Below are 288,358 nucleotides of genomic sequence, written 5' to 3'. Positions count from 1 at the left end.
CATGTTTAGTCCATAACGTTGGTGAAGTTTATGAAATTTGAAATAAAAATCCTACATACAGTCCTCTTCTCATTAAACCACTTAAGCCTTTGCTCCGACAACCAAAATCACTAATACTGTACTCGCCTGCTCTTTACTTACTTCTGCCATTCTATTTTCTTGAACGGTGACACACGTAGGAACTGCTAGCGTCACTTGGCTATTTTGGAACAAATGAGGAAAAAAAATCTTGTCCTTGGTATATGAACTGCAGTCGGCCAACAGCATGCTACACTTTGTTATGGTGACGTTTACGGTGGTGTAGTGTAAAGGGGCAGATGGTTTAATAGACTTATTTATGAAGTAATTTTAGATCAATATTGCAATTTTAGATAATGATCCACGGGTGTCATAGATTATAACTGTATCAGACAAAAGCATAGTAGTCTTAGTAGTAGAACATTTGAAGCTAACCCTCTTTGTTTACTGGCTCTTTGTTTTGTCCATTAAAGGGCTGATAGTAAACAAAGAGGCTAGTTTGACAAAGAGGGTTAGTTTCTAGCGAAACAGAAAAAACCTCCCACAAAAACACCCTTTATCAGGAGGTCCTGCCCGGTGGGCAGGGCCTACTTAGAGTAGGATTAATATCTTGTCTTGATTGAGAATGACTCTCGGTGTGTCGAGTGTCGAAACGTTTCATTTTTCCTAAAAAACATAGTCCAGATGATACAACTGACTCTTTCTCTACAATGGAATAATCCTGGATGAATGAGGGATTACACCGACATGTAAAAAGATTGAAAATACACACATTTCTGTCAAGTCAACACCTGAACCCAGAGGCCTACCTGCTCTTCACATATACCACACAAGTGCAAGTGTGTGCAAGCTTTATCCAATACAGTACCCACCATGCTGGCCCAGAGGTCTTGTGGCCAGGGACAGGAGTGGAATTTAAGAGGCTCAATCACTTTCTCAAAAACACACCTAATCCTGTGTTTCTCCACAACAAACACACACACGGCGCCCTGCTTCCCTCTCTCACACTCTTCTGACCTCCTTCTGTATTCACCGCAGCACCCTTGTGGCTACGCTTAGCAGCCCAAGTACACATATAGGGCCTTATACGGTGCGCGCCGATGTGTTGCTGTGTTTATTTGTCTTTGTCTGCATTGTGATTGCGCTCGGAGACATTGTTAGCCCCCATTGCTGCCGTGTGTGTTGGAGCTCAAGGTCTCAGCCTCGGTCTCCGGCTGTGGTCTCCTTCCCAGCTGCTCCTGAAAGCTCCACTCTGCCTGAATGAGCTGCTAACCTTGGCACCAAATCAATATCAGCCAAACTCTTTGAAGAATCACAGATGGAACTAGCCTCAGTGCTCTGCGCGCTCCTGCGATCACCGGTATTGTGTGTATGTGTGTGTGTGTATGTGGGTCTGTAATTGCGGCCGGTCTTTGCCTCGCCAAGCCTTTCCCTTTGCTTTACTTTGGCTCGAGTCCAGCGAGGAGTTGCTCAGTGTGATGCGTGGAGTGTCTTGGTTCATTCATGATTGAGCTTCAGATCCACAGCTAAACCCCCGAATGTTTCCTGATGAATTGCATGATATGTTTTGTAGCATCAACACCAGTGCGAATATGGGCGAGACTCCTTTTGAATTCCTGGTAGCCATTTTAGCCCTTGTCCTTGGCCCAGACACACACCAGCGCCTTCTACTGTACACAAACACGCACGCACACACACACGAATGCTTCCTGTAACCCAGCCCTGTATCATCTGATCTGGGTGTTGCTGAGGCTGATCGATGGCTGTGTTGAAATATCCCAGGGCATGATGGGATACTTGCATTCATGCGGGCATAGAAACATATCAATAGCTTGAAACGTTCAGACCCATCATCTCTGTTTCCAAATACAATTAAACAGGTTCTTTTACAAAAATGCACTCGCTCCACATAGTAAACACAGCCAAACAATCTAACACCTAAGTAGATTTTTTTTCATCTCTTTTTTGTCCAGCTGATACGATGCTGCTGCGAAACGGTCTGAGCAGTCAGCAAGAAAATAATAACATTAAATTCTCTGTTTGGAAATGGATACATTACACAGGTTTTGTATTCAATATTAACATTGTTAGAGTGTAACTGAAGTGAAATTCGACTTACATATATGTCCAAGGTAGCCATAACAGTATGTCTGGTCAATTAATTATGCCTTTACCTTAGAATATGGGTATGGGTTGTGCTTGGAATGATGTTGAGTAACGAGTAATGAGTAATTGTTAGGGCTGGGTGATCGGACAAAAAAACCGCATCACAATTATTTTCCTTTCTCCCTAATTGTATTTCATTTTGTCATATTTAAATCAAATAAAACGTATTTCCTGACCCAATGCGACGGGCTGGCGCCTGTCCAGGGTGTGCCCCGCCTAAGGTGTGCCCCGCCTAAGGCACAAAGTCACTGGGATAGGCTCCAGTCACCTGCGACCCCTAAAGGGAACAAGCGGTAGAAAATGAATGAATGTACAATATATACTTTTGACTATTGCCATTTAACACAAAAAAGTCAAGTGTCTCCTTCCAAAGTCTGAACTTCATTCCAACTTTCTTTGACAGTCATTACTTAAACAGCATTTTATTTAAATCTGAATGATAATAAAGCTTTTTAGTCCTTATCTTTGTACATTAATCTGGTGTTTACTCAATAGATCCTGATAAATAAATGCCAGTGAACGATACACTTACAGCTTTATACCCGTGGACCATTTATTCACACTAACTCCAGCCTCCTGTTCACTGAGCTGTAGCTTCAAGGTCACAATCATTCACTCACTTACCTGGAAAAGTAAGTATTTGCAGTTTCACACCAATACACAAGCTCATATAATATTGTGTACAGTTTATCAAATATATTTGGAATACACTAGGGCTGGGTATTGCCAAGACCCTCGCTATATGATCCCGATCCCGATACAGGGGTCACGATACAATACGTATCCCGATACATGTATATTCCAATACAATTCCCTCATTACGACACATATCCCGAAAAATTTATCAAATGGGTAATATTTTTACTCTGGATAAGAAAATTTATGAAATGTCATGTTTATCCACAAAACACTTATTTATAAATCCATTATGCTCTAATAACTTCATACATCCAACCAACTGATCCAAATAGAAATATAAGGAACACATTCTAGTAAAGTATTACATGTTTCATGGTCTGAACATGCTGCTGTAGCTTCTTCTGCACAGATCAGCTTCTGATCAGGTCCACAGCTCCTTCTCACCTCGGCCGAGAGGAGCGCGGCACAAACAGCAGATCAAAACTATTCCACCTCGTTTACACGTCATTAGCTTGTGTTCCGGCAGATTGAGCAGCTTCTGCTTTTCCTGCAGGACGTAACAGCTCTTTAGGAGTTTGCGTCTAAATGGCCGCCTGGACAATTCAAAATACATTTTAAAAAATTAAAAATATCCATACTGTGTGCTGGGTGGTCGAGTGGTTAAGGCACAGCACGCTTATGCCAAGCTCCATATTATATTGTGACCTGGGTTCGCGTCCCGACTCCGGCTGTTTGCTGCGTGTCCTCCCCTTTCTCTCATCCCCCACTTCACCCCGGCCACTCCTTTCTAGTAAAGCCTTCGGGCCACAAAAATATTTTTTTTTCTAATTTAATCGAAAAAAATAACAATACTTTGACGAGTATAGATGCCGAGTCCGTGACGATATATCGCCGTATATATATTTGGTATTCATACACTAGGTAAAGTAGGTTTATACTGTATTTCAAACCATTTGCACTTTATTTAAAAACTAAACATTTTGAAAGCAAATTAACTGTTTCAGTTTAGTTTTGGACTTCAGACCAAGTTTTGGACCAAGCTTGAACTTGAACTCAACCAAATATATATTTTCAAACTTTTAGCATTATATCTGAGCTCCACATCCAGGTGGAATAAACAATTGTGCCCATTTCAACTCTTTGATTTTAAACTATGCCATCACTACGACATATTCTCACCATAAAATCATCATCTAATCCCCCCAAACCCCCAAAATTGCATCAATTTCTTTGTGCAAAAATATTCTCTAAAACGTTTCCAAACTGAGCTTTGTGTCATACAAAAACCACATCAGTTTTGGTAAGTTTTTCTAAGTTTGATAAGTTTCTAGCGTCAAACTCAAAAGTATCTTCTCATCAAAGCTTGGGAAAAGTAGCCAAATTTGTCTGTGTCCTGACTCGGAGTCTATTGACGTGAAGGACAGCCACGCAATAACAAATATATTCTCTGATTGTATCCCGCCATCATTTTTCTTGGTCTGCTTCTTTCAGCCCTCTGCCTTCTCATTTCTTTTCCCCTTCCTGCTGTCCTCATTATTTATCTTTAGTCTATTCTATTACCTTCCCCCAGTTCTTATGCCTTCCTGCCTTCTTCTATTGATTTTCATTTATAGGTTTTCATCCTTTTCACTCCCATATCTCGGCGCGGATGGCACCTCGCAGCTCGCCTCTCTCTCTCTAGGCCTTCTTCTCCCTCCTCTAGTAAAAGCCTCCCACATTCTCGTGCTGTTCCTTTGTTATAATATCAGATACTTGGAGGGCCGTGCAATGCTGAGAGGCCAAGTGGCGACAAAGAGTGTGCGCGGCAGGTGTAGAAGTCTGGGTAGTTGCGCTCAAAAGTTAGAAAGGTCACCACCGCTTTCTTATACATCACACAGAAACGCTTGTATGGATTCAGGGGCAGCGCCAGCAAAGCATCAAAGATTTACTCGTGGAGAGATGCCGTTTGTTTACAGCACTGAGATTATGATTACCAAATGGCCGTTGTACGTTCGAATCAAAAGCAGTTGGCTCTCTGCACAATGGCGGTTGGCTAGCTCAGCGTTTTTGCCCTTCTCCGACTATATGGGTTTTTGCAGAGTTGTGCTAAAATGAATAATTACTTAATGATCACGCAGAGTGAGATGCGTCTCCGGAGAACGCTCCCAGGTGGGTCGGACTACCCTTAGTTTTTATTTATTTTTAATGTATTTACAATTATTAAATCAGAAAGCAAAAAAAAATAAAAAATACCAAAATTAATCCTGTTTATGTCCCAGGTTTGGAGAAAAAAAAATTCTTTCCTTTCCTCAGTTTTTAAAAACAGTATATAAATGTAATTATTATGGCAGTCCAGTCCTTGATAGTTGTTTCAGTTTGTGTCATTAACACATTCTTAAAATAAACTATATTTGAATATTTGGGAGCTAGTAAACTGACTCTAATTCCCATTTGACAGCTTTTAATTTACAACACAATTTTACAAAGAAGACGTTATTTGCGTGTCCTATTAAACACTGTGTGTCAACCCCAGTCCATGTTTGTTTTGACTCTTCAACCAACAAGGAAGCGTAGGAGTATCAGAGCAGCAAAATGTCAACTTTCGGATAAGAGATAAGGAAATGGTGCATGCATTTCAAACGTGCACGCTCTATTCTCATACTCCTTGGACAAACACACTAATATCGACATAGGTTATTAATTGACTTGACAAATAGTCATCCCATGAAGCGGGCTGTTTTACACTGATAACGACAGCATGGCCCCAGCTACTCAAAAATCATTTCAAGAGAAAAGTGTGCCAAAGGAAGCTTGGTTCATTGACTTTCTCCATTGTGAAAGCTGGTAGATCTGAAAGTGCTACCTGCATGTGAGTGTTATCTGTCGGACTAGAATTTATGGCGGTGCTGTTAAATGACTGAATCATAACCAACTCTATTGATCCACATTGTCTCTGAGTAAATATAGAGCAGAGGTGATAATGAATGCTATCAGAAAATATGCTGTCTCTGTGCCAATATGTTTGTAAATAGTTAGCCCATCATGCATGTAACCCTCTATTTAAATACCACTCTGGCATCGCATTTCCATCCCATTGCTGAATATTGTGCACTATGTAAATTTTATAGCCATTAGAGGACAATTTGATGTGTAAGTAAAACATGAAATAATTGCATCTGAAAGAGAAGGTACATCATAATTACAGCTTCTGTCTTGAAGATCTATGGTATGACGCTCTTCAGTGTAAAATGAGCATAAATAATAATGCTTTAGTTTACAAATTTATCCACAAGACATTTTGTTCAGTATTACAAATGTCAATTCATGGATTTCAGACTGAGTGATGGAAATCTCTCCCCGTTGCCATAGCAATTAACAGTTCAAAATAAAATGGTATATCTTTGAATGGGCAAACGTCCTCAAAGGTTGGATATGAATAGAAAGTTGAAACCCACAAAGACCCACAAGAAAAGGCAAGCCAATTGATGAAAAATAATAGACAGAATTAAATGTCAACACCATTAGCACCTCAAAAATGTTGTAACAAAGACTTAAGTTTTAGGAGTAAATGTAATATTTTTCAATAACCACATTTGCTGCCTCGATGTTTCACTGTGGAAAATGTATGAAACAACAAGTGCTGCAACGATTAATCGAATAACCGAGACTAGTCGACTTTAATCATCATAATCGCGATCTGGCTCTAAAACACACTCCTTGTATAATAAAGTCGTCTGTTTTATTACATTAAGATGTCAAATAGGAATTACCTATTTCAGATTTCTGTCAATAATACACTTCCTTCATATTCTCCTTCTAGTAGGCTTGATTTGGTTAAAAGATTTTTTTAAATGCCTCAATTTATAATAGAAATGATGACTAATCGAAAAAATTATCACTAACTAGTCGACTATTTACATAATCATCACTGACAGTCTTTGAAACAACATATTGGTTGTTTCAATTGAGAAACCTGAGGACCTGATGAAGCTTCTCGGATGAGCGGTGAAACGTCTTCACTCTTACAAGTGCCACAGATAATTTGCTGTAATTGCTGCCTAAAGTCTTCCATAGCTCACATCTAGACAATAGATAGTTTTCTATATGGAAGTGTAAATGTTTCTGTAGGACGCAAAGAACAGTAAAAAAAAAAAAAAAAGAGAAAAGAAAAGAAAAATCAAAATGCAGTATGTGGTGTTGTTACTCAGCTGCACTGTTGGAAAATGCATCACACCTATGATTTGTGACCCAGCTACTGTGGTGTATGATTTAGGGTTGTGAGCTCGGGTTATAGACATTGACACTTTTGAATCTGTGTAGTGAAATGAAGTGGGCTTGCAGGTGTTCCTTCCCGCTGTGATCCTGTATAAATGTGATTACTCTCTCCAAGATCGACCACAAGTCACCCCCTTTCTCCCCCGTTGCCCCCTCAGCCACACTAGCACTTTGCCATTTCTCTCTTACTGATTGAAAAAAATCTGAAAGTGTCCAGTAAAAACAGGGGTCTCAGCCCTCTGCAGCCTGGCATTACCCGCTCTCCTATTATCCTTGGTGATCGCAGGGAGGCATCACACACACACACACACACACACTGCACACACACACACACACTGCACACACTGCACACACGTGAACAATGGCACATCAGTCACACATCACTACATTCTGACTTACACACACACGCACAAATACACAACAGCCACAACAAAAACATTGATTTGAACCCCTCCCTCTGCAGGAAAAAAAAAAAAAAAACAGTGCCAATCTTCAACCAGGCTGTAATTTTATAGCACAACAAATGAAAGGGTAATTTTAGCTGGGATAGTGAGGGAGAAGCACAATCGGAGATAAAGGGACAAAGTTTGGTGTCTGAAAGGCCGGTGATGATGATAGCAGGGGCTCAGAGGAGGGAGCGGAGAAGAGAAAAGGGGCTTTGACAACGCTGACAACCTCACGCCTCGCTACACAGCCGCGTGCAAAAAGACAGGCGCTAAAACACTGCAATTTAGATAGTTTACTGGCCATTGTCAAAACACTACTGCAATCTGTGGAGGGTTTAACAGGTTTAAAGTCACTCAGTGCAAGACCCCTGGCCAGCATCTTCTATTCATTACTTTCCCTCAATGTCTGAATGTCTTTTTCATCCTACATGTACAATATTGCAGCTGATAGAAAGATAAAACTTTAAATAGCTTCACATTTGGATTAGATAGGTATGGGAAGTGCTATATTTTCAGCATAAAAATCTTTGTAAAGTACTTTGCCAAGTCATAACTGTATTATTAACATTAACATACGTTTTTATTTTATTAAAATATGTATTTGTTTTTTTCTTTCAGGGTCATCACAGGAGTGTCTAATTCCTCTAATGCAATCATTTGTAATGTGACCATCTTGATGTATCCTCTCTAAGCACAAATTGAACATGATTTCAATAGTAAAACCTGGGCCTTCTGGGTCTGACATGGGCTTAGAATTGACCACACTGTGGGTAGATAAAAAAGAACATCTTGTTATACAGACATGATATGTTGTTTTTAAAACCATAGTGTATTTGCAGTATAAAGTGCACAGCCTATCATGTGGCCTTTGAGAAGCACTGCAGCAGATTAAGTCAGAAAGACTTAGTATTAATAAACCTGTAGATTTGACTGTGATATGTCACTGCTGCTCGCTTTCCTTGGCTTTTTCATTTTCCTTGCCAGATGATTTCAGTATATTGTATTGCCCTGATGAAGAGAACCCATACCTTTTATTCTGTTTGACGTAAGCCCACGATAGATTGATATTGATAACTTGAAACAGAGGCTTTGGTCTGTGGTTTGAAGACTGGGAGATGTCCAACATGTTATACTTTTCCTGCTCTCAAAGACAAAATGGGCTGCTGTCTCCTTATTGATAAATACACTCAAGAAGTCAAGAACTCTGACAGTTAATCAGTTTTTCTTCTCCTTTGTCTTTCTTTTGACATCTTGCATTACCCTCTGTCTGTTATTCATGCTTGCCAATGTCCAAAGTCTTGTCAGCTCTCTAAACTCCAAGCCAAGCAGGACAGGGCATGGTTTGTACTTGGTTTGGAGACCGCGGGAAGACCAAGAGCCACCGAGGGGCGCTAGAGGAAATGTCACTGTGTAATTGGCAAGACACTTCACCCACATTGTGGTGCTTTGAGTGCCTTGAAGGTGGAAAAGTTCTATAGAAACATATTCTAGTAATAATATTACACAGAAAAACAAAGAGTTTATTTCGATAAAAGTATTATTAACTCTTCTACTACAGTGTTTTATGTTACATAGCAGTATTTAGATGACAAAAATTCAGTACAATTCTTCAGTAAAATCTTGAAATACTAAACCAAAAAACCCATGAGCCATTCGGACCCAATCGGATCATTTAGTGCTTGAATGTCTTAACTAGGATAAACCCTTTCTTACCCTTACTTTTGATAAATCAAATCAAATCAATTTATTTTTGTAAGGCCCAAAATCACAACAACAGTTGCCTCTGAGGGCCACAGGGAGAAATGAATCAACAATGTCTGTGGTGGCGATGGAGTCAGACAATGTCTGTGGTGGCGATGAAGTCAGACAATGTCTGTGGTGGCGAGGGACGATGTCCCAGGGTCCTCTGTCCTTAGACTCTCCTTCTCGGCCAGGAAAAACTACAAAAAAAACCTCTTTGGGAAAAAAGCGTAGAAACCTGGAGGAGTTCCAGTGAAGGAGAGATCCGACTCTCACAGACGGACACGAGGGAGACTGGAGCTGGACCCACTCTTCAGGCAGATGAGGGACCGACTGAGGCGAACTGGACCCACTCTTCAGGCAGATGAGGGACCGACTGAGGCGAACTGGACCCACTCTTCAGGCAGAAGAGGGACCGACTGAGGCGAACTGGACCCACTCTTCAGGCAGAAGAGGGACCGTCGGAGGCGAGCTGGACCCACTCCTCAGGCAGATGAGGGACCGTCCACACAGGGCAGGGACCACTTCACCAGGGGAGGGGCATCTGGGTCCACAGGTCCTCAGGAGTGAGAGAAAGAAAAGAAGGCGGTGAACAGTTTGCAAGTGGAATCAAAAAATAAATATTGTTTGATAGCATAAGTAGTCAGAAGAAGAAGAGGATAGCGCTCAAGCTGTCATACTTCCCCCAGCATAGTTACTCCTAGGGCAGCGTAGCTAAAGCTGTGGGTTTATGTTTCTGTTCCTAACTAGTCTGACCATAAGCGATTTCGAAGAGGAACGTTTTAAGCCTGGACTTAAATGAAGAGACTGTGTCAGCATATTTAACATGGTCAGCATATTTAACATGATAAGTCATGTCTCCAATAAAAGATTTAGAACCGATCTTAAATTAATATATCTGTAATGTTATTAATCGCTATCCAATAGTGTGTTTTAACTGTGACTGTGAATAATCCAAATTGCAGAGCTCTAACTGGTAGATTTGACTGAATTATAAGGTTATGATTATTTACCACCACAACCACCTGATACTCATGATTTCGGCGCTTTGTGTTTTATTTAATTAATTTAAGTCGACCTTTCTGTCTATATTCTTGACAAAACTAAAAAATTCCAAGAGGCTTTTTATCCGTATTAAACAAATCATAACCACTCAACTATGACTATTGGATCAGTTATAGATAGATAGCAGCGTATTAGGGTCTGGGATTTTGGGGGAGGGGTCACAGTTTAGGGGTCATGACCTTGAGTATTGATCAGGTTTTGTCATTTCCATGGCGACTGGAGGCCCTTCTCTCTGACCTGCTGGAGTACATTAGAGCTGAGATCCATAACGCCTGTTTGTTCCCTCTCTCTTCCCTCCGCCTGACATACCTGCACAGGGGTTCCAGCACACATCCAGCCAGCTGCTCATCCAAGCACAGGAAGAAACTGAATTAAACCTTAAAAACAATCTGGGTCTGCGGAGAGCACAATTCATCATGATCTGAGCGTGTCAGAGGTGCATGTGGGAGTGGGTTTGGGCTCCGGTGCTTGGGGTGAGGGAGGTGGCCGTGGCAGCTTGACTGTAGCCACTGACCAGTTGTCCACTACAGCACACACGCACTTCTTCACTGCACTGAGCTTTAAACACTCCGCATTTGAGCCAAGGTCAGCAAGATTGTAAATAAAGTGACAAAACCTGCTTTTGTGAGAGGAAAGATGAGCTGCAACGCAAGGACAGGGGCTTCGAAGCCAATCAAGGGGAAGCTTGGGTTAATTCATCCACTTTTTCCTCTCTCTCAGCGTGGAGGCATTTTCTTTATGTCCACTTTCTTTAACTGTCTTCCATTAAGAGATTCTCTAATTTGTCAACCTGTTCCCTTCCCTTTTGCTAACTCACACACCCCGTTGTTCTAATTCGCTGTAGTTTGTAGTGTATATGAGCGCAGGGGCCCAGGGCGCTCAAGGGCTGGCCCTTTGTGAGGAAATTATTTTCTCGGTGCTGAGGAGGACACTCCAAATCATCTCCAGCAATCTCAGTAATGGCCCTGAGACGCTGCTGCCTTTGTCCTGTAATGGTGACAGATGACTGGCCGGTCAGAAGGGGGCCGTCCAGACGCCTCGCAGAGGGCTGAACAAAACCTGACGTGCACGGCCTCATGCGCACACAAACACTTGCATAAAATGCCACTTGAGAGGTGGCTGCTGTGATTGTGGGTAATTGTCTCTTCTCGGCGTGCAGTGTTAGTGGTTATACTTAACGATCACTCTCCAAGAGCAGTCCCAACTATCTGTCCTTTCAAAAAGGGATGATGATTCCACTTTACAGAGTCAGCCACCTGAGACCCCCCTTCCACTGCTACAGCCATCATCTCCGCTCGACATAAGAGCATGGATAATGCCACTTTTAATTTTAGGACATCAAAGTGTTGTGGACTTCCTGTCAAACCCCTGAAAAGATGAGCATTGTTAATGAACACTTTGCTATAGTTGAACTATCACAGAAATGTATGGCAGGTTAGAGCCGTTTTTCACTTAAATTAGAATTGGATTGGGTTGGTTGGTTGGTGGTAGATAGTATGCTTCGGAGGGATGAGTGCAGTGATTGGTCACTAATTTAAATGGTTAGGATTTTGGAACAGGATTAACATTGCGCATGATAAAATTGACGGCTTTGCTAATAGGAATAGCTTGGTGTGATGGTGTAAGTTTGTTTGTATTTTGGTTATGTATCAAAGAACACCTGTTGGCATGAACTGAATAATTATCTTACCTTTATGGATTAAGGTAGACTTAGGGGGCAGTCAGACTTGTTATTTGGTTCCAATTTTAGTCCTGATGTGGACTTGGTTCGGTCCTGTTCTAGTTCTTGTTTAGTCAAGTTTAGTCCTGGTTTAGTCCCAGTTTGATGTGATTAATGTAGTCTAGTAAAGCTTGCAATGAAATAACCAATTGTGGCAGATTTGCATTATGCAGTTTCATTTTTATAACAGCAGCATTTGTCTTCCTAATCTCTTACCAAAAAAAACATTGTGCATATCACTGAAAGTCTGTTCTCCTCGCTCTGCGATTGCAGGATAGGTCTGTGGTGGCCTTGAGTCCTCCCATTGTCTCCCTGAGCAGGACATGAAAGGACAGTTTGATCAGAGGTCGAGAACATAAAATGAACGGTTTGACTTGCGCTAAAGTTCGACTTTTAGCCAAACAAGGCTCAAACACATGTCCGGGACAGAATCAATGGGTGTAAATGGAGAAAGCCTGTCGTCTTGTTCTTGGGCCCGGTTGAGAAGAGGTGTGAGATGTTCAGCGACTGTCCCTGTGGTCTTGGGCGTTACCTTCACTTTAACTTGTTTGGTGGCTACTGTATCCACCCTCTGGCATGTGAGCAATGATCCAAACGGGCCTAAGCGGAAATGTGCTGTTAACTGAATATGTTGAACCTTCGGATACCTCAGGATAACTAATCCCTGTACGCCCATCTATTTTTGAAGTGCCGTACTTATTAACAGAATAGATCGGAGGCCTTACTCAAATCCCTCATCTTTAAATCCACCCCTGCCTTTGTCTATTGATCTTTCATTCCACAATACAGAATCCTATTAATGGATGTCACCAATATGGGGATCAGCAAGGAAAGGATGTGGTCTATGGGCGACCTCTCATTAGTAGATACCCACCAGCAAGGCCTGAGGGCACATCTAAAGAACGGCGCTAAATATGGCTGAGTTGAAGGCAATTTTCTCTCCTCCTTCCTCTGTAGTCATGTTGTTTGGCTCTGACGAGGATGCAAGCACAGCGCAGTGTGAAGCTCCTCCTGCAGAGAGCCTGGAGAAGAGCTTTCAAAGGAACATACTTTTCCTCTGTTTGGGCTCCCCGCTGTGTTTGTGGGTAAATAGTGTAGAAAACAGTGTAAGATCGGCTTTACTATCGTTTTATAGTTTATTAAAGACGATGAACACAGCAGGTAGTGTTTTGCTTAGGTGTAGCTGAATGTTAATAGAGCATAATTTGGCCAAAGTAAGCAACATGTAATTTGAAAAGTTAACTTCCAGCTTTTGTTTAGCTTTTCAATACATTTTATAACTGGATAATGATTACTCCTCTTCTTTTAATACAATGATGTTTAAAGCCCTGTCATCATCAGATTTCTAAAATAGACTGAAATAAAGGCATTTGTTTCATTATGAGACCTTGGAATCCCATGTTCCTTTGCTGTGAGGGAGACGTGTCACTTTTAAGGTAGAGGATCGACCACCCACTTTACTTTACCTCGAAAATGTCAAAGTCAAATTTCAAAATGATCTACATGGAGAATATTGCATTGTTTTATTTTCTGTCTCCATAGAATCATGCTTTAAAGAAGACACATTGTGCAAGTATTAGGTATAAATGAATAAAATACATGGATCACAATTTCATATTTGTTTTTTTGTAAATTGTGATATTGTTCAAACATAGCGTAATAATAGAAATAGATAAATTGACTTCCTGTTCAAAACTGCACAACTGAAAAGATGTTCATAGTGGCGTTTCACCGTAGCAAGCAGCAGATTTTAACTTTCATCCACAAACATTTGAATAGTTGAGAAGTGGCTGCATGATGTTTTTCACAGTTACTCGGAAAACAGACTCAAATGTGACAAATCTAAATACAACAAGATGATGAGGGAACATGAGGGGGAAAGTGTGGCATTTTTTATTTCTGAAAATGTACTAATATTGCATTCTTTCCCAACAGCACAGTGTGATTCTACTGGCTCTCTCCGTAACAGTCAGACACACAGCCCTGCATTGACACCGCTATGTACTTTTAATAAAATACATTTCCCCTCCCTCGTTTAACTGAAAAGGTAAGGTTTTAAGCTGTATAAAATATAATACTTTAATGTATCATAAAAGATAATGCGTGGAAAACTGAGCTGTTTAAAAGGCTTCTCGGGAGAACGCTTACAATGGAACCGTGGATTAACTGCACTTACAACAGACCCAGACAATAGGGTTTGTGCCGGCGCATGTGTAAGTCAAGGAGAAGTGGTCAGGGCCAAATAGCTTTATCTTTTCTTGATGAATTAAATAAAGTCATATATGGCTTTTTGGAAATTTTACCACAGGATTGAAGAAAATTGGTTAGAGCAGTAATCTCCCTGACACTTTGAAGATCCTGTTACCACCCCATGCCATTCACTCTTTCCGAGCTGCAATGGAAACAAAGAGCTGGACTGTAGTTTAACTAAATGGAAAGTGAGGATGATTTTCTGTGTCTATAGCGTATTGTTTACTTTACTGAAAATGAAGTTAGCTTGATGTAACTAATTAACAGCTTCCTAGCGTCTAATCAGTTGATGATTTCCTTGAAGATTGACTTGAATACACCTTTCTTTGTTATTGTGTGTGTTCTTTTCTGGAGAAAGTACAAATAAATAATGAAACAGACAAAATATGTTTTCTTGTAGAAGGGAATAGAACAGAATAATGATATATTAAATATATTATATGAACTGTACCCTCTCTCATGAGCACCGTTGGTTGTATGAATACGAGTAGCTCCCTGTCTCTGCTGTTTTATCATGTCTTGTTTGCAGTGGCGGCTGGTGGTACAAATTATAGGGGGGGCTATTTGACATGACATTTTAAATACACATTTACAACTGAATTAATTAAGTAAACACACTTTACTTCCACTTTTGTTAATGATAAGTTAGAAGTTAAGCGATACTTAATGCTTAGCGTTAGCCTTATGCAAGTAATAAACAAAAAAAAACTGCGTGTTTGCTGTCATAGTAACGTAGATCACATGTCTCGGCTCGGATTGATACGAAATCAGCCGCTTTCAACACGAATAAAGCCAGCAAACAGTTGAGCAGCTCATTTTGAGTCGTTTTGGACATACCTTTTGTCACAGACGTCTGTAGATGCAGTTTTAAGACGTAAACACGGAAAACACGGCGTGTGTGACACTTCCGCGTAGGCGCGCGCACATGCCTCAGTCTCTAGTGTAAAAAGTGTAGCTCTGTGGCGTAACTACTGCGTTCAAAAGAGCGCTTTCTGGAGCGCCCCAAAGTCGCTATTTTCCTATGGAGAAAACCATGGTGACGTAGTCACTTTTGATTGTGATTTGATTGGCTAAAAATCCCCATTGATTTTCTATGAGGCTCTGGGGCGTTTCAAACCGCCCCACGGCTGCGTAGAAAAGTGACGCAGGCTGCGCCAGGCAGGCAAGTATACATCTATATCTATTTATAGGTTTTATATATGGATATATATGATTATTTTACACATTTACACTAATAAGAATATAAGATATTTTTGAAAAAATGATATTGTTTTTAGACACAAAAGAAATTGACGTAGTTGGCAGATTGACAGGGGGGCGGCGCCCCAGCGCCCTTAATGGACCAGCCGCTGCTGCTTGTTTGATTGATTTTCATGTATTTATTCACTTTCTGTCTGGATATTTTAGTGCAAAAACCTATGGACTCACTTTACGTAGATTATTGTACATTTAAAGTATGCATTCAATGTATGCAGGGCTAAGAAATGAGCCTTCACGTTCTCATAAATCAAGTTTACCAAAATAATATCTGCAGCTATGTTACATCAGGACATTATACCCACCATTTGTTTTATTCGATTATAGAAAACCATTCTGGAAAAAGACATATAGATATGATTGAACATAGAAAAAGCCTTATAAATATGATGCAATCATGGTAATAATTTAAAGGTTAGACCAACGTACAAATGGGAACACTATCTAAATCAATACTTGCCCTACATGAAAGGTGAATCATCAGTTATTATTATCTTATTGGCAGTTATTGGCCATAGATCCTAAAGGGCAGCAAGACATTAAAAGGCATGTAAATTACATAACTGTATTATTCTATTTGTTAAATAACACAAATTGATTTTCAAATTGGATAAAGAAAAAAAGAATAAAGAAAACGTACATTCCATTCTGCATGGAACATAGAATGGGTTGCCTGGAAATGGTTTTCATACTGTATAAGCGGACATTATGTATTTCTGTCTGAATTTGAGAGCCAGGCCATGAGTCTTGGTGTGTTTGTAAGGTGGGGCAATTTGATAAATGATGCCAAAGTAGAATAGACTGGTGTTCAGATGGCCTCAGCCTTGTAAAGATGTGACAAATGACGGAGCAGAAAGTATTGATTCCAATCTCTCTCTGGTGCAGTGTTTCACAGTGAAGGCCTTGCGTGCGCACACACACACACACACACAATACAACATGGAACTTACAACAAAAGCAAGGACAAGTATAGTGCTAGGTTAAGTGTGCGTGTGTCCGACGCATTCACGCACATGTGTGACTGGTGTGTGAATTTGAGAACATAGATTGCCTTTGTGCCAATAGGTGTTTGTGTGGAAAAGCATATGTTGTGTTTCTTTGTGCGTCGTGTGTCCCATTGTCACTTGGTTGTTGGGATGTCAGCAGGAACCCCTCGTCACACACATTAAAGACTCATCTCGCTGTGTTTTGGGGCAGCTGTGTTCCTCTACGCTGTCAAGGAACATTTCATCTCCTCCAGTCATATCTGTGCGGGTGTCAGCCGGTTTGTCAGCGCGAGCAGGGAGAGTGTGCACCGTGTTAGCATGAGCACACAAGGGGGCAAAGGTCAAAGAGAGCTAACCAGAAGAGGAGAACGGGGAGTGGAACGGATCTGGATGAGGGACACAGTGGAGTAGTCACAGTTTATGTATTGTTTGAGAAATGCTGCTGTAAAAAATCCATTGCAACTATAGTGACCATTCAAGGTGTTTCCATTGAGTTGTTCATGTTTCCTGAGAAGTGATGCGACAGGGAAATAATGGGCAAGGTTGTGCCCAATTAACCTATCCACAAAGTGTATAAACCTTCCACAAAGCATCCTAAAAAATGGAAGGACAGCAGTGATAAAGAGGACAAAATGGACCACATAGATGAAAGTTTCAGATATTTGTGTGTACAGTTTAATACATATTTTTTTTGAAGAACCTATGGTCCCTTTCATCAAAACCTTTTCATTACATTTTTACAGATCTTCCTGTAAAGTTTGATTAACGGAATGAAAATAGCGGGTTGCTGTCAGGGATGTAGTAAAGAACATAATAGATACAAGGCTCACTAATTGAGTTCACCGTAGAGGCCACATTATATTGCTGACCTGTAAATTGGTTTAGGGGATGGGGCCATGGCGGAAATTCACAAATTGCCATTATGTTGTACATTTAGAGATACATCTTCAAATTATGAATATAGAGAAAGAACAATAAGAAACAACGCATTTTGTTTTCAAAGGCCTGTGGCTGGGGTTAGGGGACAGTGCGCCCTTTTTGTGGTGAGTGGAGGGTTTTCATGTTACATGAAGGCACACATTAATTATTCAATCAACAGTGTCCTGTGGTTGATTTAAAACAACCTTTTAGCCTCCCGACTTGCCACAAAAATTCCCTTGAGCCCCATACTGCTTTCCAGCAACAACTTGAAACATGGAGGAGTGGATGTACAATAGAAATGGCGGTTCTGTTTCTATAGTAGCTACAGTACCTCAAGATGAAAAGGGCTTTGTAAGGTTGTTATACAGATTCTACTCACGGACAGATTACCCTGGTTTAGTCAAATAATGTTCATTGCAAGTGTTATTTTCTGGCCTTAGTGATGCATCGTATATGTGCAATGGGCCTATGTAATTTATAGGGCCTACCTTCAATTATTACAATATATGATAAAATCCTGTCCGTATCTTCCACCAGAGAAAAGCTGAAACATCATGTTACAGTCCTATTTGGTTTCAAACAAGATGCTCTGTTTTTGTGCTCCATTTCCAATTATTGAGCCCCTCTATTGTTTCATAATTATTTTCATAATTATTATTTTTTGTTCCATAGTAACAACTAATCAAGTTCCTCTGAGATGAGGAGTGTTACACTAACTTATGGAAACCTATGGCTTAGCGCTGGTGCAGTAAACCCACCTGAACATCTCATTACAGCCATGTTAACTCAGTTCCCGTCAGTCCTCTGCTCCAACATTGCCCCATGCTCCATCATTACTGTTTAAAATTGTATTCAATACCAGGTATATAGTCCACAGATTAATATAGATCTCCTCAAGCTTGGTAGCGCTAGATGGCCAGATAGACCCCCACCCTGAAATTACCATGAAAACACCATTTATCGGCGCATACAGTGACTTGTACACAAGCCCATACAAAGCCAATCATTACTGTCTATCAGTCAGTGCAGGAGGAGAATGTTCCTGGGAGGGTCAGAGCAAAGGTCAAAGGCATTCTCAGGCCCAACAAACAACCCCCACCCACCCCCCACTTTTCCTAATCAAGCCCTTCACACTCACCTCTCCTCTGGCTATTTCTGCTATACGTGTCTGCGAGCGTCACCCAGGCATGCCTCAACACTGTCCCTCTATGACCCTGATGCTACGCTGCTGATGCTTTTGAGCGCTTTGGACAAGGGCAGGGGGAGGGGAGTGAACAGTGGACAGTGGGAGGGGGCATTACTTGTGACCCTTGACCTGGTGCGAATTGACTCTTCACCAGGCCTGTGGGGTCGCTCACCCCTGACCTCCGGGGGCATCCAGTCAAAGCCAACCAATCGCCATTCGCTTTAATTCACTATCTGACCTTCCACTTGGGACAGAACGAGGGCTGAGGTTGATGGAGGTGGGGGAAGCTGACCATAAAAACATAGAGCCCTGCTGTGATGGAGCATATGTCGGAGCATCTGCCTATCATGGCCGATCAGTGGGGTTTCTGCCACAGCGATACCATTTACAGGACCTGCACCGGCCATAGATGGCTGTCCAGGCCTAAAACAAACTGTATCGTTGTTAGAGTAATCGGGGTCGTAATTATGCATGAATGCACTCAAACATATATTTTATGTCGACACTAGGTCCAGGGACATAGAGTTGAGTTATGATTGTCGGTTACAATATTCGTGGATTCTGCGTCTGTTAAAGGCTTAATAGTAAACCATAGAAACCATCCTTTGAGTCTTTATATATGCTTATTAATAACATGAATCATTAAAACAGTTAATTGTAAGGAAAATCCCAGAACACGGGATTGCAGAAACAAACATACATTTGGTATTAGTTAAATTAATTTGAACAAAGTGAGAAATCCTGCTGGGAGAATTTGTGCTATAAACAGTAAAGTCGACAAGGCAAACTCGGCATGTAAAGGATTCCACAGAAAAAACAAAGATGTGTTATCTACATCAGATAGTCTGTCCACTTCCTCTGCTTAAGTGTGAAACGGAGCAAAATACAGTACTATCTATTCAGCTACAAATATATCATTTCTAAATAATAGGTATTAGTACACAAGGCTCAAGGTGAAGTTTTTCTGTCCAGGATGTAGCCACACTACACCTTTCCTCCCGTCTCTTCCTGGAGAATGCCGTTTACTGGAAAGTGATGGAGAATCCTTACGGTCATGACCGTTGGTGTAATCTAATGAGCAGAGGAGGAGCTGATGTGTGGGGGATGGTCAGCAAGATGGGTGATGGGGTTCAGGGTGGAGGGGTGTGAGCCTCTGTCCTCAGCACTGGACCACTGGTGTTGACCTCTATTCGATCAAAGCAGATAACACAGCGCAGGCACAGGCATTGTCTTGTCATGTGCCAGTAAAAATGTAATCCGCACTGGACTGTAGACACACGTTCCATCAATTATTTATCACAGACATTTTGTAAACCACATTAACCTCGTAGTCTCTCTCAGGCTGATTTGAGCGAGTTTGTCCTACTTTTGACATTTTGGTGTGAGTTATTTGTAGGTGAGTGAAGGTGAGCTGAAGCAGTTTAGCCACCTAAAATGCTATTAAAGTCATTCCGCTTTTCCTTTCAGACCAAACAAGACTTTTACATATGGAGTGGCAAGATATGGATGGTTTTCATTATTGTGGCTTGTTCTTATGACATTTTTTATGGTTGTGCGTAACTTGCCTGTTGACCTCTACAGATTTATGGGCTCCGAGTGTGAGAGCTTTGTCACGGAAATATATCTGCAGGAGTCATTGTGTTAATGCAGTGTGTGTTTGTGTCTCGTATCCTGGCCGTGTGTGTGCGTGTGTGACAGGGACTAATTCCATTAGTGCTGGAGTGCCACGGGAGATGAGCAGGGATTGACAGAGCTGGAGTCGTAATGAATTGGCTCTGGCAGCATCACTCGGCCAATAAGTTTTCTCACGCCGTGCACCCTTCCTCCTCGTGCATCTCTCCACTGCTCTGAGCCACACTTTGGTCCTGCTGCCTCTCCATAAACACACCCTCATTAGGGCTTGACTTGCTAATCACTACTCTTCATTACCGCTGTGCTGGCTTAACTAGGCACTTATATTACAAATGCTGCGTGTGCAGTATGGCAAGCTACCTGCATTAGCTCGTTTCCTCGTTTCCTCGCTGTCGACACACATTTACAAAAGAATTGATTATCGCAGGAGCACACTATCGTTTTTCTGTTTAAGGGAGGATTTCTCTATTTAAACCACATTAAACAAGTCCATCACCACTCCAGGAGCACCATAATTAGATGCTTGCAAAATGGGACTCATCTCAGCCCATTCAGAATCAGAATCAGAAAAGGTTTATTGCCATTACCAATTCTGGAACTTTATTTGACATAAACCAATGAACAATGATAAAATGATAAAATAACCTACCGTATATAAACAATTTAAATCTGCTATAGGATAAAGAAAAAAATTGGCTTACTATGTACACAAAATTTACAGTTGAATTTACAGATGTAGTGCAGAATGTGAACAGTGCAGTGAGCAATTGATTCTATTATAGTTAAAGTGTCAGGTGTTAAGTGTTCATGAGTCCAACAGCAGAGGGAAAGAAACTGTTCTTGTGGCGGGAGGTTCTGGTCTGGATGGACCGGGGAGTTGTTCACAGTGGTGCACTTCTAATAACCACACAGTTGACAGTTTAAATCCAGCTATGAACTGTGAATACTGCTGTTGTATCCTTGAGCAAGACACAATCAACTTGCCTGTGTAAATATGTTGCATTGAAAGGCTGGAGGCTGTTTGTGGATACAGAAGGGGTTAACAACACCATGTATAGATTAAAGTTTGTCAAGTAAATCTAAACCATGACTTACAATGACAGCATTTTATTAGAGCGAAATGAGCCTAATCCAGCCTATAGTAGCACCAGTATAAAGTGGCATCAATCACAACCATTTACTTGGGCTGTTCTATTGCATCTTGTGTTGAGGCTGCAGCTGGACTTCCTACAGAGGAGCAGAATGGACACAGGGCTGAAAGGCTCTGGGCAACATTTTTGACCTTTAGGAGGTAAAAGCTGCAGATCCTGTAGTGGGGACGCCCCACTGGCTTCTGCAGAGCCATCCGACCCAGTCATAAAGGAAACTGAGGTTGCAGGGGGCTCTGAAAGGGCACACAATGTCGATACAGGAGGAGGAGTGGCCGTGTGGACCCCCGCCCGTGCACCGAAGATGAGCACTCTTTTAGAGGCTATAGGTCTTTATGTGAGCGTCTTGGATCCAAGGCCTTTGTGTTCATTGTGTTGTGACAAAATGTGATACAATGTCAAGATCATGAACACTGAATGAACTTCACACTTGATGTCAGCTAATGCAGATGGTGCATTCAGTCAGTAAGCAGCTTATTCGCGAGGATCTCAATGGCTGCACAAAACAGGAACTAAGGCCCCACAAAACCAGTGTAATTAAGAGTTCAGCTGGTTCACATCTGTGTTAATACTGTCCTTTTTCATAGGACATACAGCTATCAAGGTACCAGTTTAATTTAGTCTTTATGCACAGTTTTGACAGATTTAGCGCAGTATAACAACATTGCCCCTTTTGACTTAACTCAAGCAGCTTATTCGCGAGGACTTATTTCATTGATTAATTCAGTAATCTGCCATTATACACATCTTAAGAGTATATGAATGGTATTGTCTGCTGCATTTTTTCATGAAAAAAAAATTCCCCTGGCCATTGTGACAAACAGTCTGTGCTCTCAGCTGAAGAATCTCCTCTAACTGATGCCTGATCTTTGCTATTCTTCTGATGTTGCTGTTTGCTCTTTTATAAAAACATTGATTGTGTAGGTCGGGTGTGCTGACCAGTCCCCTCCTCTGCTCAGAGACTCTTTCATGTTCCCAGCAGCAACCTGACACCTGTCCTGGCCCCAGCAGCTTCCATAATCCATACATCACACACAAACTCATGACAAGTACAGACAGGGTCCAGGAGCAGGTGCAATCCACATTATTCCTCCAGCAAAACACCTAAACATGCAGACTTTACAACAACATTGACCCAATACAAAATGTCTGTGCTCCAGTGCACCAGGGGGAAAACCAGTGCACCAGTCCCGGTTGATGGAGGTTTGTGGAGTGTTTGAACCGCTCTTTTGACGCTTTCCACAAGTTGATGGGATTCAGCATTTACAGACACACTCAAAAACTCTTTGAAAAGGGCAAAGAGAGCAAATAGAAAATGATGGAAAATGTTAGAAATTCTATATTTCTGATGCCTTTGTGATTCACCATGTTGACTGCAGACGCCATAACCTGGAGCATCCCAAATCCTTTTGCTGTTTTGCAACTGTCATACATCTGATGGATTTTGTGTTTGATATGCTAAACAACACAATGTTAAATGTTCTTTTATTGTTTTTTATAACATTAATTCATTCATTCATTCATTTTCTACCACTTGTTCCCTTTCGGGGTCGCGGGTGACTGGAGCTAACCCAGTGACTTTGGGCCTTAGGCGGGGTACACCCTGGACAGTGGCCAACTCATCGCAGGGCCAACACAGAGACATAGACATTACAGACAGCCATTCACTTTCACATTCATTCACTAGGGCCAATTTAGAGTTGCCAACTTTGCCTAACACATTTGTAACATATAACACAAAATAAAAACATACAGAACAAGACACAGAGAGCAGGAAAGCAAAAAAAGAGAAGTCCAAAGGAAGTCAGTCTGGCATACAACCCCTCTTGTAAATGGTAAACAAATATCCCAGTGTCCAGGAAATGTGTCTATTTACAGGTTCACTGCAAAAGTTAGTCTTTCCATTTCTTTTTTGTAAAGTCCTTTCAGTCCAATCCTTGTCAGCCTTATCTGTCCTTTTGTAGCTGTTGCTGCCGCTAAAAGTGCCTTCCACAGGTATCCATCAATTGCTTCCATTGTTGAAGATTTACATCCGAGATACTTTTTGTTGTTGTAAGTCAAATAGAATGCTGATATTGAAAACAGTCTGCAGTACCTCGTCAATCTCAGTCCAATATTTATGAATAATAGAACAGTCCCAAAACTGATGACTCTAGTGATGAGCCACACTTTCTCCAATGACTAGTGTTTCCTTGTGTATAATGTGCACATTGACATGGTGTTATAATATGTTGTGAGACATTTTACACACTAACAGATTTCTTTCCATACCTAAGAGTTTGTGCTTGGACAACAAAACTTGAACTCCACTCTTTCCACTCTAAATACTAATACTAACCACGATGACCCACAGCACCTTAACTCGTAAACATCAGTGTTAAGTGAGACCCTGCAGACTCCACCTGGCCACTGTATCATTGTGGGCTAATTGTGTCTTTACACCACACTTTCCGGGGATGGTAGACACTGCCGGTCTGGTACTAGCGGCTCCGTGTATATTTATATATATATATGCGAAGTAGCTTGTTAGGCTTAAGATGGTCGATAGTGTCAGCGTTGTTTGTGTGTCCTCATTAACTGCAGGATGTCCCTCAGTAGGAGAGGGGAGGTAAGGAGGCCGCTATATCGATGATGAGCCCTGTGCGTTTGTGTGCGAACCATCACATTGATCCATCCCACTCGTAATCTCCCATGACCCCCTAGGCAGCATGAATTACACCAGTGGGCAGTGTGTTTTGTGCGTAAAGGTGCGTATGGAGGAAGAGAGAGAGCGAAAACGGGGGGCGGGGCTTCTATAATTACAGCAGATGGAGATGGTATCAGGGAGACAGGAGCTCGCAGAGGCCAAGTGGATTAAGTCAAGAGAAACAAGAGGTGTGAAGCATGAGGAAGAGTGCTGGACTTCCTCTGGTGCATTCACCACAGTGCGATGCGCTCGATAGGGGGAGACCCACTGGTGCGTCCACTGAGCATCCTTAAAGAGATACGGACTTGGGAGGGCGAGGAAAACTTGGGAGTACAGTTTCACAATCAATGCACGTGCCCAAGCAATTGTTTGTGAGTCGGGTTGTGTTGATGTGGCCTGTTTGGTGGCACATGTAAGTGTTGTGAATGTGTATGAGTGACGTGCATGAGTGAAGAAGAATGAGTTGTGTAGATGTGTATATTTATCACTGATTTATTTGAATGGAAATGTGTTTTAATGCCTTTTATATCTGTGGAGGGATTTAGAAAAGCCCAACCAGGGACAGAAGTTGAAAATTTCCTCTGGCTATAAACTTTGTGTACATCACATCGGCTGCAAGCTTTGTTTGTAACTATGTATCATTGCATTGTCCCTGTCAAATAAATAAATAAATAAAAACATGTTTTGTGATTGTCTGCTGGCATTTTGTGTTTTACATTTTACATTTGGTGATATTGTTTCAGCAAATAAGTTATATCGTAAGTAAAAAATGCATTCTATAATAGGGTTGAGCAATATGATGAAAACAATTTGATTTTGTTTGTTTTTCCACATATTGATCGATCTTGATTTTCGATTTTAATTTTTTGTCTTATTAAAAACAAAGACAAATATTATACAATTGCAAAGTATATTACAATATTAATATCCTTAAAACAAACAATATAGAATCTCAATCATTGTAATTTAATACACAGGAAAACAAAAGTCAAATTGGAACTCTGCAGCAAACCACTTGCTTTTACTGACAGAGAATTGGCGGATCAAAACAGAACAGAAAACAAACAAACACGCATCGAGAGTAAAATTTGATTTAACGCACAGTGCTATTTTATAACCTTGTGCAACATTATAGTTTTAAAGGTGGTACAAAACTGTAAATTACACAGCAACGATTCTTAAACACTGAACAAACTAAAATAAGCTCAATGTCTGACTTCTCGTCCGCATAATAGACCAAGATGATAGACTTTGAAAAAACGGGTTCTGAACGGTGCACGATATTTGTGCTTTTTGGAACCATCTCAGAAGTTGAAACCGCTTCATACTGACCCAGCCTGCACTGCCATAGTGGAAATATGCCCACAAACAACTCCCAGTAGCCAATGTCACTTTTGTCCACTAGGTTTACCAAATAATTCTTTCAGGCAAGAATTTATAAACACAATATAAATCCTTTCTAATTAATCTATGGCACCTTGCAGCAGTGTAGTCCATCTTCCAGTGCTGTAATCTAAAACTTCCTGATGGGCCGAACACCCCCATGCCACAGGGAAGTGCGTAAACAGTACACACAGGTGGCTTTTATTACAGCTTTATATTTTTATGAGACAGGAGCAATATCACAAATTCTCTTTCGGTCCTTCAGCCCTTTTCCGGTTAGTTTTCTCAGGGAGGAGAGAAGGTTGGAGTTATATGAAGGTTGTCGTATAAGGCGCCTCATACATCAAGCAGGATGACCTTAGCCTTGGTGACAGTCAGGACAGCGGCGTATGTGTATGTGTGTGTGTTTTGTGTTTGTGTGTGCGCGTCTTAGCAGTTTTACCACACATAGCCCAATACTCTGCAGACTTTTCCAGAACAAAACTTTCCTCCCAAATTATGTGAGTCAGGCTATATGTTAATGAAAGGCGCTACGGCTGCAAGTGGAATTGGGAAGCCGTGTTTGTGCTAAGGGATATCCTCAGGTATAGGATTACAGCGTTTGAAGATTATTATTGATTTGCTCATGGAGCTGTCAGTCTGCACTCAGCTACAGAGCGCCCGGTGACTGACAACCTAGTGACGGGGTTGGGTGGCCCGCAGCCAACCAGCCAGCAGGAACCACTCCTCTGGACGGGCCGGGGGAGAGGTGCGGGAAGATTGAAGATAAGGCGCAGGGATAAGGGTAATTGATGATTGTTTCAGCAGTGCATTGGGGAGGAGGGGACGAGCGAGGATGATGCAGAGAGGAGGAGAGAGAGACGTGCTGATGAATGGAGAGCTGAAGAGAAATGACTGAGGCTGCAGAATAGAGGGTGATGAGCCAGACGGACTGTGGGGAAATCTTGGCCGTCTGAAGGAAGCTACGTCCACAAAGCAAACACAAGAGGAGGCTCAAGTTAAATATGAGACAACAAGTACACTTTTGTTTATGTACTCACACCGGCCTTCACAGGTCACTAAGATGTCAGAACTTTTGTAATTTATGTTTTCCATCTTGCTTCTGTACAACTTGTGTATTTTTTATTGCATGCAGTACTTATTTTGTAGTGTGCCTTAAGGTAGTTGTATTGTAAGTCTCAAAGTCACTCAACCAGTGTTCAAGGTCATGTTGATGGCGAGCGCAGTCCAACCATCTCACCATTTTCCACACTGTTAATGTGGAAAAAGAGAACTTTTGCATTTGTGCGTATTACCTGGATAAATACCTATTGCACAAATAATGTGTTGGCTGTGAAAAAGGTCAAATTAAGTGGCGGTAGGGTAATTGTACACTTTGTTTATAACAGTACATCCAAACCAAGATGCTATTGCTTTGTACCAAAAATATAATATAAAACACCTCTTAACATACTGCTTTTATACATTTGAGACAGATCAAATTATTATTGTAGTGTGTCCTGCATTATAAAGTAAGCTGATGCAACTATATATTTTAACTGAGTTTGTCAGCCAGTGCCAGACTGAGTGGTTGCTCAGTCTGGTCAAACACACTCTAATTGAATTTTCAAGCACTAAGGTGTCTTACTCTTATAGAAAACACACACTCCTTACATTTTGTCCACCAAGGATGCTGCTACATGTCAGACATGCCGTGTGATCAGAGTCACATAACATAGACATTATAAATATATCACATGTACATTCGAAATATATGACAAAATGTGTTTCTTTATTGTTGGTGAAGCTGTTGTTTTAAATTAAATTAACTTTACGGCAAAATGTGAACTGAAAGTCATTTCTCTGTTGATGCTCAGACTCTGCAGAGCTAAACTAGCTTGTTTGATAATGACAGGGGGAGATAAAGGACACTTCCTGGACACAGATTTAAAAGCATCTTATTTAAAGGATGCATTTACTATGCATTATTTGGATTGCTATTAGACATCTTTAAACATGCTCTTGAGTACCTTTAGTTTGGCATCTCATGTTTTAGAACATTTTATTCAAACAACAAACAAACTTGCATGTTGCATTTTTAAAGCTGGTATCTCACTTCCTGGCAGCTTCTTTTAGAGGTCTGTGTATGCGCTCTGAGAACAACAAAGCCTCAAGTCACACTGAATAACACGCTGAATAAACCTGTGTGGGAATCTTAGACGGTTGCAGGTTCTGCCCTAACTGTGCATGTGCAGAGAAGAAGTGAAGCAACAGCAGTCTTTATTTGTAGCTAAAGCTTTGGTCACGTTTCTCATGATTAAACCTTAGTTAGAAATACAGTTATTTAACAACATAGAATGCTAATCATTTCAAAGAAGTTGTAGTGGGAGACCACGGTTTAAAACTCACTTTTGCATGATAGTTTTTTTCGTGCAAAAGTTATCCACTAGCTATTGATGACCACTTCGAGTCTGCTTGCCCATCCATAAAAGTCACTATGCGCTTCTGCTTCCTGGTCCCAGCATGCAGTTGTACTGATCGTGATTAGACAGGAGAAAATGTTTTGACGCTTGGAGGGGAGAGGACTTTCTAACCATGATTCAAACTAGCATGACTAAAGATAAATGCTACTTTGGCTATGATTTTGATGAGGAAACCTGTGTTAGAACAAAAGTCTATTTTGCATAATATGTATCATTCAAGCAACTGTTTACTTTTTTCTATCTGTCAGGTGCAAACTAAACATTTAGCAGAATTGTAGGTATTTGTACTTTATGTTACTAAAATGTAGCATCTCTTTCACATTGTAAATGTGTTTTGAGCTCCTGCAGGAGAAAATGTAATTACTAGTCTATACATCATGTATATACATTTTTATACGCCCAGTCTCTCACTAGCAGTTAAATTACACATTAATTTTGCACTTTCCGTTTCAATTAATTTCCTTTTGAACAATCTCTTTGTTTAATTGTCATTGTGTGCTCTCCAAGCTCTGGATCCTTCAGAGTGCAGACGTAGGCACAAACAGTCACTCTGATGATATTAGCTGCTGCACTTTGGAAAACCAAGTCCTTCATGATTTTATTTGAGAACCATAAAACAATAAAACAGGATTGTGGCGCCCGCTCCAGACGCCGAGTCCTCACGTGTGACAGCACGCATTCCTGTTCATTCACACATACACTTTGACATGTCATTTTTTATTCTGTGTATTGGTTTAATGATGTAATAAGCATGGAAAATATGTTTATGGATATAGGGAAACATTACTCTGGTGTATTATTAATTTATTTATGTATCACAGCCCGTAAAATATATGACTTGCTAGCAACAATTTAGGACTCAAGTACTACTATAAACTGCTTTCATGCATCAATATCAGATGAAACACAGTCTGCAATTGGGGCTGTATTTTTTGGGCAGCGGAAGGTAATAAGAAAAGTGCAAATAAGAAAAGTGGGAACATTTCCAGATTCGGTCTATTCCACAGCTCTGTCGGTGCAGAGTTTTGCCTAAAAAAATGTGAATTGTTTTCAAATCCGCCATTGTGCCAAGGGCTGCTGTGTGAGCGGATCTGTTCTGAGTGGTAAGTGGAGCCTGACTCAGAATTGGTCTAATGTCAGAGAATCCAAACCCCTGGCCGTATCTGTGATGGGGCCCACAGGGAGCCCACACACAACATTTCAGACGCCTTTATCTCTTTGCATTTTGTCTTTAAAGTCCTCAAAAAGTTCTCAACACCGTTAGGACTTTGAGGACCACAGAATGTTAGTGAACTACTCTGAATGAGAAGCAAAATGTTAAAGTTTATTTAAAGTGTATTGATTTATTCAAGTAATCAATATACATAAACCATACATTTATCACTTTAAGAAGTAAATATTGTTTCATCATCTTATGTTTTAATCTAATTTTGTACATTAATAGTGACATAGAGAAGGTTTGTATGGGAGTTCCATGATTTGGATCCTCAATGATAGTGAATTGAAACTGCTCTGTGACTTCTTTTAAAGGCGTAATGGACGATTTTTTTGCCCCAATCTGAGCCTTATTTCCTCGTGGCGTGGACTGCCGATTAGTCCCACCACATATCAATCCTAGAACTCACCTACCGCTCACCTGCAGCCGCATGCGGCTCGTCCCCAGCAGAGCAGCACGTTTCCCCATGTCTAAGCGCATGGATCTATCACAATATAGTTCCCTCAGTGTACAGGACAAAATTAAGACAGAGAAAGACAGTTCGAGCTGACTCTGAAGAGACGGAAATCTACGGAGACAAGAGATGCGATGCGATCCGTCGCGCTAATAAACAAACGCACGTGTGTGTTTTATCAGTCCGCACGGGGGAGTGCACATGCGCACTTCCGCCTGAGTTCACAAATCGGCAAAAAATTGTCCATTGCGCCTTTAAGTAAATGCAGCTACAGAGCCTGTCTAGTAGTATAAGGGTGGAACTAATAATTGTTAATAAAATAATGCAGAATTGTGCAGTGCCTGGAATACAAATGTGCAGGTCAAAAGAGAATATCTCTTATCAAAATAATTTAAAGCTTCAATTTAAAAAATAAAACAAAGGTGCACTAGGAGTTTGGAATATGTTGCTATTCTTACAAATTTCTTCTGTAGAATACACATTTTGTTTAGAGAAGTAGATAAGGTACTTCTCCACGCAATATTACAAAATGTTACAAAATAGGGAAAAATCTAACTGTAACATTTGAAATGTACCAGATGCCTTGTAATACTTGGGTTAGGGTTGATTTTGTCATCTTTTTGCAGACATGTCCAATATGTTCATCCATACACAAAGAAAACATGTTGATGAAACTCTGAGCTGAAGATATAACAACCATCACGACGAGTCATCTGCTTTCACATAACACTAAACATTTTATATCGGCCTTTTGTCGAATGTTTACCTCCATTGTCCACAAACGGCAAACAACGGTGGTTTTATTTTGTTTTTTCAAATAGTCCTGATCAGAGTCTCAGTGGATGTGTTCTTCCCGCTCACATTATTTACAGGCAGCTGGAGGGCTTCTGCTGCACCTTAAGGTGTTTGTGTCGGTTTGCACCACGCACACAACAACACACAGACACACACTGCACGTGCCCAGACCCCACCACGCCATGTCCCTGTCCCCTGTCACACAACCTCCGGCCCCGGCTCACTCTGTCCCATTAGCCTGGCACTTCCACGGCAGCAGCAGCAGCCTCCCACACACACCGCTCTCATGTATCAGTTTGTGTGCTTCTGTGTGAGAGACTGAAATATAAGGCCACGTCTCGACACGGCATATATCTTGACTCGTCCTTTAGAGGGAAAACCTTGGTGGCTGTTGATGGAATAAGAAACAGGACAAATAGCTCTGAGATGGGTCACAGGAAAAACTAACAACAGATCACATCAACTACATAACAGAACACAGCATGTTTAAAGGGGCTCTATGCACCTTTTTCGGTGGAGAGTCCAAATCCTTCTTTTCTTTTCTTTAAGGAGATGTTATTTTGCCTGGAATGGTGCACAAAATGCCATAAAAAATAAAGGGAATATAATATGTAAACATGTTCCCTCACCATAAGGTTGCTTAAAGTTGTATTCTGTGCATGTTTGAGGAAAAAACTGTATTGTACTGCATTCAAGGCACGTGTTTCTGTTTTCGCCTACCACCTCCTGTCTCCGCCCACTTCACTAAACTTGCAATAATTGTAAATAGATTTACATTTAAAGATATTTACGTTTATACCACACTGTGGAACATTGTTTATGAGACAAAAGTGTGACCAGAAATCTAGAAGTCTAGTACATAGGGGGCCCAATTCTTTGCATGGATGTCTTTTTATACCTAATGGAGGTCTAGAGTTAGTGTTTTAATTACTCAGACTCCCTTAGTCCATGATATGTTATTAATGCTATTAATAAAATGTTATTACTTATCAAGAAAAGTCTGGCTGTTAAGTTTGTTCCCATGCAAATGCAATTTAGACCTGATGGACCAATGTTTACTTTAAAACTGTCAAAATGAAAGGTTTTGAAACTAATTATACATCCGTTACATAATCAATAGAAGCCAGATTGCTGCATAATGCCACCTCATTGTAGTTTGCATAATTACAATAAATATTAATTGTCTTTTGACAATTGAGTTTTTGATGACTTCAGTGTTAAACATGTGCAGATCATAATTACAGCTACGTTATCCTTCTTGTTCTTGTTAACTTTGTTTTTCTTAAGGTCAGATCAGAATATTGTAATTGGTTTGCCCTCATGTGTTGTGAAGATCATTTTCTGTATGGTCTCTGAGTGTAGATAATGGGGATGGATGTGTTGTTAAAAGTGTGTCAGTCGGACCCATAGCTGCGCTTTATTCTTTGGAGTGTGTTGTGTCGGAGTGCTCAGGGTGACATTAAAAGCAGCTCATCCTCTTTTCAAAGTGTTTTTGTGTTTCGTACAGGCATGGGATTGACTTTCCCTTCAAACTGTTATGCCGGCGCTCTCATTAATAGCACCACAGATGACCAGAGCTTTGTTCAAGAGCCCTCGACAGGTCTGCAAGTGTGAACAACTAATGAGAGTATTGTGCAGTAATCTTCGATGTAGCATGGCGGCTCTTCAGTAGATCAGTTTGGTCTCAAGCGTGATTGAAGTGAGTTATGTTGCAAAATGGACACACTCTGGATAGGCCCCATTCAATATTGCCCCGGATGCTCTCTCAGTTACATCAGTAATCACAGTTTTGAATCAAATCGATAATCAACATTTTCTACAGGTGTTGAGACAAGTCAGAACGTTGAGTGAAAATACAAATATATAATTTGGCCTGTCATCTCCACGGCCTAACTGTTCGAGACAAGCTGCTATCAAAAGCTATGGTTTATAATTGTCATCTCCTGAATGTTGTTTACGTTTTACAAAGTCTTAGAACTTTTTCGGCATTGAGGTGTAAATTATTCTGTTTGGAGGGAAGAGTGACTGGTTGAATGGTGGGATGTGTTAATGAAATGCACCCGCTCATATGCTCCTGCACACTGGGGCTGTCAACATATCGAGCGGCCTGGGTCTGGGGATGCCTCCCATAGCTGCTTCAGAAACAGGATTTACCAATCAGCCCCAGGCAAGTCTATATGAATGTTTGTGCATTTGTTTGTGTCGGACAGTGGGAGTCATGCGTGAATGTTAGAGATGCAGCTTCATGCACCTGTGTTTAACATGGTGACTGTGACGGCTGCAGGGAACACATTAGAGACTGATGGAATGTTTTTCTTTCTATCGACTAGAAAGAAGGGTGCATTTGTTATGTCCAACCAAATATAGGGTTAGGTTAAGTTAGTTGACGTGTGAATGTGATGTACTGTAATTTTTAGTTTTGTAAATTGAAACTTGTTTACAATTTGCATATTACAAAATGTTTAAGTAAATAAATGTTTTACTTTTTTGACACTGCAAGTCCAGGTTTAAAGATTAGCAGCTATGTAATGAAGACAATTTCAGATCTGAAATGACCAGAAGAGTCTGTAAAATGTGTCTTGAAAAACAGAGGAGCAGTTCCTGGATAACAACAAGCATTTTGAACTCTATGCATGGGTTTCAGACGTTGCCACATATTGACGGTTGGAAATAAGGCTTGTTGTGTCCGGCTCAAGTAGGCTAACCTTAATTAGCATGGCCACTGCATAGCACAGCTGCTAACTACCTGAAACAAACAACTCACTCAGTCTGGTGATTTCTGTATGCACTGGTCCCTCCTGACCACAGTAATCCATTTCTGGTGACAAACAGGATCTTTGGGGATGTTACGGAAGATGAATCCTTTGTTTTGGTACTTTTAGTTGAAATAGCCCACAATGCAGCATGCGTTTTTCATCCTCAAGATGGCAGTAGCAACAAGTGTGTGACGTCACTTCGGACCCATGAATAGCGGGAAAAAATGTACTCAAAAAAAACAACTGATGAATGTTGCGATGAGGAAACATGGTTAGTTTTCTCCCGTAAGGTATTTTCTAACCCTAATGGTTAGAAAATCCCCTAAGCATAATATAGGGCATATAAACATGGACAGATATTAGTTTTCTTGTTTTCTTCTTCTTGTCAATGCAGGGTTTATGGGCTCCACCACTGCCATGTTGTTGTGACAGTCCCCTTGCTGTTGCGATGGAGCAGAGCTAGAGGGAGCTCCCCTCCGTTTTTTGCACCATTAGTTGACCCAACCCCCTTCCAGAGTCACTGACCCCCTCTCTCTCAGTCCCTCAGCCTGTGGGCAGTGAGCAGTGCTTCCAGGGCCAAGGCCATAGTGCTGGACACACACGCCCCATGGGACTGTAGTGGGACCTGCCAAGGCCTAAGATGTGGTCAGCCTCTGCTCGGACAAAGAGCCAGGATGCTGGAAGCTATCTGACCCAGTCACTCACCCAGAGAGTGCGAGGAAAAGGACGAGGAGGAGGACGAGGCTGCGAGAAGTGTCAGGAGGGAGGCAGACAAATGTGAAGCCCGACAGAGAGCACCTACCAGGGCTGAACGCATTTATCAATACACTTGAAATATAGAAATATTAAGGCCAGAAATTATTTTAGAGTCTGTAAAAAAGGAAGCACTTTGCAGATTTGGTGTTTTGTGTAAAAAAAAAACAAGGTCTAAGCACGTCTGCAGTGTGCGCTCTCCAAAGCCATTCTCTGAATTCTGTTCTTTAAATGGGGAGAAATATTGATCTGGCTCAGCTGGCCCTGTAGTGCTCCCCATGTATGTGCGTGTGCGTGTGTGTGTGCGTGTGTGTGTGCTTTGTCTTTTAGGAGCCACTGGGGGTGGTGGCGGGATGTTACCATGGAGACGGCCTCACCCCCACACCCTCCAAAAAGGCACATACATACAACATACACAAGTACTCAAACACTTCCAAGCAGTTGAAAACACCAATTGGCCGGCTGATAGATAAGGACAATATGAAGGGCCAATACCGTTATTCAAAAGCCTTTGTCCCTTGCAGTTTATTTTAGAGCCTTCACAATTGTTTTTTTCATTTGTGAAATATATTTTAGTTATGCCCATGTCCTTCCCATGTCTGCCTCTTTGCACTGATGAATTTGTCTTCATTTTATTGATTGTTGGATAAAAAGGATTGAAAATAGAACAAAAAACATAAACAAACCAAAATTTAATGTTCAACCGTTATGCTTGAGACCTTGGATTTTATTCTACTATTCCAACACATATTTTTATAACAAATGTCACGCTTTCAGTAAATGTGTACAACCATTTTGACATCAATACACCCGTTTACAAAGATGGACATGGTTTTTAATACGTGCATACATTGTCCATAATAAAGTTGAGATAGATCCCAAAGGAAGAAAAAAAAACACCACTTTTCTTCAAGGAAACATCACAGACAATCATTGTGAAAGAAAAAAATCCCAGAACACTAATGTGGAACCTAGACTCATCTCTCATCATTTCCTTTCAATTTAGCCTCTTTGTCTCTTCCACCTCAACACACCCCCTGCTCTTTCTCTCCTTCACTCTCTCTCGCACACAAACTGTCGTCTTGCGCTTTCCTTATACCTTTACCCACTTAGAGGCACTTATAGGCACAGCTATGTATTTTGGCTTCTCTAACAGATGCATGGACACAAACACACGCCTGTCTAGTTGAATGAGACATGAGCGGAGGAGATCAGAGTCGTTTACTGCCAGGTAACTGATACAAATACCCCTTATTTCAATGGTGACAGGGCCTTCTTTTCTTCTCCGGCAATATAGAATCATTAGTGACCCGCGCACACACACACACAACACAGCCACCTGCTGCCAGAAGATGTACATAGAAAGAAAAAGAATAGCGTGGGTTAAAATGGCAAGAACTACAAATGACGAAAAGGTCGAGCTAGTTTTCATAAGTGATGATGCACATGTACATAATGATAAAGGGGTTTTGCTGGGGTCGTTATGAGGCCGGAAGTGGCAGCGCTCGCCGACGCGCGGGGATCAATACGCCCAGGGTCAGTTACAATATTCAGGGTCACATGACTCCGGCACCAAAATAAATCAGGAAGTGAATTATAGTTGGGTGCCAAGCAGGGACTACAAGTCAAATGAATGGTGAAGACGGGGGGGAAATAATGTCTGGAGGAAGGGGGAAAATTGTGGAAGTAACAATATTGTACAGAAAATATAAATGAAAAATCACCAGTGAATCAAAGTATTATTATTTTTTCATCAAAAAGCAACTCTGATTGTATTTGGTTCAATTTAATTTGATCTATATGTTGACACAATAATTCAACTATTAATCCTCCTGTGTGTTCATTTTAAATAGGAGGTAGATTAAGAGTGCATACAGTTTTTTGTAGGTTGGTTGTATTAATATAACAGGATGATGGATCCTCTAAGTAATATTAATGGTCAGATTTTAATTATTTCTTATGATAAAACCCAAAGTTGCCACATTCTCAGACAACAAGCAGCCAAGCGGCCAAGCCCAAAAGAGGAGGTCCAGCTGTACAAAAAGAAGTTCATAAAATAAGCAACTGGTTGAAAGTGTGGCGCAGCTGTAAAAGCGCTAATGACATGTGCATAAAATTAATAGCATATTCAATATTGATTACTGCTTCAGAACATAAATTCATTGTTAACAGTATTTCAGTCATTACTGATTCTATTGCTGTGAAAAAGACCTGACAAAAGGCTAAACATTTTATAACGTGAAAGTACTGCTCAGGAACAAGCCAAAGAAAAAAAACAACTAACTGAAGTATTTTATGAATACGATGCACCCATTTTACTTTGTTATGTGTTTCCCAGATGTTGTTGAAATAAAGGCTTAACCTTCTGGTGATTAGTGATTTCCTCCTGACAAGCCCGATATTCAGTTGAGCCTGAAAAACACATGAGGCCATTTGACACAGAACAACCCAGTGTGACGGCCTGTATTTATTATTAAGGTACATGGTGCTATTTCACAAGAGCATGCAAAATGCATGATTCTAAATTCAGTTGCTTTGCCACACAACCACAGTGTATACATTATTAATTACCAAACCGTTTTCTTCACAAGACATGAAAGTGATATCGCTGCTGTAGCAGTAAAATCACTTTTTTATTTAGTGTGTTCATTGCCATTTAGTGTGGACATCTTTCTTGGACACTTCAAAATCCGCCTACATAAAGCTTTCCTTTTATCAGAAAAAGTGTTTTTATTAATTTCTCAGATGAGGAAAGAAATGCAAAGTATTGCTGACTAATGCTGCCACAGTCCAAGCAGGCACAGGCAAGACAGATGATCAACAAAAGCAATTATATTTGGATTGTTATAATAAAGCTTTTAAACTTTTAGCTGATTCAAACATTTTTCTATTTGGCCTCGGAGGAGGGCTGCGGAGAAAGTCATAGTTGAAACTAAAAAAATGTAGTTTTAAAGCCACACAGAAAGATGTTTTTTAGCTCCTAAGTCTTGGGACTGTGTTTACTGAAAATTCCTCTTTATCTTTGACTGATAGTCAATTCACTGCCCCCTTCAATTCATATCCATTTCACTTAACATGCCACCTTGCAAAAATGTATTTTCTTATAATAGACTAGCTCAAAACAAGCCGTGCGCGTGTGCTCTTTTTGTCTGCGTGCCCCTGTAAGCCCCGTTATACTGTTTGTGTATGTGTTTGCGTAATTAATTGGAGATTGCTGAAGCCTATTCAAGAAACAGGTGACCTCTGACCTTCTTAGCACGGGCCACGCCCCTTCTGGCCTCTCGAGTCTCTCAATCTCGCAACGCATTAAGGGAAATTAGTCACGCACTTAACCACGCACACCCTGGCCATTGTTAAGTGACTGCAGAAGTGTGTCACCCAGGGTTTCATGGTGGCCTTAAACAGCCCTGCAGTGGAGGCAGCAGGCACGCTCCCCATCAGCACACAGACCCCCTCTTGACCCTTCAGAACAAACACACAGTAAATAGGGAATGGTGCGCCGCATCTAGTGGATTTCGTTTAGACCAGATTGGTGCGAGTGTAACGAAATGGGTTCGCTAAACTTTTGTTTCAGTTGATGTTATGGCAAAATAGCTTACAAAACTCAAATGGTCATGAAAAAAGATCCACACTAAAATCAGACTTGGTAAGACTTGACTTTACTGATACACCACCAGGACAGGCTTGAAGAATTTATATTGTCCATTAGTATTTTACCTACAGTTAGGAGGTTTTTTAGAATAAAAATAATTATCATTTTCACCATCAGCATCGTTCACATCCTGCTTTGGGCCTACCTAATGCAAACACAGCGCAGAATAATTAAAACAAATCACACAAACCGACTTCTTTCCATTGTGCTGAAGAAATGGCTTCGGTTAAACTCGGCGGACTAATTTGTTGCCCTATTGATTTGTCTAACTGATTTCAGATGCAGTAGCTGGCACTTTACAACTGCTGCCGGGGTGCGTTTACAGGCTGTGGGCATTTCCACTTCCTAAAAGCTTCCTTCCATATCCACCGGGATGCCAGCTGTACTTCCTGACACATTTGCGGACACCCGGATCTGCTAATGAGCCTAATAACCGTGCATGGAGGTATCCCCGAGGTGGAGTGGGAGTGTTTAACGCCCTCAAATGAGCCCTTAGAAGTGAAGCTGTATTCATCGGAGCACAATCAACATGTTTCTATAAAGCCATTCACGTGCTCTATCTGTCCACACAAAAGTACAATTGTGCGAATTTGTAAGTGGACGCGGACCATGGCGGTGATTGAAAGTGTCTGCAGATTATTGATTTCTCTGGAGCGAAGTTGCTAAAAGTCTCGCTGCTAATCCTGGCGGGCCGAACGCGCCATAGATAATGACGTGTAATGAGCTAATGACTCGCTGAAATATTTAGTAGAGCCTCAATAAGGTTGCACTATTAGAGGTGGTAGGGGTCGTTAGGGGAGCGGCTGAGGGACGGCACTTCGATTAGTGACACCCCGAGCCCCCCGCACACACACCCTTGAATACATATACAGGTACAGGGAACAACGCCATGGTCAGGGAAGGCGGACAGAAAAAGCAGCGTCTGTCAGTGTTAGGAGTTGGACCATTGATCGGCCAGCTTTTAAGAGAGTGACCTTTTTGCCGAGGGCTCCACTGGCCTTGATAAATCTGATCTGAGGGCCATCTGTGTCTGGGTGGGTGCAGCCTCGGTAGGATGGGACCCAAGAGAGGCAAAAGGGAAGGAAGGAACGAGAAGGATCAGAGGATTCAGAAAGTACAAGAAAGCAGGAAAGCGAAATATTATAGGAAATAACAAAGACTCAAGCGGTAGAAAATGAATGAATGAATCAGTATTTCCCTTAATAATAGAGTATTCTCACGCAATAACGACCAATTGGACCAAACAGTGGTATAACACTTTCCATATTATAGATTATAGATGATTAAAATGTACTCAATTATTATATTATTACTACAATTATTTAAAACAGGTCATTTCTGTTTAGTTACATGATAAAATAGTTTCATAAGCGAATGGAAATAATATTATTCTAGGGACCAAAACCCGGCTTGAAAGTAGCATGGAAGCACATCTGCTGTAAAACACACCTGCCTTGTCCATCAATACAAGTCAATGCAAATAGAAAGATTATGTTTTATGGCAATCCAGAAGGGAATAGTTTTAAATTGTGGTGTGATATAAATTCAAATAAATTATAACATTGCAACTGCATTTTTGGTGATATACAAAATAGCACATCTGCTTACTGGTGTATAAATGTGTATAAATGTGTATAAATGTCTATAAATGTGTGGTTCCTTCAGGTAAAGTGCTTTGAGTGCCTTGAGGATAAAAAATGTCATGTCAAATGCCAAAACAAAATTTGAAGATTTTGCTAGTATTTATAGTATATACTGAATATTATTATGGGGAACTCATAAAAGAATATCAAGCTACAGTTTTGTCAATTTACCAAGTCATATTTACACAGTAACAGAGAGAGGTTAGAGTTCACGAAGAATGGCCAAGAAAATGTGGGACAATGAAATAGCGGTAATGAAAGGAAACAGGAGACAGATAGTTATTAGTTACAGATTGTTAATGAGTGCTTTGCCAGTGTTTATACATGTTCAATAAGTCTGGGAGCATTCACACAGCAGTTTATAAAAGGCTGGAGAGAGCCATCTAATAGGCTATCGATACAAACAACTTAATTGCACAATGACTATTGACAGTAGCTTTAAACATGGCCGGGTTTGCCAGAGAGCTAATGATCAGACGTCTGAGTTGCCACTTTCAGCTGCTTTAAATAGAGTTGGCCTGGCCCTAAATGCACAGAGTCTATCACAGGCAGAATGAATGCGCTGTCAATGTTCCATCAACATGTCCCTAGAATAGTGTTTTTATTATTAGTATAGCATGCCGCAGTGGTTCTCAACGTGTGGTGCCGAACACTAGCTCCTTCTTTCCTTTGCTTTCCTTTAATTCTGACGTTGTTTTAAGTTTGGAGTCAATTTAATTCACATTTCTGTCTTCTTTTGGGTTGGTTTAGAACTACTATAGCAAGTGGATGGTCTTGTTTTAGCCCAGATTTTGATCCAGTGGTAAACAAAGTCGAAACATTTTCTTAGGTGGTTCTTGGTGTGCCAAGTTTGAGAACCACGGGCCTACGGAATGTCATGTACGCTGAAGAAAAATAGGAACATTTGTGAAGCATTCTAAAGACCTAACAATGTGCTTTGATCAAATAATCATCGAAGTATTTCTCTTGGACATGAACATGTATAGAAGAAGGCTCATTCTGTTCACCAAGCAGGACAAAAGCCCAAAGGAAACGAAGACTAGTGTTCTGGCTGGGATTAGTACATGTTTTCATTAATTTTCTCTTGTATGAGTTGTACGAGTAGTAAAGAGGAGTTGAAAGTTTTAAAAGTGTAGTTTTGAGCCCCTGATAATCAGAGTTATTGATACATGTGAGGTGATGGTGGGTGTGAGAATCCTCGGGAGGTCCAAACCCTGCTCTGATTCTTTATGGCTGTTTTGTTCTGTACATGGTTTATTTCTCGATAAGCTTTGTGCCATGAGACATCTAAGCCCACTGCAACGTTACAATAAATGAAAGTTTGGATGAAGCAAACTTTTGGAAAACTCCAAAGGTTGAGTGTTAAGAAGATTTTGAGTTGAGTGTTAAAAAGATTTTGAATGTACTTTATGTCCTTTCTAATGCAAAACTTTCCTTTTGTTTGACTTGAGACGACACAGAATTCTTCATTAAGACTTTTTTTTTTATTTAGAGACGTTATCTCTTTTGTTGAATTTTCCCACGTCAGCACATAGCTAACTAAATCTTACCAGTATCTTTGGTGGTTTGCACTTCAAAGCTTGTGGAGATAGCGTCTGTACACAGTCCTTTATCTGAAACAGCTAGCTAGCAGGCGCTCACCTGCCAAACCAACCCCCCTGTCCTACTGCCGCTACAGCATAACTTCCTTTCTAACACACCTAAGCAGGCACACACACACACTGGGGCATAAACACACACATGCTCACACAGACCATTACTCTTTCTTTCTCTCTATCTGCTACGTTTAATTCCCTTTGGAAAAGACAGGTGCAAACGTTGATTGAGCCAGAGCCAGATTTAGCCCCAGCTCTCCGTGTGCGTCCAGCTGTACTCCCCAACCCACAGAGATCAATGTCGAGCCCAGCGCAGCCCAGCCAAGCCAGCCAGCCGTCCCAGAACCGTGCAGCAGGCCAGGCAGGATATAGCCAGGGCAGGAGTAGTCAGTGGAGCAGGCATTCACCCAGCGGGCAGAGGGTCTTGGTTCGCCCCCACTCCCCGAAAGCCCATCCACCCCTCCTCCTAAGCTCCTGATGCCGGCGCGCTTCACTGGGCTCATTGGAGGGCTGACCACAGCGGGGCATCGCGCAGCCAGTGCCAAGCCCAATCACTGTGCGGCTGATGCAGGTTTGCAGGCGGGACAAAGGGGAGGGGACCCCAAACTCCCCAGGTTTTTTACTCTGTTAAAAGCACCTTTCCGCTTTTGGCTACATCTTAACGCCTTGCACCTTTAGTGAACCCTCCTTCCTTTGTTTCCTTCACTGGCTTCCTCTCCTCGCTCCATCCATCTTGGAGCTACTTTGATTCGGGTCTCTCTCTCTTCTTTTTTTTTTTCATCCTCAGCTCGAGCCGTTCTCCAGCCAACCACAGTTTCCTATTGATTTATTGATTGCTGTCTGCCTGTGGGAGAGCGGCCGCAGTCTCCCTCTGCTCTCCCCCTGTTCTCCCCCTGCATGGATTTGTCTTCCCTTTTCCCCTCCTCTTCCTCCTCGCTCTCTCTCCCCATCAATGCGGCTCTGAAACATGAATTAGAGAAAAAGCACGGGAGTCCAATTTACCGAGAGAAATCGGATTCACCTTCTCCTATATACGCTCACTCCTTCTTGCCCTCCCTTCCTTTTCGTATACCGTCTTTCTTGTTCTCCTCCATTTTACAGTTTTGCTTTTGTTTCAGCATCTGGACCGTGTGCATGTTCCTGTCCGGCCTTAGCAAGGACATGACAGCCAAGAGTGCAAAAAGTAGTAGTGAGAGCATTCTGTAAGAACTCCTTGAATTAAATTTTATTTCAAATGTAAAATTTAGACAAACATTGATAGCTTTCATTTACACACCTAAGACTCGGAAATGTGCAATTTTAACAGCCTTTTAATATCTTTATTCTTTTTTATTCACATTTTATGGGAGGCCAAATTGTGTCTCGCAAGCACATATCTGCATATTGATTCATCATTTATCCAGGCTGGGGAATATCTGCAAGTGTGCCCGGGCTTGTGGCTTCGTTGTTCCAAAATCCCTATTGGAATATCTCACTTTCCAACTATAACCTATAATCTAATCCAGATTATTTTCTGAATTGCCCCACATTTGGTTGTATTACTTATCCCTAAAAGCCCTCCTGCATTTTTTCCATTGTCCACTTGCCCAGTTCATTTATGGTCCTGCAGCGAGCCTCTATTAATTGAGCTGCTGCTGCTGCTGCTGCTGCTGCTGCTGCTGCTGCTGCTGCTGCTGCTGCTGCTGCTGCTGCTGCTGCTGCTGCTGCTGCTGCTGCTGCTGCTGCTGCTGCTGCTGCTGCTGCTGCTGCTGCTGCTGCTGCTGCTGCTGCTGCGGTAGCGTCCGGCCCAGTGTCCCCTGAACCGCAGGTTAGTGCGGGTCACAGAGGAGAGCATCTGATTATCTGACCTGTGGGGTCAAGCTGCAGCCTCCCAGCGCATGGAACAATGGGATCAGCTGTAATGGATGGACGGACAGAATGACAGAGAGAAGAAATAGGAGGCTCAATCTATCAAATTTAGCCTGTAATTCCCCCAGAACTGGGGGGCACTTTGAGGATGATCTGGGGGGGCAATATAGAATTTTATATTTACATTTGGGACATGAAAGGGAGGTTGGGGTTGGTACAGCAATAAGAAGGTTAATAGCCTCAACTCTTCAAATCTGAGTTGTAGACTGTTCTTGGCTTAGGATGCAAATTGATCTTTTCAAAGATCTTTTATATTTACAGTAATCCCAGAGCAAATTAAGTGTGAGTATTTTGGTTATGTGGTCTATACTGGAAGGTAACTCTTTTTATTTGTACATTTTAAAGGTAATTTAAACCTTTAATTTGATATAAGTTACTGTCTTCTTTGCTTGTTGAAATTAGGCTTTTGATGATACATATACAATAAATACACACAGATTCTTCATATAATCAATTTTCATTTACATTTACATAAGGTACATTGGGCAATCTCTGAGGGGACAAAATGGCTGTAACTGTAGGTGAATACAAGCCACTGCAGCAAACACAATGCCTTTATTTGACAATAAAGGTCAATGTTTGATGCTATTTTTCTACCTCATAAGTCACATTTCTGCTGTCGTCACAAACAGTTTGCTGTCACAACAAAACATGGACATCCTGCTCAAACAAACATAAGCTTCGTATATAAATCGTGGATTCTTTACTTGTTCACATTGGTGACTTTGCTCGCAGTGTCGCTGTTCTGATGACAAAGCCTCTGTGTCTACCCAAGCGAAAGTTAACTGGATATATTTGTCTTCCCTTTCTCTGTGGGCAAACGCAAAACTTTGAAAGAACAGAATTAAGTCCAAAGTGTGATTGTCAATCCAAACCAGTCTTACTTCTGATGTTTAATCAATGCATAGTGAGCATGAAGTGCGGATCTAGTCATCAATAAAAGCTTGGAGAGTACTTTTGGATTCGGCTTTAACCCCAGGCAATAAGGCACTTTGGCGAGCAGTTTACAGACTCCAATCTGCAAAACTAGGCATGCAAGTGAATCGAGCCTATATTCAACCTCCCCCACAAGCCACTTTTAGGTCCTGACCCAACATTCAAGAACAACTGGTTTAAGCCACTAAGTATTAATTATATTGGGGGATGCAAAGGTCCAGATCACTGTTTCATTTACCCCAATGTCAAAGTGTAACTTATCGCCTCTTAGCTCCCTATAAGGACTAATGTTATACCTGACATTGCTTCCCATCACTATATTACTTTTGTACCTAATATGGACATTTCATTTAACTCATATGACCACCAATATGACAAATCGTTAATGATTCCTGCAAACTAAAACATAAATCTCTCACATTATTACAGTACATACCACGCGGTTCCATGAAGTGGCTAAGATTTAAAGCAACCACAAGGTATTAGTGTTAACCATTTGTAAATCAATAGTACAATGCTCTCAAAGGAGTTGTTCAGCCAATGAGTACTTTCACGTTCTGCACATTTTTCCTGATCATACATCGAACTCTTTTGATTGCATTTCACGTTTTTTCTAGCACTCAAGGTGTCTATACATTCCTATGTGGCTTCAGCAGACGAGAGACACTGCCAGGGCTGTTTCTTTTCCAGGAAAGAGATTCTTTATTAGGAGCCCAAATGGGGATAAAGTGTTATACAGGGGGTGGGAGGAAGGATGGTGTTCTGTGATGGGGTAAAGAGGGGAGGAGGGGAGGATTTTTCTGTCAGTGGGTTTGACAGCAGCTCTGGCGTTGGCTCAGTGCGCAGTGTCGCCGGGTGTATTGATAAAATCCATAGTGGTGAGGGGCGAGTGCGACAAGGAGCGTGAGATTAGTTTCCTGACTGGAACCTAGTTAATTCCACAGAGGAGTCGACGCGGCACACCTGAGGCCCCCCGAAGACGCAGGGGTTGGCGACAGGCAGGCTACTTACAGGGGAAACCTAGTACACACGCACCAGTACTGTTCCCTCCGATCTGACGCCACTGTCCCGCGAGGAGCAGGGGGTTAGGTGTCTGCCGGCCCGAGAGTGGCAGCACAAGGACAGACGTCTCCCTGGCTGTCTGGCTGCCGACAGGTCTGATCGATCAATACGCTGCTGCTGCTGCTGCTGCTGCTGCTGCTGCTGCCTTTCTCTCTCGTTCTCTCTCTCTTTCTCTCCCTCCTCTACCGCCTACATCTCGCACACACGCTCTTCCTCTGCTCCAAGCGCACCTCTTTCCTATGCAGCATGCTCCAGGTTTACTTTTGGTTTGACATACTCAGACTACACAAGTGCAATGGCAAGACAGTTATGCAGATTCTTGTTTGCAAATCTCATAGAGCAAGTGGAAAACGGCAATGGATTTTCTGAGCAAATTTACTGCTGTTTAAAAAATGTTTTATTGTCAGTGAAATTGATGAAACGTTTGTGCAATATCAATGAGGAGATGCTGTAGCAATTTGACCGCAATGTCAGATTGCTGTTTACATATGGGAACTATAAAAGAAAAGAGTATGTAAGATGAGAGAGAAGGGAGACGTAGTAAACTATCGGTGTCGGGATTCCAACTCACAACACAGCGGCCGGCTGCACTTGGAGCCCGGCATATGTGTGCTGTGAATTTATTTGAAGTAGCAATTAGAACCTTGATTAATAACTTAGCAACAAGATAAGGGGTTAATTAAAACACACTCTTAGTAAATTGTCTGATGTGTTTCTGTGATGGGATTTAACTCAAATCTAACAAAATAAATATTTATTTCAAACTTATGGGTTATGCAAATGTAATGCCATCTCTTTATCTATAAATATATATATATATATATATATATATATATATATGTATTTTCTGATCCTATTGCATTTTATTTTACCCACTGCCTCATTATGGATGTACTTTGTACCGTTTCAGTGGCCTGCTGTCATTTTCTTTATACACCACCTTTACTCAGCGCTTCACGACTAGAGCTGGCCGAGGTGACCTCAAATCAATATCACTATTCATTGAACTTTTTACACGCCTATTACATCAATTATCCTGCTAGTTCTCTAAGCCATTTTGTAAAGCAATACTAGGGGCAAACACTTAGTGGGGACATATACTGACAGCCAGAACCATTCACTTTCACATCCATCTACTATGGGCAATTTTTATTTAAGATTTCCAGCTATCTCTGTTATTGAGCTGTGGACGGCAGCCACAGAAGCACAGGCTCCACATGAGATGAAGCTGGAGGACCAACAGAATACAACTATGTTACATATTAAATACATAACAGATTTCTCTCAATATTTTATTTATCACAGGTGCTTTTTGATTCATTTCAAAGTAAAAACTCTGGGCATGCGAAGCTCTATTTCTCAACCGTCATAGATAAAGTGTTTGTGTATCAAAGATGATAAAATATGTGTTTCTCAAGTGGATAATGCAGAATTACTGGAGTAACTTGAGTTCACACACAATGCTAATAATGATAATAAAGGACTGTCTGCAAATGTCATTAACAGTTTCCCCAAAAAGAAAGAAAAGGTAAATCAAATATGTTGCCAAGTACTAATAGGCCTAAAATATAATACAAAGCTCCTCTGTACGAGTAGTTTTTAGAGTAGAGTGAAAAGCTGTTTTGTGTGGTTTTACTTTCACTTGTTTTATTGTCCAGCATCTAGTCAAAACACTTATAAAGATGTGTTGCTTTTTACAGGAAACACAGGTCATATTTTGTGCCCTTTTCATTCAAGTCCTGACCATTACGGGCCCAAAAGTACTATAACGCTCTCTGGACAGAATGCTATATAAAAAAGGAAGTCTGCGTCCTCTTTTTGCTCACAACTTTGATGTGAAGCTACAATAAGCGGTACTAGATATACTATACATGCATGTATGTTCACCAATTGAAATTATTATGGAGGATGTTACTTTTCACAGTATCAGTAAGCTAAAAAAGAAGTTTAAAAAACCCTTTGTGAAATGTTTATTTTTCTGTTCTTTTATTTTTTTTGAATTCTTTTTTTTACCGTCATCAAATTAAAGGGTGTATTCATTTGTATTTCTTGTTGGAAAGAAATCGCACAAGGGGCCCAAACTTTAATCTGTGTGTTTTTTGTAGCTATTACATGCTTTTGGCACATTTTAGTCCATGACCTCACCACAGCGTTCCCACTCACATTCTCTAATCTGTTTTAGTCAGAACACCTCACTTTAGCATCATGTGTTTTTGCCCCTGGGTAATAAATCTAATGCTCCAAACTTTTGCTACATCTACTCAGCACTAATCATCCACAAAACTCTGCGCTTTATGTTCTCCTGAACTTCGTTACGCAGCGCCAGAAAGCAATGATTTCACAGGAAAATGTACATATCACCTTTGATTTTTGTCTACTTTCTTGTGGAAAGGGCCGGCTCTAGTGGAATAAACATTGATTTTTAAGCTTTTGGTGCATTAGCTTTTAAATTCAAAATTGTATTTGCAGAACATGTTCTGTGATCAATGGGAGGAATCAAGATTTATAGCTCTGATGTGATATTGAAGAAATGCATTGTCTGCCTGTCTGAAAGGTCCTGGATTGGACAACTTTGTCTGTTTTTATACTCTTTTTATGTTATTCAACAATAGAACATATGAAATATTGAATGTTTGTACAATTTCATGGCAGTAACACACAAATAATGGAGCAGGGCAGGACTTTCAAAGTTTTTTTTTATTTTATTATATGTGGAGTTTTACATTTTTAAGTTTTCTGTATCTTAAATGTGGTTTATCTTATATGTTATTTTTTATGTTTGACATATCATGTTTAGCAAAAAACATTTTGATGGATCTGTGGTCAAATCTCTGGTTTATGTAATTTCCTTGCCAAACTCTGAAAGATGTCCACAGTATATGACTTTGCCTCTGATCTCCTCCTAATTACTCTGCTCTTCCTCCTTGTCTTCCTCACCTGCTTTTTTATTCCGGTGAAAGGCTCTCTAATGACGGGGTTTGATGTCCTGCCTGCCCGTATGTCTGTCTCCAACTTCAGAGAGCTTCCTTCCTTCATGAGCAGACCTTCATAAATACACTGCATCAAAAAGTAGAGTAAACAGGGCCTATACTCTGAGGCGCTCCTTTGTGCCTGTCTGTAGCCTTGAAGAAGCTTGAGGACTGTCTTAAAAGCCTGAAGGGGGTCCTAAGAGGGACAAAAACACACTGACACACACTAATGGGCTCACATTAGCCATCTCAGGAACACTCTTAAAGAGCTTTCTTCAGAGTCCATAAGGGCAAAACATTGTGTAAACACCCAAATAGTTCACTGTGTATACAATAACAATATACAAAGACTTTGATACTTCTACTTTTACACAGTGCAATTCTACTATATTTTTCAGTTGCTTATCTTGATATCAGGTCAAAAGGTCAGAAGTGAATTCATAGAAACTGTACAAATACATTTCAACATATATTTATGTACCTCTGGACAGTTCAGGTGATCTCTCAAAGTATTTCTTCAATAACAAATGTGGTACTATCCAAGGTCAATGTACATAAAACATAATATCTACAAAAGATTGTTATACCTTATTCTTTTAAAAATAGAACTTCCCATAAATAAGGTACATGAATGTACCATTCATGTACCTTATTTATGGGAATGTACCTGTAAAAGTGTTTTTTTCCCCAGAGGCTCCTGATTGGCTGATTGGACCAGACACTGTCAATAACATTTGGACAAGTGAATCATCCTCCAACTAGAGCATGTAAACAAGCAGCATTGGGCAACACACTTTGGATTTTGACCCCAGATGTCCTCAACACTCCAACATGCCAACAGTGTAATTTGAGATCAAACATTTTACTCAACTGTATTTGTGTACATAGTAACCCGATTTTATTTTTTCCTATAGCATATTTAAATTGTTTTTCTTTTTGACTTATATTGGAGTTTTATCATTTTATCATTGTTCATTGTTTTATGTTGCACCAAATCACCAAAGCAAGTCCCTATGTTTGTGAATTCTGTTCATTGACAATGGCAAAAAAACCTTTTCTGATTCTGATTCTGTTATCAACAACTAATATCAACAAATATTGTCTCCAAATGTATTATTTTGAATATTCCTTTCCAGAGATGGTATATCGGTTATTGGTTATGGGTTATTATTGATATTGGAGAGTTTATCCAGGTATTGGTCAGTTTTTTTTTAATTGAACTGATGGTACCAATATTTTTTCCTGCACTGCCAGTCTGAGTGTGCTCAGGTGTCATCCCCAGTTCATCCCCAGTTCATCCCCAGTTCAGCCTCAGTTCATCCTCAGTTCATCCTCAGTGCTGCAGATTTGGGTTTTTTAAACAGACTTGAGAGTCAAAAAAGAAGGCCAATTATTCTTTAAAAAATAATAAAGAAAATGGCTGTACTGATACACAATCATGCCAGAAATGGTTTCATATCCCAGATAAATATATTCTTATTATTATTTTTACAAAGAAATGAAAATTTAATTAGTGAACATTAACATAACTTAACATAAATATTATGTGGTCTTAATAGCTGTTTCAGCAAATATTGGTTATCAGCCATGGCAGTAAGATGTATGTCTGATATTGGTATTGGCTCAAAAACTCACATCACATCCCTAGTGATTTCAGAAATGAGGGAATCCTTTTTTTTTGTTTGCAAATCATTAAAAAATATTTATTATTATATTTTCACCTGATGCAACAAGTAAACAAGCAAAGAAATATTAAAAAGATAATAATAATAATCTCGCTGCATGTGTGCCATTCTTCCTCTCTCCATTCTCCAACAAACCAAAATGAGGGAACAATCCGGTGCTTTTGCCATGTCACCTAAGCAACAGCTACGTTTTTAGTTCCACCCATGCACGATCAGGCAGCAGGAAACAACAACCTAAACTTAAATCATCTTTACCTTCTATAGCGTCCTCTGTAGTAAACACAATATATTGTAGAGCCCACTAGCCGCTCCCCTCAGCGCAGAATCAAATAAACAGATTTCTAAACACAAGGGCAACTTTGTGTGATTTTGGCCCCCTACTGTCTGTGTATGCGTGTGTTGACGTGTGTGTACTGGCATGGCGGCGGGCCTGCGAGGCTCAGGGCACTGCTGCATTGATTTTATTCCTCCCCCCTCTGTTTTCTCTGGGATTTTGACAGAATCATAGCACCATGGAAACAAAGAAACTACTTTTGTGACAGAGGCAAACCTTTCATTTGGACTGAAGTGAATGGCGGCTTGCAGCTGATAACAGCATGGGTAATCACGCACACACATACACACACACGTACAATACAAAGAAGCACATATAAGGTTAAGGCATGATTGCTACATGCGATTGTGGAAATAAACAACTCAAAGGTCCCTTCGCAGCTCCAGCTTAGGCACACAATCACAGTTAATACTAGCCCCCGCAATAATAAATGTCAGTGTGCGGCTTATCTTGCACATTTGTAAACACAGAGAAGAAGACTTACTTAAGGACATTGCTTCAGAGTCAAACACTGAAAACTGAGAGAGGCACAAAAAAGAATGGTGTGGAAAAAGAAAAGGTAATCGTTTTTCCCCTGAAAATATAGTTCAATATCAATCTTGGTGTTTGAAGATATTAACTCCATCGGTGAACAATCCTGCAGATGTAAAGAATATTCTAATTCACAGGAAAATATATGGTCTATGACAGTGAGCTATAGGAATCACAACCTTTTTTTAAATACATAAACAGAAAAAAAACATTGCAATCCGCAAATTGAACCTCTTTGTTACAAATTACACAACATATTAAAAACTACTATGTGTGTTTTATTTAACAGGGTACCACCTGTTTTTTATTATTCCATTTTGCCAGTAATTCATTGTCATTCAGTTTCTTATTTTTTCTTAATAAAGATGGGGCTAGTATTTATGGACCTGTCTTTCTGTGTGAATAGAATGTACTTTTAGTTTTCTTTTTTGTCATTTTACTTTTTTATTTATTTATGTTTTAGTGAGTTTTGCAACGTTATTGGTTCGAGAAGTAGGCTTTTAGTACATTGTGAGTTTGTGATATGAATGCTGATTTTGTGCCATCAACATGTTTTGTTTGTGAAACCTTTGTGAAATATCCTTAAATCAATATAGACTTACAAAAGCACAAACGTCAATCCATTTGTTTTAGTTTTCTAGTTGACCCCATGTCTGGCTCTTCACTCTGCGCTTTGATATGATTTTCCGAGCAACAGTCCTGGACAACAAGCTCAATTATCAAATGCGATTGTCCACTTAACCCGGTTAGGTTAAAGTTCGATGAACCCATTCTGCAGCATTGTCTTACGCTTACCGTAATCTAACAAAACATGCGCAGGGCAAAATAACAAATAGCCAGTGATGCAGACAGTGAGAGCCGCGAGTCAGATTGCTCTTCATTAAACGATTTGACCCCAAAATATTAGATTTCCAAGATTCTATTGCATTTAGCATCTTTTCTATCATTATTGAGATGACGAGGGACGACATCGATTGTGTGTCAAATTAAGTTGAGGAACACCAGAGGCAGACCCGGGCTTTCCTTGTCTTGAGCATAGCCAGTATTTTTGTACATGTGTTCCGGCTCATTTAAATTAAATCAGTGTCTGTGTGGAGGCATGTCCTTGTTGTTTTCCTCGCGCGTGTGTGCGTGCGTGCGTTTGTGTGTGTGTGTGTGTGTGTGTGTGCCTTTTGCCGCATTGTCTCTATTGAACTGTTGGCGTAACTTGAAGAGCTCCACAGCGAAGATCCTGAACCTGACCCAGGACAGACGGACAGTGATCAGTGGTGGCTGAAAAGTAATGCCCAAAAGGGGGACAATCTGCTCCAAAACATAACTGAGCCAGTGGAGGTTTCAAAGGCTACGGTCATTAGGAGCTTATTTTACCGTCAGAGCGTCCCCAGAGAGAAGCCTGGTGATGATGGGAAGGCCCTGTGAGTAAAAATACACCACTGCACTGGAAACTGTCTTAACTGGAACTTGGTGGAACATTTGTGGAGGAAAATAGCAAGAGCGAATTTGCAAAAAGCTTTTTGCTTGTTTTTTTTATTAGTCTGGCTAATGACATTTACTTTACAGACATCATACCAACTAATTAAGAAGGTATAAAAGTATCTCTCCAGTTAGCTGATGTTATTCTTGACGTTTATCTTATTTTGGTCGTCACATCCCTTTTGTAAAATTTGTCGTCAAATCCTTTTGGTGACAGATTTATTCTATGGAGATAAGTTTGTTACCTTAAGTTTGGGAGCAAGACCACACCCCTTTCACGCCCCTTCCCGCGGCTACACTGTTTAGGCATCCAGGTCACACACATCAGTGTTCGTGACTTCGTGCCCCTCCCTCCCACCCACTTTTGATAATTCTAATTAATCTCCTAGATGGGGCCCGGGAGCCTACAGCCCTCATCGTCAGAAGCCCTGAAATGGTATCCATCTCTGTAGACTCGTGTTGTTCAAATTTCTCGTATGTCAATAAACACTTTGCATCGTAGCTGGGGTTGTGGTCCGTGCTAGTGATAGTGTAAAGAACAATCTTTGCAAGCTAGTATCTATGTTTTGCAAATTAGGCTACACACATTATTCTATTATGTTATTCTTAGATGTTTTATTTTTTTTAATACGATTGGTTTTTATGTAGTCAATGATTCCTGATTTGAGAATTTCACTTTTTTTCCCAACATGAATGACCATACCAGCGCAAATATTCCCCATCCTATTTTATTTTGTTGACTTCATTTTTTAATTTTAGTGTTTGGCAGACAACACATAAAACAAAATTGAACTTGGAGTCAGTGGAAGTGTCGTTATATGTTTAACAGTGGGCATAACTCCCAAAGAGCTCTTGTAACTGTTGCTGTGCAGATACAATAAAGGACATTTCTTTAAATGTCTTTTGCTTCTGTAGAGCCACATGTACTTCTGTTATGTTGCAATCCTATAGCACTAATGTTTACCACTAACTTCTGGGAACTGTTGAGTGGGTCTATGGTTCAACTTTAGTGTGATAGAAATGGTCCTTTGGAGACTACTTGTGTGATGTTACTGTAACTTTAGTGTATCTAAGTTAACCTGGGGGCAACAGTTTTCACATATACGAGAAGCATGGTCAACTTCAGCCTGTGGACTGTGACCCCTTACACAACAGTATCTGTCTAAATAGTTTTGTTGCTTGTTTTTGTGGATAGTTCTTCAAATGTACATCCCGGGGTTTGCATTGTTGATAGTAAATATTACAATTTGTAATTTTCCCCTTTGTTGGTTTGTGTTACTTTAAAATATGGGACTTTTATTGGTCTTTTGTAATACAATTTGTTCCAAAGAAAAGAAAAGAAAAAATATTTCAGTCTGAACTAATGTTGGCATAATCTTATGCACATATTTAACCAATTATTGACAGCAAGTTTCACCTTATTTTATTAGTAGATTCTTCCTTTAAGCATGCCATATTTGATTCTATATATTATTAATATTTTATTATTCATATTCATTGTTCTATGTTGCACCTTACCCCCGAAAAAAACTTCAATATACTATCTCTCTCTCTCTCTCTCTCTCTCTCTCTCTCTCTCTATATATATATATATATATATATATATATATATATATATATATATATAGATGAAAGTATATATATATATATATATATATATGAATATATATATATGTGTATATAAATATATATGAATATATATATATATATGTATATATATATATATATATATATATAGATGAAAGTATATATATATATATATACTTTCATCTTCACATACCTCACATATCAGTGCTCTGTTGTAAATTCCTGCAGGAAACTCGTGGTACCTATTTGTTGTTTTTATGTGCAGTGGGCGCACTTCGCCAGCCTGGCCTTTTCGGGGATGACTCGTCTCATCTGAAGCCACTCACAACTAAATGTCCCATCTGGTAACATTTCCACGTTTCTCCTCCTTAAATCAATAGCAATAATTTTCCTAAGACCCTGACGCACATACACGCACACACATGCACACACACACACACAGAAACACACACACGCACTCATACACCCACACACACTCACTCACTCACTCACACACATACACACACACACACACACACACAGAAACACACACACGCACTCATACACCCACACACACTCACTCACTCACTCACACACATACACACACACACACACACACACACAGAAACACACACACGCACTCATACACCCACACACACTCACTCACACACATACACACACACACACACACATACACACAGAAACACACACACACAGAAACACACACACGCACTCATACACCCACACACACTCACTCACTCACACACATACACACACACACACACAGAAACACACACACGCACTCATACACCCACACACACTCACTCACTCACACACATACACACACACACACACACACAGAAACACACACACGCACTCATACACCCACACACACTCACTCACTCACTCACACACATACACACACACACACACACAGAAACACACACACGCACTCATACACCCACACACACTCACTCACTCACACACATACACACACACACACACACACACACAAAGCACACTATGATACAAGGACGCATCCGTAGATCCACTTTTGTTTCTGCTGTCATTTAATTTGATTGTGTATCTCTCTCTCTGTCCTTTGACCAGGTGGTTTTAAATGCACATTGAGAACAAAGCCACGTCCTGGTCGCTCCCCACTGGGCCACATGTCCGTCTCATATTCTCATCTCAAATAAAATCATTGATTGTGTCCTTTCCGATATTGTCGTGGTTACATCTTGGCGCTGGTGATCTATCATCAATACAATACAACTGTGGCTCGCGTGTGCGCGTCTGGTCTCCATTTTGGCTCGATCGAGCTGCAGGGAACGCTGTGATGGCCGAGATGTGTTTTTCTTGCTTTTCCTTCACATACATATGCAAACAGACTGGAGAGGCGCATTGATTGATTTGGAGGCAATAGAGCCTGGCCTAACACTGAGGGATGTTTGCTTATTAATGTATCCAGATGAGATAATTACTGGGCCCTTCTGCTCCTCCGCTGGTCGGCCAGTTAGTTAAACACGCGTCAGGGATTATGATGTCAACTAGATTAAATGATCAATTACACACATTGTGTAAGCGCTCACTCTCACAGACACAATGTCAGTAGTTCTATTGTGGCAGTACCATTACTTTGCAGTACAGTTCTGATTTACTTTACTTCTTGTCAGTTTTCTTTCAGTTTGAATTTTATTAAAAATATTTACACCTGTCTGACCTTGCTTTAGTTTTGTTTGTTGTGTTCACATTGAGCAGTACAGGTCATAATTCTAGGGTGGAATTTATTGTTTTGTTGATTGTAGTTTTGTTGTCCTCGTTTATGGTTCATATCTCTGTAATTACTGGGTCCATCTACATGAAACAAAAACTGACAAAGTAAAATAATCTTTTCATGTTGTCTTTAGATAGTGATGCCATTATTTAATGTTAATATTTAATGCCATTATTTTAAAGTAATCATTTGAAATACCTACTACCATAGTCAGTTTATGTCTGGGAGTTGCCCTGGTTACATTTTCTTTAGCTGAAATTCCCCTTTTGCTGGTTTGTAGTTTGTTATATCTTGCCCCTGCAGTCTTGGTTTTTGTCTTATGTAATCACATTTTAGGAATTGTCCGAAGAATTGGCAGTTCATGCATAATTTGTGTGGTGAACATAAAATCTAAATAGATCCTGATAGGACTCAGGACCCAGGTTTGCCTTGTAAGGCTAGTGGTCAGTGTCCGGTTGGTTGAGGGGCCAGGGTTTTTGACCTTGAGTCCGTGGGGTCAAGCAGCAGACGGCTGGCCAGCTGGACATTTCCATCTCAAAGACCCCCGAGGACCCCCTCATCTCATAAGATCACCCCTCCCTTCCTCTTTACTTGTATCTCATTTTCTCTTCTGCTGTGGATGTTCGGACAGTTTATGAGCGTGCACCAGCAACGACCATTCGTTTCTTTCCTAACTGGAGGTCTAATGGAGAGGTCTTACACGGAAACCTGAGCTCTCACTGAGTAATGAAGCTGAGCCTTTACTGTCCACGTGTGTGTGTGTGCGTGTGTGTGTGCGTGCGTACGTGGGTGGGTGTGTGTGTGTGTGCGTGGGTGGGTGGGTGGGGGCGTGCGTGCGTGGGTGGGTGGGTGGGTGTGTGTGTGGGTGGGTGTGTGTGTGTGCGTGTGTGTGTGCGTGTCCGTGTGTGTGTGTTGTGATTACGGCTCTGACCCTGGAAATGATGTCTCTTCTGCTTCATCCACTCCAGCTCTTTACTGCTAATAACCTCTGATCTTGATGTCTCAAGATGGCCGAACCCCTCACACGGCCCTGCGACTACTACGCTCCAATCAAGCATGGGTCTCTCTGTCGGAGGGTTGATATGAGTTGGATCTATACCTAAGAAAAAAAAAATGAGAGAAAGGGAGGGAAAGGGGGGGGGGGGGGGGGGGGGGGCTGGACAGGTCACGCCCCCCTAGCTTACAGTAGTAGGGGGTAGGGAATAGGAGTAAGCCCCTTCTCCACAGTCTAATGTAGTTAGGACCAAGCCAATCAGTCATCCCGACCAATACTAACCATGTCGCCAGGACCGCTCCACATCTCATCCGCTGCACAGGAGCCACATGCTGCAGCGCCGTACATTTACCTGCAATTAGATTTGGCCCCAGTATCCTGCTGGGAATGATGGAGGCCTCGCACTCCCCATCATGGCAACAACTCCCCTGCCCTGTGTGTGTGTGTGTGTGTGTGTGTGTGTGTGTGCAATATAGTGCGGTACATACATGTGCGTTCTGAAGTCTGTCTTTATTTTTGCATTACGCTAAGGTCAAACTAGAATTTACTGCACGCCCAATGTTTTTTAATGGTCATGGATTTACAATATGTCCAGGCTGTCTCAAGAAAACGAGTATTTCAACTGCTTTGAAAATTGTATGTACATTTTATGTGGTGTGTCTGTGGTATTGCAAAAGTGTCTTGGACTATTATCATATTATGAATGTTAATGTTCCAGAAATGGTCAGGTATGGATATCAGTCTTCTGTTCACTTTTAGCTGAAGGAGATGAAGAGAAATTTAAATGGCCATTAATTGAGGGAAGATGAGTTGTAAAATGTAAAATGGAAATTGGGCATATATAGTCACCACTTTTGATTGGATATTGTTATACATTATCATATTATATAGTTGTGAAGTAAACAATGAAAAGACAAAAAATAAGCTTTACAAATTATCCATGACACAATTTGAAACTATCTCAGTAGGTTCCTGTTCTAACTTTTGATCCTCTTGTCTATCCTTTGTGAAGCAGATAACCTTGTTAGTAACTGAGTTTTTTCCAACTAAACCACCGCCTGTATTTGTCCTGCGTTTGTGCTTTAGTAAAGTATTAAAAACAAACACTGCTCTATGATAGTGAGTGCACAGTAGTGTTTGCCTGTCCCTCTGCAAAGGTGTGACGCTGTAATGATTTAACCAGTGATGTTAGTGATCAGGTGAATACAATAGTGGAGCTGTTACCTGCTTCATGTTTGCTTAGCTTCTGACATATCCAGTGCAATAACAGTATTTTTCTAACTTCTCTTCTGTTTGATAGAACACACATGCAGGCTTTGTTGTAAAGTGCAGAAATACAGGGTATCTTACCTGGGAAAGCCTTGTATCAATTTATGTTATAATAATTTGCATGTTTGGTTCAATAACTCGTTCAGTAACTCGTTCAACACAAACTTGTTATTGTTAGAAAATTACATGCAATTATCCCCGCAATCCTTGTGCTATTCCCAATAATACCTGTTATATATGATCAACCTTTATTCCATATCAGCTAGATAACATGCTGACTTAAGTAAAAAGTACCAAAAGTGATGATGACTATACATTTACACCATTGACGTTTTACCTTTTCACAACTTTATTAATTTAACTATAAAAAAATGAAACTTGAGGAAATTAGTTGCATCTTTTTCCTTGGTTTGGATTAAATCCATTAACTTTGTATTTCGACTGGCACATTCTAATATGAGCCTTTCAATGGCTGCTTAACACAGTGTGTACTGTATGTGTAAAGGCATGTACGAGGTGGCGTGTGAACACACTCTGTGTAAACACGCTCAGTGGGGACAGGTCTCTTCAGAACACACTCATTTAAGCCTCTAGTAGTCCCTCCATCCTTTTTTTCCCATCCCACCTAGCTTCTTATCCTCTCCACTCCTCTCCAATCCCCTCTCGCTTCACCTCTCCTCCCCTTTTCCCCTCCTCTGTGTGATTTACTGTGCACGGCCCCTCCCCACACCTCGACAGCACATTAAGAGCATTTAAACTGTGCCCGTTACTAAACAGAGGTCTTTATGGAGCCCGTCCACACATCTAAAGGCCATTATGGCTACATCAAAGCGGGATAACAATGACTAATGAACAATAGATATCATGAGAGAGTGTGGCAAATCAGCATTCAACGTTACACTGTTAGGGGTGGTTCTATTGTGTTCACGGAGCAATCATAGCCCCATTCATTTTTGAACTCATAAAGCCGTGCCTGGTTGTGTGTGTCTCATGTGCCCCCTGAGTACATTTATATTGCCTTTTTCAGGTCAATACTCGAGTCTGTCATACTTCTTATTGTGGATTTTGAGGGGTTTTATCCACCGACTTTCCACAATTACACATTCCCCCTCAGATTAGCACAGCAGGAGCCAGACCTTTTCAAATCCTTCTCCTATCTTGCAGGATTCTTCACATTGACCCAAAACAGGAGCGCGCCTACACCCCCTGTGCTTCAGCCTGAGCTCTGGTGCAGTGGTTTTTGAAGGCTTTACCTAGTGCTGCATTGAAAAAGTGGAAGTGGTGTCCGTAATCCCATAATGGCAGGTACATGATGACAGAGGGAACCCGTGTAATCCTCTTTGAGATTCAGCTATCATTGTCCTCTGAGCCCTTTCACTTTCACTGGTGTGAAATGTGTAAGAAAACAAATAGACCTGTTAACAGTTTGCCTGCTAATGAAATCACAATGGCATGTATTTGATTGTGATTTACAGCTCTGTTAATTGAAGTCTGTTGCTTTCTCCTTGAGGTAAGGCTAATGGAACATGGCTGCTTTTATAGCACAGGATCAAAATAAACTAAATTCCAATATATCAAATACACACAAATAAAGGAATTCCAAAATGCCTCTGTTATAAATAATGCAACCCCTGAATTTTGCTCTAATTTGGAGTGAAACACTAATCCCATTGTTATTTGTCATTTTTACAAGGTAGCAGTCACTGAGCTGATATGTTTAACCCAAAGATCAGCAGTTCAAACCCTGGTCTCACCATGGAATACTGTTATTGTGTCCATGGACAAGACACTTGAGCCACCTTGTCTTCAAAGTCTGTTTACATTGGTGTATGAATGTTTCAATTTGTGATCATTGAGTGTCCAAGAGAGATTAATGCGATCTTTTACCTACTTAAAAAAAAAAAAAAAATCTTTCTCTGCCAACTTTTACTACTGCTATTAGATATTTTGCTTCATTTTCACTTGGTTCAGCATTCCAACATGCCCTGGAAAATAATTTGCTGGTTGAGAAATCAGTTTAATAGATGACCTTTCATCTGGCATCACAGTTAAAAGAGCAATTTAGTTTTTGAAACATCTCTGAAATACACTGAATGGAGGAAATTACACCTGTTCTTTTAATGAGATTTCCTGGGTGAGGACCCCCAAACCCACACTGAGCTTATGATTGTTTCAGCTACATGTGACTTTGGTTTAAGTTATATACATGGCAGATTTTATACACCTTTTGTAGAAAAATGTGTCATGTATTTGTTGAGGCTATAATCACTTACTTAAAAAATACTTTCAAGTGAATTAAAGCATTTGGGTTGTGGCTTCTCCATCTATTTTCTTTTATACAGTGTGTATAGATATAATGTTTGTATTACCTAATGATATGCCTGTAGTCAGCAGTAGTCAGGGCCTTAATAACTCTGAACACAACCTAACTTGTTTGTTTGTTGCTTAAAACTAAACTGTGATTGGTTCAGATTTCTGCAGTGCTTTTCCTTTGCTGACCTATAAATTCAGTAAAGGTGTTTCAAGCATGTATTTAAAGATGTACTGGTGTTTCAGAAGATGGCTCAATAAATCCATACAAGATTCACATACAGTAACTTCACATTGACAAAGCAGAAATGGTGCATAGTGTTAGCCTCATGTTCACCTGACACACAGACAATGGACACTCTTGTTGACATAAAATATATAATCCTTCCCTTTTCTCAGATATGGATTTCTAAGGAACAAGTAAATGACAGCAATCCTTGACCCATAGAGCGCCTCGTTAAATCCGCACAGATTGAGCACAGAATCAGCACTCACTTTTAACAGGTGAAACATACTTATTAAATATGGCACTTTCCGGTGTGATGGGGGAGAAGACAGCTGATGAAAACAGGGCCACAGTCCAAACCGTTAAGTCTGCAGACATGGAAGAAGCATTCAGACCTTTAGTAAAAGCACTGTCCTTTCATGTAAAAGAGTATTAAGAAATGTGCTTGTTGATATACAGTAACAACAACTGCTTTGAGCACTTTTAGGCTCGTGACAAATGGGTTTTCATTAACAATAATAAAAGCATCTTGGATAAATAATGACACCGGTAATTGTTAATCATTTGAATTAGTGTGCCACCAAAATAAAATAAAAAGTAGCTTGGGTGTATTCATTTTCTCAATAAGGATATCCAAAACCATCCCATGTAAATAAAACAAATGCTTCATATAGGAGGTACATTGTAAGCACTGGATGAAAGTATCCAAATGAATTACCGATGAGGTTAATAAAGTTTAAGGCAAATCACAGCAGCACATATACCGGTATTTATTTGTACAAAATGATCTCCATTATTATTACAATGACTCGAAGTGTCTATTCAAATTATTCTGCTGTCAATGATCCGATCAGCTTCCTGTGCATTCAAAATTCTTTCTTCCTTCCCATTTGACTTTGCCAGTTCATATTTATGATTTTTGTGTATTACGTGTTGTTTTTGGTGTCTCATCTTTTCCACACTGCTCACCTTCTTTCTATTTCCCTTTTAATCTGCTCCAGCTCTGCACTGACCACTGCGCCCAGGGCCAGGGGGCTGTGTGACCTCTGCCCTCTGCCCTCGTTCAGCTGGCCACACTCTAACCCCTGCGCAGATGGATAACGGAGCGAACGCTTTATCACCATCCTCCCTGCCTGGACCCACACGCGCCGCTGCCTTCACCCCTGTGCCCTCCTCCTCTGCTCCTCCATGTCGCTCTTGTTTGGATCGTATCGTCTTTTCTTCCTTTTGCGCTTAACTCCTTCCTGCTTCCTCGTGGCTCGCCCTATCACCTGCCTTACCTGTGGCCTTTCTGTCTCTTTTCACAGCGACGTCTCTGTAGTTCCGTCTATGTGTGGATCAAAAGAATCATGATGTTGGAGTCACAGTTTGGTTGGTCAGTTTGGAATCTGCTATGTTTAAATCAAATATGTTTCAAAACACCACAAATTTAAGATACACTGTATACATACAAAACCTATGGTGTAAATTAAAATATAATAATAATAATAATTGTATTCTAAATTATTATACATATTGCATGTTACTAATATTTATGCAGATTATAGTGATGTTTTGTCAATAGTGTCATGTAGCTTTCAGGAGGAGCATTTTTGTTTTAAGATGAATAAATGAGAATCTAATAATTTATCAGTAAAGAGTCACATGCTTACATTCTCTAATAAATTGACACAGATACCAAAACTTTGTAACAAATTATAGTGATTGTGTTTGGACTTAAAGGTCTTGTTATTCCCACTGCATGACCAATTTCTGTAATATATATTAATTATTATTTTTATGATTATTATTATGATCATGATTATTATTATTATTATTATCATCATCATCATGTTCTGATTATTATGATTTTATTATCTTGTTGGTTTTGTTGTTGTTGTTTTGTTGTTGCTGTTTTGGGGTTTTTGCCTTATTATTTTTTCCCTTTTCTAAATCAAATTCTCTTTAAAACAGCACTTGAGTTACATATCTGCAGGATCAAGTGTTTCCTCAGATGTGCTGGCTAATACATGGGATCATTATAAACATTTATGCGGTGGTGGAGCCTCTCGTGCCAAAGGGGGCTGACGCTCCAGCGGATCGAACCTTTCGATTGATACTGAAACAATTTGCATACTGATTCTCTTTCAGCGCGCGCGGATCCATAACAACAGCGGCTTGCTATTCAAATGCGGCTGCATTTGAGAAACGGAAAGAAGCACGGAGGACAGAAGCACGACAACGCGGCTTTAAAACGATGGAAATCAGGGCAAATGGACAGAAAATAGCGCGGATGATTTGCAGAATGTTTGGCTGGACTACTGCGCCGGAGAAGACACGGAATGGAGGACACGCAGAGATGTGCAGGGAGAGAGTGGGACGTAGACGCACGAAGAAGCGCGCACATTCTGCTTTATATTTCATATGTTGGAGTTATAGGACTGATGGATATTGATGGTTGAGCTCTGTGTCCACCGCTGGTCTGTAGCTATGGGAGTGACCTGTTACAGACGCGTGACAGCTCCTGCGGTAAACCCTGTGCGTTTGTGTGTGTGATGTGTCAAGAGTTTGAACGCGGACATGTTGTGCACTGACTTAGACTAAATGATCCTACAATGTCATAGTGTTCGTCTCGTCCATCTGAGAAAGGGAATTTTACACGTATTTTTGAACGCGTTAAAGACAAATTAACTCGCGACTTTTTAAGTGAAATATCTGTACTGCGCCAGAGTCGTGCGTAATGATTACCTGTCATGGTTTGAGATACTAAAGACCTAGCGTAAATTACATTGCGTATACTGTACATTGCGCCAAAACGACTGAGCAAAAATACATACAAGATCCTGCATCGAACATGGTAGGGATCCAGAGAAAAACATGTTGGTTTATTATACAGTATACGGCTGGCGCTCTCTTGAATCCTAAAGTAGGCTATTTTGTGTAGGCCTATATGCCTCTTTAAATATTTAATTCATGGCCTGGCTTGGTTAATTTGAGGAAACTAACACAAGTCACAATTGGGCTACTGAGATCAAATAAAAACCTAAAGGTCTAAACTATATCCAAAAACGTTCCTTTTGAATTAATACTTTAAACCAAATGTGTTTCCATGACACAAATACCTACAATAATGGAATACATTATGTCACATTAACAATTGCATAAACAAAACTCAAATATCGTAAGTTCTATTTTACCTGTTGTTAGGTTATTGTGTGATAAGTTTTCGAGGCTGTGAAAACTAAGTGACTTCAGACAACGCTGGAAACTGATGACGGGACATGCAAGTGACAGGCATTACGTCATAATTCGGGTCTGTCAAAGTTAGCGGAGTAATTGTGTGGCATATGGACGTGTTCATGTAAAGTGATGCCTTATTAATTGCACTTGAGTGCGCGAATCCGACCAAGTGACGCGGAATAACGTACGGGTGCAGGCAGTTGATTTGGCCCTGAACAAGGCAGCAGGCGCATCTGCTGTGTGCGCACACGATGGCATTTTATTAATTACAACATAATGCAATGACATTCCTCACTCACATGAAAGACAAGTTATTGTCAAAGTGTAGTGTGTGTGTGTGTGTGTGTGTGTGTGCGCGCGCGCGCGCGTGCGTGCGTGCGTGCGCGTGCGCGTGCGGAGAGTAAACACTTCTTTATTCCAAAGTTCTTAAAAGTGTGAGAGGATTTAGTGGATTAAAATGAGATTATCCGTATTTAGCTATTAATTCTGGGCTTCTCCCTTTAACTACTGAGGCAAACACAAATTAAATCCAAGTGGCAATTTTGTTCATCCTGAAATAACAGAAAATATATTCTAGTTAAATTGCATAGGATAAATTTATCTTATATGTTTAAAAAGGTTAAATGGCTTGATGAGCAGTATTTGCACTCACACTGGAGAATGGTTTGTTCTTAAAATTATTTCTCAGCCTGTGCCCTGAAAGGGCCATAGTGGCTGCAAAATTGTGTATTTTTATCTTTGTTTATTCTATCAAATCAAAGGCCTTAGCCTGAGTTCCTCCCGGAATTATAATTTTATTCAGTATTGATTGGTGCACGGTGTGTGTATTCAGGGCCCATGGCTGCTGCAAGCCTGCTCCAAAGGCCAGCCGCCTACACTGCTCTGTGCTGCTCTGTGCATGCGCTCAGAGCAGACAGGCATCATTTAGCTTCTCTTATTTGTACAACAACAGGTCGTTGTGATAATCAGATTTAGAGCATAGGTTTTATTGGAGTTGAGAGTTGACAACGAATCATTGAAAGTTCCAAATAAAAAAGCAGCAACAATATGCGATGTTATATCCAAAGGCTAATTCACTTTTCTATGCAACTTTTCTTCTTTACGGCCCCCGCCTCAAAGAAAGGAGCTTTACGGGCATGTATGTTCATTTATAAAAGTTTACGTTCACCACATGCCATTTAGCTATATGCCTTCTACCCAAACACCCTTTAACTGTAATTTTGAGCATCTATAACACGTGCAACATATTGTAGGGCTGCCTGAATATTGATCCACGCTGCTCTCTGTGAGGCTGTATGATGTTTGTGCTGTGGATATGCTTTAGGACTCACACAATCAAGCGACATGATTAATTCAAAGAGTTTACTGTGTTCCTTCAGCTATCCACTGCAGACTTGAACTTCTGGTGCAAGTAGGCTTCAATATTCATATGGTCCAATATTGTTAAACCAAACCAAAAGTGAAGCTTATTTAGCTCTTGTTTTATTTGAAGCCTAATTGAAGTAAATTCTATTTGAAACGTATCCTCTTAGCGTTGTGCGTCCCCACAATGTGCGTAAAGCAAATGTCAGCGGCTACAGGGCATGCCTATTCTCGGCACAATGGCCACAGAGGCAGCACATAAACACACATCTCAGGTCGTGGTGACATGGCAGGAGCATATCGATCCGTATGAGAATGTGTAGATGAGCTCTGCTGCCATGAGAGGCCAGAGCCTGGCCTTTTAGCTCTCTGACGCTGTACGCAGCAGAATCACAAAACATGAAATAAGATTAATATTATTAATAAGAAGGATAATAATAATAATAATAATAATAACAATAATAATAATAACAATAATAATAATAATAATAATAATAATACATAAACAAGTAATAAATAAACAACAGCCTAAAGCCTTAAATTGTACCAAAAATCCTCGCATTTTGCTGTGCGTAAAACACGCAGCCTAAACTCATAAAGTATGTCTCTCTTAAATTAAATGTGCATATATTTAATGCAAACTAAATTGTTGTCGACTTTTAAGGCACTAGCCCTGCCCTTATCAGTCCATTATGTGCAATCACATAAACACGCCAGTCAGTTGGCCAGTCACATTTGGAGGAATTAATGTCCCATTGTCTCGACACACGTCACACACACGCCGTTGACATTGACTTCACATCAGAGACAGTTTAACTTCTTCTCGTTTTTTCTCCTTCTTTTATTTAACTCGTTCAAGCGAGTGCTGCCTCTATTGTGAGGCCCCTGACAGATGCAGGGCCCCATAGCAGGTCCAGGACAGGGAAAAGTCTGAAAGGTTAATCTGTCCCCCCGCAGATGTTGGCTTTGGGAGTCTTGAAGCGTCACCTTTGACATGTCCCCCATTCAGCGGGGGGTCCAGCAGGACACTGACCGCTGCAAGCTGTCACTTTGGCCGGGCGGAGGACGCCCTATGCGACTGCTTTATGATAAACGACTGACCTGTGCTATGGCCACTCTGGAAACACTTGTCAGGACAGTCGCTCATGCTGCATAGGCTACGTGTCATTGTCATATAATTTTCTCATCGTCTTCAATTGTTTGCTTTATGTACCTGCTTTATTTATTTCATTTTTTAATAAAAACTCAAACAACCATTCCAAGTCTTACTTCTTCAGTGGTGAAACTAACTAAACACATAAATAGGCTAGTGTTTTTACAATTACATCTCATTCTTCACAAGTGTGCGCCCCTCACACCACAGCCTGTTGCTGCGCGTGGTTCGTTAGGCCTAATGGCTGAACAATAGACACATCTGCTCATCATTTCTATCAAAAGAAAAGGTACTTCTCATGGTTAAACCGCCACAGTGGGGGTGCCACGCATCTGATCCAGCACTCACCAAGCAATGTAGGGCTGCTATTTGAGTGTCTGAACTATGGGAAGGTTTATGTTTATTACCTTGCCATCATATTATAAGCTTACACGATTTGAACCCATTGAGTTAAGATCAACTCCAAATGAACCCGGAAATGTGTTCCCTAATTTTCTAATAGTTTAAGGAGGAGCGAGTAGGGTTTATTATGCCTAATGGCTTAAACATTTACAGAAATCATATAGACTATTAAATATTGAGCAAACTTATTCAAATATTTTTTTTCTGACATTAGTTTTTTTCTTAAATCTGTCTACCTTTTAACAAGCAGTTTATTATGGCTGATGTGAAGCTTTTAGCAGGCGCTTTGATATGTACCGTCCTTAAAAAAGGTACGTTGCGTCACCGAGGATGGGCGTGTATATGAGAGAGAAAGAAAGCGAGCTTGGGCGAGCTTGGCAAGCTTGGTGCGCATGCGTGGCCATTGATCTGTGCCGCGGTGGAACAGGGGTTGGAGACACACTACTAGAGATGGCGCGGCACCCGACCGGAGCGCAAGGACAGCTGCCTGGCGATGGGGGGGCTTAAATCGTAGAAGGAAAAAAACTGGAAAAAACGCAAACAAAAAGAAGATTTGGAGTTTATATTTCTCAAATTACAACCGAGGAAGGAATATACCGAAAGCGCCAGATAAAGGGACCAGGGGAACAATCTGCTGCGAGAGCGAAAAGCAACAAAGACAATAAGTTCAGTGGACGTTCTGGACAGCAGCTAACTGCGGTACGTCACATAGATGATTGGTCCACAGCGCTGCCCGGATCATGAATGCTCAGTTGTCGATGGAGAATATAGAACTGCACGGATTGAGTCATGAATCTTTAGCCAACCACGGAGATCTGTTGAGCGGCCACAGCCCGCATTCCCGTCCCAGCCAAAGGGGTTTGAGCCACCGCGCGATGGGAATGGCGACCCTTCTGGACAGCGGCGACTATCATCCCGGACATCCCGGACACCTGCACTCGGCCATCAGCATGTGTGAAGCCCCCCCTGGCATGAGCGCCAGCAGCACTTACACCACCCTCACCCCGCTACAGCCCTTACCCCCTATATCCACCGTGTCTGACAAGTTTCCTCCGCATCATCACCACCACCACCACCATCACCACCATCCACACCATCCGCACGCGCATCCGCACCAAAGGATCCCCGGTAATGTCAGCGGCAGCTTCACGCTCATGCGTGAGGACCGTAGCCTGGCTCCTATGAACAGTCTGTACCCCTCCTACCATCACAAGGACCCTTGTATGGGCCAAAGCTTATCTCCGCTGTCCGGCTCCGGTCTTGCCAGCATACACACGTCCCAGGCGGGCATCCCACCGTACGCACACCCTGGCGCCGCCATGCCCGGGGAGAAGATGCTTACTCCAAGTGGCTTTGAGGCGCATCATCCTGCCATGTTGGGCCGCCACGCGGAGCAGCACATGAGCTCCTCGGGCATGGTCCAGATCAACGGTCTACACCACCATCCTCATGCGCACCTCAGCGCGGCACAGGGCCACGGCCAGGGGCTGGGGGGCAGAGGAGAACAGGCCTCTGGGCCCGGACAGCTAGGAGGGGTTGCCTCTGGAGGGGCAGTCGGGGGAGGGGGGGCTGTTTCTGGGGGACAGATGGAAGAAGTAAATACCAAAGAGGTAGCGCAAAGGATCACCACAGAGCTCAAGCGCTACAGTATCCCTCAGGCCATCTTTGCGCAAAGGGTTCTTTGCCGGTCCCAAGGGACATTGTCCGACCTGCTAAGGAACCCTAAACCCTGGTCAAAGCTCAAGTCTGGCAGAGAGACCTTCCGCCGTATGTGGAAGTGGCTGCAGGAGCCTGAGTTCCAACGCATGAGCGCACTCAGGCTCGCAGGTGAGCGAAGCCTCGGTAAAGCCCCCTTTTTTGCTTTTAACACATCAATGTTTACACGGTTACTAGCCTAGATGAACACTGGTCCTAGATGTTATAAATAATGTTAATTATTTTGTTTGCATGCAAGTGAATTATCTTAAACCACAAACATTGAGGACTGATTTATTTATTTAGGTTGTTCTGGTAACAACCAGAAAAAAGTTTGAATAGTTGTAAACAAGCTAAAAAGTTAAACCTTCTATTATTTATTCTTTGTAATCCCTCAGTCGTGCAGGGAGCGTCCATGGCAAAAATAAAAAAAATAAATAACTTATTTGCTAAGCTACTGTAAAGCAATATGGAAGAAAAATGGAGTAAAGAATAATTTCAGACATCAGACAAAATAAATCAAAATAAAAAATCCCGACTAGACTTGAACAAAGTTGTGTCCCGAACCAGTGGCTGTTTATCAATAGTCCGCGCATCCGGTTTCTGTCTTTCCACAGACTTGGGGCTTGTGTGAAACAAGTGTACTCTTGTCATTTCACCTCAAAGTATCGACCGCCGAATTGTGTACGTAAATTGATCCTTTGCCCAGAAATCGTTAGGAATGTGTTTATTTTTGTGCACAGGCAACTGATCAGGCCTTTCTGTTATTGTTGTTGTTCTTAAAGTTAGAGATCAGTTCTGTGGAATTTACTTTTCAATCAAAATGTGGGAGGAATACAACATGCAAATGTATAAGATGTAAAGGGATATTGTTGCATTTTATTTTATTTAATGTACATATTTTACAACATAATCTGTCTGAAAACCAAGAACCAAAACAAACCAGGCTGGTATGATTAGCAGATCCAGAGGCCGTTATTCATTAGTCTCAAAGGTCTACACGTGTCAATTAAAGCCATGCACAAGGAGACCCAAGTGTAGTGTGTTTATGCACAGTGCCCCATAGATTTCTTTACGTTGTGTAATCGGTGACCTATAAACGGGCTTTTTGACTTTATTTAAAAGTGAGGCCTCATCTTTACGCGTCTGTGGAAAGTGCGTGCGCCTGCCAGTGTAGTCTAACCACAATTGATTACTTTTTAGTTTTTCCATCTGCTATTGGCCTGGTGTTTATGCAAAAATGGTGACCAATATTATACTTTATATATTGTGTTCAATGTATTTTTTCATGGCCTGCATTTTGACTGCACTTATTAGGATAAGCTTAACAGAATCAGTTATCATGGAGATACAATTATTTAAAAACGGTCCTACTTATGCCAGTATGCCAGTACCAGATTTTAACAATAATATTCAAATAATTGCTCAATTTCGACTGTTAAGGGGGATCCAGGGATACGAGAATAGGCCTATTGATCTGCATGTGTCTAGGTGAGCTATGTGATCGGGTGCTGAAGTAGATGTGATATACGTATTGATTTTAGGCTTCTGAAATTAATCTCAGGTCTATTTCTGCTTTTCCCACGTATTCAATTATCCTTTGACTGGACAGAAAAGACAGGTAGCAACTTAAAAATGAAATAGGGCTTTTAACCGAAAATGCCCCTGTTCAATCGCAATTAATATTAATGTATTTGTTATTTACGTATGCTGATTTTAAATATTACCTCTAACCCAGTGAAGTAATGGGTCGAGGGTCCAGTTGAATATTTGCTGCTACAGAGGTCTGTTTGCTGTTCCCTGTGTGAGAACGCGGCTCTATCACCAGAATGTCAGCTTAGGCCCAGACCTTATGTATCCATGTGACTGTCGAGTTATCTGACGCTGTAATGATTAGCCGGGAGCAGCAGTGGTGTGTGTGTGATTAGTGTGATAACGAGGTACGTTGTTTTAGCCCCCTCCATGACCTGACTGGAAGGCTGCGTGGACCTCTTATGTATACCTGCCCTGTCTTGTCCCGTGTGCTCGGCTCCAATAGCAGGTCCTGCCTCTGTCTGCGGTGGCCTTCACTTGTACTGATTTATAGCAAGCCGTTCATGAATGACTAGCCGCGACACTGTTAATATTTACCAGCATTGGAGCCAACGTGCTGCCCCTACACTGAACTGTTGTTGATGGTGGTCGCACTTATGTTTTCAAATGTGCGCGCTAAAGCAGACTCTCAGTCAGTTCTTAAAACCCAGTTTGTTGTTTCATAATTAGCCCTATATACAATTTCAGTTTTAATGAAGCTGTTGTGTTTGTACTTTCATTAACTATCAGCGTAAACGTCTCCCACGAGTTTAGCCTGCGCATATGCTAAACTTTTGCATGCCTCGTTCCTTGTTCTGTTCTGGTTCACCCTAATCAGTTTAAGTTATTTGTCATGACATTACGCATTAGAAAAAAAAAACAGACACAAATCGTAGGTGCATTTTCGCTTATTTCTCAAACAACGTTTCACCTAAAGGCCTTGTGTTCTATGTGACTATATGCAGCAGCTCAATTCTGCCCCCTCCTGGCCAAAATGCACTACAGAGCCGCATGGACTAAATGGGGGTGTTGGGGCGTAAGGTGGGATCATAATAGAAAACAAAAATCGTATAAGGACAATTTGATTAGCTGTCAAGTGGATTCTTTGAGAAGACTATTCCAATATAAGATGATAGGTCTGTTTTGTGTTGTCACAGCGGCGCAAGTTGATTTCAGCACCATGGATAGCGCGAGCGGTTTTAAGCGCCCGGGTTTATCCCGTCTCCCTGGGCCTTGTCTGTCTGTACTGTGGCAGCTTCTCTGGGTAGCTGTGTGTGATAGACACAATCACAGCCTCTTTCAGCTGACAGAGGCGTCACTAAGGGGCAGTAGAGCGAATAATAGAACAGGGAGCCGAAAATGGATTTAGTTTTAGTCGTTTAAAAAAACAAAATTGAGTTGAAGCTTAACATGAATGGACCAAATTTGATTAACTTTGTACTATGCAAATATCGTAATGTATAATGCATGAAAAAACATAAACTCTTATTTAACATTTAGTATCATAATAAACTAGAATAATATACTAGTATATAGTATCGTCATAAACTTTTTTTTTAAATTGACTTGAACACATTATTTTTCAGGTTGCCTTAAAATATCTGTTATGTTTATATAAAAGGATTGTCATCTATAACTTAGAGTATCTGGACCTTGTGAAAACTGGCTAATAGTAAATCGTAGTTTTCATAGTCTGTGTGTACAATGCAGCATGACGCCCTCATAATAGACATAATGTGTCTCTGAACACCTCAGCCAAATCATAATAGCTCTCTGTTTGATACTTTTGCAGCATGCAAGCGCAAAGAACAGGACCACGGACGGAACGATCGGGGGAGTGTTTCTAAGAAACCTCGACTGGTGTTCACAGACGTGCAGCGGAGGACTCTTCATGCCATCTTCAAGGAGAACAAGCGCCCATCCAAAGAGCTGCAGCTTACCATCGCGCAGCAGCTGGGCCTGGAGCTGGCCACAGTCAGTAACTTCTTCATGAACGCGCGCCGCCGCAGCCTGGACAAGTGGGTGGATGACGGCTCTGGCCACCCAGGCCCAAATGCCTGCACCAAAGCCTGAAGACGAACTGACTTGACCAACTCATGGACTGACTCAACCTCGGTGGAAAAGCTTTAAAACTTAAGTGAAACTAAGAGAAACTTAAAGAGACCTTGAAGCAACGTTTTGCCCTTAAACCTGTACTATATTGATATTTATAGTATCCAAAGATGAAAAAACAAACCAAAGACTTCTTGTTGACCTGCTTTGAAATGTTTGTTTCAGCAACACATTTCTATGTATACATACTGCAAAAAGACTATAGTTTTACCCCTCTTACACACACATACTATCACTGGTCTTTAGCTTTACTACACCTACACTTTCCAAGTAACCATCTAACATCACCATCCTTACCTTTAATGTAAATGGTTGGTTTTGATGATGGGTCCCTAAATGAGGTTTAGTCTGCATGATCTGCAGCTGTCCATGCGCTAGAGAAAATAGCCAGAATGTGGAGCTTAGTGGGATTGGCCAATCAACTCCAAAGAAAACAAATCCCACAGGAGCTTTAAGATTGTTTTGCAACATTGTCAGTGGACTGTCTGTCTTTCTGGCTGTCTGTCTGCCCGGCTGTCTATCATTCTATCAACACATTGCAGACAGACAGAGAACTAGCCCAAACTACTGTAGAATGCTAACCTTAAATCAAAGATTGACTATGGTAGTGCTTTCTTCCAACATGCTGAAACGTTAAATCATACAAAAGTCAAACCAAAGCCTTCTCTACCTTGTTTCATCACACAAAGACACTCACACAAGAATGTAATCTGACCAAAGAGTATATTTTGTAGTGGATAATCTTGAAAGTTACTTTACTTCACTTACCTCCAAAGAGAGACTGTTATGTCTAAGCTGTTTCCACCTATCTATTCAACTTCTATAGCTTTAACTCTTAGTATGTTCCAAAGAATCATTGCCTTATAAATGCCTTCTTGAATCAATGAATACAGTTGTATCTTCACAATCAGTCTTATGAATGTTACTGTGATTGCTTATTGTGAAGATGCATAATCAGTCATTTAAATCGTTACTCTCATTATTATTATTGTCAGCCATTTGTTATTTATTATGTAATTTATAATTCACCCAAAGATAAAAAAAAAAAAAAAAAAAAAAAAAAAAACACCATAAGGAGATGTTTTTATTTGTTTATGGAAAATAGTGACCTGATTTAGTCATTTGCTTTTGGAGCATCACTGTGCCCCCTGCGCTTCATATGTATCTGATTTTTATCTCCTCATCAAACATGTTGGTTGGAGGGAATGATGTCAATGATAAAAATCACTTTCTGGCACTTACAGAGCAATGTCAGTTGACCACTTGAATACAAAAGCATTCTCCCACCATGCCCCTCCCATTCTCACTTACTATCCTGGACATTCCCGCACTCAGTCGGTAAAGCTATGCATTTCAGCACTAGGAGGAAAGCACTACACACACAAAGACCAAACAGGGCGCAGAGTAGCATTAGATAATATATTAGTTTGGCCCCTTTGCCGTCATCCTCCTCCTGGCCAGGGTTAGCAGCTCTACATTTATCATAAATACAAGCGCTGAAAGCAAGGAGAGGCCAAAGAGAGAAAATGAACAGCTGCTTCTTCATCGTCATCCTCTTCATCATCTCTGAAACCAAAAAAATTATATACAAAATTTTGTCAAGACCTGCTGATGTTTTATAGTGTGAACCAAAGATGCTACCTCACTCAAAAATCCATTCATAATTTCTATCACTTTGATGATACCAAAGATAACCAAAGATTTTTTCTCATTGCACGGCCTCCACGAGTGGTGTTAAACAAAGGAATATGTTGTATGTTTCCCTTTTTCTTACCCTGTACTCCCTCTTCTCCCTAACCCGCCACACTCACAAACACGTGCGTTCTCTCGCTTCATCTGTGCTCTGATTACAGCTCCATAGATAGTCGTGGTGATGTAGCTATAGGCAGATTTTCTGATTTAGCTGTAGATACACACACAACAGCTTCACGTGGCTCAGATGATGGTTGGATTTTTCTTACTGTTGTAAGGGTCAATTTATCGATACCAAAGTGATGTACCTTTAGAAGTCTTTCTACCATCTCTTCTTTATAGCTTTATTTCCACTTGCCCTTGAGTGTGTATCTATAGGCCGATGTTACTGATTTAGCTAGTAGGCAAAATGTTTTCATGCGACAATAGGCCGATGAGCATCACATCCATGGGCAGAATCAACTATAGGCAGACATGTTCCTGAAAGTAGAAGCAGATGTGTTGCAATCTTTCTAAAACTCCCAGGACGAGTGCCTTGCTTGAACCAAAGTGTTAAACCGCTGTTGACCTCTCACCTTTGACTCTGTGAATACCTCAGCCTGTAGAAGGGCCACTATTGAAGAAACAAGGAAAAGTCTTTTTTTAATCACACCGTGGTGCTTTCGCCAGCGCAACCATGCAATGAAAAAACATACCAAAGGAGTTTGTGTTGTCCACTTCTACAGATAAAAAACATACAAAGGAGTTTGTGTTGTCCACCGCTACAAATTAAACCAAAGGTTTCCTCCTGTCTCCCTCCTCTTCCTGTTGATCCTCCCTGTCTCTGCTGAGTGTAGAAGGCCCAGCACTCTGGCCGTGCATGTCTTTTCCAATGTCTCTGAATACCTCATAGTAATAAATCTTTTGAGTTCTGCATTGAGACGTCTCTCTGTGAGTGAGGCAGAACTTCTGTCGTGTGTTAACTGTTCTTGTTATTTCAAAATAATTATCTATTTTGTTGTTGTTTGTTTATGGCAGATATGCTCTGTTTGGAGTCACGGCGGACAAGTTTCAGGGTTCATGTATGAAACTTAAGGCATGGAGGGAGAAGCGTATTTTTTATCAGACATTGGGTTTTGCCAATATTATGATGTAGACTATTGCTTTTACAGGGTAAAACCAACTGCTGTGATATTGTGTTCATATTTTCCCTTTTCTCTACTTCTGTGTTGTGATTTTATTTAATTGCATTTTTGTATTGTTTAACCACTGCTTTAATTTATGCATTTGTAGAAATTCTAGATTTGTATATAGTAGGTTTTTGAAAAAAGAAAAACAAAAAACACAATTTATGTTACAGCCTTATTTCCCACGCTTAGATATGACAACAGAGTAGTTTGTATTTCTCAGCTAAGTCCTAGCCGGCATTTAAATGTGTGTTTTAACACTGCCAGAAAACTGACAGTTGATTTGCCAGTGCCAGCAAAGTCATACAGGAGCTACTTTGTTGAACCACTGGCAAAACACAGTGTGTATGTGTGTGTTTTCTATTCTTTTGACTTTTTAAAAATCTGTTATTTTATGGGTATAACTGCACATCCAAAGATTTTTAAAACAAACCAAAAATTTGGAAAAAATATGTATAATGTTGAAAAGCACTGGCATTTGTGAATTAGAATTGTTGAGTTTTGATTTGCCATTCGCACGGGTATAGAATGTAGAAGGCGTAGGGCTATGTAGACAAGCTTACTCTACCATGTGGGGAATCTCCTGGTCAATGTACAATCGGAAACATCCAAATCGAGGGCTGCAAGTCCTGCTCACTTTGCTGTCTCATGCACTGAGTGGGGTGGAGTGGAGGTTGGGCAGCCGGTCTGCCGGGGGTGGGGCCATGCACCTGGGTCTGTTTTTACTGCCTTGGCCCCGCCGCCTTACTCCACCTAGTATCTGTTCTTTTGGTACATACTCATGTAATGACAATAAGCAAAGTCTAATAAAACTGCTAACACCTTTATTATGGAATCGGTGTGTTTGCAAAAAAGTAACTGTCAAGTAATGTACATCCTTGTGAGAGTGTGTGCGATTATGTATTTGTATTTCTTAAGTATACATGTATTTTGTATTGGGACAATGGAATTCTCAACTCAAGTTGGCACTAGTGTGTGCAAAGTTACATTCCCAAGGTGTCAATTACTATTTACTGTTCTACAAATGCTCATAAGATCATCTAGTGGCACAAAGCGACTGGCCCTAGATAGCACTTTTTGAGTCTGCTGTTTATTTTATATTCAATCTGATTATTTATTTTTTAAATATTCCTGGAGAGTCAAAATAATAAATTTGTATGTGTGTGCATGTTTTATGGGTGAATAGTGAAACATTGTAGACTCCCTCTGGTGTCACATTCAGACAGCACAGAACCCTGGGTCATACCTGAACAAGTACAGTTACATATGTGATGTATAGGCTTATTCACAAGGCATGGACTCTGCAATATGAGCCTTTATCTTCACCATTATTACACACAAAGCTGTTGATGTTAACGAGTTCCCATTATGATGGATATAGCTTCCCTACAAGTCTGGAAACAATACTGCGGCGCCTAAGACAATCATCTGGATCTAACGCTGGGGAATTTAGATTGTCACCCAAAGAGGGGTGAGCTCCAGCGGTTCATATACAAAAATGCTTGAAGGGTTTTGATAAACAAGCATATTTGTTGTCATAGACATATAGAAATAGAAATCAATGGTAGTTCATCTTGCACTTGCATTCAAAAAATAAAATCTCATTGCTCTTGTCAGCCTTGTGCTCCGTCGACCTTGACCTCTTTGTTTTTGTACCCTCTCAACTACATTGCTTTTCTGTTAGGTATGTGTGAGAGTGCGTGTGTCTGAGGGAGCTCTCAGATGTATAACCACATGTCTCATGACTTGGTTTGTCATTGCTCTTTCCCAGTTTTTGCTACTGCTTTCTCAGTGCCGTGCAATATCATCTGTTGTGATTGCTAAGCAAAAGAAAAAAAGAAAGAAAATTGAGAAGCGAGTGATGATGTCATCCAGCTTTTTTCAGTGTTCAAATGTTTCAACATTTCTGTAGTCGCAAAATTAGAAATAAACAGTTGGTATTTCCAGCTTTCAAAAACTGTCTTCTATTATTCCTTAAGTGTGTGCTTTTTGTTGTTTCTTCCCTTTCCAGGCAAATTTGATAACAAATCAAATCACATAAAGACGCAGACGACAGAACAGACGAAGGCATAAGTCTGTCATGTTAGAAGACCTGCATGACAAATAGCTGCAGAGATTCATCCCAATGCACATATTCCAATCTGAGAAAAAACATTTTGATCCAAACAAAGTCATCACATGAATCCAATAATGTTTCTTTCAACTCATTAAAGATGCTCAAAATGATCACTTGAGTGTGTGACATCAGCAGCAACACATCCCACCAGCCATTTTTGTTCTAAGTGAGCGTAACATTCCTGGAAGATCTAAAAAGCGGATGTTGTTGAAAAGGTTAACATTAATGTAATGAGGTGCTGAGAAGCAAGGCCATGTTGAATTATTCAAAAAGATCAAAGTCATAATTTATAGATGAGCAGAGTCTGATATAAAGCCTGTCTAATCCTGGCCTTTGCTCATGCTTTACTATCAGTATGAACTGTCCTTTGTAGACACATATAAACGCAAATCTACCGTAGGCTAGTTTATTCAGCTAAGTAGGTATGTCATAATTTTGAAAAAGCTCAAACCTTTTCTGTTTGTCTGTACTCGATAACAAAAGTCTGTGTTGTGTTAAATCGGATTATGCTGTATTGTTTTAACAATACAATAAATATCCTTTTACTATTTCAACCCTAACCCACCACTTTTAAACATTATGAACCCTGCCCAAGGACACACTTCGCTGTACAAGTAGGCCTACACTTCACCTCATAATTATTCCTTACTATTGGTTTATTTGGTGGGGATGGACATACATGGTATATGCATAAAAATACAGTCATGCTCAGAAACACTTTCATTCATAGAGAATCAGAATCAGAATCAGAAAGGGTTTATTGCCATTGTCAATGAACAGAATTCACAAACATAGGAACTTGTGATTCGGTGCAACATAAAACAATGAACAACGAATAAGTCAAAAAGAGAAACAATTTAAATCTGCTAGGGGATAAAAATAACAATCAGCTATATGATAAAAAATAAGAATACAAATAAAAAATAGGCTTAATATATACACAAATTTACAGTTGAGTTTACATATGTGCACTTCAACACTGAAGGCAGTGTGGATGAAGTGTCTTGTCCGGTATTAACCAGGCCAGACTCTTGATTAGCTTTGCAGATCTGAAAATAGACCCTAACAAAGAGTATGGTCTCATTATGCAATATGAAGCACGATGCATTATATAGATCTGGCCAGCAGATGGAGCTGTAGCATCGATTTTTCTAAACCCAGATTTGTACATGAAAAGTGAGACATACATACTAATAATAATATGGATAATAATAATATATCATAAAATCATAATAATAACATCGCCTCTTATCAATTCATAGTCATTTTCTGTCTGAGATTGAAATTATTCTGGTGAGCCACAAGTTAGTAATACAAAAAGAACCTCTTTTGAAATCACATTGTGTGCTGTAAAAAACTATTCCGTGCCTTTGTCTAGTAATATAAAAGAGTAAAGTATTCCATTTTATGCAACAACAAAAAAAGGGGGGGAGAGAAAAGAAAAAAGAGGTAGGCTATGAATAATATTTTGCAAAACGTGCAAAAGTGCTCTTCTAGACATCTTGCGAGCATGAAGTGCAGACGAGTGCAAATGCCTAAAGCAATTCCACGTGGCTCTGGGGAGCATAGGTCAATGTGACTCGTGACAACAGTTTACCAACATATACTAATAACTAGAAATAGCCTAGAAACGTGATGTCTTTTCATGCTGATGCCTTGGGTCAAGCCACAATCATTCATTAAATAGTCATACGTCTCAAAACTCTAAACAGTAGTAACTTAAAATACAAAGTCTTTGTCTTCAGGCTTAACAAGAACAAAATGTTCACGTACGTAATTCACGTGCATACATGAACGCGGGCTGCTGACCAATCAGCTCAAAGGACTTCCCCTCGTGTCACGGGCCCTGGATCTGTTCACAGTTTCACAGACAAACTTAGGCAGGTCGAGGCTGGTGAGGTTTTCTCACGGACAAAGCAACTGCAGTTCTTCAGATGTGATCATATCATCATTTTAAAGTTACAAAGTGCTATGGTTGTGGGTTCACGTGAGGCTGGCAAAGCAGGAAGTGACGTGTGGGCTGTTGTTGGGACACGTGACCTGAGCTGCACTGATATGTTTTGACAAGCAGCAGAGGGACCAGGAGGGCACGAGCTCCGAGCATCACGACCTGGAGACGCGCTGCTGTTTTCATCACTGCTTCGCTCTTTTGAGTATCGATCGATCTTATAGTTACAATAATGTTATTTCAGTGATAGAAGAGTTAGAGCTACAGAGCATCCGCTCGTTGCTTCGCTACCATTTGCGCAGTCGTGAGATTTGTTATCGGTAAAAGTTTTAATGAACACCACAAAGGAAGTCGGTGAAGCAGGTATTTCCTGTAATAAGTAGATCGCAGTAGCCCCAGGATTGTTTTGGATGATTTAGACCCGAGCGAGTACAAAGTTAGCGGTGTTTATGGTCTTGCTTTAGGGGAGAATAAGCGGAGTGTTCGGTGTGGATGTGGGTCGTGGAGCCGCGGATACCTGCGCTGCTGCTGCTGCTGCTGCTGCTGCTGCGGTGGTGGGGGCTGGGGTCCTTAGCGGGGGTCTTTAAAGAGTAGCTCAGTTCAGTTAAAGCCTCCGCGTTTGGTTTAGGGCTAACGCCGCTGAGTTAGCTAACGCTTTCTGGCTCTGTTGCCGTGACGATCCGACATTGGTATAGAACGGACTACAATGCACCGCGGAGGAGGCGCAATGGTTCAGGTGGAGGAATTCGAGACAGACTGTGAGAGCAGACGGTTTAAATTACCTCTCGTCAGACTCATTACTTACTAACAATCTCATCGATCCTCCAGAGTTCACCGCTTGCCATCAGCTGTCCTGGTGTTGGTGAACAATACAGTGCTGGATGGACGCGGACTGTAGCATGCTAACAAAGCGATGCTTTGTTGTTGGTTAGGGGCAGCTGGCACCAAAACGTGCTTCCAGCTGATATTATTGCGTCGTTAATTCGGTGACATTGTGGGTTTGGGGCTGAGACGTTGCTGTAGTGCGAGAAAAACACCAGCGCACGAGCGAGGCAGACACTTGAAGACAACCTGATGACTCTGGACAACATGAAGCCCGACAGAGGTAAGTGCAACACAACAGCACTGGTGTTTTTTGTCTGCAAACCTAATGACCTGCGTGTGGATTCACTGTAAATGTACATCCCAGAGGACCCGTTCCCATTTCCTCCAAATAAGGAATTAGGCCAGTTCCTTATGTAACAGCTGCTGGCCATTGGTTACGTGGATGACCAAAACTTGACCCACGCAAATGAGGACATACACGGTGATAATGTGGAGACTTTGTGATGTTTGGGTCGCTGAAACGTTTCTCTTTGCCTGGGTTTGTTTAGATCGTACACCACCACGGTACTGCAAAATTCACACCCACTCAGCAGTGGAAATAAGGCTCCTCTTGTGCTCTGCAGACTGTTTACTTGTTGACTGTATCTGCAGCAAAGGCAAACATAACTTGTGGATTGTCTGCACCAACTGAGCAGGTCTGCGTCTAATGCTGCCAAAGGGACTAACCCATTGTGTTGGCTGTCTGGTTGTGTAAGCCTAAGAAATCATTTGGTTATTGATTGTGTGCTGTCCACATCCAAGAGAACTGACTTGACTTGATATTTTCTAACATAATCAGATCCGCGCCACTGATCTTTGTCATGATGAGATTAACACACTAGTCTGTTTGTTAAAGCAAGTCTCTGCTGGACAATCTGATGTAACGTGACCCCAGTGCACAAACATGACTCCATTGAATATTTTCAGCTCACTTAAAGCTGGTTACTTGTTTTTTTAACTGAGAAAGGACAATGTAGGTGCTTGAATCTGTCTAATTTGTTCCATGCGCTCACAAACTTTTGGCATATTGCTCGTATTCACATGCATGATTGGTTTTAGCGATTAGAACTGCTTTTTCTGAAGTAAAAGTGAAGCTGGGAGGACAGCCAATCTCATCCCAAAACGTATGGCTCTTTCTTTGCCATTGACACTTTTGTGTTCTTATATGATGGCTTCTAGTGCCATTGGTTAGAATTGACTCATTTACAAGAAGAAACAGTTGGTAAATGCCGCTTTAAGACTATGGAACGGCATTCAGAACATGCTGATCTGCTCCACAGCAAAGCCATGAAAATAAGACTAATGTGGTTCTTTGGTTCCTCCTGTTTATGACCTGGGCTCCTAATATGACAGAGCTGGGGGCAATCTGTCTTTTACTACTCCAATGATGTGCCATCTCCCCTTGTTTACAGTAAACAGAAGAGAAAATGACGTAGAACCACAGCCACAGAACCAAACGACCTTGTGATCCATTATAAGTTGCTCTTTCTCTCTTATTGAGTATTTTGTTAATTACCAGCCCAATTTTCTGCTAGCTCTGAGCCAAATCATCTCTGTAGTATTGCCCAGGGGCATAATACTCCACCAAAGGAGTGTGTTCTTCACCCTTCATGGATTGTAATGTCACCCTGTCCAAATGGCTCACCAGCTTTTATGCTCTAATTAAACTTGTCCCAGTATAGAGTGCACTTCACGAGGAGAGCACACCATTCTGACTGGCAGCTAGTGGAGTGCTATTGTTATTTGGAACATACTGTACTGCACCTGTGATGTGGTGCCTGAGACTCGCTCATTCTTCTGCCTGGTTACCTTTATGAAAAAAAGAACTGCAGCAAAACTGACAGAGAAGTTGTTTACTTAGTTGCCGGACGATAGCAAGGTCAGCACACTCTGGACTCTGTGATGTAAACCTGTCATTTGATTGTTTTGAGCGCTACAAACTTGTCAATCAAACTAGTTGGGGCATGTTTCTTATGTGACCGGCCTCTGAGACTTTGCCCTTTCAGAGATACAGTTGGATTATTTTGGTGTGAATGTAGGGCTGGGTACTGTTCCACTGAGGGTTGCACATTATCAAATTATTGTGTTATTATTAAGTAGAAAATCTGTTAAAACAAATATGTTCATGTCTGTATTAGTCAAACTCTGTCTAAAACTTAGCAACCCACAAACTAAAACCAAGGTTAATTAATCCTAAAGAAAGAAAGTACTAATAAAATATAAGTCTTTTTTTAAAACATGTTTAAAAAGCAATATATTTCTGTCAGCTGGAGTACCTTGGTGATGTATTGCAGTGTATTATTTCATTGTCTATTGATTATTGCGATATCGACACTTCAATTTATTCAGTACCAAAACTTCAACTTAACACTACTTAAAACATAATTTTATCAAAACTCTACAGACATGGAATGGATCTTATATTAGTTTATCAGATCACATCAGTCTTCTCATAAATGTTACTTCGCCTGGATGTGTTTTAAAATGTTCACTTTAAACTCGATCTTGATTTGAAAACATGGCGTCGACGTGTTATCGTAGAAAACTTTGGCGTTGTGAATATAAAGGACATACTCTACTCTCGGGGGGGCTGGACCAGAGTCATCTGAGCCCCTTGTTTTTCCACCAGCCGGCCCTGAGTTAGCAAGGTGTTTGTTACTGTGCGCCTGTGTTGAGGCAACAGATTGCAGTTGGCCCTAATAAGCACCATGCTGTCGGGCCATGTGGTTCAACTGACAGCTTTTACACGGCCTGTAAAGGGCCTTTCGGGCGCGCTGGGTGCAACACAAAATCTTAACTGGGACTATCAAATTACAAACTGATTTCGACAAAGTGTGGTTTGCTTGGGTTTTGTTTGTGTTCCTACTTTCAGGGTTTTTATGGAGCCGTTTTGTGTAAAGTAATGAGGAGTTCATAACCAAACAAAACGGCAGAGAGGCTTCGCGACAATGGCTCAAGTATAGTCGAGTGGTTGCTCCGTTATACCACACTGCGCTCTTTTCTCTGGCTCTTTCAAAACACAGATGACCTCACAGCTAGTCATACTGGACACTGTTTTTTGGAGAGGGGTTTTGGCTATGCTTTCTGTTTGCAGCCTGTTAGCCCTTGATGTAGGAGTTGGAACACTAGTCCACCACCCCCACCAGTGTTGCACTAAAGCCTGTCCTGTGCCAGATTACAGCTGGCCTGAGACGTCCCCTATGAAGGGGGGGATCAGCGCGTTCGCTTTCACTGACACGAGGGGCCGGCCGCGCTGCCCTGAAGACACCTGTCCCGTCATGTGCACTGTCCCGAACCCACACCGAGGCGACACGAACAGTACTGTGCTTGTACTCTGCTTGCAGTTTTTCTAACATTGATTTTTACCTTTCGCATCGCTTAAAATAATATTAGGTTTGCCTTCATTTTGATTTTCAGTGGTAGAGAGATTTTGCAGATGTTTACGCAGTCAAATACTGCAAGCAATGTGAAGTACTTTAACCAATGACGCAGAAAATATGTCCGTCATTTAGTTTGTATTTGTACATTGTCATAAAGGGGACACATAATGCAAAATCCTCTTAAATGAACAGCATTTCCTCATCATTATCTTACTCAAAGTTGTATTTTAAGTTATTTCAGTCATACTATAATGTCTTGCAACATCCTATCCCCAACTACATGAAAAAATTAGACTGAATGAATCAAAATGTAACAGGCAGTTATTCAAAAATAAAAGCACATAAATGACAATCCGCAGCTTGTTATGGTGAAATGACTCATTGAAGAGGACTCATTATCCGTTCTGCATTTTTGAACAATAAGCCAATTAACCGTTTTTTATTATTAAGCCATTTTAGATCAATATTGCGGTTTACAAGGAACAAAATGTAAAAATATGATCTATCGCTCAATACCAAGAGGCTGAAGAAAAAAAGCATAATGTGCCTCCATTAATTGTCAACAAAGCAAACGCTACCTTTTCATTTTCACCCATTGAGTCCCTCTTTGTCACGCGATATCTTGCTCACGCAGGATTCCCAACTGAATATCTTTTATCAAAGCACAACATAAAGCTTTGAAAGGACATAAATCTTTCTCCAATACTCAATGACTTTCATGCTACAATGCCGCCGGTTGCTGAGCAGGCGGAACCGCGAGTAGCTCCTTGACATTACGTGTACTCAATAGATATACGACGACATTTGTTGATTCCACCTAGACGTACAGCTCCGAGGTGCTTTGCCATCCCTCAGTGTTATCGGACTCAATCAATTGTGGCTGTAAAGTAGCCTGGCTGTGCCCGTGTCTGCCTGCTACACACCACGGGGGCGCCCAGTGCTCCCAGTCCACTAATACTCTTACATAAGCCCGGGACATTTCATTTAGCTCACATGTAGATAAGAGCACACGGTAACCTCACACCAGTCACACTCCGGCACATGGGCGCAAGGAAGGAGCGCACGTTGGCACGTTGGAGGACTTGCAGCGCTGCACGCAGGTCGCGATGTCAACATGGGGTCACTGCTGGGCCGGACAGAGCTGAACGTGGCAGAATGGCCGAGGTCGTCACATCCTCCTGCCCTGGCGGCTCCTGACGACCAACCAGCAGCGATCGCTACAGGAAACACAAACAGCCATCTGGTCCTGGGCAAGGGGCATTGAGGTGTGGAGTTTGTTTTCAATGCTGTGCAGGTTTTTTGCAGTAAACAAGGAAAATGCCAACGCAAAACTTATCTCAAAATGTAAAGAATCATCTTGACTTTCTCAATGTGAACACGGTGTACTGTACACAAAAGTATTTGCCTGAACATTTGAGGTATGTCATCATGCCTGCTCTATGTTTGGTATGGCAGATTTTTTAACTGGAGCAACCACAATAACAATTTTGTTTGGTTTATGCAGTATTAAGCTAAACAATATGCATATTGTTTTACTCCTCAGTAGCAATAAACGCACCCAACTTATTCTTCATTTATTATTAACAAAAAACAACTTGTTTTCTGCAGTTTTTTTTTTTTTTTTAACAAAGCGAGCATAATGTTGCAGCACTTAGTTGTGTTAAATGACACAATATCGCCCTGTTGGCAAGCTGTCTATTAATATTATCACAGCTGGCCGTGCAGATTGAGAGAGGTTCGTTCAGTCATCAGACACCGCACGTCTTTTGTTTTGCCGAGGACGTTATGTAAGCGCGCACTTCAATCATGTTCACACACCTACGGATTGTTCTGGCGTAGTAACTGCACCACTTCACCACGCCGCTGCGAGCTAAATGCTAATGCAGGCTCGGTGTCCGAAAACGTCGGGCCAGTGCTTCTAGTCTCGCTGATATATCGCTAGCACTGCCCTGGATATTTTCTCAAATGCTAAGCAGGCGATGGGGTCAAGTGAAGGGAATGATTAGAATGGCCGTAAAATAACAAGTCTGTCACAAGGCTCCAGCAAAGTAGGTCACAAGATTTCTACCAAATGGTTTTTATATGTCCCTAAAGTGATTGATTTTGAATGGAATGATGATTACAGAACAAGTGCGGGAGGAGTAGGCACCGCCGGGGCTTGTTGTGGCCTAAGTACATTGTTTATTAACGACAGTGAGGCTTCTCTGGGTCCTCTTTCTTTTTTTTCACCACTGTCTCGTTTCATTTGAACTAACAACAACTGCTACCTCCTGTGCGCTCGCATCCACTTGCCAAACCAGAGGACTGCTGGTCTGATCGGATCAATTAGGTTAATGCATTTTCCACCCACTTTGAATTGAGCCTTTTTCAGCTCGCTTTGTTTCGTGGTAAATCTCAAAACTCCAAAAGTTATCTGTTGCAATGCCCCGAACAAAAAGTGACCGCTTGCGTTGCAACTTTTGTCCCGGACAGATATTTCCACTGACCAGCTCCTGTGGCCCACTTTGACACAGCTGACACACTTCTCACTTGGCCTCGGAAGCGCTCCTCTCAGATGTCTCCAGTTGGACGCTCCTTGCTTGAAATCTGCCCAGTGCGATCGGAGGCCAATGTCCATGTCTGACGGGGGGTGCTCTATGGTTATCTCTGTGCTGCTGGTTTGTCCCACTGCCCCAGAGTCTGTTGACCATCAATACTCGGCGCCGGCCACATTTTTAAACTATTTTTTGTCCCACAGGCACTTCTTGTTTTTAGTTGTGAACTGGTTTTATTTCCCCCCAGTTTCACAGTCACCCATGTTACATAACTGGTCCTACAGCGCTAATGCTATAACAATGCACTGGTTGAATAAAGGCGCATATGGGCCGTGTGACCGATGTGCACGACTCCAGGGCCAGCTTAGGTCAACAAGGCTACTGTGTTTTTCACAGAATTTGTTCTCTGAATTTTCAGAATGTGTATATAATATTTTTAAGATAATTTAGATACACAATAAGAGTAATGTTGTCTATGATTTGGCAATAAAAATATTTGGAACTTTGTCAGCTGTGGTTACTTAAAAACGGTGTTTGTTCAAAGTTGTTATGACATTGTATTGAGCTCATTAAGAGGACATAATGTTTGGAGAAAGCAAATTAATCAGCTTTTTCCCCCCAAGTTGCTCAAAGAATGTTTGTTGTTCAGCTGTTACACAAAGGCCCAGTTTATGTTTGTTTGTGATGGGAGTGTGAGAGAGAGGGCAAGGGAAGGTGGTGTATAGGTCCGGGTCTCGTTTGTTTGTTGGCAGTGGAAGAGCAGCAGCCACGCAGCTGAGTTCACAACACAGAAGACGACTTCTTCTCGGCTCAAACTGTTACAGCCCCTCAGCCAATCACAGCCTGTTGCCATGTGTGCTGTGAATCTGCCCCTTTGCGTTCACAATAGAAGAGAGGAACTTCAGACTCTACACAGCCTAATCTAAAACGAGGAGGAGGAGGAGGAGGAGGAGGCCTGCCAAAGTTTTCCAATAACAGACATGCATGCTAGAGTTTTATGGGTAAGAATACTGAAAAACCTTTGTTAGGCTAAGCAGATTTTTTGATACAGTCATAATGTTATAACCTCATTAAAAACTTTGTAGCCCACCGAGAGTTCTGTTTCAGCCAACATTTCACTGTATAAGTTAGACATGACTGTTTTTACTGTGTTTTTGAAGGATGTTAGGCAAAATCAACTTCAAATGGTTTATAATGATTTGCCCATTATTTTACTCCCAAGTTTTATTTTGAGACTATGTTTAAATAACTTTATTGTTCTGCATTTGAGTTGCCATTGCTCGGAAAATTCTCTATTCTACTCTGTACTTACTTGGCTCTTAACTTTACCAAACAAAAAGAAAACAAGAGGGGGATATACATGTAGATATTAATGTGGCCAGTTTGGTGCGAATTTATTAAGTCATTTTAAGTCGGTAAAACTAAGAAAATGTAAAATAATGTGTGTTAGATTATAACTATATACCACAAGAATACATAGGTCTTCTTTAAAAGTCCATGCCCATTGACCAGACCTGTTCATATTAGTTTGTCAGTGCCTTATTGCCACCTCCTAAGCAGCTTTAAAAAGTTGACCCTAACTGACCCTTGTATTTAACTTGACACAACCTGTACTGAAGCAAAAACAGGATAGTCGAGGCGGCACACACTGTGATTCAATGTTATGAAGTGCTATGGAAACACTGCTGACCCTATTATTACAAATGAGTGCCAACAACAGTCTGCCGCTTCTGTTATTAAGACAATGGATCAGCGACATGCTCCTAGACGACGTGACGCATAAGCAACATGAGCGCATAAAGCCCATAGAATACAAGGGTCTGTTTAAACATGCAGGTTAGTTACACACTGCGTCACTGTGCATCTGTCTTAGGCCTCAACGCGCTTATATTCCCAGCTTAGAGGGAGTTACAGTAACATCGTGTTAGCTTTATCAGTCGCCAAACGGGAAACCTAATTTTGCCCGGTAACACAGTGGAAAACAATAACAAACTCCATGCCACAATACAAAGGCTCGTCGTCTAGGCTGTAACCTCATCACTCCCCACAAGGAAGCTGCGAGCGAGCCATGCAGGAAGTCTGACAGGCTGTGATAGAGTGCAGGACTGACTTAGATCTAACAGGGGTAATGTGAGGAGAGCGGAGCACAAAGTTACCCTGTGACCCATTTCAGACAATAGTCATTCATTTAATGTCACCTAAATTAAACTGTACGGTCACCAGCATTTCAGATTTCCAAATGTGTGAAATGAAGAATGAATACATTTTCCTTCCCCCTTTTTAGAACACAAGTACCTAACATAGCAAAATGGTTTAACGTCTCTGATCAAATAGACTTTTTCAGGTGAGGAATCTGTCAAATTAGACTTTACAAAACTTATTTTTCATGGGTTATTCATTGTCCCCAAAACGTGAGAATTGACTGTATTTTCCGGACTATAAGTCGCACCCTTTTTCACAGTTTTGGCTGGGGTGCGACTTATACTTATATTTATACTTATATACTTATACTCCGGAGGGACTTATAATTATGTGATATTATTTGTTATTTTCACACTTGCAACAGCATTTCATACTCCAGTGCGACTTATATATGTTTTTTTCTTCTCTATTTTGCATTTTTTGGCTGGTGCGACTTATTGTCCGGAAAATACGGATAGCACAATAGATGTGGATTCAGTGTTTTCTCCATCACCACACAGGAAGAGAACATGCTGCATCAGTCGTGCAAGATGTTCACTGAAAAACACCGACCCACAAGACTACATCAAAGGCCCGTTGAAGCCTATTTACATTGTTTTATGTTTGATTGATGTACACTGTCCCTTTTTAAATGAAACTGTGAATACAATGAAAGCATCAAAGCTTAAATGTGTACATTTGACAAGGGGTGTGCAATTATTCTAACTTTAACCAAATGGAGATCGGATCAATTCATTTCATATTATTTTTCCACAAACTTCCAACTAATTTTTCACTCACAAGCATGATTTTGTACGATTGAGTTCATATTTAAATAGAGCTATTCAACAAACTGTCATTTACTTTTGAGGGAAAATCAATCAATTATTCTTATTTTTCAATTGAGGCTGAATTTGTTCCTTCAGTGTCAACTTTAATGCCCGCGTGACAAAGGCAGTGATTTATTGCCCGAAGTCGCTGAAATCAAAGCTTTCGTTGCACAATACTGAGTTTGCATAAAAGACGGCCACACCGGCTGTGTCAGCATTCAAGTTGTCCTAGTTTTAAAAATAAGTTTATCTTAAAGTGCAAAAGTCTGGCAGTTTGCTACATTTGCTGTTTAAACATCTGCAGCTTCACAGAATCATCAGATATAGTATTGTTTGTGCTGTGGACCTGAACTTTAAAGCACAGAGAGAGAAAACAAAATTATACCAAGTTGTATCTATATTTATCTCATCCGGGGGCTGCAGGAGGAGATTTAGCGTGGCAGAACTGTCAGTGTAATCTACCAATGCACCTTTTGTAGATTGTGCAGCATGTTTGCTTTGATTCCACTCTTCCTGATTTTGTTAGTGTCTGAAAAACATGAAAAACTGAAATCGCTTTTAAACCATTCGCAGCGGCCTGAACTTCATACTAATTTCCTAACGCATACCATAAATTTTTCACTTTGATGCATTTTTAAGCACTTTTCACAACGTGCAGAGGCCAGAGGAGACTTTAGCTCTTGCGATAATGCTAACAACTAGTATGCTATCAATCCAATCCAACTTTATTTATAGAACGCCTTAAAAACAACAAGTCGACCAAAGTGCTTAGCACACAAATGCACATAAGACAATGTAAATAACAGAAAAAAAACCTGAGAGCCGCTTTTGCAATATATTACCTGTACTTGGACAAAAGGCATTTCATTTTATTGCATTCCCATTAATAAAGTTGGAACAGGATGTGGGTAGCCAATAATTGTTCTCAAGTAAGAGTAACGTTACTATGTGCATATAACTGATTTAAATATTATGAGTGTTTATTTGACCGTTATTAGTAATATTTGGTCTTACGCTAGCTGTTTTTATTTTATCTTTATTTTCCCCCTCCATTCCTTTTTAAGAAATGAGAGGTTTTGTCTATAGGAGTTTTTGTTTAAGTTTTGTTTATAAGAGTTCTTCTATTAAGAGTCCTATAAGTTATCTGTCCTTTTCCCCTGTATCTATCTGCGTTGCAACAATGAAATTTCCCCATGTGTGGACAATAAAGGAATATCTTATCTTATGTTATGTTACCTCAAAATAATAATTCTCAAGTAAAAGTACAAAGTAGTGGTCCAAGAAATTACTCAAGATGAAGAGTAAAAAAACGTAGTAGTAAACTACTAAAGAGTATCTGATTCATAATTTGTTAATATAAGGACAGAACATTAAATATTGACACAAAAAATAGACTTACTCAAGTAAGAGTACTGTGACATCAAACTGAATATGACTAAAGGTATATAGTCCAAAAACTATTCCTGAGAAGTGCACAATTTCTTCAAAATGTTACAAGAGAGTTAATGTAGCCGAGTAAATGTAGTAAAAGTAGCCGAGTAAATGTAGTAAGTAAATGTAGTAAAAGTAGCCGAGTAAATGTAGCCGAGTAAATGTAGCCGAGTAAATGTAGAAAATGTAGTTAATGTTATAACTGTAGCGTATTGTATTATCCACCTCTGGTTAGAACCCATTTTGTCTCTATTAATCTGACGGCTTTTATTGGCGTAATTTCATTTTTATATGAGAGCAGGATATGTCTTATAGGCTTGTTCATTATGTTTGTTATTTGTGTGTGTGTGTGTCTTTTTTTGTACCTCCACCATTTCCTGTCTGATTTGCATATGGCAGATAGTGACTTCTCTGAGGACATGCGTCAGTCTGTGCTCCCGATAAAGGCTCTGGCACTGGGGAAGGTTAAGCCGCCTGTGTTTGGCCCCTCTCAGGACGAGCAGATATCATTGTGTTAAGCCGATACACCTCAGCAAGCGCAGCACTTTGCAGCTCTGGGGCCTTTACCACTGCAGCCGGCCCGTTATCTGAAGTCCACACACCCGCACAACTCTGAATTCTTAACCAGACATAATCGTTTGGACGAGACCAAAGGCATGCATATTAGATCTTAGAAGTCCTCTTGTGCCATACCCCGTTTTTAATTTTTAATGACTTGTTTGTCCTCACACGGTTGATTCAGTCTCATTGGGGCCATTACAGCTGATCGCTTTTGTGGAGAGAAAGACAAACACAGGCTGTGCATTTGAATCCGTCCAAGGGAAAGTTTGTTTAATTATGAACGAGAAAGAAAGTTTAATAATTGACTTATTACATTGGGCACTGTTCAAACATCAATAACTGAGGGTATTGAATTTACAAACCAAACAGTGAGTGCTTTGAATCTACCAGTTTCTTTTACCTTTCACCCAGTGACACTAAATGATTAACTTTTGATTTTAATTCCAAAAAGTGTTGATTATGAAGGAGCCCATGAGAGTATTGTTTTCAGAAGGTTGAGTTTTTCCAATCCCAGAAAAAAGTATATTTGTTAAAAACTAACCTAAATATGCATCACATTATTAGCTGCAGAAAGGGGCGTGTGCCAAAGGAATGTCTCATGTAAACTGCTGGAATAGGGTTTTGAAGAAAAGCAATACCCAAGATACTAAATCAAATCAAATCAATTTATTTTTGTAAGGCCCAAAATCACAACAACAGTTGCCTCTGAGGGCCACAGGGAGAAATGAATCAACAATGTCTGTGGTGGCGATGGAGTCAGACAATGTCTGTGGTGGCGAGGGACGATGTCCCAGGGTCCTCTGTCCTTAGACTCTCCTTCTCGGCCAGGAAAAACTACAAAAGAAACCTCTTTGGGAAAAAAGCGTAGAAACCTGGAGGAGTTCCAGTGAAGGAGAGATCCGACTCTCACAGACGGACACGAGGGAGACTGGAGCTGGACCCACTCTTCAGGCAGATGAGGGACCGTCGGGGGCGAACTGGACCCACTCTTCAGGCCGATGAGGGACCGTCGGAGGCGAGCTGGACCCACTCTTCAGGCAGATGAGGGACCGACGGAGGCGAGCTGGACCCACTCCTCAGGCAGATGAGGGACCGTCGGAGGCGAGCTGGACCCACTCCTCAGGCAGATGAGGGACCGTCCACACAGGGCAGGGACCACTTCACCAGGAGAGGGACATCTGGGTCCACAGGTCCTCAGGAGTGAGAGAAAGAAAAAGAAGGCGGTGAACAGTTTGCAAGTGGAATTAAAAAATAAATATTGTTTGATAGAATAAGTCAGAAGAAGAGGACAGAGCTCAAGCTGTCATACTTCTCACAGCATAGTTACTCCTAGGGCAGCGTAGCTAAAGCTGTGGGTTTATGTTTCTGTTCCTAACTAGTCTGACCATAAGCGATTTCAAAGAGGAACGTTTTAAGCCTGGACTTAAATGAAGAGACTGTGTCAGCATATTTAACATGGGTCGGGAGCTGATTCCATAACACAGGCGCTTGGTAGCTAAACGCTCTACCTCCTACAGTACTTTTAGAGACTCTTGGCACCACCAGAAGGCCGGCATTCTGAGAGCGAAGAGCTCTGTTTGGATGATATGGTTCTATAGCATCTTTGAGGTAGGATGGGGCCATGTCATTTATGGCTTTGTAGGTCAAGAGTAGAATTTTGAATTTGATTCTAGACTCGACGGGGAGCCAGTGAAGAGACTTCAGCACCGGCGTAATGTGCTCTCTTCTTTTTGTTCCTGTTAGTAATCTTGCTGCTGCATTTTGAACCAGTTGAAAGCTTTTTATGGAGCTTTTAGGACACGCTGCAAGCAGGGAGTTACAGTAGTCTAATCTAGTCGTTACAAATGCATGGATAAGTTTTTCAGCATCGCTTTTAGGCAGGATTCTTCTGATTTTGGCGATGTTGCGCAAATGGAAATAGGCTGTTTTACAAGCTTGATTTATATGAGCTTTAAATGAGAGCTCCTGGTCAAATAAGATACTAATCCATACTAAAATGGTATCAGACACTTGATGATGAAAAATGTTTGATATTGTAAACTAATTTAAATTGGACAAAGCAATCTTTTCACATTTGTTTTAGAATTTGAAGTAGAATAAGACCGCATGGTAATTGTACAGAAACTATTTCTAGTTTGTCTAGTTTTTGTTTTTTGAGTATTCAGCCTTTTGATTAGTATGAAAAGGTAATTGAAAATGTTTGTATTCTGACCACGCTTTATTGGATATGACTCTGAATGTGTGATTTGTGTTATGACTGTTTGTTTTTTTGGCATTTCTCCCTCTGCATGCGTGTGCGTGTGTGTTTGTACTCCTCCAGTTTCACCTCCTTCAGCTGCTGCAGACCTGCTATAGCTCTTTTATAGCGTGTGATATCAGCAATCTGTGTGCACCATCAGGCCCCGCTCGTGGTGAGACCATCATTATTATTATGTCCCCGCTGCCTCCAATGCTGCCCTTTGTCTCCCCACAGCAGCACTGCAGCAAGGAGACCAGCAGGAGCAAGCAGCCGTGACTAGTGCCACGAGCCTGATTTACATAAACAAATGACAGGTATAGAGTAGTGCAGTAGCGTGTCTGAGGGAGCAGCAGGCGAGGGGAGTGGCTGTGACCATATGCGTACTCGCAAAGCATTCAAAATGAGCCTGTGTCTGGTTATAAGAGAACGTTTGGACTAGGAATAGATGAGCTCATCCGCATTGAAAGTGGCAAATGTGATGACGATGATGATGGTGTGTGTGTCTATGTATGGCATGCAGATGCAGATACACATTCATTCATCTTCTTCAGGTACATCTCTGGATTTTCTTCATAGGTTAACTCGATGCAGTGTTGTTGATGGTAAATTATTACCCAGTTGCAGCATTCAGTTTAGCCCATTTTTGTGCCATTCTAAAAATACATAGTCACACTTGACATGTCAAGTTGCTGTTTTTGTATTCTGCACGCGCCTGCTGTAATCGAAAATGTGTTGAGCTTTTTAAATCCATCTTGCTCAGAGCCAACAACTTGTCTATATTAGTTAAAAAGTGTGTTGTCCCCCCTTTATTGATTATTTATATATATATATATATATATATATATATATATATATATATATATATATATATATATATATATATATATATATATATATATATTATATATATATATATATATATATATATATATATATAAAAACATTCACAACAGGGTGCACCAGTATATTTAGTTATTGTTGGTGTTAAAGAGAAACAATTGTTTTGCCCAATCAATCTTATGGAATTTCACAATTACCAAAACGTTTTACAGTGTTTTATGTGTATCATATTTTGTGTTTTGGGTCGTAAGTCAATTATCCAATCACAAATCCAATCAAAATGAGCTGCTTGCATCCTACATCTCTAACCAGTTGTTTGTAATCACCCAAAAGAACAGCTCCTCTGTGTGACAGCTAACCGCATTCCATGTTTAGTTGCAATTATCAGTGTTTGTTTACTTCCATAGAGTAAGACTTCATGTCGTTTTCTGACTTCTAGCTTTAAGTGAGAGTACATGAGACTAAAGCATACCTCCCATTGTGTACACAAATAGCCTTTCTGCTATCAAGGCTGACCGGTTTGCTCTTGTTCTACCAGCTGTAGTTCTTTTTTCCATAGCACCTGGTTCTCTACTGTCTTTTGGCCTGAAGACATGGAGACAGCTGAGAGGTTAGCGTGTGTGTGTTCAGTGCCCACACCTGATCTGCCGGCACCACTCCAGCTATTGGGGCTAATAATAAAAAGCAAAAGTCTAAATCTGAACCGTTACATAATTTACATCGCACATTATCTTGTGACGGGGGAGAGGTGACCAGGCAGCAGAGAGACGTCTTTGTTTGCTGATTCAGTTTAGAAGGTTAAAGTGCAGGATTTGTCGACACAGCTTAATCCAACAATCAGGTTTGTCTACCTTAGAAAGCCCTTTTTTTGCATTTCCCAAAAGCACAGCAAGTATAATATGAGGTGTACAACATGACCTGGCTCAGAGCCCTGGGTATTCATTAAAACTTTTGACATGATTTAATAATTTATAGGAGTGAGAGGACTGAATAAATTGGTGATAGCCCAGTGGGAAAGATTTTTTTTTTGCTGATGTTGAAACATAATTTGAAAAACTCTTCATTTTTTATTCCTTTGCAACTCCATATGTGTTGGTTTATTGGGATGTTGTTCTCAGGCACGGCCCCCTGAAGAATGACACCTCTCTCTGTATGCGCAGGCCGAGCCTCTTAATCACAGGCCCCATCACTGTTCTTTTGTTCTGTCTGCACATGTGTGTCAGGAGGAGCCATGTGCAGCCCGTCCCCACATACAGGCGTGGGTTGTTGTTTCATTTCACGTTTATATATTTCTGTATGCTGTAGGAGACCTTGTTTTTTTGCTTCCTTGGCAGTAATCGGATACTCGCACATGTTGTACTATGCGTTGGGGTGCACTTGGCAGATCCCGCCTCATCCTCTGTTTTTGCTTTCAGAGCTTCACCTTTAGCCCAAATCCCAGCACAGCAGTATTTCACAACACCGTATCCATAGGTTCTCATTCGCAGCGTCTATTTATAATTCTAGTATATTTGAATGCAGCTCCATGTAAAACGAACAAACCGTGTGACCTTGAATTGTGACATTAGTTGTAAATAATTGTGCCGTCTCTCTCCTCTGTCTGCTCTCTCTGCATCTCTGTGTGGCTCCTTTTGTTCCGAGCTCTTCCTTTTGAATAAAGAGAGTTTACCAGGGTCTTTCACTTGGTTCTTTTTTATCCTACAGTTGGTTAACATACCCCCCTGCTCCCGGAACCCTGGAGCCCCTCATGTTTTGTGTAGGACTGTGCCTTGCTCCACGTGCCGAGAAGCTTGTAGGAGGAGTTCCCTTAGAGGAATGTGTGTGACTGGCTGTCTGCCTGTGACGCGTACACAGAGCAGCTCTGCAGAGCCGACTGAGCAGTTGGGAGGGGGACAGCAGCGTGCCTGGAGATGTATGTTTTCATACATCATGAGAAATCCCCTCAACAAGGGTTAGGCTTGGCTTTTTAGCTTGTTCCTCAGCATTTTAGAAGCCTTGGTGGTTCATTTAAACAACATAGGATTTCCTCTGTATTGATTGGCACATTCATAGATATGAACATTGTTTTTTTGCTCCATTTCCTAATATAACCATACTCCAGATGTTGAAGAATCAAAAGTTTGTTGGTCTTTGTATGTGAATCCTGTTGGATTCCAGCATTTATTCCCAGTAGAGCTACAGGAAAGGAAGAAGCAGTCCAGACTGCTGCTATAAATACCACAGTTTTAATCATCTTGTACTCTATTCAATGGTTATTACAAAAATATATAGAAAACCTTGTGTGACTTTTATAAAAACAGCCTAAATCCAATTCAGACTACAAACTTTACAAAGACCAGCTTTGTTTTGTCCGGTTTGTGGCTCAGTACTACACACCCCGCCCAAGTACAGCCGGTAGTAGGATAATGCACTTTTTCCTATCCTCAATTTTTTTCTCTGTTTTACTTACTAAAACCTGTCCAGCGTCCCCAACTTCCTCTTACACACTGAAACTGGAACAATTTTGTCACACTTTTTCTAAATATAGCTTTTACTCAACTTCCCAGAATTATATTTTACAAAGCAAATCATGAATTATGTTGTGTTTATATTTCTTGCCATCAAAAATAGGCTTATGTTTAAAATATATCTGATCTTGCTGTACATCTGCTTTGTCTAGATGCCACTGAGGAGTTCTTTGAGTATGATGCGGAGGAGTTCCTGGTGTTCCTGACACTGCTCATCACTGAAGGGCGGACCCCCGAATATTCTGTGAAGGGCAGAACTGAAGGCTTGCACTGTCCACCTGCCCAGTCTGCAATGCCCCCTCTGCACAAGCACGAATGCAGTGACAAACTCCCACAGGTAAAAATAATTACCAGTTACAGTAGTAGAAAAAGCTTCAGTTGTAGTCATCTGGACTCAGTTAGAAAAAATAGACGTTTCGACTCTCATCCAAGAGTCATTGTCAATAACAGAATTTAGGTCGAGAACTCCGATATTAATACTGTTCTGAGGTAAGACCCGCCCATTGGGCGGAGCCTTCCTGAAGTAGAAAGAGTTGTTAGTTTCAACAGAAACTCCCCCTTGTATCTACCGAGCTAACCTATTCAGAATTTTTAATGGGCTATTAGAATCCTCTTTGTCTTTGTGAGACCCTGGCTCAACCACCCTGAGTACCTGATTAGCATCTAAATGTCCTTAAAAATTCTGAATAGGTTAGCTCGGTAGATACAAGGGGGGAGTTTCTGTTGAAACTAACAACTCTTTCTACTTCAGGAAGGCTCCGCCCAATGGGCGGGTCTTACCACAGAACAGTATTAATATCGGAGTTCTCGATCTAAATTCTTTTATTGACAATGACTCTTGGATGAGAGTCGAAACGTCTATTTTTTCTAACTGAGTCCAGATGACTACAACTGAAGCTTTTTCTACTATGGAACACGCCTGGACGAATGAGGGATTACACCGACATATTTCCAAGAATTTTGGGCCAGATACAGTAGTGACTGTGCATTGCAGAAATCAAAGTCCAAACACACAACATTACAAATGTACATTAAACAAATTGAGCTATGCATAGAAAAATATGTAAAAATAATAATAATATTTTCTAAAGTAATAATAATAAAAACAAAAATAATAATAATGATAATAATAGGGGTCGTTGGGAGAAACTACTCTTCTGCAGAAGATTGTTGGATCTGTTGGCATAAAGTTGGCTTCTCTTCAGTGACGGGCACTGAACAAAATATTCCACAAGTGAAAAGAAAATATTCACACAAATTGAATCCCCCCCAATAATATCGGCTCTCGTTATTTATTGACCAATAAGTCGATATAGTAATTATTGTGACATGCCTACAGTAAGGTCTTATTTTTAACCTCTTTTTTGGCCTTATAAACGCTGACCAGCCCTTCTGTTTTATGTGCTCAGTGTCGACAGGCACGACGAACCCGATCTGAGGTGATCCTGCTGTGGAAGAACAACATCCCCATCATGATAGAGGTCATGCTCCTACCCGACTGTTGCTATGGTGACGAGTGTCCGCCAAGTGACCTTATCAGCGACCCGGTCATTAAGCAAGATGCTTTACTGCTGGAGAGATGGACCCTACAGGCAGTTCCAAGACAGTAAGACAGACATTTACCCCTGCACGCCTGGACATTAACCTCAAAAGACACATTTGCTGCTGTTTAAATGACTCTATAGCCACGACTCCTCAAACAAGAGCTTATATGTTAGTTATATGTTAGTTAGTTTGTTAGAGTTAATAGTTTCAGTAAGTTGTTTGGATAGCAAATTATGGTTCTTTCATTTAACCAGATAAATAAAGTGGTTATTGTGTTTTTTTGTTATCATCAAGGTACCTTTATAACCTTCTTGATTTGATGTGATGGTATTAAGTATTATTTTTGTGCAAGTACTTTTATTAGCAGAAAAGCACTTACCTCTACCTAATTTATATAACAATACAAATTAAAATTGCATGCAGCGGCCTTCGGAATTATCTTCTGGAGGAAGCCTTCCGTGTTGTCCCCCTCCTCGCCCTCCGGAACTCCCACAAGTCTGATATATTATTCTTGTTATCCACCTGGAGTTTAACCACCTTGGCTTTCAGCTCCCGTAACTCATCCACAATGTCCGAGATATATTGCTCCGCCTCAGCGAGGCGTGCGTCTGCCGCCTCCTCCGCTCAGTTCCAGTATATCGGCTTAGATTCTGGCGAATCTTGGTTTGCTTTTCCCGGCTCTGACTTCAACTCTCAATGGCGCCATGTCATGTTGCATTTCACCAAACACGAGGGCCACCTGTAAAGTTAATCCACCTTTCTAGAATGTGAAGATGTCATAATCTCAGATAGTGGGCGGGCAATTGTGAAATGGGTCTTTAACTTTTGTTTGTTCATTCTGAAAGATAGGACGCTGAACTCTTTGCCAGTATTTATATGAACCACAAACCAGGTCAACAAATCTGCTCCAAATTCCACCATAGAATTCTGATCTGTTCCAGCTCAATTTTAAACTTGGGAGATTCTTGATTGCTGTGATGTCAGATGGCCACATGGGGGCAATAAACACATATGTCGAGGAGGTTGTGTGTGCCGAATTTTGTGTCGAGATGCTGATGTATTTTGTTCCACAAGGGGCGCCACTGAGCAATTACAGATATTTTTCACTTCAAATTTAAAAAATCACCAATAAATGTCAATAAAACAAATTTACATTTTGTTAATATTCAGGGGGGCAAATTTTAGTATACTTAAGTGAGGAAAACTCAATTCTCATCTATCAGCTCGGGCCTAAAAAAGCATTATATTTGTCCTTTAATCTGTAAATCTGGAACGGCACATTTAAAGGGTTAAATATTCAACCTACTTTTGGTACTGTTGATGCACCAGCTTGCACCATTTAGTTTCTTCATACTGAACACGCAGCTTTCCCTTAGTGCTGTTTCATTAACCCGACACACTGACACACTTCCACCTCTGTGTGTTTTTAATAGATCTGGTGACCGTTTCATTGAAGAGAAGACTCTGCTCCTGGCCGTTCGATCCTATGTCTTCTTCTCTCAGCTCAGCGCCTGGCTCAGTGCCTCGCATGGCATCGTCCCCAGAAACATCCTGTACAGGTCAGACTTCACACTCACTAAAAGCAGACACACAGGTGGGTTGAAGGCTTTTTACCCAGATTAGAAAAGATTAGGACACGCAGTTTCATTTTCAAAGTGATACAAAGCGATTACATTTTCTGCTGTTGTAGAACAAACTTAGAACAAACCCTAGTAACTGATCTCCTGTACTAAAGCACAACAAAGTTTCAACACTGGCATATTGGTTATATTTTTTTATTCATTTCTTCCAATAGGATCAGTGCAGCTGATGAAAAGTTGGTGTGGAAGTTTTCCCAGCCGCCCTCAGAGCACATCTTCCCGGTTCCAAATATATCACACAGTGTTGCGCTACAGGTCCGTGTGCAGTCGTTGCCCCGCCAGCCCACCTACCCCACCCTGGCTTGCAGCATCCACACTGGCCTGCCTCCACTTTATAGCAAAACTCCAAGCTTGAACCCAAACTTGAATAGCCATGGTGCACCAACCAGTCTGAAGAGGAACCAGGACCCCAGCAACGAAAACCTGCTACAAAACACCAACATGTTCAGCAAGAGCTCAAGCTCAATGTCTGGCCTTCTCTTGAACGGATTTCCTGTTCCTAATCTTCCCATTAACAACATCCCAATTAACAGCCTTCCACACACTGCAGTGCCTCCTCCCTATTTTAAAAAAATTCAGGAGCCCACAGAGAACCACAGCAGTGTCCATCAGAATGGAGAACTTCCACAAGTCAATATCCCACCGTGTCAGGGCTCTCCCCGATTCAATAGGTCAGCCCGATCCCCCACGCCCTCACGCTCACACTCGCCCTCTCCGCTTTCAGCCAGTAAGGCAGGGAAATGGCTGTACTCTGCCCTCAATGGCTCATCTGACAGTGCTCCACAAGTCGAAGATTACAGCCTTGGTATCAATGGCAGTGATCAAACTAAAGGTCCTTTAAATGATCCACTAAAAGCATATAAGAATTTAACTCTGCCGGAGACTCCTCGATGCTCGTCCCCTAGAACCGTTTCAAATGAGACAAACCCCCTAATTGGCTCCTTACTTCAGGAAAGACAGGAAGTTATTGCTCGCATTGCACAACGACTCAACTTCTGTGACCCCACAGCACCACCACTACCCCCTGGACTTTTTGCTCCAGAGAACCCTCCCAAAGCCATTTGGGGCAGTAACCATGACAACCTAACTGCCACTAAGACCAAAGAGCCCCAGGTCCCCCCGTTTGAGTCTGTGGGTCGTGTTTGGCCCAGCCCTTTCAACACACCTGTGTCTGAACCTTCTTTCAGCAAACGAGAGTGCGCATCACCAAAGCCCGGTGCCTGCAGAAAGCTTAAAATGACTGAGGTGAGAGAGGAGGATCGGGAAAGCTCTCTCATTGCGCAGGCTGTTCAAGACATTACAAGACTCATTCAGGAGAGGCTGTCTGTCCCATCACTGTCTCCTATGCAGAGCAGAAGCGGCAGCCCGCTGCACCAAACTCACACGACAACAGTCACACACACAGTCCGCACATACTCGCACTCCTCACAAGAACCACAAGCCTCTCACACTGCCACCAATGGCTACAGTAATGGCCACATACCCAGTCATACAACTCACAAAGGCACACACACAGTGGCCGCACATGCACCTTTTTGCACAGACAAGCCCGGAATCGAACCGGTGACTGATCGACATTTTTCCCGGGCCCAAAAGGGTGCTCACTCTACACTTGAAGAAAATTCATTTAAAAAACAGTCCCATTTGGAGGCTGGACAGTGTTTACGAACTCCACTGAAGGAAAAAAAAAGCCGAGTCCCTATACATTTTAGCCAAGAAAAGGCCTTGGGTTTCGAAAACACACTGAGGAACGATCAATTTTGCCGTTGGACTTGCAATGAGAGCAGACCCACACTGAACTGTCACAACCACAACACGCCTCACTCGCCCCACTGCCAGATGCAAAGTTGTGCTCCTGCACAAGCATCTGGGCCACAGGACGAGAACCAAGCACCCCCCAAGTCTGTCAGCTTCAGCCTATCTAGCCCAGAAAGGACCCCTCCTTCCACTGTGTTGGTAAGTTACCAATGGCAGAAATGATTTTAATTACAAAAAGTTAAAAAATATTACCGTATTTTCCGGACTATAAGTCGCACCAGCCAAAAAATGCATAATAGAGAAGAAAAAAACACATATAAGTTGCACTGGATTATGAAATGTGGTTGCAAATGTAAAAATAACAAATAATATCACATATAAATCGCTCCGGACTATAAGTATAAATATAAGTATAAGTCGCACCCCGGCCAAAACTATGAATTAAAAAATCCGGAAAATACGGGTAAATTATTTGTCAAAGCACATTCATCTAAACTAGTTTTATGTCTTTCTCTATGTCTTTGTCCATCAGCGAGCTCAAAGCCCGACCCCACTGCGACCTTGCAACAGCTGGAGGAAGCAGAATCGCCACTCCTTAGATGCTACAGCGACCAAGGCCTTCCACCCGTGTACTGGGCTGCCTCTGCTCTCCAGTCCTGTAAGATCTGCAATACAAATCCCATATTTAGTATTTCAGAAGTTGCATAATAGTTTGTGAAGTATATGAATGCTTGAAATAAACTTCCATAATGTATTATTGTGTAATGGTACATTCAGATCGCGGCGTCCAATTCACGCCCTTTGGACGCAAAATCACTGGACGCACATCTACCATAGACTTTACATGTAAACTGCATGTTTTGGACGCTGCGGTGTGAATGCAGTATAATAGTTTTCAGACTTTTTGAAAACTATAACTTTAATGTGTTTCGCAGGTTCCTCCGCGAAAAAATCAAACTGGTTATTTTGACCTTGACACATCTCTGACAAGCAGTAAAGGTTTACCATGGACCTCTGGGAAAAGGTATCATTTCCCTTTTTTATTTATTTATTATTATGATTATTTACTTTTTGCAGTCTAATCTCTGTGACTCTTAGTTTAATGATAGAATACTTCCATTCTATTTAAAAAATATAAGATAATAAAAGCACTTATTCCTGTAATGCCACACTGTATGGTCATGATCAGTTGAGTGCAGTACTCACGACTCCCCACACTGCCACCTGCTGAAGCTTAACTGAACTGTACTGTCCAGTTACAAAATGGCAATCAAAACTGATGCCTCTGACCAGGGCCGGCCCTTCCACTAGACCGTATAGGCGGGTGCCTGGGGCGGCAATGCGGGGCGGCGCCCCCTCTGGATTATTTATTTATTTTTATTTAATTTTTTTCTTTTTTTTTTTTTGCTTGGCAGAGTTTTTTGCGCCCCCTTCTATGTATCCAAATACTATTTTGGAATTGACAAATAAATCTAACGAAAATTGTTAGATATGTGTTTTGTTTTTTTTGGGGGGGGGCGCCAGAGGAGTAGCTCGCCTAGGGCACCAAATGTGCTGGGGCCGGCCCTGCCTCTAACTCTTTAATAAGTACATGGATCAAAGTATTTTCTAATTAATGCAGGACAGTTATTTTTGTTGGATATTTGCTCTTATTGTTTTTGTGGTCTTAGGACCTGTCCAAAGAGCGAGTGCTCCATTGAAGACTCACAGCTTCTATTCAGTGCCAGTCTCAGCCTGTTGGGAAACTTTGAGGTACAGAACACTGTTGAATCACACACCCACACCATAATCTAATTGCATTTACAATTTTCCATGAAAACCTAATATGCTCTTATGTCTTAGGAGTGTGTGTTAAATTACCGCCTGGAGCCATTAGGAACAATAGAGGGTTTCACAGCAGAGGTTGGTGCCAGTGGGTCCTTCTGCCCCAGTCACCTTACCTCACCAGTAGAAGTGTCATTTTACAGTGTCTCTGATGACAATGCTCCATCACCATACATGGTAAACCTTACGTTCTTCAAAATAAGCTTTGGTTTCTATTACTGTACTTAAATATCTAAAAGCACTTATGTTAATGTATTTTATTTATATGATCTTCACAGGGTGTGATAAATCTGGAGTCCACAGGAAAAAGAGGATACAGAGTACCCCCATCAGGAACCATTCAAGTGGTGAGCTTTGAAGGCAGGGAACAAAGGCATTATAAAATATAACTACTGAAAGAAAGGGAGGCCCCTAGTGGGCACTTGTGACCATAATATAACATCACTATTGAGTATTGTATGTTAGATATGTTTTAGTGTGCAGTGCTTAAGATGTCATATTTTTAAACATTATCTGACCCAGTTGATCATTTTTTCGTATCTATTTCAGACCTTATTCAATCCCAACAAGACAGTTGTAAAAATGTTTGTTGTGATGTATGACCTACGAGCCATGCCAGCGGGACATCAAACTTTTCTCCGCCAGAGGACTTTTTCTGTTCCAGTCCGCCGGGATCCAAACAATCAGACCAGCAGGAAGCCCCTCTCCCTGAGCCAGGCCCGCACCCTGCGGTACCTCATTCACCTGAGGTAATGACATGTTCTAATGCTCTGCAATTAGTTACACTTTTTTCACTGTAAACTGATTTTCTTTTTGATCTCCTCTCAGGTTCCAGAGTTCCAAGTCTGGGAAGATCTACCTCCATAGAGACATCCGGCTGCTTTTCTCCAGGAAGTCCATGGAGGTTGATAGTGGTGCTGCCTATGAGCTCCAGTCCTTTACCGAATCCCCTATTGACCCTCCTTTTTCTTCTCGTTGTTGAGACCTGAAGGCTTCATTCACACAACAATGCCAGTGACTGACTCAAATCTAAGAGCCTAGTCAAGGCTTCAAAGGAGAAAGGATTTACATGCAGCATTAAGCAATGCCTGTTAATACACAAAAGTGTGATGCAAAGTGGCATTGATCAAAAAACCTTGTCAGGGGTACAACATAGAAGATGGATATTATAGGCTTAGTTCTATGTCCCTGGGCTCATGGACAAAACAGCCTTATCAGATTTAAAGAGTGATTTATTTATTCCTGTTGTGTGTGCCCACTCTTTGTGTAGACAATATTGGATATGCAATTGTGGAAAGTGACCTGCACTGTTTTAACTTTCTATTGCCTAAAAATGTTAATTGGACTTCTACTTGAATTACATTCAACTGATGTATGAATAATACGTTTTACAGTCTGTTTAAAAGTAAAAGTAAGATTAAGAGTAAGAAGGTGATTTGTTTTTTCTTCAAATATTGAATACTAATTCCATGGGTCCTGAGCTCAGAGTCAGAAAAGTGCTAGTGTTTACTGGGTGCACCTTGGTGCAGTGCCATTCTATCTCCATACCATGGAACAAGCAATCAAGATCTAATCATAAGAAAACATAGCAAAACATCAGAAGTGCTCTGTGTTTTTTCACGTAACTGGAAAAGAAAAAGAATATAGTAATCTTATAATACTTTTGTACTGATACAAAACCACTTTATGGAAGTGTTGCAATAGAAATAAAACTTAGGTTTGTGTTTACACTTTCACTTTCATTTTACCTACATCAGTTTATTTAATATTTAAATTAATATTTCAGTTACTACTTGTGACGTCTGTCATGCTAAAATGATGTAGTGCAAACTATATATCATAGTATGTATTTTTGACATTAATATTGAAATCTGAAAATATATATATTATAAAGCTATCTGAAACAACATTTGACTTGTCTTCATTTTATTGTTTGTTGCTTACATCTTCAATTCATAGTTATCTTACCTTCAAAACAGATTTGTGTGGTATTTGTCACGTGGGCCTCACAGCTGATCACATGTTATGCAACGTAAATCCCGCACAGCTTTGGGCGAACACGTGAGCGCGCGCGCGCGAGAGAGCGCGCCTGGTGTCTCCGCATGTGACGTAGCAGCTCCGCTTCGGCAGGGCTCGTGTGACTGAAGCTGAGCTGGGGATTTGTGGGTGTAAGTGAGTTCTATCCTCGTCCAGAAAATTCAGAAATGTCTGGAGAAAACGAAGAAACCCAGAAAACGGAGGAGACTCCAGTAGAGGACAAGGTAACGTAAGGCCAGGGGCGCTGTTTAGCGCCAAACGTGATAATAGCATGGCTCCAATAGCATGGCTCTATTAGCGCCAATGATTTTGTAATAGCCGCGTTGTAACTTAGCTCCTGCTTAGCGCAGTTTTATTGTTGACATGTCTGCCAGGCCTAATTAAAACAAACGGTGGCCATCATCTATATGTTTTATCTTTAACATTATGATTTTATACTTGTGTGACCTTTTGATGTAGTTGTTACATGCACGGTTGTTTTCTGTTTAATGTCAACATTATCAGCCCGCCTCTCGCCATGCTAGCTTGAAGCTAACAAGTGTTAGCTGTCATGACATTCACACGCCTACAATTTGCGTTAATGTTGATTACGATTGCTACATTTACATTTTTTTCCAATTTCAATGTGAATGGGTAACTGATAAATGTAATTATACAGTGCTTAAAGGTGCACTTTGTAGGTTTTCTGCTAGAGGGTCTGTCTCATGAGAGTGTTATAGCCTTTTCTTGGAATGTTCCACTGTATGACATTAAACTTATCTCGGTTACAGCGTTTGTTATTGACAAATATAATTGGTTTTAGTCGAGTCTCCAATGCAAGTGCCCCCGCAGTGTTTAGGCTTTTGTTAGCCTGGTTTGACTGTAATTATCTTGGTTGGTTGGGGGAGTACCTATGTTCCCCAGCTCCTGATCCTTAGAACATTTTGTAAAAAGTATAGTATTTCCACAACCTTGTTTTCTCACGTTTAAAAGATATTTCTGAAAGTAATTCCACAACCCCCTCTCCATCAAGCCCTAACTTAACCATAACACTACAGGCCATAACCTTAAACAAGATATTGTGTTTGTTTTATTGTGCATTTAGTGTGAAACTATAGCATACATAAATCATTACTTTACATTTGATTCATTATTAACCATAATTATAAAAAAATACTTCCTACATTTAATAACTTCCAATTACATTTACAATTACCTATTTTTATTGTTGAAAAATTACATTTCTGAACCCCAACACGCAGGGATGAACATTTTTTAATAATTTCTCAGCAGTGGCCGGTGATTTTCTGACCCCTCAAGCACCAAATGCAGGACAATAGGATCGCTCAAACATGAATAAATCAAAATATGCCAGAGTAAGTTAATAATTTGAAAACATTTTATTTTTAACATGGGTAAAAGCTCACAACAAGGCCCTAAACTTAACCATAATCTTATAGCAAAGTCCTTTTACAATAACCCTACAAGCCTCTGTAGAACAAAATGCCCCTACAATGTGGGAACAAAGAGCCCTCTATCAAAACTCTCTGGGGACAATCTGGGAACATAGAACTGACCCCCGTTGGGTTTACATGAAATATCAAAAGAAAAAAATCCAATACACCTTTCTTTTTTAGGACGCTCAAGAAAAAATGATCAGCCTTGAAAAGGCAGAGGAGGCAAAATTGAAGTCCAGATATCCAAACCTTGGACATAAACCTGGGGGGTCTGATCTGCTCCGCAAGCGTCTCCAAAAAGGAGTAAGTATTTTTAGCCATCAACAAAACATTCCAATAACTATATTAAATTATGTAATTTTCTCTCCACAGCAAAAGTACTTCGACTCAGGAGACTACAACATGGCCAAAGCGAAGATAAAGAATAAGCAATTGCCAACAGCTGCTCCAGAAAAGGCTGAGATCACAGGGGACCACATTCCCACTCCCCAGGATTTGCCCCAGAGAAAACCCTCCTTGGTGGCCAGTAAACTGGCTGGCTGATGCTTATAGTCCCTGTGATAGTCCTAACCCCACTGAGCTGTAACATAACCTCTTTCTTCATATTTTCACTAATCTCCTCTCCTTGCCCACTTGCCTGAGCTTACACATCTGAAGTCACAACTGTGATCTTGACCTCTGTTAAATTATCTTATTTTCTGTTTGCCCGTTGGTGACCTGCTTCTGTTTTGGTTGTGTCTCTTGCTACACCTTCTGTTGGTGCTCCAGTGCTTTTACATGCTCTTAATACACTGAATGACAGATCATCAGCGTATGATGAAGTGGACTGTCAAGCCTGTGACTGTGGGATGGCAGATACTGGTGCTTCATTGTGGAACAAAGAGTTTAGCAGTAGAAGCTGCACTTTGTAGAGATGAGATTGTTTGTGATGAATACCATCCCTCAGTTTAAAAATATACTGTATATACTTGTATTTGGTTTGGCACAGGGTCAGACTTCAGCCTTTTAGAATGTTTTACATTGCATTTGTGTTATCTACTGTATTTCACTTTTTTTAATGATGCTGTCAGTACGTTTGAGGAACAGAATAATAATCCAGAATAACTGGCTGGGCTTATCATAATAAAGCTAAAGGCAATTTGATGCATGTGAAAAAACAGGCTACCAAAGGCAAACCTCAAGTCTCTCTAAATGCACTGAACATAAACATTAGCACAGACAAGCTCACTTTCAGCCTGGAGGTGCTAGCAGCTGGGTGCATTTCAACTTTGAACTTCAGGAAACTTTGTTGAGATGATTTCCGATCATGAGAGATTTCAAATGCATCTTAATAGCCAAAATGTCCACAATCAATGCTTAAATAGTTATTGCTTTCAGTATAGTGATAAGAACATCTTGCACCACAGGGAACAAATTCTTATATTGTGTGCAAACTTGATGCTTTATAATCAAAAGTTGATCAGTGTCTTTGGCCTGGATATTCTCCTTGGCCTTAATGTATGGATGAAGTTTTACTGCGATGTGAGAAATGCTAGAGCTAATGTTAGATCTTTATGAGCTGCGCATGTGTAAGGCTGCCCTGCTGTCACTTGGTGCCATTTTGTTTTGTAAATAAAATAGTTTTGCACAAACTGAATTGCCACAGTGTGTATTGAAATTATTTGTGAGACTTGACAACTCATGACAAGTAAGTTTATCAGTCAAGTATACCAAGTTATACTGAATATATGAAGCAGAAATGCATCATAAAACCCTTGTTTCCACCAGCTCTAGTGAGTTTGTTCATGTTTATTACTGTGAATAGATAAAGTCTCCAAATTGAATAAATTGACACGGCAGATATTGTACTTAACATTTGTTCTTTTTTTTAAATTTTTTTTTATTTCACCATCTCAAAGTAGTTCCCCATCTTGTTGTCAACTCCGTCAAACTTAATCAAAAACATTAAAATTGTTGATAATATGATGATGTTAAGTTTTGAGGCTCCTGTATGCGACCCTCAAGTCGAGTGGTCAAGGCACAGCACAGGGTCGTAAGTTCAAACCCCAACTCCCGACGGTTTGCTGCATGTCCCCCCCCGCCTCACCCTGTCCTCTCCAGTCTAATAAAGCCTACGGCACAAAGATCCTGTGGTCTCAGCTGGAAAATGTCAACTCCGTCCATCGTGATACATTTATTCATACAATACTGGAGTTTCATGAGGTAATTGAGGCAGCGCTCTCAAATGGAACAAAAACCATCTGCAGAGTTTCAAATATGTTTCATAAGGGAAAAGAGGACAAACCCACTTCTAAATGTGTTATTAAATATAGCTTGAGTTGACAAACCCTACCAATATTTTCCATTTTTTTTCCAGTTTTCTTTACAAAATGTAGACTGTTATGCAATTATTTCATTTTCCGCCTCCTAAAATAGTATTGTCAATTTCCTCTTAGTAAGAAGTGGGATCTACTTGTGGGTGTGTCAAGGGGAGAGAAACATTGGAGAGGAAGAAGAGGTGGAAGGCTGGATCCAGAAGCAGAGACAGTTTTGGGGGATGAACTGTGCTCTCTTATATTTAGTTTGGGGTTTAATATTAGTCGGTGTTGTGAAGTATGATCGGTGTAAATCATGCAGCATCTATTTTTATCTCGGTAGAAAATGCATGTTCAAATGTCAGCAGTGTTCTGGTGGTGGGTGTTCTTCTCATTTATGAAACTTTATTTTCATTCAGTTTATTTTGTTAACTGCTTAAACTGCCAAACCTGCTTTCATTATTTACAGAAAAGTATTTTGAGATATTTTGATATTTAGAGACTCATGTTGTCATAAGTGTAAATGTATAATCTTTCAAATTTTCAGATACACCTTCCAATAGTAAATAACAAATATTACAATTTAAGATAAGATAACCTTTATTTGTCCCACAATGGGGAAATTCCAGTCTTGCAACACAGATTAGGGACGGAAACAGATTAGGCACAGAAGTATAATAATAAAAAAACAGATAATTTATTTTAAAAACTTGTAAAAAAAACTTGTAAAAAAAAAACCTCTTATACTCTTGATAAAAATAACACTCTTATTTAATAGTTTAGTTGGATAGCCATGAATCAAATGTTTTTTGTGTCTGATAGAATTGACAATAACTGAACTAAAAATACGCAATCATTTTTTTTCACAGAAAGTGTTTTTATTTTGAAAATCGTTCCCCTCTCTGGCCAGCAGGGGGCGCAGATTCCCGGGCTCCTCCAGCAGAAGGTGAATTGCTTCATTCATCGTTCCCAGAATGCAAAGTGAGAGTCCTCGGGAACCTCAGCCTGGAGGTGGTGGTGTGTGTGTGTGTGTTTATGGCGACCAGAGCAGCCGCATCTCCTCTATGAATCCCCGCAGCAGCAGAAGGCTTTAGCCGCCGCATGAACACAGGCCCGGGGCTCGCGTCGCTGCACATTTGGCCCAGATTGGAGCGGGACAGAGCGGGTGAGCGCCATGGCAGCGTCGGAGCTGTACACAAAGGTAACTCAAGAGCATTTTCTACACAATGAATGTCAGTCGCTTGTAAAAAAGTCGTTTTCTCGCCGCTGATGACCAAGCAGATGTAGAGTGGCGTCTCTTTGACTCATCTTTAACACGACAAGACGAACTAAAAGGGCTCAAACGTGGCATTATCTCTAACATGTGCACAGTGGTCTCGTTAAATGTGAGAAAATGTTTAAAAACGGTGCGTGTTTGTGTGTTTTTTTTTACACGTTGATGATGATGAGGGCAGTGCTAACGCTGCAGCACATTCTCATCAGACTAACATCTCTTCTACTGTGAATTAGGCTTTTGACTCGAGGTACAGACGAGTATGTGTGTTTACTAAACGTACACAGTGTCACCTGTTTTATCTGGCGTCAGGCTCTTGGAGGAAAGAGGCTGGAGGAGGAAGGATGATGGAAAAGGCGGTGCCAGCCATCACCGCGTTTTTTCTGCTTTTCCTCTCCACACACTCAAATGTCATTGCTAGCGGCCGTTTAACGTCAGAAGTGTGTGATTTGGACATATATTTGGACATATATTGTGTACATGACGTCATCATGTGTGGTTGCAGGTTCAGTCTTGTCAGATTGAGCTGGGTACCACTGATGCTGCTGCATCCCGGGTTAGCCTCTTCCTCCAGATGTGCTAACACGGACCAAGTGATGAAAACACGAGCAAAACCTGCAGCCTCAAGGTCGTTTCTTTGTCCGAGGGCTGTCAAAGTGGGGCATTTGTCTTGAATCAGTGTGTGGATTGTGGATGTTGGTGATGGAGTGGAAGGAGATGCGACTCACCCATCCCCCTCCTCTGACAGCTGGTGCTGTGTTCATCTTGGAAAACAGTTTTAGTGAGAGGAAAACAAGTGAACAATTGCAGCGTTCTGTGTGATTACATCTCTAAATCAGTCGGTGAGGCAATATGATGTGGAAACCGATGTTTCCCATCTTTGTTGTGGTGAAAAGTAAACCTTGATGCATAGTATCATGGTTTAGTGGTTTAGAATATATAGTATATAAGAGCTATAGATATAAATATTGATATTTTATATTATGGCCAGCTGCTCTCATATACAACACGCACAAATAAAAGAGTTCGACCAATATAGGTTTTTCTCAGCTGGTTTATATGTAGAGCCCTATGCCACAGGCGCCTGGCGGCTGACTGATAAGTTCTGAGGTGATTTGTATAATGAATCCACGAGTAACTTTTCAGTCCTTTATTGGCATAACTGAGCCTTCCATGTTCAACATTACAAATAGTGTCTAAAACTATTTGCCTCCAATTAGCCGCACCTGTGGCTGCTTCCTTGGCCCTTAAACACCTTTAGGAGGACGCCACACTGCCACACAGTGGATGGGGGACAAGGCAACAGGCAATCAGTAAATACAGGCCAAATTGGCCCCTACAGACTCGCCCGTCCAAATGCTATTAGGCCAATGTGGGGCAGATTCTGATCATTTTCCTCAAATTATGTAATTTACATTTGCTGCAGACTCATCCACAGCAAGTCCCTGTTTGTGCAGAGCCCTGTTCACACTAAAGTGTTACAATAAAGCTTTATACATATTCTTTAGGCAGCAGATTGGCCAAAATAAAAGTTTTGCCTGTGAATGGCCAATATGTGAATAAGGCCAAAAATATCTCACCAATATATCGTCCTTTCTCTGATGAATAAATTGAATTAAAAGAACAGTTTAGGTTAGGTTCAACCCCACAGTTCATATTGTTTCAGGGCCTGGGGTGCACTTGTAGCTCATTTGTGCCTGTTCCAAGCATGAATAAATGGGGAGGGCAAACCGAGTTTATGTTTTCACTGTCACTGTTTGTAAAAGTGAAGCATTCTGGGATTTAGCTCTGAATGGTTTGATGTGTTTTGGTCGATTTCCTCTGATGTGAGGCGTGTGTGTGTGTGTGTGTGTGACTTACCTTTCCTGCACAGGAGCAGAACACAGTCCAGTCTTTGTGCTTATGAGTCAGTCGTATAGAAGCCTATTGACTGGTCTCCAGCAGCTCAGTTAAGATGCACAAACACACTGACTGCGCTCCCTCCCTGACCTGCTGCTTGAAAAAGATGGTGAGTCAGAGGTAAAGGTGCTGAGGAAAAGGCAAACATGAACAGTATCCAGAAATAGTTGAACATATACTTATTTGGCTTTATCTGAATTCAAGTCATTCTATTATTGGGAAATACGTGTGAGCCACAAATGACTCGTGCAGTGGTACAGGAGAGAGCGGGATTGTTGTTTTGATGCAACAGTTTTCAAGGATTTATTTTTAAGACACTCAGAGTTCTATACATAGACCGCACTTCCCCGAACTGATGCCTTCCCAAAAGTCCAATATCGGCAATTGCATGTTTTGTAATGTCCATTTTACTTTTTTCCTTCCTGACGTCTAATTGCGACCATGTGCATTTGATTACCAGCTTAACCTGGTTAAGGTAATTGTGTAGTCATGTTCTATACACTTTGGCATGCTGATGCATGGCTAATCCACAAAATAGTGATGATTGTCTCTTGTACTTTTCTTTCTAGTCATCAAACACAAGTTTTTTCTGATTCCAATGATACTTGTGTTAGTCCTTCAGTTGTATAACCGCTGGTTTGTGGGAACACGTCTGTTTCATTCAGAGGGTTTTTTCTGCCTCATTTCTCATGTGATCAAAAAGGATGCTAACTATTTGACAGACAGCAGGGACAGCCAGTGATGTACCGCAGCACGAGGAGCATTAGGGAACAGCCTTGAACGCTTTTAATGTCTTCAGACACAATGAGAAGTTTCATCTCCCATCTAGCTCAGGTCTCGGCTCTGGAAGAGTGAGAGGAGGCTTTGTGGACCTTCAGACTTACAGCATGAGCTAGAACTTAAACAGCAGCTCAACATGAACCGGGAATTGGAGTATATGTTTGTCCAAGTAAGTCTTTTAGATCATTTACCCTCCTTCATTCCCCCAAATGGTTACATATGATTTTGACCTAATATTAAGGGATAGATTATAGACATAAAACATTTCCCAAGATATTGAGAAACAGAGCTGCAATCCTGACACTCCCTTCTCTCACAACTGTACCCTACATTTTGCATGTCACATTAAACAGAGGGTAACAACCTATTACTAATGATTTTGATTTGTCTATTCTATATTTGGTTCATGCTGTTCATGAAAATAAGAGTGCCTGTTGTGTTGTGAACATTTTAGTTACAGAGAGCCAATGAGTTTCCATTGTTTGCATTGTTTGCATTGTTTTTTTATTCGATATTGATTATATTAGTATATTTCCATAAAGGCAGACACTGATGAGTGTGACTTAGCATTAGCTGTTAGGGGAGTTAGCTCAACCCAAACTAATGTGATTAACTGCTACTCAGCGTTATGACTTGTACCCTGAGACTGTGATCTGTGGCATGCAGTGACCTGGCACGACAGTCTCACATCATGGGCCATAGTAGAGGACAGAGGGTCTCACGGACCAGTGTCAGACCTGAGCTCTGCACACTCATGCTGTGTCTGACCAGCTGAGCAGAAAAACAGCAGATTCTCACATGAGGGCCATCATGTGACGATGCAGTCTGGGACTACATTGATAGCTTTACTCGAATGTGTGGGCAAAGCACTTTCAACATACCAATATATTTAGAAAGAACAAGAACATATCTCCAAACGTCTGGATAGCACATAGGACCATCAATATAGATTGTGTTACTGTGAAACACAACCATACAACATTGCAATACATCAAATTGTGACAAATTATCCTTGTTGATATTTATATGAACCAGACCTTTTGTCCCAGGTGGATTTTCTCACTTTTGCATGTCCTCATCTACGCACATAATATTATGTCATAATACAATATTTATTGATGATCAAAGGTCCAAATGTCCTTTCCTGACACTAGCCTGACTTCTGCAGGATCAGGTTGCTTCTGGAAAGTCATCTGAGGCTTGATAAAGCTGTCAATTGAGTTTTAGAGTGGCAGCTCTTAATCTGCCAAAGATGACATGTGCAAATATGCAAAATACATCAAATATTCTGCCTCAACTAATCTATTTAAAATGTTTTTTTTGAAGTGCCTGAGCCTGAAGGGTCCTGATCAGTGACCTAAACTTGATTCACCTTGAAAACTTTACACTACATTGTTATATGAAGATTTTTGCATATTTGTAATATCGTGGGAAGTAGTTCTGTGTTTTCATCTTTACTTTCACAAGCTAACAACCTTAGCATTAGGTTATGCAAAATAATCCTACTATTGGTCGCCATAGTCATATTTGAAGGTAAAAAAAATGCTGGTGTAGTTGACTTGAGTAAGATTAGCCTGTGTTAAACCTTGTGTTATCCTAATCAGGACTTGATCCTTTATCTCACTTAAATGAGGATTAGAGCTGTGTGGGCCACGTACCTCCACACCAGACTTCGTCTTAGCCATCTCCCTCCCTCACAACAATATGTTAGTCTTAGAGTGCTCTGCACAGAATGTGATGCTGTGCTATTTTATGTGCTAGACGATCACTACAGCTGACATGGGGATCAATAGGACCGCACCCTGTCGCAAGGCTCTGACGATGAAACTCAACCTTTTAAAACGATGCATTTTTTTGCACGGACAGTTTAAACTAGGATGTTTTTGAGCTTCATGCAGAAGTCATGTGACGTTTGATGTCACACTTGCGTCACTGCTTTTCTTTTGTCAGCTTCAAACTCAAAGCCTCAGCCCAGACCCTGTGCTCTGACTCTTCACTGTTCAATGTCGATTTTTTTAGCTTGTGTCCTTTTTGTCAACTATTCTCAATTAATCTATGATCTGATCTATTTGTGTAAGTTTGTCCTTGAGCTGTCCTCTTTTGGACCCCGAGGACATTGCTGCACTATAAACGCACCATATCATGAACACTTACACTATTTGCATGTTGAAATGATGACACGTGTAATGTGTGAAACGCACGTGTGAGAATAATTATCAGGATCAGGAAGTGTGCTCTGCGATGTGCCGTACCCAGGCTGAGATGTGATGCAGCTCCAAACTCGCAGCTTCTATTTTTAGCCTTCGTCCTCCTCCCTCTTCCTCTCTTCTCCATCACTGTGTCGCTCTCTTTTCCCGTTGCTAAGAGGCTGCTTAAATCCAGAAGGTGAAAGGGCCAATGCAAAGTAAACCAAAGACCAGAACCAATTTGGAAACTAACATTGACTGAGCTTTCTTTGGTCCAAGCTAAGACTAGGACTATTGTAGTGGTGGTGGTCAGTTCATAATAAAAGTTAAACAAAATGCCCTATGTATTATTTGTCAACTTTAAAAACAATGCTGCCTCTTTGTACATCACAGGCTTTTAATGTGACTTTCCCAGAAACCTTTAAGGGCATCAGTCAAGTAGCTTTTTGTGAAGATAGTTGAGGGAAAAAAAGTTTAAAATGACAGGAAGTGGAGCGTAGTTGAATATCATCAATACAAAAAAAATCATTGTTGAGGAACATGATTTGGTCATTTTTGTCATATTGTTTACTATCTTCCTCATCTGTAAATTAAATTTTAAATGTGTTTAAGTGATTTATGAAATCACAGTGTAATTATTTTCCCCAAGGCACTCCTGCCAAGAATTAAATCTGTTCCAAAGGCCAAATCTTAACCAAAATACCGGTACATGTTCCTAACCTTAAAGGCGCAATGGACGATTTTTCTGTGATTTGAGAACGCACGGGGAAGTGTGCATGCGCACTTCCCCGTGCGGACTGATACAACACACACGTTCGTGCGTTTGTTTATTAGCGCGATGGATCGCATCATCTCTCTCGTCTCCCGTAAATTTCCGTCTTCTTCAGAGACAGCTCGAACAGTCTTTCTCCGTCTTCATTTTGCCCCGTACACTGAGGGAACTATACTATGATAGATCAATGCGCTTAGACACGCGGAACCGTGCTGCTCTCGGGGGACGAGCCGCACGTGGCTGCGGTAGGAGCGTTTTATGATTGATACGTGGCAGGACTAATCAGCAGTCCACGCCACGAGGAAATAAGACTCAGATTTGGGCCAAAAAAATCGTCCATTCAACCTTTTAAAGGCGCAATGGACGATTTTTCGGCGATTTGAGAACGCAGGCGGAAGTGCGCATGTGCACTCCCCCATGCGGACTGATACAACACACACGTGTGTTTGTTGATTAGCGCGACGGATCGCATCGCATCTCTCGTCTCCCGTAGATTTCCGTCTTCTTATGAGCGAGCTCGAAATGTCTTTCTCTATCCTAATTTTGTCCCGTACACTGAAGGAACTATATTACGATGGATCAATGGGTTAGACACGCGGAACCGTGCTGCTCTCGGGGGACGAGCCGCACGCGGCTGCAGGTGAGCGGTAGGTGCGTTTTATGATTGATACGTGGCAGGACTAATTGGCAGTCCACGCCACGAGGAAATAAGACTCAGATTTGGGCCAAGAAAATCGTCCATTCAACCTTTAACCTAATATATTGACAAAAATTTGCATTCACAAGATTTTTATGTTTACTACATTTTAGTTAAATTAGTAGTCTTACCTGTATATCATGCTTTCATATCCTATTTAAAATGTTGATTCTGAAACTTCATTGGCTACAGCTGGAGTCATGCTGTGACCAGTGAGTTTAACTGTAACTTCACTGTTGCTTGTCTCTGTGGACATACAGCGTATATTACTTTGCTTTGTATTAACAAACCGATGTATTTATTTCATTATGGGTGCTTTGTTTTTGATCCAAAATACATGTGATTGCCTTGCTACAGATCTGATATGTAGGTATCTATGGAGATGAGTTTAATGCCATACTCTGGAACAGCAGTAACTGTGCAAACTGCACCTTCATCAGAGGCCAGACAGGCAAATGGAGGCAGACTTACTGTTGTGACCATGATGTCATGATTCAGATGATCCATAGTGAAGCAGCTGACCAAATCCTCCACTTCCTTACCCAAAGACCTGTCTAACAAAGAGCTCCCTTTTCTTCAATTCGGAAATTGTTCATTGACGTTTATGTAAAATGGCCAAAAGACGCCATGAAATTGTTGCTGAACGGCCTTTTTTGTTCATAATGTCTCGGATCAAAAGACTGTGAAGTAGATGTGGGAGATATAATGCAAACGCTGTAAAATAGAATATTGAATATACTGCTTATGATTAAAACTATTGAAAATTAAATCAAAAAGAGACAGATATAGTTTAATCTTCCAAAAATATAAAGTATAAAATTATATTTTTGCCCTTTTGTGGTTGATTTTATGGTCCATTTACATTTTGTGCTAGACTTGGACCTCAAAACACATTTACAGGCAGATTTGAGAACGTTCCTTCTTAAAATATCATCAGAAGATTCTAACATTTCAAACTTGATAATTTTCAGTGTCTTATGTTCCATTAGACTTGTCCTGTCCGAGTCACATTTTCTATTCAACCTTTATTTTTGATTGTAATTTAATGTTCTAAAAGTATTTTCAAGCCTAACCTAATTTAGTCTCCTCCACAAACAGTTTGGTAAAGTCTGTCTCTTCAGTGAGTTTTTCAGGTCACTTTCCCCCTCTTGGCTGTGACTTTGCGCTAACCTCCTCCGCTGTAAACGACCGGTGCGTCTCTCGAGCGTCTGCAGACAGTCATCCACGTCGAGGCCCGCATTCCTGCTGCCATGTGACCGTCAGTGTTCGCGGTTGTTGTTTTCCTCCAGCCTGCGATCAGCTGATGCCCGAGCCAACAGTGGACTAAACCAGTTATAGTAGGATAGTATTCATGGTGCCTTTGAGCGGAAAGTTCAACCACACTCTCTTACACCGCTTTATACCTCATAATAAGCTACTACTTGTTTCCATAACTCACCATTAAAGCCATGCGACGGGGAACAGAACGGAGCCACTGATTTCCCGTTGGACATGCTTCGGAAAGTCACGGCAACAATTATGAATGCATTAAATAATAGTAATAATTTGACTTTTTCTTCACTCTTGTCAGTCCGCCCGGGTGTGGATCCCTGACTCGGAGGAAGTGTGGAAGTCTGCTGAGCTGGTGAAGGACTACAACAATGGACACCAGTCACTGCAGCTCATGTTGGAGGATGGAACGGTGAGAAACGGGAACTATCGGAAGGCTTTTAACGCTTCTCTCCAGCTGCATCGCAACACACACACACACACACACACAGTCTTATCCGTGGCTATTGATATTTCACTATAACTAGCAACTCGCCACAAATCAGACCTGGCCACAAAGATGCTACAAGAGGCACTATACGGTACATGGATGGGCTTTTGGCTCTTAATTACCCGGCACATGCTTTAATCGTGCAATGCTACAGTTCCTCAAAGACTCACCATATGCCAGCTTTAAAATGTAAATGATTGATTTGAATAACACAACCAAGTTTAGCGGTACATGCAATTAAATCAGAATTTATGATAATCTATTAACTGTGAAGACTTAATTATCATTGTAACGCAGTCATATGTTGTCAGTTTTATCTGTACATTTAAATGCGTAACTTATTTTCACTAAAGGATTCTTACAATTTCACACTTTGTTTTTTATGTTGACTAAATAATGATTGCAAACACTGTGCACTCCTTACACACCAGAGGTCAAGATGGAGCAAGACCAAGTGTTAGATCCAAGATAAAGATGTTTTGTGAAAGATCTATTCTTTTTTGTTTCGATAATAACATCATTGACTTATTGTTCAATATGTAATAGCTGGAGCAATTATTACAATTAATAGCTGGTGCCAAATATTTATTGTGTGCACAGTTTTGTTTTTTTTGTTGCAATTTTGGGAGGATTTTGTTATTTTCTTCATGTAATATGTTAATATTTGAGCTAGAGAATGTTGAATAAGTACATGAGTATTAAATATTGGTCCATTCTGCTGTTTATCTGTTGTAGCTCATGTATTTTTAGGATACTGTACATTTAAATAAGGGTTTACTGGGATTATCCTTCTTCAGGGTTAATGTTTTGGTGGCAAAAAGTAGTTTCAATATGATCATTTATCGAGATATTTTACTGTAGCCAATTGTTGTGCTTCAAAATGAGTCCTCATGTCGGACCTAATGAGTTATTTGGCTGTATATTACTTATATTCGACTTTTTCTTCTTGTGAAAAACAAAACATTGTGTCGTTCGGTAGTTCAGTAATTTGATTTTGTTTACATTTGTGCTCATGTGTATTCATTTACTCCTGATCCTCTTAGAAAGTTGAACACAAGTTGGACCCAAAGACGAAGAACCTGCCTCACCTGCGTAACCCTGACATCCTGGTGGGCGAGAATGACCTCACGGCGCTCAGCTACCTGCACGAGCCGGCCGTTCTCCACAACCTCAAAGTTCGCTTCATCGACTCCAAGCTCATCTACACGTACTGCGGTAGGCTACGCTCTCACGGCGCTACGATTCACATTCAGAAGGCTCATGAAACTCTTCCCTTTGCACGTCATAGGGATCGTTTTGGTGGCAATTAACCCGTACGAGACCCTGCCCATCTACAGCACGGACATCATCAATGCCTACAGCGGTCAGAACATGGGAGACATGGACCCCCACATCTTTGCTGTGGCGGAGGAGGCTTATAAACAGATGGCCAGGTTTGTGTGTGTGCCACTGTCACCGGAGTAGACCAGTCGCTTCTCTCTATCTTTGGCGTTTGTAGGTCATAAGCGAAACGGAAATAACCCTATGGTGGTGGTCGCACTCTTTCTATCGCCTCAATAATAATAATTTTAGTACACGTCATGAGTCAGATGCTGTGATTATTAATGGTGCAAAGTGGATTTTTATTTGCACTTTGTTCTCAACTTACTCATATAGGTTCTGCCCACTGAGAATATATCACCTCTTCTAATTGTTTTTGTCATCATTTTGTGTTCATGGGTTTCAGCTTCCTACTTTTTTTAGTGACATTTTGAGGACATTTCCCCTCTAAAAATATATGTTTTGTTTTGAATTGTTAATGACTTTGGCAGCGGTGCGAATGTTTCATCACGCTGGAACACATGGATATATCTTCCCCAACTTTATTTAATACCAGCTTTAAAGAATATAGAATGAGCCTGTGAGCGGGCTTGTTGTTGTTGTTGTTGTTGTTTTATGGCGGTTGGCATCCAAGTGTTGCATTACCGCCAGACTTTATTCCTCAGACTTTGCCCGCTTGCGTCACCACAGAGTTGACTCTTACTGGCTTGGAGTCCTGTTTCCATGGAAATGCTGTTCCTTTAGCCAATATTCCACTGTATGACATAAAATGTTTCGAACTCCATGAAGAATCCAAGTTACACAGTGTCACTTTGAGTCACTCTCAATTGCGATACAACAAAAACACAGATGTTTCACTCTTCTCTTGCACTATTTCTTCAGGGATGAGAGGAACCAGTCGATCATCGTGAGCGGTGAGTCCGGAGCTGGAAAGACTGTGTCCGCCAAATATGCAATGAGATACTTCGCTACGGTCAGTGGTTCGGCCAGTGAAGCCAACATCGAGGAGAAAGTGCTGGCCTCCAACCCCATCATGGAGGTGAGTCCTACCGTGGTTACAGCATCAAGCATCATTACAGAAGAGCTGCAACCACAAATCTACAGGCGGTGCTTTTGTTTTGTGGCGAGCGTTTGCATTTTACACATATTTCTGTCTGATTAATGACCCATCTGTGTTTGGATGATAATGCTTTGTCTGTCTTTTACATTTCTTCAATTACAGGTGTTTTTATAGCTCCAAAACACCTAGAAAAACATGTGTAACTTACTGTGAGTGGGCTCGCCTCTCCACAGATCAGACCTGTATCTTGTCTCGATGAAGAAAGATGAGTTAATGCCATATTGTGTGGACTAGCTAGTGGCATACCCGCCCTCCAGAGACGTTACATGGGCACCATTGAAATAAAAAACGTAATTTCTGCACTATGAGGCGCAGTCAATGAATGGTCTAGTTTCGATAATTTTTCATATATAAGGCGCATTAAGCGAAACAAAACGTGTACCACACCAAATCGCGTCTAGGACTGAAAGCACAACCAGAATTAATCCATATATAAGGCGCCCTGTTGTTTTTTTGAGAAAATTAAAGGCTTTTAAGTGCGCCTTATAGTGTAGAAAATACGGTAGTTCTTTAAAACGTCCTTGTGTTTAGTGATAGAATAAGCTCACTCAGTAACAGCTTTTCCTGCTCTACTTCCATTTCCGTTGGCGTTGTTCGGCTGCAGGATAGTTTTCTGTTTTGCTTTTGGGTAATTCTTTCCCATTGGTTCTCTCGGCGACCGGTTCTCTTCTTCCATTGGCTGTATTCATCCTGACCTGTCATGAGCCAGCTGCCAGGATGAAAAGGACGCCTTCCTTTGCAGCACCGATGTTCCTTTAGACATGGAGACCTTTCACATATAATGTTATGTTTATGATATTGTTTAACTGAATTGATTGTGGTAATGTCTGTCTAATGACCTTTTTGGGTCGTCTCACCATAGGCCATCGGAAACGCCAAGACCACCAGAAATGACAACAGCAGTCGATTCGGGAAATATATCGAAATTGGCTTTGACAACCGCTACCGCATCATTGGTGCCAACATGAGAACATATCTGCTGGAAAAATCACGAGTGGTGTTCCAGGTGAGTACACGATATGGCATACTTCAGTGCGCTTTGTTGAACTGCTGCATGTATTTTTTTTTTTTAACTTTTATTCAATACAATGTGATTTCTAAGCTAACAGAGGATTACACTCTGTTATAAGTGCTGTGAATGTGCAGTCAGATGTGCATCACCAATGACCTGAACATCAGCCTCAGTGAAACAGCCTTTACAGACACTTCAGCTGTGAGTGTGAGGCTGGTTTCCTTAAGAGCAGCAGAAATATGTGGCAGGATTTTCCTTCTTGACACAGACAAGTGGCAGAAAACAAAGCATTCTTTTACACTCTGCCTTCTTACAGTGCACATGACTACACTTCTGCTCCTTATTGTCCATCAGGTTATTGTGTAAAAGTAATCTCGTATCTCAGATGTAATTCTTCAGTTATTACGCGTTTATTTCAGTAACTGCTTTTCCTTTTGATTTAAGTAAAGATCAATATATAATAAATAACTTAATAAACCTATATCAGGAAAGAGAACAAGCGCACATACTGCAGTTGCTCATGAGGAATGAGGAATGAGGAGTGAGATTACAGGTTACTCCAGGTTTACTCCGGTACTTCTCTACCTACATTTTTCTCATGCCTTGTGCCACCCCTTTGAAGGCGTGGGTAGGTGTGCACTCTTGTGTGTATTTGCTGTCCGTATTCAGGCACAGAAATACCTGAGCGGCCCAGAAATGATCAATGAAACGACGCTTAAACGCTTGTTTACCTATTTCTATGGAATTATCTATTTTCACAAACTCAAATCCTTTGCCTATTGTTATAAGTCAACCACATGTTTTACCTTACGGAATATTTCTCTAGCATGAAACAATCTCTATTCAACCACATCATATCATTTGTTGATGTGCCCTTGGGCAAGACTGTAGATCGCCAGCTGTTTCTCTCGTTCTTCCTGATGTTGAAATCGGTGCCGAACGACCATGACTTTTTCAATGCTGCTTTGTTCTCATTGTATTGTGTGCGTTTGCTTCAGGCCGAAGAGGAGAGAAACTATCACATCTTCTACCAGCTCTGTGCTTCCGCTCATCTGCCCGAGCTAAAAGTATTGAAATTAGGTAAGTCTAGATGTTGGCTATGTACTCAAATACAGTATGTTGAATTGTTAATGTTCATTACTGGCTGTTGACGATGAAGAGCAGCGTCTCACTGATCTAAGATGATGTCGGCAGCAGAGCACACGCGGTGCAACAGATCCTCCCGCTGTGAGGTGCACCTGCGCACTGCTCTGCCAGGGCCGCGCTGATGCCCTCTTTTCTCTTGTGAATATCCAACCTCTCGGATGGGCAGCTGTCGTCCCTTCCTTTCCCGCTGACTTCATGGCTCTCTGAATAGTGTTGTGTATATTGAAGCGGTTTGTTGCTAGGCGACAGGCCATCCTTCGAAAAGAGTGGTAAAAAAGAAATTGTGAAATTGTGTTTATTTATTGGGAATTGAGTGACCCTGTTCATAAAGGGCACTCAAACAGACATCTAACTCATTTATATTCTTTATTGTCCTTTTTTTCATCCAGGACGCGCAAATGAGTTTCTGTACACCAGGCAAGGACGTAATCCTGTTATTGAGGGTGTGGATGACACCAAGGAGCTCGGTACCACACGTCATGCCTTTACACTATTGGGTAAAACACTAAAATATTTTGTGAAGTTAAAAATTAAAAATGAAATCCAAATCCAGATTTTGTGCAATAGTTAAGAGGATTGAGCGTGTCCTTTTACAGTGTTGGTTTCACCGGTAATGTTTGTGTTTATTTCACAGGTATAAATGAATCATATCAGATGGGCCTGTTTCAGGTGCTGGCTGCTATTCTTCATCTGGGAAATGTAGAAATAAAGGACAGAGATTCTGACAGCAGCATCATACCTGTAACTATTTAAGGCTTTTATTCGTTTTTACCCTGAGCTAGTTTAATTGAGGTGTGACTGGGTGTCCTTTCTGATTCTCCATTAGCCAAACAATAGCCACCTGACCAGTTTTTGTGAGCTGGTGGGGGTCAGTTACCAGGACATGTCCCAGTGGCTGTGTCACAGGAGGCTGAAGACTGCTACAGAAACGTATGTCAAAGCTGTTCCTCGTCTTCAAGCCACCAACTCCAGAGACGCCCTGTCCAAACATATCTACGCCAAGCTTTTTAACTGGATTGTGGAGCATGTGAACAAGGCCCTGATAGCAAATGTCAAACAACACTCATTCATTGGGGTCCTTGACATCTATGGGTAGGTGTGTTATAGTGTTGTACTAGAGTATAAGATGACTATAAGCAACAATCTCAACATTTAATTATTTTCTTTCTTGAAGGTTTGAGACATTTGACATCAACAGCTTTGAGCAGTTCTGCATAAACTATGCAAATGAGAAACTCCAGCAACAGTTTAACATGGTAAGTGATGTATGGTAAACAATTGGACTGTGTGCTGTTGAAATGAGAACAATGTGCAGAACATAACGCATTTATGTGCATACCCAGCACGTCTTCAAGTTGGAACAGGAGGAATATATGAGGGAGCAGATTCCCTGGACACTCATAGATTTCTATGACAATCAACCCTGCATTAATCTTATAGAGGCCAAAATGGGCATCTTGGACCTTCTGGATGAAGAGTGTAAGGTAATGATTTTTATAGTATTGTCAAGGAAGTCCAGAGTAAATGAGTCAGCTTCAACGTGCAACAGCATAGACAAAATGTTTATAAAATGTGGTAGAGCATAGGCAAAATATTTGTGTAACGTGAATCGTGTACATCCCAAAACTATGTCCAAATAGCTACAACGCGCTTAAAAGGTCATTTATGGTTTGTTGACTTTTGAGGCAGTCCAGATTGTGATACCATTCAACATGCAACACTAAAGAATTGATTTCACTTTGATAGTTTTGCAGTTTGTTTAAATGTTATCCACCAAGACATGTGTTTATTATATTATATTATGATTATAAATGTTTATATGTTTTCTTTGAATCAAGATGCCTAAAGGTTCTGATGACTCCTGGGCACAGAAACTGTACAACACACATCTCAAGACTTGTTCTCTGTTTGAAAAACCACGCATGTCCAACCGCGCCTTCATCATACAGCACTTTGCTGACAAGGTGGGATTCTGTTCATCTGCATTATGGCCAACACAAACCTTTATACCACATGGAAGAGTGACTTTTGTGTTCGTTTAAGGTGGAATATCAGTGTGATGCTTTCCTGGAAAAGAACAAGGACACTGTAAATGAAGACCAAATTAATGTGCTGAAGGCCAGCAAGGTGAGCTACATACAATATATACATACAATATTGTGTATCTGTGTTCAGTATGTAGTATTCACAGCCTGTGCTCTGTATCTTACCCAACATGCAGTGCAATCATGGTCTATAAAGGTTCAGATGGTTTGTGGAGTCTGTTTATAGCTGAAATGTCAGCGAGGCAGCTCCCTCTGCTGACTGTGTGAGGTCATTGTAGCACAAAATATTATAATGAACTGTATCTGTGAAACATGCTATTATGTTATTGTTGCTGCGCAGTAAATCATTTAAAAGAAAAAGTATTTAAAAGGGAATGGGAAGGGTTTTCTTTAAAAGTTGGTAATAATAATTTTCATGATTAGCTTCATTGTAAAATCCTTTTACATCCATCCATCCATTTTCTACCGCTTGTTCCCTTTTGGGGTCGCGGGTGACTGGAGCCTATCCCAGTGACTTCGGGCCTTAGGCGGGGTACACCCTGGACAGTGGCCAACTTGTCGCAGGTCCTTTTACAATCAAGCTATATTTGTCACATTTTAATTTACATCACACATGACACATGAAGAAAAGTGAGGCGTAAGTCGTGCAATCCTCATCACTGGTGTGGGTGCACTCACTTACAGTGTTTGCCCACATAATTGAAGTCATCTCTAGATATTCCTCTTAAAATGGGGCTGTTTCTCAGTTTAACATCTCTACATTACACAGACTTGAACAAGGAGCCTTTACCTGTTTCCGCTTGAATAAAACTTGCGAAACTTAAGTTGCCATATTTTAGATTTTTCATATATCATTGTGATGCCATTGTATTTGTCTCTCATCGTGTTTTCATGTGTTATTTGTGTTATGTGGTTGTGTCTTCTTCATGACTCCCCGTCACAGAAGGTAAACCCAGGTGTTACAGCAGCTTCCCTTCATGTTCTTTGTGCCTTTCTTGTCTGTTCACTAAGTTATTTTCACTAACAGCACTTTGGAAGTATATATGGTGCAGCTGCATTTGAAGCACTTTTTGAGGAAAAGGACATGATTGACACTGTGGTGCTGGAGGGAAGAGGAAAGTGCATGGCGGCGCTCTGAGCACAACAGGAAGACCTGATACGCACTTAACACGGGAACTTCCTCATATAACCTCAAGGTTATATGGTACTTTGCAGCCTATATAAAAGATTGGCCTAATTTTTAACATAAAATTTTAAATAATCAAGGATTTTTTTAACTAACATCAATGATAAATTTCTACTCGCATTGTTATTAATAAACTGCTCAATCAACCATTTTAACAATTTGAATAAACATAACTTGACAAAGTGCTCAAAAAGATAGAAAATACATTGATTATGCTGAATGTGTCTAGATTTGGTCTGCTTGTGATGAATTACTGCAGCAATTTGTTTTTGTAGTTCCCTTTGTTAGTGGAGCTGTTCCAGGATGAGGGAAAGGCCACCAGTCCAACGGGACAAGTCCCTGGGACCGGAGGCCGAACGCGGCTCAGCGTCAAACCTGACAAGAGTCGAGACAAGAGCAGCAAAGAACACAAGAAGACAGTCGGCTGCCAGGTTAATGTTGTCTTTGTTTTGCATGGAGATTTTTGTCTTTAGTTAGAACACTCTCAGCACTCTCTCCTCACAGCTTGACGGACCTTGGTTTAATTCATAGACTGAGTTTGTAAATATAGAGAATTACCTTGACACATTTTAATTTATTCAATATCTGTCCTGACTCAGTTTCGGAACTCTCTTCAAATGCTGATGGGTACTCTGAATGCTACAACTCCACATTATGTTCGCTGCATCAAGCCGAATGACGTCAAGCAGGCCTTTACGTAAGTTTAATTCCTCTTGATACATTCTACTGTAGTCACATAAAGTTATCCTTTTGCTATAGCATAATTGTAGTACAAGCCTGGCGAACTCAAAGGTTTATAAGGATCACTTGGATCACTGATGGTTTTGACAATTGTTCTTTACATTTCTGTTGTCAGGTTTGATCCTAAACGTGCAGTGCAGCAGCTCAGAGCTTGTGGTGTCCTGGAAACCATTCGCATCTCTGCAGCAGGCTTCCCATCCAGGTAAAGGAACGCTTGCTGTTTATTATTTTACAAACTGCAGGTAAGTGTTCTTTTGCTGAGTTACTACATTTCAACTAAGTTTCACTTTCATGCCTGTTCAAGGTGGACCTATCAGGAGTTCTTCAGCCGGTACAGAGTCCTGATGAAACAGAAGGACGTCCTCCCAGACAAAAGGTTAACCTGCAGGAATGTCTTGGAGAAACTTGTCGAGGTGAAATATAACTAGCACTAATCTGTAGGACAAAGAAGCATGAAATGCTCAGTTATTTTTGTGTTTACCAGGATCAAGATAAATACCAGTTTGGTAAAACAAAGATCTTCTTCAGAGCTGGCCAGGTGGCTTATCTGGAGAAGCTCAGAGCAGACAAACTGCGTGTTGCATGTATCCGTATCCAGAAAACGATTCGCTGCTGGCTCGCTCGCAAGAAGTATCTTCGCCAGCGCGAGGCTGCAATCACTATTCAGAGGTTCACCCGGGGATATCAGGCGCGCTGGTTTGTACACTAAACATACTGCCTAATACACACTGTATTTAATGACATTTACAGCAGCATACATGACATAAGTGAACCTTCAACATCACATTTGCTTGTTGTTCTATAGCTTGGCAAAGTTTATGCGACGCACCCAGGCAGCTACTATTATACAGAAGTATCAGCGGATGTGTGTGGAGAGGAAACGCTACAGGCAGAAGCAGGCAGCGGCCTTGGCCATGCAGAGAATCCTCAGAGCTTACATGGCTCGCCAGAAGTATCTAGCGGTAAAAACAAAAGGAGAAAATCATATTTTCACTGTTTTCTTTCCTTAGTCTCTAAATCATGATTATATTTGTGTTTGTAGCTTGTGCGGGAGGCTAAGGTTGTCATCATTCAAAAGCGTGTCCGAGGGTGGTTGGCCCGGTGTTGGTACAAGCGCTGCCTCCGTGCCATCGTTTACCTGCAGTGCTGCATGCGCAGGATGAAAGCCAGACGTGAGCTGAAGAAACTGAAGATCGAGGCTCGCTCTGTCGAGCACTTCAAGAAGCTCAACAAAGGCATGGAAAACAAGATCATGCAGTTGCAGAGGAAGATTGACGAGCAGGTCGGACATTTTCTTCAATTAGTTCAAATGATTATTATTTTCTGGTTGGTTTTCTGGTCTAAAAAATGTTTATTCTTTTAGAACAAAGACAGCCGTTTGGTCATCGAGAAGCTGGCTAGTGTAGAAATTTCATACGCTGCAGAAAGTGAAAAAATGAGGACTGAGCTCAATCGTCTTCACGGTGTGGAAGAAGACGCGAGGAACAAAACTAACCAGTTATCAACACTCTTGGAGGAGCTGGAGAGGTTAAAGAAGGAGCTGGCCACCACACAAAAAGAAAAGAAAACGATCGAGGACTGGACACAAAACTACAAAACCCAAATGGAAAAAGTAAGATTCAAAGCACTACAGCTCCTGTGCTTAGGTATCAGTTTCACAGAAATACTACGTACATAGTGGGGAACCTGCAGATTTAGGATTTATGTTTTATATTGTTAATTCGCAAGACAGACAGACACATTATTTTCCTGCTATCTAGGAGCGATCATGGGGAACAAGGGCAAATGGTGGGCTCAGAAATCACTATTGCCCTACTTCAGGTGAGAGGAGGCAGTATCAGGCTTCTAGATAGTTCTACTCCTCATACTGTACAATGTACATGTGTTTGCAGTAGTAGCCATGTAAATTATAGCTTTTAGACAGAACGAAAATTTCCTTGATAACATGATATCTTTGTAGAAAAATAAATTAAATTGTTCAGTGCATGAAGTCCAAAGTGTATTCAGAGCTGTTGTGACTTCAGACGGTGTCAGAGCTCAAGGAGCAGAATGGATCGCTGAAGAAAGAGAAGGACGATTTGAACAGGATGATTCAGGAACAGAGTCAACAAATGACAGGTAAACAAGTAAACCATGTCACCAATCATCATGATGTGAATATGAGATGAGAAATATATGCACATACTAACAATTACAAAGGGTTCATCCAGATGTGAATTAAATGTGGTTCTTTTCACAGAGAAAATGACTCGAGCAATAGCACAAGAGACACAGCAACTCGAAACGGATTTGAACGAGGAGCGCTCTCGTTACCAGAACCTCCTCTCCGAACACCTTCGCCTGGAGGAGAAGTACGACGACCTGAAAGAAGAGATGGCGTCCTCTTCGGTAAGTACTTCATTTTACTCCCCAAAGGAATCAGTGCGTATATATGCGCAACTCGTATCAGTGAGCCAAGGTTTTATTGATTTGATTTAAAACAGCTTCACAGTTACATAGGAAATAAGTCATCGGTATTCAAAGGTTGTGCTAAGTATGTAAGAAGTATCATGTGATCTTTTTGTGTTACTCCAGCACATCTCCAAGCCTGGGCACAGGAGAACAGACTCGACTCACAGCAGCAACGGGTCCGAGTACACCTACAACTCCGAATACACAGAGATGGAAGACGGCTCCAGAACCAGAGAAGTAGGCCAACTTTATTCGTAACTAACTTGGAGACGCAAATACTGCAAGCGCTTTCGGCCTACGTGCGTTTACGCTTTTCCTCTTGTGCAGGACGTAACGCGGGGACTAGACACGTCCCTCACTCTGAAGTTACAGAAACGTCTCACAGAACTCGAACAAGAAAAACAGTCTCTGCGCGACGAGTTGGAAAACAAAGAGGATCAGTACCAGCGGGCCAGAGCCAGGGTACAGCCACACGGCAATCAAAAATGACTACATCGTTATAGTTGAATAATTACACTGCAACATTTTTCTCCGTCTAGGATGATGCACAGTTTAAAAAGGCACGTGGAGCAGAGCTTGAATACGAGTCCCTCAAAGTAAGCGTTATTGATAAATATGTGCTGCTCGTTTTGATAATGTGCTGCGTTTTTTTCTAAACTTGTCACCGATTCTTCTCGTAGCGTCAGGAACTCGAGTCGGAGAACAAGAAGTTGAAGCATAACCTGGCAGAGATGAGGCACAGCTTGTTGGGGGATAAGACCGCTAACGTGGGGGCCCCTGGTTCTCCTGCATACAAGGTGCTCCTGGACCAGCTCAACGCGTCGTGTGAAGAGCTGGACGTGCGTAAGGAGGAGGTGCTCATTCTGCGCTCTCAACTGGTCAGCCAAAAGGAAGCCTTCCACCATAAGGTACAAAAAAACTGCTTTTAAAGGCTTGGAAGTCCTGTCCTTTCATCCTTTTATGTAAATTGACAATACATGCGTTAATCCATCTCTAGTATATCAAAATTCATTTTTCATTGTTGCCAAACAGTTGTGTTTTCTGTGTGTCTAATATTCCTGTCCTCACCTTCTCTCCTCCATCCATGCTTGCCCACAGGATGAGAAGGTACTGTGTGTTGTGAATGCTTTGACTGTTTTGTATTTATGGACAGTGTTTTGAAATACTCTAAAACACTGTCGTCGTATTCATCTGCTCTACATAGCGCTGCATGTTTGCCTGGTTTCAACCGAGAACATCCTCTGATCTGAATACGATGTCGTTACCTTTCGTTGCAGTAGATACATAGATTGTTTCACGACAGTTGTGTGTAAACTGCATGAGAGCCTTGGCGGAGAGTATCTGCTATTATCTGCTTATAGTATTCTTTTTGGGACAAATGACAGAGCTTTAATCATGCCTCCACATTACAGCTCTTCTCCGTTTTTAGATAAACTCATTTACGATCCTGTGAACTCCAGCTCAACTCATTGCATTATAGCAGTCTTCTAAAAGTATTTAATGCGATGGTCTGAAACATGTTAAATGTCATTGGCTCCTGTGATGCTGGTGGAGACGTTAATGCTTGTTGCTTTTACTAAAAGATAAAAGTTCTATATTCAATTATATTATTTGGTAATAATCAGTTGACAATCCCATGATGGTTTCCCTTGTCTTCATTTCTTTCTCTGCAGGAAACCATGACCGAGCCTTCTGTTTTTGCCAAAGATGTGTCCAAGCTCAAAGACGCAGATGAACTCAAGCAAGCCTACATCGGTCTCAAAGATACAAACAGGTACTTTGTGACTGTCATTACTTCATTTCCTAAATCAATGTCGGGCCTTCATTTGATTGCTGGATCATCATTTATGTGAAAATATTTGTCCTATGCAGATCTCCTAGGTTTATGCCCAAGTCTCTGGATATGAATGAACTTCTAAGTAGGCTCAGGTAAACTCTGAGTGGCCAGCGTATCATGAGTGAGCATGCACGGCCCTCATGTTGCCAACTGCCAAAGAGGGTGGTATAAACAAGGCAATGAACACAGTACAAATGGCAGGTTTCTGTAGACTTTATTTACACCCTGTCTAATCCAAAATGGTTGGTCGTTTGAAGACTTTCTCTTCAGTCAGGCTTTTGAATGTGCATGGCTTCAAATGATGCAGCATCTGAAAACTTGAAGGTTCTTTAGCTTTTCTATGTGCAGTGGCTTCCAATAGTGTTTGTACCCCTGGAACTTTTCAACATTTTGTCACGTCACAACCAAAAACTTTGATAGATTTTATTGCCATTTTTTTTTTTTCAAAGAGCCTGCAAAAATATTGAACCGCTCAGTCAGTACGTTGTGGAACCTTCTTTCTCTACAATTAGTTTGGGGTTATTTTGCTCACCTACAGACTGACTTTTTTGCCCATTCTTCTTTACAAAACAGCTCAAGCTCAGTCAGATTTGATGGAGAGCGTGTGTGAACAACGGTTTTCAGATCTTGCCACAGATTCTCGATGGATTAAGGTCTGGACTTTAAACAGGACTTTTTATGATTGTTCTGCCACTCGTCCTTAAAGGCCAGGTTTGTGTTGTGCACGACTAATAGTTGTCCTCTGGACACATTCCGTGTCCATCTGAGCTGTGGATCTCTGCATCTCCTCTAGAGTTACCTTGGGCCTCTTGGCTGCATCTCTGATCAGTGTTCTCCTCTTCAGCCTGTAGGTTTTTGTAGACAGCCAAGTCTGTGGGTTTGTAGTTGTGCCATATCTGTCTGAACATTTACGGATGATGGATTGAACAATGCACCTTGAGATGTTCAAAGCTTGGGAAACCTAATCCTGCTTTCAAAAATCATCAGGCAACTTTTGACAGCAATTGGTTGCTGAGGCTGAATACTTTTGCACACTACACTTTTCAGTTATTTTTTATTTTTTTTTAATCTATAAATCATCTACAATTTTCCTCGCATTTCACAACTATGTGCCACTTTATTTTGCTCTTTCACAAAAAACTGCCAATTTATCATATTTTAAGTTTGTGATTGTGATGTGACAGAATGTGGAGAAGTTCCAAGAACTTTTGCAAGTCACTGTATTTATAGTTTCAATTCAGTTATACAGGAGTTTGAATTAAACAACTGCAGCAGACATTCAAATGGATTTTGTAGTCACTAACCACTGGCCTCTGTCGCCAGGCTTATGGAGTAGTTTCAGCATGAACCTTGCATGTCAATGCTTGTGTTAAAGCAAACCTTTCCAGCACAAGCAATGGCTCTGACTCTCTACTTCATTCACTATATCTGTGGGTCAGACCCACATCTTTCTGCCCCAGTCAACACATCTCCACACATTCTAAACATTTATCTGTTTGCAATTTCTGTTTCCAAAGTACTTCTGTGTAACGCCTACGTCTTTTACATACCTTTTCCTCGCTCCTCTTCATATCCCTCATCCATTTGTCACTCCTGTTGCGACATTGGCCAGTGCTTCTCATTTGTCACCGTTTCACTTGTGTCGTCTCATTGCTTAACATGCATTGTGTGTCATGAACAATCCCAACTCATGTATGTCTTATTGTTTGTCCTTTGTATGTTCACATTTCCTTGTGTTTTGTGTTGGTCAGATCAGCTGCACCAGACATCCATAAGCTGAATGAGGATGGGGAGCTGTGGCTGGTTAATCAGGACTTAAAGGAGACAATCAGGTGTAACTGGTGCTCTGCTTTGGTGCATGGTTTGCACATCCACTACTACTGGGTCTTTTTCACTTTATTTAGACACAGGACTGCCGTATATGTTACTTACTGGGTGATTCCACGTTTTGACTTTGTGCATTTGATGGTATTGGTTGGCGTTGGTAATAGAAACGAATGATTCAAAACATGCATACAATTTTGCCACCAAAAGTTTATTATACTTCGACATATTAGTCACTAACACTTAACACGAAGTATCTGAACGATTAGAGATAGTTGAACATGGTGTATAAAGTCTGCCGCTGGCTACAACACCCAGGATGAAAATGAAGCATGAAAGCTCTGTGCTGTTCAAACACTTGGTAAAACCATTTAGGGCACTGCCTCGGTCCCTCAGCAGCAAGTGAACAGCCATATTCAACCTGAGTTGAGGTGTAAATGTATAGTATTTTCACAGCATGGCTCTATCTGCTGTCACTGTGCCGTGTGTGGCTTTGCGTTTTTCTTTAAGCCACCTTCACTCGGGGCCATTTTACACTTTGCTCACGTTTGACGCACATTTTCTTTTTTCTCTTTTGCCCTTTTCGCGCCTCCTCGCCCGTCCTCAGGTTGTTGGAGCAGCAGCTGCAGACTCAGCGGAGGGGCCACGATAACGAGGTGGAGTCCCTGCGCGGAGAGCTGCAGAGTGTGAAGGAGGAGAACAACCGTCAGCAGCAGCTCCTGGCCCAGAACCTGCAGTTACCCCCAGAGGCCCGCATCGAAGCCAGTCTGCAGCACGAGATCACGCGGCTCACCAATGAAAACCTGGTACGCCGCACGACTCGCCTGGACGGCCACAGCCACGGCCCCAAAATATTACCGTTTCTTTTCAACTGTCAATTTTGGGTTTAAATGCTATCCCAGTTTTACCTAATTTTACATACAAAGTGATTCAAATAATATTCTTTTTTAATTCTTGATGAAATAACAGCATATAAAATCCCTTATTACTCATTTAGCACATTCAGTGTTAAGTATATTGCCAATGATATTGTTTTTGCAAATTAATCTTACGGCTGCTTAACGGTGGCATCTATAATATTTGTAATTACTTAAAGGATATTTAGTTATATATTCTGATTCCGCTAGCGGCAGTGCACGTGCTTTATGATATGGCCCCTTCCTAGAATTAAACATTAAGTTGTATTATAAGATAAGATTTATTTGTGGGAAATGGGAAAATTCCACTGTTGCAACACAGATTAGGTACAGACACAATCTTAATATTATGTCACTCAAAATGATAAAGTTTGCATATAAATTAAAGTACAAAGAAATTCACTCTTAACAGAATAATTCTAGGTTGTTGCAGGTTTGTATTACATTTTACAATGGTTTCTACAGGAGTGTTTCTTTAAGTTGAACGATATTGTTCAGTAGTTGTTCTGGCCGTCACTGGACTGCACACTCACTTGTGTGGATGGTGTCACCTGACAGGAGCTTATGCCCGATGACCCAGCTGAATCCCGAGAGGCCCGAGTCGTCATTTTGCGGCGGATGGTTGTATGTAGCGTCAGGAACTGCATCTATGTGCCTCGTCTGCATGTGTCGCAACTAACGAAATTTAAACCGAATTTGTACTTTCGAGTTGTTGCTTTAACTCTCTGCCGAATCGTCTCATATCTCACAGCAAAGCAGCTCAGCACTTTTCCCTTTTCCTTAACCGCAACTGTCACTTTGTTTTTGAACTTACTCTGGTCTTTTTGAGATAATCAAATGCAAATCAAATGTCAAGAATTAAGTTGGCTTCTTCTTGGCCCTGATTAACGCGGTATGAAATCTCTGTTCCCTGACTCTATTTTTTTTTTTTTTTTTTATTTTAGGACCTCATGGAGCAACTGGAGAAACAGGACAGAACTATTCGCAAACTCAAGAAACAGCTAAAGGTTTACTCCAAAAGGATTGGAGAAATGGGAGGTAATTCATTCACGAAGTATTCATCATCTTTACACTGGACGCGCAGTAAAACAAAGTGTTGTGGACCTGTGTTCATCGGCTCTCAACGTTACAATAATTAAGCCTCTCCCCACTTACTGTTTTTGTATGCATGTTAAAAACACCTTTTAAATATGTGTACACGTGTATATATATGTTCTAATCCTCTGTGTTCTTCTCAGCGGGCCAGAATGAGGGACAGACATCTCCAGGGCAGATGGTGGAGGAGCCCATTCACCCAGTCAATATTCCTCGTAGAGAGAAGGACTTCCAGGGAATGTTGGAGTACAAGAAGGAGGATGAAATGAAACTAGTCAAGAACCTTATTCTTGGTAATTGGAACATTAATAATTTGTGTCTTTTTATTTTATATTTGTTGTGCAGTTTTCAGTGTTTATACTCTTTTTACAGAGCTGAAACCTCGAGGCGTAGCAGTCAATCTTATCCCAGGCCTTCCAGCCTACATCCTGTTTATGTGTCTAAGACATGCTGACTATGTCAACGATGATCAGAAAGTCCGTACTCTGCTCACCTCCACCATCAACAGTATTAAGAAGATTCTAAAGGTGTGTCTCTGCACCCAGTGTCTGAGGAATATACTCTACATACTTTTATCTTTTGTAAAAAATATCTTCTCTCATCAGAAACGCGGTGATGATTTTGAAACCGTCTCGTTCTGGCTTGCAAATACCTGCCGCTTCCTGCATTGTCTAAAACAGTACAGTGGAGATGAGGTGAGATAAACCAGGCATACATTAGTGATGCTTCGTAGAACCATTTGAAATGATGGTATTTGTTTTTGCCAGGCCTTCATGAAACACAACTCTGTGAGGCAAAATGAACATTGCCTCTCAAACTTTGACTTGGCCGAGTACAGGCAGGTGATCAGTGACCTGGCCATCCAGATTTTCCAGCAGCTGGTCAAATGCATGGATAACATCTTATTGCCCATGATAGGTAAATCTACGTAGGCTTCATTTAATCTTTTACAAGTTACTTAAGAACTAGTTGTGGACAGATTTGAGTGGCTTTTGTATTGTGTGCAGTGTCTGGAATGTTGGAGCATGAGACCATTCAGGGCGTGTCAGGGGTGAAGCCCACAGGGCTCCGAAAGCGAACGTCCAGTATCGCTGATGAGGGCATCTACACCCTGGACTCTATCCTGCGCCAGCTCAGTGCCTTTCACTCCACCATGTGTCAGCACGGCACAGACCCTGAGCTCATCAAACAGGTGGTGAAGCAGCAGTTTTACATCATCGGAGCTGCCACTCTCAACAACCTGCTGCTGCGTAAGGACATGTGCTCCTGGAGCAAAGGCATGCAGATCAGGTACAAAGCATCACATGCATGAGGGGATAAACACGTTTAGTGCTCCCTGTCCAAACTAGAGAGCTTTGTTGTGCAGGTATAATGTGAGCCAGCTGGAGGAGTGGCTCAGAGACAAGGGACTGATGGGGTGGGGAGCCAAAGAGACCCTGGAGCCCCTGATTCAGGCCGCACAGCTGCTGCAGGTGAAGAAGAAGACTGACGAAGACGCAGAGGCCATCTGCTCCATGTGCCAGGCCCTCACCACTGCTCAGGTACAAATAAGATTGTCTTTCACTTGTCTATTGTTGTGATTGGTGACATCCTGGTTGCCTGTTGCAGATTGTGAAGGTGTTGAACCTCTATACTCCGGTCAACGAGTTTGAAGAAAGAGTTTCCGTTTCATTCATACGAACAATACAGGTAAAATCTTTAGCTTTGTTTTTATTATTTGGTTATGATGGAAAGTATTCTCTTCTAAGTGAGCATTAACATTGAGCATAACCCCTGGAAAACTGACTTAAAATTAACAGATTTAATCAAAGTGTACATTTCATGCTCATGTTTACATTTCTACTGTGTAGTACGACAGGTAATTCTTCAGAAAACCTTGACTGCCACCTGGTGGTGTTAGTTATTTTGTACAGTTACCTTTGTTCATGCTCTCTCTTGTTCTTTGTAGACACGTCTACGGGACCGCAGTGACAGTCCACATTTGTTGATGGACACCAAGATGATTTATCCTGTCACTTTCCCATTCAACCCTTCTTCTCTCGCTCTGGAAACCATCCAGATTCCCAGCTCTCTCAACCTGGGCTTCCTCTCTCGAGTCTAACCTGGACCCAAACCCCAGCTTTTACCTGCTTTTAGGATATTCAATAGAGACCAATCATATACTTTGTTGCAGGCAATGACAAATTACACACAGCAAACACATTAAAAAAATAATTTAAACACATTGATTTATACAATTTGAAACCTTTCAAACCATTAAATGACCACAAAGTGACTCTTCAAAATCCTGTGGATTTTTGACGCACACATTCCCACACAATTGCTCTTATCTTCTAATATGCCATAACTTGGCCTGATTCCATTTATGAAGTGGCAAAGATTTCATAGAGATTAAGAACCTCTTGAATGCGCACAAACATGTTTTTGATCATTCAGGTTATGTAAGACCAACCTGGATTTGTCTTCTGCTTGTACAAAAGCCTACGACATGCATCAGTCCCGTTTCAGACCCTGGTTGCCTGTTCCCTGCACTTTTCCTTCATCAGTCACCTCATGCTCTAAAAATGTTGCCTCAAGGAGCAGAATGCTGTTAGAGCACAACAATGAGGCAAGTTAAGCCATGTTAAATTAGAACAATGTGTCAGATGTGAGCGAACCACCTCAGACGTTCTCTGTCCATCTACCTAAACATGTATTAATAATATATATATATATATATATATATATAGTTTAAACTAATATAGGCCTGACATTTAATTTATTCTCCACTTACATCTGTTTTAAGGGGTTTAAGGATCTTAAATCCATCTTTCCTGCTTTAGAGCAACATCAACTTAAGATATGTATGTGAATATCAGCTTTGTAGAAACAAGTGCCAGCACTCCCTTAAACTATTGTTCACTCACTTGTTGCTGTCTTTATTCATATCTTTTCTCTGTTTACACACATGGGGACACAGGTTTTGATTGCAGCGTAAACTGCTTCAATCTTACCTATTTACTGCTCTGTTCTACACCAAATTGATCACGCCACATAAACAGCACATACGACCAAGTCGTTTTGCCCTTTTGTCATTGTCATATCTTGAAATATTTTATCATTATTATTTATTTATTTTAGTATTGTCATTGTATTGTGTACCATGTATCACTGAAGAGAATGAAAATCATACTTTCACCAGACAAGGTTTGCCTCAAATCAGTCCAGCTTTACAAAAGTCTTGTTTAATTACCTAATTGCTTTCTTGTTAATTAGCCAAGAAGGCCCAACTCGGGCCCCGCAACCAAAAAATATATCATATATGTAAATGTTCTCCCATTTCCACAAGTTTATTAATCGCACAATGCACTTGATAATTTATTATATGGCTGTTTGTCACACATTCTTCTATTGTGTATCATAACAACATATTGTTGACCAAGGTGCATACGCCTAACATATTCCAAATCAAACTGCATGGCACGCTTCACACACTGCAGTGCAGTTGAGAGTTGCTGGACACATTTAAGGAAAAACATTTTAAAGTTGTTATACACTCGTTTTCAGCACTTTTTGTTTTGCCATCCCTACGATGCCATCATGTTTACCCTCAACCATATTTGCCTCTTTCTCCTCACTCAAACCTGTTTTGCCTTCTTCTGACATTACCTTTTGCACCTCAACAGTGACTATTGTGTACATTGAATGACAAAAGTCATGCCATGATGTCTGGAGGATTGAAGGACAACTAATTATCTCAAAGAAAATAAAACTCATTTTGTTTTCTGAGGATATAAACCACAAACTATTTTATTTTTTTCTAAAGAAATGACTTGACATCAGCAGTGACTGAATCCATTACATGAATGTTTCAAACTGGCGCCATAATTTCAGCTGAACACTGAGGATAAAGCCTTACCTGGTTTACATGCATTGTGGCATTGTGCAGTACTTTTATTGTCCCTCGGTCGAAGTGCACTGTTCCAAAAATGCACTTTTAACATTTCATCAATGACTTGCAGCATAGCATACTTTAAATCACCAACACGTCAACACTTAAACTGCTCCGCTGGGCTTGCTCCTGACGATGTGGATACTTTTCTAAGTGATGTGTTTTAATGTACATTGTTTAGGCCATTAGTAGTGAGAAAAAGTAGGTTTTAATGTCTACATCTGAATAAGCAGTTTTCTTTCAGGGACTCGTTGCTTTAGAGTGTACTGGGCGAGGCATTTTGGTGCACAGCCTAAAGAGACAGATGTAAGATACAAGTCTTCTAAAGGTTCATCCAACTCCATCAGCAGACTCATTCCCTGGACAGATCAAACCATGACCCCTGCTCTCGTTCTGGTGCAGACCATCAGCCTCTCTCTGGTCCATTTGTACATTAGACAGAATGGACAGTTTGTAGTTTCCGGTAGCTGTGCTTAGTGAATGTGTTCACTGTTAAGACGAATTAAGAAACTTGTAATAAATGTCAAATCTGTAAAAGTATAAAATAAAAGACTTCAACTCTCTTTAACTGGTCTGTGTTTATGTGTGGAATAGTGATCAGTTATTGGAGATAAGTGGACTCCGGTACTACTGCAGTGACATAGAGCAAGAAGTAGAGAATTAAAAGCGGCCTGTGGCTTAAACTCGTGTTAAGAAGCTTACTGTTCCCTCTCTGTCCCTGGCTGACAATCCTCTTCACTGGACATCTCCAGGCCCACGGAGCCATACCTACGGAAGGAGGAAATACATTTTTGTGAGGTATGTCTACAAAAAATGCATTATTGTTTTGGTGATTTTTTAAATATAGTTTTCGATTTATTTATTTTTAGCCTGTTTTACCCTAATAAATAAATGTTGCTAGGCCTTAGTGTGATGCTATATGAAAGAGCCTCACACTGGATAAGCTTCATGGACATTAAATATTTGTAAGTTGATTTAATAATTAAATACTGATAATAAAACCATTATAGAAGTATCAATACAACTTTATATGTGGAAGTGCTAAAATGCAGCTTTTCTTTTCTTGTAACAGTGACTCATAATTAAATATGAAGAAGCAATTGTTTGATTCCTGAACATAGATCTTTGTGGAGATCTGTTTTGTCATTGGTGAAGTTGTCAGTTCCAGAATAGTTCCAACATGGCTCTGCTGTTCAGAGGGATCAGGCTGGAGCAGATTAGCCCAACAACTACTTACCTTCAGTCAGGCAGTCCAAGTGGTCATAATAAGCCACTACCTCTCCATCTTTCCTGCAGATCTGTGTGTTGCTGATCACCTGTGAACATGTGTGACCAAACCTTTGTGGCGGCCACTTTTGGCCCCTGTGAAAGCTGTGGAAAGCCGAGTCCTCTCATGAACATCTACATCAAGAATGAGCCAATCAACTACTGCTCCCTCTGCGTGGAAATGGTACAGTACAACCTTCTTCTGTGCCCTGGCCTGCTGAAGCCTGCCTTACACATGTAACACACAAATAAATAGATTAGTCTATATTAGTCTATTTTACTGTATCTGCTTATGACAAAAGTAAAAGGGTGAATTTACACACACAAAAGCTGGATCTAGATGTACAAAGCCAAGTCAACATATCAGATTGCATCTTTGAACGACTGATGAGATGGAATAAGGTTTAGAAATAGGCTTAAAATGGCTAATGTTAGATATATAGGCCGTTAAGTGGAAAATAAAGTCAGTAAAAGTGCAGCTTGTCCACTCTGCGCAGGGGGAGGGGCGCGCGGGGCCACTTTGCTCCATCACAGTCCTTGAGTCCGGCCACTATCCACAGACTCCCCTGCAGTCCCGTCCCGTCCCGTTCACTCATGTGCTCTTGTTTTGGCTCTGCCCGGTGAAGATGGCGTGTCAGGGGCTGCAGAGCGGCGAGAGCTCCGCGTCTCTGAAGCGCGAGTGCGACAGCCTCAAGAAGAAGCTGGAGGAGGAGCGGAAGAAGCTCAGCGACGTGGAGCGTAAGCGCACTTTACTCTCTCAGACTCCTGCGGGTTGTTATTCAGGGTGCAAAGGTGCAGGGGGAACTTTTATGGCTCTTTCTTGTCTCCATGGCGATGTTAGAATTGACTCCATTGCGAAACACGCATTCTTACTGCGCGTGCGTGGTCTCCTCTCCACAGATCTGACTGTAACTGACCTGGTGGCGTTCTGTTTGTTTCCATGGAGATAGGTTTAATGCCATGCTGTGGGACATTCCAAGGCAAAGCAATAACATATCCATGGAAACAAGCAGGTGATGGACCAAAGTAATAAATAGGCTATTCATTAAATAAATAAATGCAATATTTTTTATTTATGTTTTTATTTATGTATTTATTTAAATATGCATGTATTTATTTATTTGTTGATGGATTGATTGTCTAAACTGCAGTATTAACACACCTCCATAATCAGTCCCCATTAGACATAGTTCTAGTGTTTAAGAGTACCACATGTATTGAGCGATAATACCACATCAATAATAATACAATAACCTTTCGTCTGGGGAAAAGAATTATTGATCAGGAACTGCAGATGGAAATGAGCTTTTTACTAGTTTAATGTCTCTGTACATTGTCCCTTCAAATAAAGACTAAACTAAACTATTCATCTCAGTGGGACGGTCATGGTTACGTAAAGGTAAATATATACAAATGTGTGTAGTCCACCAGGTGGCTGAGAAGATTGAAGTGTTGTCCAGTCTTTCCATAAAGACCAGGCGTGTGCTCAAAGGCCATGCAAACAAGGTGCTCTGCATGGACTGGTGCAAAGACAAACGCCGTATAGTCAGCTCTTCACAGGTAAATGCTGAAATACATAGAGATTACCACTGTTTTACATGGTATTAATACATTTTTGTAAAGTAGGATGGAAAAGTCATTATCTGGGATGCATTCACTCTCAACAAGGTGAGTTATGAAAATTATGGGCTACTTTTAGAACCTTTAGAGAGTGAATATGTAATCTTACAGACATGTTATATGTTGAGTCTAATCAGCCCCATGCAGCTATTATCATACAATATGGTCATGCTATTTACATCCAAAGGACCTCTGAGATAATGCCCCAAAAGACCACATGAAGCAGAATATGCAGATTATCTGACCATCTGCCCGCTGCAGAGTAATGGTGTGACTGAGTGCATTTATGGCCGCTCAGATTAACGCCCATTTCCCTGTGGCAGGCATTGGCACAGGGAAAGTTACTCTTGCATTGGCTGTGTGTGTGTTTTTGTGTTTTAGGAGAATGGGATCAGTGTGCCCTGTACGTGGGTGATGGCATGTGCTTACGCGCCCTCGGGCTGTGCAGTGGCATGTGGGTAAGTAAATCCCCTTTTGACATTTTTAAATCTTGAGTGGCCAAATAAAGCCTATACAACATGTGTCTTATCTTCCTGTATAGCGGTCTGGATAATAAGTGTTCAGTATTCCCTCTGTCCATGGATAAGAATGATAATCTGTCTGCCATGAAGAAGTCAGTCGCCATGCACACCAACTATGTGTCGGGATGCACCTTCACCAACTCTGACAATCAGGTAGCACCCAATGGCATCACCCACTTATTTACACAGTGTAGATGCTCAAATATACTCAAAAGATATGTGTAGGACAGGCAGAGACGTCACAGTGTTTCACTATTTGTATTAAAAAGGGATGAAACAAATGAGTGATACAGAAGTCAAACAGAGCGGGGCAAGATGGGGGTGGTCTGCTATTCTGAGTGTATAAATAGACTCTGAGTGGCTTTTTATCTGAGACATAGTGGAGCACGCTGGGCCTGAGGGCTGGCTCTACTGTCTTTTATTTCTCACACGCACTCACTGTATCCACATGTCCATGCTGACCACTGCACAACACATTGTGGTTGTTTTTGTTTCAATTCTAGACACGATGTTTAAAAGTAGGGCAATACATCTAATAATTTTAGTTTTTTTAACCGTTGACAATGTGAAGAATTGTACAATCAAGGTTTATTTTGAAGTTTAGTCCTGCATAGCAAAGCAGGAATATTATGATCGTAGAGTAACACTTCAGCATGGAATGAATGGAGATTGATAAGTTAGACTTGTAGAGATATAAACCTGAATTAACTTAAAAATTATGCTTTTTAAGTTAATTCCCTCATTCATCCAGGAGCGTTTCATTGATAAAGATTCTGTTGTATCATCTGGACTCTGTTTTATCCAAGAGTCATTCTCAATCAGTGGATCTAGTAGTCTGAGAACACTGAGAATGAAATATTATTATAAAAATGAAATATAAAATGATATATATTTTTAAAAAACGTGTCCAAATGAATCTTTTTCTACAATTTCACACAAAGAAATAGAAACGGATACTAAATGAAAGCATCTGTGAATAAAACAGTAATTACTAAATACTAATCGAGACTAATTTCCAATAAACTAAATTAGATTGCATTAAGATTATAAGTAAGTTTATTTTTGCACCTTATGTCAAAGAATGATGCGTGTTTCTTTCATTTCTTCAGCTCTGATCTTCATGTCGGTCAAATCAATAACTGTTGTGATGTCGTTCTCTAATGCGTTGAATTGAACGGGCGCGTGCGGGTGACTGAGGGCACGTTCTGAGGGCACGTTCTGAGGGCACGTTCTGAGGGCACGTTCTGAGGGCACGTTCTGAGGGCACGTTCTGAGGGCACATTCTGAGGGCACGTTCTGAGGGCACGTTCTGAGGGCACGTTCTGAGGGCACGTTCTGAGGGCACATTCTGAGGGCACGTTCGCAGGGTCGAGGAGCATCTGAGCAACACGCTAGATCGTCGCGGTTCCCATCAGTGTCGTGACAATTGCATTTGGCACGTGTGAATTATAGTCGTGTTAAAACTCCATCCGCCTTTTAGCATCCGCGGGGTGTCGTATTAGAGCCCGAGGTCGTCAGACGCATGTCCAGGTGTGACTGGTGTGTTGTTGTTGTTGTTGTTGTTTGTTGTTCAGCTCTTGACCTCCAGTGGCGATGGCTCATGTGCATTATGGGATGTGGAGAGCGGGCAACTGCTGCAGAGTTTCCACGGTCACACGGCTGATGTGTTGTCTCTGGATCTGGCGCCATCTGAAACTGGAAACACGTTTGTATCTGGGGTGAGACAAGGAGAATTGTAAATGCTATTCTTAGTTTAGTTTTCTTTTTTTTTTTTTTAAATGCACATAATACATTTGTGTGTGTGTTTTCAGGGCTGTGATATGAAGGCTAATGTGTGGGACATGCGCTCGGGGCAGAACATTCAATCTTTCGAGAGTCACGAGTCTGACATCAATTGTGTGAAGTATGTCTGGATTTTTATGATTTGTATCTGAACATTTCATCAAAGAATAGCATTTTTTAATTTTTTTTTTTAATGTTTTCTTCTTCAAATTAAACACTTAACACGGAACAGAACAGAACACGGCCAGAGAGCCAAGTCTAGAATTAAAAGAACAGCAGCAGTAAACAGAAAATCACAAAACAAAATCACTGACATACAATATGACACAGTCTCTCATATTTGTCCAGTTCAAAATGAAGTCCAAATGTCAGTGTTTCCATTTGTCTAATATCTGTCACTATGTCAGTCCACTCTTTCCATGGTGAGTGTGGTCTGTGCCCTCCATTTCTTTGTGATGACCTTCATTTTAAAGTTATTCATGACATTAATATCTAAATAGTGGTGATGTATTGATCAAAATATGGGCACATTACATAGGTGCATGAAAACCTGGTCAAATGGTGATAATTGTATGCACTAAAGGCTACACTGAATTTCAAAATGTCCTCACAAGTGTAAATGTTGGTTGATGGGCCTTGTCTTGCAGATATTATCCCAGTGGAGACGCATTTGCCACTGCTTCAGACGATGCCACGGTAAGTCACAGTTTAATACCTTTGCCAGTCTCAAAGTGATGGATAAGTCCAGTTGGAATTGTGCCGTCTATTTACTTGTATTTGTGATCGCCAAAATAGTGTCATTGGGTTTTCCTCAGGTCCGTTTCTATGACTTACGGGCTGACCGCGAAGTAGCCGTGTACCAAAAGGACAATATCATATTCGGTGCTTCCACGGTGGACTTTTCTCTGAGCGGTAAAGCTGAATACGTAAAGTTAGATTGTTACACATCTCGCTTCTCCTTTTGCGTTCATGTTGTCCGTCCTCTTGACACCTTCACCCAGGGCGCCTGCTGTTTGCTGGCTACAACGACTACACCATCAATGTGTGGGACGTCCTGAAAGGGACACGGTCCACCGTTCTGTTTGGGCACGAGAACCGCGTCAGCAGAGTGCGAGTGTCCCCCGACGGCACAGCGATGTGCTCTGCCTCCTGGGATCACACTTTGAGGGTGAGTGGGAGCGATCTTTAGTGACCCACGAGGGAAATGACTTGGAGATGCTCAAAAAATCACTCAAAAAATGCAATATAAAACCATTATTTGAATAGAGAAAAGAGCAAATACAATAGTAATACATACTCTCTGTGGTCACGCTCACAACATCTCACAGACTTTGACCTTTCTAATCATACTTTGCACAGTTTTTGTCATTGTGAATTAACTTGTTTGTTGTTCTGTTCCTTTTACAGATTTGGGCCTAAAGTTTATGGCGATACAACATCTTTAGATTGTGTTTCTAAAAGTGGATGCGGTTCCTGAATCCTGCACCCCAAATAACGCTTCACTATATCACAATATTTGAGCTGTGTTTGTAATTTATTCAGATTTACAGCGAAGACACTAACAAATATTAAGAGTTAAGACATATAATTGAGTAGAGTATGTGGTTGTTCTGGATTGCCACATGGAGAATATTGAAGATTGTCTTTATATTACAACCACTTTCAATTGTAAATAATAAGAGTAGCCTTTTCCACATTATACATAATATTATTTCTCGTGAATTACCATCTTACATAAAGTTGCATAGTTAATAAGATCATAATTACAGTAAATAATAGTAATTGTCTTTCTTGGACACTGGACAAGACACTTCTCCTACGCAATCAAAAATGGGATTTGTGTTGTTGTTTTTTGCAACATTAGTGATTGAAATGATCCACGTCTCTGTTTTTGGTCAAAGGTCGCTGGCCAAGTCCACATACACATCTTGTATCTCTTTCACTGCCTGAGTAATACTTATATGTTGTAAATTAAATTATGCAGAATAACCCCAAGTAAAATATCTAATAAAAACAAGAAAAAGATGATGTTTTGCTGTTTTATTTTGTGACTTGTCCTGTTCAAACACACATTATTCTGTGTCAGACTAAGCTTTTGTTTTTAGTTGGTTTATTTATAAGAAGAGGTTTTGTCTGGTGTGTAATAATGATGGTTCTATTCTCTTTTTAAAGCTGAACTATGTCACCACAAGTGTAAAAGGAATTTTTGGTGGAGACTGTGAAGGTTAGTTTTGTGTTCTCTTGTGTGTATATAGATACGATTATTTTTTATTTTTTTTTAATTCGATGTAAAAAAAAATCAATGTAAAAAAAAAAAAAAAGACGATGTAAAAAAATATATATATTAAGGTTATTTTGTGTTTATATTACGATTTATTTATTTTTTTACATTGAATTTTTTTGACATCGAATTATTTATTTTTTTGACATCGAATATAGTAAAAAAAGATTCATTGTATATAAATACGATTACATTTTTCAAAAAAAAAAGATGGAGGTGAAACTAGAGACACGTGAGAAAAGCGTGGCCTTTTACCGGGACCAGGGGAAGTCTGCGGGGGTTTAGGGGGTTTCAGCATGGGTTTCAGGGGGTTTTATGTATGGGTGTATTACGGTTTTATGCAGCGCCTCGTGCCTCGTGTGTATCCTGGGGGCGGAGCCTGCGATAAATGCGCAGTCCGCGAGCGACGCGCTGAATGAACCGTCTCTTCCGCTGTCCAATGTGCGGAGAGCAGCCCGATAGCGCTGGGAGGGTAAGTCTATGTTTTATCCACGCTAAAAAAGGACCATTTGCGTCTTCTTTTGCGTTATATCCGTACATATTGGGAGTATGAGCGCGCGGGGAGTCGGAAAGGCGATGATTTGAGGTCCTGACGCGCAGACGTGGCGTAGGTTTTGTTCGTCGTAGTGGCGCAGTCTGCTCCTGGATGCGCTCCTTTGTGTCCTCCATTGCTCCAGTCTGTGACAGAAGCCGCGCACGTTACACTTGTTCACTTGTACCGCCTGTAAAGTGCACGTTCTTATTCCATAAGGTGCCTTTTTTATTATGCTTTTATTTTCTGTTTGATTGCGCTATGTTCTCATTGTGCCCGAGTCCCTGCGCCATCATTAGCTTAGCCTTCCGCACAAAGCGTCACCCGCTGCTCCTCAATGCGGCCTTTTATATCTGCCTCGAATGTTCTTAATGTACTTCATTGACTTGTTTGTTTACCTGACTATGACAAATACTCTTATATTGACATTAGACAAACATGAGCGTTTACAATAAAAGATCATTTTGGACCGGGAGAAGCTGAAACGCGTGTAAAACGTTCACTTGGATTGACTGGCCCTGTAATTGGATGAAGTTGACAAGTTTATCTGAATTTTATTGTGTTTACTGGCATTTTTATTTCTGTAATTTCATTCCACTTATGGTGTATTGTTTTCCATCAGACAATGTCTTGTGGGCTGTGGACCGAGACCTTGGCCCTGGCAGAGGACTACCTGTCCCTGTGCTGCTGCGGCCCACAGGCAGCACCTCCACCTCCCAGCGGCTCTGCCTCTGCCATGAGGCGCCTGGGCCAGGACATGGAGGCCCAGCACAAGGCACGCTTCCACTCTCTGAGCCAGACCTTCCTGAAGCAGTGCGGGCCGGACCCCTGCTCCAGTCTCAGGAAGGTCATGGAGGAGCTGGTGGGAGATGGACACTTGAACTGGGGAAGGGTTGTGTCCCTTTTCACCTTTGCTGGGGTGCTGGCCAGACACATACAAGAGCAGAAGAGTAGCAGCAGACCAGGGCTGGACCCTGGACAGGTGCCCGCAGACTGCAGGCGGCTGGCTCAGACTATAGCTGATTACCTGGGGGAAGAGAAGAGGGCCTGGCTGCTGGAAAACGGAGGCTGGGTAGGTCCAAAATACTTTTTATCAGCTTTGAATCTTGGGTATCGGGAATAAATTACACAATTTAAATACAAATGATATCAAATTCCACATAATTTCTTTAATTGCAACCAGGACATCTATACGCCCATTTTCTTTTGTATAAAAAATATGACTGAAGTAAAGACGCAGCAGTTTCTGGTTAACGATGCTTGCTTAACTGGTTAAGCAAAGAATATTGCATTATGAACCTATTACTATATTATGAGTTACGGAAAGTCAAGAGTCATAAAGGGTATTTTTAAACCTCTGGCTTCACTGGGTTTTAAAGGTTAGTTATGACTGTTTTGGGCAAACTTGTAACTCTACAGTCATTGCTGCGCTGCTTGAATGTCTGTTTTTGTGAATGGGCTGGCCCCCTCCTACACTGCTCCATGCACACAAACACACACCCTCCTGTCTGCAGCTGGCAGCTGCTTTCAACAGACGCCAAACAGCTCAGCCAGATGGACTCTTAGTAACGGCCCGACCTGGTTTTACTTCATGTGCAAACTGAAGCTTTGGGGGGGAACACCTGGAGATGAGCAGGTGTATGGTACAGAGGTCACAACTGTATGTGCTTTAACTGCTGCTTATTCATTCCAATTCAGTCTGTGTTGATGTTGTTTGTTTGTTTGTTTGTTTACAGGGGGGTTTCTGTGAGTTCTCCTGCCACGCCAGGAAAGTGGACCAGGACTCGTCTATGAAGACTGCTCTGTTTGCTGCTGCTGGGGTGGGTCTAGCTGGGCTTACGTTTCTCTTGGTGCGCTAGCTGCTCACATAGAACACACTCAACCAAACGCTTTGATGTTCTCGTACGATTTAGCACAATTGGGTAGAATTTCAAAACCACGTCCACAATGATGCTGAGAGACATGTTTATACTGTAATTTCAGGGCTGCGATCTCCTGTCAACAACTGAATGTTTGCACATCCTTTGACTCTAAAAGCATTACATACTTAAGTCGCTTTTTCCTGAAGATTGTAAAAAATCTCATTGCCTTGAAGTGTAGGAGCCAGTGGTGTGAGGTGCATATCGTAGGCCGAGCTAAAGCAGAGCCTGAACTTTGACCCTGTGTATTTTCAGTTGTGCAGCTAAAAGCTTTTGACTTGATTTTAAATTTTGACGGCTGCCTTTTTTTCCTGTGTTTACCCAATTTGTTTATGTGCATTGGAGCCATCTAAATGTGCTATGTATAAATTAATATATTATATTTATATGAACTGTAAAGCTGTGGCCCTTATGAGCTTATCTTCCATGTATGTTGTTTACTCTACATTCATGTGAAACCTCTTGTTTTCATCATTTAAACAAATACGCGGCATTGATGGCTGCCCAAAGGTGCTATAGACTATATACTAAGATGCTTCACTATAATTCACCAAAACAGGGACCAATTTGCATCTTGGACAACTATATAGAACAAACATTGCAGTGACATTTTCCCCACATAACTCAGAACATATTTTTACATTCTTTCTGTATTTATTCGTCACCTCTTTTGTAATAAAATCATTCAAAGAGTTTTTGTGTTTGAAGCCAGACTACAGAGATGTTTAAGAGCTGCTTTTATATGCAGACTGTCATTAATAAGAGATGCCTCGTGTCTGAACGTCGTTTGCTTTTCCACACTCGGCTTTCACCAGCAGACTGTTGCTCTTACATTCAGTTTGATCGCTTCTTTCCTGCCAGTTTCCATTCAAAGGATCTATTCCTTTTTAAATCTTAATCCCACTAGCTCTTCACCAACCACATATCATGAAAGCAATAATCTACAGGGTGCTTAAAACCTTTCTCTAAATTCAAATTAAGACAATGCCAAGAAGTTGTGAGATACCTTTTCAGTTAAAATGGCATGTGTGGAGATGTGTCTATAAAAGCATGTGATTTGCAAACCAAGAACTGGAACAGTGGCATCAGCTGAATGTTCTATGCAAACCACACCATTGTGCCACACTTCCTCATGATGGAAAGTACCTAGAAGGACAATGACAAAGGACTAAAGCCTCATAGTTCCTTCCAAAAAGAAACAGTCAAGACAGTCATTTAGAGATTTATTTGTTTAAAATTATATAAGTACAAAATGTATACAGTAATACCCTTAATTCCCCTGAATAAAATATTTGTTCAGCACATGCCAGGTTTCAGTATCTATAAGATACAGTAGATTGTGATTTGCTCAGTTGATGACAAAGATAGCAATAGTACCTCTGTAACAATAAAAACTTTAGCAATATTTGAAAGACAAGAAAATAACATACATTGCTCTGTAAAAGTTGCATTGCAATCTAAATACACTTCTAAAAACAGTGGTGGTGATCTGCAGCAGTGTCAGCCGACTGTCTTCAAGCAGCTATAGCAGATCAACAATGCACTTTGATCTTTTTTAACAAGGCAACCTTTCAAAATGTGTAATAAATAATATACCCTTTACAATAACATTGTACCTGTCCATATAGATATTTATATCCAATTCATAAACACTCAGAAACATATAAAAATGCTTAAAATAGTTTCCCATTCATGTATTAAAAATAAAGATTAAAATTATCAGTAAAATGACAACACAGCATCCTGGTGGGACAAAATACTGTACATCACAGCCTGCATGCATGGGTTTCCACGGAGACAGTTCTTTTGTTAACTGGGAAAACCTTATTCCTTGGCTTCAACATGATCTGATACAAACAATGAGGGCGCATGATTGCGAGGTCCTTCAGCTAAAGCGTGATCCTCATGGACTGGCAGGACTCCGGGACTCCGCCTCCTGGATTGGCGGGGTCATCGTGGGGGAACGACACTTTGTCCGGGGTGTACTCATTTCTCTTCAGGTCTGGACAAAAAGGGCAGCGCCGTCAGTGTTTTTTTTCTTTCCAACTATGGAGTCACTATTACAGATGGTTTTCACACTCACCGGGAAGTTTGAGTTTCCGGCAGCAGGAATGGCAGTGGTGTTTCGCACGGAAATTTCTGATGGCATCGTCCCCCAGGTTGGCAGGACCAAAAATCATATCATACGACCTACAGTAGTCCAGTATAATACAAGTTGAAAGTACTTTACTTTTTTATATTCATCATGGCACATAGTTTTGCTTCCGAGTGGCATGAATCTGCTTCAACTATTCACTCAAATGGCACACTTACCCCTTCTCACCGCTCTTGATGACAGATGGATCAGTCAGAATCTCCCCAACTCCTACAGCAGACAAACCAGAACAAAGACCGTTACAACAGCCGCTCCTCTGGTGGTTTTACTTCCATCTAAGCAGGCCTACCCTGCAGGTCGAGCACCAGCAGCTCTCCGCGGGTGTACTCGTACGTCCAGTGGCTGAAGGCCAGCATCGTCTCCTCCAGCAGGTTTGTGGGAACGATCTCCGCTCCGTTGTTGTTGTTAAACTTTCTGAACTCCCCAGTGATGCATTCCTCTATGGTAAACCACTGTCCAGCAGAGTGATAATAGAGCAGAAACACCTCCAGAAACCTGCAACCACAAACGCAGATGAGCTTTAGCTCAAGTGACAGCAACATCAGGCCGAAGAGGACGATCAAAGAGTACAAGCCGTGTGTTTAGCAGTAGAGTAAATACCTTGGTGAATAAGGAATAGCTTTAGGCCTGATTTGATTGAAGGCAAACGTGAGCTTCTGGGCAGCTCGTTGCTGCTGAATTTCCTAAAGACACAAAAACACTTCCAATACAAATGTTTTAAGTAGATTAATACAGGTTAAAACTGAACTAAGATGAATGTAATGACATAAAAATAATATGAATCACACCGTTTTACTGTATAATGAGGCGAAGTATTTACCCTGAGACAAAGATGCAGCACAGTCTCCTCCTTGTAAATGCTCTGCCAGGTCTGGACCACCTCTGGAAGGAAGGACTTGACGATGTACAGGTGGCCCGGTCTGAGGATGTCGTACTCGGACCATGTGCAGAGGACCTTGAGGGCGCGCCGCAGACCCCCACCCATCTCCTCTTTACTGAGGAACTCAATTTTAGCACTAAGGCCACGCTGGGCCCAGGAAGACATGCTGTTGTTGATGGTGTTGGGAGAGCTTTCCTCCAGGCGGTACACAGTGACGGGTTCACCTAAAGACAGAAAAGCACCGAAAAGATAATTTAATATGTGTATGTTCGATGTTCTGAATTAACATTATGCACACTTCAAGAATATAACACTAGATAATCCAAAAGAAAGAAATTATTATTATTATTGTCCTACCCACTGTATACATGTACCTTTTTCTCAATAATCATTGGCAAAGGCCTTTATTTTCATTGTGGTAAAATTTGGTTGTTTTGATGTTTTTTTCTATTTAGGACTTAGGTGGGATAGTACCAGTGGTAAGTGTTTATCATAGCTTTACATTGGTCAAGTGACAGTTTGTGGGGGAAAAAAACACTGAAAAGCAACTTAACGCCGAGTTCAGAATACCTCCACGGAAGTAATCAACACACACAATTTAAGCGCAGCACTTAATGGTCAAATCATAACTTTGTACAATAGCGTAGTATTTGAGGTTTGAAGATTTAGTCCTAATGAAACCCTAAAGCTTTGTCTCATCTGTTTATCATTTTATCATGTAAGTAGTAAACTGAAGTACCAGGTCTTACCTTTAGGGGGCACCGGGGTGAATGGAATACTGTGAGACAGCCTCATCAGGTTGTTTCGCTCAACAGCTGCAGCAACAAGATACCACAGTATTAAGATAAGATAAGATATTCCTTTATTGTCCCACATGGGGAAATTTCATTGATTATGGACAAGGATATTATAATGGAATACATGTTTACGTTTGAAATATTTCTCACCTGAGTATTGGACATTTTCCACAGGTTTAAATGGTGAGCCAATAGCTATAAAAAATGCATTAGTCACTCTTTGGTTTGTATTAAAACACAAGTAATGACAATTAGGGCAGTAAAACAAATCAGGCAAAATTGAGTGTAGTTCCAGCATAGTCCAGCAGAGGCCTCTTTCACACCTTTCAGGCACAACTCTGAGTGAAATGAGTTTGTAAATCAGGGCGTGGTAATCACAAGCTTAACAGCACTCAGTCATTTGATCTTGTGTGATTTATTTTTAATTGATCCGGCTGAAATTTGCAGTCCAATTATCCAGCCTTAAATATTGATGCCGTTTGATTGGTCAGTGAGGGCTACTCACAGTCCTTTCTGGTTCCGAGGTCAGTGTGTCGAGGCGTGTACAGAGAAACTGCGGCTGGAACCACAGAAATAAAACAGCACTGAGAACCAAAGCAAGACGTCGCCATAGCAATGGTGAAATTACCAATGCTAGGATGAAAGGGAGGGGTCTACAGACAGCAAATGTGATGTTTTGAATGCATGTATTCATTCTTTTAAAACAACCAATGTGTTTTAATGTTTCTACCTATACTGTTTGGTGGGAAGTGAAATACTGAGGCAAGAACACAAAAGAAATCATAAACAAACATCTTACCATTCAAAGTATCTTCCTCTGGGGCTCGTCTGACAAGAAAATAGATAGATAGAGTTAATTGACCTTAATTGTCATTAAGATATAGTACTATGCGGTTCTCTGAAGGCATAATTAAACTGAAACACTATTAAATACTGAGCAATTGTGGTGTACATGAATTCAAATGAGTAACAATTGTACTAAATAGTTTGAAAACATAATGACCACACATTTCTAACCATCACTTGCAATACTTATACTTACAGGCTACTGGTTTGGGCCGACTTGATTTGCACCCTCTCCTAATGGAAAAGGAACATGAAGAATGATTTAGTTGAGACATGTTCACAACCAGATTATAACAATTAAAAACCATGGCTGGCTCTCTGTAGGTTTGCCCTCTGATTTACTATGATCATAATTGGTAACATGCTATGCACAAAGAAAAGGCAGATTTCAAATACTGCCTTGATTTTTTTTTTTTTTTGTAAATATAAAAAAGAGTTTTTGGAATGGGCTAGAGGACCAGATCCAAATATTTAAGAGAGTCAGTTTGACATTTAAATGGATAGGTGTTCCAGTTTTTTGTATATTTGATTTGTATCCACAGCCTGTCATGCATTTTTTGAAGAAAATGCATGACATTGGGTAGATTATTCCTTTTTCATAGCTAAAGCCAAAAATCACAACAAACAATATATTTAATCCTTTCATAGGTGGAATGAGCATTGTGATTTGTGAATTTTAGGCTTATTTTAGAATTTGTGGGTTTGGAGAACGCTCAGAATGGTTGATTTGACTGCTGAAAATCATAGCTTCTTTTTATATTTTACCTTCCCAGTAGCTTGTGTGCTTTCTTAATCATTCACATAACGATATTTTGTACACATTTGAGCAGTGTGTAACTGTGTATGATGTAACATTCACCAGTAAAGCAGTTCTGGGGTCCTCGTGAATGAGAATGTCTTCAGCTGAAACTCTGCTCTTGTCCCTCCTCAAAGCTACAGAAATGGGAAAACATTTAGTGCTTCAAATGAACTTACAATAAATGGATAACTTTGGCTGGCATTTCAGTGGTTACACCAGATACCCCCCAGACCCACACCCACCCCCCCACCCCCCCACCCCCCCACACACACACACACCCACCCCCCCACACACACACACACACACACACACACACACACACACACACACACACACACACACACACACACACACACACACACACACACACACACACACACACACACACACACACACACACACACACACACACACACACACACACACTTACTCGAGTCAGGATGGAGAAAACCAGGGTTTCGGCCAAACTCTGTGAAGCCAGCATAAGAGTTGACTGCTCTCATGTGACCATGCGTTTCAGACTGTGGAGACAAACAAGTAGCAAAATTGAATAGAAGACTAAACTATTTTTGAAACACAAATAGGGTTACCTGTGGTCTGGTTTGTGCATCGGGCATTTGCTGTGTGCTAGTGCCAGGTTTTGGAGAGGAGTGGTCAAGCTCCAAACTGTCTTTATGTCCTGAAATGAAGAACGAGTTGAGTTAATAGTTTTTAATTTTACAATTATCATTCCTTGCCCATCAATAACAAATTTAATTTCCCATATTTAGTGTGAAAACAAAAAGTATTTTCAGAATAAGTGTTAAAATATACTGTGATCAATACAACAATGTAAACATTAAATGTGCCACATCCACATGAAATAGAAGAGCCCAGACTGACAGAGAAACTACAAGGACCAGAAAATAATGATCTGAAGATGGACAGGCACCAGCACCCTGCAGACCAGCTTTAGCGCAGACTCAAACCTGTTGTTGAATTGGGCAGACTTGCAGGTTTCCTTTTGGGGTTTAGCACCTCTCTCCTGCTTTGTCCTGCACACACAGAGCGGGGAGAGACTCGCGGGGCCCGCTCCATGTGCCTGTGTTGGTTCCCTGATATTACTTCAGGAATTATGCCCCGTGATGCCTTTAGATGAGTTTCTTCATCTCTGCCGATGATGCCAGTCAGGTGCTCGTCGTGGCAGAAAGCCAGGTTGACATAGCCGCCCATGCACCCCACTCCCTCCCTTTGTCCGAAGCCCACTTTGTTTTGAGCCTTTGCAGAGCAAGCAGGCAAGCGAGTAGGCTGAGCAGAGCCTGAAGACGTAGCGATAACTACAGTAGGACACTCGCACTCACGCACAGATTGTGATATCGCTGCTAGACAAAAGGCTTCCTCTTTCTGACACTTACCCACAAATGCGCCAAACTCTACAGTTGTGCTCTCTAGCCGTAAAGGCGCATGGTCAAAATCAGCTGAAGTCATTTCTGGTTGGCTGGATGGGGTGCTGCTGATGTGGAAGAGAGCCCCACCTGAGGGCACATTTGGCAGGCTGGAGGGCGAGTCGGAAAAGCCCGGCTCGTGTGGACGGCTCAGTTTACTCCGTGTGAGAGAGTGGCCTCGGAAGTGCAGCTCCGGAGGGGGCAAGGCCACAGCACTTTGGACAAAGGCACTGGGGCCAGCGCTGCTAGAGGAGCCAGCCTCGACAGCTGATGGCCCAAGCTCAAACAAGCCTCTCTTTTCTGGACTCAGACTAGGGTCCTTTCTGCGCACAATTTCACTTGTAGCCCTAAATGGAGGATCCGCCATGTTCACTCCAGTCTGAGAATAGGAAGAGCCAAACGAGTAAGTCCCCAAACTACATTTCCCCATCACAGATGATTTGGAGAGAGGTCCGGTGTCCATAGGCACAGGACCAATGCTGGGAACTACATTTTTGGAGAGGCTTAGTTCTCTGGTTATCTGATTGTGCACTTTGCTGGTCTCAGACGCTCGCTGAGCAGTGAGGGTCTTCAGAGTGTCCACAGTCAAAACTGAGAGGTCCTGGAGGTGTCCAATCTGAGAGTCCAGTGTGTGCAAAGAAGATTTAATGTAGTTGACCCGGTTTCCAACTTCTTTCAGTTGCATACACATGGTCTCAACTCTGAAAAGTAATAATTTAGCATTAAATTTGGCAATGCTCTGTACAGAAGGGTAACTAAGAAAGAAAAAGTAAACAATTGTTAATTTTAATACCTTTCAGAGGTAAGGCGTATGCGTTCTTCACTCCCAGAGTGAAACTTATCATCCCTTTCATGAAAGTACGTCTCTACACACTGCTCTTCAAAATCATGAAGCTTTTTTTGGTCTTCCTCTGTGAGAAACAGCTCTGGGGAGAAAATAATAATAATGTAGAGCACATCATCATTATTATTCCATTTGTGTAAGTCAGAAAAAGTAACTATACTTGGTCCATAGGTATTCTCTTTCTTGCGCTTCCGACACATACAGAACAAAGAGAAAATATGGCAAAGGAGGATAAATGGAGGTGGCAGAACAGGCTTTTCATGGTAGGCCATGATAAAATGATATCGCTGGTATTTCCACACAAGGTTTGAGATGGACTTCACTTGAATGTAGACATTGCTACAGAAAAACATGAAAACATAGTTTAACAAAAAAAAAAAATCAACAAGTTACAACATTAAAGAATGCGTCACTTACTTGAAAAAGGCAATGAGGAGGTTGACCATTAGAATGTACTGGACAAAGAGGTAGACGGCTTGAAGGAAAGGAGTCAACCAAACTCCCGCTGTACATAAACTTTGAACAGAAGCTTCACTGTTGTTGGCACAGACTGTGAGAAGAAAGGACAATAGAGAAGCACATGGCATCTTAACTCACACGGTCTGTACCACATCTTTGAACAAACAAACCAAGGCTACAGTTACAACATATTTAGGGAAATATATGAACAAAATTAGATTAAATATTTAACAATTTCTAGGTTGTTATACAAGATAATAATAGATAGTATCTTATAACAATCCAGGTGAGAATTTGAAAAGTCAAACCAAACATTTGGTTCACCTAAGCTTCAAACGCACCAACTCAAAAGATGACCAGATATTTGCTTTCCTTTAAGCAGATCATCTCAAGCCGAGTCGAGGCAGTCGATGCTATGGTGAAGCAAGAACAGCACTGCCCTCGTAGGGCAGTTTCACTGCTTTCTTACAGGAATCTCAGCATGTGAATGAGTGAGTAATATAATGATTACATGAAGTGGGTTCGATTTCCAGTGTCTCTGTGAGACAATCAGCTCTCATGGTCTAGTGGGGAGCTTTGAAAAAAATAGTCCTTACCCTCATAATCTTCCCTTCCATGCTCATCCAGCTTACCATCGATTTCATAGGCATACACCTCCCCATACATCATCCAATATGGTTGGAACACCACATCTTTGGCCAGTTTCCAGCTGGGCTCTTCGCTTGGGTACAGAATGGCTTTCCTGGGTACGCCATAGCTTAGCAGCACAATAGCCATTATTACCACTATGTAAAACATGTTGGCCACCTGAAATACAACAGTGAGAATATATTTACTGCTGTTACACAGGAGACAACAGTACACAAAGTCTGCACTGGGTTCTAAGTCACAAGTTGAGAATAATGCCTTCTTACAATTTGGAAGCCAAATAGACAAACCAGATTGGTGACAAAAGACTGACCACTGAAGTAACCCCCCCAGACAGGAATATACAATGATTCTACTCTAGCACTTAAAACACAACACGGGAGGGTTCTAAAGGTATGAAGGCTCAAACACAATGGTTGGTAATACCTGATTTCAACATAGGTGTATGCTGAAATATTGAAAACGATCCAGACATTATTATCTTGATACATTTGAATAGACTAGTAACTACAGTGGGTATGGAAAGTATTTAGACTCCTTTAAATGTTTCACTCTTTGTTTCATTGCAGCTAAAATCAACAAAGTTATATTTATCATTAATGACTGACCTAAACCCAATTGAGCATCTCTTGAGCAAGATTGGCAGAGAAACCCCAAATCCCAAGAAGACTCATGTCTGTACTAGCTCAAAAGATGCTTCTCTACTCAATACAGAGCAAAGGGTCTGAATACTTATGACCATGTGATATATTTCTGTTTTTTTCTGTCAAGATGGGGTGCTGGTTGTACATTAATGGAAATTAAAATGATTTTTTTTTATTTTAGAAAATAGCTGCAATGATACAAAGAATGAAACATTTAAAATAGTCTGAATACTTTCCGTACCCACTGTATGTACAGTGCATTACATTTGCATTGAAAAAGGTGATGTTAACTAGAACATTTAAAAAGGGGAAAAAAAAAAACTTTATTGGGGCCAGACAATAAAAGGTGAAAGTGCAAATACCCCACCTCAACATGTCATGTCAGAAATAACATTAACTTAATTTGATTACTTAAAATTTTGTTTAACCATTCAATACTATAAATTGTGTTTAACCATTCAATACTAAAAACTTTGAAAATGGTCAAATGCAAACCATTAACATTCACACATATTCAATAAATCAAAAGCTGAGCCATAACATCACCAAACAACTACAAAAATACTATTAATGTATTTGACTAACCATTTTAGCGATCATCATGACATAGGGTCCAGCTTGTTGGTTGACAGCGAGTATATCAAGCAGTCGCACAAACCAGAAGATGATATTGAGACAGTAAACTGTCCTCCCGGGGATGAAGGCCTCCCCTCCACCCAATCTCAGGCCAAAGCCAATGAAGAAAGTCAGAATTGCCACAAAATCTGACACATTAAAATATTCCCCAAACCATACTTTGATCTTCTGACTTATTTTACCAGCTTCAGACATGAACATCTAAAAACCAGAAAAAAGACATAATGTAGTTAGATCACAATGTGCTGTAAAACACTTAAGTCCAAAGGTAAATTACCTCTCTAATTTTTTCAATGGCTGATGAAAATATATAAATAATGACAATCCACTCCTGAGGAGACGGCCATACAGGCATTTTGACCAGGACCACGTACGAGTAGAGCATCAAGAAGGCAATGTAGAAAAGCTGACAAACCAATAAGAACAGTTATTAACAGGGTGACAACGTTTCACTTTGAGCGTAGTGTGTTTAACATATACAATTCATATACTGTATGTGCAATTCAAGTCACAGACAGTTGGAACAGAGCAGAAGATATCCCTCATCAAAATATTTTGAGTAACGTTAGCTGAGGCCCTTGAAGGGAAAAAACAAAACAAGAGCATTCAATGGACTGAAGAACTCCCTGAGCTCAGCTGGTGGTGAGCTGTGCTTTAGGGCTGTGTCTATGAAAAAAGGCTCTCGCTACACTAATATTTATAAACCTGCCTTTATTTCACCATCCTTTTCAAAGGAATGCCATCTGAACAGCCCTAGTGCCATTAATCTCAAATTGTGAATTAGTCTTGGCTGTAGACACCCTGTTCATTTCAACATTAGATTAAAATATGTACATTTATAAATGAAACCATGGGAAAAAAGACAATAAATGCACAAAATGAGCATGGAGATTTGAACACCTCAATATATTCAAAGCTCACTGGGGCTTGACAGGCCGTGTGAGTAAGAAGTTAAGGTATTAATGTAAAGTCACGTCACACGACCAGAAGAGATGAATAAGCTCAAGCCTCTCAGATAATATCTACAATCTACACAACCATCAGAGTCCAAGAGCCTGATCTACCACATGCTCCTGGAAACACAAGTGGCTACTGAGTTCAAGCGAGCTCGCCTCGGGCTTATTTAAACAAATGCATGTGAGAAAAGTGTACCGATGGATTCCAATGACCCAATGCGATAACTACCCTATGTACGGTCGTAGCATCACTTTACTTTAAGGAGAATAACATGTGGTTTCCAATGGATAAACGGTCTTAGATTCTAATAACCTGCCCCACAGAAGCCTCCTCATTAATATTGTGCTTGACACCATAACATCCACCTGTGTATGCGTACCGTGTTGGCCCAGAACTTGACTATGGGAGCATGGTAGAAGGCATAGATTTTCCTCGTTAAAGGAAGCTTTCTGGGGCGAATTTGTGTTTCCATGTCACTTTTCCCCTCCACGTGGTCAAGTCCTCTGCTCTCTTTAAACACATCCTGTAAGGTGATCCAATAAACTAGTTAGAGAACACACATACATCTGGAGAATCTCAAAACTTACCATTTGAATGTCGTCAACCGTGTGATGGAAGTTACTTTCACTGTCCTCCATTGTCATCTGGTGATCGTCCTGCGTCTGAGGGATGTGGGCCATCTCCGCTTTGGATTTGTACTCCAACAACAGGATGGCAGGAGGCACCAAGATACTCAGAATCACCTGGACGTACAAAATACACGCAGGTAAAACCAATGCACGCTTTTAAGTGAATGTACAAATTGGGCTGATGTGACAAGGACAACTTAGAAATGCAGATACTTGAGTGCTAGTTAAACAATAACAATAATGAGCTAAAAGGAAAATAATTGAAAAGCACATGAACCTTGTACCAGGAGTTCTTGCGCATGTTTAGCCGCCCCATCCACATATCGGACAGGAGCATTTGAGTGCTGTTATGAGCTACGAATGGCCGAAGGTGGGACGAAACAGCCAGTTTGAGACAGGTGGAATTGCTCCAGTTTTTGAGCTCATAAGTCAGCAGCTTCATGGCCATGGTCTCGTCCTGTCTGAACGACTGTTCCAACAGATCTATAGCCAGGGTCCCAAACTCACTAAAAACGCAAACAATGACATGTTTATTCTCATACAATCTCACACCAAACATAACTCACTAGTTTTTGCTAACATACGTGGAATATTCTTTAAACTCCTCAGATGTATCATCTACAACGTCACTTTTTTTAGCCTCATAGCCCATCGATCGACAGAGTTTGCAGGCCACCAGAGCTTTGGCCATGTTTTCTTCCCCTTGCTGCCAAAAAAAGAGTGCCATTTTCTGCCTCTTCAGAAGCACCGCCCATACAAGTAGCTCATTGAAAGGGTAAGGAAAACGCCGGGTCTCTGGATCATCGATGTCCACTATTTCCTCCTTGATTCTTTTCTTGTTTTGTTCCAAAGACGTTTCCAGCTTAAATGGAGGGAAAAAATATTTTATAGGGTTTACATTTTGGTCTCAAGTAATGTTTGACTAAAACATGCATCAACCAAGTGTTACCTTTGGTTTGTACGGCTGTGCTGTTTTGATAAAGTGGTTGTGCCTTGTCTTTTCTTTCTTGTCAGCTTGCATGCTGAAAGACTCATGGCTTTTTCGTAGATGGGACCCGGGGCCCGGTAAGTGCCGCCCTGACCGCTGCACGGACAAAAACATTTTATAAATGGAGTTGTATGTTACATCTGGTTTTCAAAAACAATAAAGTGGCGGACCCTCATACCCTGTTGTTGGCATGGAGATTGTTGTAAATGATTCTGAAGCGTTTCCTTGTGTAATTGCACCTGTAAGTCCCACCCATCAAATACTCAATAACCAAGCCCACATCTATTAGCGAGAGCTTGTAGTTTGGAGGGAGATGGCTCTGAAAGGCATCAAAGGAATAAGAATTCAGGGAATGTGTTAATAAATTGATTTAAAAATGTAAATAGATACAAAGATACCGACCTGTTTCACATCCCTGACAAGGTGTAAAAGAGTAGGGTTGTTTGGGTGATGTTTCTGTAGAACAAGTATGAAAATAAAGAAATCAAGAACACATGTTTTACAAGCCAAACATGCCATTTATCAGTAGTTTGAATCATTACAGTGTTGTAAAGCTCCTCAAGTCGGCTGATGGTTAAAAACCGATGCATGCTCACACCGTTTTCTATGAGCAGTTTCACAAACTCCACTCTGTCCATCACAAGTGCATCCAGCATGGCCTGCTCCAGAGAGCTCACCTGCAACAGCAGAAAGTCATATCCAGTATTTAGGCCAAGCAGGGTTTCAGAATGATCAAAAATTAGGACAGCTGCCGTAGCAATTAAACATTTAAATCTAAATATTATATATATTTTTAAAGAGGAAAAAGTCCTCTTTAAAAATAAGCTGAAACCCATGAATAAAAAAGGTTGTAGTAAAAACACAAACTTCAGGGCAGTTTGCCCTGGTTCTGCCCCTTGGGAAAACTAACAGTGCAGATTTGTAGACAACAGATATTTTGGGTAATTCCGAGGATTTGAAGCAAATTCCTCTAGAGACTTGGAGATTTGCTCACACAGGGAAACGTACCACAAGCTGCTGTCCATAAATGAACACATGATTCTTGGCAATGTCAACACGATCCCAAGCCATTGTCAGAACCAGCTGCTCGAAGGGAGATGCATTTGTACCTGAAAAACATATATATTTTGAATTAAAAACAAAACAAAAACATCAGAGTTAACACTTTTGTCTGAATTAGAGACTGCTAACATCAAATTTAAAGCAATTTAGTGTGCCAACCTTGGGGATTAAGACACATTCAATTTGAAAGCATACATGTATAAGTAAAGTACTTTAGATAAGTTATTGTATGTGTCTGTAGAGGGGAAGTATATCTTTCTGTTTATAGAAGTGTTACTGTTTTACTGAGGTGACCCCTGTGGGACTCGTGCCCTGCTGTCAGTATTTTAAGTTGAGTTAATCATTAGACAAACAGATTTTCAGTATTTGATGCATGGACAATCAGAAGAGCCTTTTGCAATCCTGCAACACAAGAACTCGGCAGACCGACCCAGAGTATCATCGAGAGAACAGAAAGTGGCCCATTTTCACAAAGCAGGTTGAACTACTCAGAGTTACATTCTTGACTCGGGTCAACCCAGAGTTTCACGTTTTGGAAAGCAGGTTTGGAGTAGAGTTAGACCTCTCAGTTTGATCAGCTTGAGTTTGGCTGAGGACACAACCATTATCACTAGAGCCCAGGAAAGAGGATTCACCGTGGCAACAGTAAACCATGCGAGAGGAACAAAGGGATGGTCGTATTATTCAGGATTGATATTAAAATGAGATGGTAAGTTTAAGTGGACCTTTAATGAATAATCAGTGTGATGCATAAGCAACCTTATATTATTTATTTCATTAAGTTTATACTTTTTTAAGAATGCAGTAACATGCAAAGTTATATGTATAATAATGGAATTAAAAGGCAATGTGATACAAGAACAAAAAGGGAAAAGGCAAATGAAGGAACTTTGTTTTCAAAGTGTATCATGTGTCAGAATGAAAACATACCATCTTGAAACCCTAACCTTCTAATGCCAACTGTCCTTCTAAAATAGAACAAGAAGAGTATAGTCTAACTTCAATTTATCAGCATTCATGTATCGGTCACATGAAGATAAAAGGCCCAGTTTAAGTCTTTGACTAACCTTGAAGTAAGGCTCTCAGGATAGCTACGTCAATGTCCTGGTGATCTTCTGAACTTATGTGAAACACAGTTATCTGTTTGGAAAGAAACCAGAGGGCAATGCAATAATCTTCAGGCAGGCAAGTTTGGGTATTTGAAAATTACATTAAATATATGTTTTTTAAACTGCAATCAGGATTTTGTAACCACTTAAAATGTAATTTAGTTAATATATTGTTAACAGCTCAAAACTGTGATGATGACAGAAACATGTTTACACATTACCAGCTCTTTGCTCTTCATACATTCCATGAGCTTCTGAAAGAGGTGGATGGCATCACTCCGTCTGAAGTTAAATGTTTTCTTTATGGTTGCAATTATGTCAGTCTCCACTCCATCAGGAAGAGTTCTGCAAAAAGGATAAACTACTTAATGTGTAATATTTTAGTATAAGAGATACTGTAATCAGACTTTTCCATGAAACGTATAACTCTTGTTGGCATTGCCTACCCGCCCTCCTCAGTCTGCTTATGGACATAGGCCAGTATGTCCGCCGCACGGCCTGTCCCTTCACACACCACCACTGGGACAGGAGGAGTCTCCTGAAGATACTCCAGAACAGTCAAGATCACATGAGGGCCGCCTTCTAAGATCAAGGCCACCACAGGTACACCCTGGCCAATACCTGCACCACAGGAAAAGCTAGAGTTATTTCAATATTAACAAAGGACTTTGTTATATCCTTTTTATTCAGCAATCTTACGAGCATGTATCCTCTGGAGGTTAATGTGCTTCTCCAGGTCTCGGCGCAGTTTGACCTCTGCACCATACTTTCCCACAGTGCCATCGTCCACCAAGAGGAAATGAGAATGCAGATTGTTGAGAACGTTGAGTTTACTGAGAGGGTTCAGTAGTGTTTGGTAGGGAGCGATAATCTGCAGTGACAAAGTGAAAAAGCAAAAACAGAGGGAAAAATAATGACTCAATAATGATGACTTCTTCATACTTAGCATAAAACAATTGCAAACAATTAAGTTGAGTCTTACATCTCTGCCGATGAGATCATCCTTGTTTTCAATGACTCCCCAGGGAGCAATGCCGACTGAGCAGATTTTCTTAGATGATCTTGAGCAATGCTCTTTGAGGGCATCTCCAACATGCTTTGCTACACCTGTACAAGACACAGAGCAGAAATGTAATCCTTATGCTTATGTAGTTTCATTGCAAAGGCACCAACAATACAAATATATTAGTCCAAATAATGAATAACAGAGTGCAATGCAAAGGTGTCATATTTCAGCTCAGTTTAAAGTGACAGAATTAAAATTTGAATCTGAAATTATGTAGCCTTGTATTCCAGTTGTTTTGAACCACAACTCTAAACTAATGGATAAGGGAGATTCAGCAGTAATTTGTGAGCCCTTCCAAGCTGACCTGGGTGCCAAAGAGGCATTAGAGTAATCACTAGCTCTGGGTAAATGGCCCCTATGAGTAATGACTTAAACACTGTAATAGACCACAGCATCTTAGCAGCTCTTTGCGGCTGTAGACACACCTTGGTCACAAAACACAGCCAAATGATATGCTTATGGGCCAGTAATACAGGTTGTGCTATATCAGCGCACTGAAGAAATAAGTTTGATGGTTTGGTGGTCTGAGGGTCTGTGGAATATGTGAATTCTCCATAACGTCAGGTCAACCATCAGTCAAACCTTTACTGATGATTTTAAGTCCAAACACATACCTGTGTTGACACCTTCAGTAAAGATCCAGGCCCCAGTGGTGACTGCAGCTTTTATAAGGCCTTTACCCACCACCTGCTTGATTCGGGGATGGAGCTCAAAATTTTGAATTCCTCCATGGACAGAAATCAAGATTTTGGGAAGTTCCATGTGCCATTCCTTCAACATCAATCGCAAGATGTTCTCAGGCCGTGAGTCATAGGACAAACGCACATACTGGAATTGTTCAAAACCAACAACACATAAGACACCCATTTTAAGTGATATTGATCTGTAGACACAAGAGTCTCTCACCTTGGCTCTGTACGAGTGGGAGCCCCCCTGGAAGTTGATGACACCATAGGCATCTGTGAGACTGGCCTCTGTGTGTTTCTCCACTGACCACTCCTCCAGCTCGGGCGCAGTTAGGTTAGCAGCTTCACCCAACCTCACGTCCGAGTATTTGGTTGCAATGCTGGCTGTAACGCCATGTTGCCGTGCAAGTCGCCCACAGTGGCACCTAGACAGATCCACATGTCATTTATTTATTTATTTATCAAAGTGAGTCAAGTGGGACACAGAAAGCCTGAAGTTGAACTGTATTGAACATAGGTCACTGTGCAGTAGCTCAATGTTGCTTATAAATGAATTTTCTAAACAAGAGCATGATAACAGTAAGATTTAATTTTGAAACAACTTGAGCTGATCCATAGAACTTACCGAACAAGCTGCTGGCAAATCTGGCATCCCGGAAGGCATCTGAAATGATTGAAAAACAAGTTTAATAAACAAAAGTAGGAAATATACACGAGCAGCAAAATGCATTAGAGCTAGAAGAATGAAAAAGCTTTACATGAAAATAACTTCTAAGTAGGCACCATGTGTACTTAATAGCAAAACACAAATAGCAGTGTCAAATGTGCCTCTCAAAGTCTTACAGTGAAGGGCCAACCTATTTGGCATGTCAATGATAGCGGTGCATTCCATTATAACATCACCATGTCAAATACCAGCAAGTACCATTCTGCAGTGAATTGTGCTCCTCCATAAAACATCACAAGCATTAATCTTTGAAATAAAAATGCCAACGAGACAATACAAATGTGATTGACATGATCCCATTCATCCCACTCATTTGAAACTGGGAAAATCATACAAATCAAAGGTGTGAGTGCATTGATTGTATGAGAGTGGTGGTTAGACTTTGGGTGCTCTTTATCACTCTGTACAATTAGAGCACATCCATGGCAACACATCTCACACGACAGTACCTCAGGGAAGAGGCCAGAGTAGAGGCACATACCTGTGGGGCTCTCTGGACACTGTGAGCATATGCACACATTCCCTCTTGCTGAATGTGTTCTCTATCCAGGGTTTCTGGGACTGTGGACAGACAGAATTCATTTAACTTTTTCATTACAATTGTACTGAATTTACCCAGTAAAATTCTTTATGCAAGTTTTTTTATGAGGGAACAAGTTGTTTTGCCTGGAATATTTCACAAAACAGCATAAAACTTCGTAATCGTCAAGGAGAATCAAACCAATGGATGTATTTTTGGCAATAAACACAACAGATGGACAAGTTAATACCATACTGTTGAACACTCCAGGTAAAGCAATAACGCTCCACACAAGTGCTCAATTAATGACAGTTGGCCAGGTTACAAATGAACTGTAGATGTGTTGATGAAGAAAGACAGGAACCTAAATTACCCCTACATCTTTACCAATAATTTAAAACAAGCGTTGTTTCCGTCATCTATCCAAAAGGATTTATGCCACAGGAATTTAATAATGCTTATTGTTCCAAGTTGAGATTCTGGAAAGCCTCTGTGAGATTAGTAGAGCTAATCTTCTTAAAGAAATCTGTAGGTTCCCCCGCCACACAGCATTTGGGTTAAGTACGAACTCAAAATCACATCACTTGAACTTCAAACAAAATCATCTTAAATTGGTTACCTTCTTATTTTTTTTTTTTTACAATCAACCAAATAAAGGCTTAAAAAATTATGGAGAGAGGTTAATGCAGAATAACTTTCACATCATAACAAAGCAGACTACAAACTTTAGTGCTGTACAAAATAGAAGTATGTTGTAGATGGTTAAGAACAACATCACACTAGTCACCTGCAGTCTGAGTCGACATGTGGAAAGTGACATAAATGCAGTGAATAGAATGTCAAACTTAACAGGCGCACAAGGCAAAAGGAGAAGTGTAACAACAGTGGCTTGTGTGAAGCTCTTGACCAGTTACCAATGAGTGCGTACCTGGATGTCCTCCTCATCTCTGTGTTTAAGGGCTTTGTACAGGAACATACCAAAACTCCTTCATGCATCTCCCAGACAAACCACAGTCACCACCACAGCTCTGTCCTTTCGCCACACTGAAGATCCATCCAACATTTGAATACAGGTTTCAAAGTCTACATGAGCGCTTGCCACACAGATCCGGACTCAGTTAAAAAGTGAAAGCTCCTGAACTCCAGTGTTAATCTGTAAGAAGCAGTAGATGAATGTGTCTGGGACAGGCTAGATATTACACTTGCAGCCCGAGGAGAAAGAGACGCAAAGGCGGGGGATAGAGAAAGGATTAGAAGATGGGCAGAGACCTCGATGATATATACCTTGTTGTCGACTGAAGACGCCACACCAATTGTGATTCATCCCACACGCACATACACACTGCACCCAACAGCCAGACTCCACAGAGTCTGCCTCAAAAACACTCATTTCAACAGCAAACTCCAGGGTGTACGGCTTTTAGTGAAGTGATCGGTCAATGGCGTCTTAGTTGACCAAATTTATTATTAGTCAACTATAGGGCTGTCACCAACTATATTATTAGGCCCGAGCGCCACAAGCTGGCGAGAGGCCTATTAATCTCGTAAGGCCGTCTCGCCCACTTCCAAACACTCACTAACGCACTCCTTCACTCACGCACGCCCCGTGCATACTAATTAGTAGTAGGAAAATGGAACATTACCGTTGTAAACGGGCGAAGCCCGTGCAAAAGCACTCATTTGCCCTAAGTAGCTCACGAATACGTTCCCCATCTCTTGCATGTTCCGTGCATATAAGCATGTAATGCAAAAATTTAACATTATTACTGTATAGAGGGCCAAAAACACAAAGTGGGCGGGGCCCACTCAAAATTAACGAAAGTACCCGTCAGTGACCAGGGACCCACACCATGAGGTAGGAAAGCGCGAGCGCTTTCCGAAAATGTATAGTTTATGATATTTGAAAAATGGGAAACATTGTTTTCGCATCGGAATATTCTTTCTTTCTTCTTTCTTCTCGGGACCAACCCCCCTATTTTTCACCCAGTGAACATTGACGAAAAGTCACAAAAATTTGCACACCTCTAAAAATCGTGCCTCTCTACATTCTGGCTATTTCCCTTTTCTAAAATAAAAAAATTGGCGCGCCAGCGCCCCCAAATGTACCAAAAATGCATTGAGAGATAGGAAATGACCCAAAAAAAATGTGATCGTGGAATCATGAAATTTGGCGCAGAGGTAGATGGTGACAAGAGAAGTAAAAAATATTATTACGGTAACGCCGTCCACCCAACCAAATGTCGGCCATATTGGTTCAAAAATGGCTAAGCAGGACTCGGGAGTTTTTCCAAATGTCGTACTCTTACGAACTCCTCCCAGGGCGTTGGCTCTAAAAAGCTGAAATTTGGTGAAAATGCTACTGAGGAGTGGGACATCAACAGTTATTCAAATTACACTGATACCTGTCACAATCTCTGTGCGGCGAAGCCGCAAACTTTAGCTAGAATTTCAGAAATCTCAACATTTCTGCCGTTTGCGCAGATAAAGTCCGAATTGCGTCAAATTAGAATCAGTTGTTAAACTCTTTGCGCTAAACGTACTTGAAGTGAAATAAATTAATTTGGCACCACAGCGCCCCTACAGATTTTATATGGAGGTTAAATGTTTAGTTTTGCGAAATTTGACACACAACTCAATTTTGGCATCCCCATCAAAAAAGTTAATGAGACCCATGTCATAATTGTTATGGTTTTGCCGTAGCGATGACCAAAACCTCCCATGTTATTCCAATGGGGAAATCGCCAGAACATGTTTACACTTTAGACTTTCACAAACTCCTCCCAGGGCGTTAGCCCTATTAACCTGAAATTTGGTGAGACTCATCTTCAGGGGTGGACCGTCAAAAGTTATACACATTTTTATTCAAAGAGTCACGGTGTCTGTGCGGCAAAGCCGCACATTTTGCCAAGAATTCAAAATAAAATTGCTTTTTGATGGTAAAACAAAGGGGAGAAGATGTGACAGCGTCACAGATTCAGCAGTAGGCGTAATAAAAGGAGGCGTTAGCGCCCCCTCCTCTTGCGGCGTGGCGGCGGTGGCGTGGTGAGGGCCGATCATTGCCGCTTGCAGCTATATTTAATGATTATTTTAGTAGTCGACTGGTCAAACATTTATTTATATTGTACATTGAAACACTTTAAATACATAATCAACCAAATAAATGTTGAAATATGGTGACAGAAGGCTTTTAGACAGAGAATATTTAAGAATAAAGTAGATTATTGATGAATATTTTAAACATTTTGAATTACTGTCATCTTTTGTATAAAAAACATATTTTTGTATGTGATTTAGAGTCTGTATAGTACAGATAATGATCAAAATACAGCTACCATTCTTTTTGGTGGACTAGTCACAATAAACTGATTATCGTTGTAGCCCTAGTCAACAAAGTATTTGATTTGAATTATATGTATTTATATATACACCAGCTAAAAGGAGAATGCCTGGAGTCAGGGTTAGGGTTCCACAAACGAGGATGCCGTTTACTAGACTAGTAGTATTATTTCACTGTATACTTGGTAGTTTGTGTGTGTGATCTTAATCATTTTAAAGAGCACTGCCGCCCCTTTTAAATCGATTAAATACTAAAGATTAACAATTAATCAACTACAGCTCTATCGGGTGCAGCAACAAGTCTCTGTTTGAGCAAACCTGTCACGTGAAACGTGAGGGGGAAAAATCTAATTAAAAAAGGCTTTATCAGTTTTCTTAAAAAGCAATGACTTAATACATAAAAAAATAAGAAACTCAATTTGATGTCACTATACTAACTGCTTTATTCTTGAAGACAATTTTCTCAGCCCATTTCATGTGTAAGGTGTTGATAATAAAGACACAGAGCCCGCACTGATTAGACCAGTTCAGATACACACACTAAAAAATAAAAAAATTATGTTTCTATTTTCATTTATATGAGAGGCGGCAGTAGCTCAGTGGTAGAGAGCTCGTCTTCTGATCCAGCGGTTCGAATCCCGCTCTGGTAGAGCAATCAGATCTGCATGCCCACAGGTTGGCGGTGCTATCGCAGCTGCCTCAGGTGAATACCGCTGTTGTGTCCTTGGGCAAGACACACCCAAACACTGGAGTGTGAATGTGTGAGTGAATGTGTGACTGGTTCCTTGATGTAAATCTCTGAGTGCGTTGACGGTAGAAAAGCGCTACATAAATGTGACCATTTAATCAGTCTTTTTTTTACAAAACAAAACTTAACTCAACTTTAAAGACAGATTTGACATAAAGGTCAGAATTAGCTTGGGAAAATGCTTTAAGGAATTGCCCTAATTGAGTCCGATTCAGACAAAGGCAGATAAAGTGGGCAGTGCTTCTTGACCCTGTAACCATGGCACCTGAGAATGTCTGGCACTGAAGACATGAGGAGCTCCTGCCAAAAACACACTTCCTCCCTCCTTTCCCTTTGAGCTTACGTCCACGAAACTTTCCTATAGCAACATCCGTCCACCTCCATTTGTACTCAATGGGTTTATTTGAATTATATTTTAAATATATAAATACTTTTTCAGAAAATACATTTAAACTGCAGAAGGATAGCAATAACTTCAACACAGTATCATGAACTAACCATCATAGATGAGGCAGGTGTATTCATGACATGGTTATTCATGATGTAACCACACAATATTCCATTACTAACTTGCCATTATGGAGGAATAAAGTCTGGCGGTAATGCAACACTCGGATGCCAACCGCCATAAAACAACAACAACAACAACATTATTGCTTTCACAACAAACTTATTTTTAAAACAACTAAACACACTGCTGTACATTAAACAAAGGTGTATGAAGTGGTTGAATAAGTATATTTAAATGTAGTAGCCTGACCTACTGGAAACTTCCTAGTAAATTAAAAGCCAACTATAATGGGAAGGAATGTGATTCATTATAGGAAACTTGATTCTTGGAAGGAATGGACAAAAGTTAATTTATATCATAGTCATAAGACCAAAGTGTTTTATCAAAGTGCAGTGCCCTCTGGTCTGGACAGGCTCTAAAAAGCACATGCTGATAATAGAATGCTCACCTCAGGCTGTGACCTAGTCAAGCACTCAGGTCAATGTCTTTATACAATGAGTTTAACCCTATTCTAAAGTGAGGTGGGGTCACCTTTGGTGTTAGTTGGTAACTAGGGAATTTAAAATAAAATATTTAGTTTGTGAAAAGCATCTCAGAATCTATTATATGCACAGTGAGTTCATAACAGAACCACAAGTAGATGTATTTAAAAGGCCATTTGTGGAGCCACATGTTAATACAGTGTAATACAAGCTTTAACTAATAACATGGTAAAACAGGTCTGCCAAAATTTGCACACAATAAAGACATTTTAGATGACAGGACAGTGAATGTCCATGTCACTACCATTCAGGAGAGGTAGAGTCAATGATGAGCATGATGCTGACAGCAGTGCTAAAGCTGCACTGTTCACCCATGACAGACACTGATGGCTCCCTCAGCTCTGGAGGCTCCGTGTAGACTCAGGGAAACCGCAGCTTTCACGTAGTAAGCAGTATCATGTGACCAGACACACTGCAGTGTGGGGAAAATGACTCAGGGTATAACAGCAGATTTGAATTTTCGAAACGTATGTTTGCAGTGTCATTTCAATAACCTCACACCACAGCAACATACGACTGCTTCCTCTTCGGTGCATTGTAGAAGTGTGTGGTCAAACGCTAACTACAACATATAATCTGCCTTCACCACAGACATTTGGAAATGGGAGAAGAACGGGCGTCCAAACTGAACACAAAAAGTTGGTCTTGATCTTTAAAGCACAACCCTGAGTCTAAAGATGGAAACAAGTTATCTAAAGATAATTACTGCAGTATTACGCATACGTTTACTTCCAGAGTTAAGTTTGGTTCTATTAAAATAACCATTTCAATTATTAAAGCTAGTACAGCTGGCACATTGAGCTAATGAATAGAAGAGTCAGACAACAACACAGCTACATTAGCAGCTCCTGCTACTTTGCGCTAGCTCTGATTAAATACCTAGCATAGCTCATTTAGCGCTAGCGAGCTAACGTTAGCTCAGTCTGCTAACGCTACATCGCGTGCAATCAGGGATCATTTCTTTGCGATCTGTATGGTAATGTAATGTCTTTTCCTCAGTCAACAGAACAACTTTTGCCATGCCAACCTGACAGACAGAGAGGGACCACACCAGTACCATTAAGCGCCACGTCTGAGGAACCTGCCATGGGGACTTATCAAGCTACATCCGTACAAACACCACATTGAGCAGACAAACAGGCGGCTTCAGAAACACGTACCATCCTCTTCACCGTTGAGACTCAGGAAGAGCTGTGCTGCAGCGTGTATCCATCTATTGACGGTGCTCTCGGTTGGCCTCAGAAGAGCCCGTGGAACACTGGGGAGATCGGCTTCAGCTGCAGCTCCAGCGGAAGGTTGCTTTTTCATAATTGTGCGACTCCAGACTGACACTACGCGAGGCGAACGCTGGCTGCCCAGTGGGCTGAGCCAGCGCCACGTCACGCGGCAGAGGCGGAGCTACAGACACATCTGCACTTTGTTTTACACGGTTAAACCCACGCGCGCCGCTCACCCGGTACTGCTCGTTTAACCTGGTTTACCACAAAAGCCTCAAAACAGACCCATTGCGGCACTTAAATCATGTTGAATGTCTTTATTCAGGAAAGTTAAGAAGGGTATGATCACATCGTTAAGACACAATTATCATTGTCATTAGCAAGTAACAATTTAAATAATAATGTAACCACAACAACTGTGATACAAAGATTATACACCAGTAGGCCAATTAAGACGTCATGAAGCTAGTAGATCTAGCTTGTGGTGTGACAGCACTAGCAAGAACATTATAAATATAATGTGCTTCTTTGTTCGATCATAGACAAATCTATCAGCCAATGGACATTATACAATCTTTATAAAGGCATTTTGTGGAAGTCAAGTCATACTATTATAACGGCCAAGTAAATCAATATATAAAAAAAAAAACATCCTAATATCAATTATAATTGTACTTTTGTGAAGTATTAATCAAAGCACTACAATTCCCTTGGTTTGAAGTGTATTCAAAGTATTAAAAAGTTCATTTGTGCTCAAGATTACCAGCAGCGGATCAGCATTTATCACCTTCTACGTCTCGCTCAGTTCTTCCCTCTGAAAAACAAATGGAACAAAACAAATTAAAACATCTCTAAAACAATTGTGAGAAAAAATACATAGACGTGTTTAGTAACTTGTAGATGTTGTTGAAAATGTGCTAAAGTAAGCAGGCATCAGGCAGCACATCTGAACAAAACAGAATAATGCGAGGTAAACTCCAGAGTGAGCATGCAGAAAGCAGGAGATAAACACAAAAACACTGGATGCGTAATGAAGCAGGTGAAATAGAAAGCAGAAAATCCACTGCCTGCAAAGGTCTCCCATTGTATGTTCAGAAATGCTGCATGCTCAAAATCACTTGACTACTTGAATATACAGAGTCCAGACCACAATCACACTGAAAGTCTTTGAAACGTGCTGTACGAGTTGTGGGCAGAGGTTCAACCCTCCCGTCGTCAGCTCAAATAATGTTTGAAAATGGTGTCATATGCTTCTCAAACTTCTCTGAACCACTCACATTTTCAGTCTGCCAATCCCTCATTTTTGGATTGCGATTATGCCATCAGAGAAGAAATATTCACTGATGTAATTCCTTGGTCATTCAGTATATTCAGAGAGTCCACATTGGGCACATAAGGAGTTGAACATACAGTGATAATCCAATTGGATTCTCTCACCATGCTTAGCCCATTTAAACCCAAGTACCTCAGTACATTTTTGACCAGGCAGGGCTTTTTAATAGCTGGGTCCATCTAGTGGCTATTCAATGCAAGACACACGTGTGTCGAGCCCCATTGGATTGTCATTAGAAATTCCATGAAGTTAGAAAAAGTGCTAAGGTTTTAAGAAAACCACACCTGGCAGCAAAGGTTTCCTGGATGAATCCAAGATCTGTTGAAGACAAAGTTAAGAATAGCTTTTTCTGCTTTTCCCTTTTTAGATCAGAGACAGGTCCGAGAAAATCATTCAATCAAAATCTGAAATACAAAACACCTGGTTTCCTGCACCTGATGTCATGCAGGGATTACCCAGGTAAGTAAGGAATATTTTAACTTCAACTGAAAGGCCAGAAGTGAACTATGACAAACCAGAACTGACTTGTCCTGTCCTGTGAGAGTTCCTAGAATTCATAACAATAGGTTGTGTTCATGTTTGAGAATTTGACGTCATACTCTCAGATGGTGGGCAAGGCTCTATTATGGGAGAGTGACTGTTTTTGAAGGAAATATCAGAAATAATAATTCATGAACGTTAAATGTTACATGGACAAATGCATGCATCAAATTACCATCTCTTTTAATACAACGCTTGTGTCCGCACAACATGCTCAGCATTGCTTTGACACACGGAGTCAGAAGCCCCATTCACACACTTAATCTCCCAGTGTGAATGCGGGTCCCAGAACATTGCCGGGTTTGCTCTGTTCACACTTAACCCGGCATTTGTCTCTCTGTATTCTATCACTTTAGTGATGTGCGGCATCATTTAAATTGAACAAAAATTAAACTTAACTGCATAGTGTAACCTAGAAAACCAAGTTTTTAACCAAAGAAACTAGCCGTGGTACGGACAATTTGCTGGTTTTATTCTCACATACACAATCCCTGCATTAGTCCTGGCAATTTACCAGGGAATTCAGTTCTGGCTTCATTCACGCATGTTCCTGCGCTGGCAAAATGACAGGTAAATTCTCACAACGCACATGGACTGGTGGAAGGACGGATGCACAAACACACACAGACACGCGTGTCTCGACAAAAACCACGGTTGTCAACAGCATCTAAGTGTTTCCAACAAGATAATCTGGCTAATCATTTCACCAAACTGCTGTAAAAACAAATAAGCACAGCCTGATGCGCACAGGCTAAATGCATGAAGAGGTAGCCTAAATGTAACTAAAATATACAATAGAAAGCCTAAAAGAGAGCCTATATTATTATGAACTAAAAACAAATGCCACAAACTAAATTAGGCTGCAGTAAATTTACTTAATTTCCACATTATTTAAAATAACAAAAATTAAAAGACAATTATGTTGCTGTTTTTTTTGTCACCAATAATGACACAAACATGTTTATTTTAAGAATCATGAAGAATGGAATTAGAGCTCCTTTATTGTGAATCGAACTGAATCATGACATTCTTGAATTGTTACACCCCTATTATTGGCTGCTTTGACTCTAAAAACCCAAATTTCACAGACAAATTATTTAGATATTATGCCCTGTTTGGACTGGTCATTAAATGTAGGATACTTGACTTTATTCTTGTAAAAGTAGTACTGGGTGATAAAATCAGACTGCTACATTATTATATCAATTGCAAACTGAGAAGAAAGAGTGTAACGGCTGATTCCACATCATGCAGCTCCGCTCCACTGCGCCACAGGACGCCTCCGTCTGAGGGTGCAGACCCCCGTCTGCTGCGTGTGATTTGTCTACAAAACAGCTGCGCCACACAGGGCTGCAGAGCCCGAGGAGCTCAAGAAGAACATGTACGGAGAGCAGTTTGTGAAATAAAAGATTCCCAATTGGGATAAAAAAAAATAACCAATTAGTCTAAAGCAGGAGTGGGATGACTGCTGTGTCATGGTGTCACTCTTTAGCTCACATCAGTTTACATGTGTACAAGTTAGGCATTAAACCCTTACGTGAACGTGAGTCCAATAAAGAGGTTCTCAAACTGTAAGAATTCATAAAAACATGAATTATAAGTCATCAGATCAAAATAAAGTGCACGCAGAGTTTATTACTAATAATAGTAATTTACTTTGCACCAATCAGACACTGGCGCAGGAAAAAATAAGACTTCATTTGCAGTTTTGTGGGAGGGTGGTGGAGCCGTGGTGCAGACCTGTGCAGCGCATACTGTACGAGATGTGGACTGCCTTTATTCACTACAATGACTGTAATTACTGAGCAGTGTGTGGCGCAGTGAAGCAGCATGATGTGGAATCAGCCCTAGGCTGAAAGAAAGACTGCTTCACTTTGCAGTCTGAAAAAGCTATTCTAATCCAGTGGACACAGCCAAAAAAATCATGTATGTGAATATTAGTGACAGAAGTGCAAGTCTTTATATTTCAACTCTTACTTCCTCTTTTCACGGTTTCAGAAAAGGTAGCTACCAGATTTAAAAATACAGAACCTTAAATTGCAACTCCTCTAATACATTGAGCCAACTTGAAAAACAAGTTTTGGGAAATATTTATTGTATTGATTTCCTGCCTTACCTCATAGGATGTTCCAGTCCAAAACCTCCTCATCTCTCCCCTGCACCCAGCCACCACAGCAGAGGTGATAAGAGTAAAGGGCACGAGGTAAAGCAGAGCTGGCTGGCCCATCCCAGACAAGAGCATGACGGCAAATGTGACGATCATTCCCATCAGATAGGCTGGAAAAAAAAGAGATTTCAAGCTTGAACAAATAGACATAGTATTGACATAAAAATATCCAAAATAAGTTGCATGTATTGATGTATGATTGTGTACCTGTGCAGCAGCTGCTAAAGTAGACTTTCCAACTACTGTTTACCCACACATCAAACCGACTGCAGTAAGCAATCAGTAACCCTAGAAATGTAGAAATATGATGCTTTAGGGGTGATATTGTAATGGTATTATTTCTTATGCTCACTGAGAACAAATGTTTATTGAAAAAAAAAATGAATTTACCTGGAATAATAATGTCTCCATAGCCCAGAATAGAGAACTGCATCCCACATAAATTCTGGGCCAAGCCTGAGAACCGAGGAACCCGCATCACCACAGGCAGCTGAGGAAACACAAACCAAACAATCAGTGAAATAAATGCATTCAATTATGTCATTTTTTACACATTTGGCCGGCATGTTGATTGCATGCATGCACATGTGAACCGTTTAAATACCCAAGCATAGTTAAAGTTTGAACTAAAAATGGAAATGACTTGCAAGAAAGCAGGGCTTACTTTTTCTGTGGGGGGCTGGGGCTCAGCAGGCACTTGTACCATGTTACCCTCCATCTGTCAGAAAGCCCCCAAACCCCAATGCACAGTTAATAACCATTAACAAGCCGAGCAGGTTAGTCCAGATTAAAAGGAGTATAGTATGAAGCGAGCTAAGGTGGGTTTTCAGCATGGTTAGAGCACTTGAGTAACAAAGGCCCATTATTGGTCAGTGCTATATTTTACGTGTTTGGGCAGCGGTTGCACACCGAGATAAGCCCTCTCCAAAACATACAATTACTTGGAACATGAGCGTGCAGCCATAGGCCTGGACTCGGGCTAAAAGGCGTCCTTTACAATATCTCTTTATCACCAGATTTGTTTATATTTTATTGTATGTGCAGAGCGAATCTCATCTCACCTTGGCACAACCTCACTTTGCCTCCTCGACTGTTAACGCACCAGCACAGCAGTGATGTGTAGAGTATCATGCCAACTGTGCATTTGTGATCTAAACCTACATTACATTCTGTTGGATGAAGCAGTAAGCAGAGTGAGTGTTTGTGTATTTATTGACTATAATCTAGCCTATTTAACTGGACCTTTTTGAAAACTAACTACATTTAAATGACCAATTTACTAATTAACATTTTATTTTTATGGCTTTTATAATTAAATATTTTACAGTGCATCTGGAATCTGGTTTCTACATTTTATTATGTTACTGCCATATTCCAAAATAGATTCAATTTATTATTTACCTCAAAATTCTATAAACAATACTACCTAATGTCAACATGAAGTTTAATCCTTTGCAAATGTATTAAACATAAAATAATTATATTCACAGCCTTTGCTCATTACTTTGTTGAAGCACCTTTGGAACCAATTACAGCCTTTTTGAGTATAATGCTACACCTATTTATGGACAGTTTCTCCCATTCTTCTATGTAGAACCCCTCAAGCTCCAGGTTTGTTGGTGAAGGTTAGTTCAAGGCTATTTTCAGATCTCTCTAGAGATGTTCAATTGGGTTAAAGTTCTGTCTGGGCCAGTCAAGGACCTTCACAGTGTGCTTAGGGCCATTGTCTTGTTGGAAGATGAACCTTCGCCCCAGTCTGAGGTCCAGAGCGCTCTGGAGCAGGTTTTCATCAAGCATGTCTCTGTACACTGCTGCATTCATTTTTCTGTTGATCCCGACTAATCTCCCAGCTCCTCGGGATGGTACTGGCTATGAGATGAGCGGTGCCTGGTTTCCTCCAGACATGGTACTTCTATTCAAGTTAAAGAGTTCAATCTTTGTTATATCAGACCAGAGATGTTTGCTTCTCATGATCCGAGAGTCCTTCAGGGGCCTTTTTGCAAACTCTTGGCGGTTGTCACGTGCCTTGTACTGTGGCTTCCGTCTGGCCACTCTACCACACACGCCTGAGTGCTGCAGAGATGGTTGTTCTCAGACCACATGCCCCTGACCTGTGGGGTGCCCCAAGGGTCAATCCTGGGACCTCTTCTGTTTAACCTCTACATGCTGCCATTAGGTCAGTTACTACGCAGTGAAAAGGTGCCCTATCACAATTATGCAAACGACACTCAGATCTCAGACCACTGTATTCTCCAACTGTGTAACTGTGTATTCTCTAATTGTACTCCAACTGAACTCAGACGAGACTGAAATCATTGTCTTTGGCTCACAGAAACAAAGAGTAATAGCAGTCACCTCCAGAGTCTCGCTTTAAAACCTACAACTCAAGTTAGAAATCTGGGGGTAATAATGGACTCAGACTTGAACTTTAACAGCCACATCAAATCAATAACATCAACAGCTTTGTACTAAAAAACATTGCCAAAATCAATAGTATCGTGTCTTAACCAGACTTGGAGATTCTTATCCATGCGTTTGTCTCCAGTAGATTAGAACACTGTAACGGCCGCTCACTGGCCTCTCCAAACGAGCTGTAAAACAGCTGCAGTACATCCAGAACGCTGCTGCTCAGGTCCTGACTAGAACCAGGAAGTACGATCACATTAGTCCTGTTCTCAGGTCTCTGCACTGGTTCCTGTGGCTCAGAGAATAGACTTTAAAGCAGCTCTGCTTGTGTACAAGTCTCTCCATGGCCAAGTACATCTCGGACATGTTAGTGCCATATGAACCATCTCGGACTCCAAAGACTTCAGGGACTGGCCTCCTGCTGGTGCCCAGGGTCAGGACTAAACATGTGGAATTTCAGTTTTATGGAGCAAAAATCTGGAACAGTTGATGTGAGACAGGCCTCTACTCTGGCAATGTTCAAATCTAGGCTAAAAACTGTAATGACTGAAATTATATAATTTGCACTTTTCTCTTTTGTCTTAAATTGTTCTGTGATTTCTGTATTTTTAATGCATTTTTTCCTGTTGTGTGAAGAACTTTGAATTGCTTTATGTACAAATTGTGCTCTACAAAAAACATTCCTTGCCAAGAATGCGGAGCCAAATAAGTAATTTAATAAATTTTAGAATAAGGCTGTAACATTACAAAATGTAGAAAAAGTGAGGCGCTGATAATACATTCTCGATGCACTGTATAATCAGATGTTCAGCAGATATCTTGCATCACACAAATGCAACACCGACAGGCTTAACAACACTCGCCATCTCTGAACTCCGATTTAGGCTTTGAGGAGCTCAATTGAAGCCTGGATACAGTATGTGTAGGTCAAAAGCCTAACTCTGGCATTAGTTATCACCAGGGGTGTAATGATTCAGAAATCTCACAATTCGGTTTGATTCACAACCTACGATTCAATATATCATGTTTCTGTCACAATTCGTAAAATAATGAACATTTTCATGTCATGTATTGGTAACAAAAACACGACTAAATAATTAATGTTGTCTTTTAATTTAGTTATAGATATGTAAATTGCACTATAGTCCAATTTAGTTTCTATATTATATTTTATATTCATATAGATCTTAATATAGTCTTTCTTTGAAACACCCCTTAATAACACATGTTTAATCTGATGACATTTGATGTAGGCAATATTGGGATTAAGCGGTACCCAATTAAAATGTACCTTCTCTCCAGAGGCATCTGGGCCAAGTGCAACCTGCACCATGATGCTGACTCCATTCTAGAAAAATAATTTATTACAATTGAATGATATATTTGTATGCTTGGAATTATCCTTTGTATCTACATCACATACCTTGGTGAAAAACGGAGTAATAAAAACGAAGAAGACATCATACACAAGCAAGAGGCTCAGTAGAATCACACAAATCTGTACAGATAAGAGGAATTATTATAGTTTACATGATTGAATCTAATCAATGCTACGGAGGCAACAACACTAGTATAAGTTCCAGAATATCGGTTAGCCAATATCCCGTTTGGGCGTGTAGATGTGTGTTATGTATATACACACAATTTAGTCACACACACACACGCACACGTACACGCACACTATGGTAGGAGGAACATTCAATTTGTTTTACATTGCCAGACTATCATATTGCAAATGTTGTTTTGAAAATATGCAAAATTTGAATGATGACTATATAATTCATAATTCTAAAAATACAAATAAAATGAAAAGTTAACATTAAATAGAGCACCTGAACCCTAAACAAAAGGGGACTAAATGGATATGCAGAAAAACAACATACCTTAAAATTAGACAAAGAAATTGTTCTTATGAAATTAAGACAGAAAGCGATGCCAAGGATGTCCTGCAGGATCCAGATCCATCTACAAACATAGAAGGGTCATTGCCAATGATTTCAAACAATTAAATACTAACATGTTAATGTTCAATGAGTAAAATATCAGGGAATTCAATTTAACACCATCATTGAGATTATACCTAAATAAATGCAAATCACTTGCACTAAATGCTTATCTCGCAAACATAAATATGACAAGGTAATGAATAAATGTTACCTGTCTTCATTCCTGTACACGCCCCAAATCACGGCAATCACAATGCACACAGAAGCCAGAATAATAGATCTCACAGAAAAGTTCCAATTCCTCACTGAAAACCTGTTTAAGACATAAATGTGCATAGTCTTTGGTTGGACAGTCACGCACGGCTCAAAAGAGAAAAATGGGCGCTGTAATAAATACGAGACTTTCATGACTGCATTATTCCAGCCGTTTTAAAGGTGGTATGGATGATTTTTTTCAGCAATTTTTTTATCATATTTCCTCGTGGCGTGGATAAATCATTTGTCCTGCCACGTATCAATCATAAAACGCACCTATCGCTCACCTGCAGCCGCGTCAGGCTCATCCCCACGTTTCCGCGTGCCTAAGCTCATGGATCTATCATAATATAGTTCCCTCAGTGTACGGGGCAAAATGAAGACGGAGAAAGACAGTTCGAGCTGACGCAGAAGTGGACAGAAATCTACGGGAGACGAGCGATGCGCTCCGTTGCGCTAATAAACAAACGCACGTGTGTGTTGTATCAGTCCACACGGGGGAGTGCGCATGCGCACTTCCGCCTGCGTTCTCAAATCGCCGAAAAATCGTCCATACCATACCGCCATCCATACCGCCTTTAAGTACTTACTTAAACAATTTCCATGAATATTCAACTTATTTAAATGTTAAACATGCGTGTTTAGAATTAGACATACCTTATAGTGCCACATCCAATTTGATCCAACACGGCGTCAAAACAGAAAAACAGTGCGTTTGCGGATGCCAAGCAAAATATAGCAATAATGACATACACTACAAAAGAAAGATATTTTCAGTACACAAGGGGAAAATACGTAATAAATTAAAATAAAATAAATTGTTCACTTGTACCCACCCAGGATCCTGTAGAAGTAGTACATGAGGACAAGCATTCCACACATCACCAAAACCAAGAGCACCACTTTAAGAGGGGAATAAAGAGAGAGCTCTCCACTATCAGCTTTGCTTTCGCCTTTTCCTCCGTCCTCTTGTCCGCTATTTAACCGCTCTCTACCAAACAAAAGTCACATATTGAAACAGCCGGGTCATTCAGCCCCAATGTTCTATTTGAATGCAGTAGACCAGGCTAGTAAAAGGGTTTTAGCCCACTGTTTCAAATTATTTTTACGGTAGTTACCATAAGTATATTCAGTACAGTTACAATCTAGTTCTAGTGGTATTTGAGCGCTTTATGGAAGAATTATAGTTACCTTTCACAGGCACCACTCCAGTAGCCCCCCAAAGCCACTGTTATTATAGCAATTAGAAGCATAACTAAAGTGCTTGCGTCTAACTTTGCTAGTGGTGGGGCATATAGCTTCACTTGCATCTCACCAGTGAACACCTCCAAAAGGAAACCACAAGGCATTAGAAACAACAAGTCTTGAGTAAAATCAAGGAACCAAATAAATGCAATCCAACCTTTTGTGCTTCCAGGAAGTCCATGTACCTCATGAGCGCAAGGGGAATCGTTACTTTTGCATATTCAGATTCATTGGCTGATGGAGTTACCTGTAGTTTCACATTCAAGGCAAAGCTTTGTGTCAAATAGGCCGGTCTAGATTAGCAGGTTTTACCAAGTCAGTTCAAAAATACATTTGGTTAGACAAACCTTACCAGAGTTTTGTTGCTTGCAATAAGCAGAGCGGTAGCTCCAAGTTCCTGAGCATTCAAAGCTTTCAGGCTGAAATCACAGTCTCCTCTCATCACCACCACAGCTTTTCCTTTGACAAGGTCTGGCGTGATCCCTGAGCTGTTACATAGCAACTGTGAGGTCAAATTTACCAAAGGGTACACAGTCTGGAAAGGAAGGGCACATGTTAGGGCTGCAGCTATCAATTATTTACGTAACAGAGTAATCTATCGTTTCTTTTCTTCGATTAATCGAGTAATCTGTTAATTTTTGTACCAAGTAAACTATTTAAAAACATATTAAATCATGTTTTAAATAAACGGTATAGTTTATCGTAATAAACAAATAAGTATAATAAGAGCTGGGTTGAAATAATCGATTTTCCGATTTTTAATCGATTCACATATTAATGACCGATTATCGATTCGTACATCCAAAGATCGATTAAATTTTTTTTTTTAATTTAAAAATTAATAAAATTTAAAAAAATATATATATTTTCTACATTTCCCTCAGTGAACTTCAATCTACCTTCAAGAAAGATAATTCAGGACTCCTGGATTATCTTTCTTGAAGGTAGATTGACCCTTAACCTTTTCATCAGTCTTCCAGCCATCAGTAACTACCAATACTTGTAAGATTTGCTGTTTAATATAAGATAAGATATTCCAATATTGATATAATACTAGTTTTAATGTTACTTCTCTACACAGTCGTGAAGTGAAGGAAACGGTTCGAATACATTTTTTCATTTTTAATAACATTAACCCCAAATCGAATCGAAATCGGATCGAATCAGAAATCAAATTGAAATCGGAGCGAATCGGATGGGATGAGAAATCGGAAAAAAACGATTGTGAAACGTAAAAATCGGAATCGAATTGATTCTTGAAATTTAAATCGAAACCCAGGTCTAATAATAATAATAAGTATAATAATTATTCTGATTAAAATAACACATTTTTATTCTTAATTCCACATAAACATGTCCTCAAAGCAGCAACATTTCACTTCACCAGTCCAAACTGTTCTGTTTGTATATAAAGCATATATATATACATAAGGATTAAATAACTTGTCACCAGTTACAGTGGCCTTAAAATAAGAAACTTGTTTGTAAAACTTTCTGTTGAGTGAGACCAGTGATGCCTGGTGTTTTAAACTGTAACTCTGCATTTAGTCATTTTGCTGCATTAGCTCTGTGTCTTCTCCCCGTCATCGCAGACTTTCTGTTTCATAATCGTGGTCCTCCGTGCTGTTTCCATGGATGTATTGGCTGTTTCAAAGCACAACAGAGAGAGAGCTGCATATTTGAAACTTATGAGTGTGACTGGGAAGCAGAGTTTGTTGTGTAAAAGGGCACAGAGGGCCGCGAGTATGAAACAGAAAGGCCTTGATGACAAGGCTTTATGTGATCGGATTACTCTATTTACTCGAGTAATCGTTGCAGCCCCTCGAGGCAACTGCTGTTGTGACTTTGGGCGTTACAAAAATAAATGTAATTGAATGAATAAGTGTTTATAGTATACAACACATTTCAGACAGAAATATACTGTCATAGGTCAATTGATTAAATAAAAAAATAAATAATCTTAAAATAATTCCAAGAGTTCACAAAACAGTACTAACAGCAGTATCAAGGGATTGTGCCAATGCGGTCCATGAGTGATTGTGAACGATGCAGAACTCTCTTTGTGTTGAACCATCAGACACATGCAAGATCCCCTCCTGGCAGTTCGTCTATGTAATGACAAAACATTAACACAGTTTCAAATGTTCACATTGAAAATGCCTTTACAGAACAAAACATAAGAAAACAATCCAGTTCTATGCTATTGATGGACTATATAGACTCCTAATTTTTCCAATATTGTCACATTATTTTTTAAGGCCTGTCACAATAATTATATATAATTACTATTATTACAAGTTTTTGCCCTTCAAGGGGCTCAATATTTATCGCGAGGACGTTTTCTTTGAATCAGTGGACAGCCTTTGTTTTGGTTTCGTGGTAGGCTACAGGAGACTTTGAGCTGACAGAGGGTTGACCAGTTTAAGTTTATTATGGGTACTCAAGGGTTTCTGCCATGTATTGCAGCTCATATTTTTCTGAACTATTTATTATTATAAAGGGTTTAATGGGATAGAGAAGTTTGTTTGTAGTGATATTTTTCCCACTTGTTATTGTGACAGGCCTAATGACACAAGGAAATAAGATGGTAAATGTTACATTTAGTTTCTTACAGTAGGCCCAACAGTCTCATCATACTTGATACATACATGATATGATATAAAAGGAGCGAAATGTAGATAATATAGGTTAATAAATAATCATCAGCGTTGTCTTAGCTTAAGTTTCAGTTGCATTTTTAGTATAACGTTAAACTTACCAGTGACGCCAGGAAAATGACAGATAAAATGACAATTCTGACAACACTTCCCATTTTCGTTCGATGCTCCCTTCCCTTAAACGAGCAGAGTCAAATTAATCAAATTAAATATGGAATAAAAACACATTTATGTCATCTTCGGCGCAGGTGCTTTCTTCGTTTGTTAGCCACTAGCTACAAGCTACTTCCTGTATACGCTCTGGTCACGTGACTCCATGACTCATGAGGACACGTGGACTAGATTCTATTATGATGGAAAGTACCATAATAGATCCATAGAAAGTACCCGGTTTGAACCCTACCTGATGGAAGTATTATATTTCACCTATAACAACTAGTAAAGAAATAAACAAGATAAAGCAAGACAGAGCACAATTCATGCATTCTTCTGCACACTTGTTGAGCTTCTGCCGTGGGGCAGACTGACAAAATATGTGGCTGCCTTTAGTTGCCAACAGCATAACTGATTACACATCACAAATCACACAGGCAAATATCTATCTTTTGTTTATATTTTTTCATTTGACTATTTGCATCAACTTTGACAGCACATAACTCACAAAGAAGGTTCAGATGTGTAACACAAAGAGCAGGGGATCTGATGTCAAGTTTGAAAGTGCTCTTGAGTCAGCAGACTCGAGCTTTTCCTGAATGATGAATGTATGTACATGTTTGTGGTGTCCCATATCACCTCCAAAACTCTGACTTGGGACCAGCATGTGTTTGTGAAGGAATCCCAACTTCTGTTTTCTTTCTCTGATGTAAAGTTTTCTTCTAGAGCTTTTCAAAACATTTTTACATTTCATTACAAAATACTGACTTTTGCATGCTTTTTATGACCATAAGAAGAGCAAAGTAGCGGAATTTTCAAAAAGTGTTCCTAATATGTATGTGAGTATGCTACTTATGTGGGGGCAGTGCTCTGAATCTGCAGCTTCTTTACATTGGGTGCATTCAAGATTATATTGGATGATCATGTCACTTTCAGGTGGAGGAGAGATCAGGTGACAACAATCCTACTTTTGTAATGGAATACTGTGAGCACCTTTTGACACTGTTGTGGAAAAACTATCTCAACTTTCTTTATTGATGTAGCTAGATTTTTTTTGTTTCTTGAGGATAGGCACAGGCAGTGAAGAGAGGCTATTGAACATAATAAACTAATATAGCCTGTATATCTGCATTTTCATATAAAATATAAAATCTCCCATATAAAGTAATATATAAGACCATTTGAAATATGGGCATTGTGTCATGATGTAACATGAAGCCTTCACCCTGTCGAGTGCGTGCATGCTTGCAACTTAACATTATATATATTTTTTAATTCTAGTTTTTTTCATGTGCTTTTTGACAAGCTTTAAATGTATCCTAATCAAATTAAATTCCATTGGCTCAGGAACAGCTAAACCAGATTGATGAAACAAAGGCATCTGTGCTCTTGTGCAACTCCATGTGCCTCCTGTAAGATAGTTTACATATTTTAAATGATGTTGCCACAGTAATGATTGAATTGCACAACCTCAAGTGACTCAATTGGCATTCACAATCTAGAGCTAAGAGTTGACTTTGTTTTTTTGTATCAATATATTTATCTTTTTAGAGTTCTGAATCTTGGCTTGAAGTTTGGTTCATTTAGCTGTAGCCTAAAATAAAGTCCCAGTTACGTCAAAATGTAAAACAAACAATACATTTGAGGCACATAATGTTTTTAATTATTGCAATTATGCAGTCTCAAAGATTTGTCTTTCCATTGTATAAGAATCACACTCAAAGCAATAAAATCACCATGTATTCTTTCAATAATCATTTGTGACTCTGACAATGAATGGCTTCTACCTCTGAATAAATTATCTTGATCAAGCAAGTATTTTAGCTGTTGTTTGTGTTTGCTTTACATCCAATAAATCAAGACTTCCTGAGAGACTGGCTTTCATCGAGGCATGAATCACGCCGGAAGAGCAGGGTGACAGTAAATAACATGTTTTGGGTCAGCATGCTCTGATTGGGGACAGGAAAAAATTCCCCATCGTGAAAGACTTTGAGTCAAATTAAAATCCTCATATCCTCTGCGTCTTTTCTTCTAGTTGTCTTTGGTCTTCCTCCTGCTGCCTCCATAGGCCTGTCATGATCATTACTGTTGACTTCAATAAATCAATGGACCAATATTTTTTGGTTCTCAATATTTATTGTGATTTATTGACCCGTGCAATTTTTGTTTGCACTAGTGGTGTGATTGTATAATTATTATTTGTTGTAATAGGATAAGAGTAGAGAAGTACACACTAACTAATTAGCTTAGTTTTATTGCGGCTCATGTTTTTTTAATTGATTTTTCTGTTAAAAAAACAGACAAAAAACTATAAACTTACTGTCCAACATAATCTCCCATCTAGTCCAAATGTGTCAGTTTTGTCTATCTTCAAATTAAGTACAAATGTAATTTAATTTTTTAAAACCCTTTTTCTTAATGTCTACTATCATTGTCCTTTGTTGTCAGTTATTTTTGTGACATCCACTTTTGGGGCTTTTTCCCTGCAGCCAGGGATAGTAAAAGGGGTTTGGGTTTATTCTGCTTTGGGGTTTATGTCTCAGAGTGGTTTCAATACTATAATTTATTGTGAAGTGTAGCAATATAGCGCACTTGTTGAAAATGTATCATTGTGACAGATCTTAAAACTTATGAGCTGTTCTTATATATTTGTATAATTCAGCTGTGAACTGTGGGTGTAATTTATTCAAACCCAATATACTGAGCATAATAACATAATAACCTTTCTAATATGATTAGATAATTATTTCTCTCTCTAAGTCAGTTTCCACACAGGCACAAATGAAACACTTGATCTGTGTGCGAGACTGGCTAATTAACAGACGGACCTGTCTGTCGTGCATTAACAGATTGTCAGAATGTTGCATTGTCATAAATTATTATATATTTTATTCACTTATTTATTTGTGCCCATGAATTTTACATTCAATTTACTTTCTGACTAGTTAGGAAGTAATTAGATTTTATGCCACATTATTATTTAGTGATATTATTTAGTATACATGTATTAGAAGTATAATGTTTTTTTCAGGACCATTTACAAAGTAATCTCTATATAACATTTTGAAAACAATGTTTTAAGACATTGAATTTGTCAACTTTCAGTGCTCTTATGCAAGATTCTCCTCTGCTTCCCACCGGTCCGCTCTCCCTCAGATGGAGTAATGTGACCCTGCTTGGTTTATTGTCTCAGTCTCATCTTTTAGTTTTCTTTGCATACATTGGTCAACAGGACTCCAGACTCCTCTGGAGTGTACCACTAGGTTAAAGTACCACTAGGTCAAAGGTATGACAATGCATTTCTCAAACTTGTCCCACTTTTTTATTTAGATTTTTTTCTTTTTTAAGACTCATAAAACACAGAACATAGAACACAATACAAGATTTTAAATCTGCTATAGGAAAAAATAAAAATAGGCTGTCTATGTACACAAAATTACAGATGTAGTGCAGAAAGTAAACAGTGCAGTGAGTGACTAAATTATGGTTAAAGTGACTGTGTTTAAGAAGTGTTCATGAGTCCAACAGCAGAGGGAAAGAAACTGTTCTTGTGGCGGGAGGTTCTGGTCCGGATGGACCATAGCCTCCTGCCTGAGGGGAGTGGCCTCCTGCCTGAGGGGAGTGGCCTCCTGCCTGAGGGGAGTGGCCTCCTGCCTGAGGGGAGTGGCCTCCTGCCTGAGGGGAGTGGCCTCCTACCTGAGGGGAGTGGCTCAAATAGTCCGTGTCCAGGGTGAGAAGGGTCGGCAGTGATCCGACCTGCTCGTCCCAGAGCCCTGGAGACGTACAGGTCCTGCAGAGATGGAAATCTGCAGCTGATCACCTTCTCCATTTGGTCCACCTTCTCTTTCCCACTTATTTTGTATATATTCAGTAGAATGGCTGTCCAGATTGTTGATGAATTTACATTATTTAGACATTATTCCCCTTGAAAGTTCAGTTGATATGCCTTAGTAAACATTTCAATCAAAGGGTAATAATGGTCAGTGTTGCGTTGTTAATTTTCTTGGTTTTAATAACTCCTATTTCTCCAATTCAGATGATTCTTTTGAATGATCAGAGTGAACCACATTTAATGGGCAGTGTTTGTTGACTCATCTGCTACAAAGCCAAAACCCTGTTATAAACAACCGAATCAGAGTGACATGAACAAACAGCCATGTCTTAGTCATTGGTTACATTGTAGAGCCTGCACATCACGTATGTATTTATATAATATTAAATTAGAATATAAATGGTTGGTTCATTATATTGATGCAGCATTTATTTTCTTTTAGCTTATTAAATTGAACCAAAAGTCACGTATAATAATAACGCCTGCTTATGAAGGGTTCTGGAGTAAAATATGTTGCTAATTAGCTGAAGTGTTGACTGCCTGGGTGAGGCATGATTTCAAACACTCCAATCAGATGGAAATGAGTTGCATAGAAGTGATCTCATAATCTTAAAATAATTTAGTTTTGTCATAAATATGAAAGTCTATGTCTAATTAGTAAGCAGACTTTTTTTTTTAACAGCAACAAGTGATATTTATTCTCTCCATGAGTAAATAAATTAAAGATCACTTGCGTTTCCATAAGGACAGTACAAACCTGCGGGAAACACTGACAATGTGAGCACAGTGACAGTAGAATATATAATTAATCCCTGCCACCTCTTACATTACATTACCATAGAAACAAGGCATTACAGATTTAGATCCATGTGCACAATTTTATCACATTATTATAGACCTAAAACATTATCTTTTTTGAATTTCATGGAACCTGCAGGGTTTGGACAAATTTGGGCTTTGTCAATTTTTAATTTCCAATGTCACTTAATGGCAACTAGGTCTATATCTTTAATTAGATCAGGAGGATATTGTTGTAGGCATATATGAAAACGATTGGTTACTTATTCTAAACATATACGTGCACGTGGGTATGTGTATTGCTTCTGAATCGATTTCTTTACTATGTTTTTCCCACTGCCCTTCAGTCTGATCGTGGGGGGGGGGGGGGGGGGGGGGGGGGGGGGTTGCAGAGGTGAGACCACTCCCAGAGGGGGAATCTCACGCCTCTCATTGGTGCAAAAGGCGTCTCCATCAAAATGTCCAAAGACGCGCACCGGAGACGCACCGGAGACGCACCGTAACGAACGCAGACCGAACTCTGCACCGAGGAGACGCGGAGCAAGGAGACACTGAAATCACTTCACTTTTTTGTTATTTCAGTTTTGTTCTTACGTTCGTCACTGATCTGCTCGGTCCATAACTTTTTTGTACAGGATTTAAACGTAAGTTCAACGTTTTTTTCAAAGAATTAAATAGTCCAATTGAGCTATTAAAATATTGTGTTTGCCCAAGTGTAGCCTAATTGAAATCAATGCATGGAAGTTGACAGTTCTGCGTCGTGTGGTCAATCCCGCTTGTTTTATTTTCCATGAAATAAAAATCGTAAGAAATGGCAAATGCGTTGTGCGCACGATTTACCGTAACTAAACATTATTTGGTACCGCGCGTGTTTGGGAGTGTGAACATGCTCAAGGCTACTTAACAGAGGTTTTTTCAGGGTTACATTTTATTCTATTTTATTGTCTAGTTGTGTGAAAAGAAAGTGACATTTCATATAGTGATCTCGTCAGGCTACATCATGGAAAAATCCCCTCTCTCTAATTGAATATTGAACAGAATATGTACTGGCAATCTGTTCCCAACATTCATATTTCCATCTGACTGCATGACAATGTGAGAGCCGTGTAAATCCCCCGCAAATTATTTCCTCTTGATGAGCCTCAGCAGCCAATCTTGCTCAGCTCACCTCTTCTCAGCCCCTGACTCATCTGTGTTCTATTGAACTTTCTTCCTCTCCAGCACCACTGACCTTCATGAGCCTTCAACAGAATGGTCCACACTGTGCAAAATGAACACCACGAGTGAGCAGTGTGCGGCCAGCATGTGTCACCTGATGTCTGACCCCCCTCTCAACATCACCTGCGACTTTTCCTCATCTTTCTCAAACTGGACCAATGGGAGCGCCGTCCCGCAGCTCCCCACTTTCAGCACGGCAGCCAAAGTCCGAGTCATCATCACCTTCATCTTGTGTGCCATATCTTCATTTTGTAACCTGGCCGTGCTGTGGGCCGCACACTGTGACGGCAAACGCAAGTCTCATGTCCGAGTCCTGATCATTAACTTGACCGTGGCAGATCTGCTCGTGACGTTCATAGTGATGCCAGTGGACGCCGTCTGGAACATAACCGTTCAATGGCTGGCCGGAGACGTTGTCTGCCGGCTCCTGATGTTTCTTAAGTTGCAAGCGATGTACTCGTGCGCCTTTGTCACTGTGGTGATTAGTCTGGATAGACAGTCGGCCATCCTCAACCCTCTGGCAATCAATAAGGCCCGAAAGAGGAACCAAGTGATGCTGACCGTAGCTTGGAGCATGAGCTTTGTGCTGTCAGTGCCACAGGTCAGTACCTAACATCAATAACCTGAAAGTGTTAAAAACATTCCTGTGTTGTTCTGAGACATGGCTTGAGTTTAGAAAAGGATGGACGATAAGGGTGTATAATGCAAAACTTTTGGCTGAGAATAAGAGCAGGTATAATAAAATAATAAAAACGTACAAATAGTACCAAAACAAAATGTGCCTTTTGCAGTATTGAAATGTACCAAATTGTAGCTGATTTAAAATATTCACAAACGTATGCCCTTAATCCGATCCCTTTTTTCCTGTTTTTCCGCCCAAGGGTGTCTGCTATTGCACCACTTGCATCAAAGAAAAAGACGGATCTGTGATGTTTTTTTTAACATGGTATTGTCAGTCATTTCATTCTGCCAACATTGAAAAATACATTATATTGTATGAATAAAAACATCAGCCACATGTGACATCGTATAGATCAAACACATATTCAGTTTCATATACACAGACTTCTACTTTGATCTTGGAAGCACTGCATGAACAGTACAGATAATTAGGATGATGAGGGTGTGCTGACCAGCCCCTCTAAAGCCCTCTTGTCTCTGTAGTTGTTCCTCTTCCACAGTGTGACCATCTGCCACCCGGTGGACTTCACTCAGTGCACCACTCGAGGCAGCTTTGACCTCCAGTGGCACGAGACTGCCTACAACATGTTCACCTTCTCCTGCTTGTTCCTCCTGCCGTTGGTCATCATGATCACCTGCTACACCAGGATCTTCTGTGAAATATCCAAACGTTTGAAAAGAGACAACTGTAAGTTTGTATACATCGAATTAACCTGTTTATATTAGGACATGTTCAGACACCGTTCATATCATTGACTTCTATCTATACCAAGTTTATATGAAGATTTATTTGATTTACTTGTAACTACTAGCCTAGTGCAATATATTAGAATTATAAACTGGTTCATATACTGTGATTTCACAACAGCTTCTTCCAATAATCAAAAGCAGTTGATTGAGTTCATTTCATTTTAGTGCCACCAAATGAGATGCATTTGCGATGTTCCAAAAACAACATTCCCCGAGCCCGGATGAAGACGCTGAAGATGAGTATTGTCATTGTGGTGTCGTTCATTGTGTGCTGGACTCCATACTACCTGCTGGGCCTGTGGTACTGGTTCTTTCCTGCTGACCTGGAGGGGAAGGTCTCTCTTTCTCTGACACACATCCTCTTTCTGTTTGGCCTGGGGAACGCTTGCCTCGATCCTATCATCTATGGCCTTTTCACCATCCACTTCAGAAAGGGACTGCAAAGGTTTTACCGCAAGGCCACTGCGCCATCAGAGACAGAGACTAACACAATCATAACTGCATCCTTTACGTGCAATGCCAACTCATCGCAGCTGAAGAAGGAGGTGAGCCCGAGCGCCCGGGAGAGCCTCATGTTGCAGAGCAGAAATCACCTATTGCAAAACAAATCAGACTCAAAAGATGAGAGCATCTTATGAAATAATGCATATGGTGGATTCTGTTGTTGCTTAACAGGAGGAGGTTATAAATATAAATAGTACTTGTGTTGCTCAAAATGTTGTTTAGGTTTTGCGTCTCTGCACTGTGCATCTATTGGCATCTTTCTGAGCTCAAATTACAACATGCCTCAGGAAGAGCAAGACTTCCACTTGCAGCTTCACTTGCAAATGCAGCCCTAGAATTGATGTTTTTCAGTCTTGATGCTCCAGGCTGAGCTGAAGGATTTGCCCCCCTCAGGCCAATGCAGCCAATAATATCTGATGAGTCACAGCGGCCAAATGAAAAGTCCATTTCCATTCTGCAACAGTGACACGTTGATTTTTGAAAGTCTTCTTAACATACAAATCATCTTCTGATTTTTTGACACACGTCTGTGTATTGATGTGATGTCTTTAATAAAAGACGACCTCTCAGTCTATCATTATACAAGTATATTATTATTTTTGTTATTCTGAGTGGAACAACGCATTTTTAGAATTTCATTTGATTTTGAAAAGTGAAAGACATTAACACTTTTAAAACTAATTAGAGCTATTTGTCCTTTGAATTGTATTAGAAACAGCAATAATTGTTATAGTTGTCTTCTGGAGCAGTCATTTACATTTTAAGACAATGGCTGCATCTTGATGATTGAAAATGATAATGTTCTGGTAATTTTGTTCAGGGCTCTTGGCCCATCTTTCTGGTTTATTTTGGACTCCAAACGCATTAAGATCCAAGACAAACAATGCTACTCTGCTGATGTTATCTATGAGGACTGCTCGGGAGAATAAAAATCATGTTTTTGCCAAAACAGTCAATACCCTTTAATTGAGAAGACAAAAAAAATATTTTAGCACAAGATGTTGTGTCTATTGTCTATTGATTACAATTGAAAAGCCTAAAATACATTTTGGTGAGGGTAATAATGCTGATCTTTTATCTCTAGTACTTTTACTCATACAGTACCCCGGGGTGGAAAGGAATACCTTACACGTGAAGATAACAGTCCTTCTTTACTGTTTTAACAAGGTAAACATTATTTGAAATAAATAAAATGGCAATTATTTGTGTTAAAGTGAAACTATAACAGTTATACAATGATAATTAGTGAAAAATTCTTTTCCTAATTTGAAATGAAACTTTGTTCTACCCTAAAGCAGACAAGTCATCATGAAGTACTCAAGGATTTTACTTTAATTCATGTTTTGCTGACTGAAAATTCCTTGTTTACACTATAATTCAATTGGCCCCAAGCACTAAACACATGTCTTACCCAACATTAACGGTAACATGATACAAACATTTATTTGAGTTCAGAAATACAAGCTAATAAATCACTATTTAGTTCATTGTACATTGTATTATATGTCATCTAACAATATGTACTGTCAATGGATTCTTCTTCTCTTCAAAAGTGGTTTGTTGGATACCTTTGCTTTATTGTCATTGATGTTTCCTGCAGCTGCATCCATGTTTTCTTAACATCTTTAGCCCTTTCTTGTGCAGATAGCGTCCTTAAAGTATTTAAATATAAACAATCCATGTTTTTTTCTGATTAACCTTAACTGAATAAAGATAATACCAACCTGTCGTGAAGATACTTAAATGTGGTAAAGTGACATGCTTTCTGTGTCTTTGTAGAGTCTGAGGATGTGATTATGTATGGCTTAACAATGTCACACTCTCCAAAGCGGAAAATGTAAAGCTGATTGTGGCCATCTTCTGTCGAAAGAGGATCCTTGACACCTACAATAGATATTTTTAGACAATTTTACCACACAAATCAATGTGCACAATGTGTGTTAAGACAACAAAAGTCACTTAGGTCATTTGCGGTGGTTTATTTACCTTGGATGAGGAGAGTTTTGTGCCAGCGGTCGAGATCAAAGACGGGATTGCAGGAGGAGGCGATCGCATGCTTTGGAGGAAGAATCAAAGAGCACACATTTGTTTTATTGATGACATCTTGCAGGTACATTTGACCATTTCTTTGGATCATGAGAGCCTGCGAAACCGATAAAAACACACAGGGAATGAAAAAAAAAAAAACCTGACAAATGTAAATAATTTGTCTACTACCAAGTCTTGCAGAAATGGCACAGCTGCAGCGACGGTTGGGAGGTCGCCACTGTCATTTACCCTGTAGGGAAATCAAAAAGCGTGAATATATTGCATTCTCTGACTACTGTTAGTCAGACAAACAAACTGGACACGATTAAACCTCATTTGAACATAGAGCGCATAATAGTCTGCATGTGAACTGCGTAACCTTTCAGTCAAATGTAGCGTACGCAATTCTCTTCCGCGGCCTGCAGTTATTAATGTATACACTGCCCCACTTTTGCACTTCAGTAAAAGAAGGAGCCTGTTGTCACTACAGCTGTGAGAGTCTTCCAGAGAAGCAGGGCAGTAATCCATGAAACGAATCCCGGAAAAGGCATTGTCCACATCGGAAAAGACAGACAACGGAGAGCCTATAACATAGAAAATACAAAAGAATGAGATACAATGTTGTTCTGCTGTTATGTGTGGGCACCGTGGAGTCGAGGGGCGCTTGTTTGTCCACAAAAACCCAGAGTGTCTCCAATAGTGACAGACAGAGATCCACATGATCCTACAGCAGGCGGTGAGCTCTGATAGATCTTCTCATAGTGTGACAATAGAATTACTGTTTTACCCCTTATTATGCATCGAATGTACAAATCAATACCACACATGAGTTCAGTATTGTGACTGGTGAATGTCAACTTCTGAATCTCCATAAAAAAATATCTAGTACGTAAAGGGTGCCGCAATAAATATTTTAACGTCTAGTTTTACTGTTATTAATATTTGTATAAACTCAGTGCTTGTGTGCAAATTGCTAAAACCGGTGATGATCAAGCAACAGCACAGACTTACCAAAGTTTCTGTCCCAAACACACACCACGTTGTCAGAGAGACCGAGGGCAATGTAGCGAGTGCATCCGCTGACCGCAGAACAAACTATTCTATTTGCATTTGGACACAACACTCCAGGCAAATGCTGAAACTCTGTAACACACAGAGTTTTCTTTATTCTGTTTGTTACATAAAAAGTAAATCCACATTGCCGTGGTCCTACCAGACTTGTTTTTAGTTGCTTTTTGGAGCGAGTACTGAAGAAGATGTTTGCTTCCACTCCACCACAAGCAGACGGCATTAGGCAAGTCTGTAAATGGAGGAAATGAATGAACAGATTTGATTTGATACAGTATTTCTTTTATTGATTTGTCCCCTATCACCTTCCTCCAAGCTCATTTTAAATTTATGGAAAAAATGAACTTTTCTGTGAAGTTTATGCTACTTTCAGCTTCATTGTTTGATTAAAACAATATATTTTTCATATAATTTAAATTTCAGCTCAGCTTATTGTCGCTATTACAAACCTGTATTTTTTATTTTCACACCGGATAATGGCAGGAGAAAGTGTACGGTGCAGGTTCTAAATGACAAAACACAAACGTTTGATTTGAAAGTCATAAAAATACATCTTTCACGTCGTACCCTGGAGTCCACTCTCCATCCAAGACCAGATAATGTGAATCAAACTGAGAGAGACTTTCTGAAATAGTGTCTGGAAAATAAAATGAGTAAATACCCTGTTATTGCTTTGTAACTTATATAAGAATAGACATGTTAAACATACTTGACACATGTAGAGGCTTGATTTTGTTTATCATTGCAACAGGAGACCACTGGACCTCTGACACTGTAGAGGAGTTTGAGTCCTGCCATAGAGATAAAACACAGCCTGGTTGAAAATGTACAAGTCTTGCTGCTTTCTGCTTTACCTGTGGTTGAGAGAGAGCGGCTCCTAACTCCCTGAGCCATGACTCGGTCGGAAAATGGAACACTTCAAGCCAAACAGCACCATTGCCTGAAGAAAAAACAGAGCAACACCGCACACACTTAACAATAGTTTACCTTCATTTTGTGACGATAACTTACTTACAGCACATGGAAGCAACTGCATAATCTCCTCCTTGACACAGTTGAAATGAGATGCAAATACTTCGATTGTTGATATTCTCCTAGTACATCAAATGTATTAATTATTCCCTATGTATGAGGTTAAAATGATTGAAAACACTGTGAGATGAAGGTTATACCATTATGTTAATGACACTGATAAGATGGATGATTTCAGACTGACTGATCAGAATCCTGGCAACACCTGTAAAGATAATATCGGTAAGTGGCTTTATATAAGATAAGATAATCTTTTATTGTCCACACGTGGGGAAATGTTACAACGCAGTAGATACAGAGGAAAAGGACACTCTTAATAGAAGAACTCTTATAAACAAAACCAAAAAAAAAAAAAAAAAAATTAATAATAATAATAATAAAATAAAATGATAAAGATAAAGATTAAAATAAAATAATAATAAAATAAGGTAAATAATAATAATAAAATAAAGTAAAAATAGCTAGCATAAGACTAAATAATACTAATACTAATGGTAAGTAAACATCAGTTATATGCACATGAATATAGCCTTAATTGCTTGTGAGTATGACACTAATTGCACATGAATATGACGGTATTGCACATGGTTAAGTCAGTATGTATGTATTTTCATCTTTAGAAACTCTTACCCATGTCATCAATGGTTCCCAGTAAGTACGTGTCCTCTGCTAGTTTGTTCATTTGAACAGATGTCATTTCTATCTGCTCCAGTGACCACTCAGCCACGGACACGAAAGAGGCCGCAGACCAAAGAGACAAACCTCTGGCGTGGCCCACACTGAGGAACTGACCATCTTCTGACAATGACAGGCAGGTGGCGCTCTCTGGCAGCTGCTGGACAACAGACAACTTAACATATAGGCCACATAATAAATGTGTGATATTTGCCAGGAGGTATTTACCTGATGGACACCGGACGTGTTTAACAGAGGCGTTTCCATTGGTGCAGTTCAGGACAGTTTTGGAAGTGAGATTGTAACTACTTGATGCTGTTTGTTCACCTCATATAACAACAACAAACACATTTAGTGAAATAAAAGACCACGTTTCATTTATGTAAGAGAAGAACTGAACAGCTTGACTCACGGATATTCGCAGTTCATCCTCTAATATCCTTCTGTAGTTTTGCGTTGACGTGCGCGTTTTGTTTACGTTACAGCACGCTTTCTAGTTGCCATGGCTACACTGGGTGGTCCCGTTGTGTCAGTCACATGACTTATTTGGCTGTCGCCACTACGTATATTGAAGACGTCACCGCATGCTGTTACTTATTTAGATGGTGGTGAAAAACAGTGAATAAAACAGAAAATGAAACGGGTTGATACTTAGAGAAGACAGAAGTTGTGGGCACGTTTACATTAAGCCCTCAAAGCTTTTAAGAGCACAGCCTTTGTGTGCTGAGAGTGACTGTCTGATCCTGAAATATAACACAGTTGGAAATTGTAGCAGTAAGTTCACGATTATGACCACGGCAATCCATTTCTGGCAACTAACAGGGTCTTGGGACGTCACAGAAGAGGAGGAATCTTTTGTTGTGAGACTTTTTGTTGAAACAGCCCAGGGTGCAAATGCGGCTTTCATCCTCAAGATGGCAGTAGCATCTTGTGTGTGACGTCACTCCAGAGCCATGAATAATTAAGAGTGGCCCTAGATCCCTCAGATCCATGCATCAACATCTGTAGCTGCAGAACATGGTCACAAGCACGTGTAGAATCTGCCAAATCGATCACTATTGAGCTAGAATAATTGTTAAAACACATGTATGTAAATAAAATATTAAAAATACTCACTTTATTAGGAATTAGTAGATGTAAGACTACGCCTATTTTCATGACCTTTGTTATTCATGAGTTTTAGCTTCCTGTTATATGCAACATTGTGAGGACTTTTTCCCATTCAAGATGTAATATTTTGTTTTAAATTGTTAATCACTATGGCGACGCGATCACCCTAATTTCTCATCACTCTGAAACCCATGGATAGGAATCTGTATATAGCTTCAACCTTTATTATGAACGTAGCCTATAGCCTGAATCAATCAAGCAATTCATTAATAATGACAGTATTCAGTCCGTCAAGGGACATAATTACAATTATCACTGAAAAACATGGTGGTGACTCAGGGGTGTGACTCAGTGTGGTGTGCATAGAATGGGCACAGACTGTTATAACAATAAGATAATGAAAATATCTCCTCTAACAGTAATGAGGAAAACAAAATGTGTGGCCGGATTAATGGCTAATGGTGATGTAAGGCTTTCATAAATACCTTAAGGCTCATGATAGGCCATTACAGAAATGCATGGCATTCAGAAGCAAAGGAACAACGTAAGTGTTTAACATCAGCCTGTTCCCTTAAGTGCAAAACAAACAAAAATCACAGGGCATCAATACATACTTAAAAGAAAAAAGAGCCATAGCATGTCCTCTGGTCTACTCTGAAGTGAACTCAACAAGAATTTGATGACAATTATAAACCTTAAGAAATAAAACCAAACACTACACATGATAGAGCAGAGCAATGTCGAAGCTTTGCCAACACTACATCTAATTATTCCATTTGTTTTAGTGGGATATGATAGTACACGAGTTACTTTGGATTCAACATTCAGATGAATAAATCATTTTGTGGCAGTTCACCTTTCACTGGATTACAGCCGCTCCCACTTTCATGCACACTTCTTCAATACTTGTACATTTTAGATCAGCGCCTTACATAATTTCAACGTAATGAAACCAAGAGTGAAATAAAATAAGTTTGAATACATATCAGTAGTTTGTCTACGAAAATACTTTGAGCAAGCACAAACAGCTACCATATTGATAATTGACATATCCTACATATTATGACCAAACGTTTGTGTCGAAACAGGAAGCCAATCCATACTTAATACAACAAGTGCATTTGTTCCTGCAGTTGTTAAAAAATTATATAGATGAAGAGTGGTTAGTATCAGGTAAGTCTAATTACTGACCGAAAAGTATGCTGTATGTGTAGGCCTAGTACCAAAGCTGATGCACCAGTTTGGTCAATGTTTACAATGGAATGGTTACACATAAAGTATCATTACATTTAGAGTTCAAAAAAGACCAAAAAAAACAAATCAGATCCACCAAAAAAATGACATGCAAATGACATAGACATAGACAATATTACAGTGAAATCTGAGATAGAATGACAACACTCTGTAACAACATTAGTAATGGTCCCAACAAAATCACTAATTGTGACATTTTCTTGATCTTCTCTTCTTTTCTAGTTCTTCATCGGTCCAAACAGTCTGTGATTCTGGACATGGCGACGCTGCTAACAGGTTTGAGCTATATCATAGTCTGTGATGAGCTGTTTGATGTACGACAGTTTTTCATGAAGGTATTTACATCTTTTTTTCTCTTCTCGGTAGCCTGGAAACTTCTACGAACAGAAAATAAATCAATACGATTCTGTGTGAAAAATATGAAGACACAGAAGGCAGTCAAAGTCAGTCTTACCTTTTTATACTTGCTATACTTTTCCAGAATTTGATCTTCCATTATCTACAAATAAACACATTAACTATTAAAGTACAAACTAAAATACCATACAAATACCGTATTTTCCAAACTATAAGTATAACTTTTTCATAGTTTTGGCCGGGGTACGACTTATATCTATATTTATACTATATACTTATACTTCAGTGCGACTTATATGTGTTTTTTTTCTTCTCTATTATGCATTTTTTGGCTGGTGCGACTTATATTCCAGAAAATACGGGTCATAATAAAATCATGGCAGGAGTTTCTGTACACTTAGATGTGACAAGTTATGTACATTTTGTGTTACCAATCTCAGGTTTAGAAGCCAACATAAAAAAATGTATATATCAAATGGATGATATGGTTAAAATGATGGAGATTCTATTTTATTCATCTCAATAAAACTGTTGCTACTCTGGTACAGCCGCTTTTCACTCAAGACGGCCTCATGGGAACATTTGTCTGCGCTATAATTATGTTGAAATTGACCATTCCATAAAAAGCCTCACTGTATGATTAGCAGGAGAGTCATTTGCCACATGCAAAGTTGATCTTCTTGCATGGACCCTTGAGCAAGTGTGAACTATCTGCCCTCCACCTCACATGTTAAAGACTGAGCATGTCTAATAGTCTAATTTTACTGCGGCGGGTTGTAAAAAAAAATCTTGGGATGAATAAAAACAAAGGTGTAGTGTATAGTGCTATGGCTACGTGTTTTTGAGCTTACTTTATATTCTTTAGTGCCAGGAGAAAGACTTTTAATCTTGGCTCCAAGTTGAACAAACATGTGAGTGATAGTTGCAATCCTGGAGTGAAGGTCTTTGTACTCGTCATACTCTGCGCAGAAATCCTCCTGGTACCTCATGCGCTGCTCCAAATCCATGATAGGGCTGTAAAGGCTGCGGGGGAAAAGGCTTTTAGTTGTATTTGTACTATAACACTAACGTATGTAGATGTAGAGAAATTGTCTTTTTTTAAATACAGTTCCTCATTTTGTCAACAGATGGCAGTATTAAGTTGCATGCGTGGCTTTGTGTTTTGTGACTTATAATAATAAGTTCTAATTTTAACAGACAAACAACCGACAATTTTTATTCAATGATTCAAAACCATATTCCATAAAGCTGGACTTACAGAATGTAGTCTGGTTTCTCATCAGATGTAACCTCTTCTTTGATATCAGGAGCTGAAAGATAAAATATAAAATAATGACTACTTATCACTATTTGGGTCTTGAGCAATCCGTGCGTGTTTTGCCAAAAGCCACAGTGTAACTGGCAAAACCACACGCATGTGTCGACAAGCTAAGGGCCTGTGGTATCAAGAGACCTCTCAGCTTACAGACCCAAAGCACAGGCTGAAATGTTGTTGAGTCAATCAGGCGCATAACAAACCGGGGACTCAAGAGAGCTCCAAGGGGCAAACAATAGCACTGTGTATGAGATAATACAGTAAATGCACTAGTGGCCAGTCACACTGTGACAGTTGTTCACAGTCCACACACAATCATAATTACTGGCCATCTGAGTAAGTCTTGTGGTTGACTTGTTTTTTCTGTAGCTGAGAGCAGTCAAAACAAAATATATCATGGAAACCTCTTGACCAAAATAGCCGTTTGATCACATAATGTGTAAAAATAGTCTGTGAAACTCTTATCACAAACTGCATTGGAGCTTGTCATGATTAAATAAATAAACAATATATAAATATTTATAAAGGTTCCTTACTGTATTATTTTATATGAAACATGAAGAGGGCCTTACTGTCAAGTTTGTCCATGTGTTGTTTTAAGTCGGGGCTGGTCTCCATCCATTTGGCCTGATTGTCTTTTATTCTCTCCCGCTCTCTGTCTTTATGTTTTTTTGATTTCTTCTTTTTGTGCTGGTGGTTGGCAAACTGCTCCTTTGTGCATTCTGAATGTGCTTTTGTCCATGGAGAGCTGCTGATTATTGAGTCTTGTTTCACTGTGTCTGAAACAACTGCATCAGGCACTTTGTGCATAAGAGGAATGCTATTAGAAGACTCCAGTGAGTTATTATAGTTACTAGTAAGATTACAAGTCCTTTGAAACTCAGTTTTTGTGTGAAAACTGGGAATAAGAGAGGGTGTGTTCAGGTCCTCTGAAACAGGTCCTTGAGGAAGACTCTTGGTTAAAAGTTTTTGTCTTTTGGCTAAAATCTTCTCTTGTGAGCAATCCAGAGCTACAGGGCGTTTCTGCAAAAGCACACAATAAAATAAGCTTTAATAAGTTTAATAAATAGTGGCTAAAATGTGACTTTGAAAAAACTCAAATGAATCACTCATCACATACCATGTTAGGGTTTTTCTTTGGGCTCTGATTCAGCGTTGTATTTTCTGGGGATGTTTGCAATGATGTGGTTGCTAGAAGATTCCTTGACTGGATGTTTGGTAGCTTCCTATTATTTGTAAAGTAAATACAAAATCAAAATCCCAGTTGTTTTCCGTGTTGGTAAACTACAAAATAAGGGTGCATTTTGAATTAAGGTGAACACACCTGGCAAGAACCCGTCCAATGAGCTGTTTTTCCTCTTCACTATAGCCAGGCCAGTCCTTCTGCACATGCTTGTACAGAGCGTCCTGCAGGCAGTAGCTATTGTCTTTAGGGTTCAGTTTTGCCACCTACAATCAATAAAACAAAGACATGATTACTTCAATCTACATACATGATTCTGTATTCTGTGAAGCACTTACGAAACATTGAGTTGGAAAAAAGTGCTTTACAAATAAATGTGGATTGGAATGTTCCTACTATTACATCTTTTCTGCACATTTTAAAAGGTTCAAGAAGAGTTGAGGTTTTGATTCTACTTGTTTTATCTTTCTCTAAGGACAGATGTTTATCTCATCCTCCAGACAATGTGCACTGTCCCACTGCAGCGCAATCTCTGCGGGGACAGTTGCAGCTTTCAACTAATTACGCACACACAAAAATGCACAATAAACACCACCGCTCTGACGTGATCCTGTATTGAATAAATAAATTTTGTGAATGATTTAAAGCAGAGGTTCATTCAGGAGATTAAATAGAAGCAATGTGTTTTGCAAGTTTTACATAAAACAGATGTAGAAAAAAAGGGGACATTTAGTTTTTAGATGATAAATTATATCTCATAATGAAGCAATGTATTGTTTCATTATGAGAAATGTATTGCATTCTATATGTATTACATTCTAAATATCATGCAAAATTTATTGAATGTATACTTCAAATACTTCAAACACCTTAAATCAGAGAGAACATCATTTGTTTGATGAGCATCTGAAAATTGTGAAGACTGTGTCCCTCCAAGTACCTCATCTAGTACGGTGCCCAGCTCTACTTTGTCTTTGGGGCTGGCTCTCTCCTTCTCCAGCCACAGCAGCAGCTCTGGTTTCCTGTACGGTTTTAAAGCCAGCAGGTGAATGATCCGCTCCCTCAAGCGCCTCCAGCTCGGTCCTGCTCCTCCACTGACCCGCCGGTTTTGGATAGACTGCTTCAGAAGAGTGTCTGGCCCGGGTAAAGACTGGACATTGCGTTTGGGGAACTTGGAGGACCAACCTAAAAGCAAATACAATATTATATTAGAGTAACGTGACAACATTTGTCTTATATTTAGGTACAAACATAATTTATTACAAGCATTCGATTAAGTCAGAGCTTCTCAAAATGTGGGACACGCCCGTTTGTGGGTGTGCAGAGCCGTGCTAAGGGGAGAGCGAGACGCTTGGAGAAATGTGCCCACATTACGTGTGACAGACGTGTTTTGAGCAACAGAAAAACACCCGGTGCCAACCTCCTCTGTCCCTCCTCTCTCCCTCCTCTCTCCCTCCTCTGTCTCTACTCTGTCCCTCCTCTGTCCTCTGTCTCTCCTCTGTCCCTCCTCTGTCCCTCCTCTCTCCCTCCTCTGTCTCTACTCTGTCCCTCCTCTGTCCTCTGTCCCTCCTCTGTCCCTCCTCTCTCCCTCCTCTGTCTCTACTCTGTCCCTCCTCTGTCCTCTGTCCCTCCTCTGTCCTCTGTCTCTCCTCTGTCCCTCCTCTGTCTCTCCTCTGTCTCTCCTGTCTCTCCTCTGTCCCTCCTCTGTCCCTCCTCTGTCTCTCCTCTGTCTCTCCTCTGTCCCTCCTGTCTCTCCTCTGTCTCTCTTGTCTCTCCTCTGTCCCTCCTCTGTCCCTCCTCTGTCCCTCCTCTCTCCCTCCTCTGTCCCTCCTCTGTCTCTCCTCTGTCTCTCCTCTGTCCCTCCTCTGTCTCTCCTCTGTCTCTCCTCTGTCTCTCCTCTGTCTCTCTTCTGTCTCTCTTCTGTCTTGGTTAGATGACATGGAATGGAAACAATAAATACTCATTGAACCATAAGTTCTGGCCTTCTCATTTTGACTGGACGCTACACTTTCCTTTTTGAAGCGAACTTTTGAACTTACTCTGCCACTATTCTTGTTGTCATTTTGGTTATTACTTTTAATGGCGGTTGGCAGCCAAGTGAAAAGGAGCATTTACCGCCACCTACTGTAGTTGTACGTCTTCAAAGTATGTACGTATGTATGTACCGTAAAAAAAAAAGGAGAAAGAAAGAGTGCTCTTCTTCTTCTTCTTCGGTGTTTCATGGCGGTTGATATCCATAACATTACATTACCGCCAGATTTTATTTTTTAGACTTTATTTTTTAGACTTTATTCTTTAGACTTTATTCTTAAGACTCCCCCCATCATGTGACGATCACGTGACAATCACGTGACAATATAAAGCATAGGTAGAATAGAATGCGTGTGTATTCTATTCCATTCCGCTTTGATCTCATGGGCTTTAAAGACAATGAAATATAAACTCAGTGGTACGTGTCTGTAACAGTGGCCAGTTGCCAACCGCCATAGAACACCAAAGAAGAGGAATAATAATGTTTGAAGTATAAAGTCTAAAGAATAAAGTCTTAAGTCTAAAGAAGACTTACAAGTACAGTAGGTGGCGGTGAATGCACCTTTTCAGTTGGTCGCTAACCGCCATTAAAAGTAACACAACAACTGCCATAAAACACCAAAGAAGAAGAGTCAGCACTGGCAGAAAGCAGTCTATGTGACGATCGTGGAGCAGCAGTGGTAAAAGTGATCCAAAGTAACGTAGTGCATCTTCTTGAAACACCATATTTTCAGCAGTGAAGCGCCAGTTCTCCGCTGTCCCTTGAACTCGTCATTATGAGAGAAATTGTGCATCTCCAGGCCGGCCAATGTGGGAACCAGATTGGAGCCAAGGTCAGACTAGTTTTCTTATATCATAGCTGAAATGTGATATTGTGTATAGTGTATTGTGTATACAGGCGTGGTGTCTCAATGCTAATGATGTGCAGAATTTGCTATTACCACAATAAATACTGACAGTGGACACTTCTAAACATTTGGTCGTTTACAGTTTTGGGAGGTGATAAGTGATGAACATGGCATCGATCCTTCTGGGACGTACCATGGCGACAGTGACCTGCAGTTGGAGCGAATCAACGTTTACTACAACGAGGCGTCAGGTGAGATCCAAGCTTTTTATTTCCACAGGTGCTGTCAAATCCACAACTTTTGTCTCCTACATGAATTGCGTCATTTATTTTTCACAGCACAGTTCTGCTAAGACTTGGTTAACAAAATTTCCCCTAATAACAATAATACATATTTGGTCACAGGAGGAAAGTATGTCCCCCGTGCAGTTCTTGTTGATTTGGAGCCAGGAACAATGGACTCTGTGAGATCTGGCCCATTTGGTCAGATTTTTAGACCAGACAATTTTGTCTTTGGTAAGAATGTGAATTTCCATTCAACACTTCATATTAATTAGAAGTAAATGTCCAGTTTCTTATTTGTTCATTGTCATATGCTAATATAGGCCAGAGTGGGGCAGGTAACAACTGGGCTAAAGGCCACTACACAGAAGGAGCTGACCTTGTGGACTCGGTGCTGGATGTAGTGAGGAAAGAGGCAGAGAGCTGTGACTGTCTACAGGGCTTTCAGCTCACACACTCTCTGGGAGGAGGTACAGGCTCTGGCATGGGTACACTACTAATCAGCAAAATCCGAGAAGAGTATCCAGACCGTATCATGAACACTTTTAGTGTAGTGCCATCACCTAAGGTACTCGCAACTTAATTAAATGGATGGGAAAAGACTGCTTTCAATGTCTAAATTTGTCCCTTTTCTCTGGGCCAGGTGTCTGACACTGTGGTGGAGCCTTACAATGCCACACTCTCTGTCCACCAGCTGGTCGAGAACACAGATGAAACCTTCTGCATTGATAATGAGGCCCTGTATGAAATCTGCTTTCGTACTCTGAAGCTCACTACACCAACATATGGTGACCTAAACCATCTTGTCTCTGCCACCATGAGCGGTGTCACCACCTGTCTGCGCTTCCCTGGTCAGCTCAACGCTGATTTGAGGAAACTGGCTGTGAACATGGTGCCATTTCCCAGATTGCACTTCTTCATGCCAGGCTTTGCCCCACTGACAAGTCGAGGCAGTCAGCAATACAGGTGAAACTTTTTAACAGTGTTGAACAGTATTTTATAAACGAAGGCCTATTATTTTATTCTTATTTCAATACAAAAATATAATTTTCTAATGTTTTTGCAATCCATCAGACATTTTCTATGGTTCATTGATGTAAAAGTATCACACAAAGTGAATGGACTAAAGCATTAACCACAACATTTTAGAAAATCTCTCTCAATTCTTGTTTATTCAGCTTTTTTGACAGTTAAACAACAAATCATGTTGTACTCGATATTTTAATTTCATATCTTAAGTAAAATGTTGATATTCTGCCCATCTCATTGTGCATCTCAATGATTTATTAAAATGGTGGTTTTCTTGCAGAGCTTTGACAGTTCCTGAGCTAACTCAGCAGATGTTCGATGCCAAGAACATGATGGCTGCTTGCGACCCTCGCCACGGCCGGTACCTCACGGTGGCAGCCATTTTTCGAGGCCGTATGTCCATGAAGGAGGTGGACGAACAGATGCTGAATGTGCAGAACAAGAACAGCAGCTACTTTGTGGAGTGGATCCCCAATAATGTTAAAACCGCAGTGTGCGATATCCCCCCTCGTGGCCTCAAAATGGCCGCTACCTTCATAGGAAACAGCACAGCCATTCAGGAGCTGTTCAAACGCATCTCCGAGCAGTTTACAGCTATGTTCCGTCGCAAAGCTTTCCTTCACTGGTGAGTCAATGGAACGGATTTAGTTACTGCTGTGGGTAGTAATCCAGGACCTGTACTGACATACTACTGCGAAATCATGGATGAAGGAATACTAACATAATGTTTACAGGTACACTGGCGAGGGCATGGACGAAATGGAGTTCACCGAGGCAGAGAGCAACATGAACGACCTAGTGTCAGAGTATCAGCAGTACCAGGACGCCACCGTGGAGGAGGAGGGCGAGTTTGATGAGGAGGGTGAAGAAGATGCCTGAATGCTGCTTGAATGTCTTTCTTTAGCTTGTATTTTTAAATATTTTCTTCTGTTCTTGGTCAATGTTTTAACCTCTTGTAGCGTTTTGATTCAAAATGGTTAATTTTAGACTTCCAAAGACGACTAAAGCTCCGTTTCCACTGATCCTACATAGCTCTACTCTTCAATATATAGAGATATATCTCTAGAGAGATATATATAGACATCGATTGATATATATATGTATACATAATATGTATATATATTGATCGATATCTACGCAGATATTGATATGTATGGATATAGATATATATATATATACCAATATATATATATGTTGATATATATACACACACACACTGATATATATCGATATTGATTTATATATACATATATAAATATATATATATATATATATATATATATATATATATATATCGATATCGGTTAAGAAGGGCTGGAGGAAACACTCCAAACTGTTTTTGTTGCCTATGGAAACCAGGCCTATGGATACTTGTTGCTCAAAGTCATTGTTTGAATAAAACTATAGACTTAAAAGACCATTCATACTTTAAAGAGGCTTTATATAAAATTCACATTTTAATAATAGTGTAGAATGTAAGAATCACATTCCCACCACACTGCCATCCTCTCCATGCTAATTGTTTTAAGTTTAACCATGAATCTTTATTGTGTAAGACAAACGTGGCCATTTTATTTGCACCAGCAGGTCTATCAGTATTTCAGTAAGGCTGTTTTCAAGTGACAAATGTCTTTCTAAATGTATGTAAACATGACCCAGTTCAACAGAAATGATAAAGTAATCCAAGTTTTGTATGTTACTAAACTGTCACTATGTTGAAGCATCCAAAACACGTTTAGGTACAAACAAATTGTGTAAAGTATGAATATCATTCCTACCGGACAACGTGACTCGTAACAAAAAAGGCAGAGATACGAGTCAGCACCGGCAGAAAGCACTCTGTGACTGTTGTGGACCTGCAGTGGTAAAAGCGATCAACAGTGACAAGTAACAATGCGTCTTTTTCTCAAAACGCCATATTTGAAGCAGTGAAGCCCCAATTCTGCGCCGTCCAAGTGGCTATGGATACTTTTTTTTTAATCTCCCAAGGGGGGCGCGCCAGGAAAAAATGGAGAAGCTCTGGATTAAATTATTGTTCAGCCTGACATTTAGAGAATGCCAATGCATGGGGGCGAAATTACATATAATCTCTTGTCATGTATGGACGGGGAAAGCCAGGAACTTTTTAATCAAGGTTGTCAAAGATTAAATAACATACAATCAAGTTAGACAACCTGCATTGTAATACTCAAACTCTATTTGAATCTTATTGTCATTTGTCGCAGGTGTAAAGTGCATGACAAAATGCTGGTATTCCTGAAGCAGACGTGGGGCATGTCACAGCAGTGAAAGCCATCTCTCAGTTCTAATCTCATTATAGGTTAATCTGTGCTTTGAAGGTCACATGGGGGTGGATCTACACACAACTTACCTTTCAACCACAAAAATGTCCTGCCAAGAGATAACAAGTCTATGCAATACCTATCTATATAGCTAGTGTTTATGCAAAACACTCACCAAATTATGTAATAATTACAGTATGGAGCTAGTTATTGTCATCCCTCATTATAGTCCCTGAAAGAAAAGAATTAAGGTAGTCTTATAAGTTACCAAGTCCAGGGTAAGTACACAAAACCAGGGCAAGTTTCAAGGTTTAACTCCTCGAGGAAAGAACTAATCTAGCCCCCGCTCCTAAGGGCACTATATATTACTCCTGTAAATCAGACTGCAGGTGAAAATTAGCTATTTACCCACAATTTGGTGCAGAACATCTTTGTTTATTACAAGCTTAATGTATCTGTACATTGTTCCTTTGAATAAAGACTAAACTAACTAGACTAATCTAAACTAGTCCAAACTAATTCTAGCTCCTCAAACCTGTAATTACTTCCGGATGGCAGTCCAGATCACTACCTTTTCTACCATAAACTATGGCTAACACTATACTCAATATATATATTGAGTATAGTATATATATATATATTCAAATTCATCCTCGATTGTTATTAGATGAAAACCTTTTCGAATCAGCAAACAAACTCCAATTGGATTAGTTTTATTAACTTCAGCTAATCTTTTTCATTTGAGTAGAGCCCATACTTGATAATTCAGTTAGACAACATGACATAACAAGACTACAGTATTAAAAACTGTGTGAATGGGCTCAAAAATGCATAAAAGAAGAAACTGACAACATTGCAACAACTACAGTAAGTTCACAGTAATGTTTTTATACTGGCTGCTCCAAAATGCTGAACACATATGTTTAATCACTGCAGCACTTATCCAGACTGAACCCCGCCCTCTCTTACCTGGATGTCCAGGTTTGATCTCGATGACGGAGCGGTTCCAGCTGTCCTTCTCCACCTGGGACACACGCTCGCGGGTCGTTTGGTAAGAGTCGTCTGTGGCACACACTGTGATCTTGTCCTGGATGAAGCCCTGGCCTTCCAGCTGCTCGTGGCCATCACTGCAAAACAAAAAGACGCATACATATATATATTTATTACAAACTGTAAATCTAAAGAGCACCGTTTTGGCTTTAAACTGTTGAACTGTTGCATTAGCATTTGGCTCACACAGACGACTGGAGTCAGACCCATTTGAGCTTAACCACAGGAGGCAGTGACACGGCAGAGTCCTCTGTTTCCATGCATAACCACTCAATAAACATGGCATCATAAGTCTCCATAATGAGAGGCTCCAGCCAAAAATATACAAGAAATTACAACTGCCCCTTCCAGCGCGGAGCAAGTAGTAAGTTAACTGTGTTTCTTGGAATCACAAAGTCTGTGTTTTAATGCCGCTATCCTGTAAAAAAGAAAACAACTTGAGTAAAAACAGAGCATTCAATAAAGACTAACCTTGATGCGTATTGATGGATGCAGTCAAAGCTGGCTTGAGGCTGATCCTTGCTGTCTGTAGACAAGTAAAAGGTAAAAACCCGGAGAGCAGAAGGCGCCTCTGATGTGGGAGCTGGGATCTTGATGTACTACAAAACAAACACACCAGAATAAGCTACACATATTTTTAGTTCAGTTAAGTTAAGCACTAGTGGTTCTCATAAATGGGAAAAACATCCTTATAAAGTCACAACCACAACTAATTCATTCATTCATTCATTGCACAGGCCTTCCTCGCAGTGTTCACTTAAGAATGACTTCTCTTTATCAGAACAAGACTGGACACTGACACTCATGAGATAATCAGATTGCAGCACTGATTACTTCACAAGTACACTAGTGTATAAGAGTGCAGGCTGTAGTTTTATGATGGCCAACTCTTTAATTTACACTGTAAATCTGTTTTAGCGTCAAATCAGTTTGACTTACTGAATATCTGTCACAAGTGTAATTACACACACTTCAGTCAGATTTGTGCACAAGCTCATACATGCCTTCTACTTTCACCAGCATGACATTTACGGAGTAATCTGGTGAGTTTGTGCCTCAGAGAATGATAAAAACAATACACGCGGCCACGCTGATGTTTTAAGTTGATAGTTATAGATATTTGAACTTCACATCCCACAAAATTCACACATGATTAAAAGCCTTTTTGAAAAACAAAGTAAACATCAGAAAGCATGGCCTCCAGTCTTCCCCTTGCAATGAGGAAAATTAATAATTCATGGAGTGTGTTTATTGAATTTTGCAGCGCACAGCCAGAGCTCCAGCTGTTTTAAATGCCCAGTCAGGCGATGCACAAAGGCACTGGCTGGCATTGGCGGCTGTTGGCCCTCGTGCAGAGCTCTGGATCCCTGCTGTGTAAACCACAACACACTCTCTTTCCCAGCCAAAGGGGGCAGGTCCACCGTCTGACACAGTCTCCTCAAAGGCCCCTCAAACCCAGGGAGCCTCTCCGACAATAGACTGACAGCAAATAAAAAAAACAACCCACTTTAAAGCAATCACAAACTGTATTTTTCTTAGTAGTAAAGTAGTCACATAACATCTTCTACTATTCTTCACTTGAAATGCAAGACAAATGCGGTGTAAAACAAAGTTGTGCAGATGAATTTAAAGTTTAGTTGTTCCCTCGACACTGATCAATGACTGTGGTCAAGCTCACTGACCCCGAATGTCAAAGGTGAAGTTTGAGGGGTTTGAGAGTGAGACAAGTTGACTTTTTTTAACCCTAAAATGTCACCTAGAAAACCTGGTCACCCCTCTGCCTACAACTTCAAATGGATGCACCAGAGCACATTTCTCAGAGAGTACGCTATGACAATCCAAACAAACTGAAGATTACAATATTCCTCAAACTCATTTTACTTTTTGCTCCTCTCTATCATGGCTGAACTAAGCCTCGGACAACTCTTCTTTGTCACTTGTATAATTCAACACATTCTCATTCCCCAAAGATCTCATAATCATGTTTTAAATGAACTGAAGAAATTACGTTCAAACAGAACCCCCCCGCGCAGTTTCATTTGAACTAAGTTGTAACTTGCTGTTTCCATAGAACCAAAGTAAAACCAGAAGAACCAGTATCATCTCTGGTGCTATTAATATTCATTATTATGCATGCTGGCTGCCAGTAAATGCACAAGAAACAAGAAAGTTAATTCAGGATATTATGACAGTTTTACAGAACATATGGACCACGTCTTTTCTCTGTAAACTGGGTTTTTGAAACGCACACAACACATTCTCTAGTTTGGCATCTTCAATACACAAAAGAACCTCTTACTGTTTAAAACACAGAGAGACAATTATGTTACCATGCAACTTTGTCAACATTGCCTTTCATCAGTGTCTACTTAAATTAAAAAGAAATTGAATAGTAGTTAATTACGTTATGCTGCTTTACAATTGACGTTTTGGTAATTCAATTATCATCTACATTATAATCAATGTTCCACACACCAAAAGGTCACGTGGACTGCATTTCAAATCCCAATTTCACGGTTGTAAAAAGACATTAAATATAACAGTACACTGGAGGTGAATCATTTATCCAAATCGGTGCGTTCGGGAAAGGCCCTGTCCGTCTCTATCAAACAATAAAGTTGATTGGAACAAAAAGTGTGAGAGAATTGTGATGGTGCGCAGGGTTTGAGTTTCCTGGTAGTGTTGGGCTGAATGTGGGCTTTGGGTGTAGATCTGTTGCAGCCTATTGTCTCCACATCCTCTGTAGCCTCAGTAATGTCCTTCTGAAAACAGGCGGGCTTTTGTTGTGCCTCCTCTGCTGCAGAATGGGATGCTGTTTCCCTCTGGTCGATAGGACGGGAGGGGGAAGTAGTAAAATGTGTCGCTGCTGTTAGCACTGGCTCTCATTAAAAGAGGGCAAGCCACTTAGACGTGGGTTAATAATGCACACCCAGCGCCAAAATATGGGTATAACAATGTGTTTGTTATTCTACAAAAACTGAACAGAGTTTCATTTGTCAAATTTGTGAAGTGTTACTTACTAAAAATAAAATAAAACAAATCTAAATGGTGAACTATGGCAAAAAGATAATCATGAGTATTCATTTTCAGACCATTTCTATTCTGTAGTTGTAAAAAACTCTTAAAATATTACCTTGAATTTTAATTTCTAGCAAAACATAAAGCGACTTTCAGTTTAATTTTCTAGTGTCACAAAGTGTATGTCACAAATCTACTTATTATTACTCATTTTCTTTTACAGACGTAGTAAAGTAAGTAACATCAAAATAATATTTGTGTATTTGAAGTATAAAGGATGGTGTGTGTCAAGATGATTAGGTTAATCAGGCCACAATGTAATTTTAGGGACAAAAAAATATATAATCGTGACCATTTTAGAAGAAGTATTTTTATTCCAATCAATAGTCCAAAAAATACATCTATGCTTAGTACTTTATGAAAGCTGGACACAACCTTGAGGAAAAGTGTGTTACAAAAGGTGTTGAGAATGAGAATGAAAGAAAATGTGTAACTGTAATTTTCTCAAAAATCATGAATAATCGTTAAACTGTGGATTATTTCATCACAATAATCGTAATCCTAAAGCCCTTATATCGTGACAAACCTACTCTCATCACTCATTCTTCCCACCTCTAGATAGACATTTTTTGGCGAGTTTCAAAACAAGGACAACTAAAATTGAACCCACATTTAATAAAGAAAACAGATAAACGAAGCAAAACTAATGAGCGGGGCCTCAACAGAACAGGTTTGCAGGATGGAGCAGCGCCACATGCACGTCCAAACAAGCAGCCAGCCAGCCTCCCTCGTCCCCGCCGCACTCCAGTAAACACTACTTCTCATCTTCTCCTCGCAAACAAAAGAGACCAATGGTTCCCAGGGCCACAAGTTGACACATGCTATTTAAGACAAGTCCCCTCCACAGTGACGGATAGCAATGGAAAACAACACAAAGCACGCCTGTGTCTGTGGCTGAGGCTGCAGACACACGGAGCGAGATGAGATGGGGCCGGCGAGGAGGCACCGCGACATATGCAAAGAGAGGCGTTGGTTTTTTTGGTGTGTGTGTTTTTTTTTTTTTTTTATGATTCCAGCAGTCAATCAGTCAACACTTTGAGTAATGCCGCGTGTGTTTTTCGCTCGCTGGAAAAGCCGTGATTAATGTGGCTGCCGTAAGTGGGAGACAGTGCATGTAATCAAGCCCCGGCCTGTAATCACCTTCCATTTATTTTCATTTGCAATTTCACAGTGGGACGGAGGGGCACGCGCTGCGGTGTGCAGCCTGCTCCGACAAGACGCTGCATTTGCCGAGCAATCAGAGGAGTGACAGCGAGGTATTGAGCCGCAACGGGATTCATAACATGTAATAATACCGTATTTTCAGGACTATAAGTCGCACCTTTTTTCATAGTTTTAGCCGGGGTGCGACTTATGCTTATATTTATACTTATACTTATACTCCGGAGCGACTTATATGTGATATTATTTGTTATTTTCACTTGCAACTGCATTTCGTACTCCAGTGCAACTTATATATGTTTTTTCTTCTCTATTATGCATTTTTTGGCTGGTGCGACTTATACTCCGGTGCGACTTATAGTCTGGAAAATACGGTATGAAAGAAAACTTGTTTGATTGTTTTAGTCATACAGATCAGTGCCCAACGTTGCAACGATATTCCAGGAGCACAATCGCGTTACTCTACAAGCTTCTAGCAAAAGATGAACGCCGCAGACAGTAACTGAAGCATTTGTGTCATACTTTCTTGCCTTTGAACGCTAAAAGAACAAAACAAATGATGACTTGTTTACTAATGTGTAAAAATACAAGCTTGAACGGCTTTGAAAAGAAATAAAATAGTTTCTGTTACCACTAATTAGGGCTGCACGGTTGCAATCAAATCACAAAATCACAATATGACTAGACACAATTAGCGAATAGCAAAGGCAGCAGTTTTTCAAGTACCATAACTTCCTCCACGAACAACAAAATGTCCTGTCTTAAGTCTGCATTGAAAAAAATAAATGCAAATCTCGTACCGTATTTTCCGGACTATAAGTCGCACCAGAGTATAAGTCGCACCAGCCAAAAAATGCATAATATAGATGAAAAAAACATATATAAGTTGCACTGGAGTATGAAATGCGGTTGCAAGTGTGAAAAAAACAAATAATATCACATATAAGTCGCTCCGGAGTGTAAGTATACAAGTATAAATATAAGTATAAGTCGCACCCTGGCCAAAACCATGAAAAAAGGTGCCACTTATAGTCCGGAAATTACGGTACTTTAGATCTGCACTAACATGTCCTGATCCAATAATTAAAACGACAAATCACAAAAGTCTTGACAGAAAATTGGCGATTCGATACGTTTCCCATAATCGGCAAACACTACAACTAATACATCGTTTTATTTGGTGTTTCTTCTTTCTATCATTGGCACGACAACCGGGAATGCCAACACTTTCCTTGCCCAGACCACAGGCATTAAGATCTCTTGCACCGGTGCCAATAAGATACGTCTCTGTCAGGTGCCTAAGGGCCAAACTGTCGACTACAGCCAATCGTGTCGGAGTAGTAAAAAGCCATTCCTTCTGCCCAACCCCCTCCCCCCCTGATGCTGCGAGACTGATCCAGAAAACAAGTGCCCTTTATATGTCTCATTAGCTTATGGTGCAGATTTTGACACCAGGGAATTGGACCTAGATGTTTCTCTGAGCCGCTGAAATCGGACACAGGACGCATTTATCTAAATCTGCTCTGAAAAGTAAAGACGTAGTGTGCAGTAATCCGAGCTGTTTAAAGACTGCCATTCTTGTAGCAAAGAAGAACATAATAAGCACCAGTGGTATGTCGCTCTTTATGGTCAGGCGGTAAACAAGATGGTGGGGATGTGGCATTTGATCCCGTTTGGAACAAAGTTAAAAGTTGGTATGTTAGTTAGTAGTTAGCAACAAAAATAGGGAGAAGAGACTGTTTCTTTTTTTTTGTTGGTCTCGTTTGGGCTGCAGACTTCATTCGCGTGTTTGAAGTCTAGAAAGAATGGTTTTCTCATTCCAACGCAACCTTCTGCATTTGCACAGGCCCAGGTCAGCTCAGATCACGGCATATTTATTTACGTATGAATACAATAAGCTGGGGGGGGAAATGATGAGAGCGTTTCGGCAGCAGATTGTCTTTCAAGTCACTGGGATCCGGAACTAGTAAGTAGTCAACATACTTTGCATTCTTAAAGAAAAGTAAGTATGAAAGAGACGAGAAGCAAACGCAGCGCAGTGGCCTGGGGGAAGGCGCTCATGGCAAAGAGACTACAACAGGCTCAGGACGAGGAGGTGCACCATGAATAAATCATTGCCTTGGGGCCACACACACACACACGCACATGCACACGCGACACGCGCACGCACACGCGCACACGCACACACACGCACACGCGACACGCGCACACACGCACACGCGCACACGCGCACACGCACACACACACATGCACACACACACACGCGCACACACACACACACACGCACGCACACACACACACACACACACACACACACAATTACACACACAATTACGCTCACACGAGACAATGTCAACACACACACATCCAAATAACACACAAACATACCATTTTACTGTCACACCTTCGACACAAACTGTACTTCTCATTGGACAATACACATTTAAGCGTGCGGCTGGAGTAAATTAAGCAGGTCAGAGTTGGCGCTCGGCCTTGTCATTAGAAGACCTAAAGTGTCGCGCGGCTAAACTCGTACTCGTGGATGTCTGAGTCAGCCAGACAGGGAAAGCTAAAGCAAACTGAAGTCGTGATGCCTCATGCTCTAATTACAAGCATTATGGCAGACACAATTATGCCTAAACATTCATTTAGATAATAACTTCAGCTCCTCGCCAATTATTGTGATCAGGGGGAAAGCAGAGAGACTCCAAGCAGTGCGAAATCATTGAATCAACCACTGTCGCTGGGAAATGTCTGGACAATTAACTAAAACATCAAAGGAACATATTCTCATTGTAGTGTTCCTGCAATATTTCCTATTTACATGTTCAATAATATATGCTTAACTTTCAGACTGGAACTCGGGCCTATTTAGGGGTGAGTCAAATTTGCCACTTAACAGTATTTGGCATCTAACGGAGGGGTGGGCAATGGATCACATTTAAATCAAGAGACCCAATCACTACAAACTGTCAACGATGATGATCCTGGGACTTTTTCAATCGTGAGAATCACTGTCTGTGTCGGTGAAAACATGTCGTTTGGAGCCGAGCTTAGAAGAAATGTGGCTGATTTTTGTGTTAAAGGCACTGACTTAAAGCCTGTTTTATGTATGTTCATTAAATTAATATTGCAAGTAATTTGATCAAGATATGTGAGTCGCAATGTTATCCCTCAGTAATGATTCAGGAGCAGAAATGTAAACTTTAGGAATGAACAGTTTTCATGCAGAGATCAAACACACAGAACTTTGTGACTGTATAATAATTTATCCTGTGTGCTTACTGGCTTAAGACTTCTACAGTAAAGCAGAGCGCGACACACAGTCATGGGTCATTGTGAGCGGTTATTGTCAGTCAATGACAACTTGAGAAAAGGCTGAACCACTAATCACTTCCTTCAAATGGGATTGTGGTAACTGTCCTTGCAAAGAGCCATTAGTAGTAAATAAAGATACAGTGCTAGAGGTGGAGCTGTTGAAACATGGATGGCATCGCAATATTTTTGATGATAAAAACGCTTTGAAAAGGTAAAAAGGAGCTGATTCAAAATATAAAGAATAGAAATTTACAGTAAAGTTACGGTACACTTTCACCTTTTGGGCAATAACTGAGCCTAGAGGCCAGAATAGCCAGAGCGTCTTCATAACAGCAGTGGGCAATATTGAAATTGATATTGAGATTTTTATTCCAGTGGCCATTAAAGTATAGCAAGATGACAAATAGCTTTGCTGAATGTCTCTCCGACTTCTTCACACCCATTTTACACAGCTTATTGTCCTGTTCAATAACGCTGCCCTGAAAAGTATGTAAATAAATATAATAGATTTGCTCAGGGCTGCAACTGACAATGATTCTATAAGTGGACTTGTCAAATGATTATTTATTTTGTAGATTTTTTTAAACAAATCTTTAACCAAATAAAGGTTGTATATAGGAAATATCAGAAACAGAAAAAAGCTTATTGCCATTGTCAACAAACAACATTTCTTCGGCGATATGGTGCAACATAAAACAGTCAAATAATAATAACAAAATATAAACAATGACAAAATAAGGCGTGTTTAAATTATGGTGACTGAAGGACAAATTAAGTGTATTATTGATGAAAATCTGAAACCGATTATTATTTTTGCCATTTTTGCCACTACTATTTGTTATATAATTCTATGTTTGCGTACATTTTAGAGTCAGTATAATGCATGACAATCAGCAAAATACGAGCCATTGCCACGTATCGGGTTTAATTTCCAGACCTCCCTATTGCGTATCAAAAAGTGACTATGCAGAATCCCGTCTAATACCTCTTCCTTCAGCTTTGTATTTGACTCATAATAACACCGGCTTCCTTCCGTCTCCACTGGAGCTCAGTGACATAACAAGCTTCTCCACACTCACCGGCCTGACCCAGCAACCTGCAAGTCTCTTAAAGCCCCTCTGCCTGCACTCTGAAGGGCCCTGCTGTGGCCAGTAATGAGAAACTAAACACTGTCTTATAGGAAAACTGAAAAACAGGCAATTATGTGAACTCTAAATCCAAATCTGTACATCATAAACAGGGCGAATGACTTACCCCTTGACTCCCCTTGAAGCAGATAGACGGTTCACAGTGAATAGATCCCTGATGAGGAAAGAGACACATTGGGTACGTGTGTTAGTGTCACACAGCATTGCAGGGTTAGGGTTGGGTTAGGTTAGGGTTAGGGTTAGGGTTAGGTTAGGTTAGGGTTATGCAGTTAGGGTTATTGCGGTTAGGGTTAGGGTTGGGTTAGGTTAGGGTTAGGGTTAGGGTTAGGGTTAGGTTAGGGTTATTGCAGTTAGGGTTATTGCGGTTAGGGTTAGGGTTAGGGTTGGGTTAGGGCTGGGTTAGGTTAGAGTTATTGCACTTAGGGTTAGGGTTAGGGTTGGGTTAGGGCTGGGTTAGGTTAGGGTTATTGCAGTTAGGGTTATTGCAGTTAGGGTTAGGGTTAGGGTTAGGGTTGGGTTAGGGTTGGGTTAGAGTTAGGGTTAGGTTAGGTTAGGGTTATTGCAGTTAGGGTTATTGCGGTTAGGGTTAGGGTTGGGTTAGGTTAGGGTTAGGGTTAGGTTAGGGTTATTGCAGTTAGGGTTATTGCGGTTAGGGTTAGGGTTAGGGTTGGGTTAGGGCTGGGTTAGGTTAGAGTTATTGCAGTTAGGGTTAGGGTTAGGGTTGGGTTAGGGCTGGGTTAGGTTAGGGTTATTGCAGTTAGGGTTAGGGTTAGGGTTGGGTTAGGGTTGGGTTAGGTTAGAGTTATTGCAGTTAGGGTTAGGGTTAGGGTTGGGTTAGGGCTGGGTTAGGTTAGAGTTATTGCAGTTAGGGTTAGGGTTAGGGTTGGGTTAGGGTTATTGTAGTTACCCAATCAGTAGATTAAATGCCCGCGTGCTCTTGCTGGTTTACAATTCGACTTAGCCTACTTTCTAATGAGATAATAAACTTTCGCCTATTCCCGTTTTCCTTCCAAATAGACTTCCCAGAAAAAACGCTCTCTGGGCACGTCCTTCCCGACAGTGACAGGGTTTGGTCCTGGTATGCGACGCACCAAAGTAGAGACATGTACAAGCCATAATATCCAGCCAGGCCACAAGAAGTAACTGTAAACGAGTGCGCGAGACGAACAGCGGGTTATTTATTTATTCATGCGCGCCTCAAGGAGAAAGGTGGCTCTGTGACAGATAAGGACACAGCACACGTCCCAATACTTTCTCAGCTCGATTCAAAGTTTTTTCTCGTAGTCTGATTGCAACTTTAACGGGCGTATAATATTCTTACTCCTTGCGCACTGTGTCATGCCGCAGAAAAAGAAGTACCTTAATGTTTTGGAAAGCCTCCAGAGCGCGTAAAGCGGAGTCCGTGAGCTTGACGTGGTACAGCGTCCTGTTCGGGCTGTTCTGGCTCTTCTTCCCACAGGAGAGTCCATAGTGGTGCTCTTGTCGGAGCGAAGCCATCTCTGGCTTTACTCGTCTTGCAATTAAAGCTGCTTTGCTCCTTCTGCGCTCCAGCCTGGCCGCTGCGTCACGCGGAGGGCGGGGCCACGCTGACAGGAACGTGAGGCGCGTGTGTCTGACTCACTCGCGCTCTGACATGGGCCAATTAAAAGCTTTATTTGTGTTCGTTTGGGCTCACCGGGCTGTTTCAACGATATCTTTTGGACTGTTGTGTGGCGGACTGTGTTTTCCAGAAGAAACAGCTCTGTAAAAGACCACCAGAAACTAAATTGGAGTTGCAAAACTGTGGCACATTTAGGCCATAGACTACAGTCATAAAGAAGGCCCGTTGTTAAACTACTATCTCAGCTTTCGACATCAGTAAACATGAGTAAAAGACCCTTACTAAATTAACTGAATAGGAAAAATGTTTAGTGTGAATACAGCTTTTTATTTCAGTATTTAACTGTCTCCAACTTCCCTTTCATTTGTTTGATTTGGCTCAACAAGGATTTATTTACGTTATATTTGCTGAAATGTCTTAATTACCAGCAAATGTTTGAATAAGAAATGACACAAATGATATAGGAGCTGGAGCAAGTAAGTATAAGCCAATTTAGTTAAACAGTGGCTAATCTTCTACTCTGTGAATGAAAGTACGCAAACAACAGTGAGGCAGTTTACTAAAGGTCAACAGGGAACAGGTGGCTCTGAGTCAAGACATGGCTCCTTTTAGTCCTAAACCTGTGTTATAACAGTGCATGTATAATGATGTTAAGCACATAAATGAATGGAAATTGATTTACCTTAAGACTACAGCAGTGGGGGATTAGTGGCCACTCCCTTCGGTCTTTACCTGTCTTGTCCATTGTCTGCAGCTTGCCATCTGCTGCATGAAGCTCTTAATGCATGGACCCCAGGGGCCGAAGCTTCACACCTGAGGTCAGTGACTCCGTGTGCGACAGCAAAAGCATTATGTTCACTGCTTTTTAGTGTCCCACTGTTTGTCCAGTTATGGCCATAGCCAAAAGCCCATTTGTAAATCTTTAGGCCCGAGGAAGGACTTACTAAAACATTAATTTCATGCAATATCAAAGATCATGGTTTTAGTAAAATATGGCTTGAGTTACTATAGTATGTGAATGTGTAAGAATAATATCATTCATAAAAGCAGCAGGTCTGAGCTATGTTTGCAATATGTTCACGTACACTGTTCATTCATCAGCAGCTGTTAGCATCTGACACAACTGACCCACTGACAAAACCGTAGGGCTTACAGTATATATGAGTAGTAGCCTACAGTGTAGGCTGTAGTAGCCTACACTGTAGGCTGTAGTACAGACACAATGTAATAGAAACTTAAAAGACAAGAATTTCAGCACATAGACCAAAGTAGACACTACTGACTTCTTGTGTGCTCCACACTTAAAGTGAGCATTACTTAACAAAGATATTGCTTTTCTTGTTTGTGGCTTTGTGCTGTCGTACATTTTGTTTGGTTTTGTACCCTCAACCTGACACACGTGGACCCTTTTGTGTGTGTGCTGTTGCTAAGCAGCCCCAGGTGTTTGGTGTTTTATTGCCATCCCAGATCCTAGTGTTTTACAGCCACCGTTTTTACAGTGAGTCCACAGGTGTGACTGATCTTGCCACGCATGAAATGAGACGTTTAAACAAGAGCGGCTTTGTGTAACCTTGTCCTTAAAGAAACCTGCACAAACTGGATCATAGCTATGTTTTCTCACATAACAATTGGACATAAAGCTTTTACTCTGTGATACCTCTGTATTTTAATTAGGTTGATTAAAGGCTCACTAAAACAGTTATCAGTTAGAGTCCCCAGTAACAACCTGCACAGTCAGAATTTAACCAAAACTGTTTTTGCGGCACAAAATAATTGTTATAATTAGGTAATTTTGTGATTATATCAGTCTGTTTTGCCATGGCAAATCACTGCAATAAATGGACAATTATAAAAGGCGCCATTGCTTGAGACTGGCCATGCTGGGCAGATTGTTCTCACCACAAGGACACACTGGCAAAGACAAATAAACCACGACAAACATATAAAATACAATTCTGTCTCTAAGGATTTATTTGATGGGACATGGGGAGAGAAGAGATGTTGAGACATTTGGCAAAGTGAGCACAGTCAGCAGAAATTCCGCAGAACTATTTACTCAAACATAAATAAAAACACGCTCTCTTTAATTATTGATGGTCTTGATGATATTGCTCAAATACTGAAAATGTGTCTATGAATCCCAAACACCAAAGTATAATATGCACAAACATGTATAGCCTGCATATGTATAAAATATCAATCATTTCCCATGACATTTCTAAGACAACGTAGTGAAAAACGGCAATGAACAGGTGTCTGTGATGTTTTAGCCACAAAGAACTCAATCTATGACATTTTTATCCGTTTATTAGTTGTTCTGTTTGGTCTGCTGTGACTGATAGTGTGTTCTTCTTTATCTGCAGTTTTATGGGGAGGAAGGTGTGCGGTTATTGAGAGGGGAGCTGGTTTCCCTGGCAGCCCTTGAGTCCTGCTGGATGACTCACAAGGCCAAAGACGTCATCATATTCAGGCTAAATGTTATTGCACAGCTGCAACAACCAAAGTCACCAAATGGAGGAGAAACACATACGCCAAAGAGAAAGGACAGAAACAACGTAGTCTGGTCAGTTATCAGACACTGCAACATTGTACACTGTCTCATCCAAATATCTAAAGATCAAATTGCAGATCATTGCTTTTAGTTCATAGATAAAACCAATTCAAATCAAATTGAAGAAGAAAATAAATGTAAACGTCAGTAATGAATAACCTATATTTAATTGAATGTAGCAGTAAGGACTTGAAGAGGACATATTAAGCATTTTTCCCAGTTTCTGGTTTTGAATTATACCATATGTGGATTGTTATTTTACATTTTGGTCATTGTTAGTTGCAGCTTTGATCTAAAACGGATCAATAATAGAAACAGGTCCATTGACTTCAAAATGGCAGAACTCAAGCCTCAAATGGAGGACAAAAGAGGATTAGTGAAACACGCAAGACTCAATGAAAATACAACTCTGAGTAAACTTATGATGAGGGAACAGCAGTTTGGTTAAAAGCTCATCAAAACAGATTTTACTTAATATGCCCCATTTAAAATGAGACACTGCAGGTGAAAAGGGACAAATTTATCAAATATTAATCAATTTGAGACTTCTACTAACGTTTACTTACATGAATGTCCAGTTTTCATCTTGGTATGTTTTCACAAATAATTCATTTATGAGTAAACATAGCTAAAAATTCACTTATTTGGGCAAATTGGACAATTTTTTTGTTCTTATGAAAGATCATGTTGTGAACTATCTGAGCAAAAATTAAAAAAAGGAATTTGGCCTGTGACAAAGTATGTTTACAGCTTTGACAATCATTTAAAAGATTAATCATTAATACTTTGAAGCAGCACATGGTTTAAAAAGCACAGACTGAGATGAGATGCGTGCAAGGTTAGTGAATATATTGGGGCTGAGGATTGTATAGTAAACGGCAAAAGAGGACATTAAGTTACTTTGATGTGAAATAAATAGAAGCAGAGGAAAATGTTGGCAAGACAGAAGTTACAAAAATAATGTAATTTCTAAATCCAGACGTGTTTCTCCATTTATGTGGCTGTTGAGTCTACTTAAGGACTGACAAACCTTACTTTCAAGCCAAACCTTTGCTAAAAGATCAACATGTAAAGAACTGCGTCTAATTTGAGCCTTCATAATATTTGTCTGTGTGTGTCCTCACAGGGCCAGGGTGTGCTGGATATTTGTTACACTGCAGTAATGGGCTTACAGTACACGAGTGCTGCTCTCTTTGCCTCGTGGGGGCTTTAGCTCTAGATGGAACTGGCCCTCCCCAGAGCCCTGCCTTTCTACTAATTGAGGCCCACTAAGGCCTGGTTGCCATGAAGCACAATCCCACAACGAGGTGCTACTTTTAGTGACTGTCCTTTTGGGAGAGACAGTAAAAGTACAGTTGAAGAGAATATTTATATTTATCTTTTCCCGACTCAGGAACTATCACATTCACTTTGCATCAAATGGAAAAGTCATATATAAGTTTTATTGTATACTTGCAGACATAAAGAGATACAGGCCATGACTAAACATCAACTGGGCTTGTGTCATATTCTAATCTCCTCAGCAGTGTTCCTTACTCGAACTTCTTTTGATATAAATAAGCACTACACTGATTAAGAGGACGGTTTTGCCATATTTAGACGTTAATGCACTTTTGGAGTCACTTGCAGCAGGCAGTCGAGATGAACGGAGACAAGACAGTGTAGTGTTCTTTAGGAAGGTGCTGAGTAAACATTTTGTGATTTATTTATTATTTAATGGAAGTTTGGTTTGGTGTTCCCATAGCTCACCTCCTGTACCATGTGTGTGATTATAAATGTAAGCTTAATGTAAACTTAAACTACATTGGGTTGCTCCAGGTTAAAGGCTGTAAGAATAGGTTACATTGTGTTGTATTGCAAGTCCAAATAACAGCATAGTAAAAGACCACTTGACCTTGTCCTCTGATTGAACCTCAGGGCCCGAGTTGAAAGTGAAAAAAAGTGAAAAATAAAATTAAAAAAAACTACAGCTTGGCCAACATCCGTTAGGAAGTAGATAAGGGCACAAGGAAAACAGTCCTTTTAACAAATACGGGGGTGTTGAGCTGTGTCAGGTGCAGCTGTTTGACACTTATGTAGACCACAAAGAATATTTGTGTAGTGTCGTGCCAATTTTGCACAAACACACACAAAAAAACAAACAATAAAAACATATTTTTTTATGTAGAAGGACTTAATTTTCAGGTTTTAACGCGGAAAGGCAAAACAATAAACAGCCTTTGTCCTGTGCATACTATGTGAATATTGGTTTTAAACGGGGATTGTTGCTATAGCAATAACAATTTTTTGTATTTGGTTTATGTATTGAACTGGAAAGCGTGCAGCTACACAATGAGCGAGGGAAAAGATGCTTTTTAATGGGCAAAAGTCTTCAAAACGTCGTTCAAATCAGAAAGTAATCACATTTCTACGCAGTAAAAATGACTAATAATCTGATTACCCAGATCTGATTTTTGGTTTGTCTTTATTACATGCACAAAATAAATCTGATATTTAAAAAAAAAACTGTGACATAATGGACTTGTAGAGTAACTGTTGTATTTTAGAAGACAAAGTAGGCCCTACAATACATTTTAAGATAACGTTTTCCATCTTTGACATTTTCATTTCTGTCTTTACTGCAGTTTGCCCTTTTTGTATAATTTTCCCTCTCAATCTGAAAGAAAACAGATTACTCCAGATATAACTGTTGACATCGACATGACATTTCAATCATCTGAAAACTACTAATCAGGAAATGGTCATTTTTGGTGAGCATCTAAGTATAGTCACTGAAACCTATTTTTGCTGTATTTTTCTTTCCAGCTTTAATCTTTCTCTATAGTCTTTTTCTGTGATTAAATTTGCCTCCGTCATATAATCTTTATGCCTTACAGCTGACTCCAGTAGGCCTATGAAGTTGAACATTTTGCGAGAAAAGTGAACCAAGCCACGAGTACGAGCAGCTGTAGAAATCCACAACTGTTCAGTGGCAAGTTTAAAAATCTGAAAAGGGACATAGAGCCAAACCAGAGCATAAGAAATAAATGTGTGAAAGTCTAATGTGATAATCAAAGAAACAAGTTGTATTTATTGCTATTGAATTTTCTTTTACATGACTGCAAATTATGATGATGTTTGTTTCTATTTATAAAGTTTCAAAAGTAGAATTCATGGTTAGCGTACTTGTCACCTGGAATGTTTTACAGTGGCATTAAACTTACAGTATCTATCTCCATGGAGACCAGCAGGAGACCCAACCAGGCCAAGTTACAGGTCACTGTTTAAACGTGATCGACTTCATCCAAATATGTATGATCTCGTCTTCTCTCTTTTACCATCGACCTCACTCTTGCATCTGCAGCAGTCGATGTGTGATAATCAGTTATGGTGACTTCAAATACTCATGGACCTCTGAAGATCCCGGTCAGGATTACAAGCAGAACATTAGTGTCAGGGCCTCAACCTGCCCAACACTCTATTACACCTACAGTATGCAAATGGCAAAGGAATCAGGTGACAATTGTGTAGTGAATAAAAAATGGAACAGAGTCAAAACAGACCGAAAAAACTACCAATACATATCTAATCAACATTAAACCTACTAAAAGCCTGCCCATATCAAATACTCAATCTGATAATGTCTAAACACTGACTTAAATATATCTACATTTAAATCAAAATAAGTTTTCAATCAAAAATAGACTTCATTAGAGTGTGATATTGTTGTATTCTCTGAAACATGGTTAACCTCCAGGATCTCAGACGCTGACATTGGACAATTCTAATATATTATGACAGACCCAGTAAAGGAAGTGGAGTAGCAATATTTGTAAAACATTTTTAAACTGCAACTGTATATTCCAAAGTCTTTTGAATACATAAAGGTGGGTTTGGGTAAAAATAATACTTGGAAAATGACAGTTGAAGGTTTTATCGTCCTCTGTCTGCTCCTGACAGTGAGCAAGAGACTTCTTTACTTTCCTCTCCACTTATGATCATTCTGAGTTACTTGTTTTAGGTGACATGACCAGACCTCGAACTGTCTCGGAGTCAAAGCTTCTGTGTTTGGACCAGTGTGATGTGTCCCTTGGGTGCCTCTGTCCTGGTTGTCCCAAACTTCTTACAGTGTAAAAAACTATTGTAATGAGATAAACTACACACAACTTATTACTGCTCCCACCCAACCCAACCCAACCCAACCCTAAAGACCCACTTAAAGCAACATCACTGGACATTTTATCTTGAGCAACAAGCCTCAGAATTACCATTGTAGTGGTGTCTTTCCTCTATATTTGAGTGACCACTGTCCTATTGGGTGTGTGCGGTACAAAAAAAAAATATTAAGGCCAAATCAAGTGTAACTGTTAAAATGTCCTATAAGCATTTTAATGAACAAGCATTTCTGTCTGATCTGTTCTATAGTGACATTGGTTTTACCACTAACATTCCAGAACCCAACACAGCGCTGGAGTTTTTCATTAAAACATTTAATGATATCACTGATAAACAGGCCCCTCTTAAAAGAGTCAGGGTCAAAAATAAGAATAATCCCTGGTTCTGTCCAGACATTGCACTATTATCTCGAGAATGTGACAAAACCTGGGTAGAAGCCAAGGCAACAAAATCAGCAGATTGGCAGCAGTTTTGTCATAAGCGCAATAAAAATGTCTCTACCGTCCGTAAAGCCAACACATCTTACTAGGTCAATACTTTCAGGAAATCACAGGGTAATTCCGCTAAATTTTGGCAAACGGTTAAATCCTTATCGCAAACTTCTACTCCCTCTTTACCAAATGAAATTAAAGATTCAATCAGATTGACGACAAAAACTTATATTTGTGATGCATTTAATCAACACTTTGCTGACTCTGTGAATATATTTGCATCTGTTGCTGTTACATGAGAATAGACCTGATGACCCATCACACAGTATGAAGTATTAAATATGTTGCTCTCTATAGATGCAAAAAGTCCACCATCGAAGCTAGAGTACTTTTTTTCTTTATCAGCCCCTCTAATAGTAAATAGTTTAACTCATGTTTTTAATATCACAATTCACATTGAAAGTATCCCATTACTAAACTGATTTTGTTCTCCCTTTGCACAAAGGAGGCCAGAAAAAATATTTTAATTTCCATCCAATCTCAAAACTATCCTACCTAACAAAACTCCTGCAGAAGCTAATAAGTAACCAGGTGAGTGTTTTCTAAACCAAATATTCTATTTTAAATACCTGCCAGTCCGGATTTAGACCAGGGCATAGTACTATCACAACCAAAGTTTTAAATTATATTGCTATTGCATTGGAGAATCTGTTTTTGTTTACTTGTCAAAGGCCTTTGATTCAGTAGATCACTGTGTTCTCTTGGATCTTGGATCGTCTGGATGCTCTTGGGCTTGATACAAATTCTAAAAAATGGTTTGCAGATGACCTCACAAATAGAGCTCAAGCTGTTTCTGATTATGGATTTCAATCTGAATTGTCTTTAATAAAGGTGTTCCTCAAGGCTCTGTCCTTAGACCACTGTTATTTACAATGTATATACACTCAAGTGGTCATAATCTAAAACACAGTGGCATCTACTTGTATGCAGATGATGCAATTCTGTATGCTGAGGCACCTTCTTGTGCACAAGTGATTCAAAATATATATTCCTATGCTTGATGGTAATACGATTGAACAAGTATTCCATTACAAATACTTGGAGCTCTGGATCGATGATAAACTCTCCTTCAACAAACATACAAGAGCTGACAAATAATCTTAAAGCCAGATTGTCATTCTTCTTTAGAAATAAAATATGTTTTCCTCTTAATTGTAGAAAACAGTATATCCAGGCTACATTTCTTTCATTTCTAGATTATGGTGACATTATGTACATGGATTCTACAGCAACAGTGTTAAAACCTCTGAACTCAGATTATCATTCAGCTCCAAGGTTCATTACAGGAGAAGGACACAGAACAGAAGAAAAAAAGTTACATAGTGCATCTTTTAAAGCAACTCTCTAGGTTTGATAAATTAGCTAATTTTAAACATTCAACATTTAAACACAATAAGTCTATTTTACTTGTCTTTCACTTCACTTGTTTGTCAAGTCAGCAAGTGCAACATCTGTGCAGCAGGAGGTATTGTGCACAAACACCTGAGTGTTGGCTTGTATGTCAGAGATTGTGGCTTTTGATCAAATAGAGCTGCCTTCGTCTAGAGCGTCTGAGCAGCGAATCTGAAAACAATGCAGAGGCGCTGACCTTTGGACGCAGGTGACTCGCAGATAAGTCCTATCACTTTACTGACAATCAAAGACTTCACCCTCTGTTTTGTTCTGCTATCGGCACATTCTGGAAACTGGAACATTTAGCTGTTAAAATAAATAAGGTGTAACAAGTGGACATTTAGTTTTCTTTACAGTGTCATTCCTGTTGTCATTCCACCTTGTTGGTGTCATCAAACCATTTACAGCTGTAGAGACCTCGTGCACAGCTTTGTATTCAGCTGGGAAATGGACAAAGGAGGAGACATCCAAGCTAAATGTAGAGGATTAAACTGATTAATGCAGCTTTGCCAATAATAATAATAATAATAATAATAATAATAATAATAATAATAATAATAATAATAATAATAATAATAATAATAATAATAATAATGGGGGGAAAAGGTCAGACATACATGCATGCCGTGATTTAATTCATTAAATTTGTTTTTTTGATGTCTCAAGGCATTTAAAAGAACTTCCTTTTAACTATGGATTATTTTAAGTTTTCAAATTTTGAGGAATAAATGTTTTGTTAACATTTTGAATCAGAAATGTTGTTGCTATTGTCAATGAACAAAATTCATAACTAGTAATGTTCTTTGGCGATATGATGCAGTATGAAATAAATGTATGATGAATAAAAGGCATGCATAGAATAAGGTGTTTGAATAAAAATACAACAAATACTCTCTCTACCCAAATACATTCTCTGCTTGGACTTCCTGATGAAGGAGCTGATGGAAGGCTCCCTTGATCATCTCCACTGTCTTCTGAGCATTGAGCTCCAGGTTGTTCCTACTATACTGTCCTGGTACAGAGGGTCCACCTCCCTCCAACAGTAGGCAGAGATGTGCCTGATGAGGGTGGTGTCTTCTGCAAAAAAGCAGTGGTGTACAGCGAGAAGAGTTGGGGAGAAAGTACACAGCCCTGTGAAGTCTGTGCTCATAGTCTGAGTGTCCGACACAGTCTTCCCGAGCTACAAGTGCCTCCTCTGGTCCGTCAGGAAGTCAGTGATCCCCCTCATGTTGAGCTGGGAGAGCTTGTCCTGGAGCAGAGCAGGGAGGATGGTGTTGAATGCAGAGCTGAAGTCCACAAACAGAATCCTAGCATAGGTTCCCGGGAGTCCAGATATTGTAGGATGAAGTGGAGGACCAGTTTGGTGGGGTTGTCTACAAACATGTTGGCTCTGTTGGATCTGTAGGAGATCCAGGAATTGATAGACTTGAGGTGGGGCAGGATCAGATGCTCAAAAGACTTGACAATTACAGAAGTCAGTCCCACAGGCCTGTAGTCAGTGAATCCAATGATCCTGAGCTTCTTGGGTACAGGAACGATGGTGGACAACTTGGAATAGGCTGGGACATGGCACTACTCCAGAGAGGTGTATGTGTCTGTGAAGAAGGTAATCAGCTCATCCATAGAGTCTATCATGGTGGAGAAGGAGAAACAGAAAATAGAGTTGAAAATGCATTTTAGTTTAGTTAAATCTAGACATGGTCTGGTTAGGCCAAAGTACCCTTATTCCCAAAGTATTTTTGATCATGTACATGGAGCTTGTGAGTTTTCATAAACCAAATCTGCTGTTTAATTGTGTGCTTTCGTCAAAGTAATGAAATGTAGTTATCCCACTGTAACATGCGCATGTGATTGTGTTTATTTGTCTGCACTGAGTCACAAACATAATAATTTGTGCTTGTTCAGTGAAGGACAGCATAGACATATAAGCTGCTCTCAATACAGAATTTGCAAATGTCATCAATCATGCGCGTCCGCGGGCAAGACAGTGGAGCCGAGATGGATGAGAGCGGAGAAAGGAGATAGAGGAATGCTCCATACGTGTCAAGCCAAGTTTACACAACTACAATTCATAGACAGCAAACCATAATAGTGTTATAGTGGCATTAGTTGTAGCCTAGTTGTTCCCTCGCTCCACAGACGCAAACAAATGTAACCTACTATTGTATCCGATATCCAGAATGTGCAAAAAGTTGACTGCATTAAAGTAATTATGAACAGTGGCCTTTGGAAATAGCCTTTTTAAGCAAAATCAGTCATATTTGTATGACCTGGTGGTGATAATTGCTCTGAGACAGCATTATAGGCTGAACCAGAGCTACTCAGTCACAGTGGACAGAAATGGACAGCATGTGAGTTAAATGTGCGCACACGCAAAGGGTCTGAATACTTTTGACCATGTGATATTTCAGTTTTTATTTTTTGATACATTGGCAAAAATGTTTTTTTTCCTGTCAAGATGGTGTGCTGTGTGTACATTAGTAAGAAATATATTTTATTTAATTTTATTTTAGTAAATGGCTACAATGAAACAAAGAGTGAAAAATGTTAATCGGTCTGAATACTTTCCATACCCACTGTAGCTGCACAGTTGGGGAAACAGTGAGCATGCAGCAGACATCCTGGGCCGTCCTGTCACCACAACACCAATAAACTGACCACTGGGCTGGACATCCTCTACGCATTGTGAGAGTGATTGTGAGGCTTTGGCAGAGCTATTTTATCAATTTTATGTGGCTTATATTTTTCTATATCAGAATATACATTTAATGTGATGAATTACGTGTAGCTCTTTATGTAAACTGGTTAATTATTATATAGCTTATTAAAAATAAAATAATAAAATGTGTAATATTAAGCTATAGCCTGCACATTTGTGGTCGAATCCTTCATAATTTGCAACGTATCAATTCCCAATTAATTATGTTCAATGGGTCCAATCAGGTACTCAGGGTGGTTGAGCCAGGGTCTCACAAAGACAAAGAGGTTTCTAATAGCCCATTAAGATTCTGAATAGGTTAGCTCGGTAGATACAAGGTGGGAGTTTCTGTTGAAACAAACAACTCTTTCTACTTCAGGAAGGCTCCTCCCAATGGGCGGGTCTTACCACAGAACAGTATTAATATCAGAGTTCTCGACCTAAATTCTTTTATTGACAATGACTCTTGGATGAGAGTCGAAACGTCTATTTTTTCAAACTGAGTCCAGATGACTACAACTGAAGCTTTTTCTACAATGGGTCCAACAGTAACTTTTGTCAAACCTACACCGCCATCTGCTGGAGAGAAGCAAGCGAGACATAACACAACAAAATGCAGTTCGACGTGACTAAACGTATGGCACAAGTTCAACTAGAAGCCGTGCAATGGCAGGAAGCCATGTTTACGTCATTCATGATCACTGAATGACGAAACCACGTATGATGACGTCACGCCCGCGATGCCCGGACGATCACATGACGATATCAATATAAAGCTGTAACTTGGAATGTCTGAATTGTCTTTCCCCTCACCGAAGTGGCTTCTGCAAGGGCAGAGACCATGGATTATGTATTATATTTAATAATACAAGACTAACAGAGAAATAGTTATTGCAGTATTCTTTGATGTTGAGAAAGCATTCAATATGCTTTAAGGGCTCCTTATCAAGTTGAGTAAGTTTGGTGAGAAGGGAAAGTTGTTTAACTGGGTCAGGAGTTTTTTATCTGGCCGATGACTTCAAACCAGAGAAGGCACAGTTTGCTCTGAGGTTTATGTGGTAAAAATGGAATCCCACAAGGAAGTGTGTGCAGCCCTATTTTATTCAATGTCATGATTAATGACATCTTTAAAGATGTAGATCACTCTGTTGTGAGAAGCCTTTATGCAGACGATGGTGCATTGTGGGTGAGAAGCAGAAATCTTCAATTTAATGTGAAGAAAATACAAAGAGCAATACAGCAGGGTGAGCAGTGGACTCTGAATTGGGGCTGTACAGAAATCTCAAAAGGTTTGATTTTATAACAGGCATAAGGATTATATGGGCAAGTACTTGAGCAGATCAGGGAAGTGAGATTCTGAGGAGTCATCTTTGATGAAAAGCTTGATTGGCGACAGCACATTGATAAGGTTAAAAATAAATGTAAAAAAGTATAATCTGCGTTGTGTATCTGGCCGGGACTGGAGCTAGCAGAAGGTCACTTCTGAATATTTGCTGGACTATTATGAGAACAATTATTGATTATGGCTGTATTGCTGACATGTCTTCAGGTGAAACTAACTTAAAGAAACTGGATATAGAACAAGCCTTGTGTTTCTGTTGTAGAGCTTTTAAGACCAGATCAGGAGGTTAAAGCTTATGTTAGCTTATTGGGTAAATGTGCAAGGACATACAGGCACACATCCAGTGAAAGAAAATGTGAAGGAAATGATATTCCCAAAATGAGTATGTTGGGAACGTCATGAGACTGACTTTCATTGTTTTAGCAGGGTACAAAATGCAAAAGCACAACTTGAGCCCTCCGGAGGCTTTGTCCACCATAGCTCCTGGATGTTTATTCCGGCTCCTGTTTAAAATAGTTTACATCACAAACTTAAAGGAAAAACTAAAAAGGCACCGCAGTTCATTGTTCAAGAGCTATTTACACAGATGGATTTAAGATTCTGAGAGTGGGCGAACAGGCTCTGCTTTCTTCATCTCTGACCTTGAGATAGCGGTTAAGAAGAGGTAAACAGACCATCTTGTCTTCACCACAGAACTCATTACGATTAGACATGGAATGGGCTGAATCTACTTTGCAGTGTCACAACATTATGATGTTTCTGACAGCCTCTCTTAATTGTAAAGCATTCATTATGGAAAATCTGATTGTAAAATAAGATAAGATAATCCTTTATTGTCCCACAGGGGGAAATTTCATTGTTGCAACGCAGGTAGATACAGAAGTAGATACAGAGGAAAAGAACAGATCACTTATAGGAAGTTTGAAAAACACTCTCAGTAGAAGATCTTCTATAAACAAAAACTCCCATAGACAAAACCTTCCATTTCCCAACAAGGGATGGAGGGGAAAAATAATAAAAATAAGAATAAATAAATAAATACCATTGCATGTGATCACGACAGTAATTTCACAGTAATTGCACATGGTTAGGTCAGTATTGCGAGTGTTCAGGACTAACCGTGTTTGTTATAAAGTCTGACAGCAGCAGGAGGGAAAGACCTGCGAAACCTCTCCTTCACACAGCGAGGGTGGACCAGTCTCTCACTCACATTGATGAGGAGGTGGTTCCGCTGACACCAGTCCACAAAGTCCTGCGCCAGTCCTCTGTACAGCGCATCATCGTCGTCCGTGATGAGTAGACGTGATATTCTATAAAGCATCTTCTATTTGATCCTCGCTCTGTCCAGGAAAGATGTGAAAGTCTTCTTCATTTTGGTTCCTGTTCATGTTGGGATAGATGGTAATGAAAAGGCTCATTTGCTGGCTAAAAATTCCCTTACACGGCCACCAATGATGTGATGGTTGAAATATGTAAATCTGAAGTCAAGTTAAATAATTACGAGTCATGTGTATAAACTTTGGCAGGATTATTGGAATCATTGTGATACTTGACGGCATTTGTGTCGGATACAAATAGTGTTGGTCCATACAGATCCACGGACAGAAACGTGGGGGAAGAGAAAGCCTTTATTCGCATGAGAATGGACCACACTGGACTCAATTGATCGCTGAGTAGGACAAGCAAACATACTAGTTTATGTAATCACTGTCAAGAACCTGAAACTGTTGAGCATGTGCTGATTCACTGTACAGCATGTGAAAGAGAACTGAATTAGTTTTATGCTTTCAAAATCCAGTCACAAGGTTCATGTAAGGCTATAGTTTCTTACTTATATAACACAGGATTAATTGGAAGATTATAGAGTTAAGAGTCACACTCCCCTTTTTATTCTCCTGTCCACACTCACTCCAGTAGATGGCGGTAAACGCACCTTTTCAGTTGGCAGCCAGCCGCCATCAAAAGCAACAACAACAACAACAACAACAACAACAACAACAACAACGATAAAGTCTGGTGGTAATGCAACACTTGGATGCAACCGCCATAAAACAACAACAACAACAACATCAAAGAATAAAGTCTGGCGGTAATGCAACACTTGGATGCCAAGCGCCATAAAACAACAACAACAACAACAACAACAACAACAACAATAAAGTCTGGTGGTAATGCAACACTTGGATGCAACCGCCATAAAACAACAACAACAACAACAATAAAGTCTGGTGGTAATGCAACACTTGGATGCAACCGCCATAAAACAACAACAACAACAACAACAACAACAAGGTCTGGTGGTAATGCAACACTCGGATGCAACCGCCATAAAACAACAACAACAACAACAACAACAACAACAACAAGGTCTGGTGGTAATGCAACACTCGGATGCAACCGCCATAAAACAACAACAACAACAACAACAACGCAGTGGTACGAGTCAGCACCACGCAGAGGGCAGTCTGTGTGTGACGGTTGTGGACGTGGTAAAAGTGTGGTAAATGTGGTACTGTTTTGCCACGAGATCTCTGAAGTCTAACCATGGATCTATTATAATATCTATAAAAAATATCTACAAAAAGAACCTTGAATTACGAAAATCAGACAAGAAATTCGACCAGTGAAACGTCCAAAAAACATGTTTCTATAATGATGAAGATCTTCAAGAACTAAACAAAGAGAAAGCTCCACAACAACTCATTTATCAAATAATATTCACTGTACACGTAGCAAGCATAACATCAATACACGTTCCAGCACACCACCTCTTCAGATTCCACATGTAAAATCGTTTGGCAAATCCACTTTTTTATATACTGGAATAAAAGCCTGGAATCAATTACCTAGTCATGTACAGAATGCTCAAAATAAGTCTCATTTTAAATCTCTAGTCAAAACCTTTTTATTTGAATGTCTAAATAGCCAGGAATTAAACTTGTATGTATTTTATTAACATGTTTTACATTTCCTTTTTACTTATTATACAAGGACCACAAATAAGTGCTTGTGCTTTTTTGTGTTATCCTGGCTTTTTAAATTGTATTTGCATGTGATTATATATGTTTACAACCATTTGTTTATGTTATGTTTATGTATTACATGCTCATGCACTTTATGGCAAATAAATCAAATCAAAAAATCAAAAGGGGGAAAAAGAAGACCAATAAATCAATAGAAATAGAGCGCACGCGCTTGTCTCCTGCTCGGGGCCGGAGCCTCTGATTGGTCCTGGTCTAACGTGTGTTTCCCTTTTGCCACAGTCGGAGCCACAGCAGCGGCGGTGACTGGAGAGACCAGACGGGAGGACGCGGCCCTTTGGCTGATCTCGTTCGATTCGAGGAGAAATAAGCACCAGTAACTACAATGACCAGTGGGTATCGACATGTGTTCTGGCTGTAAGGCATTTGTGTTCTCTGTAGCTGCATGTTAGACTGCGCTCGTGTCCAGTTTGGCCCGCTTTGCGCTGCGTCGTCGGTGGATCCTGGCTCTTCTCTCAAGCGACCAAAACAAAGTCGCGATTTTGACCCTGTTGCGACTACATAGTTTTGTCTCATTCACATTTTAATTTTCGCGTGTATATAGTACGGCTGTCTACATTTGATACGTGTGTGAAAAGCGTTTTACGTTCGACGAACATGTCAACAGTGAAATGCTAACGCGAGAAGCTAATGCTAGGCGCTAATGCTAAGAGCTAACGGTAGCTTAGGTCTCCAGCCGCGGCCTACAGCGGCTCTCCGGCTAAAGGGACGTGTATGTGGTCATTAGTGAGACATACGTAAATGCTACATCCTTTTTCTATTATATCGTGTTTAAACATTACATTTGAACCCGATCAGACGCTTGTTAAAGGGTTCACGGTGTTGCCTGTCCTCTGTGTGCGTGAAGCGGCTCCACAGCGCCCTCTTGCCACGTTGGCTTGTGTTTTGCCAATGTTTTTTTTTTTTTCTTCTACTTCTGGGAGTAGAATCTAATTCATCTATACAATGCATACAGCTCAATTGAATTATTTTTTTTATTCAACTTTGTGATTCACAGGGGGAAACCAGCGTGAGCTTGCACGCGCAAAGAATGCCAAGAAGCAGACTGACACTGGCAAAGGGAAGAGGAACGAGGACGGGCTGTCTGCTGCGGCTCGCAAGCAGAGGTAAGCGGTGGGAAACGTGTATTGTGCTGTCTCGAAGAATACCCTGTGTCGTCAGGGCTGATCGTTCACTTGTGCTAACCGTACCTCTTCTGTTTTGAACTGTGTCTCTCAGGGATGCTGAAATAATGCAGCAGAAGCAGAAGCAGGCAAACGATCACCCCAAAGGAGAACCCCAGAAGAAGTAGCTCTTATCCGAGCGTTAAACTTGTCTAAATATTTATCAGATTGGATACGTGATCCCAATTTCAAGAATCATGGATCGTACACTCTTCCTTCTACGGCTAATGACATTGCATTTTGGATTAGTAATTTCACGCGCTAAAATGATGTGGCAGTTGTCCAAAGCTGATGCTGCATACACAGGGGCGTCGGCAGCATCAGCTACATGAGAAATTAAACTTGTCGTTGCAATGTGTATACGTAACGTGTGTATTTTTGTACAAAAGCCCCCCTGTTGGTTTCAAATAAAGTGTATCTTTTTAGTTCATACTTTCTTGCCTGGTTTGTGTATAAGCTGGAAAAGGTGGGCACAACATATGACAAGAAGAGAATGACACAAATGACAACATCATTTAATAACTTACAATCGACTGGTGTGGAAGTCAGATTCTGGTTTTCAAATATTCTCTTTTCCCAGTCGTAATAGTGATCAGGTGCAGTGTCTGGTCTGTCCTTAAATCCAAATTCCTCCATTTTTATCGATTCACTTTTTACGGAAACGTATCTGTTCTGGTGGAGTAACAATAATAGATATAGATGTATCTTTTTAAAGTGCCACGTGAGCATGCCCCATGATTTACCGCCAGGTGGCAGTCTTTACCACATTTTCCAGAGATTGAATCACGTAAATTGGCTTTCACTTTGCACGCGATGTTGGCACATGTTGGAGTGACACAGAAAGACAGGAGAGTTAACGTTTAATGGAGCATAGTCTACCTGCTTTAACATACTATGGTATTTCTTTAGACTTTCTTTGAAGGGACAATGTACAGAAGCATTAAGTAAATAATTAAAAGTAATATGCACCAGATTATAGTTGAATGGCCAGTTTCCATCATCAGTAGGCTAACTGATTTACAGGAATAAATTAGATTAAACTAAATTGATTCATTTAATTAAATTAGAACACAAATACAATCCACAGTGCTCACTCTTTGACTCACACACGCTCACAATATCACACGTGACAAGAAATAGGGAAGGAATTTAAAGAGTGGCTCACAACTCCATCTAGTGGTTTAGACTATTCACTGCATTCACTGTAAAGTGACATTTCTCAAGAAAGTTACTTCCAGAGACTTTCAACCAATTCAGCCGTCAACTACAGTGGTGAATGCACCTTTCCAGTTGGCTGCCAACCGCCATTAAAAGTAACACAACAACAACAACAACAACAACAACATTTCTCCATGTTAAAAACATGGAGAAGTGGCTTGCGGATGACTTAAGTGTGTTCATTCAAGTGTAGAAATGAATATAGCTGAGTATATTATGACATAGGCTGCTTGCCTACAGCTTACATACAAATGAAACCCAACACTGCAGCCTAATTGTTTTTGAGGGCTTGGTCATGTTGGAGTGATTTGGTAATAATGAATACTTATTCAGCTTGTTGCCTCTGAAGTGATGAAGCAGATGTGCCTCGCAACCAAAGCTAAAAGTAAATGAGATTTGGTAAGTTATTAAAATATAAGATAGGGCTTTCCATAAACAGTCCTGACAAGCTCAGTAAAATGTATAATAAACACTTATCCCTTACCAGATACATATGATGAAAGGTGCCACATGATTTTTGTGACTCAGGGTTTGTGACGTGCCTATCTCCATGGAGACGTTATTGCTTTGCCTAGAATGTTCCACAGTATGGCATTAAAACTATCTCCATGGAGACAAGCAGGCGGCACCACCAGGCGTAGCTACAGGTCCCTGCTGTGTAGCGGTGACTCTGCTCACAGCAAAACAGCATTTTTGTTGTTTTCCTAGATGTGTCTTAAGCAATGAAAACACATCATTTAATTGCATTACATTGGAATATTCCTGCAAGTGGTAATCCCACCTCCAGAAAAGTTCCATAGTGCACCAAATAACATTGTTGAGCTTTGAACCATGGTTTAACACTCATCAAAAACCTGGAGTTATTTAGCTTCATTGGCGCTGTTTGGATTAATCCTGGTTAGTAAGTCCACTCCCTCTGAGCCTCACAGAAACACTAGACTATAATATACTATGCTATATTCAAAATACCCAGGTTTGGAGAGCTCTGAAGGTCTTCTGCACTGTTTTTAAATCATCACCAGACTCATTCTGAGCTTTTCTGCGTTCACGTCAGGAGAAAGCTGCTGTCAGGTGAAGTGCTAACACACATTTGGATGAAGGAATGCCTCACAGTAATGTGCGCTTTCAGTAGATACACTATTTTAAGTTCTAAAACATGAAATGCCAAAGAAGAGGTACCCAGGAGCATGTTTAAAGGCCAATAACAATACAAATAATACATAAGTGTTCTTTAATTGTTTAATTAACACATGTAAACTAGCACATAGTTTAGATCGGTTTAGTGGTGACAACTCACGAATAGAAAGAAAAACCTGCCAATAATACTTCATGTATATAATAAGTTCAGTTGAGGAGACCTTGTAGTGTTTTTATGTGATGGAGAGTTACAGCCATTAGGTCTACATGAGCGTGTCAAATTGATTATATTTATTTGCAAACTGTTGTATGTTGATGCTATTTTTGTTGTAGTACTGTTGCAGCATAAATTCTTGCATACCTTTGCTTTGCCATCTGGTGTTGACAAAAGGAAAAAGCCTCCCAAGGACACTGTGCAGCATTCTGAAGCTTAAATAATGTAAGCAAAAAAAGTAAAATAACTAATAAAACTAGATTAATGGCATAGCCTACAGACTGAATTGCCAGTACTTAACTTTGTTCACTCTCTGAATTTACTAATTGCAGCCGCTCAGCTGTGGCATTCTTCTCACTGAGTGGGTAAATGTCATAACACATTTAGAAAAGACTTGCCTATAGTTTATAAATACCCCTTATACCACTATAGCATGCTCTTGCTGTCAGCTGTATCACCACAGCCAGACATGTTACATACTCTGTTGCATATGTTCCTATTGGCAAAAAGAACAAAAATGGGAATTACTTATTTGAGACATTTTACATATACTTTATTTTTCCCTTGAGAGAAAGATAAATTAATCCTTTGCGTTTGACCACTGCCTTGGGGGTAACCGGTCAGGAGCAGCGAGCAGCTGAAGTACAACCATCTGAGGCCCATAAACAGATCTTGTGCTCAGCTTGCTCCAGACTTCTCGGAGGAAACACATTCAGACATGGGGAGAACATGCAAACTCCTCACAGAAGTAGAACCCACAGCCTTCTCGCAAAGTGTTGCCGTGTAATGATGTGTATTTTATTCACCGTTTTATTGTCTGTCCTGTTAAAATGTTTAAGTCCAGACAAGCAATGATAGAGGATAGATGTGGTCCAAAACGACAAGGAAAACAATTGGGTTAAACGTGTTTCCAGATGTCCCTTTTCCACAGAGAACAGATTTAGTACCCTGTGTAATACTGTGTATAAATCAGACAAAAATACATCATTTAAGTATTCGATGCTATTTGATGATTAATTATCAAGTTAGCAAAAAATTTGTTCATAGTGTGAAAAGATTAACCACATTCATGTCTTTGATGTAACATAAGACATACTATTGCTCACTGGACAAAATAATATCAGAATACATCATGTTATGTATTTCATAATTCATTTATTTTAAAAAATTAAAATAAAGTGCTTTTTATGTACATTATAATAAAAACAACAGTCACAACCTCAATGATACAAAAAATACAATTCACAATGTTATTTGTACACAAATGAAAGAAAAATCATGCAGGCAAGACCACATTTGTCGAGTTTCAGTCTACTATAAGCTTATGGTGTTTTCTGAGGCAAAGCGGTTGGTTCAGGAGTTGTACTTATCTGACTAATGTACAGTACAACTCAAGTATGGGATTTCTTTTTTTTTGGGTGTAAATAAATGAAAAGAAAATTATACATGTCAGAGCATGATTTGCCTACTTGAACCACTGTAGGAGGTGAAGTGTTTGCAGTACAATCACTGGCCATTTTATCAGGTATACCAAGTTGTCAAAAACATCCAACATGATGCGATTGTAACCGTTCAAATCTCATTTGAATGAATTATAAAGCATAGTTCCGTAAAGGAAAATTACAAAGTTAGGCCATTGGTGTCCAAAGTCAAAAAGGACAATGGTTGTTTTGAGGGGGAAAAAGACAAAATTGTTACTCAAATAGTGATTTAAGGAGTTGTCCAATCCAGCACAAGCATGGTGTTCCTAATTAAGTGGCCAGTGTGTGCATACCATAGTCGATTACATTCATGTCAAGCGCTTTTACCGAGAAGCCACTCAAAATAAAGCATCTTGTAAAATCATGGTTTGCTTTTCTTAAATAATAAAAACATATCATCAATAAATAACACCATCTAATATATAACAATATTTACCTTTTGGTATTTTGTCACTGTTAAGGTCCAAAGGTAGTATACGTCTGCTTTTGAATGCACCATCAGTTGTTGCTAATACTGAAGCCTCAAAGGTTCTAATGTCCCATGTTGTCCAAAAGCAAAAGCAGCAAAGAAGAAGAAGAGGCATGATGGAGGGCAGCTCCCGGTCTGCACAGTTATGGGTGAGGCTGTACATCTGTTGACCCGTCTTGTGTTATGTTTTGGGCTTATAGGTTTGGCCCCCGGAGGCCTACAATCACCATGTATGTGTATGTTGGAGAGGTCTTTGCAGTGGAAAAGGTGGGCACGTGGAACACACCTTAAGGCAGAACAACTGTTTTTCTAAAAGGCGATTGGAAAATTAAAATGCTTTTGAAGGTCATTGCTTTTCATCTACTAAAGCAGGTCATGGAGATCAGAAAGACAAGTTTAGACTAATAACTGACCCAGGATAAATGCAGAATATTGTATTATCTACTGCAAATGCAACCTTTGTAGTCTCTGTGCTGGTCCCAAGCAAGTAATGCAGAGTGGGCGTTTGGTATACGGTGCAATAGGCCAAATTAATAAGCCAATAATCACTACATGCTATAGCAGGAGAAAGTAAAAGTTGAAAAAAATGTTTCGAAACCAATCGCCAGGCAAAGGTTACTTATCGGTTTTAAAACACTACCAGTTATTAAAGTTCTTCTGCTTTAAGATGTCTCGTCCAATGCGCAAGAGGAAAAATGCAAGCTGAAGTAGGCAATAAAAGCACTATGGAGGAAAAAAGGAAGAAAAACAACAGTATCAGCAGTGTTCACTCTAGTTTCAAAAGTATCTCTACAACACATCTTGCACAAGGTCCCTTAAAACACACAATAAGAACCACATTGTATTTACACAACAAAAAAGATAGATAGAAAAATCACACTGAGAATGCTGTGCAATTACTTGGTCATCTTGTAGCAGTTACATAGCATGTTGTCACCTGCGCGGTGTCTTAATGGCAAATTTCTGTACAGTATACTACATTAGATACTGTTCGGTTTTACGATGGATACAGCGAATTGGTGCCATTATGTCTCTGTAGGCGTCTAAATGTAGTTTTGATTATGTTTACAATACTGACTTGTTTTACGTCTTTGGAAAGATCTGCTAGGTATTAGGTCTAGGGTGCAGTGTGTGTGAATGACCGCACTGGTCCCTGTACAATTCTATTTGAAGAAATGGTTTCCGTAGCAGCCAGACACGCTCTCAGTAGTTGTTTGGATTTCATTTTGCTGAAATGTGCAAACGCAGACACCCTGATAACTTGTGCTTTCACATTAGGCTGATGCGTTGACTTGAGCACAGTGAATGCCATCTACAGAAGTGTAACCTGGGGATTATATTGAGCTTAATATACAGCTCTGTGCATCTACATGATTAACAGTGCATCTGCAGTCTGGACAAGAGATCACAAAATATTATTCAATTGTTAACACAGCGGCAGTTGAAATACATCATTTCTATCACCTTTTCACTGAGCTTTTAAGCATTAAACAGCAAACGGATGACATTTTGTTAGTGCTTGTTGAGCTCGAAAGTACCCATAATTCACTAGTAACACTAAAAAGTCAAGGATTTGTCATTTGTCATCTGACAACCATACGACGTGGTCATACAGTATTTTCTTTTGGCCCTTTTTCCATTTCAATGTCCATCAGTCTGTTATTGTGTTAAAAGCTAACAGTCTAGAGAAGTCCCCATGCACTTCACATTTGCTTATTATTAGTGCTGTGATTAGTCAGTGAAACTTAAGACTTAAGTTTCCATTGCTATGTGCTCTTCAACACTGAGTAATGCCAACAGAAAGCATGATGTGTTGTGGTTGGTACAGGACGGATGGCACTATTGCATTAGGTAAGACAATCAAGAGTATTTTTGGCACTTGGCACGGGATGAATCAGTGCTATTCTGATGGTACAGATGTGGAGTCCCCTTTATCCTTGGCGCCGTCACAGACATAAAAAAAAAAAGCCTTCTTTTTCTGGTCTTACTTTTAGCCAGAATAGTATCTCGCTCAGTCACTCTGGCCGATTGTTCCATGTGAAATGAACGGACCTCAGAACAGCCACTGGCATTGAGGAAATGCGTGTCCATAACGTGGCATAAAGTGGTTAAATGAGTTCGTTCTGGACCAGCAGTCGCCGACATCTAGCAGTCCGTTACATTTTTGCTCCCAATGAAAATGTCGCTTCTCTCCATGCATTTTTAGTTCATAACATCCAAATGTCTTCTATGTGGTGGAATAGATGGTTTTGTTTTTACCTCTAAAACTGAAATGCGTCACTTCTACAAATAGCTTCTCCCGTATGCAGACAAATGCACTACTGAAAATGTCCAGGGCGTAGTTTTGAAAGTAAAACTAAAATCAAGAGAGACTGCCTATCACTGATATTGAATAATTTAATGACATCCGAAGGTACTATGAGTTCTGCCCACTTCTCTGTCCATTTTTTACATTCACCACCAGTGGCCATGACATAAGGGCGATGACGTCTTGTGGCCCGGGCTCAAACTGTGCTGCACCTTTCTTTTCTTTTTTTTTTTCAGTCCCAGAGTAACCCGGACCATCCGCTGGCTTTGGAGTGGAAATGGTTTAATGAAATGACCTTCACGATAATCACAGAATGACGATGGATGAAATAAAACATACGCTGTGATGTAGGAGGCTGTCGGCTTTTCCTCTCCCTGCTTGTTTGGCCTGTATCCCCCGCGAAGACACAAGGCTGGCGTTTTGACACAAACCGTGCTCTTTCATACAATAGAGTCCTTTATCTCCGAGCCTAGCCTTACTCTGGGCCGTGGGCAGGTTGGGGAGTATTCGACGTGGCTCTCTTTTGCGCTGAGCGGCCTTCTGTCAGACGCCTCCGAGAAGCTCTTGCTGTTGTCCGGCGAGGACTCGTGCGTGGGCGTGCTGCAGATATAGTTGTCGTTCAGTGTCTGGTAGCCCTTATGATCAGACGTGGAAACGGGAATAGTGTTGCCGTTCAGAGGGAGGCTCTCCGTGGGCTTTCCGACTATTCTGGGCTTCTTTTGCTGCATGTTGGGACACTCTCCCTGCTTCAGCATCGACTTCATGTGGTCTCGGTTTCTGTAAATGACGAACAGCGAGAAGACGACCAGGGAAAAGGCCAGCAGGGCGCAGACCACTATGAGTTCATTCCAGTAGGTTTTGGTGTGCACTTGCTCGGAGCGGGACTGACCGGGGAGGATGATGGTTTCCTCCTGTTCCACGTGAGGCGTTCGCGAGTGTCCGAACAGGGTGGTGCTCTCCTGACGTGGCTCGGCTCTCACGCAGTAATTTGCCAACAGCTGACGGAAGCCCTCCTCCTCGGACCAGCACTCGTAGGTCTCCATCTTGTCCACTTGGGCCACCACCACTAGGTTTCCTTCTGGGGTTGCATACAAGGACTGGCTGGCGCTGTCACTGTAATGCCACTTCCTACGTGCCAAATTGGAGCGCAGTTTACAAGGCAGGACTCGAAACGTGTTGGCTGGGATAGTGACGAACTGGCAGCGGCCACCTAAAGAAGAAATATTTTTTACAAGAAAGGATTAGTTTGCGGTACAGTAAAAGGATTACATCTTAATTTTGCACAATTGCCGTTTTCTTCGCTACATGTTTTGCAACGGTACGTGTCTATTTGCGCTGACAACACACTGAGCTGATGCGCTGTAATTAAAGATCTGAGTGTACAAATAACACACTCACGAGAAGCTGCTGGTCTGGCAGATCTGACACTGGGGGATGTCTTGTTACAAATGGCTGAAGTATCGGCCTCCTCCACGTCTTGCTGCCAGTGGCTAAGACAAACAAAACAAATGTGTTAGCGGGGCCAAATAAGAGACACTTTAACAAAGTCTTTCATCTCGTTTTAGTGTACAGATGTCTTTGTGACTAAGGCAATAATGTTCTGCCAGAGACTACCTGTTCAAACACATGATTGGGAGTCACGTAAAGCGGCCTTAAAAAGGTACACTTTGTGAGTTTTCTGCCACCTATCACATGGGAATGTTCCACAGTACGACATGAAGATCTGTGGAGAGGCGAGTGCGACCCTGCTCACAGTAAAAATGCATGTTTTTCAAGGTATTTCTGAACAATAAAGGCATCTGTAATTAAATAAATGCAAAATTGATACATTTAATGCCGTACTGTGGAACATTTCAGAGAGCCTTTAATGATAACAAGATTTTTACATACAGGAAAAAATAAGCAGTACATTAAATACATTAAGTCATGTATTTTAATATTTGCATGTAGTAGTATTCACATTTTGCCCTTTCTTTGACATTGCTTCTTCTTTCTAATGTGGGCTTACCTATCCGGTGGTGCCATCCTGACATCCCGACACATCCTCCCTGTCCAGGCGCAGTAGGGGTCTCTGGACAGGACACACTCTCCACAGCTCACATAGTTGGAGCAGTTCGCCACGGCAACCTCCACCAGTCCAGAGTGGGACGAAACAAACAATAGCCCCTTCACAGAGAGAAACGCAAGACACAAAACAAGATCAAACCAACTTTCCATACTACAATAATTACTGAGAATAAACACAAAACTTCAAGCTATCCTGAGGTCTAATTTAAGCCAGCTGTTCTCCCATTTGAAACCACCAGTGTAATTTGATTATAGGGGACATATGGCAACCATATTGATGAAGTCAGTGGCTGTCACATGGCAGGCGCACAGTCTCTCCAATAGCACTGACATTCACAATTGCATTTTACCTGCAGGCATGATGAAACTAAAATAAATATGTTTCTCATAATGCGTCTATATTTAACACATCTTGCCCTGCAGTACGTCAGACAATCTTCACGGACAGGATTTAGGCTTTCATATCCCTATTTGGAGCTAAGAATACACTTGGTCTTTATTAGTGTTACATAATGTTAGATCAGATTGGTTTGGGCAAATGGCAGAGGCAGAGACCATTATCTAATAAGAAGAGGGAGGTAATGAAATTTAGATCTGGGTAAAATGCCAGAGTGGGTCATAAACATTATTTCAAACACAGGACTGTAAGTTAAGTTAAGTAAAAAAGCCAGCAGCAAAAATAAGTAAATTAAAAAATTATAAAATTAGTGGGAAATTATAAAATTATAAATAAATAGTGCATTTATACTCCTCCTTAGTTTTTCATACTTAGAAACGTTCATACATATTTTTATCATCATATATTTACAGGATTTAATACATGTACGTATACATTTGTGATAATAATAGTTTACCCTTTGTGGATCAAGTTCAATGTGCTGCACAGGCTGCGGCTCAGGAAACAGAACCATCTCTTCAATGATGTGCATCTTATCATTGGCGTTTATGGCTTTATGGAGCTTCCCGTCATCTGGACACCACAGGGAAACATTTTAGTGGATGCAAGCGATAGTAACAAAGTTTGCGAGTTACTCAACCTTGAATAAAAATGTACCTGTTCCAATAAAGAGGACGTCATAAGCCCTTTCAATGCCCTGGATCTTGTGCACCGCAATCTGTGAGTAGCGCACATTTCGTTTGAGTAGGAGAGGGGAACTGCGGATCACGCTGTCCATAAGGAAATGGTCCTTGACAAAGTTAAGTACTTTGTCCGGCATGTGCAGTGACGACTGGATGCCCATTTGCCTGGCATGGTTGGTTACACACTGAGTAGAAGCAAATTAAAAAAGAAAAAAATCAGATTGGATTCACTCAGTTTGATAAAGATGCACGACAGAATCATACATACTGCCCCAGGACGAGGTTCAGGTACGGGATGGTTGTAGGTGTACCACTGCTGGGTCTCCCTGTTGACCTCACGGTAGCGTCCGCTGAAAGCTCGTTCCACTTGGGCCATTGTGAAGGCGCACACCGCAGAACTGCCCGACGCCCCTTTGTACCTGACCGGAGTAAAATCAGGTCAGTGTTTTGTTCTGCGCAGTCAATTCTATCACAAAGAACAAACATCTCATCGTACAACATCTACAAACCTTGTAAGATTTACATGAAAAACAAGGAGATTTACAAGATTACCGGACCACAGGTGGGTTTAAGTTTATTACAGCAACATCCAGAGAATCCGAAGAAGGACAGGCAAACTTTAAACTACTATGTACAGATTTAGTTCAAGTTAGGTCAGTGATGCCTTGGTTGTACATGTGCACTTTGTATGTTAACTTGAGTCATAACACTGCTTTTAAATCCTGAACTATACGCAGCGTGGCTAAGTGCATCTGTGCATGTGATCTCTTACCACTGAGAGGTGAAGACGCCATAGAAGACTGTGCTCTCCCAGCTGTCCCCCGAGGGCTTTAGGACAAACATGTCTTGGATGATGTTAAAGGGAAATCCATCATCAGGGAGGGAACACAGGAGTTGAGCCTTTAGAAAGGTGGTCCACTTCTTCTGCAGCACACGCTCTCCACCTTTATCACCCTAAAAACAAAAAACACAGAAGGGCAAATTTACAAAAGCAGCCCATGATACATTGCCACATTGGAGTTTGCTAGCTGTGATTACACTCCTGAAGATTGGAGAGCACAATCAACTGTACATTCTTCAGGAAATCTGCCATAAAAGCCTTCTTTTCAAACCCTGAAAGGAGGAAGTGTCTATTTGTTTGGGCACGTGTACAGCTTTAGGTAGTCACTTATCACAGATGTTTTATTTATATTAGTATTTATTTATTTTACATCTGCTATGAAAAGCTTTTTATTAAAGTAGTTGCATCACAAGTTCTCAGAGGAAAGAGGAACAAGACCAAAACAAGTGGTCTCACCCACTCTCTGGATAATACTTTGGCTCCAAACACCAAGAGCTGCTCCTCCAAATCGCGGCTGGAGGAGGGACACATCTTGGAGCAGATCATAAAATGCAAACGAGTGTATCCTCCCCTAACCATCATCTGGCACCATCTCACGGGAGGGACTGATGCAGGGTCTAGAAGCCAATTACCAGCCCGTGGTAGTAGTAGCCTGTGTCCACATAATGAGAAGCGCACATTCCTGCTCCCTCAGCTGTCCACTGCTATTGTTGCCCTGGTCCACTGCACAGCTTGTACTCTCAAACACAGCAGCGACCACTCCCCAAAAAAACTGCCCCATGAAAATATCCCACAAGCTGTTACCACGTCGGCTTCATATTAGACCTTAAGGGATTGAACGCACATCAGCTGTAACTGTATGTGTGACGAAAAATAAGCAAATTAGGTATACAAGTGGTGGCCTTCATTGTTACTACACATTACAGTCCCCTCAGCGTCCACACCTGAATAAACAAAAGAAAAGGGGGAGCAGTCGAAAAAGGAGGGGAAGAGATAGGCCCGGGTAAAGACAACATCGCAGAAGCTGAATCGCAAAACAGTAGTTAAAGCGACATAAAAGACAATACAAGACCTTGATTTATCATCTTTCACATGAAAATAAAGCTCCGGTTAAGAAAATGTTCGTCCAGATGAAATAACACATTCGAGCTGTCACAAATATTGAAAATTAAACCACATTTTAAAATATTTGGCATGTGTCAGGGAATAAAAAGGGAGTAAGTGCTGGGCCCGCAGTTTGGGAGGGGCCCCGTTACCTAATCTCACTGTATACAGGGTGTGCTCGCTCTCATAGAAAAGAGGGATAATATTTTGACTGGGTGAAAGGGATGTGAAAATTGTGAAAAACAGAAAGCGACGCATTTGTAGAAGTATAAAAATAAAAATAAAATGTAAGCTACTCTTTAGCTACTACCCTTCTCAAACTTAACATAGAAGCACAAGTAGCCCATTTGTACATGTGTGGGCTCTTTATGCAGTTAATTATGCACTGGTGTAGGGACAACACCACCTGCAGCACTTGTCCCCAGAGCGGCCACTAAAAGACCCCTGTCAGTAAAACGGCACCATGCCACATCACAGGAAAATAAAGGATCTCTATAGAGGAGCAAAGGCCATTCCTCTGTCTCTATTGCACAGTTCATCTGCAGCGAGTTGCCACAGTCTGCGCGCCTCTCCGTCAATGGCTGCCATATATAGCGGCCCAGTAGGTGCTTCAGTGGCTAGAAGAGGTGTCGCGGCGCACGGAGCCAAAGCATTGCAGGACTAAATCATTACGCTGTCACTTAAGATTACATGCTGTCCCACCGATTACTCACATTACTGCCTCTGTGAACAAGACGCAGTCGGGGAAGGATGCTGCAAGGGTGTGTATCAAGCCGTCTTATACTTTTAATTGATCTCATGACAGGTGAAATGAGATAAGGCTCCAGAGGTGATTACACGGTGTGCTCGACCAAAGTAAAGTTAAAGTTTGAGAGGAAGGAATGTTCAAATTATCAAGGAGAACTCTGCAAGGTGCGTGCTCTGCCAGAAACGGACTATACAGTATAGTAAAGGAAAAGCATTTCATATTGCTGGGATGCACCCTTGAATACTAATAATGCCTGCAAAAGCTAAAGTGCTGTGGACGGGCTAAGAGCTGGAGGGATGGATGAGTGCAACCGACATTGTGAGGCAGATCGGAGAAAAGGGGAGAGGACATTGGAGAGGGATACGACTCGGGAAGGGGAGGAGCAAGGAGCAGAGGATGTCGGGCGAATGGAAAAGTCTGATGTAAACATGTTTGTATAGAAAGAGAAGTGACAATGCCAGTGTACATAGCATGTATCAGAGTATGACATGCATAAAAATACTGCTGAACATGCTCAGACAAGGGAGCGTCCCGTCTCTCCTGGAGCTTATTGTATCCGGATTAAGGAGTGGAAACTTAAGCCTCGTTCTGTCTGTAACTTTTGCTTTGCCTTCTTGCGTAAGGACCTCGAACCAACCCCAGGACTTACTTTACACACGCGAGCGATCCTCGACACAATGGTGTTGTCGAAGAAGTCGAATTCCTTCCCCGCCTCGCTGAAGAAAAAATAGATCTTGTCATCGTCTCCGACAGGGTTCCCCACCGGCTGACTCTCCTCAATGTACGCCGAACCCACAAAGACTGGATCTGTCGAGAAAACAGAACGAGCAAACTTACACACTGCTTTACAAAAAACAGGTCAGACAATAGCGGTCACATACATTTGAACACGTTGGAAATTGAAAGTGCGTTTGGTTCAAAAAAAGCCCAAATACATTTAATTAAGTCTACCAAACATGTACAATACTACGATAGCCTTAATGTTGATATTCTACTTTTATATCTGTTTGAGATGCTACCTTTAATCAAACGCAGATGCATCATGAGTGCAGCACGAATTACCTACAGATCAAAAGACAAGAGGCCTCCTAATTGCAGAATCTGGCTCGCCGTGGAAACCCAGTGGCTGTGGTTGTTTTGATGTGCATGTGCTTCCAGTGATAGGACAAAATCTCCACAATCTGAGGGAGCTGAGCGTCGCTAATGATCGCTGCACATTTGGGCTTATCAGCTTGGTTGGCTACATAATGGAAGATGTGAACAGAGAGTCATCTGATGGAATCCAGGCTCTTTACCTTGGAGCCATTTTAAAGAGTTTTCGGTCTTTAGTGCTGCTGTCTGGCCCAAACTCTTGTAAATGACTGGCTCGTTCCCCTGGAAGTTACTGACTGTGCCGGTGTACAGCTCTCCATCTGCAAACAAGAGCATTGTCTTTAGAAAAAGCAATGAACGTCTCTCAATGTAAAAGCTTATCTTGAGTGAAGGATTAGACAAACCATTTCTCCCACTCAATTATTGACTAATTGCTTGTTAAAGCAGTGGAACACAAACAGCGTACAGCTATTTATCAAAAGGACATTGCAGATAAACAACATCAGCAGGCACATGATGACTCATTACACAATCAAAAGGCACAGAAACATCAAAGATCAAGAGACGGCCAAGCTTATTTTCGAGAACATCCATCAGCACGATGAGAGTTGATCTGTGCTTGAAGTCACCAGGTGAACGTCACTTACCAACAATGATGGCGGTGGATTTGTACTCTGGGTTAAACGGGCAACGACTGCGCCCATCCTCAGTCATCACCTCCCCAACGTCGTCTCGCTCCAATGTGAACGACGTTGTGTTCTGGAAACAAACAGAAACAGGAAGAGTCCAATTGAACTGTGCTTACTTTATGAGAAAGCAAACAGAAGATGCATATGTTTAAATTAAAGGGATTCAAGGGCAAGACTACAGTGAGGTTAAAAAGTCCCGGTAAATTTATTTAGCAACATTGTGTTACTTTACTGTACTAACAGTATTTTAGCTTTTACCTCCTTTAATACCCCTCCTCTCAAGTCCAGCATGTTGTGATTGGCCCACTGTTTATCTTCTGGCTCTTGTCTCACCCGATATGTTATAGGAGTCCTCACAAAAAGTAAGTACATTATCTGTTTCTTTTTAGTATCTCACAGAAAATTATGCACCACCAGATGCACAGTGGTTAATGTATGACTGTTTGGGAATCAATGTGTACAGGACACACTTGGCCATGACCCTCAGGGGCTGAATGATTCAATTAAAATGTATTTTCATCAACGTTTATTTTTTTATTTTTTCAGTAAAGCTTGTACTGTTTATTTTCCCATTGTTCTTCTTCTGGATTATTTACTGTATCCTTCTGGCTAAGTGTCTTGTTACACAGCTTGTCTCTCCCTCTGGGACTCTATTAATAAGAGCTGCATAAATAAAGCAATTATTAATGAAAATATTACACAGCCCCAGTGCTGTCTGGTCACAAGGAATGGGCCTTTTTGTTTAGAGGACACTGACACACATTTATTTCTGAATGCTTGGTAAATCTTTATAGCTCAATATGCCGGCCTCGATCCTCTTCAGTTCACACAGCACTAATATAAGCACAACCTGCATTTGTCTCTGAGGGAGTGTGTAAACAGACTGATGTCCTGATACATAAAAGACACGTACGGTTCTGGACAGAATCAAACGCCAACTGCTCGGAATTCAAGTTCAGGGCCTGATGTTCTGCCAAGACTTCTTCCATCAATGTTATTCTTTTTGTTGTGACGTAAAGTGAAAGTTAAAGCACGTCTTTAAGAGCTGAGCTGCCGCCAAGCTCGATTGCCCCCTATCTCTGAAATCGATGTAGTCCTGCTGCTACCATCACTCTGGGTGCTAAACAAACAGCTGTCTGACTCAGAGGACACCATGGAGACACTGTACCCCCTGTAGTCAAGTCTGGCTTAAACGCCTCGACAAGATTTAGCTGCGCTGGGCTGACAACGGAATTTAAGGATGACACGTTAAACGAAGTCATTTCTGAATACATAAAAACACGAGACGAGTAGGAGTATTACTTACAATGTAGGCGCAGATGGGACTAAAGGCGTAGGTGCCACACACGTAGAGATGAGTGCTGTTGAGCCGCAGCAGGATTTTGATATAGTTGAAGCAATCAGTCTGGATAAGAAAATACAGGGTGAGTGAGTATATGTGATGTTTTACCGCACATACAGTCTAGATTAGAACCTGTTGAGTACAAAATTAAGACATATCATTTGTCTACTCGACTTTGAAAAACAGTCGAGTGGAAGAGCACATATAACTAACAGAAGCTTGTAGCCCCGGGATACAGCAGCTGGCATGACAACGAGGTAAGTCCCCCTGCTCTCTGCATGGATCTGTGCCTGGTATTGTACTGCACGCTGCACAAAGGCTCTGTACTTTACTTACAGCGTATTCACAAGACTGTGGGCTTCTCACCTGTAAACTCTTTCCTTTGAAGCTGCACTCTTCTCTCTTTCCAATGGGAGTTCCCCACGTCAGCTGGAGGCAGTAAGAAGAATGAAAAACTATGAAAACAAACTTAAAACGGCTACTCTGCTGCCTGTGTTTGAGTCGCAGTATTCCATTACTAACATTAGCAAAGTGGAAAGTTCATACATTTAAGTTAGTTGATAGTTGAAGAAAATGTGTCTGCTGTTTGGTTACAGTCTGACACCTGTGGATCATCGTTTAATATTTTAGTCATTTAAATATTGCTCTAAAATGACACAAAATAAACAAAAATGACACAAGAGAAACAAGTTGACTTCAGCAGACGCTTTGTGTACCAAAATGAGAGAAAGAGTACTGCAAATTTGAGCTCAATAAAAGCGCAGTTACATGGCTCAAATTGCAAGCACAAGTACAGCTGCAAAAGTGTACTTAAGTACTAAGTACACATGAAAAATACTACCCAGACTATTAGTTACAAGTTACTTTTTTATGCAATAAAAAATTGGAAAAATAGTCTTAATTTAGTCCTTTTATACAACAATTTGCATATTCTTTGAGGTCTGGTTAAGCAGAACAGGTGATGTTTTGAGTGTTTGTGGCTGTGGAAAGTAGCAGATACGGCCATGAGACAACTGTGAATAAGGCCGATCGCTGCTGTACTCTATAGTAGTATAGTATTTGTAATTGCCGGTAGTTACTTTGTACCCCTTCAAAATGCTACACTGCTGCTACGTGTACCACAGTTTAAATTAAAAACAGCCATAGGTGTGTACAGGGGATAGGGGAAAATAAAAATGTTTGGAGCAATAGTGTCTTAAATCAATAGAAGAAAGATTACTCATAGTTATTACTCATGAACCCCTCTAAATACAAGTGTGTAAACGATGAAGAGCAACATTTATATTGGGTAAAAGCTCTTAAAAGTGGATTTTATTTCACGTTTGTTAACAATTTGAGGGACAATTAAGTTCCAAACATTTCGGTAAAAAAGTTGTAATGGTATTTGTGCCATAAACTTCATAATAAATATGTCTGGAGCAATATTATGCAGTACTGTAGATGTTGAATACCTGATGTTTTCTGCATTATGAAAACCAATTTGATTTTCTTATTTTACTAAAGATTCTGAGCTCTTCTACCACCTCTATAAGGGATTAGAAATCATGTCTGAGAAATACAGAGTTTAGCAGCTACAGCTTTTCGTGTGCATGGAGCATTTCCTCACATTCTTCTGCAGGCTGGCCTTGCTGATATTGGAGAGGCTGAGTGCAAACAGTGCTTCTCTGGCCCCGACGTACAGCATGTCATCTTCCTGGCTCAGCAACAGTGTGGTGTAATTGAAGACTCCGGCTGCTGAGAATCTGTTGGTTAACCTCTCCTTTGTATCTAAAACAACAGGAAAAACACACAGTCGGGGGGTTATCCTCACAGACAAGGAGCGGGGCATAAATACAGAGCGAATGCAGGACGTGTCGGATAGAAATATAGCTGATATATACTGCAAGCCATTTTAACAGCCAATACACTTTACGTTAATCACAACCACAATATATACGACTCTGGCTCACACTATGTACAGTAATAATTGCATGCTCGGTGCAATAGTGGCCGACTATTCAGTGATGTGTGATTGAGTCACTTCCTGTGCTTTTGCCGACTTTAGGTTTGACAGAACTGGCAGCGAGGTTGAAGCCACTCAGTCCTAAATCTTCTCTCGAGAGCTTATGGCCAACCCTTTTCAAAAAGATCTTTAAAGGAGTGGACCACAAGTCAGTTTTTCCAGCTCTCAATTGCTGCTCCACTGGATAGTGTTTGAGCTGAAGTCCAAATTTAAATGAACACATTCCTGCTGTCGAGGTATTTCCCTTTAACAATACAGCAATTCATATGGTCATCAACAACAGCTTTTGACTGCTTTCAAAAGGGTTTGATTGATTACTAGAAGGGAGTGGAATGCAAACGGGAATTTGGGGATTATCTAAAGTAATTCCAATGTTATCTTATATTTCAATCAATATATGAAAGCCACTTGGCACTAAAATATATGCGTCAACTGTTGTCCTACTTAAGCATTTTTTTTAATTAATCTATTTCCCCCTGAGTCCAAACAAATTCAAAAGCATGTCAACATTGTTCTCATGCCAAAGCACCGAAGGGTCATGGACACTCTTCGCTTGTCCAAATAAGATTACTTGGTCGTAAACATAGATATTTGCCGTAAAACAGTTCCCAACTATTCCCCGTCTATAACTAAATTCAAACTCTGATATGGGGCAGTGTTTATCTCCAGCACACCAGGTGGTACATCGGACCATAATGCGAATGGCGCCAGTAAACGACAACACACACACAACCTAAACATTTTTAATACGCTCACAAACAAATAGATCTCACACTTGAGGCACTTTAGCAGATCACAGTTTCTTCTCATGTAAAAACACAGCTGGTAAAACGGCCTCTTGTCCAAAATAATCTGATTTTAGGCCTTTTTCCACATCAGCAACCCTCAACCTCTTAAAAAAAAAAAACAGTGACATCTGTAATTAATGATGGAAAGAGAAAGTAATGAAGGAAAAAAAAAAAAAGACTATTGTCAAAATGTCATTCTTCGGTCAGGAGGCAGAACTCAATTAAAATAAAGAATCTGCTTTATTTCAAGGTAGATTAAGGTTTCCGATGTCTTTAACGATCATTTAGGGAGCTATACGTGGTCCCTCTGGATCCCGGACAAAAGAGTGCCGTCCCCTCGTCTCTACAGGGAGACGCATCGCAGCCCAACTGTCACTGATCCCCAGGGTTTTGGCCATTGACGTGCACCAAAAGAGCAGCCATCCCTCAGCATATTAAAAGTCACTGACATAAATCACGGTGACATCTTCTTAGACAGACAATGGAATAACGAGGCGAGGAGAACAAACTCGTGAAACTTTTTGCGCAGAATGCAGCCGAGGCCGTTTGCTGGGGGAGGCGGGGGCTCCTGGAGTCATAAGTGGGAGTTGTGGTAACTGGGAAGTCTGGACCGAGGCAATGACCTTTAGGAAAACAGTTTGGAGGAGATGATGCAGGAGGTTAGCGCTCTGTCAAGCAGCAGTAATGGGAGGACAAAAACAAGAATGTGTTTTTGTCGTTTGATTGGAATGCGCTCGTAGGATAGATGCGGCTAAACGGGACATCAAAATGCGTAAATGTAAAGTACGCCCCTAAATTGAAGTTGTAGAAAGGATTCACTTTTTTAAAAATAATTATAAACTGCGTGTATCTGTGATGCTGATTTTTTTAGCCTAATTTCCTCATTTTCGAGTCACAGCTGAGGACCAACTGAGAAAAGCACAAGGAGAAACTGGACAATATCAGGCCAATACCAATATCTGGAAGAACTGTAATTGCAGTAGTTGATGCAGTAGAACAGTAGAATTATAGATGTATATACACCCATATATAGACCCAAATATATAAGAGTTTAAAATGTAGTATTTATATTATTCTAGTTTTCAACCTGAGGCCACCGGACACCACTCTCAAGACGTTTAACTCCATCCGACCTTCAACCTCTGTTAATACTGAACAATTTGCACCTATCATCAATATGGCAGCTTAATGGCCAGCAGGAACAAGCACAAAGTAGGCACAAATTACCTCCAATCTTTAAAGCACATCTGCTGCTGCTGGAGTTGAACCTCTGTGCTTGGGAAATTGACTGAAGACCAATTTAGAAGCCTTTAAAAGATTAATTGTTTCAGGATGGAAAGGCCGTTGGGAGAACAAGGCCTGAATTGACTGTGATTATCTACAGCTACATTGTGACATCACAGCAAGTAATTAGCAGAGAATCAATTTTGGCTCTTTATATACTTAAGGAATTAAATAAAAAGAAGAAATATGACACGAGAACACTTGAAATGACAATATGAACTTTTTCCCCCCATCCAAATTACACTTGCATTCCTTGCACCTGTCTCGACGTACAGCCTTGTATGTTAAGCACAACAGGATGGGGTCACGGCCTTGGTAGAGGTCGAGGCTTTCTGAATTCTTCATGTTTACAATCCTATTTTTGGTCGTCTATGTGTAGGGCAACTTTCCAAAGCTCCCATGGAGAATTCCATCTTATAGCCCATAGTAAAACTTGCTAATAGTTCTTCCACTGCTGCTTTTGGCAGGACTAAACCTTGTGTAATGTAGCATGCAGATACAAAAGACTGCTCTTGAGGGTGCATCAATAAAATTTATGTCCCCGTCACATAAATTTGAGTTTATAGCTTTTTAATATCCCCTTGCTCAATCCATATGTTTTATCTAAAGATTGAAACAGATTTTAGATATCAAGCTACTTTGAGACACGGCAAGATCGCACAAGTCGTGATTTAAGTTTTCTAAATCACCACTGAGCCAACTAAGATGTCATAAGAGCACGCCAGCCTGCAGCCAGAGCATCATATTTTAACCACAACAAAGCAGCGACTATACTACCTTATTTCCCAGGGTTTAATGGTACTTATAGGGTGTGTCCTTCGATTGGCAGCTTCACCGATGAGTGCAAGCCAAGACACTCCTGTAAACACAGCCCAGATTTACTCAGCAGCACTCAGCCAAGTCACAAGACGAGGGGGCACCGGGGACAAATGCAGCTTACTGCGGGCGGGCGGATACAAATCAAAAGAAAAGGAGAGTGCTGCATGGCTGATAACAATCTCACACTCAGCCCGGTTTATCTGGAGATGCAACACACAATTTCATCTGGAAAAATTGAGAGAAAAACATCGCTATCTGCTGCTGTGCCCGTCATTCATGCAATACATTGGAACGGCTCCACAGTTTTCTGTTCGACATGATTTGACAACAGTCTTGATAACAGCGCTGTAGATTGTGACAGAGGGAGACAGAAGTCACTTGAAGGTCATCGCACTAGTGCTCCAGCTGCCAGAAGGCTAAGCATGATGCTCATTTCATTTATTGCTCCATTGCAAACAATAGCACAGTGTTGCTCTACCTTTTTGCACCGTGTTGTAAAAGTGAAAGGATTTGCCAATAGTCTATGGGACATCTCATTGGTCCCCTACTTTGGGCCTGTGGGGGTACATTCATGATTCTCTCAGTCACAATTCACGCATATATTTTGTAAGCCTTGTTAAATATTTTACTTGATTTGGTCAGACCAGACGAGGTTGAGGCCAACCACAGCATTGCAGTGCGAGTCACATAAATGATACAGACACAAATACAATCTCTCACTATGGGCAATATCAATCCATGCATTTTCAAGTGACTATTGTTAAGTCTTCCTACACAAGCATATTCATTAAGGTATAAATAAAATAACTGACAGCATTTTGCAACAGAGAGCATCTGAAAATATTTAACAACGTTGCAAAACAAAATGCAGGAATCCCATATGATGCTTTGATGGGTATTTAGTATACAAGTAAAACAAGTATTACAATTTAAAATGTATTGTAAACTGCAATATTGATCTAAGACCACTTAATAACAAAGCGTTCCATTGACAAAAGCCTTCATGATGACATATCACAGTATAAAGCAGCAGATTTTTGAACCCTACATGTGTGACCCAGAGTCCGAAAATATCACACAGCTGCAGGTAAACACGGAGCAGTGGGCGGAGATGGGGGGTAGGTAAAAACAGACATTTTCAGAGCACTCAAGCCCCGAATGCAGTTAGCTAATGTTGAGTGAAGTCCATTATAACACGCTAAAAGGTCTTAACAGTAGATTTGACATAATTCTGTCCCCTTTAAGAGCAGCACTTATGGTGTTGGAGTGATGGGCCGGGCACCAGCGTCTCACAGATGTGTCGTAATCACAGCCAATGATGGTGTGACTGCTGCTGCTGGTGAAGGCTGCTCCTCTCAGATAATAACCAGGCCAAAACCCAATGTTTCTGCTATGTGCGGATTAGGCAGAAAAAAGGTGTTAATGGTAGCACGTGACGGCATGTGCAGACAGGGCTTAGTGCCAGCCCCAAAAAACACACCAAATGACTGAGGTTTACAGAAAAGTATGTGTTTGTACAGTGCAAACAGTCACAAAGAAATGAATGCGTCGACTATGAGCCCCCCGAACGCACATGCCTTACACAACAAACAACAAGGGGCCGCACAGACGATACGTGGTGCTCTGTAATTATTGGCTCTTCGGTATCATCTCCGTGCACTCTGATCGGGCACGGGGCCACGCAACATGCACGCTAAACACGGCATCACTGAAAAGCACTTCAGCAGGACTCTGGGGCCCTTAAAGGCGTATCGTGCAAATACTGTATACAACTTTACTACAGCAAATGCCCCGGGGTAGGGGTAAGTCTGTACAAATAAGCAAATTTTAATAGAATTGGACTATGTTTAAAGACCTGTTTCAACACACGGGATGCTCCAAACATTTTAAGGGGCTTTTTATTTTAACGGTCTTTCTTCTGCCAGTCAGTAAAAGCATGTTTAATTGATGAAGAGTTCAGATTTGAGTAATAAACTGGATTTTCTTCCAATGGCACTGATTAAAAGGTTTGTCGTGTGCATATAAATAATCCAGAAAGCTATTTTATTTAAGAAAAAAGGATTGCAATGGATCAATATGAGGAAACACGTTTTCATATTTTATCTTTATGCAATACCACCCAGCCCTAATTACAAGCATTGTACGGTATTTACACTTGATCATCTCATTCATGCCCAGTTCAGTGCTTATGTTAATCTGAGCCTGCTTTATCTGGTAAAAATAGAGACTGCAGTCATCACATATTCCTCGTTTAGCCCTATAAGACGTTTGCAGCAGTCTAATATGATACAATTCACTCATCCACAATTCTACACAGTCATGCCTGTGCTTGTCGGGTCCCATTTTTCAATCCCCCATCCCCGTTTGATTCAGGTTCTATACGAGAGGGTTGTCTTGGCGCTCTCAGCAGCACAAATATATAACAGCTTTCTTTGCAGCTCAGGCGACATGTACACCACAATTTTTGATTTATGCTCACAGCCTGTTTAGTTTGCACGCTTGTCAATTTTTAGGTCGCCAGTGGATTGGCCTGCACTAGAGGCATTGAGTGAACTCACTTTGACTTGCATGTGCGATGGAGCTGCAAGTGCTGCCACTGTACACATACTGTCCACTTTGTGTGGGGCCTTCTCTGAAGAGGACTTTGAAACAACAGCAAGCTACACTAGAGCCGGAGCTAAGCATGTCACAATATCACATTTTAGTGTTACGATTACTGTGAGCGGAAATATCACCATTTTACAATTATTCAGTTCTGCTGATGGTTCAGTTCAGTTCTTCTGCAACACATGATTCCATAAACTAATAGTCTATTAAAGAACAAAACATGTAAATAAACCATTTTGGAAATAATGGCCTCAAACTTAAGTAACAAACTGCAAAGAGCCCAGTATCAGTGGAAGTGACAGTAAAAATGTAGTGAGAAATAACATACTGGATAAAAACCAGGAACGCTCAGCTTAAATGAGAGATACATGAAACAGCTGCTTTGAAATGATTAAAGTTCTGAATTGTTGGCTGAAAACAAGAGCAAAGTATTTCCTAAGATAATAATAGTCATATTTTTATCTTTGTGGAGAGGTCTGTGCATGAAATTAAATTGTGTGTTCTGCATTAGATTCAAACACTGACCACTCAAACTAATTACTGGTGTTTATTCAACATGCAGTATGCCATTTCTCCAACAAACCAATTTGTTTCCAGAAAGCAAAAATGTACATTAACTGTTAGAAAACACAATTATCATAGACCAAAAACACTATCATATGTTGCCGTCTACAAAGCCAGTGCTTCTGCCTAACAATGCGTCACGCCGCATTCCTCCGTCTGTCTTAATTACCAACTTCACTGTAACTTCTAGCTACCTGCCATTTTCTTCAAATCAAATGTTACTGATTGAAATCGCTCAGACTGGACTTTTCTGTACATTCCCTGGAGCGTGTAAGCACTGAACCCATTAGAGGCTCTGAAAACAGACTGATGTGTGGTAATTACAGAGGATTGTGGCGGCTGTTACGGTGCTATATGCAGCCACTTGTGAGTGCCACCTCGGCTGGAAGCCGCGCTGCACTTGTGTTTCAGTATCAGTGGGCGTGTCCTTGCTTGTGGTTTTTGAGGCGTGCATTGGAGCGTGTCTAAAACCTCACGAGTATTTGGACCTGACCCCTCACTACTCGCTGCTCCTCCTCTGCAGTCCTGCGCCACAATCCACACACTGCCAAGGTCGTGGGATTAGCATGCATGAGAGAGGGCACACAATAATCACCAAATGTAAAGCAAACAGCGATGGGAGAGGGCACGGTGTGTGGAGCTCAGACAGCATGCTCTGCAGAGCTGCTGCCCTGAGAAAAGGAGTTTCAGGGGTTTAAGCCACTAGACATTTTTGTATTATTGAGGAAAATGTATGTCAGGAAAATTCAGGTGGGATTAATGTAGGTTACTTAACACTATATATACACACAATCCTCACAATATACGTGTGGCTCAATACGGACATGACAACGTGTTGAGCACAAACGTTAGTGTTACGATTATTGTCCAAAAAACAGGAATCTTTCATTTTCTAACATGTTACTATTTGTCAAGTTTGTGACTGTTACTGGACTTATAAAATGCAACATTCTGAAAGACAAAATAAAGTTAAATATGACAAAAACAGCCTGATCGAAAAAAAAAAAAAAAAAGTGATTTACATTTGTGTCTATTCACTTAAATGAAGTTCATGGAGTTCTCGCTTGACCGAAAGTGCCTTTACAACAGAAGTGCCGATCCGTGGCAAAGAGAGGCCAAAGTGGGCGGAATAAGGTGAATAGATTGAATTAAAAGACTTAATTGGTTCTTTAGATTATATTGTGACCTGAATAATCATGATTATTGATTAACCGAATAAACTTGACATCCCTAGTTGCAGATAGAGGAAATACAAACTATAGTCGAACGGAGACGACAGAGTGCAATTTAAACATCATTCCATGGAAACAGAACGTTAAAACTATACTTTGGAACGTTCTTCATGGATATAGATATGTTTCATGCCATATTGTGGAATATCATAGCTTTTAACAACAATATTTCTACAGAAACAAGGAGGCAATATAATAATACATTCCATGGAGCTCATATTCTGCTCATAGTAGAACACAAGTTTAATAAAGTTATTGTGCATGCTTTTAGTTAGTCATTTTTACTTGTAACTAGCATAAAGATAATAGAGGAAGCATTTGTTTTTGTTCTTCTGAGGTCTAAAATGTATTAAATTGATAGATATATATTGAAATACATATTGAACCGAACAAAAACTGGATTTCGTTCAAATCTCAACACAAACAAAAACCCACAAACACGGTCAATAACGTAAACAGCGCTTTTTGAACATCTGAAGCGAGTGACCGCCGCATCTTGTTCCAGCAGAAAAACAAGGAAGAAAAATAAATCCCTCTATCAGAGCATCTCCGGAGACAGGCAGCAACATCCTGCCTGCGAGGTTTCTGATAACCAACGCTGATACGTGCAGTGCGGTGCGTGTCTAACCCATGCAAACCGCTCCGAGTCCCATGATCCTCTGTGCCGCCGCCGCCGCCTCCTCCTCCACGCAACAAGAGCCGTAATGAAAAGCAGACAAGCTCTCCCACTGCACGGCCCACAAAAACCTCCGCTCGCTACACATAAGAGATTAGACCGCTCATTAGGAGAGAAGGCTGGAACACGGCGAGAAACGGGGAAGGACAAAGAGGCTTTCCAGGAAAAAGAACGTGCCGAGCCAAAGGTCCTCGCTTCAGAAACGTCAGTCCTTCTCGTCTTTAACTGCATCCTAAACACTTCTTAAATAATGACATGCGGGCACAATAGAGCACACACTTATCTCCTTTATTCACTCTACAAAAACATTCACCAACTCTTCCCGTTTACTGAAAACTACGTTAGTTTGTTTTTGGTTAGCTACAGAATTCTATATCATCGCAGGACGGGAGCAAATAGTAGATTCATTAACATTTATTTGTTTGTTTTTTTCTTTAAACTTGAGCCAATATGTTGATGTTCTGTCGCTAACGTGAAACATATTAAATCCAAGGATATGCACCATTTGAAAACACCATCAGTCAAGAAAACAGCACATTTATGTTAAAGAAATGGATCCAAATAACAGCGGAGATATAAATAACAGTGGAGATTATACACGCTGCACATATTGAATCTTTATTATGAATTATGTTGGCGTAACTCTGAGGAAAACAGTGCCACTGCTCTGTGGGTGGAGCATCTAATTCAGACCGGTAGCGTTTACAGGTGCCAAAAACCTGCAATTTCCCCTCGTCTGTGCAAAGTCTGTACTCCATGGCGCGCCTACTGTGTGTAGGTGCATGATGAAACTCCAGAAGTGGCACATTCTTGAGTTTCATCATGCACGTACAATATAGTGAAGCCGATAGAGTCAATTTGAATAACAATAACACTTTCCCCCTGCCGACTAAACCCAAGTCTTATTTCGTTTGCTCTTAATTTGTCATAAATGCCCCGAAATACATCACTCAATTACGTAAAACTGTCAGAAAACTCGATAACACTCAAGTAACACAAGAAAAAACCCTCAACTGTTTTACTGTTATTGTTACAGAGCCGAGCGCCGCGGCGACTGTGCGTGAAGTAATGAAAGGCAATGATGATGTCAGGTGCAAAAAGGTTAGCCGGATGTGTGGAAACCGACATTAAATTCATATCTGGGGAGTAAAGCGTTGAATTTATGAAAAGGTTAAGTTGTTACAAAAGCCACAACGAGACAAGTGCTTATAGAAGTAGGTGCTCCAAATTGCAGCGCTCAAACTATGTTAAGCATGCCTCGTTTTGTCTGAGCTTGAGGTAAAAAGCACACATTTTTACATATTTGGACATAGAGGAATTAATTCTTTAGGTATCCTCGGGGGACAGAATTATAATTGCTCATATTTATGGAGATGTTTTCACTGCTGGTGTTTGCAGGTTGCCAGCTGCTCCCTCAGGCACTTGTGATCTCTGACATGTCTCCGTGAATGCACAATTGTACTGGTGGCATCGCTGAACCTGCAGCAGCAAGTTTTCATTTGACAGCGCACCACATCGGGATCATACAGAGCTGCCATTCAAGAGGAGGAGAAGCAGCACCTCCATGGGGGATTTCAACAAGGCAGGAATGAGCGTTCGGTGTTTTAATGCTATGGTTTTGTTTTTTTTCTGGCAGAGATTGCATTTCTAAGAGGTTAATGAGTCTAATTACCAGGTTAAAATTGTAAACTGAAGTGGCGGATAAATGTTTACCTGAAAAGCTGTTTATTTTATGAAGGCTGCTCACCATCTGTGACAGGCATCGGCAATATAAGTACATAAAATGGCAAACTTTTGTGAGAGACACTTTTGATACAATACATGACACATGGCTGAGGATATGAGCGATATTACACATCCAGCGATGTATGTTACTTTAAAGAATTGCGGTAGCTATATTTAGACAAGAGTATTTCTTTGTCAAACCACGACCTGGACAAACTAAATATGAAATACTATTTAATCATCAAAATACTGAAAATGTCAAATATACAGGAACAAGTTTCCTTTTTCTTGCAAAACAAACAAAATTGTAGCACTGTCAGTAAAAGTTCTCAAAGAACTCATACAGCAGCCCGTGATATCAATACTGTATCACCAAATGTAGTATAAAAATATAACAGTGTTTTGATATTTTAGAGCAGCTCTGGCTAAAACCATGTGTTATTTTTCAACCAACTCAAACTACCAATTTGTAGCGTTAAAGTCACTGAAATACCCTGGATATGCATTGTATGTTGAGATGGGACGATACTGTTTAGTCACAATACTTGACATGGGTCTCAATTTTGATACGATTTGAACTACCTTTTCTTAATAAAACATAACTTACGACAGGAGTTTATCATTTATTTGGTTACGGCCACAGCTATACATTTTGTGTATGTTTATCTGTAACCTATGCTACTTATAGGCTGTAAGACATAAAATCACAATCAGACCTTTCTAATTTTGTGCATTTTACTTAGGAAAACTTAGGGGGTAATGTCCGTGTGTCGCTCGTATGAATTACGAGCGTCTTTATTGAAACACTTAAAGCCAAAAGTGGTCTTTGAGTACTTAAGAGTTCATATTTTAGTCCTTCCTGGGTCCATCAAAGTAAAATAAAAAGTGTCAGAAAGATAAACCCTGCCTATGTTAAATCATAGCAGTAATAATCCACTATGAAGCAGTCAGAATTCTGCATTTGCGAAGGACGGCAGGCTTAACCTGCACCAAAATGACAACACAGAGCGTGCAGAGGAACACTGGAGTATTACACCCAACACCCAGTACAAATCGGACCAAAACACCATATTTGGAGAAACATCCCATCTCCAATTTCCTTTTTATACATCAAAGAGCAAACGTGAACCATTACCACTACAATTGTGCGATCGCTTACTGTAAGAAAAGCTGATGCGTGGCGTGACGTCATCTTCGGTGGCCGTCACAAAGTAGAGTAGACTGGACACGAGCGCAGCAGCAGCCAGCAGACAAGGGCCCGCTGCAGGAGACGTCCACATGGCTGCGTGTGACGTGTGCGCGGACTGTTTAGATAATTCCTAAGCCTCCTTCCTGATATTATTTGCTGCCTCCCATCTTCCAGCAAGCCAAAAAGGGAGTGATGGTGTCGCAATACTTTTACTCCTGTCTCTTTCGCAGTTAGTGGACTCTTAGCACAGCGGGGAAGGATCTTTTTGGGATTAAAGGACACTTGCAGTCATCCACTCTCTGTCCTTGCCGCGGGATGCTCCATCCAGGGCCCATTTAGAGAAAGTATACTGGCATCTGTGAAGACAAAAAGACAGCAGTTGTTTCGTTAGTTTCAACCCAGATGGATTTCTTGAAGAGGTTAAACCAAAAACGACAAATCTCTATCCAAGTCTCTGTGGTTATAACCAGCGCAAGCTTGTAATACAATTGCTCTGCCGCGTGTGCTAACAATTAAGCTGCAGCATTAATCGGGTTAAAGCAACATGAACCAGCACACAATCGCACTCATCCTTTTTGACATAATATTTTAAAAAATATGAAAACATGAAACATTTATGACTCGACTTCTCCTCAGCGACGCAGCATTGCAGAACTAAATCAACTTAAACCGATCACCAAGTTGGAAAACACATACCATTTAAGTGCAGTTCACACGTATCCTTCTATAATGTTACTTACTTACTTACTTACTTGCAGAGCCATTTGATTATTGAAAGCCATGCATTGGATTACTCTGTCATCTACACCATCCTCTAGAGCATAATATCAACTTGGCTCTAATTTTCTGCCCATAAATGATAGGAGAGACTCCCAGCACAGCCTGTAATTTGAACACTAGCTTTTTGACTTCCGTGTAGACATAAGGTGTCTGTTGGTGGATAGAGCCTGAGATTTACCCCTGGGTTAGATTTCTGGGAAAACTCATTTATCTTTATCAACTTGTTATGTTTAATTATGATTTACAAAAGCATTACTAGTGCTTTGCCGCTCCCCTTTACTCCCGCATAGGTAGCGAAGAAGCTAAGAAAATAAACACAGGCAAGTACATGGGCATGGCTATCGGAGTCGCTTGCATCAGTGAGCCAACTCTCTGAAGACCTCCAATGAAATGTTTATGGTAGCTAATAAAGTCAACTCATGGTGAATGGGGTGGGGGTCAAAGGGGAACTTTTATCCAGTCGGGGGGAGCGCAGTCGGGGAGTAGTCAAACATGCACCATCATCAAAGGCCAAGCAAGTTTACAGAAGAAGGTGGTGCCATTTTAACTCGTTTAAATGGCCCTTCCTAGCTACTTAGCACAGACAGAAATGTAAAACTTAGCATGACAATACACTCTGCGTGGCATTATTGTGTTATTATTTTCAAATGTGCGATCATAACTTCAGTTGCCACGTCACTCGTCTCTCCCCTGGTCCTCCTCCTTCCTGCGGAGTCTGCTCCAACAAGCGTGACCCGGGTCTCCATGTTCCCAGGGAAAATCCTTATGTAACGCAAGAGGTCTTTTAAATTTTAATGAAATGAGGAGAAGGGGTTTGCTGCTAAAGGAGCTTTCTCGCCTTAGAAATTGCTCAAATGTTTTAGAAAATGCACATTTACATGCCAGAGCTGCACAAATGAACAAAGGTCTATGAGGAGAGGTCAAGCCAAAGGTTAAAAACAGCGTAACTAAACTGCGACTTCAAAAATATAATAAGAAACAGCCATAGAACCAAAATGACGGTTACGGTATGGAACCAAAGCAAAACAACCCACTTTAGGGCAAAAAGCATTGATTGGTGATATACAAGGCTTTTAGTGGTAAAAGTAGTAAGTACCGTGGTAGTAAGTAGGGTTGTCAAATGTTTCACAAATTGTATTCCAATCAATAATGAATAATATATAACAATAATAAAACTAGTATTGAAACAAGATATGCATTTGAGCCAAGATCAATTCTAAAAATATTACATTAGCACAAAATGAGACTTTTCCTCAGTTTCCTTTTAGAAAGATCTCAAGCTTTATCAGATCTAGTACAAGACCACATGGTGACATAAAGACACCACTATAGTTTTTAATATTATCATTGTAGTATCGAAATAGGAATCGCATATCGAGCTTATTCCTCGGTATCAATATCAAGTTGTAAATGTTAGTATTGTGACATTAAGTGTAATGTCTAGCCACAACTTTCAACGATAACACATGTATTGTTGTGCCGGTACAAATCAAAACAATATGCCAAGCAATTATGATCATATCACATAAAATATGCACTTCGAAAAAAGTAATAAAATAATACATTTCAAACATTTCTTCAGCTTCTATCTCTGAGCTTCTATCTGACCCGTGAGCTCATTGCCCAGGTCCCATCTGGTTGTCAAAGACATGTGTGCTGGCCCTTGTTGCTACGGAGGGGGAACAAGGCGCCATATTGCTTAAGGCTACAAATTCATTAACCTCCTGCCCCTCCCTCGAGGTTCCATTTTTAATATCTGCATCAGCTGAGGGAGAGAGAAAAGATGTACAGACACATTGGCCAGTGCACTTGGTCCAGGTCACCACAAGTTCACTGCACACTGAGCTGTGCTTAACTAAACTGTTAGATACTTTGGTATCTGTGACTTTGAGAGATGTTTTGGAACTTTGGCGGCTTTGGATAAGTCAGTTCTTCAAAGTGACTTGTCTCATTTAGTCCTTGGCATGGATCAGGGCACTTATGGAGATAATCAGCTGGCCTACAGGACCTTGTGATGAGAGCGAGATCACTGAGCTCTACATGAGGCCAGATTAGGCTGCTGTCCAATCCATTAGGAGTATGGCCTACGTCTCGGTCCAAAGTGAAAAGCATTTGCATTTATTTAAACTTTAGTGCTGCGCCTTGCCAGCTTTAGCCAATGTTAGGATCTTCTAACATCAATATTGACTTACTAACAGATGTCTTATAAAAAGGTCATGAACAGTGGTGAGCTTTTTCCATGGCTGTCCTCTAAAAAAAACATCGCCCCTGGAGGCTTGATCACTATTCAGTAAGATTTATGGTGGCGTTGCATTGGTCAGAAAAGACCCCAGCAGGCGCCTGACAATGCATAGACTACATGCTGTTTTTGTCTAAGTAACTAAACTATGGCTGCTCTAGAGGTGGCTTCTCAATGGGGTTTTTACTTAAATAAATATTATGGTACGTGTCCATCAAGATTGCATGCCAGTCTTGATTAATAAGTACTCATAATAATCATAACAATGGTTTGAGGTTTAAAATGTGCATTCAATAAAGGACTAAAATCAAGGACACACCAGTTGTCCAATACAAGCCCCTGGAGATCAGAAGTTGGGGAACACGAGAGAGTTTCAGCTGACTGCTCCTCGCTCCAGGAACGTAGACATCTAAATAAATCACAAGCAGGTTAAAAATAAACCGTAACCCCTTTCGCAGCAGTAGACGGCAGCAGCAATTGTTTCCTAAGCCACCAGGGCTCATAGTAGATTCATTATCAGGGTGGGTGACTTGGCGTATTCATCCCACGTCAAACGAATGAATCAGCATGTCTGGAAGAGGAGTACATTTGTCGTACTGCGATTAAACTGTAAACGTAGGGCTTTCGAGACAATAGCGTTAATGCTTGTTATGCCAGTCTGCTGGGAATACAGGCGAAGTGAAATCTTAAAGGAATAAACTGCTAGGAAACCAGTTTGTTTTGCTGGAAAGGATACAAAATAAACCTGGATTTCAATGAAGTACCTTACAAGAAACTCTTAAAATGGTAAGACTTTTAAAGCAAAGTAGTTACAATAGCACGCTAGGCCAGCAGGAAATTAAAATCTCTATGTAAATAATGCTGCAGACATGTATGTATTACACCACCTCAAATTGCTGAACAATAAAACTATCAGCTTACATGTGCTACTATGACTTACACGAGAAAAAAGCACTTTGGGTGGGAACGGACAAAGAATTGGAGTCAAATGGGGTTAGTACTATTATTTCTACCCTGCAGGTAGGACTTTTTCTTGGCTTGTAACAAACCCGCTCTTTGTATGCACAACACTAGAGATTTTTAGCAAGGATGAAATGTATAAACACTTTTGTGCCGGCTCCAAACTTTTGTAACGTAGAACAGATGTTTGAGGATCTTAATGCCTGAAGGCGAGCTGCTTGTGATAGAGACAAATTGGGATGAATATCACTTAAAAGGATATGAATGGCCCTCAATACTTTTACACCCATCGCTATTTCCTCCATGCAAATGAGATGTTCAGAACTGGTTGCATTAAGCAGCTTGTGGAGTAAAACGGTTCGGCACAGCGTCCATGATGTTCTGGCCGTATAAAAACAGCAGTATCAAGTATTGATCGTCCACTACTCTAACGGTCCAAAAATAGGAAGTGCAATGTGGTTTCAAGGCATCGTGCCACCCCTCGGATACGTTACAGTAATAAAAGTCTCTTAATAGAATCCCTCGACTGCATTATTAATTCACAGGTTTTGATATTCGAGGGAGGGGATGGAGGGATACCAGCTCTTCCAGCATGTGTGATCAATTATTCATCCCATTCTCTTGTTACTGCATGTTCTGATATTTCACTGATGTCACTATAAGTCGATTTTTTAAACTTTTACAAGGTTGTCAGGTTAGAAAGTCTAGAGATGAATTCACAGGTTTTATTGGGAGTAAGTTGGAGTTTTATTGGATATTAAAATACTTTTAATAGTTTTAATTATGGTACACATACTTTAAAGCTGGGGCACTAGACTTTGTTTTTTGTAAATTAGTAAATGTTTTGTTTTCTTCAACAGACTATGCTAAAAGGCAGTATTTTGTGACAAAATCAGACAGATGTGCACTGTCCATGTCTAATAATGAAGTATTTGATCTCTCATCAAACCATAAGTTAAGAGCTGAAAGCAGCGCTCTGATTGGCTGTACTCAGATGGTCCGCCTCAGTTTTACATTTAAGGAAATAAAAAAGGCGGTCCTAAAGCCGTGCATGCACCCAAATATTAATGCTGTGCCAGTGGGTTTGGGAGTGCTAGGAACTACTTAAATAGGAACATTTAGATACCGTACTTACTTTTTTGCTATTTGAAATATCAGGTACTCCAGCTATAAAGAAAATGTACATGCTATTTTCTATTCAACTTTTCACATCGCTATAAATTAAAAAAGCTTTTAGTAGCTAGGAGTTTTTAGTTTTAGTTGCAGCATACAGCAACAGTGTTATAAGTACTGCATCAAATCAAGATCTAATCAGAGTTCTGAAAAGGAAAAAATACAATACTTAATTTAATTTTTCCACTAAGAATGATCCAACAAGCCTTAACAAATATTCAAACTGGCCCTTTTGCATTAGTCTAAATAATACTCCGCTTTGCCGTGAAGGAAAAGGAGCAATTATCATTTCAAACAAGCGAGTGAAGCAGAACTGGCGCAGGAGATAAGTGCTCAAAAGGAAGAGCTGGGTCACCTTATTCCCCGTGATACTCGCGTGCCCTTGCCTCAAATTATTCAAGCCTGACGGGGGGGACAGTAGGAGATTGGGCCCTGCAAATCTCGCAAAACGTCAATAATGAGCAGTGTGTGTCAGTCACAACGCGGGTATGTAATTTGCACTTCATGGCAACGCTGATGAAACTATGGAAACCAGAAGGGAGTCCTTGGAGACAGGTAAATTGAAAATTATTGTATTTAAGATCTTTATGTAACTAGATTCAACACTTTGGTTTGAGGAGGTGCTACAATAGGATGGCTACATGACCGTAAACTGGCATTAACGCTTGTTTTTGCGTGTGGCTTATGGGCTTAGCGAATGCAAGTTGTAACAGTAGCTCGATGATGATGTCAGTGTAAAAGTTTGTTGTAACTTGGGCGGGTGAACACACAATCACAATTATTGATGGGACAAGATCTCGTGCAATAAAAAGTTGCTTCTTCACGCAACGTTGTTAAAAGACGTTTACGTGATTACATTTGAATTGGATTCTTCAAAACACATGTAAATACAGGAAGTGCAATCAAGGTGCCACGATTCGAATCTCAAACATGCAAATAACACATCGGGAGCAGAGTAGGAGCGCTTTCGACTGCACCAGGTCAAGAAAAAAGCCACGGAAGTACTCGACACATGTTTGACTCATTTCCGATCCGATTCAGCAGAGGTGACAAACTAGAGTCCCTAGTACTACATGCACGTGCGGTTTAGTTCCGATTCGCTGCATTAAAATGAAAGTGTTTATTTGTGCTGCGGAGAGCAAATGAGTAACGCGCTTCCAGAATGTCTAAAAATAAAATGCTCAATGTAAATGAAGATGTCGCTTATTTATGTTTGCCAAAAGTGTGGTAAATAAGTATGATTCCCGCTTTATTAGCATTTACAGCAGCCAAGTTGTAGTGCCAACGCTAAATTACTAGACCTCCCTGAACACCTCACTATCTACCTATACTTACTTATTCTGTTCTTTGACCTGTATGTAGACTGGGATGAGAGTGTTTGGACAGGTTTGGGGGGGTAAAAGACAATTTGAATTTGCCCGTTTAGCGCTCGCCGAGTTCTCTGTGCGCGCAAACGTAATGACTGAGCGCAGAAATATTACATTCAATTGAGAGGCCAATATTGTGAACTGAACCGCACAATTTATTTATTACATTATGACAAAATCTCATCTGGTCCTGTTCTCGTGGACTCAATCGCTAAGCACAATTCATTTCCCAAAAAACGAAACGATCCATGACTTCAGATTATTGGCTGTTCTCATTTGGATCTTCGTGACCCAAACACTGTGGTAATCCATGAGGTCTATTATTTTACGTGATTGACAGGCCAGTGTTTTCGCCCGTAATCACAGCAGAAAAGTAGACTGACGTCCAAAAATAATAATCTCGAGTGTAACCGCGGGAGCGTCCAAAATTGGCTCTTTTTCTAAGTGGAAACATGGCACCGCTGGCTCGAGCTGTTTGTTGCGTTTGCCACTTCAAGGCTGTTTAGGGCTGTTTATTTGAGGTAAACATATGCTCCTCAAAGGGGACAGTAGAAGCATGGGGCATTGTTTATTGTCAGGTAAAGCCTCCTTGCTTCTCTTAGCGAACAGTCAAAGCCAATAAAGGAAGTAATAAGTCAACAATGTACTCCCTGTTGGCAACGGGCCCGCTGATAAAAGCTGATGCAAAGAGGAGTCGGAGGCTTGCACCACTGTAATGGAATCAAATCAGACAGTTGATCATGTAAAGATATCTGAGAATTAATTTCGGCGATAAGGCCGTCTGATTGCATTAAGAATCGATGTGATGGGATTTCCAGCTGCACCACAGGAACAGACGCAGCCGGTTCATCCGACAGCGCTGGCTCACGGTGACAGATAAACAAGCTACAGTATATACTCCAAAAAAAGATTTACTGTGCCAACTTGTTACTCGCAGTCACGCCGACGGGGCACTGAGGGGACGTTTCTCTGTTCAGTTGATGTAAGAGTGAGCTCATCAGGCGGGCCGGGAAACAACACGATCCTGACAGACATTTGGTGGAACAAACATTTATGAACAGGACGGCCGTGCAAGGCTAAACGTCTGAGGAAATGCAGCCCGGCGATGGGAGTGTGCAGGAAATGGCAATGCGTTTAAAAGCTGTCTATTTGCTGTTGGCGCTTAATTAAATTTCACTTTCTATTGGGAGAATTGGAACATTAAAGTTGACGTCCTTAATCGGAGTAGCAAAGCGACGCCATATTGTCTTCACCAATAGTGTCGCTGTACAAACAGTTGGAGCTCAGTTTGGATAAGGAACAGACTCAATACCAGTTATGATATCACAATTTAGATCTGAGAATAAGTTTAATCACAATACAACTAGTGGTATAGACATGTATCGAGACCATTCTAAAACTATTGAGGAACGGTCCAAATGTGTCCAGTTTATGTAATTTATTTCGACACATGGTCAAATTAATCTAGTTTTGATTCTAGTTTTAGTATTGATTAGCATGTGGGTACTGTTTTTTCAGGAGTGGTTCAAAGATAAGAAGCAAAGTCAAAGTATTACTAGTACTATAGCACAGTCAGTAGAGGAAGAAAATATATTTGAAACCAATAATGATGATCATATTTTTAGTTGAAGTAAAGTAAACAGGACAATAAAAGCTTTTAAAGAGGTTGTTAACTTCACAATGATCTTTCAGCACGCTTCTCTACTGAAGTTGCTGTATTAGTTCAAAAGAGGATTCACATCAGCTGACCCTAACCCTAACCCAACATTCCAGTAAAGCAAAAAAAGTCTGTTTTCCATTACAACTCGGGGTCCCTGAACCCTCCACATTTAACAGTGCTTCTTTCCAAAACAAGAGGACGGAAATGCAGAAGACACTCATCCTTCTCTCGAGAGGAGCCCGTTACTTAATATATTTCCATCCCGAGAGGTTAGGGCCTCGTCTAAGTCAGAACACAAAGTGCAGACGTTTGTCACGAATATAAACCTTAAACGAATCAACGTGCCGTCTCCCGTGCCGCTTCCAATTAGCAGCGGACCATGCCCAGACCATAAGGAAACTATTTAAGCTCTTATCAGGACCGGAACAGGATGAGCAACAGGTAGGGGAGGACGAAGGGGGAAATAAATGCAGCGCTCATCTGCATAGCACCACTGGCATTCAGAGGTCTTCTTTGGGCCAAGAACTAAACCCCTGCAGAGCCTAGAGAGCCTTCCACACAGGAGCTGCGGGTCATCCTGAATGTGAATGGGCCTGTAGACAATAAAGTGGGGCAGAAGAGACAGCAGGTAGAGTGCAGCCAGGGACCTTTTTTTTTGACTCAATGCAAATGTGAACCATTAACTCCCACGTGTAAACTCCCGAGTGTTACTTTTCACAGTTTAGGCAGCATTAACGGCACAAGAATTTGAGCGGATTCCTCAAACAAACGCACCTCTCCCTTGCCAAATGTTCTGGAAAACCTCAGAGAGAAAACAGAAACAATATGTGATTTTGTACCGTACATGCACCTCGTTTTAATCAAAGCTGGAAACTTCTTACAAGCTAACATTGCGTGCGCGCCTTGTGCTCTGGCTCAGGTCCAGCGAAGTGACCCGGGCGTTAACGTGGGGTGCTTCATGTCCTGTCAAGTCCAATCCCGCGGGGCGTTTGGGACATCATCCAAATGCCTTTTTTTTTCTTTTTTTTAATTGCATCAACGCGACAATGTGGGCTTCCTCTCCATCCCTTTAGCCGCAAGCTGACCGCTGACGTTGTTACAGTGGGTGGGGACGGTGTAGGGTGGGGTCTGTTGTTTGTTTTTCGAATGCGTGTGCGATGCCGTGGGCGGGTTGTGGGGGGCTTTTCAAAGAGTCGCCGAGTAGAAGTGAGTAAGATGGCGAGTAGCACTGCCAACGGTGTGTTATTAGTGTTACGGATACTGTATCACATGGTAGTGAGAGGAGGCCAACAGCTGAGGCCCAAGGGGGGAAACGCTACCCTATCCGTCAGTTAAAGCACGACTCTTACGGCGGCAGCAGCAGCAGCGTGGACTTAAGACTGTGCTTCTCAAGCTGCGGTCCACGGCGCTTTAACAGTAGACAGGTTTTAGTATTGTTTTGGTACTACTCTAGATTATAGGGATGTCAAAAGTATCGAAAATCTGATACTAACCAATGGTAAAACTAGTGTCAAAACAAGATACTCAGTTGAGCATTGAGTATTGATACTAAAGAAATACAATCAAGGACAACTTCTGACCTTTTTTAAACAGTTTTAGAGTAATATAGAGCTTTATCAAAACTAGGAAAAGACCACATAAAAAGTAACAATATTTGTGAATTATCATTTTGGTATTTAAATTGGTTTGGACTAGAGTATCAAGCTTATTTCTTATTATCGAAATTGAGTTTTAGTACTGAAACTACTTTGTATATTCAATTTTATTTGTAGTGTGACCATCTTTAAGTGCTAGTTTCACACTGATTTATAAAAAGGTGTAGTCTGTATTATGTAATCTTTTTTCTTATTTCTTACACTATTTTGTCAATTGAAGAAATGCATTTAAGAAGATGAACAAAAACGTAAATATTTGCTTTGCATCAACTTAAACAGGCTTGATTCGTATTAGTTTATAAAATTGAGAAGAAAAACGCACAAACACAGTTGAAAAGTTGAAGTTACTCCAGCCAAATCTTAGTTTGCTTTGTAAAAAACCGAGATACAGAAGGTATGTCAACACATTCCACTAAGAGATAACTACAACTACAGCAATTTACCACATCTCCCCCAAGGCCCCCAAGCTGCAGGTCACATGACACATTATTAAGTGCAATTAGCAGAAGCATTGTGTTCCAGAGAGATGCAGAAAACTAAATATTTATTGCCGTGTCGCCACATCTATGCAAAGAGCAGCTGTGATCCCAAAGTGAGCACTAAACCTGACTCAGTCCACATCACACACACGAGCCTGTAACATCATCACAGTTACACTCAAGTTACAATAAAGCAGGCTCCATTCACCCACAATGCACCTTGGATGATTAAATTACCTACAAAAACAAAAGAGCCGTTTTTGATGAGGAAAAACCGTTAAACAAAAAAGTTTTCTGGAATTATTATAAGTTTGATGTTAATAAAAAAAAACTGTCTAAAAACCTACTGTTAAAAGAATAAACAAAGAAAATCTATAACTTTTACCCGTGTTTTGCAGATGCTCCCAAAGGTGAACACGGAGACAAAAGCCTGACCATCAAAGCACTTCCGCGTCCACTTGTCCGGCGCAAACGTCCGCGCGCAATTCCAAAACGTGAGATAAACGTGTCGCAAAGAAGCTGCGATACGGTTTTAAAATCCACACACGGAGTCCGCTTTTGACTTGACGTGAAGAGACGTGTCCACGGAGTGCGCGCGGAGGCAGTGTCGGTTTACGCACGAGCCTCCTTCAACACGGCGGCGCGGGGGCCCGTCCCACTCCGCAGGCCCCGCCCCCTCCCTCCGCACACGCGCTCACTGTCTGCTACACATTATCCACTCATTTCTGCATGTATGAAATTACACGTGCTGAAGCAGAGCAGGGGATATGAGACAGAGTGCGGCGGGGGCTTTACACAGTTACACAAATGTGGACTTCAACTATTTTTATTATTGTTATTTTATTTGATTTTTATTTTTATTTTTTTCCCTCCATTCCCTATTAAGATATGAGAGGACCTGTTTACAGGAGTTTTGTTAATAAGAGTTTTTGTTCGTAAGAGTTCTTCTATTCTTCTATTATTATTTTTTTAAACTTCCTATAAGTTATCTGTCCTTTCTGTCCTTTCTTCCTATAAGTTATCTGTCCTTTCTTACTGTAAGTTATCTGTCCTTTCTTCCTATAAGTTACCTGTCCTTTCTGTCCTTTCTTCCTATAAGTTTTCTGTCCTTTCTGTCCTTTCTTCCTATAAGTTTTCTGTCCTTTCTGTCCTTTCTTCCTATAAGTTATCTGTCCTTTCTTACTGTAAGTTATCTGTCCTTTCTGTCCTTTCTACCTATAAGTTATCTGTTCTTTATCTACTGCGTTGTAACACCAACATTTCCCCATGTGTGGACAATAAAGGCATATCTTATCTTATCTTAACTTTTAATGTTTCAATAATGTGGATTTTCTTTAGGCGTGTTTATCAAACCTAGACGTTATTGGTGTCTCTGCATGTAAAGCAGTGCATAGAGGCCTGATCGTGGGTTTCAGCTTCTTGTTATAAGCTACAGTTGCGTCATAATTTAATATATTTCATCCCTCAGAAACCTGTGGATTGGAGTGTTAAAAGATAAATGGTCTTCTTAGCGAGTAGAGTTAGTTATTTTAGAGCAGACCTGGGCTTCTGTGGCCCCAGGGGCAAGATGTGGCCCTCGACATCTTTTGACCTTAGAAAGATTTTAGTTTCTATTTTTTAACTGTCTGTAACTGGCTGCACTTGTATCCTTAATAAAGATGACATGAAATTATTTAAATAATAGATTCAATAGCCTATATTTGACCGAAAAGTGTTATTTTATTTGATACTTAATTTAAATAATAATAATAATCACACCAATGATCGCAAGCCCTCCGCTACTAGCCTGGATTCGAATATGGCCCTCGGAAGAAAATAATCGGTATGTGGTATATAGAAAGCCCTCCCTCCATGAATAACCAGCCCATACTGTAAATACAAAAAGACTACACCCAGTGCTGCTTCTATCACCTCTTTAGGCTCAGATCATGAGCTAAAACTAGGGGTGGGCAATATTGAAAAAAATCAATATCTCGATATATTTTCTTTTAGCATCCCGATAACGATATTCAGACAATATTGTGTGTTAAAACATGTTTCTGTCATGTGTTATTTGAGGATTATCCAGACAGATGTGAAAAGTCTGCAAAATTAATCACAAAAGTGCATTAATATCTCCTTATTCAACTTTTTTCAACTCCAACGATTAAATGAAAAACAAAGTAGCAGAAGTATTGCATATCCAAATGTTGCTGCTTTACACCTTTTAATCGTGGTCCAGGCCCAGCCGGTGTCATGTCACAAAGATAATACAGATAAAACGCTGACACATCAGGGAGAAGACCTCAGATACGAGGAGGAAATACAATAAGAAAATGATCCTTTCCGCACACACTTGACCACGTCCGGCTTTGCTGCCCTTACCATCACGCCTGTGCCGCATTTTGCATAAAGCCGTACCCTGCTGCCACTAAACAAAGACCGACAACTGAGACCGTCCACCACAAAGAGAATTACCGAGGATTATGGACTAACGCGACGACCTGAACGCCGGCAGAAGCAGTCACTCGTGTAATCTCTTTTTTGGATGTCGAAGAATTTTCAGAATGTGCGCCAGATCGAGCCGTCCTTCGGAGAGTAGTCCAAACAACAGATTTCTCACATTGTTATCATATGTGTCAAAGAGCAGGACCATTGAACCAGCAGCTATCTTTTCATGTTGCAAAGTTAAGTTTTTGTAATTTGATAATGCTCGTCATATGTTTTGACTAAGACATGCCATAAAGGTTTGGCCAAGGACACATCTCTCAAGGCTGCATCCTGAATGCCGACCGTTTCCTTTTCCAAACGTTGTCACCCCGCCACATAGGTTACCGTGCCTCATATCACCGACGGGAGGAGCGGGTGACAGCTGGAGCTAGACTTGCATCAGACGCAGTGTCTCTCTTCTGACGGTCTGTCTAAAAACACTTCCACCAGGTTGTCTGCGAGAGCAAAGCCAAAAAAATCAAGTTGCTCTTCTTTATCTGCTGAGCTCGGCGTAATCCCTCAAATTGAATCAAGGATTAGCGCGAGACGATTAAAATCATCCAACTTCTGCAAAAGTTGGGCTTAAAAACAACAGGGGCGCGTTGTGCAATCCAACAGAGCAAAACGAGGGACGTATAGCAAATGTGCAAATGTGCTGATTTCAGTTTTTTTTAGAAATGAATGCAATTTAGCCTTCACATTGCAAAGTGAAGGCACATATTTCATACGACGCAAAATGGCTTTGCAGATTTGGGCAAAGCTGGGCGAGAGGTATTAAGTGGCCTCCTGCCTGCTGGGCTTTATTGGATTACTTCACACTTTGGAAAAAAAAAAAGATGCTTCTGAGACACAGAGAAACAAGACAAAAATGTGTAGCAACACCCAGAGCGATTTAGTTTACAGACAAACGAACGGCCATGAGAAAAATAGACTGAATTGAATATTTTTTTTCCAAAACCACATTAATCATCACTGCACTTAAATGACATTCACTTTTGATGGAGACGTGGGACTCATCACAAGTCGTTCACATTAAGGTCATGACCACCCACTGAGCCCACATTGAGGTTAAGTACATGACAGACTCTTTCGGTAAGAGTAGATCAGATTTAAGGGAATTATAAAAGTAAATATGTTGTATGGATTGGATTTGCCAAAATAAACTCCTGCCAAAAGAGCATTGACAAGCCGGCTCTCAGGCTATATTAAAAGTTTGTCATCACTGGAAATAGCTGAGAAATACTGTTAAATTCTATTAAGAGGAGTGTCGTTTGCACCTGGCAGCTCTGTATGTGTTGTGTTCAAGTGTAAAAATAGTTAGAAATAAAAAAAATGTATGGAAAAAAAACAAAAAATAAAGCAAAGATTGGGAATTCACTGTAAAAACACAAAAAGAGAGTGAATAATGATTGGAGTGCTGTGGGGCGCGGCAATATGGCAATAGAAATCGAGATCTCATCCTGGTGACGATCTGCTGTTTTGGTTATATCGTGATTTTCAATTTATTTATTTAATGCAGCTCTCACTCACTCAAACACCAGGTGGATTCAACCAATCACAGTGAAGTGTGAATTATCAGAAGAAACAAATGACTTTATCTATTTCTTAAAGTAATGGAAAGTTACAAAATGTACATGAATTGTGATATGGCTCCCAGAAAATTGTGATCTAATTTTCCCCCCATAATCACCCACATTTAGTGCAATTACTGTCAAATAGTTGTTAACATTGTCATCTCAGTGAAACTTACTCTAAACAGCATTGACTTTATAAAAGGTGTAACGTCCTTCTAACAACTCTGTATTCACTGAGGACGGCGGAAGTGGTTTAGCTCAGCCTCCCTTCATGACTGTGGGGCTTGTGCCGGCCCGGCAGGACGTGATGGAGGCCATGGCAGCCCAGTGCAGGTGTCTCCTCGCTCTGCAAGAGATCCAACAGCAGCTTATGACTCATCCCTGTGCCCTTACCCTGTCCCGCCACCGACAGCCCCAAAAATGTCATCCCACTCACACCTACATGAGAGGTGCCAGGGGACCAACACTCCTCACTCTGATGATGATTCACGACTTTGGGACTGATGCAGCACTCCGCACTCAGGAAGCTTCACATTTACTTCATCTGGAGATTATTGTAGGAGGGTTTTTTGACAAGGCGGTCATAAATCACAGACACGGATGACTCGCTGATACTTCTATATCAAACAAGTGACGCCTGTGCTTGCATGTAAATTCTGTCTTTGTTTTCTGAGATTCTACAGAACCATTTCTCTCTTCCCAGAAATGCTGTTTATATGTAAACGATAGACTGTTTGCACTGTGACGCTTTATTTGCAATGTTATAAATCTTGTTTAACATTCTGCACATTGTAAAGACCTGTCAACAATAGTTTGGATTTTTGTGTAAAGGTCATAGTCCATGTGTACTTAACAACACCCTATGAAGATAATGATGTCATAAAAGACAGTAAAATTAGTACATTGAATTCATTAAACATTCATTTATTCTTGTTATTGGTTGTATAAAAAGGTGTGAATCAAGTAGCCAAGTGATTTTTTTCTATTGGAGCTGCAGAGAAATCGAGGAATGAGACTTTGAACCAAGAGTGTGGCTGGAAGAGTCAAAGTGCGTTTTGGATCTTTCAATTATTAATATTTTTAAATGATATTTAATCTCAGCAGGTAGCGGTTATTGAGGTTTCATCGTCCATGGTCCACCCATTAACTGCCTTCACACACCCAAACCAAGAAGATTAAAGCATCATAAAGTTGTAATTGGTTTAATACCATTACTTATAATTGCTAACGTCCTCATGTTCATTCTGGTGTTTTTGCATCCCTGACAGACATCTTTTTCCAATCCGGAACATCAGCAGGGGTTCTGTGTGTGAAATGACAGAGAAAATAATTAAACAGGACATGTTATTTAATAATTGCCTGTTATCTTCTCGTGTGACACATTCAATCATCAAAAAGATGACATTTCGCTGATGACAAATCTAAGTACTGGAAAAACAAAACCAAATGCTTTTTTAGTGTGTTGCGCAAACTTAACCCGCGACCCCAATCCAATATGTGACGTTTTTTCCAACTGTAATTAGAAAATATAGTACGCTATATATCAATATTACAACGAAAAGGAGTTATGTTTTAAAAAGTATAGAAGTCAAAGTTCCACTGTATTGCACCCGATTATAACAAATATTTCCTCCAAAATGTAAAAGTGCACAAAGTCGACTTACAGTGAGCAGAATAAATTAAACTGATATCACGGCATTGACAGCTCCTGTACTGGGGGCAGGGCTGACATGTGGAGCTAATATGACTCCTATAGGATACATGAGATTAATGCACCTTAATGTGTTTCTGGCTTCTCCCCCTGAGGCTGCGCTGGAGGGACATGACGCTGAGGGACATGACGCTGAGGGACTGTCCTTAAAATGAAGATGTTTGCATTATGAGTGCGCTCAATTCATAGATTTCCTTTTGTCTGGCTCCTTTCTGGGGACACGGGAGTCTGAGGGGCATAGGTGAAGGTCCCTCACAGCTGCACAGTGGAAAAAATGAGGGGGGTGGGCAATTCACAGAAGCACTTCAAGCACCAGCAGTGAATTAATGAGCTTTCTTAAATTTGCGACCATTTCCTGAGTGGTTAACTTTATAACCGAGTACACCAACAGACCACATTATTCAGTGCCCTGTTCTAGAGCTTCTGAAGGCAATTATAATGGAGAAGGAAAGGGGATAAGGTGACTTTGACTCTGGGCGGTGGTCTGTATGGAATCTGCTGATAGAAGCGTTTTTAAAAAAGGAATGCTAAGTGTACAAGGAATGCTAAACAATATGTGTCTATATTAGATTACATGGTTTGGGTTGGAGGCACTGGGAGCTTTAATAAGTTTGTTTAATTCTCATTGGCTCAAAAAAAGACAAATAAAAAAATGCCAATAATAATAGGTAATACAAATCCCATCATCCAGGCTATTCTTTTAAATTTAATGTCAAACCATTATCTCAAGTAAACTGATTCAGGCCCAGCCGGTGGAACTCTCTTCCCGCTGACTGCAGAGTGACCTGAACATCTTTAGCAAACGTCTGAAACTGTGGCTGAAATCAGTGCAGAGCTGCACATTTTGAGGGAAATGTTGTTATTATTGTATACTTACAGCACCTTTACTAATTTACAATGTTTTTGAATTGTTCTAAAAGCCTCCTCTGGACTGGTGTGCATTTCCAATGCATAGTTTAATATCAGCTGAACCCACTGTGGTTCTGGATTGAAGCCTTTTGTCTTTGGTGCACAGTCAGTGCCTTGTCATTTTGAAATCTTTTCACAATACGGCCATTAGCACAGCTCAATTCCTGTGGTTTTATTTTGTAGGGGCCCTGGGAAATGTTCTTTTGGTGTTAGCATACGTGCCATAGGGTACTTGTGATTTGTGAATAAAGAAAAGACTTGATGACACTGTGGAACCGGCAATTAAAGAAAGTAGAAAGAAGAGATGCATGAGAAGGGTGTGTCCTGCATTGTCCGGCTTTCGGGGCTTGAGTGCAATTCCCGTTTTCCCCTACTCCCCATCAGCGCAATAAGAAACCTAGGGTTCAAAAATGCCAATTAGCCATTTTTCTTTTATGGTGTGCAACAAAATGTATAATACTGCTCTACATATGTTTTATACTAAATACAGGGAAAAAAATCATTGGATGCAAATTTGTCCAGGCTTAGGATGGACCCAGAAGACGGACTCGAGAGCTGATTTTCATTTCAGTAATAGTGGTGAATGGTTTACAAGTATAGTGTCACAAAAAGGGGAAACTGAGACTGCCCCACTTCCTGTAAAGAAGAACGGATGCTTCAATATTCATAGTGCATATGTAGTAGCCTGGTGCTTCGACATAATGATTTAGAGGTGAAATATCACACTCCACTTAGCAAGGGTCATTTGTCATAACGTGCTATTGCTGTCAACCTTGTGCTCACTGTTTAGTCTATATCAAACAACTGTCACTTTCACGTATATATTTGTTCTACTCACAGCTTTTACTGGGTGTATTTGCTAAATAGTATCAGTTCAAGTGCGGTGGAGACTTATGGGGCAGGATTGTTTTTGTAGGATGAAAGGCCCAGAGCAGCTGCCCTTGGTCTGGTTTTCCATAAGTAGGGCCCGTCACATGTTTTATTGTCAGAAATATTTGTGGTGTCTCTGTTTGGAGCACATGGGAAACATCCATTCAGCTATCAAGCAAGAATGACCTTTGATTAACTAAGAAAACAGTGTTTACAGTGAGCACACAGCAAAAGCAGAAACAAAGCAGGGCAAAAGCAAAAAAGAAAAAAAAAGCACTGTGTTGTAGGCACATGGGGATACTGGATTAATTGAATAGAGTTAGATAATTATCTTTAGCTATAGTGTGACTCTATGCCAAATCAAATAATTATGAGTAATAAAGAAAAATCAGGCCACGGTATTCTTTGCTTATACTTGAAATGCCATCAATATTAAATGTTTGAATCCAAATTCACTGCACGTACTCGGCTGAGCATTATTTTGAGTTTTTGCTATACCTGCTTGTCCCTGCCGGATACCGTCAGAGCTTGGAAGCTGAGTAGGACAGGGCTTTATTAGTACTTTGATGGGAGACCACTGGAACACCAGGTGTCACAGTGGGACGGCTAAATGAAGCTGTGGTTGTGTCCTTAGGCAAGACACTTCACCCATTTTGCCTAGAACTAATTATTGGCATAGAGGCAGCTGTGGCTACAATAGTATCTTACCACCATTGGGTGTGAAGTGAATGATTAATGCACTGTAAAGCATCTCTGAATGTCCAAAAAGCACTATATAAATGTTGATTTGTATTATTATCAAATTATTATTTATTTATTAAAAAAAAAAAAAAAAAATGAAAAATGTGATAATATATTTTGTCATGTCACCAAGCCCTACCATATGGGCTCCACAAACAGACAAGACAACAGTCCCTGCCCTTTGACCCTCCACCAGGGGAATAGAATCATCAGGTCATTTAATTCTCTCTTAAGCCTAAAGATAAATGTTAAACAATAACAGACTTTATGTGACTTGACTGAACCATCAAATATATCATTAATAAATCATTAAAAATCACTATAACACTTGGGACATAACTTAAATATTGACTTCATCTGTTTGTGTCAATAAAGGAAACACTAAACTTTTATGCCCCAAAATAATGTATAATCTATCTGCTCCTCTCTGTCCATACAAGTTTATCGTTGAGCCAACATCATAATTAACCTTTCCCAGACTATAGAATAAAACAGCAAGGAAAACTCTGTCCAATGAAGATTATCAGTTAAGAACACATAGTATAGATTATAAGGTAGTTTCCAGTCAGAGTAAGCCATTCTTCCACATTTTGTAGGATGTTTGTTAGTTCTAAAGACCTCTCCAATGTGTCAAAAGAGTAGAAAGCAGTAATCAGCTGAAGAATGGAAATACAATGTGCTGTTGAAATGGAAAGAAAGAAAGTGAATCATGTCTAGAGTCTTTTTTCTGGTCGCGGAAAACATCTGGATGAATTAGTTATGAGAGGGTCCACATGTAGAGTAGGCCATCTATATAAAATATTCACATTTCAACACAGTAAAGGCAGAAGGTTGGAGGGACGTGCTTCTCAAAGGCCACTTGGAAAGAAATGGACCAGGGACTTCACTTTTTGACTTTCGTCCTATGCAGTGGTTTCTTTTCCCTATACTGGATATAATGTAATTTTACTAATGAACAAGACAAACATTGTTTTTTTTTTTTTTATTTTACACTATGCCAGGGTTCCACAACCACCATTTAGATGTGTCTTTTAAAGTGTTTTATCCCTATGTCACTGCCTATATGTCCCTTATTTACTGAAAATATAGGGTAAATGAACCAGGTAAACAGTGAATATGGGTTTTATGCATTTTTCAGCGTTGTTAGTTACCAGCCTCGCCCCCCTCGCTGAAAGAAATCAAATGTTGTACCTTATGATAAAAAAGGTTGGGGACCACTGCACTGGTGACCTTTCTGATGGACGGATAAGTAACATTTGCTTGTCTCCTTGGAAACGTTATTACTTTAATTTAATTACTCAAGTAAAAAAAGAACATTAACATAAACATCTCCATGGAGACCAGCTGTTAGGGGACTGCCCCACCAGAAAAAAAGATAGTGCACCTTTAAGCTCAATAAGTAAGAGCAATGCGAGGGCTCGACACTTTTAATCTTCATATAAACTTTATGGAGTGTTGCAGGTCAATGTGTGTCTGAAGTGGCTAAAGGATCGCGAACACTGTGAAAGTGACGACAGGTGATGCACATGGAGAACACACATTCACATTAAACTGATGGGAAAGTTACTACTAGTTCCAACAGAAGCTTTCAAATACACAGTCCTGCACTTACGTTTAAAGGGTGGCATATGGCAGGTGTGAAATGACCAAAAATGAGACAGGCCATTGCTTGAAGAGTGACATAAAGACAATGTCAAAGCCAGCACTGTCTGTCAATCCATCTGCTTCCAAAGTAAGAGTGCACATTTATTTTCACTCTGCTGCCTTATCTCAAAGCATCAAACTCACACCATTTCAAATGGAAACATCACATCCATATAACACCCTGGAGCATATTTAGCTTTCCTCATTGATAGTCTGTGTAACAGAGGCAGCTCAGAAGAAACACATCTTTCAACTCGCACTTGCTCTCCGAATAGCTCCCAGCACCTTGTTGACATTGCAAAGCCAGGACCTGTAAGTTGACAGCAGCGTGCAGGACAGAAGGCCGGTACCTCCAGTAGCTGCCCATTCTCATGCCACTCTATTACTCCAGCTCAGCTGCGTGCTTCTCCTTGCAGCACTGCCTCCCGGCGTTTCTACCCCTCAAAATACAACAGCCCTCTCATGCTTTTATGTCATGCTTCCATAAGGTTCAGAGAGGAGAGGACTTACCATGACAAATCCAGCTGTTGCAACGGTCCGATGGTGTAAAGCAAAAGGATTCCCCTGGTAGTGTATTTGTAAGTGTGAAGGAAGCGCTGTGTGATTCAAGGGCTGTACCAGCAGATGCAGACAGGAGCCACCAATGAGAAGAGCCGACGGAGGGTGTGTGAGAGGAGAGAGGAGGGGGAGAGGAGGGGGATCGGGTATGGGAGGGGTCTGGCCGGGCATTACATCATTGGGCTAGTGTGGAACAGTAGGTTTGCAGGGGGGGTGGGCTTTTGGGTGTGTGGGGGAAGGTTTGAGTGTACGTGTCCTTGTGTCTGCATCGCCTTCACACTGTACACCGTTTTAACGAATCCCTCCGCAAGATGTTGATGAGAGATGTGCTCTAGTGCTGAGAAACGCGTCCCCCCGTCGTCATGGCACTTGCACCTGTGTGGATGCGGAGCTTGTCTGCGTCTGAGGATGCAGCATGTGCACATATGGAGACAAGTGTAATCAAAGACGTATTGTAACGGCACTACGTTTCATAAATCATCTGCCAAACGGACTCGGTAACTATAAATAAGTAGTCCCCGTGGTGTTCACATGTGTTCCAGATGTTGATTTGCTGCATTTTCTATTACATGTGTGTCATATAGGTTAACAAGTTTTTGCACATAACCTAATGCAGTCCTTTTTCTACCCCACCCACTCTTGGCTTCCTTGCCAGAGTCAAAATCAAGTGATGGACATGTTAGAAAACCAGTGACGTTTCAAGACAGGTTTTGCAGCTTTTGATGTGAACCAGCTCTAAACAATGGGAGAAATAAGACCTTTCTTATCCTCCACAAAAGCTGCAAACACACTTGTCCGTTTTACCGCTTAAAGAAAGATAAAGAAGGGAGAGAAAGAGCAAAGCAGGAAAAGACTGACAGCTCAGGGTCAGGCTTGCTCTTCTGCTTCTCAAAAAGAGCAGACAGGAGGGATGCAGCTATTCTTAATGCATTCTTCATTAAGTTAAGTTAAGTTGTGTCAGTTTAGGCGCACAGAGGATTCAAAGTGAAATTTTGGAGTCATGGGTCCTGTTGAGTGAATTAAAATGACAAGTACAGTGTATGGGAGTGAAAAGTGATTTAATCATATTATTTTCACTCTCATCAAGAACGGTGAAGAGAAGCAAGTGAGGTTTCCCCTGCATCAGCACATAACATCAGAAAATATTGAATATGCAATACACGTTACATTTTTGTGTTTTTTTCAAGCTTGTCAATCATTTGTTTAATTATTTTTTTTTTTATAAAAACATGCAGTTCATCATTTTATATGTTGTTCAATGTAAACTGCAACATTGCTCTAAATGCCTTGATAACAGAAACAGGTCAACTGACTTCTGTTCAAAACTGCTTTTATAGAGACATTTCAACTTGACAAGCAGCAGATTTTAATTTTAATTTAATCA

General features: G+C 40.6%; 14 protein-coding genes across 25 annotated transcripts; 9 read left to right on the top strand and 5 right to left on the bottom strand.

The window, feature by feature from the left end:
* Positions 1–66,394: 66,394 nt before the first annotated feature.
* On the top strand, positions 66,395–72,366 carry onecut1 (one cut homeobox 1). Of its 2 annotated transcripts, none has more exons than XM_072465847.1 (2): positions 66,395–67,826; positions 71,059–72,366. In XM_072465847.1, exons 1-2 carry the CDS (start codon positions 66,740–66,742, stop codon positions 71,337–71,339), a joined length of 1,368 nt encoding a protein of 455 aa, XP_072321948.1. In that variant the 5' UTR covers positions 66,395–66,739; the 3' UTR covers positions 71,340–72,366. The 2 variants fall into 2 exon arrangements, with proteins under 2 accessions (XP_072321948.1, XP_072321947.1); XM_072465846.1 differs by having other exon boundaries at positions 66,399–67,841.
* Positions 72,367–78,239: 5,873 nt separating this feature from the next.
* On the top strand, positions 78,240–104,343 carry atosa (atos homolog A). Its single transcript, XM_072465383.1, has 12 exons — positions 78,240–79,405; positions 95,820–96,004; positions 97,077–97,273; positions 98,646–98,771; positions 99,008–100,808; positions 101,143–101,268; positions 101,546–101,634; positions 102,281–102,362; positions 102,453–102,611; positions 102,713–102,781; positions 102,984–103,183; positions 103,263–104,343. Exons 1-12 carry the CDS (start codon positions 79,375–79,377, stop codon positions 103,414–103,416), a joined length of 3,219 nt encoding a protein of 1,072 aa, XP_072321484.1. The 5' UTR covers positions 78,240–79,374; the 3' UTR covers positions 103,417–104,343.
* A 165-nt stretch (positions 104,344–104,508) lies between these two features.
* Positions 104,509–107,543, top strand: arpp19a (cAMP-regulated phosphoprotein 19a). The gene is made up of 3 exons (XM_072465384.1): positions 104,509–104,695; positions 106,088–106,210; positions 106,280–107,543. Exons 1-3 carry the CDS (start codon positions 104,639–104,641, stop codon positions 106,448–106,450), a joined length of 351 nt encoding a protein of 116 aa, XP_072321485.1. The 5' UTR covers positions 104,509–104,638; the 3' UTR covers positions 106,451–107,543.
* Positions 107,544–109,172: 1,629 nt separating this feature from the next.
* On the top strand, positions 109,173–138,755 carry myo5aa (myosin VAa). 7 transcript variants are annotated; one of them, XM_072465359.1, is made up of 42 exons: positions 109,173–109,402; positions 117,379–117,489; positions 118,611–118,782; positions 118,856–119,000; positions 119,770–119,926; positions 120,870–121,013; positions 122,018–122,099; positions 122,555–122,662; positions 122,800–122,906; positions 122,992–123,257; positions 123,340–123,421; positions 123,509–123,649; positions 124,004–124,129; positions 124,209–124,292; positions 125,672–125,827; positions 125,996–126,093; positions 126,253–126,339; positions 126,442–126,550; positions 126,622–126,833; positions 126,943–127,099; positions 127,180–127,419; positions 127,501–127,749; positions 128,162–128,255; positions 128,377–128,525; positions 128,712–128,825; positions 128,916–129,050; positions 129,128–129,184; positions 129,269–129,496; positions 130,262–130,362; positions 130,461–130,517; positions 132,177–132,257; positions 132,857–133,055; positions 133,725–133,790; positions 134,111–134,204; positions 134,405–134,554; positions 134,634–134,788; positions 134,867–134,956; positions 135,029–135,179; positions 135,269–135,551; positions 135,628–135,802; positions 135,870–135,950; positions 136,210–138,755. In XM_072465359.1, exons 1-42 carry the CDS (start codon positions 109,376–109,378, stop codon positions 136,360–136,362), a joined length of 5,673 nt encoding a protein of 1,890 aa, XP_072321460.1. In that variant the 5' UTR covers positions 109,173–109,375; the 3' UTR covers positions 136,363–138,755. The 7 variants fall into 7 exon arrangements, with proteins under 7 accessions (XP_072321460.1, XP_072321461.1, XP_072321464.1 ...); XM_072465360.1 differs by lacking the exon at positions 130,461–130,517; XM_072465363.1 differs by lacking the exons at positions 130,461–130,517; positions 132,177–132,257 and having other exon boundaries at positions 109,174–109,402.
* A 167-nt stretch (positions 138,756–138,922) lies between these two features.
* On the top strand, positions 138,923–144,876 carry gnb5b (guanine nucleotide binding protein (G protein), beta 5b). The gene is made up of 13 exons (XM_072465054.1): positions 138,923–138,994; positions 139,489–139,642; positions 140,085–140,196; positions 140,882–141,018; positions 141,085–141,126; positions 141,460–141,536; positions 141,620–141,752; positions 143,174–143,317; positions 143,411–143,502; positions 144,029–144,077; positions 144,197–144,293; positions 144,383–144,549; positions 144,789–144,876. Exons 2-13 carry the CDS (start codon positions 139,517–139,519, stop codon positions 144,798–144,800), a joined length of 1,188 nt encoding a protein of 395 aa, XP_072321155.1. The 5' UTR covers positions 138,923–138,994; positions 139,489–139,516; the 3' UTR covers positions 144,801–144,876.
* Positions 144,877–146,018: 1,142 nt separating this feature from the next.
* Positions 146,019–148,808, top strand: bcl2l10 (BCL2 like 10). Its single transcript, XM_072465055.1, has 3 exons — positions 146,019–146,134; positions 146,817–147,266; positions 147,931–148,808. The coding sequence occupies exons 1-3, from the start codon at positions 146,078–146,080 to the stop codon at positions 148,051–148,053; spliced, it is 630 nt and encodes a 209-aa protein (XP_072321156.1). The 5' UTR covers positions 146,019–146,077; the 3' UTR covers positions 148,054–148,808.
* Positions 148,809–149,323: 515 nt separating this feature from the next.
* On the bottom strand, positions 149,324–167,133 carry trpm7 (transient receptor potential cation channel, subfamily M, member 7). The gene is made up of 40 exons (XM_072465053.1): positions 166,918–167,133; positions 165,951–166,030; positions 165,368–165,406; positions 164,963–165,167; positions 164,671–164,884; positions 163,973–164,097; positions 163,690–163,861; positions 163,437–163,611; positions 163,212–163,335; positions 162,949–163,021; positions 161,828–161,928; positions 161,362–161,496; positions 161,222–161,275; positions 160,998–161,138; positions 160,781–160,915; positions 160,416–160,693; positions 160,109–160,337; positions 159,790–159,945; positions 159,582–159,725; positions 158,523–158,651; positions 158,195–158,446; positions 156,950–157,124; positions 156,276–156,408; positions 156,019–156,197; positions 155,808–155,940; positions 154,985–155,715; positions 154,181–154,269; positions 154,021–154,111; positions 153,651–153,724; positions 152,988–153,025; positions 152,745–152,773; positions 152,451–152,504; positions 152,096–152,140; positions 151,898–151,963; positions 151,089–151,372; positions 150,869–150,951; positions 150,558–150,763; positions 150,427–150,478; positions 150,197–150,303; positions 149,324–150,115 (listed from the first exon to the last, which is right to left on the bottom strand). Exons 1-40 carry the CDS (start codon positions 166,963–166,965, stop codon positions 150,003–150,005), a joined length of 5,691 nt encoding a protein of 1,896 aa, XP_072321154.1. The 5' UTR covers positions 166,966–167,133; the 3' UTR covers positions 149,324–150,002.
* A 5,514-nt stretch (positions 167,134–172,647) lies between these two features.
* On the bottom strand, positions 172,648–185,193 carry LOC140380937 (signal peptide peptidase-like 2A). Of its 3 annotated transcripts, XM_072464921.1 has the most exons (17): positions 184,994–185,193; positions 184,233–184,343; positions 182,588–182,770; positions 182,393–182,482; positions 182,182–182,315; positions 181,827–181,981; positions 181,648–181,744; positions 180,947–181,048; positions 180,673–180,754; positions 180,213–180,287; positions 180,081–180,137; positions 177,048–177,101; positions 176,774–176,873; positions 176,591–176,671; positions 176,333–176,493; positions 173,961–173,994; positions 172,648–173,157 (listed from the first exon to the last, which is right to left on the bottom strand). In XM_072464921.1, the coding sequence occupies exons 1-17, from the start codon at positions 185,045–185,047 to the stop codon at positions 173,117–173,119; spliced, it is 1,611 nt and encodes a 536-aa protein (XP_072321022.1). In that variant the 5' UTR covers positions 185,048–185,193; the 3' UTR covers positions 172,648–173,116. The 3 variants fall into 3 exon arrangements, with proteins under 3 accessions (XP_072321022.1, XP_072321023.1, XP_072321024.1); XM_072464922.1 differs by lacking the exon at positions 173,961–173,994; XM_072464923.1 differs by lacking the exon at positions 177,048–177,101.
* Positions 185,194–190,195: 5,002 nt separating this feature from the next.
* On the top strand, positions 190,196–193,306 carry LOC140381433 (putative gonadotropin-releasing hormone II receptor). Of its 2 annotated transcripts, XM_072465496.1 has the most exons (4): positions 190,196–190,319; positions 190,897–191,494; positions 192,058–192,262; positions 192,490–193,306. In XM_072465496.1, the coding sequence occupies exons 2-4, from the start codon at positions 190,946–190,948 to the stop codon at positions 192,960–192,962; spliced, it is 1,227 nt and encodes a 408-aa protein (XP_072321597.1). In that variant the 5' UTR covers positions 190,196–190,319; positions 190,897–190,945; the 3' UTR covers positions 192,963–193,306. The 2 variants fall into 2 exon arrangements, with proteins under 2 accessions (XP_072321597.1, XP_072321598.1); XM_072465497.1 differs by lacking the exon at positions 190,196–190,319 and having other exon boundaries at positions 190,861–191,494.
* A 959-nt stretch (positions 193,307–194,265) lies between these two features.
* Positions 194,266–197,905, bottom strand: wdr93 (WD repeat domain 93). Its single transcript, XM_072465752.1, has 15 exons — positions 197,860–197,905; positions 197,587–197,788; positions 197,097–197,161; positions 196,940–197,018; positions 196,779–196,864; positions 196,634–196,715; positions 196,492–196,561; positions 196,374–196,429; positions 196,070–196,156; positions 195,868–195,999; positions 195,236–195,440; positions 195,046–195,106; positions 194,815–194,971; positions 194,553–194,712; positions 194,266–194,480 (listed from the first exon to the last, which is right to left on the bottom strand). Exons 1-15 carry the CDS (start codon positions 197,896–197,898, stop codon positions 194,375–194,377), a joined length of 1,587 nt encoding a protein of 528 aa, XP_072321853.1. The 5' UTR covers positions 197,899–197,905; the 3' UTR covers positions 194,266–194,374.
* Positions 197,906–198,949: 1,044 nt separating this feature from the next.
* LOC140381699 (RNA polymerase II elongation factor ELL2-like) lies at positions 198,950–220,625 on the bottom strand. Its single transcript, XM_072465817.1, has 12 exons — positions 220,436–220,625; positions 219,183–219,230; positions 210,843–210,970; positions 210,291–210,448; positions 203,791–204,035; positions 202,992–203,116; positions 202,788–202,893; positions 202,240–202,690; positions 201,611–201,662; positions 201,204–201,375; positions 200,450–200,494; positions 198,950–200,372 (listed from the first exon to the last, which is right to left on the bottom strand). Exons 1-12 carry the CDS (start codon positions 220,571–220,573, stop codon positions 200,265–200,267), a joined length of 1,776 nt encoding a protein of 591 aa, XP_072321918.1. The 5' UTR covers positions 220,574–220,625; the 3' UTR covers positions 198,950–200,264.
* Positions 205,656–207,930, top strand: LOC140381700 (tubulin beta-4B chain-like). Its single transcript, XM_072465818.1, has 7 exons — positions 205,656–205,714; positions 205,872–205,980; positions 206,134–206,244; positions 206,334–206,578; positions 206,654–206,976; positions 207,320–207,664; positions 207,774–207,930. The coding sequence occupies exons 1-7, from the start codon at positions 205,658–205,660 to the stop codon at positions 207,916–207,918; spliced, it is 1,335 nt and encodes a 444-aa protein (XP_072321919.1). The 5' UTR covers positions 205,656–205,657; the 3' UTR covers positions 207,919–207,930.
* Positions 220,626–236,551: 15,926 nt separating the features above from the next.
* Positions 236,552–237,941, top strand: LOC140380971 (small EDRK-rich factor 2-like). Of its 2 annotated transcripts, none has more exons than XM_072464966.1 (3): positions 236,552–236,678; positions 237,344–237,452; positions 237,565–237,941. In XM_072464966.1, the coding sequence occupies exons 1-3, from the start codon at positions 236,672–236,674 to the stop codon at positions 237,635–237,637; spliced, it is 189 nt and encodes a 62-aa protein (XP_072321067.1). In that variant the 5' UTR covers positions 236,552–236,671; the 3' UTR covers positions 237,638–237,941. The 2 variants fall into 2 exon arrangements, with proteins under 2 accessions (XP_072321067.1, XP_072321066.1); XM_072464965.1 differs by having other exon boundaries at positions 236,557–236,703.
* Positions 237,942–241,206: 3,265 nt separating this feature from the next.
* Positions 241,207–287,059, bottom strand: sema4ba (sema domain, immunoglobulin domain (Ig), transmembrane domain (TM) and short cytoplasmic domain, (semaphorin) 4Ba). The gene is made up of 15 exons (XM_072465899.1): positions 286,927–287,059; positions 266,156–266,541; positions 254,906–255,066; positions 253,666–253,728; positions 253,264–253,362; positions 251,916–252,027; positions 251,472–251,588; positions 250,826–250,983; positions 248,256–248,437; positions 247,752–247,902; positions 247,458–247,668; positions 247,258–247,373; positions 246,345–246,502; positions 245,735–245,826; positions 241,207–245,546 (listed from the first exon to the last, which is right to left on the bottom strand). Exons 2-15 carry the CDS (start codon positions 266,274–266,276, stop codon positions 244,777–244,779), a joined length of 2,511 nt encoding a protein of 836 aa, XP_072322000.1. The 5' UTR covers positions 266,277–266,541; positions 286,927–287,059; the 3' UTR covers positions 241,207–244,776.
* Between the last annotated feature and the right edge of the window lie 1,299 nt (positions 287,060–288,358).

This window comes from Eucyclogobius newberryi, unplaced genomic scaffold (assembly GCF_026437365.1).
Source record: "Eucyclogobius newberryi isolate DKJ021-1_F unplaced genomic scaffold, fEucNew1.0.hap1 SCAF_5, whole genome shotgun sequence".
Taxonomy (NCBI): Eukaryota; Metazoa; Chordata; class Actinopteri; order Gobiiformes; family Gobiidae; genus Eucyclogobius; species Eucyclogobius newberryi.
This window is presented reverse-complemented; position numbering and strand designations above follow the sequence as displayed.

Bases quoted from the DNA above. Each gene is read 5' to 3' on its own strand.
- onecut1 (XM_072465846.1), top strand. From the start codon at position 66,740: ATGAATGCTCAGTTGTCGATGGAGAATATAGAACTGCACGGATTGAGT. The intron at 67,842-71,058 runs GTAAAGCCCCCT...ATACTTTTGCAG, and splicing joins CGCAGGTGAGCGAAGCCTCG to CATGCAAGCGCAAAGAACAG.
- atosa (XM_072465383.1), top strand. From the start codon at position 79,375: ATGACTCTGGACAACATGAAGCCCGACAGAG. The intron at 101,635-102,280 runs GTATCATTTCCC...TTGTGGTCTTAG, and splicing joins CCATGGACCTCTGGGAAAAG to GACCTGTCCAAAGAGCGAGT. The intron at 102,782-102,983 runs GTGAGCTTTGAA...TATCTATTTCAG, and splicing joins CATCAGGAACCATTCAAGTG to ACCTTATTCAATCCCAACAA.
- arpp19a (XM_072465384.1), top strand. From the start codon at position 104,639: ATGTCTGGAGAAAACGAAGAAACCCAGAAAACGGAGGAGACTCCAGTA. The intron at 104,696-106,087 runs GTAACGTAAGGC...TTTCTTTTTTAG, and splicing joins AGACTCCAGTAGAGGACAAG to GACGCTCAAGAAAAAATGAT. The intron at 106,211-106,279 runs GTAAGTATTTTT...TTCTCTCCACAG, and splicing joins GCAAGCGTCTCCAAAAAGGA to CAAAAGTACTTCGACTCAGG.
- myo5aa (XM_072465359.1), top strand. From the start codon at position 109,376: ATGGCAGCGTCGGAGCTGTACACAAAG. The intron at 125,828-125,995 runs GTTAATGTTGTC...GTCCTGACTCAG, and splicing joins AGAAGACAGTCGGCTGCCAG to TTTCGGAACTCTCTTCAAAT. The intron at 126,551-126,621 runs GTGAAATATAAC...TGTGTTTACCAG, and splicing joins TCTTGGAGAAACTTGTCGAG to GATCAAGATAAATACCAGTT.
- gnb5b (XM_072465054.1), top strand. From the start codon at position 139,517: ATGTGTGACCAAACCTTTGTGGCGGCCACTTTTGGCCCCTGTGAAAGC. The intron at 141,127-141,459 runs GTGAGTTATGAA...TTTGTGTTTTAG, and splicing joins ATGCATTCACTCTCAACAAG to GAGAATGGGATCAGTGTGCC. The intron at 143,318-143,410 runs GTGAGACAAGGA...GTGTGTTTTCAG, and splicing joins GAAACACGTTTGTATCTGGG to GGCTGTGATATGAAGGCTAA.
- bcl2l10 (XM_072465055.1), top strand. From the start codon at position 146,078: ATGAACCGTCTCTTCCGCTGTCCAATGTGCGGAGAGCAGCCCGATAGC. The intron at 146,135-146,816 runs GTAAGTCTATGT...GTTTTCCATCAG, and splicing joins AGCCCGATAGCGCTGGGAGG to ACAATGTCTTGTGGGCTGTG. The intron at 147,267-147,930 runs GTAGGTCCAAAA...GTTTGTTTACAG, and splicing joins TGCTGGAAAACGGAGGCTGG to GGGGGTTTCTGTGAGTTCTC.
- trpm7 (XM_072465053.1), bottom strand. From the start codon at position 166,965: ATGTTCCTGTACAAAGCCCTTAAACACAGAGATGAGGAGGACATCCAG. The intron at 159,946-160,108 runs GTTCATGTGCTT...TTGTACGTCCAG, and splicing joins GCAAGAACTCCTGGTACAAG to GTGATTCTGAGTATCTTGGT. The intron at 150,952-151,088 runs GTAAATACTTCG...TTGTGTCTTTAG, and splicing joins TGCTGCATCTTTGTCTCAGG to GAAATTCAGCAGCAACGAGC.
- LOC140380937 (XM_072464921.1), bottom strand. From the start codon at position 185,047: ATGGGAAGTGTTGTCAGAATTGTCATTTTATCTGTCATTTTCCTGGCG. The intron at 180,755-180,946 runs GTAACATTTATT...CTATGTTTGTAG, and splicing joins GTGTACAGGAATGAAGACAG to ATGGATCTGGATCCTGCAGG. The intron at 173,158-173,960 runs GTGTGGTTTTCT...TTTGTTTTTCAG, and splicing joins CAGGAAACCTTTGCTGCCAG to AGGGAAGAACTGAGCGAGAC.
- LOC140381433 (XM_072465496.1), top strand. From the start codon at position 190,946: ATGAACACCACGAGTGAGCAGTGTGCGGCCAGCATGTGTCACCTGATG. The intron at 191,495-192,057 runs GTCAGTACCTAA...TTGTCTCTGTAG, and splicing joins TTGTGCTGTCAGTGCCACAG to TTGTTCCTCTTCCACAGTGT. The intron at 192,263-192,489 runs GTAAGTTTGTAT...ATTTCATTTTAG, and splicing joins ACGTTTGAAAAGAGACAACT to TGCCACCAAATGAGATGCAT.
- wdr93 (XM_072465752.1), bottom strand. From the start codon at position 197,898: ATGGAAACGCCTCTGTTAAACACGTCCGGTGTCCATCAG. The intron at 196,562-196,633 runs GTATGTTTAACA...TTTATTTTCCAG, and splicing joins CAAGCCTCTACATGTGTCAA to ACACTATTTCAGAAAGTCTC. The intron at 195,441-195,867 runs GTAAGTCTGTGC...TCTATGTTATAG, and splicing joins TGTTTGGGACAGAAACTTTG to GCTCTCCGTTGTCTGTCTTT.
- LOC140381700 (XM_072465818.1), top strand. From the start codon at position 205,658: ATGAGAGAAATTGTGCATCTCCAGGCCGGCCAATGTGGGAACCAGATT. The intron at 206,579-206,653 runs GTACTCGCAACT...TCTCTGGGCCAG, and splicing joins GTGTAGTGCCATCACCTAAG to GTGTCTGACACTGTGGTGGA. The intron at 207,665-207,773 runs GTGAGTCAATGG...TAATGTTTACAG, and splicing joins CGCAAAGCTTTCCTTCACTG to GTACACTGGCGAGGGCATGG.
- LOC140381699 (XM_072465817.1), bottom strand. From the start codon at position 220,573: ATGGCTTCGCTCCGACAAGAGCACCACTATGGACTCTCCTGTGGGAAG. The intron at 203,117-203,790 runs GTACTTGGAGGG...TATTGATTGTAG, and splicing joins TGGGCACCGTACTAGATGAG to GTGGCAAAACTGAACCCTAA. The intron at 200,373-200,449 runs GTAAGACTGACT...TTCTGTTCGTAG, and splicing joins AGTATAGCAAGTATAAAAAG to AAGTTTCCAGGCTACCGAGA.
- LOC140380971 (XM_072464965.1), top strand. The intron at 237,453-237,564 runs GTAAGCGGTGGG...TGTGTCTCTCAG, and splicing joins GCTGCGGCTCGCAAGCAGAG to GGATGCTGAAATAATGCAGC.
- sema4ba (XM_072465899.1), bottom strand. From the start codon at position 266,276: ATGTGGACGTCTCCTGCAGCGGGCCCTTGTCTGCTGGCTGCTGCTGCG. The intron at 252,028-253,263 runs GTAAGTAATACT...GTTTGTTTCCAG, and splicing joins GTCCCATCTGCGCCTACATT to AACACAACGTCGTTCACATT. The intron at 250,984-251,471 runs GTAAAGAGCCTG...TTTTCTCGACAG, and splicing joins CTCTTTAAAATGGCTCCAAG to ATCCAGTCTTTGTGGGTTCG.